The sequence below is a fragment of the Bombina bombina genome, chromosome 11, assembly GCF_027579735.1.
Source record: "Bombina bombina isolate aBomBom1 chromosome 11, aBomBom1.pri, whole genome shotgun sequence".
In the NCBI taxonomy this organism is placed as follows: Eukaryota; Metazoa; Chordata; class Amphibia; order Anura; family Bombinatoridae; genus Bombina; species Bombina bombina.
The window spans coordinates 152,159,256-152,369,255 of record NC_069509.1 but is presented as its reverse complement, the minus strand read 5'-3'; the positions used below and the strand labels follow the sequence as shown (position 1 = coordinate 152,369,255).

Below are 210,000 nucleotides of genomic sequence, written 5' to 3'. Positions count from 1 at the left end.
TACATATATATTTGTGTTAATATGACTATATACATATATATGTGTGTTAATATGAGTATATACATATATATTTGTGTTAATATGACTATATACATATATATTTGTGTTAATATGACTATATACATATATATGTGTGTTAATATGAGTATATACATATATATTTGTGTTAATATGACTATATACATATATATTTGTGTTAATATGACTATATACATATATATGTGTGTTAATATGAGTATATACATATATATTTGTGTTAATATGACTATATACATATATATGTGTGTTAATATGAGTATATACATATATATTTGTGTTAATGACTATATACATATATATTTGTGTTAATATGACTATATACATATATATGTGTGTTAATATGAGTATATACATATATATTTGTGTTAATATGAGTATATACATATATATTTGTGTTAATATGACTATATACATATATATGTGTGTTAATATGAGTATATACATATATATTTGTGTTAATATGACTATATACATATATATTTGTGTTAATATGACTATATACATATATATTTATGTTAATATGACTATATACATATATATTTGTGTTAATATGACTATATACATATATATTTGTGTTAATATGACTATATACATATATATGTGTGTTAATATGAGTATATACATATATATTTGTGTTAATATGACTATATACATATATATTTGTGTTAATATGAGTATATACATATATATTTGTGTTAATATGACTATATACATATATATTTGTGTTAATATGACTATATACATATATATTTGTGTTAATATGAGTATATACATATATATTTGTGTTAATATGACTATATACATATATATGTGTGTGTTAATATGACTATATACATATATATTTGTGTTAATATGACTATATACATATATATTTGTGTTAATATGACTATATACATATATATGTGTGTTAATATGACTATATACATATATATTTGTGTTAATATGACTATATACATATATATTTGTGTTAATATGACTATATACATATATATTTGTGTTAATATGACTATGTACATATATATTTGTGTTAATATGACTATATACATATATATTTGTGTTAATATGACTATGTACATATATATTGGTGTTAATATGACTATATACATATATATTTGTGTTAATATGACTATATACATATATATTTGTGTTAATATGACTATATACATATATATTTGTGTTAATATGACTATATACATATATATTTGTGTTAATATGAGTATATACATATATATTTGTGTTAATATGACTATATACATATATATGTGTGTTAATATGAGTATATACATATATATTTGTGTTAATATGACTATATACATATATATTTGTGTTAATATGACTATATACATATATATTTATGTTAATATGACTATATACATATATATTTGTGTTAATATGACTATATACATATATATGTGTGTTAATATGAGTATATACATATATATTTGTGTTAATATGACTATATACATATATATTTGTGTTAATATGACTATATACATATATATGTGTGTTAATATGAGTATATACATATATATTTGTGTTAATATGACTATATACATATATATTTGTGTTAATATGACTATATACATATATATGTGTGTTAATATGAGTATATACATATATATTTGTGTTAATATGACTATATACATATATATGTGTGTTAATATGAGTATATACATATATATTTGTGTTAATGACTATATACATATATATTTGTGTTAATATGAGTATATACATATATATTTGTGTTAATATGACTATATACATATATATGTGTGTTAATATGACTATATACATATATATTTGTGTTAATATGACTATATACATATATATTTGTGTTAATATGAGTATATACATATATATTTGTGTTAATATGACTATATACATATATATTTGTGTTAATATGACTATATACATATATATTTGTGTTAATATGACTATATACATATATATGTGTGTTAATATGAGTATATACATATATATTTGTGTTAATATGACTATATACATATATATTTGTGTTAATATGAGTATATACATATATATTTGTGTTAATATGACTATATACATATATATTTGTGTTAATATGACTATATACATATATATGTGTGTTAATATGAGTATATACATATATATTTGTGTTAATATGACTATATACACATATATTTGTGTTAATATGACTATATTCCTATATATTTGTGTTAATATGACTATATACATATATATTTGTGTTAATATGACTATATACATATATATTTGTGTTAATATGAGTATACACATATATTTGTGTTAATATGACTATATACATATATATTTGTGTTAATATGACTATATACATATATATTTGTGTTAATATGACTATATACATATATATTTGTGTTAATATGACTATATACATATATTTGTGTTAATATGACTATATGCATATATATTTGTGTTAATATGACTATATACATATATATGTGTGTTAATATGAGTATATACATATATATGTGTGTTAATATGACTATATACATATATATTTGTGTTAATATGACTATATGCATATATATGTGTGTTAATATGACTATATACATATATTTGTGTTAATATGAGTATATACATATATATTTGTGTTTATATGACTATATGCATATATATTTGTGTTAATATGACTATATACATATATATGTGTGTTAATATGACTATATACACATATATTTGTGTTAATATGACTATATACATATATATGTGTGTTAATATGACTATATACATATATATGTGTGTTAATATGACTATATACATATATATGTGTGTTAATATGACTATATACATATATTTGTGTTAATATGAGTATATACATATATATTTGTGTTAATATGACTATATCCATATATATTTGTGTTAATATGACTATATACATATATATTTGTGTTAATATGACTATATTCATATATATGTGTGTTAATATGACTATATACATATATATTTGTGTTAAAGGGACAGTCAACACCAGAATTTTTGTTGTTTAAAAAGATAGATAATCCCTTTATTACCCATTCCCCAGTTTTGCATAACCAACACTGTTATATTAATACACTTTTTACTGCTGTGACTATCTTGTATCTAAGCATCTCCTGACCGCCCCTAATCACATGACTTTTAGTTATTATCTATTGACTTGCAGTTTAGCCAATTAGTGCAGTGTCTGCCACAACTCACGGGTGTGATCACAATGCTATCTATATGGTTTACCTGAACTACTCTCCCCTGCTGTGAAAAGCAAATACAAAAGCATGTGATTAGAGGCGGACTTCAAGGGCTTAGAAATTATCATATGAGCCTTTCTAGGTTTGCTCTCAACTAGAATACCAAGAGAACAAAGCAAAATTGTTGATAAAAGTAAATTGGAAAGTTGTTTAAAATTACATGCCCTATTTGAAAAATAAAAGTTTTTTTGGGCCTTGACTGTCCCTTTAATATGACTATATACATATATATTTGTGTTAATATGACTATATTCATATATATGTGTGTTAATATGACTATATACATATATTTGTGTTAATATGACTATATACATATATATTTGTGTTAATATGACTATATATATATTTGTGTTAATATGACTATATACATATATATTTGTGTTAATATGACTATATTCATATATATGTGTGTTAATATGACTATATACATATATATTTGTGTTAATATGACTATATACATATATATTTGTGTTAATATGAGTATATACATATATGTGTGTTAATATGACTATATACATATATTTGTGTTAATATGAGTATATACATATATATTTGTGTTAATATGAGTATATACATATATATATGTGTGTTAATATGACTATATACATATATATTTGTGTTAATATGACTATATACATATATATTTGTGTTAATATGACTATATACATATATATTTGTGTTAATATGACTATGTACATATATATTTGTGTTAATATGACTATATACATATATATTTGCGTTTAATATGACTATATACATATATATTTGTGTTAATATGACTATATACATAAAATGTATGCTATATTTTTAGTTTTCATTCTTATAATATACATTTTGGCCTAGCTTACAAATGGAGCATTATTAAGCGCTAACACCATGCAAGTTAAATGAATAGCGCTCTTATTCTTGTGCTCGTATTTCAAGTTGAAAGTAAAAAAGTTTGTACACAAGCGAAAGACTCAGGCGTGCTGATATCTGGAAGTTGGATAGTACAACCATGCTAACTCCCTATCCACATAGATTTCTACAAAGCCTCTTCTGGCTTTCGCTCTCATGCTAACCCAGAGGTGTGTTAGGCCAATTGGTGTAAAACCGAAAGTGCATAAAGTGATGGTAACGATTTTGTGTTTGTCAAATGCTAGCTGAAACTATTAATTAAACTAAATGGACCTTAATTATGATTTTGAAGTAATTATGCACTTAAACACACCTTTATTTTGTGCATCCTTCTACTAAAATAACCTTGTCCCGCCGCCCACCGCAAAACTATTTTTTTTTTCATGTGGTGAGGTTTTCACCTCTTATCCAATAGCTATAGATTTGTGTTAATATGAGTATATACATATATATTTGTGTTAATATGACTATATACATATATATTTGTGTTAATATGACTATATACATATATATTTGTGTTAATATGACTATATACATATATATTTGTGTTAATATGACTATATGCATATATATTTGTGTTAATATGACTATATACATATATATTTGTGTTAATATGACTATATACATATATATTTGTGTTAATATGACTATATACATATATATTTGTGTTAATATGACTATATGCATATATATTTGTGTTAATATGACTATATGCATATATATTTGTGTTAATATGACTATATACATATATATGTGTGTTAATATGACTATATACACATATATTTGTGTTAATATGACTATATACATATATATTTGTGTTAATATGACTATATACATATATATTTGTGTTAATATGACTATTTACATATATATTTGTGTTAATATGACTATATGCATATATATGTGTGTTAATATGACTATATGCATATATATTTGTGTTAATATGACTATATGCATATATATTTGTGTTAATATGACTATATGCATATATATTTGTGTTAATATGACTATATGCATATATATTTGTGTTAATATGACTATATACATATATATTTATGTGAATATGAGTATATACATATATATTTGGGTTAATATGACTATATGCATATATATGTGTGTTAATATGACTATATGCATATATATTTGTGTTAATATGAGTATATACATATATTTGTGTTAATATGACTATATACATATATATTTGTGTTAATATGACTATATTCCTATATATTTGTGTTAATATGACTATATACATATATATTTGTGTTAATATGAGTATATACATATATTTGTGTTAATATGAGTATATACATATATTTGTGTTAATATGACTATATACATATATATTTGTGTTAATATGAGTATATACATATATATTTGTGTTAATATGACTATATACATATATATTTGTGTTAATATGAGTATATACATATATATTTGTGTTAATATGAGTATATACATATATATTTGTGTTAATATGACTATATACATATATATTTGTGTTAATATGACTATATACATATATATTTGTGTTAATATGACTATATACATATATATTTGTGTTAATATGAGTATATACATATATATTTGTGTTAATATGAGTATATACATATATATTTGTGTTAATATGAGTATATACATATATATTTGTGTTAATATGAGTATATACATATATATTTGTGTTAATATGAGTATACACATATATTTGTGTTAATATGAGTATATACATATATTTGTGTTAATATGACTATATACATATATATTTGTGTTAATATGAGTATATACATCAATTTACACATAAATATATATGTATATAAGCATATACATATATATTTACATTGCGGTCTTTGGAACACACAGTTCCTATAGCCCAAAATGTGAAGGCACTTTTCAGTGCTGTTTCTTTTCTAACACCCCACTCCAACCAACTTTAGACCACAAAAACCATCGAGTGCAGTTGTTTTTAACTTTAAAAAAAAAAGATGGTCCTTTTTTTTTTATTATTAAAAACTACAATGCCCTCTATTTTGATGGCATTTGGGGCACTTTAAGAAAATTAACCAGAGATCTAATCTCTGGTTAATTTTCAGGGCGCCAATTGCTACCGCAAGCTCACAGTAGCAATAACCAGCCACTTGTAATGGCTGGTTAATTATCACGCTGCCTGAAAACTGACAAATTTGTCCGTTTGCGGGAGCGCAGCAATTTAGAGCTCCACTTCTAATCTAGTCCTTAGTGTTAAAGCAACTGTTGCAAAGATTATGGACAGCCCTGATTCATTATTCATGTGAGCTACACTAGTTCTAACGTGCTCACACCTGTGTTTATACTGACAGGTAAACAGAATTCCTGGTTATATTGTAAAAAGATCCAAATGTATTAGTAGAGATAACATAATTGCAATATACAGTGCAAAATGTAGTTACTTAGGGCTTATCATTACATTTTGCACTGTATGTCGCAAAAAAATTTAATACTGAATGTTTCCTTTTTTTATATGAAGACAACGGCGTAACTATAGGGCAGAGGTCTCAACTGAGACTGGGCCCAGAAATCTAGGGGGCCAATCTTACATGGTTGGTTTTCATTTTAATTTACAGTGTTAAATCATTTTCCTTGTGTAAAGTGTTATCATATATTTAGTTATTATATTATTACATTTTATCGGGTGGGGCATTTCATTTTAGAATTAACATGCTTTTTAATGTTTGACTTGGAACTCTGGTGTAAATGTAAGTTTTATGCCATTCGATTTCACCACGTTTACAGTAGGTTCATTATTTCCTTTGCAATAAATAAATGTTCTATGGCGATTTACCACCTGGGAGCAGACTCTTTTAGGCAAATATTTGTTTTCACAGTGAAGAACTTTCCTGAGGTATATTAGTCTGATTCCACCTAACAAGGGCAGTCCAGCCATGAAATATCTCCTCTGTGAAAAGCACAATTGGGTTAAAAGAGGCTGCTTCTAGGTGGTAACTTCTGGTAGAGCGCGTCTTTCTGTTTGTATTTGCAATATATTAACCTGGGGAAGTCTCACTAAGGGTGATGGGGGAAACCAGACAAGGACTCTTTGCATAATGTGCTTAGAGGAATAAGGATGCACCTCACTGACAAGGCCTAAAGACAAACCCCGTCAGGGGTTGCCAGAGATCGGTGACTTGGATATCAACATGGCCAGTAATGGCGAGGCGCTAAAAAATACAAAAAGTGGAAGTGTGCACAGGTCAAAAAGGGACAAGTCTAGACAGGCCCAGACCCGTAACAAAGATGGTCATTAGTGATCAATAGCTTGGATGCAGAACTATCCTCGGCTGAACAACATGTATTGGAGAGAGGACTGAAAGTTTGCCCTAAATAGGACTGTCATTTCTTGCAGAGGGACTTGCATAGATTTTTTCCCTCTCTAAAAATGAGAACATACTTTAACCATACAGTGGTTGGTTTGGTAGATAATGGAGAAGTAATGGCTGATAACTGTCTGAGGCTGAAATCTTGCTGCCTAATGTATAAACTTTTATAAAGTTAGTAGAGGATGATATAGAGAAAGAATGGTTGAAAATGAATAAGAAACAACTTAAAGGGACAGTATACTGTAAAATAGTTTTTCCCTTAAAGGGATATTAAACCCAATTTTTTTCTTTCATGATTCAGATAGAGTATGAGATTTTAAGCACCTTTCTAATTTACTCCTATTATCAATTTTTCTTTGTTCTCATGCTATCTTGATTTGAAAAAGCAGTACTGTAAGCTTTAGAGCCAGTCCATTTTTTGTTCAGAACATGGGTAGCACTTGCTGATTTGTGGCTAAATGTAGCAAATCAATCAGCAGCTCTACCAAGGTGCTGAACTAAAAAATGGGCCGGCTCCTAACCTTTTATTACTGCTTTTTCAAATCAAGATAACATGAGAACAAAGAAAAATTGATAATAGGAGTAAATTAGAAAGTTGCTTAGAATTGCATGCTCTATCTGAATCATGAAAGAAAAAACATGGGGTTAGTATCCCTTTAATGTGTTTACAATTGCTTTTTTTCCAACTGCAGAGTAAAGAATGTATGAATATTAGCTTTTTAACGTTTATTTGTGTATATTAAAGCTCTGATTTTGTGTTTTGAAGCCACAACCTAATAAAATGGGTTGAGCTTGTAGTATAATCAGATCTCATTACTTTATCCCCATGTGTACATATACAAGTTTCTTTATCTTATATCTGTCCATAAAACAATCACCAGTACTTGGAGAGAACAATGGAAAATCAACATTTTATTACCTTATCTCTGCTATATCCTACTGGGTGTGTAATTTCTTCTGCTGGCTGTGTTTACAAAGCTTATCTATAGCTTGGACCTGCGGCCACAAACTTTCAGAATAGGTGGGGATAACACATGCTAAATCAACTATTTCAAATGCCAATATAAGGGTAAAGGAGCTAATTGTAAACAATTTAATACACTCCAGCAGGTAAAGTGGATCATTGGGAACAAATTAAAGGGGAGAAAAATTTTGAGTAAACTGTCCCTTTAATAAGGGTAATACAAATTTTAATGCTGAGTTTAGGCAGGCATTACAAAGGCTTAATAAAAATAAGGGACTTGTCATAAAGGAAGCAGATAAGGGCGGAGCAAAACTCCAACAAAATCCACTTCAAAGAAAGGTTGTAGCAGCCCCACCATGTATTAAAAAATGAAATTCAGCCAAAACATAAGAACATAGAAACATTTCCGGTTTGCACCCTTACTCATGCAAGCACTTATATAGTGGCACTATATTGATTATATTTTTGGAGTATGTTTGGGTGATATTGGAACCCTGATGGATTTTGTGAATTACTTGAATGGTTCCACACAACATATCCTTTTTTTAAATTACAGTTTAATGAGGAAAAGATTTTAAGACAACACTGTACAAGTGTGATGATGACATTTCAGTAGATCTGTTTACTAAGATTTACTGTAATAAGGTTTTACACTTTTCTAGTTCACGTCCACATACATTGTTAAAGGGATACAAAATTAAAATTTTTCATTTTGTGATTCAGACCAGGGGTCAGAAACCTTGGACCCCTAGATGTTTTGGAACTACATTTCCCTTGATGCTGAGACACTCTTTAGGCTCTCTGAGCATCATGGGAAATGTAGTTCCAAAACATCTGGGGGGAGGGCAAGGTTGCTGACCCCTGACTCAGACAGAGCATATCATTGTAAAAAAAAGTTTAAAATTTACTTCACTTCTATGATCATATTTGCTTTGTTCCCATGATATTCTTTGTTGAAGAGATGCCTAGGTGTCTGGAGCCCTACATGGCAGGAAATAGTGCTGCCATCTAGTGCTCTTGCAAATAGAATAACATTCTTACAAAACTGCTGCCATATAGTGGCATAAAGACATGAAGAGGTTCCTGGGTTACATCCCTGCTTTTCAACAAAAGATACTAAGAGAACAAAGAATTGATCATAGAAGTAAGAAAGTTGTTTATAATCGCAATCTCTGTCTGAATCATGAAAGAAAATGTTTGGGTTTTCTACCTCTTTTAAAGTCACTACCGAGGAGCCAATTCATGAGAGAGAGGTGAACAGTCTCAGAGGTTAAGTGGGCTTATTTTAGAATGTAGGAAATGGGTTTGCAATGTTTGGAGAGGGGTTATCCCCCCAATTTAGTCAAATAAGAAATGAAGGATGTTTTGGTGGTTCTACGTAAGAGGCTACCAGGGTGATAAACAGAAGGCCCAAAGAATGGTATTTGTTAGTAAACATTGTAATTTAAGTTAAAGGGACAGTTTACTCAAAAAATTTCTCCCCTTTAATTTGTTCCTAATGATCCACTTTACCTGCTGGAGTGTATTAAATTGTTTACAAGTAGCTCCTTTACCCTTATATTGGCATTTGAAATTGTTAATTTAGCCTGTGGTATCCCCACCTATTCTGAAAGTTTGTGGCCGCGCGTACCAGCTATAGATAAGCTTTGTAAACACAGCCAGCAGAAGAAATTACACTCCCAGTAGGATATAGCAGAGATAAGGTAATAAAATGTTTATTTTCCATTGTTCTCTCAAAGTATTGGTGATTGTTTTAAGGACAGATATAAGATAAAGAAGCAGGTATATGTGCACAATGTGATACAGTAATGAGATCGGATTATACCTACAAGCTCAACCTATTTTATTAGGCTGTGGCTTCAAAACACAAAATCAGAGCTTTAATATACAGAAATAAACCTTAAAAAACGAATTTTCATAATTTTTTTACTCTGCAGTTGGTAAAAAAAGCAATTGTAAACACATTAAGGGAAAAACTATTTTACAGTATACTGTCCCTTTAACAAGTATATAGGAAATCCTACTTTATAAACACTGGGGAATTTAAGAGATTTGTGATCCCAGTATACAGGAGTTTTCTAGCCCACTCATGCCAGTTTACAGAAGGGGTAGAAATTTGAAAGATGTATTAGTGAGGGCAGACATAGGTACTAAAAGCAATTTGAGACAAACTTATATGGGTGAGAAAAATGTGGGCTGTTTTCCCTGTTTAGGCTGTTCTAACTGTAACAGTTTAATAAGAGGCCCCTATTTTATACACCCGAGAATATTTAAGAAATATAGCATTTGTGGTTATTATACCTGTTAAACAGATTATGCTGTATACCTTATTAAGTGTCCATGTGGGATTGCTTATGTAGAGGAAACAATTCAATGGGTATGGGATAGAATAAATCAACACAAGAGTAATATATACGTAAGAGGTGTTTAGATGAACCAGTGGCACGCCATTTTATCCAGGACTGATACAATTTGAGCAAGTTGAGATTTCAAGTGATCAAACATGTTTCTCTCCCAAGGAGGGGGAGGGGTAATAGGGAACTGATATTATTACAAAGAGGCATTCTGGATATATTCTATTGGCACGGTAACCCCTTATGGTATGAGTTGGGAATTAGTCTGCATTTTCTTAAAAATAATTCTGTATGTAGTATTTTGTATGAATTTTGTAATCTGCTTTTCTACCACTAGAGGGAGAGATTGTATAAATTAATCTTGAAATTAAAAGGAACATGCCACCCACATTTTTTCTTTTATGATTTAGAAAGAGAATGCAATTTTAAACATCTTTCTAATTTACTTATATTATCTAATTTGTTTGATTCTCTTGATATTCTTTGATTAAAAGCATATCTAGATATGCTCACTAGCTGCTGATTGGTTGCTGCACATAGAAGCCTCGTGTGATTGGCTCACCATGTGCATTGCTTTTACTTCAACTAAGGATATTTAAAAAATGAAGCAAAATAAATAATGGAAGTAAATTGTAATGTTGTTTACATTTCTATTCTCTATCTGAATCATGAAAGAAAGATTTTGGGTTTAGTGGCCCTTTAAGGGCTAAAATAAATAAAAAATTGGAGTCTTTTGTACCTTTAAATACAAGGAATCTTTTTTTATATGTATCATGCTATTATTAAAGGGACAGGAAACCCCAACATTTTATTTCATGATTTGGAAAGAGCAAATAATTTTAAACATCTTTCCAATTTATTTCTATTATCAAATGTGCTTCATTCTCTTGTTATCCTTTGCTGAAGGAGCAGCAATGCACTACTGTCAGCTAGCTGATCACATCTAGTTAACCAATCACAAAAGAGACAAATGTGTGCAGGCACCAATCAGCAGCTAGCTCCCACTAGTGTAGGATATGTGCATATTTTGCTTGAATAAAGGAGTATTTTTAAGAAAGTAGTGCTGTTGCAATATGGTTTCTTTATGCTGATATTACTGGGGCTGGGTTGCAGAGCCTGGGCAGCTTGCACACTGATGGTTAGATTACAAGTGGCACAGGCTGTGATAAGCAATATTATGACTGTGTATTACAAGTTGAAAGTTAACGGGTGCACTCAAGCACAAACAGAATTTGCAATCATTGGGTGCGACTGAAGACCTAGAGTAAAGTGTAAGGAGTTAAAATAAAAATGTGCACCAAACACATAAATACATTTAAATAAACTCATTTATACGGTTTCTAACAAAAAAATATTCCCATAAATATTAACAAAAACGTTTTATAAGGGTTAAAAAGTATATGGTATATCACAGTATTTGACTGGAAAGGGCTATTATCACATTTTCTTCTATGTCAAGAACATTGTAATGTAAATATTCATAACTACCTTCAGATTAGCACACAAGCGTTTGTTTTTTTTAAAGCACACTCCATTGAAATCTAAGTGGAGAAGTTAAAGGGACAGTCTAGTACAAAACAAACTTTCATGATTCAGATAGAGAATGTCATTTTAAACAATTTTCCAATTTACTTTTATCACCAATTTTGCTTTGTTGTCTTGGTATTCTTAGTTGAAAGTTAAACCTAAGAGGTTAATATGCTAATTTCTAAGCCCTTGAAGGCCACCTCTTTTTTCAGGGCATTTTGACAGTTTTCACCACTAGAGGGTGTTAGTTCATGTGTGTCATATAGATAACACTGTGCTCACACACATGGAGTTCAGGTGAGCCAGCTCTGATTGGCTAAAATGGATGTCTGTTAAAAGAACTGAAATAAGGGGGCAGTTTGCAGAGGCTTAGATACAAGGTAATCACAGAGGTAAAAAGTGTATTTATATAACTCTGTTGGTTATGCAAAACTAGGGAATGGGTAATAAAGGGATTATCTATCTTTTTAAACAATAAAAATTCTGGTGTAGACTGTCTCTTTAACATGGTTGCGATATCCAAAGTCTGCAAGCGCTACCCAGTTGCTGAACCAAAGATAGGATGGCTCGTAAGCTTACATTCCTGCTTTTTCAAATAAAGATACCAAGAGAATAAAGAAAATTGATATTAGGCGTAAATTAGAAAGTTGCTTACAATTGCATGCTCTTTCTGAATCATTAAAGAAACAATTTGGGTTCAGTATCCCTTTAAGTTAGAGTGCAACCAATTTACTTTCAACTTAATAAGCACGTTAACCCGCCCACATTAAAAAGCATGTATCTAATCCTCTGCAGACTGCCACTTTATTTCAGTTTATTTGACAGACATGCATTTTATCCAATCAGTGCTGACTCCTAAATAACTCCACGGGAGTGAGCACAATGTTATATATTGCACATTTGAACTAGCGCTGTCTAGCTGTGAAAAACTGATAATACATTGAGATAAAGCGCGCTCTATTGAAATCTATGGGAAGAAGTTAACGTGGTTGCGATAACCGAAGTCCTTAAGTTAGCGTGCAACCAATTTACTTTCTACTTGCAATAAGCACGCTAGCCCACTCACGTTAAAAAGCAAGCTAACCAAGCCACAGAAAAAAATAGCATGCCACTTATAATCTGGCCTTGATTAAAACAAAGGTTCAGGACCCTGGTATAAGGAATGGCCCTTGTTAGGCGGGATCAGAGTGATATACTTCAGGAAAGTTCTCCTCTGTGAAAAGCATAAATGCCTAAGAGAGACGGCTCCTAGCTGGTAACTCGCCATAGAACAAGCTGCTGAGCTATAGTTCGTTCCTGGTAGAGCTCTTCTCTTTGTATGTATTTTAAATATGACCATGGGGAAGTCTCCCTAAGGGTAATGGGGGAAACCAGATGTGGACTCGTTGCCCAATGTGCTTAGAGGAATATGGCTGTACCTCACTGATGAGACCCATAGAAGGCCGAAACGATCATCTGGGGTTTCCATCATCCTTGTTCAGGGAAGCATTGCCTGGTATTTCAGGCTGGACTGACCTTGTTAGGTGGGGTCACACTGATATACTTCAGGAAAGTTCTCCTCTGTGAAAAGCATAATTGGGCTAAAAGAGGCTGTTGCCAGGTGATAACTCACCATAAAAAAGCTACTGAGCTGTTGTTCGTACCTAGTAGAGCGCTTCTCTTTCTGTATGTGTTGTTGGAGAAACCTGGGCCATCCTTGGAATCCAGGACATCTGCCCTGATGGGGGAATCTGTGTTAGGCAAAACAGCCAGACCTCCCAACCCCTGACAATCCCATAATACATAAGGTAGTTAGGAGGTATGTTAAAGGGAGAGCAAACATTTTAATTTTGCCCCCTTTTCACCTTTTTTTTTATTTTTTTATTAAAGGAGTATGATATTCAAAATTATTGACCATATATTTCAAGCAGCATTTTTAGAAAAGATATTAAAAATGTGACCTGAAACGTAGTCAACTTAAAGGGACAGTCTACTCCAGAATCCCTTTATTACTCATTCCCCAGTTTTGCAAAACCAACACTGTTATATTAATATACTGATTACCTTGTATCTAAGCCTCTGCTGACTGCCCCCTTATTTCAGTTCTTTTGACACACTTGCATTTTAGCCAATTAGTGCTGACTCGTAAATAACTCCACAGGAGTGAGCACGATGTTTGTAAGAATGTTCTTATTAGGCTTTATCTCCAAACTACTTTACACAATCGCCGTTAACGCATTGTTTTACATGGTATTTTTCTAAAATTAGTTCTAATGATTTTTTTCTCTATATTTTGTTTTGCATAATCCAAGTATATTAGACTTATTATTGTACTGTGTTTTTGTTTTTTAAATTCTGAAATAGGTTTGCTAATTATATAAGGACATTTGCTGCATTATTCTAATTTTGCATAAAATTGCTGATCATGGATATATCATCACAATTATTTATGTTCCTAACAGTGGCGTCTCCAGGGTTTACTTATGGGGGGGCACCGGTGTGGAGAACCAGCCATTATGCTGGGGGGCTTATGCCCCCCTGGAAAAGCAAACAGTTCCCAACATTTATTATTGATTCACTGTTGTTAAACTGCATTTTCACTTATAATTTATGAATGGCATTATCTGAAAGGGAGGTAAATGTATTTTTTTGGTTAGTTAATGCTTTACCCCCATATTAATAAATACTCGTCCATCCACTCTAGTTTAAATATTAAAAAAATATATATATAAAAGCTAAATTAGGGTTACATGCAATTAACCCTTTCATTTTCATTTTGTGTCAATTTATTTTTAAAATCCATTTGCATACAATCCAACTAATTTCCTGCAAACATCAATTAACTTTCGGATGCTAATAAGTTAAAGGGACAGTTAACACCAGAATTTTTGTTGTTTTAAAAGATAATCCCTAAATTACCCATTCCCCAGTTTTGCATAACCAACACTGTTATAATAATACACGTTTTATCTTTGTAATTACCTTGTATCTAAGCCTCTGCAGACTGCCCACTTATTTCAGTTCTTTCACAGACTTGAATTTTAGCCAATCAGTGCTCACTCCTCAGTAAATTCACATGCATAAGCTCAATGTTATCTATATAAAACACATGAGCTAACGCCCTCTAGTGGTGAAAAACTGTCAAAATGCATTTAGATAAGAGGCGGCCTTCAAGTAAAAGTACATTGGAAAATTACATGCCCTATTTGAATCATGAAAGGTTTTTTTAGACTTGACTGTCCCTTTAAGCTTGTCCATGCATCATAGTTTAAAACCATTTTAAAGTTTTAATTGAACCAGGAAATGATTGTATATGTTAAAAGGTGAACCAAGAATGCGCAATATAAGAAACCAAAAAAGGTGGTGGGAAAAGCCAGGATGTGCCATGTGAAATTGTTCAAATGTAGATGTTTTTTTCAAAGGGTAAAGGTCTCAAAATATATAGCAAGAAAGAAAAATCACTGAGAAGTGTTTTCCAGTTTATCCTATTAAGGTTTGAGAGTAGTCTTAATGTTAAAGGACCAGTCAACACAGTAGATTTGCATAATCAACAAATGCAAGATAACAATACAATGCAATATCACTTAGTCTGAACTACAAATAAGTAGTAGATTTTTTTTTCTGACAATTTTAAAAGTTATGTTTATTGCCACTCCCTCTGTGCCTTGTAACAGCCATCAGTCAATCACAAATGCATACACGTACCATGTGACAGCCATCAGCCAATCACAAATGCATATACGCTTATTCTGTGAATTCTTGCACATGCTCAGTAGGAGCTGGTGACTCAAAAAGACTGCACATTTTGTTAACGGAAGTAAATTGGAAAGTTGTTTAAAATTGCATGCTCTATCTGAATAAGGAAAACATATTATGCTTACCTGATAATTTAATTTCCATCTGTGGGAGGAGAGTCCACTGCCTTATTCATTACTTGTGGGAAATAATAACCTGGCCACCAGGAGGAGGGAAAAAACACCCCAGCCAAGGGCTTAAATACCTCCCCCACTCCCCTCATCCCCCAGTCATTCTGCCAAGGGAACAAGGAACAGTAGGAGAAATATCAGGGTTTAAGTGGTGCCAGAATTTTTTTTTACATTTTTGTCCGCCCACCGGAGACACGGGCGGGGGCAGTGGACTCTTCTCCCACAGATGGAAATGAAATTATCAGGTAAGCATAATTTATGTTTTCCATCTTCATGGGAGGAGAGTCCACTGCTTCATTCATTACTTGTGGGAACAAATATCCAAGCACTAGAGGACACTGAATGAAAAAAAGGAGGAGGGCAAAAGGAGGCGGGCCCTAAACTGAGGGCACCACAGCCTGCAGAACCTTTCTCCCAAAAGCTGTTTCCGCCGAAGTAAAAACGTCAAATTTATAAAATTTTGCAAAAGTATGTAAGGAAGACCAAATGGATGCCTTAAAAATCTGCTCCATAGAAGCCTCATTCTTAAAGGCCCAAGAAGAGGCCAAAGCTCTAGTCGAGGGAGCCGTAATCCTCTGATGAGGCTTGTGTCCCGCTGTCTCATATGCCAGAAGGATCATACTCCTCAACCAAAATGATAGAGAGGTGGCAGAGGCCCTTTGCCCCCTGTGCTTCCCTGAATACACAACAAATAAGGACGAGGTCTGTCTGAACCACGTCCAGATTATGAAGTTACCTCTCCTTCGAAGGAGGAGGATTAGGACACAAAGAAGGAACTACTATTTCCTGATTGATGTTACGACTCAACACCAGCTTAGGAAGGAATCCCAAACCAGTGCGAAGAACAGCTTTATAAGCATGAAAAACCAAGTAGGGAGGCTCACATTGCAAGGCCGCCAGCTCAGAGACTCTGCATGCCGATGCAATAGCCAGTAATAATAGGACTTTCCATGAAAGAACCTTAATGTCAAGGGCATGCATAGGCTCAAACAGAGCCCTCTGCAAAACCTTAAGAACCAAGTTTAAGCTCCAAGGAGGAGCCGGATTTCTGAACAGGCCTGATCCTAACCAGAGCCTGCACAAAGGAATGAATGTCAGGAAGCTCCGCAAGCTTCTTATGCAACAGTACAGATAAAGTCAAGATCTGTCCCCTTAGGGAACTAGCGGCAAGACCCTTATCCAGACCGTCCTGGAGAAAGGCCAAAATCCTGTATACCCTGACCTTATGCCAGGGATAACCTCATTCCTCACACCAGGACAAGTAGGTCCTCCACACCTTGTGATAGATGCAACGAGTGACTGGCTTCCTGGCCTGAACCCCAATGTCAATCACTTTTTCCGAAAATCTTCTCTTGGCTAAGACTAGCCGTTCAATCTCCACGCAGTCAGCCTCAGAGAATTGAGATTTTGATGAAGAAAAGGACCTTGAACCAGCAGATCCCTGCGACAAGGTAACCCCCACGGCGGAGATGACAACATCCCCACCAGATCCGCAAACCACATCCTCCGCGGCCACGACGGAGCAATTAGAATAGCCGAAGCTTACTCCTGCTTGATGCGGGCCACTACACAAGGTAGAAGAGGCAACGGTGGAAATATGTAAATCTGATGAATCGGGATGACCCCAGAGGGGGCCAAGCCCTCAGAGCGTTGAATAACGCTCAAAGTTCCAAAATATGTATAGGTAGACTCGACTCCTCTCGAGTCCATCTGCCCTGTTCCTTTCTGGCACCCGAAACAGCTCCCCATCCTGATAGACTTGCATCCCTGGTTACAATCTCCCAGGATGGTCTCAAAAAAGATGTCCCCTGTGACAACTGCCCCGGTCGGGTCCACCAAGATAAGAACTGCCTCACTGGTCTGTCCAGAGATATCTGTTGGGACCGATCTGAATGTTTGCCATTCCACTGTCTCAACATGCAAAGCTGAAGAGGTCTGAGATGGAACCTGGCGAATGGAATGACATTTATGCTGGATACCATGAGCCCGATCACCTCCATACACCTGGCCACAGATGTACTGGATGATGTCTGAAGAGCTAGACAGTTGGACGCAAGCTTGCGACGTCTGATCTGTCAAGAATATCTTCATGGCTGAAGAATCTATTATCGTACACAGGAATTCCACCCTATTGCTGGGGACCAATGAACTCTTTCCTTCGTTTATCTTCCACCCGTGGGACCAAAGGAGAAGGAGAAGAGCTCGAGTGATCCTCCACAAGACTGTAGGATGGAACCTGTACCAGGATATCGTCCAGATAAGGTGCCACTGCAATTCCTCTGGCTCTTGCTACAGAGCCATTGTAAAGACTATTCAGTCGCCAGACCAAACGGGAGGGCCACAAACTGGAAGTGCTGGTCCACGAAAGCAAATCTTAGTAACCTAGATATAGCAAAATTGTCAAAGCATGTGGAACAGAATTGCGTCGGCGGTTCAACTGGAACCTCCTAACAGTATACACAGTTAATAGGTTTAGATAAAGAGGGAGTATCCTCTAACATATCAGAGTCCTCCAAAGCTTGCACCTTTATTAAGGACTTGATCAAAAAATAAATGGCACCTTTATATCCTAATGGCCGGGGCACTCACCACCTCCTATGACCCGGACTACAAGAAACAGCTTTCGTCTCCTCCGAACGCAGGTCAAGAAAGAGGAAGTTACAGAGGACACACCCGGTCACATGGAGTGCCATGCAGGACCGCCCCTGCACTCAAGAGATGCGCCAAAAAAGCCTGCCTCAATCTCTCGCTATTGAACTGACTGTTCCACACTGACAGAGCCTCATCTCACAAAAACAAAATTTATGCTTACCTGATAAATTTCTTTTTGTCATGTACCGAGTCCACGGATTCATCCTTACTTGTGGGATATTGTCCTTCCTAACAGGAAGTAGCAAAGAGAGCACCACAGCAGAGCTGTCTATATAGCTCCCCCCTTAACTCCACCCCCCAGTCATTCGACCGAAGGCAAAGGAAGAAAAAGGAGAAACTATAAGGTGCAGAGGTGACTGAAGTTTGTAATAAAAAATACCACCTGTCTTGAATAGACAGGGCGGGCCGTGGACTTGGTACATCGCAAAAGAAAGAAATTTATCAGGTAAGCAGAAATTTTGTTTTATTTTGCATGATGTTCGGAAGGCACCACTGCTTGCAAAACCTTTCTCCCAAAAATAGCCTCAGAAGAAGCAAAAGTATAAAATTTGTAAAATACTTACAAATCTGTTCAACAGAAGCATCATTTTTAAAAGCCCATGTGGAAGCCACCGCTCTAGTGGAGTGAGCTGTAATTCTTTCAGGAGGCTGCTGTCCAGCAGTCTCATAAGCCAAACGGATGATGCTTTTCAGCTAAAAGGAAAGAGAGGTAGCCATAGCCTTTTGACCTCTGCGCTTTCCAGCATAGACAACAAACAAGGAAGATGATTGGCGAAAATCCTTGGTTGCCTGCAAATAAAACTTCAAAGCACGAACCACGTCCAAGTTGTGCAACAGATGTTCCTTCTTAGAAGAAGGATTAGGACACAGAGAAGGAACAACAATTTCCTGATTGATATTCCTGTTAGAAACAACCTTAGGGAGGAACCCAGGTTTGGTACGCAAAACCACCTTATCAGCATGGAAAACAAGATAAGGCGAGTCGCATTGTAATGCAGATAGTTCAGAAACCCTTCGAGCTGAAGAGATAGCAACTAGAAACAGAAATTTCCAAGATAGAAGCTTAATATCTATGGAATGCATGGGTTCAAACGGAACCCCTTGAAGAACATTAAGAACTAAATTTAGACTCCATGGCGGAGCAACAGGTTTAAACACAGGCTTGATTCTAACTAAAGCCTGAAAAAAAGCCTGAACGTCTGGGACATCAGCCAGACGCTTGTGCAATAGGATAGACAAAGCAGAGATCTGTCCCTTTAAGGAACTAGCTGACAATCCTTTCTCCAATCCTTCTTGAAGAAAGGACAAAATCCTAGGAATCCTGATCTTACTCCATGAGTAGCCTTTGGATTTGCACCAAAAAAGATATTTACGCCATATCTTATGATAGATTTTCCTGGTGACAGGCTTTCGAGCCTGAATCAAGGTATCTATGATCGACTCAGAGAAACCCCGCTTTGATAAAATCAAGGGTTCCATCTCCAAGCAGTCAGTTGCAGAGAAATTAGATTTGGATGCTTGAACGGACCTTGAATTAAAAGGTCCCGTCGCAGTGGCAGAGTCCATGGTGGTAGAGATGACATGTCCACCAGGCCTGCAAGTCCTGAGTGGCCACGCAGGTGCTATCAAAGGTGCTATCAAAATCACTGAAGCTCTCTCCTGTTTGATTCTTGCAATCAAACGTGGAAGGAGAGGAAATGGTGGAAACACATAAGCCAGGTTGAACGACCAGGGTACTGCTAGAGCATCTATCAGTACTGCCTGAGGATCTCTGGACCTGGATCCGTAACAAGGAAGTTTGGCGTTCTGACGAGACTCCATCAGATCCAATTCTGGTGTGCCCCATAGCTGAACCAGTTGAGCAAACACCTCCGGATGGAGCTCCCACTCCCCCGGATGAAAAGTCTGACGATTTAGAAAATCTGCCTCCCAGTTCTCTACCCCTAGGATGTAGATCGCTGACAGATGGCAAGAGTGAGTCTCTGCCCATCGGATTATCCTGGAAACTTCTATAATCGCCAAGGAACTCCTTGTTCCCCCCTGATGATTGATATAAGCTACAGTCGTGATGTTGTCCGACTGAAACCTGATGAATCTGGCCGAAGCCAGCTGAGGCCACGCCTGAAGAGCATTGAATATCGCTCTTAATTCCAGAATATTTATCGGTAGGAGGGCCCCCTCCTGAGTCCACAAACCCTGAGCTTTCAGGGAATTCCAGACTGCACACCAGCCCAGAAGGCTGGCATCCGTCGTCACTATAACCCACGCTGGCCTGCGGAAACACATTCCCCTGGACAGGTGATCCTGTGACAACCACCAAAGAAGAGAGTCTCTGGTCTCTTGATCCAGATTTATCTGAGGAGATAAATCTGCATAATCCCCATTCCACTGTTTGAGCATGCACAGTTGCAGTGGTCTGAGATGCAAGCGGGCGAACTGAACTATGTCCATTGCCACTACCATAAGTTCGATCACCTCCATACACTGAGCCACTGACGGCCGAGGAATGGAATGAAGAGCTCGGCAGGTGGTTAAAATCTTTGATTTCCTGACCTCCGTCAGAAAAATTTTCATGACCACCGAATCTATCAGAGTTCCCAGGAATGGGACTCTTGTGAGAGGAATAAGAGAACTCTTTTTCACGTTCACCTTCCACCCATGAGATCTTAGAAAGGCCAACACTAAGTCCGTGTGAGACTTGGCTAGTTGGAAAGTCGACGCTTGAATTAGGATGTCGTCTAGATAAGGCGCCACTGCAATGCCCCGCGGTCTTAGAACTACCAGCAGGGACCCTAGCACTTTTGTGAAGATTCTTGGCGCCGTGGCCAACCCGAAGGGAAGAGCCACAAACTGGTAATGCCTGTCCAGAAAGGCAAACCTTAGGAATTGTTTTAGGATCTTGAGATCTAGAATTGGTCTGAAGGTTCCTTCTTTTTTGGGAACCACAAACAGATTGGAGTAGAAACCTTGTCCCTGTTCTGCTTTCGGAACTGGGCAGATCACTCCCATGGTAAAAAGGTCTTCTGGTTTACAGACAATTGAGAAAGATGGAATCTCCCTCTTGGAGGAGAATCCTTGAAATCTAAAAGATACCCCTGGGTTACAATTTCTACGGCCCAGGAGTCCTGAACGTCTCTTGCCCAGGCCTGAGCAAAGAGAGAGAGTATGCCCCCTACTAGATCCGGTCCCGGATCGGGGGCTAACCCATCATGCTGTCTTAGTGGCAGCAGCAGGCTTTTTGGCCTGCTTACCCTTGTTCCAAGCCTGGTTAGGTCTCCAGGTTGGCTTGGATTGAGCAAAGTTCCCCTCTTGCTTTGCAGCAGGGGAAGAGGAAGCGGGACCACCCTTGAAGTTTCGAAAGGAACGAAAATTATTTTGTTTGGTCCTTGTCTTATTTGACTTATCTTGGGGAAGGGCATGACCTTTCCCCCCAGTGATGTCTGAAATGATCTCTTTCAGAGCAGGCCCGAATAGGGTCTTACTTTTGAAAGGGATGGTCAAAAGCTTAGATTTCGATGACACATTAGCCGACCAGGACTTAAGCCATAACGCTCTACACGCTAAAATGGCAAAACCTGAATTCTTTGCCGCTAACTTAGCGAGATGAAAAGCGGCGTCTGTGATAAAAGAATTAGCTATCTTAAGAGCCTTAATTCTGTCCAGAATATCATCTAGTGGGGTCTCCACCTGAAGAGCCTCTTCTAGAGCCTCAAACCAAAAGGCAGCTGCAGTGGTTACAGGAACAATGCACGCTATGGGTTGAAGAAGAAAACCTTGATGAACAAAAATTTTCTTGAGGAGACCCTCTAATTTTTTTATCCATAGGATCAATGAAAGCACAACTGTCTTCAATAGGTATAGTTGTACGCTTAGCTAAAGTAGAAATAGCTCCCTCCACCTTAGGGACCGTCTGCCATGAGTCCCTCATGGTGTCAGATATGGGAAACATTTTCTTAATAACAGGAGGGGGAGCGAATGGAATACCTGGTCTATCCCACTCCTTAGTAACAATGTCCGAAATCCTCTTAGGGACCGGAAAAACATCTGTGTAAACAGGAACCTCTAGATATTTGTCCATTTTACACAATTTCTCTGGAACTACAATAGGGTCACAATCATCCAGAGTCGCTAAAACCTCCCTGAGCAATAAACGGAGGTGTTCTAGCTTAAATTTAAATGCAGTCATATCTGAATCTGTCTGAGGGAGTAACCTTCCCGAATCAGAAATCTCTCCCTCAGATAGCAAATCCCTCATCCCTACCTCAGAACATTGTGAGGGAGTATCGGATACGGCAACTAAAGCGTCAGAAGGCTCAGCATTTGTTCTTAACCCAGAGCTACTGCGCTTCCCTTGCAACCCTGGCAGTTTAGATAAAACCTCTGTGAGGGTAGTATTCGTAACTGAGGCCATATCTTGCAAGGTGAAAGAATTAGACGCACTAGAAGTACTTGGCGTTGCTTGAGCGGGCGTTATTGGTTGTGACACATGGGGAGAATTAGATGGCAAAACCTGATTTCCTTCTGTCTGAGAATCATCCAATGCCAAACTCTTATAAGTCAAAATATGCTGTTTGCAATTTATAGACATATCAGTACAAGTGGGACACATTCTAAGAGGGGGTTCCACAATGGCTTCTAAACAAATTGAACAATGAGTCCTCAATGTCAGACATGTTGAACAGGCTTGTAATGAGACAAGCAAGCTTGGAAAAACACTTTATTTAATGAAAAAAAACACAATTTTCAATAACGGTACTGTGCCTTTAAGAGAGAAAAAAAAGGACATACAGAAACTGCAAAAATGCTTAAAATTGCCTCAAATTTTCCGAAATCTTTACAGTACACCCACTAAGATATAGTAAGATTGCACCACAAATATCTAAGCAATATAGCCCCAAATTAAGAAAATGGAATGACAAATGTCTAAGACCGGTAAAAAAAAAAAACTGTCAGCTTTGCTGTGGCCCTACCTGCCCTTAGGGAACGATTCTGTGGGAATAAAGCTTCAATTGGGCCCCAGAAGAGTACCAGGACCTCTGGAGACGTTGCTTGCTGCTTGCCTGCATCAACTAAGTGCGCAACTGAGGCGCGGAAATAGGCCCCGCCCCTCTCACTCGATGTTCCTGGGGCCTACACAAAAACCTCCATTTGAAAGCCATGTGGGTTATAAAACTCCTTAAATAAGCCAAGTGTACCCTCAAACATATGTCCCATAAAAATAAATACCATACTCCCATAAGACACAAACGTTTGCCCAATATATTATACACAAACTGAGTGCCCATAAGATTAGCCCTGTATGTAAACTAGTAATGCCCTTATTAACTAGGATTACTGCTTACTCTTCCCCTAATGGGGAAACTGTCAACCTTTCTGAGTTAACACAGTCTCTGCAGAAAAAATGACTGAACATACCTCATTGCTGTAAAGCAAGAAACCGTTCCTCACACTGAAGTTTTCCTGTACACCTCAGCTTCTGTGGGAACAGCAGTGGACCTTAGTTACAAATGCTAAGATCATCATCCTCCAGGCAGAAATCATCTATGTCCTGCCTGAGAGTAAATAGTACAACACCGGTACCATTTAAAAATAACAAACTCTTGATTGAAGATAAAATAAAAACTAACAATTTAACACCTCTTCTCTGTACCCTTCCAGCTTAGAGCCAGCAAAGAGAATGACTGGTGGTGGAGTTAAGGGGGGAGCTATATAGACAGCTCTGCTGTGGTGCTCTCTTTGCTACTTCCTGTTAGGAAGGACAATATCCCACAAGTAAAGATGAATCCGTGGACTCGGTACATTATGCAAAAGAAAAGTGGAGCAGAAAACACAAACAATATTACGCATAATAAAATCCCCCCCTGTTCAATAAACCCCCTTCCTATAAAGATAAAGGAGCCACACTGTGACCCTGTCTTCTTGCGTTATAACACACACACACATATATATATATATATATATATATATATATATATATAAATAAAACAATCTTACCAGAATCAACGACGTGGAACAGGAACACGGTCCTTCAAGTGTGACAGGGTAGTAGCATCGCTCCTGACATGGACTTGAGAGAAGAAAAGCAGGCAGCAAAACTCGTCAACGCTGATTGCTAATAGAGCTGTTAAACTGAGTCAAGATGGGTTTGCAGAAAGAATCTCCCTGCATCTCCGGACTCTAACATTCACCAATGCTCTCACTGAGAGGCTGACAGGACGACTTAAAACTCCAGTCCAATTTCAAAGAGTACAACCCTCCATAAGAGACTACTCCAAATCTTCCGACACTTCTCTGCCAATCTCCTGTGACGAAAGGCAAAGAATGACTGGGGGATGAGGGGAGTGGGGGAGGTATTTAAGCCTTTGCCTCCTCCTGGTGGCCAGGTTCTTAATTCCCACAAGTAATGAATGAAGCAGTGGACACTCCTCCCATTAAGATGGAAAGTTTAATTTTGACTTGTGTCCCTTTTAAGTATCTGATGTGTTAACACAGTGAAAAAGTAATGTGAAAATCTATTTTTCTAATGGACTGAGAGGAGAGCAAATTTGAAAATGGCTTCTAACAAACTGTTAAAGGGATTTTGAACTCATAGCATTTACCAGCAATTAAACACTGCATTGCAAAAAGGAAATTTATGCTTACCTGATAAATTTATTTCTTTTACGATATGACGAGTCCACGGATTTCATCCTTACTTATGGGATTACGCCTCCTGGTCAGCAGGAAGTGGCAAAGAGCACCACAGTAGAGCTGTATATATAGCTCCTCCCTTCCCTCCCACTCCAGTCATTCGACCGAAGTTAGGAAGAGAAAGGAAAAGCCAAAGGTGCAGAGGTGACTGAAGTGTAACAAAAACACAAGTAAATACCTGTCTTAGAAATGACAGGGTGGGCCGTGGACTCGTCATATCGTAAAAGAAATAAATTTATCAGGTAAGCATAAATTTCCTTTTCTTTTACAAGATATGACGAGTCCACGGATTTCATCCTTACTTATGGGATACAATACCAAAGCTACAGGACGCGGATGAAAGGGACAAGACAGGGACCTAAATGGAAGGCACCACTGCTTGAAGAACCTTTCTCCCAAAACCAGCCTCAGATAAAGCAAAAGTGTCAAATTTGTAAAATTTGTAAAAAGTGTGAAGAGACGACCAAGTTGCAGCCTTGCAAATCTGTTCAACAGAAGCATCGTCTTTAAATGCCCATGAGGAAGCCACAGCCCTAGTGGAATGAGCCGTAATTCTTTCAGGAGGCTGCTGTCCAGCAATCTCATATGCCAGACGGATGATACTCTTCAGCCAAAAAGAAAGAGAGAGGTAGCCGTAGCTTTTTGACCTCTACGCTTTCCAGAAAAAACAATAAAGAAGATGATTGACGAAAATCTTTAGTCGCCTGCAAGTAAAACTTCAGGGCACGGACCACGTCCAAGTTATGCAACAAACGCTCCTTCTTAGAAGAAGGATTAGGACACAATGAAGGAACAACGATTTCCTGATTAATATTCTTAGTAGAAACAACCTTAGGAAGAAAACCAGGTTTGGTACGTAAAACCACCTTATCAGAATGGAAAATAAGATAAGGAGAGTCACATTGTAACGCTGAAAGCTCGGAAACTCTACGAGCATAAGAAATAGCAACCAAAAATAAAACCTTCCAAGATAACAACTTAATATCTATGGAATGCATGGGTTCAAACAGAACCCCTTGAAGAACATTAAGAACTAAATTCAAACTCCAGGGTGGAGCAATTGGTCTAAACACAGGCTTGATTCTAGTCAGAGCCTGACAAAAAGATTGAACATCTGGAACATCTGCCAAACGTTTGTGTAGTAAAATCGACAAAGCAGAAATTTGTGGCTTTAAGGAACTTGCTGATAACCCCTTCTCCAATCCTTCTTGGAGAAAAGATAAAATCCTAGGAATCCTAACCCTACTCCATGAGTAGCCCTTGGATTCGCACCAATAAAGATATTTATGCCATATCTTATGGTAGATCTTTCTAGTGACAGGCTTACGTGCCTGAATCAAAGTATCAATGACCAAATCAGAGAACCCCCCCCCTTAGATAAAATCAAGCTTTCAATCTCCAAGCAGTTAGTTGCAGAAAAACTAGATTCAGATGATGGAAGGGTCCCTGAATGAGAAGGTCCTGCCTCAATGGAAGCTTCCACGGTGGCAGAGAGGACATGTCCACCAGATCGGCATACCAAGTCCTGCGAGGCTACGCAGGCGCGATTAGAATTACCAAAGCCCTCTCCTGTTTGATCCGTGCAATCACCCGGGGAAGGAGAGCAAATGGTGGAAACACATAAGCTAGGTTGAACGACCAAGGCATTTATCAGTTCGGCTTGAGGATCCCTTGACCTGGATCCGTATCTTGGGAGCTTGGCATTCTGACGAGACGCCATCAGATCCAATTCCGGTCTGCCCCATCTGAGAATCAGAGTGGCAAAGACCTCCGGATGGAGTTCCCACTCCCCCGGATGAAACGTCTGTCTGCTTAAAAAGTCCGCTTCCCAGTTGTCCACTCCTGGGATGTAGATTGCTGACAGATAACAAGAGTGAGCCTCCACCCATCGAATTATCTTGGATACTTCTGTCATCGCTAAGGAACTTCTTGTTCCTCCCTGATGATTGTTGTAAGCCACAGTCGTGATGTTGTCCGACTGAAAACGGATGAATTTGGCCGAAGCCAACTGAGGCCAAGCCTGAAGCGCATTGAATATTGCTCTCAATTCCAGAATATTGATTGGAAGTAGAGACTCCGACCGAGTCCACACACCCTGAGCCTTCAGGGAATTCCAGACTGCACCCCAACCTAGTAGACTGGCGTCCGTTGTCACTATCACCCATGAGGGTCTGCGGAAGCACGTCCCTTGGGACAGATGATCCGGCAACAACCACCAAAGAAGAGAGTCTCTTGTCTCCTGATCCAGATCTGAGGAGACAAATTTGCATAATCTCCATTCCACTGCCTGAGCATGCTCAGTTGTAACGGTCTGAGATGAAAAGGAGCAAACGGAATGATGTCCATTGCCGCCACCATCAATCCAATCACCTCCATGCACTGAGCCACTGATGGCCTAGGATTGGACTGAAGGGCTCGGCCTGTATTGAGAATCTTTAACTTTCTGACCTCTGTCAAGAAAATTTTCATGGATATGGAATCTATTAGAGTTCCCATATGTGGAACTGGAATTAATTAACTCTTTTCCAGATTCACTTTCCACCCGTGAGTCCTCAGAAAGGACAGAACCATGTCTGTATGAGATTTTGTCAGATGGTAAGACGCCTGGATCCCAATATCGTCTAGATAAGGCGCCACTGCAATACCCCACGGCCTGAGAACCGTCAGAAGGGACCCTAGAACCTTCGTGAAGATCCTGGGTGCTGTGGCCAACCCGAAGCGAAGAGCCACGAACTGAAGATGTTTGTCCCGGAAGGCAAACCTTAGGAAATGATGATGATCCTTGTGGATAGGAATATGAAGATATGCATCCTTCAAGTCTACGGTAGTCATATATTGACCCTCCTGGATAAGTGGTAGAATTGTTCGAATAGTCTCCATCTTGAAGGATGGGACTCTGAGAAACTTGTTTAGACTCTTGAGATCTAAAATGGGTCTGAACGTTCCCTCTTTTTTGGGAACCACGAAAAGATTTGAGTAAAACCCCTGACCCTGTTGCAGAATTGGAACGGGACGGATTACTCCCATAGTAGAGATGTCTTTTACACAATGTAAGAACGCCTCTCTTTTTATCTGGTCTACAGACAATTGTGAAAGAAGAAACGTTTCCCTTGGGAGAGAATTTTTTAATTCTAGTTGATACCCTTGGGACACGATTTCCAGTGTCCAGGGGTCCTGAAGTCTCTTATCCAAGCCTGGGTAAAGAAAGAAAGTCTGCCCCCTACCAGATCCGGTCCCGGATCGGGGGCCGCCCCTTCATGCTGTCTTGGGAGCAGCAGTGGGCTTCTTGGGTTGTTTACCTTTGTTCCAAGCCTGGTTGGGTCTCCAGACGGACTTGACGAGCAAAATTTCCTTCCTGTTTAGCGGAAGAAGAAGCAGGGACTCCTTTGAAATTTCGAAAGGAATGAAAATTATTTTGTTTACCCCTCAGTTTAGCTGCTTTATCCTGAGGTAGGAGATGACCCTTATCTCCGTAATGTCAGAAATGATTTCTTTCAAGTCGGGCCCGAATAGGGTTTTCCCTTTGAAAGGAATAGCCAAAAGCTTTGACTTAGATAACACATCAGCAGACCAAGATTTTAACCATAACGCTCTATGCGCTAAAATGGCAAATCCAGCATTCTTAGCCGCCAATTTGCCAATCTGAAAGGCGGCATCCGTAATAAAAGAATTAGCCAGCTTAAGAGTCTTAATTCTATCCAAAACCTCTTCTAAAGGAGTCTCAGTCTTAAGAGACTCTTTTAAGGCATCAAACCAGAAGGCCGCCGCAGTGGTAACTGGTACAATGCAGACCGTCGGTTGTAAAAGGAAACCCTGATGAATAAATAACTTTTTTAGAAGACCCTCTAATTTCTTATCCATAGGGGCTTTGAAAGCACAACTGTCCTCAATAGGAATAGTTGTACGCTTACCAGGGTAGATATAGCTCCCTCCACCTTAGGGACTATTTGCCACGAACAGTGTCAGATATGGGATACATTTTCTTAAAATTAGGAGAAGGTGAGAACGGGATACCCGGTCTTTCCCATTCCCGCTTAATAATTTCCAAAATTCTCTTAGGAACCGGAAAAACATCAGAGTAAGCAGGCACCTCTAAGTATTTGTCCATCTTACACAATTTCTCTGGTGGTACCACAATAGAGTCACAGTCATCCAGAGTCGCTAAAACCTCCCGAAGTAACAGGCGGAGGTGTTCAAGCTTAAATCTAAAGGACACAATGTCCGAGTCTGTCTGAGGTAACACTTCCCGAATCGGAATGTTCTCCCTCAGACAAAAGTTCCCTGACCCCCAATTCAGATCCCTGTGAGGGTCCATCGGAAATAGCCAACAAAACATCAGAGGTCGCAGTATTCAAATTGACTTCTGTCCTGCTGCGTTTGCCCTGTAACACAGGCAACTTAGATAACACCTCTGTAAGGGTAGATGACATAACTGCAGCCATATCCTGCAGAGTAAATGAAGTAGACGCGGTTGAAGAACCCGGCGTCGCTTGGGTGGGCGTTAAAGGTTGTGACGCTTGGTGAGAAAGTAGCGGCATACCCTGATTCTCAGACTGAGAAGCATCCTTAGACACACTTTCCTTAAAGTGAAGGTAAAGTCAAACGCCTTATTATAAATAATTAGAGATATGATGGCAAATAAATGTAACTTTCATTCATCATTTTTTTATAAAACATAAATTACCTGTGATATCTAATCTTTTTCTCATCTAATCGGCTTTCCGAAAAACAACCCGTAATTTTTTTTTTCTTTCTAAATTACTATCACGTGCTTGAGAGATCCAATTGATTTTCTGGCCGTTAGGCGGCCGTCAAATTTCGTCATAAACATTGCCGTTTACATGCGCATGCGTTACAATTTCTCCTCCTCAATTTGCAAGCGAGCGCGTCCTCGTTTCGAGCATGCGCGATTGCAAAATTCTCTTTGTTGTCAGATATAGTATTGAATGAATCGCGCAACTCATTCAATACTATGTTGCCAAGTTTTTTCGCATGCGCAGTAGAGCTAAACAGACCGGATCAACGCCTGCGCAAAGATCACTGTTAATCCGTGCTCGATGTGCACGAGTATGCGAAACAGAGTGTCATAAACCAGGAAATGGAGCGTGGGAGGAGATTATTCAAGGAACGGTAGGAAAAATAAAGTTATAAATAGAACAACATAGATCATTTTTTATTAAAAAAAACCCTAGCGACTGCATTTGGGGTATTAACAGGAACATAAAAACGATTGCTGGTTAAAAAAACTTTACCTTCACTTTAAAGAAAATCTGCTCTTTACATTGTAAGGCCCTTTCAGTACATGAGGGACAAAAAGTAAGAGGGGATTCCACAATGGCATCTAAACACATAGAACAAGTATGTTCCTCAAGTTCAGACATGTTAGACTAGCAATAGCAATAATAGTCGTTCTACACTTGATATATTGGACTCTGAAGGCAAAACATATACTCAAAAAACTTAGAACTAAAAAGCGTACTGCACCTTTAAATAATAAAAGCGCAAAATTTTTTCTGTTATAAGTCAAAACAACCTCTGCGGCAATAAACAGTTGCCCTTATGTGCCCAGATTAGCTTAATAATATTGCACCACTTGTTTGGTAATGTTAAATATTAATTTTATCAGTTTTATAAAGTTTTATCAATTTTTATAACTCCAGGCCCCTGCACCTCGCCACAGCTCTGCTGCGGCGCATACCTGCCCCCGGACCACACTGATTCTGTAAAAGAAGCGCTCCTAAGTCTCTTCCTTCTTATACAAAGACAACTTAGGCCCCACTGGAGCCCAGGACCTCACTGCCGATCCGGATAAGAACTGCGCGTCTGAGCACGCAAAAAATAGGCCCCGCCCACCGTGGGCGTAACTCGAGCCGTACCAAGACCCGCATGGGCCGCAAAAGCATGTCGGCTTCCCAACATAAAACGTTAAGCCATGTGCCCCTCTATGTATACACAAGAATAACAAGCGCAACTTATTAAAAAAACTGCACTCTCACATGCCAGCTATAGTAAAATAACGACGATAGCCCTCAGGCAGCAAACCGCATCTCCCAGCATCAGCCCACACTGTATACACATGAGTGAAACATACTGATAAGTTATCACTATAAAAGGGAATTCCAAGTACACCATTTTCATACATATAGTGCATACCGATTACCCCTCCCCAGATGGGGAATAATGTCAGCCTGTTCTGATGTATCAAGTCTCCCCAGAAAACAGAATTTATGTTTACCTGATAAATTACTTTCTCCAACGGTGTGTCCGGTCCACGGCGTCATCCTTACTTGTGGGATATTCTCTTCCCCAACAGGAAATAGCAAAGAGCCCAGCAAAGCTGGTCACATGATCCCTCCTAGGCTCCGCCTTCCCCAGTCATTCGACCGACGTAAAGGAGGAATATTTGCATAGGAGAAATCATATGATACCGTGGTGACTGTAGTTAAAGAAAATAAATCATCAGACCTGATTAAAAAACCAGGGCGGGCCGTGGACCGGACACACCGTTGGAGAAAGTAATTTATCAGGTAAACATAAATTCTGTTTTCTCCAACATAGGTGTGTCCGGTCCACGGCGTCATCCTTACTTGTGGGAACCAATACCAAAGCTTTAGGACACGGATGATGGGAGGGAGCAAATCAGGTCACCTAGATGGAAGGCACCACGGTTTGCAAAACCTTTCTCCCAAAAATAGCCTCAGAAGAAGCAAAAGTATCAAATTTGTAAAATTTGGTAAAAGTGTGCAGTGAAGACCAAGTCGCTGCCTTACATATCTGATCAACAGAAGCCTCGTTCTTAAAGGCCCATGTGGAAGCCACGGCCCTAGTGGAATGAGCTGTGATTCTTTCAGGAGGCTGCCGTCCGGCAGTCTCATAAGCCAATCTGATGATGCTTTTAAGCCAAAAAGATAGAGAGGTAGAAGTTGCTTTTTTACCTCTCCTTTTACCAGAATAAACAACAAACAAGGAAGATGTTTGTCTGAAATCCTTTGTAGCATCTAAATAGAATTTTAGAGCACGGACAACGTCCAAATTGTGTAACAAACGTTCCTTCTATGAAACTGGATTCGGACACAAAGAAGGTACAACTATCTCCTGGTTAATATTTTTGTTGGAAACAACCTTCGGAAGAAAACCAGGCTCAGTACGTAAAAACCACCTTATCTGCATGGACCAGATAGGGCGGAGAACACTGCAGAGCAGATAACTCAGAAACTCTTCTAGCGGAAGAAATTGCAACCTAAAACAAAACTTTCCAAGATAATAACTTAATATCTATGGAATGTAAGGGTTCAAACGGAACCCCTTGAAGAACTGAAAGAACTAGATTAAGACTCCAGGGAAGAGTCAAAGGTCTGTAAACAGGCTTGATTCTAACCAGAGCCTGAACAAACGCTTAAACGTCTGGCACAGCTGCCAGCCTTTTGTGAAGTAAAACAGATAAAGCAGAGATCTGTCCCTTCAGAGAACTCGCAGAAAATCCTTTCTCCAAACCTTCTTGTAGAAAGGAAAGAATCTTAGGAATTTTTATCTTGTTCCATGGGAATCCTTTAGATTCACACCAACAGATATATTTTTTCCATATATTATGGTAAATTTTTCTAGTTACAGGCTTTCTAGCCTGAATAAGAGTATCTATTACAGAATCTGAAAACCCACGCTTTGATAAAATCAAGCGTTCAAACTCCAAGCAGTCAGTTGGAGGAAAACCAGATTCGGATGTTCGAATGGACCCTGAATAAGAAGGTCCTGTCTCAAAGGTAGCTTCCATGGTGGAGCCGATGACACATTCACCAGGTCTGCATACCAAGTCCTGCGTGGCCACACAGGAACTATCAAGGTCACCGAAGCCCTCTCCAGATTGATCCTGGCTACCAGCCTGGGAATGAGAGGAAACGGTGGGAATACATAAGCTAGGTTGAAGATCCAAGGTGCTACTATTGTATCCAATAGAGTCGCCTTGGGATCCCTGGATTTGGACCCGTAACAAGGGACCATGAAGTTCTGACGAGAGGCCATCAGAACCAAGTCTGGAATGCCCCATAATTGAGTTATTTGGGCAAAGATTTCCAGATGGAGTTCCCACTCCCCCGGATGCTCCTCCATCGCCAGGGAACTCCTTGTTACCCCCTAATGGTTGATATATGTAACAGTCGTCATGATGACTGATTGAAACCTTATGAATTTGGCCTTTGCTAGTCGAGGCCAAGCCTTGAGAGCATTGAATAACGCTCTCAGTTCCATTATGTTTATCGGGAGAAGAGAGTCTTCCCGAAACCATAGACCCTGAGTTTTCAGGGGTTCCCAGACCGCGCCCCAGCCCACCAGACTGGCGTCGGTCGTGACAATGACCTATTCTGGTCTGCGGAAGCTCATTCCCTGTGACAGGTTGTCCAGGGTCAGTCACCAACGGAGTGAATCTCTGGTTATTTGATCTACTTGTATCGTCGGAGACAAGTCTGTATAATCCCCATTCCACTGTCTGAGCATGCCCAGGTGCAATGGTCTTAGATGAATTCGTGCAAAAGGAACTATGTCCATTGCCGCAACCATCAACCCTATTACTTCCATGGACTGCGCTATGGAAGGAAGAAGAACAGAATGAAGTACCTGACAAGAGCTTAGAAGTTTTGATTTTCTAGCCTCTGTCAGAAAAACCTTCATTTCCAAGGAAACTATTATTGTTCCCAAGAAGGGAACTCTTGTTGACGGGGACAGAGAACTTTTTTCTATGTTCACTTTCCACCTGTGAGATCTGAGAAAGGCTAGGACAATGTCCGTATGAGCCCTTGCTTTTGACAGAGACGACACTTGAATCAGGATGTCGTCCAAGTAAGGTACTACTGCAATGCCCCTTGGTCTTAGCACCGCTAGAAGGGACCCTAGTACCCTTGTGAAAATCCTTGGAGCAGTGGCTAATCCGAATGGAAGTGCCACAGGTAATGCTTGTCCAGAAAGGCGAACCTTAGGAACCGAAAATGTTCCTTGTGGATACGCATCCTTTAAGTCCACCGTGGTCATGAATTGACCTTCCTGGATGGTAGGAAGGATCGTTCGAATGGTTTCCATTTTGAATGATGAAACCCTTAGAAACTTGTTTAGAATCTTGAGATCTAAAATAGGTCTGAATGTTCCCTCTTTTTTGGGAATTATGAACAGGTTGGAGTAAAAACCCATCCCTTGTTCTCCTAATGGAACAGGATGAATCACTCCCATGCTTAACAGGTCTTCTACACAGTGTAAGAATGCCTGTTCGAAGATAATTGAGACCCGTGGAACCTTCCCCTTGGGGGTAGTTCCCTGAATTCCAGGAGATAACCTTGAGAAACTATTTCTAGCACCCAAGGATCCTGAACATCTCTTGCCCCAGTCTGAGCAAAGAGAGAAAGTCTGCCCCCCACCAGATCCTTCCCAGATCGGGGGCCAACACTTCATGCTGTTTTGGTAGCAGTGGCAGGTGACTTGACCTGCTTACCCTTGTTCCAGCCTTGCATCGGCCTCCAGGCTGGCTTGGTTTGAGAAGTATTACCCTCTTGCTTAGAGGGTGTAGAATTTGAGGCTGGTCCGTTTCTGCGAAAGGGACGAAAATTTGGCTTCTTTTTAGCCTTAAAAGACCTATCCAGAGGAAGGGCGTGGCCCTTTCCCCCAGTGATGTCTGAAATAATCTCTTTCAAGTCAGGGCCAAACAGTGTTTTACCCTTGAAAGGGATGTTAAGCAAAAGCGCTCTGCGCGCCACGATAGCAAACCCTGAATTATTCGCCGCTAATCTAGCTAATTGCAAAGCGGCATCTAAAATAAAAAAGAGTTAGCCAATTTAAGAGCTTGAACTCTGTCCAAAACCTCCTCGTACGAAGATTCTTTATTGAGCGACTTTTCTAGTTCTTCGAACCAGAAACACGCAGCTGTAGTGACAGGAACAATGCATGAAATTGGTTGTAGAAGGTAACCTTGCTGAACAAACATCTTTTTAAGCAAACCCTCTAACCTTTAATCCATAGGATCTTGAAAGCACAACTATCTTCTATATGAATAGAAGTGCGTTTGTTTAGAGTAGAAACCGCCCCCTCGACCTTGGGGACTGTATGCTATAAGTCCTTTCTGGGGTCGACTATAGGACCTAATTTCTTAAATATAGGGGGAGGACAAAAGGTATGCCGGGCCTTTCCCACTCCTTATTTACTATGTCCGCCACCCGCTTGGGTATAGGAAAAACATCGGGGGGCACCGGAACCTCTAGGAACTTGTCCATCTTACCTAATTTCTCTGGAATGACCAAATTGTCACAATCATCCAGAGTAGATAATACCTCCTTAAGTAGTGCGTGGAGATGTTGAAATTTAAATTTAAAAGTTACAATATCAGGTTCTGCTTGTTGAGAAATTTTCCCTGAATCTGAAATTTCTCCCTCAGACAAAACCTCCCTCCTGGCCCCTTCAGATAGGTGTGAGGGTATGTCAGAACAGATATCATCAGCGTCCTCTTGCTCTTCAGTGTTTAAAACAGAGCAATCACGCTTTCTCTGATAAGTAGGCATTTTGGAAAAAAATGCATGCAATAGAATTATCCATTACAGCCATTAATTGTTGTATGGTAATAAGTATTGGCGCACTAGATGTACTAGGGGCCTCTTGTGTGGGCAAAACTGGTGTAGACACAGAAGGGGATGATGCAGTACCATGCTTACTCCCCTCATTAGAGGAATCATCTTGGGCAATATCATATCTATGGCATTATTATCCCTACTTTGTTTGGACATTATGACACAAATATATCACATATATTTAAATGGGGAGACACATTGGCTTTCATACATATAGAACATCGTTATCTGATGGTTCAGACATGTTAAACAGGCTTAAACTTGTCAACAAAGCACAAAAAACGTTTTACAATAAAACCGTTACTGTCCCTTTAAATTTCAAACTGAACACACTTTATTACTGAATATGTGAAAAAGTATGAAGGAATTGTTCAAATTTCACCAAAATTTCACCACAGTAACTTAAAGCCTTAAAAGTATTGCACACCAAATTTGAAAGCTTTAACCCTTAAAATAACGGAACCGGAGCCGTTTTTACATTTAACCCCTATACAGTCCCAGGTATCTGCTTTGCTGAGACCCAACCAAGCCCAGAGGGGAATACGATACCAAATGATGCCTTCTATAAGCTTTCAGTGGTTCTTAGCTCCTCACACATGCATCTGCATGCCATGCTTTCCAAAAACAACTGCGCATTAGAGGCGCGAAAATGAGGCTCTGTCTATGACTAGAAAAGGCCCCCAGTGAAAAAGGTGTCCAATACAGTGCCTGCCGTTTTTATTAAAACAATCCCCAAGATTTAACAACTATTAAAAGTAATAATCTGCCAAATATACTTAGTAAAGTAATCGTTTTAGCCCAGAAAAATGTCTACCAGTTTTTTAAGCCCTAATGAAGCCCTTTATTCTTTTACTTAAACTAAGAAAATGGCTTACCGGTTCCCATAGGGAAAATGACAGCTTCCAGCATTACCGAGTCTTGTTAGAAATGTGTCATACCTCAAGCAGCAAAAGTCTGCTCACTGTTTCCCCCAACTGAAGTTAATTCCTCTCAACAGTCCTGTGTGGAAACAGCCATCGATTTTAGTAACGGTTGCTAAAATCATTTTCCTCTTACAAACAGAAATCTTCATCTCTTTCCTGTTTCAGAGTAAATAGTACATACCAGCACTATTTTAAAATAACAAACTCTTGATTGAAGAATAAAAACTACATTTAAACACCAAAAAACTCTAAGCCATCTCCGTGGAGATGTTGCCTGTACAACGGCAAAGAGAATGACTGGGGAAGGCGGAGCCTAGGAGGGATCATGTGACCAGCTTTGCTGGGCTCTTTGCTATTTCCTGTTGGGGAAGAGAATATCCCACAAGTAAGGATGACGCCGTGGACCGGACACACCTATGTTGGAGAAACAAATGACTGAACATACCTCAATTCTGCTTGTAGCATGACACAGTTCTCCACTCTGAAGATATTCCTTTACACTACCTTCAACTGCTCTGTGGAAACCAGCAGGATCTTAGATAAAATTTGCTAAGATCATCATCAGGGTAGAAAAATAAGATGTCTCCACTCTCTTATGGAATAAGTGATGGACGATGTCTCCCTGAGAAAAATAGTACTCACTGGCACCATTTCAAAATAAAAAAACTTCTTGATTGAAGAATCTAAACTAACACCTCACTTTACCTCTTCCTATCACTAACACAGGCAAAGAGAATGACTGGGGTGGGAGGGAAGGGAGGAGCTATATATACAGCTCTGCTGTGGTGCTCTTTGCCACTTCCTGCTGACCAGGAGGCGTAATCCCATAAGGATGAAATCAGTGGACTTGTCATATCTTGTAAAAGAAATAAGTGTTTGTTTTTTACACTAAGTTGGTTAGCACAATTACAAGGTTTTGCAAATTAAGAGCAGTTCAGGTATAGTCTTCAAAAAGCTTGATGGAATCTGTGCTTCTAATATCCTTTGTAGCGGCTCATTTAGGACAGATGTATTGAGGATATGTTCTAAACTAGCCAATGACTGTTTAGAATGTTGCAGGCTCATGACACTCTCACCTTTCTGGGAGGAAGTGGAATAAACACACTTTTCATAGGTATTTTACAGCAGAAGCAGACCAAAAAATACATTATATTGCAATGTTATTTTTTTTTCTGCGGAACCTGTTGGCGCTCTACAAATACCCGATAATAATAATAATAATAATAATAAAATCAAACTCACTTTGTTTTCTTTTATGATTCAGATAGAATGTGATTTTAAACAACTTTCCAAATTACTTCTATAATCTAATTTGTTTTGCTCCCACTTGGTATCCTCTGTTGAAAAGGATACCGGGTAGTCTCAGGAGCTGCTGATACCAAGAGAATGAAGCAAATTACATAATAGAAGTAAATTGGAAAGTTATTTAAAATTTTGTGCTGTATCTGAATCATGAAAGAAAAATTCTGGGTTTCATGTCCCTTTAATTAAAGAAGATTAAAATGATTTGATTAAAATTTAGCTTTAAATCAAGATAAAAGCTCACTGAGAAGACTGGGGTACAGTGGCGTCACTAGGGTTGGTGTCACCCGGTGCGGTAAGTCATGGTGTCACCCCCCCCCCCCCCCCCAGAAAGCAGACACACACAAAAACACAGGCAAACACACATACAAACACTCAGACACACTTAAAAACATACTCAGATGCACACACAAACACTCGGAAACACACTCAGACACAAACACAATCACACACACAAAAACACTGAGACACACAAAAACTCAGACACACACACATACAAAATATGTAAACTGCACTGCATTAATTATGAAGCTCATGCCTAGAGCTGCTCACTGGCTCAGCAGAACATCAAATGAAAGATAAACAGAGCACTCTAAAATAAATCACTGAAGAAAAGGTTTAGGCGTGCAAACTATGAAAATTCTGCTCTCTGACTCTGTTCCAAGTCTGTCAGTGCACAGCCCTGGGCCGCATGTCACTGAGCAGTGAGCACAGATAGGCAGGCAGGTTTAGGCTAGCAGCGCAACTTTGCAAGCCCCACGGCACACCCACAACATTCATAGTGAAATTGGGCAGGGGAGGAGCAAAGTACAAACAAGCAAAAGCAGCCGGGAAAACTATTTGTTGAAATTGCAGCACTGGCTCAAGGGGCAAAAAAATTGTGTGTCTACAACTTCCCCAGTCCCACTAATGTTCACAAATGCCAGCCTCTAATAAAATAATCTATGCATCTCAACATTGTATTTCTTTGAATTTCAATAAAATTAAAAAAAAAAAAAAAAAAAAATTTTTTTTTTTTTTTTTTTTTGGTGTCACCCCCTGGAGGGTGTCACCCGGGTGCGGCCCGCCCCCCCCGCCCCCCCCTAGTGACGCCACTGCTGGGGTATACCACTTTTTGTTGTATTAAAAAATAAAAAGTTTTAAAAAAAAGTGTTCCTCATTAATACAAGGCTTCACAACGTATACAGATGTATAGATCACTTAAAAGTCAGTATTCGTACAGTAAAATAAACATATTTAATAATTGTACAGTAGAAAAGAAAACTTTTCTATATTAATAATCCCTTTGGTACTTTCATGTTGAACTTGGTTTTCTATCCATTGTCTTTTACTTCCCATGTATGACACACTTTTCACTGCAAGTTTGTGTTTCTGAAAAATATATATATAAAAACAAAACTAAAAAATATATATATTTTTTTTTAGAACATAAAATCTGTCTCTTGAAAGAAAAAAAAATAGCTCATTCTCTACTATCAACAATACAAATAAAAAGGTTTTTGCCTGTAATCTGTCCACCAGAAGTCAAATATTTTTTTTCTCCAATGACTGTCAACGCGTTTTGCATTCTTCTGTACAAGTTTATATACTTCTCCTTTCAACATGTAGCTAATTCTTTGAAGGTCTGAAAAAACATTCATAGAACATTCTGTAGTGTTTATAGATTTTTCCTTCGATTTTCCAGGGCTTTCATAAGTAGTTACTGCCAACTTTATATATAGTTTTTTCCAATGTGGTGATTCTTATGATTTATTCTTTTCTTTTGATTTCCAGAAACCTGAAATACTGAACCTTGATCTCCTTTTAAGATCTGGACTGGGTTCTTTTGGGGAACCTGAAAGTAAAATAAGCAAAATATAGAAAAAGTAGTTAAAGGCACAATCTACTCCAGAATTTGTATTATTTATAAAGACAGATAATCCCTTTTATTATTAATTCCCCAGTTTTGCATAACCAACACGGTTAATTTAATATACTTTTTACCTCTGTGATTACCTTGTATCTAAGCCTCTGCAGACTGCCAACTGATGACATCACGACCCAAGCTGCATCTGGGCACTCTACTAAATAGCATTGACAATCTGTTGAATCCAACTAGTGAGGCTCTTGTGATTGGAAACCATATGCAGCTTGAATTGTGACATCATCGGTGGGTGGAGTTTGGAGGCCATTTGAAAGTGGCCAGAAACAATATTCTTTTTAAAAATAACTTTTATACTGTTCCTGTTGCATGATATAGAAAGGGCGCAGGAGGTTATTTGCAGCTTAATCTAAGGTTAGACTTTAAGATAACTAAGGTGTAGACTGTCCCTCTAAATATCAATTTACGTTTTGATGCACTGATGGCATTTGATGCCGTAGTAACAGATTAATACTATCTTTGTCCCCAGAAGATTCTAAGTCACAAGAAAAAATAACATAGCCTAATATTATGGTCTGATTATAAAAAAAACATACTATTTACCTATATGTTTTTGGATCATGGCTTCCATCATTTCATCTTCCTCCCTTTCTCTGTGTTAAACAAAAACAAAAGAACAGTTTAGCATAAATAAATTGTAAGTTCTGTAGTCATATTGTACATAACTAACACATTTCATTTGCATTACATTGGAGCTAACACAAATAAAATGGTAAAGGTATAATTCTGTTTAACATGTTGTTGTAACAGAATAACATAATGGCTAGGATGACAGTGACTTTTTAATTAAAGGGCCATTATAATTGAAAAATTACATCCGTTAGAGCATGTAATTAAAGACTATCAACCCTGCAGTACTGTGTGTTTAACTCTTGCATTGGGGTGAAACACACAGTAGAAATACTGCTCAGGACTTGCGGTAAACTGCTGGTCCCTAACAGAAACCGCTGCAGATCCAATCAGCAGCGTTAGTTGCACAACTGAGTCGTGCGACTAGCACTGCTGATTGGATCAGCTACATTTTCCACTCGGGACATGCAATGTACCGCAGGTTCCGAGCTGTATTTCTATTGGGTGTAACACCCCTTTGCTGAGTCTGTGATCATGAAGGTGATGATTTATTTATACACCTCTCTGTCCTTAGTCCCAGTAACATTAAGCAACAGTAGCATTCTTCTGACTTCTGTTTTTGCCACGTTGACTAAAGGACACCATGAGGATTGCATACAGGCCCAGATTTAAGGATGTAGGTCCATTCTAGGTTACAGAAGCTTTTTATTCAAGTCAGTCATGATGGAAAAAGAATATTCTGACACACGGACATAAGAACCAGATTTAGTTACCACTGATCTAATAGCGAGAATTGATCATGGGGAGAACCAAAGAAGAACGTGTTAGGTCTTAATGCAGTCAATGTCAACAGAATTTGGAACAAGTTAAAATGTACTTCTTTGCTTTATTACACAGTACTAATGTTTACGCCTCATCAAGTAAATATGCATCCTATTGATGCAGGACTGTGTCTAATATCCTGGCCTACTCCTAATGTCTTCTACTTATTAATACATCTGCATCCTATTGGCTTTCACGTCATATACAGCCCTCTACATGGGAAAGTGTGTAACTAGATAAACCTGCTACTTATTAACATGGTATTTAGTGCATGGCGTGTCCTGTATTGTCACAATATGCGTGCTAGAATTTGCTTACCGGATCCTGTCCTCATCCAGGCATTCTATGATCTCACTTCGGTCATTTATAATCTCTACCAGTTTTTTCAGGAGCTCTTGCTCTCTCTCCTTATCTCTTGGGGTCTTTAGACGCTCTGTTAATACAAGCCAATTACATGAGAACATTCACGCCGGTAATATTTTACTTAATATAAAAAAACTTTATTAAAAAAACAGACAGACAGACCATCCTACCTCAGACAATAAATAGCAAATAGAATTCTACACTGTAGTGAGATTCTAAATTATTCTCTCATGATTCAGACAGAGCTTACAATTTTAAAGAACCATTAAATAAAAGTAGAAATGCAAATACAACAAATTCATACTAAAAGGACAATGCAATAGCATTTAGTCAACTATCAAATAAGTAGTAAATTTTATTATGACAAATTTCAGAGTTAGTTCCATTTCCTTCCCCCCCCGTATCATGTGACAGCCATCAGCCAATAAGAAAATGCATATACATATTTAGTAGAAGATGGTGCCTCAGAATGTGTGCATATAAAAACGATTGTGCACATTTCGATAGTGAATTGGAAACACTTTTTTTCCCCCACATATGCCATCTGAATCATTAGTTACATTTTTATTTTAGTGTCCTTTAATCAACTTTTCAGTTTACTTCTATTATCGAATTTGCTTCATTCTTTAGATATCCTTTGCTAAAGAAATAGTATTGCACATGGGTGAGCCAATCACACATGGCATCTATGTGCAGCCACCAATCAGTAAATTGGAAAAGTTGTTTAAAATTGCATGCTCTTTCTAAATCATAAAACAAAATGTGTTTAATGTCCCTTTAAGTAAGAACGCTGAAATGCATTGCTCAGAATTCAGAACCATCAGGGCTTCCATAAGTTGTGTACTCACAGTAGGGGAGGCCAAAAGTTTCTGGATTCTAAATTTATTGGCTGGCTCCTAGATTTTAAACAAACTTGTCAAGCCCTGGCTTATAGGATCCTGGGACACTTGAGCGGCTTAAAGAAGGAGATTCCCTGGCATCAGTGGAGCAGTTCTTTACGGTTCTTGGACATAATGCAGACGGACATTTGTCCGTCAGACATATGTCCAAGAGACTATGTTCCCAGTTCGGCCGAGGGCAGATACGGTCCAGAGTGCTCTGTTCTATTTAGAGCCTCGGGCACCGCAACCGTCTCTGGGAACCTAACCATGGGTCCCACCCCGCACATCTTGTGGTTTTCTGTCTGTGCATCTATCTAATCTGTCTAATCTATTGCGTTGACGGACTGTTATCCGACGGCCATTTGTCTATCGGAATATTATCCGTCACACAAATGTCAGTCGGAAAAATGTCCATCCGGCCACGGTTCTTTACAGAGGACAAACATCGAGGAGCCCCTATGAGTCAGTTGTGGAAACTTCTGGCGTAACTTAAAAGTGTCATACTTTTAATAAGTGCTGTGTTTTTGCATTGAAGCAACCAAAGCAATGTGATTTTGTTGCCGAATGTGCAGAGTTTTAAGATACACTGAACCCTATAGTTACTATCAGCTCATATAGTATCATTTTTGTGTTTACATTGTTGCTGAATGTGCGTAATTTTGAGATATACATAACCATTTATTTACTGTTGCTGAATGTGCATAATTTGAATATATACTGAACCCTATAGTTACTATCAGCTCATATAGTATTTTTTTTTTATAAGTGTAAAGCAGTATGGAAACTTAATTATAAAATTTAGTTGGCAAGAAATGTTAGATTGAAAATCTGGCAAAAATCATCAGGTTTTACACACTAATAAAATACAGCCAGACAGAATAAACAGCTTCTAGAATTTCCATGCAACAGGTGTGATGATTAAGAGCTGTTGTAAGTGACCCTGCGTCATTGAATTACACTAATTTCCTGGAATTATCTAACCCTGACAGCTATGGAATTGAAAGAAAAAAAAGGTGCGTCTTCTGAATATCTTAAAAAAATGTCCTGCTCTTTTCTTGTGCCGTGGGCCGCTCCCTGCCATACAATTCCTTTCAGTGGTGTGTCCGATTATTACAGCTTGCTTTTTTATTTTTACTCTTTAGTAGAGCACATTGCTGCTCCCTTCAGCACCCAAGGGTATAATGTGCATGTCATGCCAGCCCTCTCTGTCATAAACAACTTGAATTACCAGCTTCTAACCCACACCTTATATCAGCGGCATTACAAATCTCAAACTTTTAGATTAATCAAGAACTTGCCAGTGAGATTTCTCGTAAATGATATGCAGTTAGCTTACCCAAAGCTGAAGTACTTCCTTACACTTTCAATAAAGGGACCGTCAAGTCCAAAAAAAACTTTCATGATTCAAATAGGGCATGTAATTTTAAACAACTTTCCAATTTACTTTTATCATCAATTTTGCTTTGTTCTCTAGGTATTCTTAGTTGAAAGCTAAACCTAGGAGGTTCATATGCTAATTTCTTAGACCTTAAAGGCCGCCTCAAATCTAAATGCATTTTGATGGTTTTTCCCCTCTAGAGGGCATTAGTTCATGTGTTTCATATAGATAACATTGAGCTCATGCACGTGAATTTACCATGGAGTCAGCTCTGATTGGCTAAAATGCAAGTCTGTCAAAAGAACTGAAATAAGGGGGCAGTCTGCTGAGGCTTAGATACAAGGTAATTACAGAGGTAAAATGTATATTAATATTACTGTGTTGGTTATGCAAAACTGGGGAATTGGTAATTAAGGGATTATCTATCTTTTAAAAAAACTAAAATTCTGGTGTTGACTGTCCCTTTAATTACAAGATTTTTCTGCAGTCTTGCAATAAATTAACACAGTAGGTACGGTTGAGAATTGTTTGCTGCAATAGGGGTTGTTTTTTTTTTATAGCCAGACTTCACTTGCCTTATTTGTCAATCCAGACATTTAAAGGGACACTCAAGTCAAAATTAAACTTTCATAATTCAGATAGAGCGTGCACTTTTTAACAACTTTTCAATTTACTTCCATTAACAAAATGTGTGCAGTCTTTTTATATTTACACTTTTTGAGTCACCAGCTCCTACTGAGCATGTGCAAGAATTCACAGAATATACGTATATGCATTTGTGATTGGCTGATGGCTGTCACATGATACAAGAGGAGTGGAAATAGACGTAACTTTGAAATTTGTCAGAAAAAAAATAAATCTACTCATCGTTTGATGTTCAGCCTAAGTGCTATTGCATTCTCTTTTTATCAGTCAGAAAAGATGATCAAGCACATCTAATAAAAGCATATGTTTTTGAATGAACATATGGTGGGAGTGCTGCCAAAGTGACCAAAATAAATATAATTAGACACAGGAATTGGCGCACCTCCAAACGCAGACCACATATTATTTCACATATTTAAACCTTTTTTCTTATTTGTCTTTATACTGCAAAAAATTGCCTTCTTAATATTTCAACATATTTAAAATAAAGATGGGATCTTAGTCACACAATATGGCCATATTCTGCTTAAGCCAGTCACCACTTTCAAGGTGTCCCATAAAAGACTTGTCCTAACTATATGAAATTAGCCAAACTAAGCAGAATAATGTAATTTTATAGTATTAGGATATATTTGGAAAGCAGTTTTTTGCAACATTAAGAGATATGTTTGAAATATGTGAAATTATATGTAGCCAGTAAGAGAGAGAGAGAACTAAATAAGGTAAGGACCTCAATAAAGTGAGTGTAAGTATAGGAGAGAAAGGTTAAACAGCGCCTATAAATCCTAATACAAAGACAGTAATATATGTAGTCAATGAGTCTAATGGTAGTAGAAAATCAATTCTTGAATGTTGTGTATCAATGTGGGTCCTAGTGGTATAGTAATATATAGAATACCCTTACCAGAAATTACCCCAATCTAATGAGGTAAGTATGCCGCACTGGGGGGGTATATAGGTGGTAGATCGATTCAGGACACCGTTTTAGATTTACTATTTATCAGCTTTTATACTGAGAAAAGACTTTTAAACCTGTTTGCCTGTTGTGGCGATTTTACCGGACTTTGCTCACTACCTATTGCTGTACTGCATTTGGACATACATCTGGTTAATCCACCAAGAAACTGCCTAACATTTTATGTGCTGTTAACATACCTCATATTGTTTGAGGTCAGAGAATGTGAGTTGAATGTGTATAATACTTTTTATCTGCTCATTTCAATAAAAAACTGTATTACACTATCTATGACCTCTTGTTTCCTTGGGTTCATCAACGGAGGAGAAAGTTCATACCAAGACCAAGAAAACTCCAAGAGGCAGAAAGCTGACCTGCATAAGAAGTCTATTGGGATATCTTCATCAAAAGAACTGCATCCCCACATACTCCAAGAGGCAGTCGAAATTGAAGGGAGCATCTACCACCTATATACCCCCCAGTGCGGCATACTTACCTCATTAGATTGGGGTAATTTCTGGTAAGGGTATTCTATATATTACTATACCACTAGGACCCACATTGATACACAACAGTCAAGAATTGATTTTCTACTACCATTAGACTCATTGACTACATATATTACTGTCTATGTATTAGGATTTATAGGCGCTGTTTAACCTTTCTCATATATATATATATATATATATATATATATATATATATATATATATATATATATATATATATATATATATATATATATATATATATATAGAGAGAGAGAGAGAGAGAGAGAGATAGAGAGAGATATGTATGTAACCGTCTATGATTAAGGCTCCATAGGAGCTGAAACGCGTCAGACGCCCACCCCAGCCCCCCTCACGGCCTTGTTCATAGCCATTTCTATCAGCCTAAGTTACACTGAGCTTTTTTACCCTTAAAAGGGTCTGGACCTTCCTTCTTTGAATATAGATAGATATATAGATATATAGAGTGAGAGAGAGAGTGAGTGAGAGAGTGAGTGAGAGAGAGTGAGAGAGTGAGTGAGAGAGAGTGAGTGAGTGTGAGAGTGTGAGAGAGAGAGTGTGAGTGAGAGAGTGTGAGTGTGAGAGAGAGAGAGAGAGAGAGAGAGTGAGTGTGAGTGTGAGTGTGAGAGAGAGAGTGTGAGAGAGTGAGAGAGAGAGAGTGTGAGTGAGTGTGAGAGTGTGAGAGAGAGAGTGTGAGAGTGTGAGAGAGAGAGTGTGAGTGTGAGTGAGAGAGTGTGAGTGTGAGTGAGAGAGTGTGAGTGTGAGTGAGAGAGTGAGTGTGAGTGAGTGAGAGAGAGAGTGTGAGTGTGAGTGAGAGAGAGAGAGAGAGAGAGAGTGAGAGAGAGTGAGAGAGAGAGTGAGAGAGAGTGAGTGAGTGAGAGTGAGTGTGAGTGAGAGAGAGTGAGTGAGTGTGAGTGAGTGTGAGTGAGAGTGAGAGAGTGAGAGTGAGAGAGTGAGAGTGAGAGAGTGAGAGAGTGAGAGAGTGAGAGAGTGAGAGAGTGAGAGAGTGAGAGTGAGAGAGTGAGAGAGTGAGAGTGAGAGAGAGTGAGAGTGTGAGAGAGTGTGAGAGAGAGTGAGTGTGAGAGTGAGTGTGAGAGAGAGAGTGTGAGAGAGAGAGTGAGAGAGAGAGTGAGAGAGAGAGAGTGAGAGAGAGTGAGAGAGAGAGAGTGAGAGAGAGTGAGAGAGAGAGTGAGAGAGAGAGAGTGAGAGAGTGAGTGTGAGAGAGAGAGTGTGAGAGAGAGAGTGAGAGAGAGAGTGAGAGAGAGAGAGTGAGAGAGAGTGAGAGAGAGAGAGTGAGAGAGAGTGAGAGAGAGAGTGAGAGAGAGAGAGTGAGAGAGAGAGAGTGAGAGAGAGAGAGAGAGAGCGAGAGAGTGAGAGAGAGAGAGTGAGAGAGAGAGTGAGAGAGAGAGTGAGAGAGAGAGTGAGAGGGGAGAGAGATATGTATATATATATAGGGCTGTTTAACCATCTTGCCAAACAGTAACAGTAGTTGTATTGATAGATAACAGTAGTTGTATTGATTTGTGAGCACAACACTATTTATATGTGTAGTTGATCTTTGAGTATCAGGTTTGATAGGGTGCACAATGACATTGGGGCTTTCAGTATGGCTTATTAAAGTGCTTATAGAATTTGGGGTGTACTATTGATGGTGATTATTGAACACTGAATAGCGCAAATAACACATGTGGCTGACCCTAACTGAGTGTTGGGATTAGTTTGCTTATATAATTATTTCAATGTAGACACTTTCTTTTAGATCTTGAGTGTTGCTCTGCGCTAATTTTGCGCGTTACTCTGCGGTTTTATATTATATTTTTGTGCTGTCAGTCTGCCTTTTTTACTTGATGCAAACTATGGTCCTAGTGTGGGGCTCTTAATGTTGCGGTTACACAGGGATCGCCATGGAGACGGGTATACACTGCACTGTTGTGAGGCGGGATCTATGTACATCGATCAGAGGTTTCGTTATGCTCTATGTGTGATTGATGCGAGTTGTGACAGGGTTGTCTTGTGATCGAGTTCTGGCATGAGTCCTCTATTTGTATATATAAGATTTGGAGCATGCTGTGTCTTTGTGCTCTGATATATCGCTATAACACTGGCGATAAGCATATATTTTGTTTGTTTTTGTTGTGGGGCGGGTATCTTGGTTAAGGTAACCCTCTGGACGAATTAGAATAGATGGGTGTGATAGGCCTGGTCCAATGAGAGCTGCAGCTGCGGTGTCTTTGCACACTGAAGGGGCGTGAGCTGGGTTGTGATTTTACGATCGAGATATGTGTCACCGTAAAGATCCTGGGCTTAGTTTCACTACTAGAGCCCTATTTTGTTCCCATGTTGAGGGTCGGCAGCAGCATAGCAGCTATATTCTGACTGATGCTCATACGAGTTAGCGTTGTGGTGGAGACATGCTGCAAATGGCCAATCCGGAGTGGAGATGTGATTTGTCTGCACCAATGAGGGCTTTTGTTGTTTTTTGCCCAGATGATTGATGCTGCTGTGTCTGTTTATCGTTCTAACGATCGTGATCTCAGATTGTGTACATGGGGGGTTATATATATTTATTATGATATATCATGTTGCACAATTTCACTAATATATTATTATGTTTGATTTTCAAGTTTCACACATTTTAAACTGCTATAGGATTAATTACACAGGCTTGTGAATTTTTGCACACGGCTCACTTTGATTGGTAGCTTACTAGGGGAGTGTTTTGTAGGCCTATATAAGTCTCATTTGTACACTTGATGTTTGTCAGAGGAAGGGACGTTGCTGGTCCCGAAACGTCACACAAAGTTTTAATTTGTCACTGATGTCTACAGTCCAGTGAGTGCTTTTATCTTGGAATTTTTTATATATATATTACAGTATCAAAGTGTTTACAGTCACTTTAATGAACTTCATAGGAAAACAGCAGTTAGACAGACATTTCTCTATGGAGAATTTATTATATTTACCTGGTTTGTCCATAAGGTTTCGCAGTTCAGTATCAACGCTAATTTGCTGGTCTTCCAACGCCTGCTGTCTAGAACTGCAATCAAAGTATATATGTAAAAATATTAGCATTGATCTTTTTACACACCTTGTTACCTCCAACGTGTACACAAAAGAGGTTTATTTAGCCCCTTAACGGGTGCGTCGCTGGTCTTTTAATGGGGCTTAATTTTTTTTTTTCTTGCACTATTTCAGGAGGAAGGGATGTCAATATAGCATGTTATTGCCGCTGGTGGCGAAACCCCAGCTATTATGAACCAAAAAACCCTTAAAGACCAGCAACACAGTGTACGCTATGGTTGTTAAGGGGTAAATAATTTCCCATTAGCCGAATTCTGCATTGTACACATAATCTGCCTGTGCGCAAATTCCTATACATACACCCTGTAAAGCTTTTCAATACTTAAAGGGACAGTCTAGTCAAAATTAAACTTTCATGATTCAGATGTGTCTCTACTTGTTCCCTCAATGCTGGAACAAACTGAATTTTGAATTGAATCCACAGTGCTGCTGATTTTCTATTGTATATTGATTTTTGGGGCTGCATGCCCCTGCAGCTTGCACGTGGACAGTGTGCTGGAAAGTGTTTGACTTTTTATGATTCAGATAGGGCATGCAACTTTCCCATTTGCTATTATGTTAAAATTTGCTTTGTTCTCTTGATATTCTTTGTTGAAAGCTAAAGCTAGACAGGCTCATATGTTAATTTCTAAGCCCTTGAAGGATGCCTCTTATCTGAGTGCATTTGACAGTTTTTCACAGCTAGAGGACGTTAGTTCATGTGTGTCTCATAGATAACATTGTGCTCATGCCTGTGGAGTTACTTATGAGAGGGCACTGATTGGCTAAAATGTACGTTTGTAAAAAGCACTGAGATAAGGGGACAGTTTGCAGAGACTTAGATACAAGGTAATCACAGAGGTAAAAAAGTATATTAATATAACCGTGTTGGTTATGCAAAACTGGGGAATGGGTAATAAAGGGATTATCTATCTGAACGATAAAAATTCTGGAGTAGACTGTCCCTTTAACTGAATTAATGTTGAATATACTTTATTTTAAATTATTTCAAAATATTTAATTCTTCCTATTTTCAAACTCTTTTTAGTTTGTTTACATTGATGGGAACATTTAATCAAGGAAACCAGATTATGTTCAAGCTGTATTCTTGGTAAAAGGAAAACAACATTTTTCACAGATTTTTAGGGACTATTTAGTATAACATTTTAATCATAGCAATTTTATTTAAAAACCATCTCTTTCCTTACCATGGCCAAACTCACATAATTGGCTGCGTTTAGTTTTTGGATACAGGTTGTATATTGGAAAAGGAAAGTATGTGAACCAAAGTGCAAAACAGCAGCCAATATAACTTTACACCAACTTAAAATTGTAGCACTTTACAGTTTCAAGGTTAACCAATGTGAGCTCAGGCTATGTGTTTAACCCATGTAGAGGAGATAAACACAGAATTAAAAGTTGTGCTACTTTCGCTGTTCTAGAGGAGACGAACGTTGAACCACTAAGGGGCAGGCATACACAAGTATGCTCCAATCACTAGACACATCCTTATCTACGTGTATTTAGCCTCTTTACAGGGATTAAACACATAATACAAAGTAAAATACTGATGAACTATAAGTAATAATAAACAAGAGAAGACCATGCACAGCACCTAAAAAAAAAAGTAAGATCTTGGGGTAGATTGAATTAAATGCTATAGGCCAATGTAGTGCAGGTTTACTCATAAGATCCTGCAACCAGAATCTCCCTGATTCCTAAAACCTCTGAAAAAGCAGAGTAAAATCACCCCAGACTGATCAAGCCAGACCTGTGTTTTTCTTATTACTGGTCATAACTTATGTGCAGGAAGCCAACTGGCCCCCTGCCTCATTTTATACCACCCTTCACAGGCCCCTTCATCAAACTGGGGGGTTTCAAAATAACATATCAAATCATTAACCAAAGAGAAACCTTTGTCTTTCTCATGTAAACTACAGCAGTTACCATTACCCAGAACAAAAGGTTTGGGTTAAATCAAAAAAGTTTAGTTAAACTTAAAAAATAAAGTGTTAGTCTAGGAATTATAAGATTTGAAGAGCTGTATAGTCAGCATTTTTCATTATCCAAATGTCCACCAAAGGATATTTGTTGTCCCTGATCCGTAAGTGGTTGTAACAGAATCTTGTTAGGAAGGTTAGGACCACCGGTCTGTACTCACATGTGCATTAGTTCTGATTCAAATCTCAGCAGGAGCTGCTTCTCATGGATCAGCTTGAACCAATCAACCATGAGTGCATCTTCAGTTTCATCTGCACATGCATAATAAAAAGAAACAAGTTATTAGAAATTACTCTGGTCTACCACCAAAGTGGTTACAACACATTTTACTTAAAGGGATACTAAACCCAATTTTGTTCTTTAATGATTCAGATAGAGCTTGCAATTCTAAGCAACTTTCTAATTTACTCCTATTATCAATTTTTCTTTGTTCTTATGCTATCTTTATTTAAAAAGCAGAAATGTAATGCATAGGAGCCGGACCATTTTTGGTTCAGACCTGGGTTACACTTGCTTATTGGTTTGCTAAATGTAGCCACCATTAAGCAAGCGCTATTCAGGGTGCTGAACCAAAAATGGGCCGGCTCTTAAGCTTTACATTTCTGCTTTTTAAATAAAGATAGCTAGAGAACAAATAAAAATTGATAATAGGAGTAAATTAGAAAGTTGCTTAAAATTGCATGCTCTATCTGAATCATGAAAGAACAAATTTTAGTTTATTATCCCTTTAATTTTGTGCCAAATTACATGAATGTGCGTATGAGCCTCTGCAAATGCGATGCGCACATATCACGTACACAGCAAAGGTAAAAATAATATAGTTTCTCACAAATCTGCGCTTATTCAAAAAGAATTACCTCCATCACAGCTGCGCAGCTGCTTCTCGAGATCCACTCCCCGTAACTCCAGATAATCCAGCTCCTTCTCAATGCGCTGCAGTTCTCGCTGAATGGCTTCTTCTGGTATGTATTCAGGACGTTGCTTTATAGATTAAACAAGAGGAGTTGTTCAGCATTACATTATTATTATTACACTAATACAGCATAGGAGCATCCGTACTCAGTTTAGAATGTAAGCTAAGATCCTACTACATAGGGGGCGATTTTTCAAAGGCTTCGACAACCTTCGCCCCCGCCCCCCTACGACTGTAGGCTCTCACAAGAAAACCTGCAATCTGTATTTATGAAGCAGTGTATAATACTAACATTATGCAGGGTAATAGAGTTTAATAAAGCATATTGCTATATCTTCACAACCCTTTAAATACTATGTATATCTACAAACCTTGCCGGGAGATCTTGCTTTTTCATTGGACGATAAACTAGGTTTCTTAGGATTGGAGGGTTTGACTGAAAAGAAAAAAAAAAAAAAAGAAAAAAAGATTGCAATTTATTTTTGTTACAAAGATATAGAAAACAACTATTTCTGCAAGAAAAATAACATAGGCCAATATAAACAATTTATATAAACATTTATTGCAGCCCTTTTCTTTTAAGATTATTTATCTTGTGCTTTTGACTTTTAGTTTCACTTTTTATTTGCACCTGCTTATTTTTGTTGTGACAGAACAAGTGAACTAATCATTCACAGACAATTATGGCTGTATACACAACAAGGAAACAGTTCTGAGAGCAGGTTAAAGGTACAGTGTACACCAATTTTCATATATCCATGTAATAGACACTACTATAAAGAGTAATATGCGCAGATACTGATATAAAAATCCAGTATAAAACCATTTAAAAACTTACTCAGAAGCTTGCAGTTTAGCTCTGTTTAAAAGGTTACTGGAACACCCACTGCAAGTGGGAAATAGACACTCCCCTCCCTTTGCATATGAAAAGACCCTTTACACAAACAGAATCAAGCTGGAGTCTGTATACATCAGTATTCTCCTAAAACTACTTTGGGGCTTGGTTAGGAGTCTGAAAATCAGAGCAAAGCTATTTAAAAATAAGCAAAATTATCCATTTAAAAAAAAACAAAAAAAAAAAAACCTTAATGGACTATATAAATAGATAATCTACAAAACGTTTATGCAAAGAAAAAAACGAGTGTATAATGTCCCTTTAAGGAGATTTTAGGTCAACAAATGACTCATATGGGAGCGGCTAGAGAAATGCAAAACTCTCAGCTGTAACATCTATATACACCAATACCACAAGATGCTACTTTTCTTATGACATCATCATAATAGCTCACTGTGGAAGAGTATAGATCTGCCGTCTATGTACAGTGCACTATACGAAAGGAAGAAAAACTTCCAATAAAAATGATCTGAAACCAAAACTGTATTGGAACAAATAAGGTCAGAATATACACTGCAGATCTGTAGGAGTTAATTTAATCATTGTTTAACATATAAAAAAAATAGAAAAATAAAACAAGTTTAAGGGAAAAGGCAAAAAATACCATGGCACATTGGAAGAAAAAAAAGGAAAATATGTAGAAATCAGTCTGAAGAGAATCAAACTTAACTTAGTTGATGCGCACGACGATGCATTTTCTTCATGCAGCGGGATCGCCGTTAAAGGGACAGTCTACTACAAAATGTTTATTGTCTCAAAACATAGATAATCCCTTTATTACCCATTCCTCAGTTTTGCATAACCAACACAGTTATAGTAATATACTTTTTACCTCTGTGATTACCTTGTATCTAAGCCTCTGCAGACTGCCCCTTATTTCAGTTCTTTTGACAGACTTGTATTTTAGACAATCAGTGCTGACTCCTAGTTAACTCCACGGGCGTGAGCACAATGTTATCTATTTGGCACAAATTAACTAACACCTTCTAGCTGTGAAAAACTGTCAAATGCATTCAAATAAGAGGCAGCCTTCAATGGCTTAGAAATTAGCATATGAGCCTACCTAGGTTTAGCTTTCAACTAAGAATACCAAGAGAACAAAGCAAATTTGATTATAAAAGTAAATTGGAAAGTTGTTTAAAATTGCATGCCCTATCGGAATCATGAAAGTTTAAGTTTGACTAGACTGTCCCTTTAAATGCTATTTGTAGCGACCCCCCCACTACAAGCCGGGGATCCATTGGTGGAACTTCCTGGAAGTGCCCCTTACATCACCACGTACGAACGTGCTGGGCCAGTAAGCTCAGTATAGCTGCTAGGGAGCTGGATGAGGGGAAGATTCTTTAAACCCCTTGATCTCAGCTCTCATAGCAGCTATAAACCTCCAAGACCCCTCATTTGAAAGATAATCACATGATCTTGCAAATGGTAGTAAAACAAAGTGGATCATTTAAAAATAAAGTAAAAAACAAAAAAAAACACAGGGATTATAAATTATATACACAATGAAAAAAACTAGAATGTCTAGACCCCTAATAAAGTTTTTTTCTATTAGACAAGTCTCTCTCTTAAAAAAAAATTGTCTGTATGGTCAGGTGATCACTGTAGTAACAGTGAACACCTTGCAAGAACAAAGTGCTTTTATTACTGTACTACACAATGGGGCCTGTACCAAGATATCGTCCAGATAAGGAAACACTGATAAAACTCTGGGCTCTTATCACAGACAAGAGAGTTCCCATAACTTTAAAAAATATTCTGGGCACAGTAGTCGGAACAAATGGAAGAGCTACAAACTGAAAATGTTTGTCCAGGAATGCAAACCCATAGAAACTGATAATGATCCTTGAAAATAGGAACATGAAGGTAAGCATCCTTTAAATCTATTGTGGACATAACTGACCTTGCTGCACAAGAGGCAGAACTGGTCAGAAAAGCCCTTCCTTCTTTGGAACAATGAAGAGATTGAATAGAAACCCAACCACTGTTACAAAATTGGAACTGGAACAATAACTCCCATGGATTCCAGATCCGAAAACAGACTGAAAGCGTTTGCTTTTTTAACCTTTTAGCGCCATTATGACGTTTTATTTCGTCCTAACCACGCTGGGCTTTAGCGTCGTTAGGACGAAATAGAACGTCCTAACCGTTTGGCTGTCCTGAAGTCAATGGCGCTTCAAGGATGCGATCGCGGTCTAGAGGGTGTGCCTAGTGTCAACCCCCTGACCCGATCCCATCATTGAAATCTTGCGATTGCGTGCACGGTCGCGGGATTTCAATTTGTTTACATTGGAACAATGTTTCCGATGTAGACAACTTAACCCTGTCATCAAAGGGTTAAATGAGACTTTGGAACATAAGACAGAAGAAAAGCCACACTCTGAAGCTTATTTGATAACCCTGAGAAACAATATTCAGAACCAAGGAATCCTGAACAGACTGGGACCACACCTCCTAAAAAAGACATAACCTGCCCGCTACCAGAATATCTAGACCTAGGAACCATTAGGAACTTTTTGTACCCTTAGATTTCTAATCTAGGGGAATAAAAGCTCCCTTATATTTTCTGTCACAGTATGAAAAATAGAATCCAACCCAGGACCAAAAAACATCTTTCCCTGAAAAGAAAGATAAATCTGGATTTAGAAACCATATCAGCAGACCAGAACTTTAACCACAAGGTCCTTCTAGAAAGTACTGCTAATGTCATACTGTTAGAATTAATCTCAATTATGTCAATAACTGCATCACAAATAAAAGCTTTGACAGATTTCAGTAGACTCAAAAGGTTTAGAAAATCTACACTAGAAGAACCATCCAAAAACTGATCAGAAAGACTCTACAACCAAACAAAAGATGACACAGCCACACATGCAATGCTAACAGCTTCAGCAAGAAAACCTGCTTGCTGAAAACCCCTCCTATGAAAAGATTTAATAGGATCCTTAAAAGAAGAACTATCTTCCAATGGAATGGTAGTATGCCTAGCCAAGGTAGATATAGCCCTATCCAACTTAGGAACTGTTACACAAAGCTCAACATTAGAAGTTGGCAAATTATACATTTTCTTAAACCCAGCAGAAGGATTAAAAGGGCTGCTAGGCTTAGACCAATCCTTAAAAGCTATCTCAGAGACAGCATTAGGGATATGAGTTATGATAAGTTAAAACTACAAAAGCAAAAAAGCATTATATCCCAATAAAAGAGCTCTTGAAGCAAGGGAAAAATTAGCCCCTCCAAGCGAGAGGCATTAGAAAACAGCAAGGCTACAGAGAGCTAACCCGACAACAAAAAAGAAATAATGCGCAGGAAAACAGAGCACACTAAAAATATGCACGCTCAAAAACAGAGATGGAATGCATGCGAAAACACTGAGTTATAAAAGAATTAAAACACGACAAAAAGACCTGTGAACGATAAGAACCAGACATTTGCTCTCGACTAGCCAACGGGCGCAAATCTGGCAAACCGACAAGCACAGGTGGGCCAACGTGCGCAAACTCACTGAGCTGTCATGCACTAACCAAACAAAAAGAATACAAGTGCAAAAGAAAAATTTAAAGGGGAATAGATCTTTATAAATGAAAGGAGCCATGCAAAAACAAATACATATTAAATATAATAAATACTGTCCCCTGGGTACACAGTATAGTATAACTATATAGCCCAACTGGCTAAAATGAATGTCCCTAAATAAAAAAGAAAATGTATGCTTACCTGATAAATTTGTTTCTTTTTAGACACGATGAGTCCACGGATTTCATCCTTACTTGTGGGATTACGCCTCCTGGTCAGCAGGAGGAGGCAAAGAGCACCACAGCAGAGCTGTTATATAGCTCCTCCCTTCCCTCGCACTGCAGTCATTTGACTGAAGTTAGGAAGAGAAATAAAAAGCCAAGGTGCAGAGGTGTCTGAAGATTACCAAAATTAATAACCTGTCTCAAAGAACAGGGTGGGCTGTGGACTCATCGTGTCTAAAAATAAACAAATTTATCAGGTAAGCATACATTTTCTTTTCTTTTTAAAGACACGATGAGTCCACGGATTTCATCCCTACACGGATGAAAAGGGAGGGACAAGACAGGGAACCTAAACGGAAGGCACCACTGCTTGAAGAACCTTTCTCCCAAAAACAGCCTCAGCCGAAGCAAAGGTATCAAATTTGTAAAATTTAGAAAAAGTGTGCAGAGAGGACCAAGTTGCAGCCTTGCAAATCTGTTCAACAGAAGCATCATTTTTGAATGCCCATGAGGAAGCAACAGCCCTGGTGGAATGAGCCGTAACTCTTTTAGGAGGTTGCTGTCCAGCAGTCTCATATGCAAAACGGATGATACTCTTCAGCCAAAAAGAAAGAGAGGTAGCCGTAACTTTGACCCTTACGTTTTCCAGAAAAAACGACAGAGAAGACGATTGACGAAAGTCCTTAGTCGCCTGTAAGTAAAATTTTAAAGCACGGACTACGTCCAAATTGTGCAGAAGACGTTCCTTCTGAGAAGAAGGATTAAGACACAAGGAAGGAACAACAATCTCCTGATTAATGTTCTTGTCTGAAACAACCTTAGGAAGAAAACCAAGTTTAGTACGTAACACCACCTTATCCGAATGAAAAATAAGTTAAGGTGAATTATATTGTAATGCCGAAAGCTCAGACACACGTCGAGCAGAAGAAATGGCAACAAGAAACAAAACTTTCCAAGATAACTTAATATCTATGGAATGCATAGGTTCAAACGGAACCTCTTGAAGAACCTTAAGAACTAAATTCAAACTCCACGGAGGAGCAATTGGTTTAAACACAGGCCTGATTCTAATCAAAGCCTGACAAAAAGATTGAATATCTGGTACATCTGCCAGACGCTTGTGCAACAAAATAGATAAGGCAGAGATCTGACCCTTTAGGGAACTCGCTGATAACCCCTTCTCCAATCCATCTTGGAGAAAAGACAAAATCCTGGGAATCCTAACTCTACTCCATGAGTAGCCCTTGGATTCACACCGATAAAGATATTTGCGCCATATCTTAAGGTAAATCTTCCTAGTTACAGGCTTACGCACCTGAATTAAGGTATCTATGATCGAATCAGAGAAACCTCGCTTGGATAAAATTAAGCGTTCAATCTCCAAGCAGTCAGTTGCAGAGAAACTAGATTCAGGTGATGGAAGGGTCCCTGAATGAGAAGGTCCTTCCTCAATGGAAGCTTCCAGGGTGGCAGAGATGGCATATCTACCAGATCGGCATACCAAATCCTGCGAGGCCACGCAGGAGCAATGAGGATCACTGATGCCTTCTCCTGTTTGATCCGAGCAATAGCCCGGGGAAGAAGAGCAAACGGGGGGGGGGAATAGATATGCTAGGTTGAAGGACCAAGGAACTGCCAAGGCATCTATCAGCTCGGCCAGGGGATCCCTGGACCTGGACCCGTATCTCGGGAGCTTGGCATTCTGACGAGATGCCATGAGATCCAATTCCGGCTGACCCCATCTGAGAATCAGATTAGAAAATATTTCCGGATGGAGTTCCCACTCTCCCGGATGAAATGTCTGCCTGCTCAGAAAATCCGCCTCCCAGTTTTCCACTCCTGGGATGTGGATTGCTGACAGATGGCAAGAATGGGCCTCCGCCCACTGGATTATCTTGGCTACTTCTGTCATCGCTAAGGAACTCCTTGTTCCTCCCTGATGATTGATGTAAGCTACGATACATCCGCAGACCAAGGTTTTAACCATAAGGCTCTGTGGGCTAGAATAGAAAACCCTGAACTTTTAGCTGCCAAATTAGTCATTTGCAGGGAAGCATCTATTATGAAAGAGTTTGCTAATTTCAGAGCTTTAATCCGATCCTGGATCTCTTCTAAGGAAGTCTCAGTCTTAAGAGATTCCACAAGAGCATCAAACCAATAAGCTGCCGCACTGGTGACTATAACAATGCATGCGGCAGGTTGTAACAGTAAACCCTGGTGAACATAGATCTTTTTCAGTAGACCCTACAACTTCTTGTCCATGGGGTCCTTGAAAGCACAACTATCCTCAATAGGAATAGTAGTTTGTTTGGCCAAGGTGGAAACAGCCCCCTCCACCTTAGGAAACGTTTGCCAAGTTTCCTTGACAATGTCCGCAATTGGGAATATTTTCTTGAAAATAGGAGGAGGAGAGAAGGGAATACCAGGTATCTCCTATTCCTTAGATATAATCTCTGAAGTTCTCTTGGGAACTGGAAAAATCTCTGAGTAAGAAGGAACCTCTAAGTATCTGTCTAACGTACTCAATTTCTCAGGAACAACCACTCCCACAGAGTCACAGTCGTCCAAAGTCACTAAAACCTCCCTGAGTAACAGGCGGAGGTGTTCTAGTTTAAACCTGAAAGAAACAACTTCTGAATCAGTCAAAGGTAAGGAACTTCCCGAGTCTGAAATTTCACCTTCCGATAAAACCTCCGTACCCTCTATCTCTGATCCGTGGGAGGGTACGTCCGAGGTTGCCACTAGAGCATCCGAAACTTCATTGACCACATAGTTGTCCTTCCTTTTACGTTTGCCTTGATGTATAGGAAAGGCAGATAACGCCTCAGACAGAGTAGAAGACATAACTGCAGCTATGTCTCTTAATGTAACTGCAGCAGAAACTTGAGACGAAGTACAGGGCACTGCTTGGGCAGGCGTTAAGGGTTGCGTTTGGGGAGAAAGCTGCGGCATACACTGACTCTCATTATTAGACTCCTGAGAGGCATCCGCCATTGACAATTTTTTATCATGAAAAAACATAATTTATGTAAGAACTTACCTGATAAATTCATTTCTTTCATATTAGCAAGAGTCCATGAGCTAGTGACGTATGGGATATACATTCCTACCAGGAGGGGCAAAGTTTCCCAAACCTCAAAATGCCTATAAATACACCCCTCACCACACCCACAATTCAGTTTAACGAATAGCCAAGAAGTGGGGTGATAAAAAAGTGCGAAAGCATATAAAATAAGGAATTGGAATAATTGTGCTTTATACAAAATCATAACCACCACAAAAAAAGGGCGGGCCTCATGGACTCTTGCTAATATGAAAGAAATGAATTTATCAGGTAAGTTCTTACATAAATTATGTTTTCTTTCATGTAATTAGCAAGAGTCCATGAGCTAGTGACGTATGGGATAATGACTACCCAAGAAGTGGATCTTTCCACACAAGAGTCACTAGAGAGGGAGGGATAAAATAAAGACAGCCAATTCCTGCTGAAAATAATCCACACCCAAAAACAGAATTTATGTTTACCTGATAAATTACTTTCTCCAACGGTGTGTCCGGTCCACGGCGTCATCCTTACTTGTGGGATATTCTCTTCCCCAACAGGAAATGGCAAAGAGCCCAGCAAAGCTGGTCACATGATCCCTCCTAGGCTCCGCCTACCCCAGTCATTCGACCGACGTTAAGGAGGAATATTTGCATAGGAGAAACCATATGTTACCGTGGTGACTGTAGTTAAAGAAAATAAATTATCATACCTGATTAAAAAAACCAGGGCGGGCCGTGGACCGGACACACCGTTGGAGAAAGTAATTTATCAGGTAAACATAAATTCTGTTTTCTCCAACATAGGTGTGTCCGGTCCACGGCGTCATCCTTACTTGTGGGAACCAATACCAAAGCTTTAGGACACGGATGAAGGGAGGGAGCAAATCAGGTCACCTAAATGGAAGGCACCACGGCTTGCAAAACCTTTCTCCCAAAAATAGCCTCAGAAGAAGCAAAAGTATCAAATTTGTAAAATTTAGAAAAAGTGTGCAGTGAAGACCAAGTCGCTGCCTTACATATCTGATCAACAGAAGCCTCGTTCTTGAAGGCCCATGTGGAAGCCACAGCCCTAGTGGAGTGAGCTGTGATTCTTTCAGGAGGCTGCCGTCCGGCAGTCTCATAAGCCAATCGGATAATGCTTTTAATCCAGAAGGAGAGAGAGGTAGAAGTTGCTTTTTGACCTCTCCGTTTACCAGAATAAACAACAAACAAAGACAAAGTTTGTCTGAAATCCTTAGTAGCTGCTAAGTAAAATTTGAGAGCACGAACTACATCCAAGTTGTGCAACAAACGTTCCTTCTTTGAAACTGGTTTCGGACACAAAGAAGGTACAACTATCTCCTGGTTAATGTTTTTGTTAGAAACAACTTTTGGAAGAAAACCAGGTTTAGTACGCAAAACCACCTTATCTGCATGGAACACCAGATAAGGAGAAGAACACTGCAGAGCAGATAATTCTGAAACTCTTCTAGCAGAAGAAATTGCAACCAAAAACAAAACTTTCCAAGATAATAACTTAATATCAACGGAATGTAAGGGTTCAAACGGAACCCCCTGAAGAACTGAAAGAACTAGGTTGAGACTCCAAGGAGGAGTCCAAATTTTGTAAACAGGCTTGATTCTAACCAGAGCCTGAACAAAGGCTAGAACATCTGGCACAGCTGCCAGCTTTTTGTGAAGTAACACAGACAAGGCAGAAATCTGTCCCATCAAGGAACTTGCAGATAATCCTTTTCCCAATCCTTCTCGAAGGAAGGATAGACTCTTAGGAATCTTAACCTTGTCCCAAGGGAATCCTGCAGATTCACACCAACAGATATACCAAATTATGTGGTAATTTTTCTGGTTACAGGCTTTCAGGCCTGAACAAGAGTATTAATAACAGAATCTGAGAACCCTCGCTTTGATAAGATCAAGCGTTCAATCTCCAAGCAGTCAGCTGGAGTGGGTCGAACGGACCTAGAACAAGAAGGTCTCGTCTCAAAGGTAGCTTCCATGGTGGAGCCGATGACATATTCACCAGATCTGCATACCAAGTCCTGCGTGGCCACGCAGGAGCTATCAAAATCACCGACGCCCTCTCCTGATTGATCCTGGCTACCAGCCTGGGGATGAGAGGAAACGGCGGGAACACATAAGCTAGTTTGAAGGTCCAAGGTGCTACTAGTGCATCCACTAGAGCCGCCTTGGGATCCCTGGATCTGTACCCGTAGTAAGGAACTCTGAAGTTCTGACGAGAGGCCATCAGATCCATGTCTGGAATGCCCCACGGTTGAGTGACTTGGGCAAAGATTTCCGGATGGAGTTCCCACTCCCCCGGATGCAATGTCTGACGACTCAGAAAATCCGCTTCCCAATTTTCCACTCCTGGGATGTGGATAGCAGACAGGTGGCAGGAGTGAGACTCCGCCCATAGAATGATTTTGGTCACTTCTTCCATCGCTAGGGAACTCCTTGTTCCCCCCTGATGGTTGATGTATGAACTTGGCCCTCGCTAGCTGAGGCCAAGCTTTGAGAGCATTGAATATCGCTCTCAGTTCCAGAATATTTATCGGTAGAAGAGATTCTACCCGAGACCAAAGACCCTGAGCTTTCAGGGATCCCCAGACCGCGCCCCAGCCCATCAGACTGGCGTCGGTCGTGACAATGACCCACTCTGGTCTGCGGAAGGTCATCCCTTGTGACAGGTTGTCCAGGGACAGCCACCAACGGAATGAGTCTCTGGTCCTCTGATTTACTTGTATCTTCGGAGACAAGTCTGAATAGTCCCCATTCCACTGACTGAGCATGAACAGTTGTAATGGTCTTAGATGAATGCGCACAAAAGGAACTATGTCCATTGCCGCTACCATCAAACCTATCACTTCCATGCACTGCGCTATGGAAGGAAGAGGAACGGAATGAAGTATCCGACAAGAGTCTAGAAGTTTTGTTTTTCTGGCTTCTGTCAGAAAAATCCTCATTTCTAAGGAGTCTATTATAGTTCCCAAGAAGGGAACCCTCGTTGACGGAGATAGAGAACTCTTTTCCACGTTCACTTTCCATCCGTGAGATCTGAGAAAGGCCAGGACAATGTCCGTGTGAGCCTTTACTTAAGGAAGGGACGACGCTCGAATCAGAATGTCGTCCAAGTAAGGTACTACAGCAATGCCCCTTGGTCTTAGCACCGCCAGAAGGGACCCTAGTACCTATGAGAAAATCCTAGGAGCAGTGGCTAATCCGAAAGAAAACGCCACGAACTGGAAATGCTTGTCCAGGAATGCAAACCTTAGGAACCGATGATGTTCCTTGTGGATAGGAATATGTAGATACGCATCCTTGAAATCCACCTTGGTCATGAATTGACCTTCCTGGATGGAAGGAAGAAGTGTTCGAATGGTTTCCATCTTGAACGATGGAACCTTGAGAAACTTGTTCAAGATCTTGAGATCTAAGATTGGTCTGAACGTTCCCTCTTTTTTGGGAACTATGAACAGATTGGAGTAGAACCCCATCCCTTGTTCTCCTAATGGAACAGGATGAATCACTCCCATTTTTAGCAGGTCTTCTACCCAATGTAAGAATGCCTGTCTTCTTATGTGGTCTGAAGACAACTGAGACCTGTGGAACCTCCCCCTTGGAGGAAGCCCCTTGAACTCCAGAGAATAACCTTGGGAGACTATTTCTAGCGCCCAAGGATCCAGAACATCTCTTGCCCCAGCCTGAGCGAAGAGAGAGAGTCTGCCCCCCACCAGATCCGGTCCCGGATCGGGGGCCCGCATTTCATGCTGTCTTGGTAGCAGTGGCAGGTTTCCTGGCCTGCTTTCCTTTGTTCCAGCCTTGCATAGGTCTCCAGGCTGGATTGGCTTGAGAAGTATTACCTTCCTGCTTAGAGGACGTAGCCCTTGGGGCTGATCCGTTTCTGCGAAAGGGACGAAACTTAGGTTTATTTTTGGTCTTGAAAAGACCTATCCTGAGGAAGGGCGTGGCCCTTGCCCCCAGTGATATCAGAGATAATCTCTTTCAAGTCAGGGCCAAAGAGTGTTTTCCCCTTGAAAGGAATGTCAAGCAATTTGTTCTTGGAAGACGCATCCGCTGCCCAAGATTTTAACCAAAGCGCTCTGCGCCACAATAGCAAACCCAGAATTTTTTCGCCAATTGCAAGGTGGCGTCTAGGGTGAAAGAATTAGCCAATTTAAGAGCACGAATTCTGTCCATAATCTCCTCATAAGAAGAAGAATTACTAATAATCGCCTTTCCTAGCTCATCAAACTAGAAACACGCGGCTGCAGTGACAGGGACAATGCATGCAATTGGTTGTAGAAGGGAACCTTGCTGAACAAACATCTTTAGCAGACCTTCTAATTTTTTATCCATAGGATCTTGGAAAGCACAACTATCTTCTATGGGTATAGTGGCGCGCTTGTGTAGAGTAGAAACCGCCCCCTCGACCTTGGGGACTGTCTGCCATCAGTCCTTTCTGGGGTCGACTATAGGAAAACAATTTTATAAATATGGGGGGAGGTACTAAAGGTATACCGGGCCTGTCCCATTCTTTACTAACAATGTACGCCACCCGCTTGGATATAGGAAAAGCTTCGGGGGGCCCCGGGGCCTCTAAGAACTTTTCCATTTTACATAGTGGTTCTGGAATGACCAGATAATCACAATCATCCAAATTGGATAACACCTCCTTAAGCAGAGCGCGGAGATGTTCCAACTTAAATTTAAAATTAATCACATCAGGTTCAGCTTGTTGAGAAATGTTTCCTGAATCTGAAATTTCTCCCTCAGACAAAACCTCCCTGGCCCCCTCAGACTGGTGTAGGGGCCCTTCAGAAACCATATCATCAGCGTTCTCATGCTCTACAGAATTTTCTAAAACAGAGCAGTCGCGCTTTCGCTGATAAGTGGGCATATTGGCTAAAATGTCTTTGATAGAATTATCCATTACAGCCGTTAAATGTTGCATAGTAAGGAGTATTGGCGCACTAGATGTACTAGGGGCCTCCTGTATGGGCAAGACTGGTGTAGACGAAGTAGGGGATGATGCAGTACCATGCTTACTCCCCTCACTTGAGGAATCATCTTGGGCATCATTTTTACTAAAATTTTTTTTTTTTTTTTTTTTTATGACATAAAATACATATAGTTAAATGAGAAGGAACCTTGGTTTCCCCACAGTCAGAACACAATCTATCTGGTAGTTCAGACATGTTAAACAGGCATAAACTTGATAACAAAGCACAAAAAACGTTTTAAAATAAAACCGTTACTGTCACTTTAAATTTTAAACTAAACACACTTTATTACTGCAATTGCGAAAAAGTATGAAGGAATTGTTCAAAATTCACCAAAATTTCACCACAGTGTCTTAAAGCCTTAAAAGTATTGCACACCAAATTTGGAAGCTTTAACCCTTAAAATAACGGAACCGGAGCCGTTTTTATATTTAACCCCTTTACAGTCCCTGGAATCTGCTTTGCTGAGACCCAACCAAGCCCAAAGGGGAATACGATACCAAATGATGCCTTCAGAAAGACTTTTCTATGTATCAGAGCTCCGCACACATGCAGCTGCATGCCATGCTGTCCTCAAAAACAAGTGCGCCATACCGGCGCGAAAATGAGGCTCTGACTATGATTAGGGAAAGCCCCTAAAGAATAAGGTGTCAAAAACAGTGCCTGCCGATATAATCATATCAAAATACCCAGAATAAATGATTCCTCAAGGCTAAATATGTGTTAATAATGAATCGATTTAGCCCAGAAAAAGTCTACAGTCTTAATAAGCCCTTGTGAAGCCCTTATTTACTATCTTAATAAACATGGCTTACCGGATCCCATAGGGAAAATGACAGCTTCCAGCATTACATCGTCTTGTTAGAATGTGTCATACCTCAAGCAGTAAGAAACTGCACACTGTTCCCCCAACTGAAGTTAATTGCTCTCAACAGTCCTGTGTGGAACAGCCATGGATTTTAGTTACGGTGCTAAAATCATTTTCCTCATACAAACAGAAATCTTCATCTCTTTTCTGTTTCTGAGTAAATAGTACATACCAGCACTATTTTAAAATAACAAACTCTTGATTGAATAATAAAAACTACAGTTAAACACTAAAAAACTCTAAGCCATCTCCGTGGAGATGTTGCCTGTACAACGGCAAAGAGAATGACTGGGGTAGGCGGAGCCTAGGAGGGATCATGTGACCAGCTTTGCTGGGCTCTTTGCCATTTCCTGTTGGGGAAGAGAATATCCCACAAGTAAGGATGACGCCGTGGACCGGACACACCTATGTTGGAGAAATAAAGTTTAACGAAAAACAGAAGCAGAAGATTCAAACTGAAACCGCTGCCTGAAGTACTTTTCTACCAAAAACTGCTTCAGAAGAAGAAAATACATCAAAATGGTAGAATTTAGTAAAAGTATGCAAAGAGGACCAAGTTGCTGCTTTGCAGATCTGGTCAACCGAAGCTTCATTCCTAAACGCCCAGGAAGTAGATACTGACCTAGTAGAATGAGCTGTAATTCTCTGAGCCGGAATTTTACCCGACTCAACATAGGCAAGATGAATTAAAGATTTCAACCAAGATGCCAAAGAAATGGCAGAAGCTTTCTGGCCTTTCCTAGAACCGGAAAAGATAACAAATAGACTAGAAGTCTTACGGAAAGATTTCGTAGCTTCAACATAATATTTCAAAGCTCTAACAACATCCAAAGAATGCAACGATTTCTCCTTAGAATTCTTAGGATTAGGACATAATGAAGGAACCACAATTTCTCTACTAATGTTGTTGGAATTCACAACTTTAGGTAAAAATTCAAAAGAAGTTCGCAACACCGCCTTATCCTGATGAAAAATCAGAAAAGGAGACTCACAAGAAAGAGCAGATAATTCAGAAACTCTTCTAGCAGAAGAGATGGCCAAAAGGAACAAAACTTTCCAAGAAAGTAATTTAATGTCCAATGAATGCATAGGTTCAAACGGAGGAGCTTGAAGAGCTCCCAGAACCAAATTCAAACTCCAAGGAGGAGAAATTGACTTAATGACAGGTTTTATACGAACCAAAGCTTGTACAAAACAATGAATATCAGGAAGAATAGCAATCTTTCTGTGAAAAAGAACAGAAAGAGCAGAGATTTGTCCTTTCAAAGAACTTGCGGACAAACCCTTATCTAAACCATCCTGAAGAAACTGTAAAATTCTCGGTATTCTAAAAGAATGCCAAGAAAAATGATGAGAAAGACACCAAGAAATATAAGTCTTCCAGACTCTATAATATATCTCTCGAGATACAGATTTACGAGCCTGTAACATAGTATTAATCACGGAGTCAGAGAAACCTCTTTGACCAAGAATCAAGCGTTCAATCTCCATACCTTTAAATTTAAGGATTTCAGATCCTGATGGAAAAAAGGGCCTTGTGACAGAAGGTCTGGTCTTAACGGAAGAGTCCACGGTTGGCAAGAGGCCATCCGGACAAGATCCGCATACCAAAACCTGTGAGGCCATGCCGGAGCTACCAGCAGAACAAACGAACATTCCTTCAGAATCTTGGAGATTACTCTTGGAAGAAGAACTAGAGGCGGAAAGATATAGGCAGGATGATACTTCCAAGGAAGTGATAATGCATCCACTGCCTCCGCCTGAGGATCCCGGGATCTGGACAGATACCTGGGAAGTTTCTTGTTTAGATGGGACGCCATCAGATCTATTTCTGGAAGTTCCCACATTTGAACAATCTGAAGAAATACCTCTGGGTGAAGAGACCATTCGCCCGGATGCAACGTTTGGCGACTGAGATAATCCGCTTCCCAATTGTCTACACCTGGGATATGAACCGCAGAGATTAGACAGGAGCTGGATTCCGCCCAAACCAAAATTCGAGATACTTCTTTCATAGCCAGAGGACTGTGAGTCCCTCCTTGATGATTGATGTATGCCACAGTTGTGACATTGTCTGTCTGAAAACAAATGAACGATTCTCTCTTTAGAAGAGGCCAAAACTGAAGAGCTCTGAAAATTGCACGGAGTTCCAAAATATTGATCGGTAATCTCACCTCCTGAGATTCCCAAACTCCTTGTGCCGTCAGAGATCCCCACACAGCTCCCCAACCTGTGAGACTTGCATCTGTTGAAATTACAGTCCAGGTCGGAAGCACAAAAGAAGCCCCCTGAATTAAACGATGGTGATCTGTCCACCATGTTAGAGAGTGTCGAACAATCGGTTTTAAAGATATTAATTGAGATATCTTCGTGTAATCCTTGCACCATTGCTTCAGCATACAGAGCTGAAGAGGTCGCATGTGAAAACGAGCAAAGGGGATCGCGTCCGATGCAGCAGTCATAAGACCTAGAATTTCCATGCATAAGGCTACCGAAGGGAATGATTGTGACTGAAGGTTTCGACAAGCTGTAATCAACTTTAGACGTCTCTTGTCTGTTAAAGACAGAGTCATGGACACTGAATCCATCTGGAAACCCAGAAAGGTTACCCTTGTCTGAGGAATCAAAGAACTTTTTGGTAAATTGATCCTCCAACCATGATCTTGAAGAAACAACACAAGTTGATTCGTATGAGATTCTGCTAAATGTAAAGACTGAGCAAGTACCAAGATATCGTCCAAATAAGGAAATACCACAATACCCTGTTCTCTGATTACAGACAGCAGGGCACCGAGAACCTTTGTAAAAATTCTTGGAGCTGTAGCTAGGCCAAACGGCAGAGCCACAAATTGGTAATGCTTGTCCAGAAACGAGAATCTCAGGAACTGATAATGATCTGGATGAATCGGAATATGCAGATATGCATCCTGTAAATCTATCGTGGACATATAATTCCCTTGCTGAACAAAAGGTAAGATAGTCCTTACAGTTACCATCTTGAACGTTGGTATCCTTACATAACGATTCAATATTTTTAGATCCAGAACTGGTCTGAAAGAATTCTCCTTCTTTGGTACAATGAAGAGATTTGAATAAAACCCCATCCCCTGTTCCGGAACTGGAACTGGCATAATTACTCCAGTCAACTCTAGATCTGAAACACATTTCAGAAATGCTTGAGCTTTTACTGGATTTACTGGGACACGGGAAAGAAAAAATCTCTTTGCAGGAGGTCTCAACTTGAAACAAATTCTGTACCCTTCTGAAACAATGCTCTGAATCCAAAGATTGTGAACAGAATTGATCCAAATTTCCTTGAAAAAACGTAACCTGCCCCCTACCAGCTGAGCTGGAATGAGGGCCGCACCTTCATGTGGACTTAGAAGCAGGCTTTGCCTTTCTAGCTGGCTTGGATTTATTCCAGACTGGAGATGGTCTCCAAACTGAAACTGCTCCTGAGGATGAAGGATGAAGGATCAGGCTTTTGTTCTTTGTTGAAACGAAAGGAACGAAAACGATTATTAGCCCTGTTTTTACCTTTAGATTTTTTATCCTGTGGTAAAAAAGTTCCTTTCCCACCAGTAACAGTTGAAATAATGGAATCCAACTGAGAACCAAATAATTTGTTACCCTGGAAAGAAATGGAAAGTAAAGTTGATTTAGAAGCCATATCAGCATTCCAAGTTTTAAGCCATAAAGCTCTTCTAGCTAAAATAGCTAGAGACATAAACCTGACATCAACTCTGATAATATCAAAAATGGCATCACAGATAAAATTATTAGCATGCTGAAGAAGAATAATAATATCATGAGAATCACGATGTGTTACTTGTTGCGCTAAAGTTTCCAACCAAAAAGTTGAAGCTGCAGCAACATCAGCCAAAGATATAGCAGGTCTAAGAAGATTACCTGAACACAGATAAGCTTTTCTTAGAAAGGACTCAATTTTCCTATCTAGAGGATCCTTAAACGAAGTACCATCTGACGTAGGAATAGTAGTAAGTTTAGCAAGGGTAGAAATAGCCCCATCAACTTTAGGGATCTTGTCCCAAAATTCTAATCTGTCAGACGGCACAGGATATAATTGCTTAAAACGTTTAGAAGGAGTAAATGAATTACCCAAATTATCCCATTCTTTGGAAATTACTGCAGAAATAGCATTAGGAACAGGAAAAACTTCTGGAATAACCACAGGAGCTTTAAATACCTTATCTAAACGTTTAGAATTAGTATCAAGAGGACCAGAATCCTCTATTTCTAAAGCAATTAGAACTTCTTTAAGTAAAGAACGAATAAATTCCATTTTAAATAAATATGAAGATTTATCAGCATCAACCTCAGAGACAGAATCCTCTGAACCAGAGGAGTCATCAGAATCAGAATGATGATGTTCATTTAAAAATTCATCTGTAGGGAGAGAAGTTTTAAAAGATTTTTTACGTTTACTAGAAGGAGAAATAACAGACATAGCCTTCTTTATGGATTCAGAAACAAAATCTCTTATATTATCAGGAACATTCTGCACCTTAGATGTTGAGGGAACTGCAACAGGCAATGGTACTTTACTAAAGGAAATATTATCTGCTTTAACAAGTTTGTCATGACAATCAATACAAACAACAGCTGGAGAAATAGCTACCAAAAGTTTACAGCAGATACACTTAGCTTTGGTAGATTCAGCACTTGACAGCGATTTTCCTGTAGTATCTTCTGGCTCAGATGCAACGTGAGACATCTTGCAATATGTAAGAGAAAAAACAACATATAAAGCAAAATTGATCAAATTCCTTAAATGACAGTTTCAGGAATGGGAAAGAATGCCAAAGAACAAGCTTCTAGCAACCAGAAGCAATAAAAAATGAGACTTAAATAATGTGGAGACAAAAGTGACGCCCATATTTTTTCGCACCAAATAAGACGCCCACATTATTTGGCGCCTAAATGCTTTTTGGCGCCAAAAATGACGCCACATCCGGAACGCCGACATTTTTGGCGCGAAATAACGTCAAAGAATGACGCAACTTCCGGCGACACGTATGACGCCGGAAACGGAAATAGAATTTTTGCGCCAAAAAAGTCCGCGCCAAGAATGACGCAATAAAATGAAGCATTTTCAGCCCCCGCGAGCCTAACAGCCCACAGGGAAAAAGTCAAATTTTAAGGTAAGAAAAAATGGTCAAATCAAAATGCATTATCCCAAATATGAAACTGACTGTCTGAAAATAAGGAAAGTTGAACATTCTGAGTCAAGGCAAATAAATGTTTGAATACATATATTTAGAACTTTATAAACAAAGTGCCCAACCATAGCTTGGAGTGTCACAGAAAATAAGACTTACTTACCCCAGGACACTCATCTACATATAGCAGATAGCCAAACCAGTACTGAAACGAGAATCAGCAGAGGTAATGGTATATATAAGAGTATATCGTCGATCTGAAAAGGGAGGTAAGAGATGAATCTCTACGACCGATAACAGAGAACCTATGAAATAGACCCCTTAGAAGGAGATCACTGCATTCAAATAGGCAATACTCTCCTCACATCCCTCTGACATTCACTGCACGCTGAGAGGAAAACCGGGCTCCAACTTGCTGCGGAGCGCATATCAACGTAGAATCTAGCACAAACTTACTTCACCACCTCCATCGGAGGCAAAGTTTGTAAAACTGAATTGTGGGTGTGGTGAGGGGTGTATTTATAGGCATTTTGAGGTTTGGGAAACTTTGCCCCTCCTGGTAGGAATGTATATCCCATACGTCACTAGCTCATGGACTCTTGCTAATTACATGAAAGAAATGTTATCTTTATAGTTTAAAGCCCTCTCAATACATGAGGGACAAAAAGGAACAGGAGGTTCCACATTGGCATCCAAACACATTGCGCAAGTACCATTTTCTAAGTCCATATTATAGAACAGGTCAGAAAATGAACTAAACAAAAATTTTGAAAATTTCCTTCAAATTTAAACGAATAATAGAATAATACTGTGCTTTTAATTATTATTTTACTGTGAACACTGTGCCTTATAATAGAATAATACAGTGCTTTTAATTATTATTTTACTGTGAACACTGTGCCTTTAAAACTTAAATGTAGCCATTTTTTACTGTGCTGAGCAGAAAAAGCTTTTATATCTGAGTAGCTTTTGTTTGACAAATAAAAAATTTTTGCCCCGTTCAGACACCTCTCCGCCTCAACAGCCAAGCTGAGGCGCCTACCTGCCGCCAGTCTTCAGACCTCTCTCCGGAATGTGTCCGGTCGGGCTACAGGGCGCTAGCAACCGCTTGCTTTCTTAACCATGCGGTACAGAGCACTGCCCGAAGAACTGTAGAACTATGCAGTAGAGATGTCCTGTGCAAAACCGGAACAGGAGTCAAAGTAAACTGCGCAATGTCTAGTAAGCGCGTGAATAGAAGCCCCGCCCATTGTGGGCGTCAATCTTTACAGAGTCCATACAGGGAATTTTTAGTAATAAAAAATGATCGATAATGCCCCTCTAGCCTTAGCCCTGTGCCTGTACTCATGCTGTCATTAGGAAAGCCCCCTCCATACTTGAAGAGCCTTTACTCCCAGTGAATCAAAGTAACAATTTACAAATGCAGAGTCCACTCTGAGTTTAATTAAATGTGCCCCAGAATCACCAGAAACTGCACTTACCTTAACGCTGTCCGACAGCAAGACAGCTCCATCCGGTGTAGGAGGTCCTCTCCCTCCCATAGCCCTGTGGAAACAGATAGGACCTGAGTTAGAGATCGCTTAGATCATCATAAAAAGGGCAGCATAACCATATGGGAGGCGCAGTGAGAATTATGTCCCACCAGTTCCCATTGCTCTAAAGCCACCAAATGCTCTACTGTAGAGACTGATATGGACTACGGCTACACCCAAAACAAAACGGCACACTCTGGCACTGTTTTAAAAATAAAAAACTCTTGATTGAAGAATCAAACACTAACACCTCACTTTGCCATCTCCTATCACTAACGTAGACAAAGAGAATGACTGGAGTGGGGGGGGAAGGGAGGAGCTATATAACAGCTCTGCTGTGGTGCTCTTTGCCTCCTCCTGCTGACCAGGAGGCGTAATCCCACAAGTAAGGATGAAATCCGTGGACTCATTGTGTCTTTAAAAAGAAAATATGTATTTAACCATAGGCACCCAACTACTGGACATCTTCTAACCAGGATCCTTTAGATGGCCAAATCAGTGCTGAAACATAACAGCATTGGATATGGAATAGAAGTATACTGATGACGCAACAGGAACAGGCTTACTTACAGGTCCCCGCAAATCCAGAAAAAAGGCTTGTAACTAACTCCCATAGGGTAGTAATTACGTCACCACCCCATACATCCCTCTGTCTAACAGCAGATTTCTTAGGGGAAATGTGCCTCAAATGAGTCTGAGAACCCCCTCACAGAAGAACATCAGAAGCACCTTCATTATTCACCTTCCTCCAGCGGAGGCAAAGACAAGACTGATTACCAGTAAGGTGGGGAGGGGTTTAGAAGCTCTTGGGTTTGGAAATCTTTGACTCCTACTTGTGGTCAGGAAGAGTAATTGCTAGGAGTAATGGATTATGGACTCTCACCACCTGTATGAAAGAAAGCTAAGCAGGGAAAGGGTTTATATAGCGCTTCCTTTAAAAAAATTCTACTATATATATTTTTTTATTTATAGAAGACATTAGATTGGCTCTCTCATACACATAAAAAAAAAAGTGTGCGAGTGTATACGTGTGTGTGTGTAAATGTGAAACAAAGAATATTCTCATTTGGGTGTGGATATAACAAACAAACAAACAAGGATAAGCTGTAACAATTTACCTGTATCCAGGGATGCATTCTCAGTTATTTGGGAATTAGAGATATATACAGAAGATGAATTATTTTCCAAATGAGGGCGCCATTTTAATGCATTGTCTTGATTGGCCAAGTTGTCATCTTTCCATCTTTGCTCAACTTTTGGCCAATCCGTAATCAAATCCAGTTTGACAGGAAGCAGTTTCTTCTTTGGTGGATTTATGGTGGAAGAGGCTGGACCAAGGGGAAACAAATATTAATTTGGGGGTAAAACAAAATGTTAATAGCCAAAGCACTCAGCAATTCAAAAACTGGTGGGTATAAAGGACTTAAATTATTTAATAAAAAGAACATATTAAATGGTATGAATCATGCACAAAGGTTTTTTTTTATTTATTTAAAGGGACATGAAGGTGTAATTGTGACTTCCATGTTCCTCTACACCAATAATAAAAAAAAAAAAAAAAAAAACTCCCCAAAAATAATATGTAAATATTACATTGCGTGCAAGTCACATGTAATCAAGCAATCTGGTTTTCTTTTCAACACACAAACCAAAATAGAAAGTAAAAACTTTTTTCTTGAGAAACATTTGTACGTGTTGACACAAGTACACTACATCAAAGAGAATTTGCTTTTAAGGGCGATAGCCAAAATAGCATACCAGTGTCAACCCAGTGAAGATAAACACTTCACTGGAAAGAATAGCATGGCATGTACCGACTGGCAAACTGGTACTGTTTATGGGAAACCCAAATGTTTCAGATTGCAAATGATGCATTAAGTCAGTAAGTTTTTTGAAAGGGGTGGATAGATAGCATTTCACATGCAGCAAGGTGCACATGCAGAGAAATCTCAGTCCTCAAAAGGGACATTAAACACTAAATACACTTCATGGTCCTCCCTGTAACTATGGGTGCTGCCATTTTGAAACGTAGGTTACACTGCAGGTATCTAAAGGAGAGGTTCTGCACGTGTGCAAACATATCAGCACTGGAACACAGCTAGATTTCAATATGGAGGCACCCTTGACTACAGCAAAATGGTGAATAACCTGAATAGTATTCTTATAGCATATATTTAGTGTTTAATGTCCCTTTAACACAAACACATGGTACTAAATAAATAGGAATATAGTTTGTAAGGTCATGTGATGCTCACCCAATCACCTCTTAGACATCTGAAAAAGTCAAATTCCATTTACGAGGAAGACATTTGCATTGACAAAGAAAAGAAAAAGACAGCAAATATTTTATCTAAATGCTTTTTTTTTAAAAATGTAGAAAATGCTAAATATGGCCACCATCAACCTTCGCTGCAATAGAGGGCAGTAATAAAATTGCTAGTGAAATTTTCTCTAATCTGCTCTAGCATCCAAGGCGTTAAGTTATCGGCCGTGCATACAAATTTTTAAAGAGAAATGAAACCGCTTTTGTGCAAAATTGTGATTTTTACCCACACTCCCTAGAAAGGCCAAAAAGGCAACCTAAGTTTTCAAAATTCTGCAAATTGCCGAAACCAGCTGTTTGATTTGCAGCCTTTGCAGGGTTTACAATTTGATTTTTGGCCTCACTAGAGAGAATGGTGTTATTGTCTTTTTAACTTAGCTAATGATAATTATTTGTCAGAAAATAAATGACATAAGTGTCATGTGCTTTGTGTGAGCAGAGACTAGAAGATTTCTAAAGTGACTAACGATTAGTTAAAAGGAAAATGTAGGAAAATAGTTTGCACCATGCATATGACAGAGCAGCAATGGGATATGTTTAAACTTCAAATCTGAAGAGGAAATGCATATTTCTGCACAAATAGGTACAAAATGCTCATTGGCTGACGATGACAACTCCAACAGCTGTGATGACCAATAAAAACATGTCTTTTTTCAGTAAAGTTAAACTTTCATGATTCAGAGAAAAACATATCATTTTAAACTTTCCAATTTACTTCTCTTGGTTTCCTTCAATGTAAAGTAAAACCTAGGTAGGGTCATATGAACTCAGGAGCATGCATGTGTCTTTAGCACTCTATTGCAGCAGTGTTTGCAACAGTGTATAACATTGCTACAAAGATTGTTGCAAGCACTTCTGCCATACTTTGTAGCAATGTTATACACTGTTGCAAACACTGCTGCAATAGAGTGCTAAAAACACATGCATGCTCCTGAGTTCCTACGACCCTACCTAGTTTTACTTTACAACAAAGAATACAAAGAACATTGAATAATAAAAGTAAATTGGAAAGTTGTTTAAAATCACATGCTCTATCTGAATTATGAAAATTTAATTTTGACTTTACTGTCCCTTTAATTCTTTAACAGTAATAATTGGCACAATCTAAAATAAGTCAACACCCTTATAAAATACTTAACAAGGAGAATAGATTAAGAAGTTAATAAAGAATTGATCATAATTGAAACAGCAATTAAAACATTACAGAGTTACTAAAATGCATGAATTACAATACACTAGAACAGTGAGGGCTAAACTTAGGCCCCCAGATGTTTAAAACTACATTTCCCATGATGCAGAGGTACTAGTTGACCATCATGGGAAATGTAGTTCTGAAAAATTAGGGGTGCCATGGTTAGCCCTCACTGCACTAGAACCTGTTTTTCTAGCTATTCTTATTTAAATTTCAGCAAATCATTAATTATTTTATTATTTTTTTAATAAGTTAGTTCTTGCACTTGCTTTCTCCACCTACACCTCATGTGGGTTCAAATGTTTTTTTCCACCCATATCTTTATCAGAACAGGCCGAGTGTTTATACACAATGCATGATCCGTAGCAATGAGTCATACATAATGATATCAGTATAATAAAAATAGATTATGAACAACCAATCACATGTAGATTTAGCAATAAAGCACCAGGAAAAGATCTATCATTGCCATGATTCAGACAGAGCAAGTCATTTATAAAAACAAAAACACCCTTCCAATTAACTTCTATTATTAAATTGTGCACAGCTGTATTAAAAAGGGACAGTAAAGTCACAATTACATTTTTATGATTTTGACTTTACAGTCCCTTTAAATAGACAGCTACTATTAAGTATGCACCTATCAGTCTGTGATTGGTTAATGACTGTCACATGATACAAGGGGCAGGGAAATCTTAACATTTCGAAATTGGTCAGGGAAAAAAAAAAATCTATAGTGCTGCCATCTAGTGCTGTTGCTAAGGTATAACATTGTTGAAAAACTGCTGCCATATAGTGCTGCAGACACGTGCACACTCCTGAGCTTACATCCCTGCTTTCCAAAAAAGAACAAAATGAAAACAAAGAACATTTGATAATAGAAGTAAATTGGAAAGTTGTTTAAAATTGTATGCGGTCTGAATAATGATTAAAAAATGGGTTGTATGTCCCTTTAATCAGTATGCTCTCAAGTAAAGGAGCTATGTTCAAAAAGAGATTGAGGGGTTTGAATAACGTCACCCCATCTAGCTTCCTTGCATCTGCACTGGTACCGCCCCTTTTTGTCACCACATGTTTGTGCAACGTTACCAGCACTCCCACTGGCGCCTTGGACGGGCCACCCACTAGGCCACCAGTGATCCCCAGTTTATAGTGCGGGGCTTTGGATCGTGGATCCCCCTTCATGACTACCACAGGTTGTCATACACACTGCATGAAAAACCTTTTGTGTGGGGTTAGGGCGATTCCTAATCTACAGCATTGAGTTGTTAGGTCAGATATACATATGAAATGGAACCTAGGTTTAAAGCTTTACCAGTGCTTTCCTGGGTCTTTGTAGCGGGCGGTGCAGGTTTGCTCTCTTTCTCGGTGGGGCTTGGGGTGATGAGGTTCACAGTAACGTTTGTGGTAGCAGTTGGTTTCTTCTGTGCCACAGCTCCCTGATCTATAAAAGGATGTCTGTCCTTTTCCGGCGTCAACCTGTAACAACACAGTTTTGTAAGTACAAATCAAGAAATCCATTGATCCCTAAACACAGCCTGGCTTATTAATCAGTTTAATTAATGATATACTTAATAAACAAATAAATTACAGGGATACTATGGCTAAAACTATTCTTAATGGAACATTTAATCCAAAATATAATTTCCCATAAAGCGATAGATTACAAGTGGAGAGCAACTGTTATTGTCCTCAGCCTTGCGCAAAAACAGTTATTTGGTATTCCAATTTGATGGATAAAATGTTTACCAAAGCCCTGAAATGTTGCATGCCCCATTACTTTTTTTTTCCCCCTCAATTTTTTTTTTTTTTTCTCAAAATATTTTTATTAAGAATTAGAATTACAAACAATCAAGTAGCAAATAAGGAAACAATTATTTTCCATAAAGACATCAAAATGGCAACATAGGTTTGAAATGTAATATCCAGGTATAGGTTTAAGTGAGGAACATCCCAGTATATTAAGAACAATATGTACCCCCTCATTAATTTTTATTGAGGTTTTAGTGAACAACAACAAGTAGTAATGCATGGCCTTTCACAGAGTAAGTAGGTATTCATGTCATCAAAAGGTAACAAAAATAAAGTGCATAAGTGAGTTAACATACATTGAATATACCGATGAGAGGGTGTTGACCTGCTTAAAAGATATACATATTAAAAGGGACATTAAACCCAAAAAAAATCTTTCATGATTCAGATAGAAAATACAATTTTAAACAACATTCCAATTTACTTATATTATCTAATTTGCTTCATTCTTTATATATCTTTTGTTAAAGAAATAACAGTGCACATGGGTAAACCAATCACAGGAGGCATCTATGTGCAGCCACCAATCAGAAGCTACTGAGCCTATATAGATATGCTTTTCATGAAAGAATATCAAGATAATGAAGCAAATTAGATAATAGAAGTAAATTAGAAAGTTGCTTAAAATGGTATTCTCCATCTGAATCATGAAAGAAAAAATGTGGGTTTAATGTCCCTTTAACACACAGGCATTAACATTGAATAACACACGTCAGGAAAAATATTGAACCTGTATAATTTGAATCCCATTTTTCAAAATGATATACCTCCTTACACAAGGGGTCACTCATAGTTCACCGTAAACATAAATAATAAGTTTAGTAGTTGTATTGCTCACTCTTCGACCTTAGTACAGGTATACAAGAGGAATTGGCAACTGATACTACTGGTACAATATGAAACCAAGGATCTAGTACCTCCTCTGATGAGCTAGAGACACTCTCAATGCTAATTAAAACAATAATCGCTGGAAGCGGCCAAACATATTCTCAGAAAAGATTTGAGCTTGGTAACTTTAAAAAAAAAAAATTGAACAATTGGCTAGAAATAAATTATTGTTATATTAGGTTTACAACGCTCATTAGGGATACACTACATGTTCGCAATACAATAAATCCAGAACAGAAAAACAATATGGGTGTATAATGTCCCTTTAAAGGGAGACTGTGCTTTAGTGAGAAAAAAAAGAACTTTAGACTTGTAATGTAAATGGAAGCAGTATGGATTTCACTCTACTGATGTTAACAGATTACAGCTGCAATATTGTGATCCACGTATAATTTAGCCCAAAATGTTTAATTATGCTTTTTTATTATTATTATTATTATTATTATTATTATTATTATTATTATTATTATTATGCTATTTTATTACTTATGTTGTTCACAGAAAATTGTGTTTTTTCTAATGCCCCTAAAAATTTTGCACTGCATCATGTAGTATACAGAACAATGATTGCCTGGAGCTTATAGTTGTCTGTCTGCACAGAAGATGAGACAAATATACTTAAAGGGACAGTCTATACCAAAAGTGTTATTGTTTAAAAAGAAAGCTAATGCCTTTACAACACAAACCCCAGCTTTGCACAACAAATAGTTATATGAATATACTTTATAACGTTTAAACCTCTAAATGTCTGCCTGTTTACTATAGACAGCCTCTTATCACGTGCTTTTTTTATTCGTTTTCACAACGAGACACTTCATGTGGGCCATATAGATAATATTGTGCTCACTCCCGTGCAGTTGTGCCGGACACAGCACTAAGTTGCTAAAATGCAAGTCAAAAGAAAATTAATAGCCCTGAGTTAAGGGGGCTGTCTGCAGAACTGGGAAATGGGTAATAAAGAAATGATTATCTTTTTTAACAATAAAAAAAAAAATCACACGATAGCTTTAAATGCTTAAAAATATTTATTTTGTATGCAAATATTCTGCACTGCAGCCTTTGATACCATATATGAACATGATCTAATGTCGCTTTAAACTGGTATTAGGGCTACAAATACCGAAGTGGATCATGGGTGATCTGCCATAAGCAGATGAGACTTAAACACAACGCCCTGGGAATATTTTATTCCTTTTACTGCCAGATGTGTTACTTATACAGAAGTCCCAGGACTTTCCAATACACACATGTTGTAAACACATCTGCCTCAACTCATGCAAACATCACTTAATCAAACACACAACATTTATAGAATAAAGGGAAACGTCTGGATATGATCACAGCCGAGGGCTCCACACATCATATATCAGATGAAAACGCAAGCGGGTTTAACCCCCTTTGCATTATGGGAATCTGTAGCTTCTTCCCAGGCATTTTTAGCAACATATAATAGTTATAAAATAAATTCCACTAAAGACAAAAAAGTATTTTTAGTAGAATTAACATTTCTCATTAAAAGGGACAGTCTACACCAGAATTTGTATTGTTTTAAAAGATAGATAATCCCTTTATTACCCATTCCCCAGTTTTGCATAACCAACACTGTTATATTAAAGGGACAGTCTAGGCCAAAATAAACTTTCATGATTCAGATAGGGCATGTAATTTTAAACAATTTTCCAATTTACTTTTATCACCAATTTTGCTTTGTTCTCTTGGTATTCTTAGTTGAAAGCTTAATCTAGGAGGTTCATATGCTAATTTCTTAGACCTTGAAGCCCACCTCTTTCAGATTGCATTTTAACAGTTTTTCACCACTAGAGGGTGTTAGTTCACGTATTTCATATAGATAACACTGTGCTCGTGCACGAGAAGTTATCTGGGAGCAGGCACTGATTGGCTAGACTGCAAGTCTGTCAAAAGAACTGAAAAAATGGGCAGTTTGCAGAGGCTTAGATACAAGATAATCACAGAGGTAAAAAGTGTATTATTATAACTGTGTTGCTTATGCAAAACTGGGAAACGGGTAATAAAGGGATTATCCATCTTTTAAAACAATAAAAATTCTGGTGTAGACTGTCCCTTTAATACATTTTTTACCTCTGTGATTATCTTGTATCTAAGCCTCTGCAGACTGCCTCTTTATCTCAGTTCTTTTAACAGGCTTGCAGTTTAGCTAATCAGTGCCTGCTCCCAGATAACTTCACGTGCACGAGCACAGTGTTATCTATATGAAATACATGAACTAACACCCTCTAGTGGTGAAAAACTGTTAAAATGCATTCTGAAAAGGTGGCCTTCAAGGTCTAAGAAATTAGCATATGAACCTCCTAGGTTAAGCTTTCAACTAAGAATACCAAGAGAACAAAGCAAAATTGGTGATAAAAGTAAATTGGATTATTGTTTAACATGACATGCTCTATCTGAATCATGAAAGTTTATTTTGGCCTAGACTGTCCCTTTAAATTAACATTTAAAGGGATAGTAAACACAAAAAAATGTTATTGTTTAAAAAGATAGATAATCCCTTTATTTACCATTCCCCAGTTTTGCATAACCAACAGTTATAGACATATACTTTCTACCTCTGTAATTACCTTATCTGAGCTACTGCTGACTGCCTCCTTATCTCAGATATTTTGACAGACTTGCATTTCAGGCAATTAGTGCTGACTCTTAAATAACTATGTGCACGATCACAATGTTATCTATATGAAACACATGAACTAATGCCCTCTAGCTGTGAAAAACTGTCAAATGCAGTTAGATAAGAGGCGGCCTTCAAGGGCTTAGAAATTAACATATGAGCCTACCTAGGTTTAACTTTCAACTAAGAATACCAAGGGAACAACGCAAATTTGATGATAAAAGTAAATAAGAAAGTTGTTTAAAATGACATGCCCTATCTGAATCATGAAAGTTTAATTTGGACTTTACTATCCTTTTAATCAAGGGACAGTAAAGTCAAAATTAAACGCTATTTTACCACCACCAATTGTGCCTGCAGTGCGGGGAATCGCAGATCCAGTGCTCACAGGAAGCTATTTACATGATGACCTGTTCTCATTATGCACACAGAAGCAGTTAAAGGGACATGAAACACAGATTTTTTTTCTTTCATGATTCAGAGAGAGCATGCACTTTTAAACTACATTCCAATTTATTTCTATTATCTAATTTGCTTAATTTTCTTGGTATCCTTTGTTAAAGGAGCAGCAATGCACTACTAGGAGCCATTGACAAAAAGGTATATATGTGTAGCCACCAATCCTGGCACCTGGGTTTGTCAAGCTGTGACGTACACACACGTACAAACACTTACTCACACACCACCAACACAAATACACACAATACATTATCAAATCTTTTGCATGTCACCCCCCCCCAGTCCCAACCGCCAGTTCTAGAAGCACGGATCTATACTAACACCCCCTTTTCTCAGAATTTGATCTTTTTATCCAAGCATTTTTGTATCCAATGTTGTTGCATTTATTTTATACATTTACAAACTATTATTTGTATTATTACAGCAGTTGTTTTCCTTAGGTTTCTTTGTTCACTCAACCAGGAGATGTGTGGGAAAGATGTTTAGTAGAACTTTGTTCCTTAGAATCTAATATTCTCCCACTACTTGTTTTTATAGTTTTAGCAGACACTAAACATGGGTCATACATAATGATGTCATTGGTTCAGAGCTGCAAACAAATTAAGGAAGCTGTTAATAAAAAGGTATGTATCATAATTTATTTTTATGTTACATATTTCAGTAATAAGTGAGTAATGGTCATATAGTTAAAACCACACGCACAGTAGCGGTCACTGTCAGAAACAGAAATGACATTTTCCTGTCTATGTTAAAGTAAAGTAACCAGTGTAACCTCCCCCTTGTGCTTTTTACGCAGGGATTCACCTCTCCAAATTTTATAATACTTGTACTTGACATTATGGAAGAATTATTCACTGCATATCAAGCCAGCTGCTTAAAGGGACATGAAACCCACATTTTTTTCTTTTGTGATTTAGAAAGAGCATGTCATTTTAAACAACTTTCTAATTTACTTCTATTATCTAATTTGCTTCATTCTCTTGATATCACTTGCTGAAAAGCATATCTAGATATGCTCAGTAGCTGCTTATTGGTTGCTGCACATAGAGGCCTTGTGTGATTGGCTCACACATGTGCATTGCTATTTCTTCAACAAAGGATATCTAAAGAATTTTGCAAATTATATAATAGAAATAAACTGGAAAGTTGTTTTAAAATTACATGCCCTATATGAATCATGAGAGTTTAATTTTGACTAGACTGTCCCTTTAAGTACATCTTATGGTTCTGTGAAATTATAGTGAAGCAGATTCCTGTGACCCAACACTACTCTCGGCTTCCTCTTATTGCCCAATCACATGAATCATCCATGCAACTAATATGTGAAGGCGGTAAACAGCTTGCCCCACTTGGTTAATTCCTGGCATCTCTGGGAGAGTCACATGCCTGTCTCTGCCTCTACGTGTGTGTTGGTTTAAAGACATTTTGCAAGCAGAAAAACAGAATTTATGTTTACCTGATAAATTTCTTTCTCCAACGGTGTGTCCGGTCCACGGCGTCATCCTTACTTGTGGGATATTCTCTTCCCCAACAGGAAATGGCAAAGAGCCCAGCAAAGCTGGTCACATGATCCCTCCTAGGCTCCGCCTACCCCAGTCATTCGACCGACGTTAAGGAGGAATATTTGCATAGGAGAAACCATATGGTACCGTGGTGACTGTAGTTAAAGAAAATAAATTATCAGACCTGATTAAAAAACCAGGGCGGGCCGTGGACCGGACACACCGTTGGAGAAAGAAATTTATCAGGTAAACATAAATTCTGTTTTCTCCAACATAGGTGTGTCCGGTCCACGGCGTCATCCTTACTTGTGGGAACCAATACCAAAGCTTTAGGACACGGATGAAGGGAGGGAGCAAATCAGGTCACCTAAATGGAAGGCACCACGGCTTGCAAAACCTTTCTCCCAAAAATAGCCTCAGAAGAAGCAAAAGTATCAAACTTGTAAAATTTGGTAAAAGTGTGCAGTGAAGACCAAGTCGCTGCCCTACATATCTGATCAACAGAAGCCTCGTTCTTGAAGGCCCATGTGGAAGCCACAGCCCTAGTGGAATGAGCCGTGATTCTTTCGGGAGGCTGCCGTCCGGCAGTCTCGTAAGCCAATCTGATGATGCTTTTAATCCAAAAAGAGAGAGAGGTAGAAGTTGCTTTTTGACCTCTCCTTTTACCTGAATAAACAACAAACAAGGAAGATGTTTGTCTAAAATCCTTTGTAGCATCTAAATAGAATTTTAGAGCGCGAACAACATCCAAATTGTGCAACAAACGTTCCTTCTTTGAAACTGGTTTTGGACACAGAGAAGGTACGATAATCTCCTGGTTAATGTTTTTGTTAGAAACAACTTTTGGAAGAAAACCAGGTTTAGTACGTAAAACCACCTTATCTGCATGGAACACCAGATAAGGAGGAGAACACTGCAGAGCAGATAATTCTGAGACTCTTCTGGCAGAAGAAATCGCAACTAAAAACAAAACTTTCCAAGATAATAACTTAATATCAACGGAATGTAAGGGTTCAAACGGAACCCCCTGAAGAACTGAAAGAACTAAATTGAGACTCCAAGGAGGAGTCAAAGGTTTGTAAACAGGCTTGATTCTAACCAGAGCCTGAACAAAGGCTTGAACATCTGGCACAGCTGCCAGCTTTTTGTGAAGTAATACCGACAAGGCAGAAATCTGTCCCTTCAGGGAACTAGCAGATAATCCTTTTTCCAATCCTTCTTGAAGGAAGGATAGAATCCTAGGAATCTTAACCTTGTCCCAAGGGAATCCTTTAGATTCACACCAACAGATATATTTTTTCCAAATTTTGTGGTAAATTTTTCTAGTTACAGGCTTTCTGGCCTGAACAAGAGTATCGATAACAGAATCTGAGAATCCTCGCTTCGATAAAATCAAGCGTTCAATCTCCAAGCAGTCAGCTGGAGTGAAACCAGATTCGGATGTTCGAACGGACCCTGAACAAGAAGGTCTCGTCTCAAAGGTAGCTTCCAAGGTGGAGCCGATGACATATTCACCAGATCTGCATACCAAGTCCTGCGTGGCCACGCAGGAGCTATCAAGATCACCGACGCCCTCTCCTGATTGATCCTGGCTACCAGCCTGGGGATGAGAGGAAATGGCGGGAACACATAAGCTAGTTTGAAGGTCCAAGGTGCTACTAGTGCATCCACTAGAGCCGCCTTGGGATCCCTGGATCTGGCCCCGTAGCAAGGAACTTTGAAGTTCTGACGAGAGGCCATCAGATCCATGTCTGGAATGCCCCACAGGTGAGTGACTTGGGCAAAGATTTCCGGATGGAGTTCCCACTCCCCCGGATGCAATGTCTGACGACTCAGAAAATCCGCTTCCCAATTTTCCACTCCTGGGATGTGGATAGCAGACAGGTGGCAGGAGTGAGACTCCGCCCATAGAATGATTTTGGTCACTTCTTCCATCGCTAGGGAACTCCTTGTTCCCCCCTGATGGTTGATGTACGCAACAGTTGTCATGTTGTCTGATTGAAACCGTATGAACTTGGTCCTCGCTAGCCGAGGCCAGGCCTTGAGAGCATTGAATATCGCTCTCAGTTCCAGAATATTTATCGGTAGAAGAGATTCTTCCCGAGACCAAAGACCCTGAGCTTTCAGGGATCCCCAGACCGCGCCCCAGCCCATCAGACTGGCGTCGGTCGTGACAATGACCCACTCTGGTCTGCGGAACGTCATCCCTTGAGACAGATTGTCCAGGGACAGCCACCAACGGAGTGAGTCTCTGGTCTTCTGATTTACTTGTATCTTCGGAGACAAGTCTGTATAGTCCCCATTCCACTGACTGAGCATGCACAGTTGTAATGGTCTTAGATGAATGCGCGCAAAAGGAACTATGTCCATCGCCGCTACCATCAACCCGATCACTTCCATGCACTGAGCTATGGAAGGAAGAGGAACGGAATGAAGTATCCGACAAGAGTCTAGAAGTTTTGTTTTTCTGGCCTCTGTTAGAAAGATCCTCATTTCTAAAGAGTCTATAATTGTTCCCAAGAAGGGAACCCTTGTTGACGGGGATAGAGAACTCTTTTCCACGTTCACTTTCCAGCCGTGAGATCTGAGAAAGGCCAGGACAATGTCCGTGTGAGCCTTTGCTTGAGGAAGGGACGACGCTTGAATCAGAATGTCGTCCAGGTAAGGTACTACTGCAATGCCCCTTGGTCTTAGCACCGCTAGAAGGGAGCCTAGTACCTTTGTGAAAATCCTTGGAGCAGTGGCTAATCCGAAAGGAAGCGCCACGAACTGGTAATGTTTGTCCAGGAATGCAAACCTTAGGAACCGATGATGTTCCTTGTGGATAGGAATATGTAGATACGCATCCTTTAAATCCACCGTGGTCATGAATTGACCCTCCTGGATGGAAGGAAGAATAGTTCGAATGGTTTCCATCTTGAAAGATGGAACCTTGAGAAACTTGTTTAAGATCTTGAGATCTAAAATTGGTCTGAACGTTCCCTCTTTTTTGGGAACTATGAACAGATTGGAGTAGAACCCCATCCCTTGTTCTCTTAGTGGAACAGGATGAATCACTCCCATTTTTAACAGGTCTTCTACACAATGTAAGAACGCCTGTCTTTTTATGTGGTCTGAAGACAACTGAGACCTGTGGAACCTCCCCCTTGGGGGAAGTCCCTTGAATTCCAGAAGATAACCCTGGGAGACTATTTCTAGCGCCCAAGGATCCAGAACATCTCTTGCCCAAGCCTGAGCGAAGAGAGAGAGTCTGCCCCCCACCAGATCCGGTCCCGGATCGGGGGCCAATATTTCATGCTGTCTTGGTAGCAGTGGCAGGCTTCTTGGCCTGCTTTCCCTTGTTCCAGCCTTGCATTGGTCTCCAAGCTGGCTTGGCTTGAGAAGTATTACCCTCTTGCTTAGAGGACGTAGCACTTTGGGCTGGTCCGTTTTTACGAAAGGGACGAAAATTGGGTCTATTTTTCGCCTTGAAAGGCCGATCCTGAGGAAGGGCGTGGCCCTTACCCCCAGTGATATCCGAGATAATCTCTTTCAAGTCAGGGCCAAACAGCGTTTTCCCCTTGAAAGGAATGTTTAGTAGCTTGTTCTTGGAAGACGCGTCAGCCGACCAAGATTTCAACCAAAGCGCTCTGCGCGCCACAATAGCAAACCCAGAATTCTTAGCCGCTAACCTAGCCAATTGCAAAGTGGCGTCTAGGGTGAAAGAATTAGCCAATTTGAGAGCATTGATTCTGTCCATAATCTCCTCATAAGGGGGAGAATCACTATCGAGCGCCTTTATCAGTTCATCAAACCAGAAACATGCGGCTGTAGTGACAGGGACAATGCATGAAATTGGTTGTAGAAGGTAACCCTGCTGAACAAACATCTTTTTAAGCAAACCTTCTAATTTTTTATCCATAGGATCTTTGAAAGCACAACTATCCTCTATGGGTATAGTGGTGCGTTTGTTTAAAGTAGAAACCGCTCCCTCGACCTTGGGGACTGTCTGCCATAAGTCCTTTCTGGGGTCGACCATAGGAAACAATTTTTTAAATATGGGGGGAGGGACGAAAGGAATACCGGGCCTTTCCCATTCTTTATTAACAATGTCCGCCACCCGCTTGGGTATAGGAAAAGCTTCTGGGAGCTCCGGCACCTCTAGGAACTTGTCCATTTTACATAGTTTCTCTGGGATGACCAACTTTTCACAATCATCCAGAGTGGATAATACCTCCTTAAGCAGAATGCGGAGATGTTCCAACTTAAATTTAAATGCAATCACATCAGGTTCAGCCTGTTGAGAAATGTTCCCTGAATCAGTAATTTCTCCCTCAGACAAAACCTCCCTGGCCCCCTCAGATTGGGTTAGGGGCCCTTCAGAGATATTAATATCAGCGTCGTCATGCTCTTCAGTAACTAAAACAGAGCAGCCACGCTTACGCTGACAAGGGTTCATTTTGGCTAAAATGTTTTTGACAGAATTATCCATTACAGCCGTTAATTGTTGCATAGTAAGCAGTATTGGCGCGCTAGATGTACTAGGGGCCTCCTGAGTGGGCAAGACTCGTGTAGACGAAGGAGGGAATGATGCAGTACCATGCTTACTCCCCTCACTTGAGGAATCATCTTGGGCATCATTGTCATTATCACATAAATCACATTTATTTAAATGAACAGGAATTCTGGCTTCCCCACATTCAGAACACAGTCTATCTGGTAGTTCAGACATGTTAAACAGGCATAAACTTGATAATAAAGTACAAAAAACGTTTTAAAATAAAACCGTTACTGTCACTTTAAATTTTAAACTGAACACACTTTATTACTGCAATTGCGAAAAAACATGAAGGAATTGTACAAAATTCACCAAATTTTCACCACAGTGTCTTAAAGCCTTAAAAGTATTGCACACCAAATTTGGAAGCTTTAACCCTTAAAATAACGGAACCGGAGCCGTTTTAACACTTTAACCCCTTTACAGTCCCTGGTATCTGCTTTGCTGAGACCCAACCAAGCCCAAAGGGGAATACGATACCAAATGACGCCTTCAGAAAGTCTTTTCTAAGAATCAGAGCTCCTCTCACATGCGACTGCATGCCATGCCTCTCAAAAACAAGTGCGCCACACCGGCGCGAAAATGAGGCTCTGCTTATGCTTTGGGAAAGCCCCAGAGAAATAAGGTGTCTAATACAGTGCCTGCCGATATTATAATATCAATAAACCCAGATAAAATGATTCCTCAAAGCTAAATATGTTTTAAAACTGAATCGATTTAGCCCAGAAAAGTCTACAATCTTAATAAGCCCTTGTGAAGCCCTTATTAACCATCGTAATAAACATGGCTTACCGGATCCCATAGGGAAAAATGACAGCTTCCAGCATTACATCGTCTTGTTAGAATGTGTCATACCTCAAGCAGCAAGAGACTGCACACTGTTCCCCCAACTGAAGTTAATAGCTCTCAACAGTCCTGTGTGGAACAGCCATGGATTTTAGTTACGGTGCTAAAATCATTTTCCTCATACAAACAGAAATCTTCATCTCTTTTCTGTTTCTGAGTAAATAGTACATACCAGCACTATTTTAAAATAACAAACTCTTGATTGAATAATAAAAACTACAGTTAAACACTAAAAAACTCTAAGCCATCTCCGTGGAGATGTTGCCTGTACAACGGCAAAGAGAATGACTGGGGTAGGCGGAGCCTAGGAGGGATCATGTGACCAGCTTTGCTGGGCTCTTTGCCATTTCCTGTTGGGGAAGAGAATATCCCACAAGTAAGGATGACGCCGTGGACCGGACACACCTATGTTGGAGAAAAAAACACAGCGTGCATCTTGTTAAAGCACTGCTCATTTGAAATTTGCACACTCAAACATAAGCTCTTAGGTACTGAAAAGGTGGTCCCTGTGCCAAAGCATGCACTCTCATTTAAAGCCTGTGCGCATGCGCAGAGGAACTGGCAACATCGCACAAGATGTCAGTCTTTGAGATTCCAGGCTATAAAAACAAAAGCGCACACACTTAGGTATGGTTACCCCTTTATCAAAGAGCATTTCTCTAGCCAGCTGTATTTTTGTCTTTTTTTCTGAAATTTTTATACAACAGCAAGGTAAAGTATAACACGGTAGAGTCATTGATATTGTTGCCTGTGATTATTGTTTAGTGTTCATTTAAAGCGACAATAAAACCTGAAAGATTGTTACTTTATCAGCTCAACTATAAATGTCCCTAATTCACATCAGCAGAGAAGATATAATAAAGAGAAAAGACTTTTAAAGAGACAGTCTACTTGATTTTTTTATTGTTTAAAAAAAGATAGATAACATTTTTACTATACATTGCCATATCAGTGCATTTTATTAGCTTTTCACAGCCAGCCAGTGCTAGTTCATGTGTGCCGTACAAATAACATTGTGCTCACTCTAATGGAGTTATGCAGGAAGCAGCACTGATTAGCTAAAATGCAAGTTTGTAAAAAGCAGAGAGGAGAGAGAGAGAGAAGAGAGGAGAGAGAGATAAAAAGACAGAGAGGAGAGAGAGTGCAGTACTATACTCAGAAAGGTCATATTTGTTGTTTTAAATAAATATAGACTCGCATTTGCAGTTTAGAACACAAAATCTAAACCTAAGAAGCAGACTTTTAAAAATTACCATTTTCCCTGCCAGTAAGTCACAAGATTGTGACAAGATTGTGATTACTGGCAGAGGAAAATGGTAATTTTTAAAAGGGACAATAAAGTCAAAATAAAACTTTAATGATTCAGATAGAGCAAAAAGAAAACACTCTAATTGTTTTACTGTTTGCATAAAACGTATAACCAGTAAATGGGTTAAACACATAGTTAACGTCAGCTCCGTAGTTGGGAGTTAGCTGAACAGACCTGCATACCAATGACCAGCTTGCTGCCAGCAGTGCATCAAACCTACCTAGGTATGCTTTTCAAAAAAGGATACCAAGAGAAGCAATTAACGACTGACGACGTGCAGGGAACGTCCTCCAAAAAAAATAACATTAACGACCGAGGACGTACCCTGTACCTCGTCTGTCTGTGGAAAGCGGTGGAAGCTCGCTTCCAGACGCTTTCCGGTTATTGTATCGATGGCCGCAATCGTTGGTGGGTGGGAGCCGACGTGGGAGGCTTCAATGATGCAGAGGGGGGCGGGATCGTGGGCGGGTTAACCCGGGGCGCGCGCACGAGACAGGAGCGGGTGGGAACTGCTACATTGCAGAAAAATTTCAAAGCAAAAGTGGGAGAGAGGGGGGTGGAAGTAATAAATATAAATCATCTAAGGGAATTGGGAGGGGGTGGGGGGTTGGTCTTTGGGGGGGCAAGCTACACTACAGAAAAAATATAAAAAAATATATATTTTATTGTAAACTGGGTACTGGCAGACAGCTGCCAGTACCCAAGATGGCTCCCAATAAGTTAGAGGGGGATGGTTAGAGAGCTGTTTGGGGGAATTCTACACAGCAGCATATGTAAATATGCTTAAAAAAATAAAAATAAAAAGATAGCTTTTATTTTAGTACTGGCAGACTTTCTGCCAGTACTTAACATGGCGGGCACAATTGTGGGGTGGGGGAGGGAAGAGAGCTGTTTGGGAGGGATCAGGGGGTGGGATGTATCAGGTGGGAGGCTGATCTCTACACTGAAGCTAAAATTAACCCTACAAGCTCCCTAATTAACCCCTTCACTGCTGGGTATAATACACGTGTGGTGCGCAGCGGAATTTAGCAGCCTTCTAATTACCAAAAAGCAACGCCAAAGCCATATAAGTCTGCTATTTCTGAACAAAGGGGATCCCAGAGAAGCATTTACAATAATTTATGTCACAATTGCACATGTTGTTTGTAAATAATTTCAGTGAGAAACCTAAAGTTTGTGAAAAAAATGTGTGAAAGTGAACTTTTTTTTTTTATTTGATCGCATTTGGCGGTGAAATGGTGGCATGAAATATACCAAAACGTGCCTAGATCAGTACTTTGGGAGCTTGTAGGGTTAATTTTAGCTTTAGTGTAGTGTAGTAGACAACCCAAAGTACTGATCTAGGCACGTTTTGGTATATTTCATGCCACCATTTCACCGCCAAATGCGATCAAAAAAAAAAAAAAGTTCACTTTTTCACACATTTTTTTTTACAAACTTTAGGTTTCTCACTGAAATTATTTACAAACAGCTGGTGCAATTATGGCACAAATGATTGTAAATGCTTCTCTGGGATCCCCTTTGTTCAGAAATAGCAGACATATATGGCTTTGGTGTTGCTTTTTGGTAATTAGAAGGCTGCTAAATGCCACTGCGCACCACACATGTTTTATACCCAGCAGTGAAGGGGTTAATTAGGGAGCTTGTAGGGTTCATTTTAGCTTTAGTGTAGTGTAGTAGACAACCCAAATTAACCCCTTCACTGCTGGGCATAATAAACGTGTGGTGCGCAGCTGCATTTAGCGGACTTCTAATTACCAAAAAGCAACACCAAAGCCATATATGTCTGCTATTTCTGAACAAAGGGGATCCCAGAGAAGCATTTACAATCATTTGTGCCATAATTGCACAAGTTGTTTGTAAATTTCAGTGAGAAACCTAAAGTTTGTGAAACAAAACAAACAAAGTGAACGATTTTTTTATCATCGCATTTGGCGGTGAAATGGTGGCATGAAATATACCAAAATGGGCCTAGATCCATACTTTGGGTTGTCTTCTAAAAAAAAATATATACATGTCAAGGGATATTCAGGGATTCCTGACAGATATCAGTGTTCCAATGTAACTAGCACTAATTTTGAAAAAAAGTGGTATGGAAATAGCAAAGTGCTACTTGTATTTATTGCCCTATAACTTGCAAAAAAAGCAAAGAACGTTTAAACATTGGGCATTTCTAAACTCAGGACAAAATTTAGAAACTATTTAGCACGGGTGTTTTTTGGTGGTTGTAGAAGTGTTACAGATTTTGGGGGTCAAAGTTAGAAAAAGTGTTTTTTTTTTTCATTTTTTCCTCTTATTTTATCATTTTTTTATAGTAAATTATAAGATATGATGAAAATAATGGTATCTTTAGAAAGTCCATTTAATGGCGAGAAAAACGGTATATAATATGTGTGGGTACAGTAAATGAGTAAGAGGAAAATTACAGCTAAACACAAACACAGCAAAAATGTAAAAATAGCCTTGGTCCCAAACGGACAGAAAATGGAAAAGTGCTGTAGTCATTAAGGGGTTAAAGGGACATGAAATATAAAATTTTATTTCATAAATCAAATAGAGCATGCAATTTTAAACAACTTTCCAACTGATTTCTATTGTTTTATTTGCTTTGATCTCTTGGTATCCTTTGATACAGCAATACACTGATGGGATCTTGCTGCTGATAGGTGGCTGCACATCTATGCCTCTTGGCATTGGTTCACCTGATGTGTTCAGCTACCTCCCTGTAATGCATTGCTGCAACTTCAAAAAAAAATGGTAAGAAAGCAAATTTAATAATAGAAGTCAATTGAAAAGTTGTCTAAAATTGTATTGTCTTTCTGAATCATGAAAGTAAAATTAAATGTCTCTATTGGAATCTGTGCCATAAGTCACTAATGTAATTAAAAAGTTAGTAATCTCCATCTGAGGAAGCGCATGCGCGAAATGCGTCAGGTCATGTTCACCTGCTTGTCCAAATTACTTGTGTAGCAACATTGAGTCTGAATAAACCAGCTACTTAGCAATAATTCTCGGATCTTGTTTGTTTTCGTTTCATCTCCTAAACCATGCAGTTTGTTTTTGTTTGTTTTTTAAACTGGTCACATTGGGTACTTACCCTGGTTGTCTTTTATCCGCCGGCTTCAGCATACCTCTCCAGTCTTCTGGGTTCTCAGTTTTTGTTACTTTGGAGTTTATATTATTGGCTGTAATAAGAAGCAACATGCATCCAATTATAGAGGGAAATTATACCAATAAAGGGAACATTGTACACACTTGAGTGCAATTTATTCAGATATGAGCTTTGCTTCCCAACATGCAATTTTGAAATTCTTTAAGGTTTACAATGCAACTGAGACGCTGAGCAAACTGGAAGAAACTTCAGAGTATTGTGTTGCTCTAGTGAGAATATCCTGTCAAGTAGTGGCATGGTTCATTTGTAAAATTAGATCTAAGATCTTGTGAGATCAATAAATGTATTGCATTTCAATAGAAGATACAAATAACGAAGCATACAATAATTTAGCCTTTCCACCAACATTATAAATCCTGCATGTATTAAATATTTTGTTTTTAAAGGCACATTGTAGTCATTTAATATATGCATAAAATTTGCATACAAAAAAACAAAATGATTTAAAACTGTTTCAAAATGTAATTTTTATAGAAAAATATTGTATTGTTTTGCAGTTCAGAGGAATACCCCTTGAAAATCCTCTTGAGTGTGTTTAACTTATCTCTTTTACTGTGGCCAAGTAGGAAAAATATATAAATGAGAACTTAAACTAATTGATCAATCAATGTTTAGAATTCTGCTGGATTGCTAATTTGGAATCTCTCCAGCCTCTATGCAGGCAGTAGGAACAAAAAATATTCAGGTTCATAGCACAGTAAACTTAGATAAAATAACGAAGCAACATTACAAAAGGGTATTTTTTTCTACACGTAAAAATGACAAGTTTACATGCTTTTAAATAATTTATTTGCATTCAAATATTTTGCCATGCAGTGCTGAATTGCTGATATATACAATGTATGTTTTTTTAAATAAAAGATGTCCCTTTAAGAATGCTACAGAGATTAGAAGTTAGAATATTTTACTTTCCTATTGTTTAATCTGTTGAGTGACAGAGAGGGGGACAATGCACTACAGCCCCCCTGACAGCAAGATAATTTAAAAAAAAAAAAAAAAAACTTGTGTTCAGACATTTATTTAGAAATAAAACCCCATATACGTGAAACCTGCTATTGTGACACACGCAAAAATACTCACATTTTGCAGATAAGGCGTCGCTTTTCTGGCTGGTGCTTTCACTGGATACCTTAGGATGTGCTGGCTGGGGGCTTTTCCCTGAGTTTTGCTTGTTAGATTCTTTGTTTATTGTGGGTGTTGGAGTATTGGTGGGTAGACTGGAACTGGGCGCAGATTTTGGCACTTTACTCTCTCTCTCCTTGGGTATTGGCTTCCAGGACTCCTCTTTGGGGGTGGTGATTTTAGACTCATTTTTGTTCTGTTCCAAAATCCTGAAAAAAAATTGATGCGATTAACCCCTTAATGACCGGACAATTTTTCAATTTTCTTACCCTTAATGACAATGGCTATTTTTACATTTCTGCAGTGTTTGTGTTTAGCTGCAATTTTCCTCTTACTCATTTACTGTACCCACACATATTATATACCGTTTTTCTCGCCATTAAATGGACTTTCTAAAGATACCATTATTTTCATCATGTCTTATAATTTACTAAAAAAAAATAATAAAATATGAGGAAAAAATGGAAAAAAAAAAAAAACACTTTTTCTAACTTTGACCCCCAAAATATGTTACACATCTACAATCACCAAAAAACACCCATGCTAAATAGTTTCTAAATTTTGTCCTGAGTTTAGAAATACCCAATGTTTACACGTTCTTTGCTTTTTTTGCAATTTATGGGGCAATAAATACAAGTAGCACTTCGCTATTTCCAAACCACTTTTTTTCAAAATTAGCGCTAGTTACATTGGAACCCTGATATCCGTCAGGAATACCTGAATATCCCTTGACATGTATATATTTTTTTTTAGAAGACAACCCAAAGTATTGATCTAGGCCCATTTTGGTATATTTCATGCCACCATTTCACCACCAAATGCGATAAAATAAAAAAAACAGCTTCTGCAATTATGGCACAAATGGTTGTAAATGCTTCTCTGGGATCCCCTTTTTTCAGAAATAGCAGACATATGGCTTTGGGGTTGCTTTTTGGTAATTAGAAGGCCGCTAAAATGCCGCTGCGCACCACACGTGTTTTATGCCCAGGAGTGAAGGGGTTAATTTGGGAGCTTGTAGAGAGCTTGTAGGGTTAATTTTAGCTTTAGTGTAGTGTAGTAGACAACCCCAAGTATTGATCTAGGCCCATTTTGGTATATTTTATGCCACCATTTCACCGCCAAATGCGAGCAAATAAAAAAAAAAAAAAAAAAAAACTTTACATTTTTCACAATTTTAGGTTTCTCACTGAAATTTACAAACAGCTTGTGCTATTATGGCAGAAATTGTTGTAAAAGCTTCTCTGGGATCCCACACGTTAATTATGCCCAGCAGTGTTAATTTCGTCGACTAAAACGACTATAAAACTAAAGAAATTCTGATGACTAAAATACGACTAAAACTAAAATGACATTTTAGTCAAAAAAGACTATGACTAAAACTAAATCAAAATTTGCTGACAAAAACATTTTATGCAAGTTGTTATAATCAATCCATATCTAATTACTGCTCTTTTGTAAAATTTACTAAACTTAATTTTATTAAATTTTAAGATAAAGACATGTTATATACCACAACAGTTAAATCTATATTGCATGTTAAAACCTTAATACCACAAATAAAATCAGGTTAATAAACCTTTACTCCAGGAGTATATAATGAGTTTGGAAGTTTTTGAGCAGTGCTAATATCGTTGCCGAAACTTTTTCGAATCTGTGAACAATCAATTGATTCTTCCTATAGAAATAAGCATAACCCACGAATATGGGTTTAAATTATGCTGTGCCTGTGCTAGCTGCAGAAACTTTTTGTTGTGTTGAGTTACTTGATACTTGTTTTAATTATTAACAGAGAACGGTTAAAGTTTTTATATTGGGTAATATGTGCAATACAGCCACTACAGTTTACAGTTTTGTTTTTTTATATTTTAAAGTTGCACTTCGGTTTGTTTATGAAACTTGGTTTTATTTAATTTTAAGTTTATTAAAGCTGTTACATATCACAACGGCTAAATCTGTGTCTGTATTGCATGTTTAAACCATAATACCATAAATATTAACAGGTGTTATGTTTACTCCTGGAGTATGTAATCAGTTTGCAAATTATAGAGAAATGCTTAAATAACGCATTACACTTCAACTAAACCCCTTAGATTTTAGTTGACTAAAATCTACTGGGATTTAGTCGACTAAAATCTACTGAAAATTCAGTTGACTAAAACTAAAACAATTCAGATGACTAAAATACGACTAAAACTAAAATGGCATTTTAGTCAAAAGACTAAAACTAAGACTAAATTGAAATTTGCCGTCAAAATTAACACTGATGCCCAGCAGTGAAGGGGTTAAATTAGGTAGCTTGTAGGGAGCTTGCAGGGTTAATTTTAGAGATCAGCCTCCCACCTGACACATCCCACCCCCTGATCCCTCCCAAACAGCTCTCTTCCCTCCCCCACCCCACAATTGTTCCCGCCATCTTAAGTACTGGCAGAAAGTCTGCCAGTACTAAAAAATTGTTTTTTTTTGTTTTTTTTTTTAAATAAAAATAATAAAATATTTTAGCTGTGATGGACCCCTGCCTTAGCCCCAACCTCCCTGATCCCCCCTCCAGCTCTCTAACCCTCTCCCCTACCTAATTACCGCCATCTTGGGTACTGGCAGCTGTCTGCCAGTACCCAGTTTGGCCCCAAAAACCAAAGTATTTTTATTTTATTTTTAACTTAAAAACTCTCTGTAGTGTAGCAGCCCCCCCCACAATACCCCCACCCCCTCCCAGATCCTTTTATATTTAAAAAATTTTTTTTACCTTTTTCTCCCTTTCTGCCCTCATTCATTGGTGTCAGTGTGGCTAATGCGCGCACGTTCACGTGCACACACGCCACATGCACACGCCCATGCACGTTCACACGCACCCCTCGTGCACGCGCATCGCGCATGCTCCCTCACACCCGGATAACGGCACCATCGCTACCGGTGCAGAGAGGGCCACAGAGTGGCTCTCTCTGCATCGGAGGCTTGTAAAGTGGTATTGCAGGATGCCTCCATATCGAGGCATCACTGCAATACCCTCAGAGCTGCTGGAAGCGTTTGTGATCACTTCCAGCACTCTGTTAGACAACTGACGTACCTGGTACGTCAGTTGTCATTAAGGGGTTAAAGGGAAAGTCAAGTAAAAAAAAAAAAAAAACTTTCATAATTCATATAGGGCATGTAATTTTAAACAACTTTCCAATTTACTTTTATTACCAATTTTGCTTTGTTCTCTTGATATTCTTAGTTAAAAGCTAAACCTAGGAGGTTCATATGCTAATTTCTTAGACCTTGAAGGCCGCCTCTAATCTGAAAGCATTTTGACAGTTTTTACCCACTAGAGGGCGTTAGTTTATGTGTTTTCCATAGATAACATTGAGCTGAGGCACGTGAAGCCCCTAGGGGAAAAAATGCAAGTCTGTCAAAAGAACTGAAATAAAGGGGGCGGTTTGCAGAGGCATAGATACAAGGTAATCACAGAGGTAAAACAAAGTATTATTATAACTGTGTTGGTTATGCAAAACTGGGGAATGGGTAATAAAGGGATTATCTATCTTTTAAAACAATAACAATTCTATGGTAGACTGTCCCTTTACACATTAAAAACATTTAAAACACACAATCATTTACACAAGAGAAAACTGAAGGGATTTGGCTTGACAACACCTGACATCTCATAACTCATGCCATCCATGGTTCCTAAAATCTTAATTTTGGCTGATAACCTTATATGTTATTCAGCATATATCCCTCAACTGTGTCAGGCTCCTCAATATAGCACGGTCTCATTTTTTTAATATACATCTGTAAACCCCTGACATTAAATTCCATATAATATGAGGGCATTCAAATATGATTGTTTTAGAGTAAATGTAGGGTTCTAACATTGCTAAAAGTGTGTTCTATTCTTCTTTTGAAAGCATAGAAGGTGCCTGTCTTTATCCCAGAGATTTTTTCCAATGCTTCAATAAAATATTTACATATCAGCTCATGATTGGGTACATGAATTCTAGTAGCCAATCAAGAGCCTATACTTCAGCACTGAATAGTATAGCACATTTGGAGGGCAGTAGAAAGCAACAGAGGTAGCTCTGACCTGTCTATCCACTCCTATTATCTCTACGTCCCTCTCTCTCCTCCAAGACTTCTCATGCGCTGCTCCCGTCTACCCCGCTCCATCAGACTGTTCCCAACCTTGTATAGCTTCAGACGCTCCTTGAAACCCACCATCTCTCCTCTGTTATTCATTCGGCCCAAATAAATCTTGAGCTGCCTTGACTCACTGCTGCAACTACAATCCACGTGACCAGCTACTCTAAACCTTGTGTCTCTGCACCGCTCTCCAGAGCAGACTGTACTAGATCTGTGTAGTCTATTATGTATTTGTATCTTATGACAAGCCCTTGTCACTGTATACCCTTATCTCTGTACCCAGCGCTACGGAATTGAGCGGCGCTATACAAATAAATTATATTATTATTATTATTTACTTACTCTCTAAAACAAACAAAAAAAAAAAAAACTTTTAAGGGAACAGGAAACCACAAAAATGTCATTCATGATTTGGATAGAACATACAATTTTAAACAATTTTCAAATTTACTTTTATTATAAAATATGCTTCATACTCTTGTTATCCTTTGCTGAAGGAACAGCATTGCACTACTGAGAGTTAACTGAACACATCTAGTTAGCCAACCACAAGAGACAAATGTGTGCAGGCACCAATTAGCAGCAGCTTCCACTAGTGTAGGATATGTGCGCATTTTCAACAAAGGATACCAAGAGAACAAAGCACATTTGAAAATAGAAGTGAATTAAAAAGTGTCTTAAAATGACATGCTCTATCTGAATCATGCAAGTTTAATTTTGACTTTCCTACCTTATCCACATGAAAGTTTTCCTAATTTTTTTTTTTTTTCTTCTCTCTCTATTAGGGCTGCACGATTAATCGCTGATGCGATTTTAAGCCGCAGTTTTAAAAACACGAGAGTATGCAATTTTGGCCCGCCCCCTTTGATATCACCTATGACGTACAGGAGGGCCGCCAACTTGCCATGTCCACCTCGTGAAATTGAGCCAACTTACCGGGGAGTGCTGTGGCTGATACGGGTTACAGGGAGGGGGGCCGACTTACCGGGGAGCACTGTGGCTGATGCAGGATACAGGGAGGGGGGTGCGCTGGGACTTATGTGGGTTGGGGGCTGATGGTGATTACAGGCGGTGCTTATGATGTTAAAGGGGGTGCTTATTGGGGGGTTACAGTGGGAGCTGATGGGGCTTATCTAGGTTACAGAGGGAGGCTTATGGGGGTTACAGTGGGTGCTGATGGGGATTATGTAGGTTACAGAGGGGAGCTTATGGGGGTTACAGGGGGAGCTGATGGGGCTTATGTAGGTTACAGAGGGGGGCTTTTGGGGGTTACATTGAGAGCTGATAGGGCTTATGTAGGTTACAGGGGGTGCTGATGGGGCTTATGTAGGTTACAGAGGGGGGCTTATTGGGTGGTTACCTTGGGAGCTGATGGGGTTTATGTAGGTTACAGAGGTGGGCTTATGGGGGTTACAGGGGGTGCTGATGGGGCTTATGTAGGTTACAGAGGGGGGCTTACAGTGGGAGCTGATGGGACTTATGTAGGTTACAGAGGGGGCTTATGGGGGTTACAGTGGGTGCCGATGCCCAGCCCTACTCTCTCTCACATTGCTAAAATAAATATATGAATAAAGCCCCTTCAGTGTGTATTTTGGGAGTGAAATAGTTCAATCATGGAACCAGCTGAGCAATCCTCTTGCTTACCAGAAGACAATAAACTAGAGACTTAACTTACTATGAATAGAGGTGTAACGTAAATACTGTTCATACCGAACACACACCGTAAATAGCAACTCTACTGAAACCACAATGGTACTATCTGCTACTTTTCTTTACAAAGTTTGTATACACTGTGAGACGTTGTGTACACAGGATATATAAACAAGAGTGAACAAATATTTATAAAAAGTGGGCAACTGAAAGATTTTAAAGGACTCATGCAGTATATTCATAACACACATAAAACCTAGGATCTTGAGAAACTGCAGCCAAATAATTACATTCTAGTGCAAAGATTACATGCTATCGACACTGCAACCCTATGTGTTTGACCCATGCAAAGGGGATAAAACACATAGGTAAAGTCCCACTTGGGAGCCACAGAGAAATGCTGCTCTCTAGCAGGAAACAATCAGTGAACTAAATTAGCAGCAGCAGTCGCACAAACCCACCAATCACCAGCTACGTTCAGCTTGACAGCTTCATTGTTTGCAGCTCTGAGCAGGAATTTAACTGTGTGTTTAACTCCTTTGTGGGGGTTAGACAGAGTTGCAGAGTCAATAGTGCACACATTAAATAAGAGCATGCATTTTCTTCGCACTAAAATGCCCCTTTAAAAACAAAGCAATAAAAAGACACTGTATTGTAAAAATGGTTTCCCTCAATGTGTTCCAAATGACTTATTATACCTCCTGCAGAGTTTAATTTGTATGCCCACTTAAATGGGTTGAGCCTGAACAAAGAGCAGACCTGCTCGTGTTATTTCTCTCTATATACACAAAGCCTAATAGTTAGGTATTAAGATGATAATTATAGCTGGGGGTTCCATTAGCAAAACCAGTTATTTCAGATACAACAATCTCTCTCTCTCACGCCCGCTGGGAGTTTAATTTATGCTGATGTCTCCTGTTTACGTAGGTTTTCTACAGAGAATACAGCTGTATTCATATTTTCAGTATATAGTATAGTTTCACCAGTCAAAACACTGCTATTTCAAGTGAACAAATAAAGGTAAACAATCTACTTGCAAACAATTTGATACACACCAGTAAGTAAAACTGATGACACATTAAAGAGGAAAAAATATTATCGCACAATGTTCCTTAATTATATATTTCACTATAAAAATATACCAAGAACGGACAAACATGCAGGAGAATTAGGAGCCACGAGAAAAACAACGTGACACATATTTTTTGGTGCAAGAACAATAATTTTCTATATTGAAGTATACAAAGTTCAGGAACCAGAATCAAGAACTTAAAAAGACCTGCTCCCAGGATTTATCATTAATGCCTATATACACAAGCACTGGTAATCTTATAGCATCACTTACAGAAATAAAAACATGTAAATACCTGTGAGGAGTGTATACAGCACTTGGGTTAGTTGCTCCACTAGAAGGTTCAGGAGATGCTGGCCCAGGTATATTCTTTAGGAGGAAATTCCGAGCTTTGTCTTTTTCAGAACTTGAGTCCGAACTGATTACTGTGGTGGTGACAGTAACAGACCTCCCGGGCCCATTAGAATAAGAGTCTTGGATGACTGGTGGCCTGTTAACCGTTGGTTCTATAACCACCGGACTTGACTGGAAGAACTTATCTCGTGCTTCTTTGGTTTTGGCAGTAGAGGACAACCTGGGTTTAGGAGATGGTTCCCTTTCCTTGGGTTGTTCTTTAGTCAGTGGTGAAGATAACTTATCCATTGGGCTTGTAATTGTACTGGTAAAGCTGGGAGTCTTGGCTTGTTGGCCAGTTTGTACCCGCTCTTTTTTAACATCCTTGGGCTGATTCCACTGGGAGCTTATGCGGTCAGCGTTTCCTTTACTTGACTGATAAGCTACGGTTGGCTTATTAACCTGCTCCTGCACAGGGGAACTTGTTGTACCAAGCCCTCCTCTGCTGTTTAATGAACTGGGTCCAACTTTGTTTGACTGCTCAGACCCAAAAGCACTGAAGACACGTGGACTGTCTTTATTGCTACTAGTAAACCCCACCGCAGTTCTGTTGGTGTGCTCTTGTACAGGTTTGTTTCCAGCACTTGGACTTACTTTGCTGTCGGTGTTTGGCAAGTTGTATGTGTTTTTCTTAGGCTGTTCGTGCCCCCCATGAGCGCCACTTGTATGACTGACAAAACCCAAGGCAGCTCTATTGGTGGAATTGTGCAGAGAAGAGCTATTTAGACCAAAACTGTTAGCAGTGGTAGATTTGTTAGTCTGTTCGTGTACTACTGAGTTAATACTGGCTGGGCTACCCCTGTTTCCTATCACCGGATCCTCAGCAGGTCTCGTGGGAGTGATGTTTATGGTCACAGGAGGCGAAGGCTTGACCTGATGGTGATTAGTGCATACAAAGGTACCAGGTTCATCTCCAACCCTATAGCTCCCTGGTTGTAAAGTACGTGTGCACTGCTTACATCTGAAATGGTTAAAGTAAATGGAAAAATATAATAATAGACGAACATGCAATGCTTATTTCCAATACATTTTAGCACTACTCCAGCAATAAATGGTTTAAGCATTAATGTACAAAAGATATAACAAACATTTTATAAGGCAATCATTTTATCTTAAATTAGTTATCTTTACACAGATAACTGCAACAGACTGGCACACAAAATGTTATTCTTGTAAAAATGAAAATAATGAGACATTTTCTAAGTCTATCGATTATATATATATATATATAACTGTAATATAATAGAAAAAAAAGCAATATACAAGTATTGTTTATTTTGCTCACTTTTCGTGCAAATTATGCCTGAAATTAAATGAGTTTTCCATTTCTAAGAATTCACAGCACACATGGCAGATTTCACAAGCCTTACTGTATACAATATATGTCTCTAATAGGCATCAGCAAATATGATAAGATAAACACAGTAAAACAATGGAGACTTTACTAACATAATGACTGTGGCTGCCCTTTTCTAGTCCAATACAGGCAAGTGGTGGGGGGGGGATTGTTCCTCTACTTTTAAACTCACCTAGTATGTTTGCTTATTGCAAGACTGCAGATTTTTTTTTTATTTTTTTATTATAATTTTTTTTTTTTAAATTACAAGAACTTTAGAGTCCCTTTAAGCACTGAAAAATGTACATTGTTTTGCAGTCTAGTGACACACCCCTTGAAATGCCCCTCGAATGTGTTTATATCTCCTATGCTGTGGTCAATAAACGACAGACATACATGAGCTCCTGCACTAATCATGCCATCACCGAGTAGAATGCTTGCTGCAGGTTCGCTAGTCTAAATACAGCAAGATGCCCTACAGCATCTTTGGGTGCAGTGGGAAAAAACACCATTTTAAAAAAGGTAAATTACAAGAAAAGCAACCAAAATAAATAATGAAAGTTTTATCAATAAGCATAAAAATTTTATGGATAATTCCTTTATGAGTTGTAATGTTCACTCAAATACATCTGTTACAAGTGATCTTTTGTGTCCAAATAGCAAGCTCTAAAAACACAAATACAGAATTAGCAGCAAACCACAACATAAGCTGTCCCAAAAAAATCCTTGAATGAACTGACCTGAAACAGCTCCTGTGATAAAGCTTCCCATCAGCAAGGTGTCTCTGTACAAGGTGAACGTGCTTCCCGCACACTGTACAACTGCTGCTGATACCACTGTTGCTGTCAATTTCGCGTATCCCCTAAAAGAGAAAGAGTTAAATGTATGCAACACCTGTAGGTGCAGAACCGAGACATATAGGCAGCTGAGCTTCAGTTTTATCATTTCATTTTTTATTTTGCATAGGACTTTAATCTGTTTACAGTTGCAGAAAAATGCATTATCGCCAACCATGTAAGTGCACTTCTCTTTGTATGTATTTAGTCTCCCTATGGGAAAAAAGGGGGCAACCAGACGTGGACTCCTTGCTCAGTGTGCTTAGAGGAATATGGCTACACCTCACTGACGAGTCTGAAGGCTAAAACGGTTGTCTGGGGTTGCTGTGTTCCTTGTTCAGAGAGGAATTGCCTGGTATTTCGGTGCTGGACTGGTCGTAATAGGCGGGATCAGACTGATATACTACAGGAAAGTTCTACTCTGTGAAAAGCATTACTGGGCTAAAAAGCTGCATCCAGGTGGTACGGTAAATCACCACAGAACAGGCTAACAATGGTATTGAGACAGTTGTTCGTTCCTGTGAGTGAACGTGTGTGTGTGTGTGTATGTATATATATATATATATATATATATATATATATATATATATATATATATATATATATATATATATATATACACACACATACATACACAAACACACATATATATATATATATATATATATATATATATATATATATATATGTGTGTATTTCTTAATATGTGTATATTAAAACAAATATTTATGTATATAAGCACATATGTATATATTTACAGTGAAAACACAGTTCCCATAGACAGCTACGTAAAGGCACTTTTCAGTGCTGTTTTTTCCTAACACCCCACACCCGCAACATTTAACACCTTATAACTGCTTAGAGCTACTATTTTTAAAAAATAACTACACACTGTACTTTGGGGGCAATTGAGGGACATTTATAAAATTAACCAGAGGTCTGACCACTTATAATGGATTGTTATTTATCGTGTGCCCACAAACGGGCGAATTTGTCCATTTGCACAATAAATTAGCACTCCACTTGTAATCTAGCCCTAAATTTTAAAGGGAACGGGGATGTTCTCTTATTCTGTAGAGCATGCAATCTTTACATTACTGTCCCTAGCCAACTAATGAATTGGACATTGTTTTCATGAGAATAAAGAAATTTAAAGAATATAAAAACAAGATCCTTACAGCTCTCACTGGAGGGTTTTCAATGACATTGTGCTGTTTCAGTATTGCAGGGTTTGCCCGTGGCGCTGGTTGTGGAGTGGATATGTTAGTCTGCACGTTGGACGGTACGTTGTTGGTGATTTTCTTTCCCGCTGGTTCATCGTTTGTTTCCGGAGGAGGCCGTTTAATACCTCCCAAACCGCCAACTGATTTAAGAGATAGGTGTGATTAGTGTGATATAAATATATTCATTTATTAGCACATCGTACAAAGCACAACCAAACATATTATAATATACAGTCTATATGCTGCCATTTAGAATTGAGCAATGAAAGTATTCCAGCATTTGTAGGGTAAATGTTTACAGTTATTTTTACTAAAAAGATGTGCGCTTTTTTTTTAGTAGGTCAGCCTTATTAACAAATCTGGACATGTATCGTTATAGTGATAAAATAAAGAGACACAGTGTAGCGTGTTAGACACGGTATCTAGAATTTCATAGATTTTGGAATATTCAACATATTTTAGTATAGCTGAGGCTGAGAGAGAGTATTTTACATAAAAAGGAAATTCAAGAACAAGGGGTCATGATCTCAAGCTGAAGGATATTATATTCAGTAGTAATTTGCGGAAGCACTTCTTTACAGAAAGTGCGACTGATTCATGGAATAAACTTCCACAAGAGGTGGTAATGACAAACACTGTGGGGGACTTTAAGAATGCCTAGGCCAAAGCATAAGGCTATCCTACACTACTGTAAGCTAGTTGGAGATGTGCGGCATGCAGATATGCCTCCTGTAATTGGCTAAACCCAATGTGTTAAGCTAGGTCCCAGTAGTGCATTGCAGCTCAAAATGTTACATGGTTTACTCTTCGACAAAGGATAATAAAAGAACAAGGCAAATTTGAGCATGTATATGTCTTTAGCACTTTATGGCAGTAGTGTTTGTAGCGATATTATACATTGTTGCAAACACAGCGGGAAAAAAGTGCTAGACACAGGTACGCTCCTCAGTGCCTATGAGCCTACCTAGGTTTACTCTACGACAAATGATAAAGAAAATGAAGTAAATTTAATAGAAATAAACTGGGACTTTATTTTTTTTTATTACATGCTCTAGAGTCTATATGAATCACAAAAGTTTAATGGCTTTACTGTACCCATGACTGCTGATTTACACTATGCATAATTTTGCTTTTACTGTCTCTTTAAGCATTGCCAGCAATCAGCATACAAATTAAATATTTCCTAAGGATTTAAACAACAAAAATTGCCTTGTTTTGCATATCAGTGCAGTCCAGGGATAAAACCCTTGAAAAACCCACTTCAAAATGCTTATGTTAAGTCCTAAGCTGTGGCCAAATAGGGACAGATATAAATGTACTGATCAACCAATGACTGTTATAGGATTAGTGTTCTTGATCAGAACTAGCGTAGCAACGCACTACTGGGAGCTAGCTGAACACATATTGTGAGCTAATGACAAACGGCATATATGTGTGTGTGTAGCCAACAATCACCAGTGACCAAACAGAAGTGCATTGTAGCTCCTGAGCCTACCTACGTATGCTTTACAACAAAGGATATCAAGAGAATGAAGCAAATTTGATACTAGAAGTAAGCAGATGTTTCTTAAAATTGCAGGTCTATCTAAAACAAGAAATCCATTCAATTCTGCAGCAACATTAATTAGTTTTAGAGGAAGAAAAAGGCTTTGCTAGAGTACGGCAAGCTCCTGCACAGTTTAAAGGTGGAATCCAAACCTGCTTCAGTGGTTAAACAACACGGCTAATTGAGGAAATATTTGAACAGTTAAGAAAACACCTTAGAACAAGGAACACATTTCAGGAGAAAAAAAAATGTATAAAGATGGGAAATTCCAGGCCAGATGAAAACTTATGGCCGCTGCAATATTCAAGCAAATTTATGGGCATTGCTAGTTTATTTCACATCACCAGTTTGTTAGCATTTAAAGGGATATGAAACCCAAAATGTATCTTTCATAATTCAAATAGAGCACACAATTTTAAACAACTTTCTGATTTACTTCTATAATCATTTTTCCTTGGTTTCCTGGTATCTTTTGTTGAAAAGCAGGGACGTAAGCTTAGAAGCCAGCCCATTTCTGGAGCACTATTATAACAGCACTATTTCCTGCTATGTAGTGCACCAGATGCCTACCTAGGTATCTCTTCATCACAGAATATCATTTAATAATAAAAATCAACTCACAAAAGAACATTTTTTGGGTTTCATTTGACATATCTTCAAGGTCTGGGAAGGGAGACGGACATATTTACTATGTATAGCGTAGTTCTTTTATATGTGGCACCAATGTAACAGCCCTGTACCCCCAATCATGAACCTACTGCAGCAAACTTGCAATTCAGATTGTTACTAACGTTTGGACACATTCCCTCCGACACTTTCAAGCACAGCAATAATGTAAGCAGGAAGTAGTAGCATTGGCCACACCCACAGATATTCCATAGCTCCTCCCACAAAAAGCTAAATGTAAATGGCAGACAATATGAACAAAATATTAAAATGTTGCATTGTTCTGTAATTCCAATGTAAAGCACAGGAGAATCTTTAAGAGTGACCTAAACTGACCCATAAACCACAATAAACTCACTAAGCAATACCACCAATCACACTACTGCTTGTTAAAGGGATAGGAAAATCTAAATTAAACTTGCATGATTCAGATAGAGCAGGTCATTTTAAGACACCTTTAAAATCCATTCTATTTTCAAAAGTGCTTTGTTCTCTTGGTATCTCTTGTTGAAAAAGAATACACACATATTCTACACTAGTGGGGGCTGCTGCTGATTGGTGCCTGCACACATCTGTCTCTTGTGATTGGCTGACTAGATGTGTTCAGCTTCCTGTCAGTAGTGCAATGCTGTCCCTTTAGCAAAGGATAACAAGAGAATGAAGCAAATTTGATAATAGAAGTAAATTGGAAAGTTGTTTAACATTGTATGTTCTATCTGAATCATGAAAGAAAATGTTGGTTTCCGGTCTCTTTAACGCCAATCTCTTCCATTCACAGTTCCCCTCATCAGAAGTCTCCCAAATGACTCCCACATCAATAATCCCTTCTACTAAAATCTACCTCTTCATGATGCCCCATGTGAAATATCCACAAAACCTCTCTTCCTTAAACTGAAATGAAACCCAGAATGTTCCTTTCATGATTCAGATAGAGCATGTAATTTAAACAACTTTCTAATTTACTTCTATTGTCAAATTTTCTTTGTTCTCTAGGTATCATCGGTTGAAAAGCAGGGACATTTAAAGGGACATTCCGGTCAAAATTTAACTGGACATAGACGAATTACATCTTTGAAATGAAACACATTTGCAATATACATGTATTAGCAAAATGCTTCTAGTAAACGTTATCACTGTTTAGCATTTTCCTCTGCACATGCATGTGAAGCATAGCTAGATATTCTCAGTGCACCAGCATTTTAAATATGGCAGCTGCTCAGAGCACCAGTGGGGCTTGTATCATGTCAGCAATTAACAAATTGAGTCATTACCAGATGATAAAACTTAGGCTCTCTGAGCAAGTTCTGTATTTAAAATGCTGGTGCACGGTGCATACTTAAATACACATTTGAACAGCTATAGCTTTGGTCTGGAATTGCCTTTAAGGAGAGTGCATATGTCTGCAGCAGTTTTGCAAGAATGTTATCCATTTGCAAGAGCACTGTTTCCTGTCATGTAGTGCTCCAGACACCTACCTAGGTATCTCTTCAACAAAGAATAGAATGAGAACAAAGCAAATTTGATAATAGAAGTAAATTGGAAACTTTTTTTAAAATGTTATGCTCGGAATCACAAAAGAAAATGTTTGGAATTCAGATCCCTTTAAGTCTGGCTGCATTTAAAACCTTTTTTTTGTGGTATTGACTGACTTCACATTTGAAAACAGATTGGAACAGCACTAAATGTAATGAATTCCATTTAAATAACATTATAGAAGGTAAACGGATCACTATACAAGTGCATTCAGTTATTCCAGACTAATTTGAATGCTGTATTTGGCAATTTTCAGAGGCGGATTAATTTTTGTGAAAGTGCAAATCCAGATCTTAGTGTGTTGTACTTTTACAGGAATAAATGTGACTCAGGGTCGGCCAGAAACAGCCGAATGCACATGTCTGCGTGTCACAAAAAAACTAAATGCTTTCAAACACACCAGCACAGATTAATGAAGGTCTTAAAGGGACAGTCTACTCCAGAATTGTTATTGTTTAAAAAGATAGTCCCTTTATTACCCATTCCCCAGTTTTGCACAGCCAACATTGTTATATTAATACACTTTTACCTCTGTGATTACCTTGTATCTAAGCCTCTGCAGACTGCCCCCTTATTTCAGTTCTTTTGACAGACTTGAATTTTAGCCAATCAGTGCACTCTCATAAGTAACTCCACAGGCTTGAGCACAATGTTATCTATATGACACACATGAACTAACACCCTCTAGCTGTGAAAAACTGTCAAATGCATTCCGATAAGAGGCAGCCTTCAAGGGCTTAGAAATTAGCATATGAGGCTACCTAGGTTTAGCTTTCAACTAAGAATGCCAAAGGAACAAAGTAAATTTGATTATAAAAGTAAATTGGAAAGTTGTTTAAAATTGCATGCTCTGTCTGAATCATGAAAGTTTAATTTCGACTAGCCTGTCCCTTTAAATTAACAAAAAAGGGAGGGAAACATTAATTACTTCAGCTGGTATGTTTTCTCAACAAAGGCCTTGATCATATTCCAATAATAATAAAATGTCAGTAGCAATTAGACATTAATGGAATTACCAACAGTCAAGTTTACAATCAGAATGTGTTCTATCTAGCCCTGAAAAAATGCAACACAGACTTTATCTACACAAATATTTTCCCACAGAATAGCAAAATAAAACCCAGAAAGAAAATTTGAAATAGGTTGTAAAAACATTCCCACAAAAATCACTGGAGAATATTAAGATAATGTGTCAACAAATGCATTTGAAACTGAGTAGCTAGGAAATTTTGTTTTTTATTGGACTTATTTAGAAGAATGTAAATAAAAAATTCAAAACAAAAACAGGAGCCAGAATTGAAATTTGAGGCGCTGGCTCTCTGAATTCCTGATTAAGTGAATTATCAAATTTTTTCGCTCCAACAATCAAAAGCTGAATCTGAAATATTATTTGCTACAATTCTATATTCATTCACTAAATAGGAAAAAGAGGTCAAAATAGGGGTCTTTTGTCAGCAAAGGGCACATTCCTCAGCTCTGCGGTTTGGAAGGGTTTCTCCGTGTGTCTCATGAATACAATTGAAAACATTTTACTTGGGCCTAAGAGAGATGAATTCTTTTGATTTGACTTCAGCAGAGGGGCTTCCCACAGAGGAGGGGGAATTTCCAAACTCTGCTAGGAAACCCAGTCCAGAAAAAAAAAAAAATTTAGTGCTGTCAAAAACACTATAGAAACAGGATTTGTCTTTAATTATGAACCTCTCGTCCCACTTAATTTTCCCAGTAGGTTATTGGCTTCCCCCTCTAATCAGAATATCCTGTATACTTCATAACGCTTATCTAACGTCCCTTATGCATCAGTTACTACATTATCTCTGATGCTTTTCCACATATCAAGCACTTAGTATAAAGCATTTGACATTCCAGCTCTGAACAGATGGATGCATCATGTATAAATGATTAGATGGAGTATATGGAACGAATACTTTAATCAAAACAGAGCAAGCTATACATCACTCCAGTGCTTTGCAAGACAGAGAATAAATAAATAGAAAACAGGAAATATAGAAAGATTACAGGTCCCTGTCGCTTAAAGATAATACATAAAAGGACCACTAAACACGGTAGAATCAAATGCATAACTAAAAGACAATACAAAAGCATTTAGTTTGAATTTCAAATTAGAAGATTTCTCTCTAACAAATGTTCCTTCCCACTGCATCATGTGACAGCCGTTAGCCAATCACAAAATGCATATAAGTATATTCTGTGAATCTTGCACATGCTCAGTAGGTGCTGGTGCCGTAGAAAGTGTGCGTAAAATGATTGCACACCTATAGATAATGGAGGTGTATTTGAAAGTTGTTTAAAATTGAGTGCTCTTTCTAAATCATCAGTTTAATTTTGAATTTTGTGTTTCTTTAAAGGGACCCTAAACCCAAATTTGTTCTTTCATGTTTCAGATAGAGTATGCAATTTTAAGGAACTTTCTAATTTACTCATATTATCAATTTTTCTTAGTTTTCTTGCTATCTTTATTTAAAAAGCAGGAATGTGATGCATAGGAGCAGGCCCATTTTTGGTTGAGAACCTGGGTTATGCTTGCTTATTGGTGGGTAAATGAAAGCCTCCAATAAGCATGGTGCTGAAGCGAAAATGGGCTGGCTGCTAAGATTTACATTCCTGCTTTTAAAATAAAGATAGCAAGAAAACAAAGAAAAATTGATAATAGGCGTAATTAGAAAGTTGATTCAAATGTCATGCTCTGATTCATGAAAGAAAAAAAATGGGTTCAGTGTTCCTTTAAGTGGTAGTAGGGAGACAAAAGGGGTGCGAAGTACAGGTTTTAGGGAATTTTTTTATTTTTTAAATATGAGAGAGAGTGCATGAATGCACTGACAGTAATTTATAACTGCAGATCTATGATTAAAGCGGCATAGGAATGAAAAGACAGTAATTAGTTTAAAATGAAAACGCATGGCGTTTTAAAGGGACAGTCTACATCAGAATTTTTATTGTTTAAAAAGATAGATAATCCCTTTATAACCCATTTCCCAGTTTTGCATAACCAACACAGTTATATTAATATACTTTTAACCTCTGTGATTATCTTGTATCTAAGCCTCTGCAAACTGCCCCTTTATCAGTTCTTTTGACAGACTTGCAGTCTAGCCAATCAGTGCCTGCTCCCAGATAACTTCTCGTGCACGAGCACAGTGTTATCTATATGAAATATGTGAACTAACACCCTCTAGTGGTGAAAAACTGTTAAAATGCAATCTGAAAGAGGTGGCCTTCAAGGTCTAAGAAATTAGCATATGAACCTCCTAGGTTAAGCTTTCAACTAAGAATACCAAGAGAACAAAGCAAAATTGGTGATAAAAGTAAATTGGAAAATTGTTTAAAATTACATGCTCTATCTGAATCATGAAAGTTTATTTTGGCCCAGACTGTCCCTTTAAGTCAGTAAAGCAATGCAATCTGTAATCAGATCAATTCATTTAATGGGACATTAGTCAAAACTTACTTGCACATTAGTGCATTTCAATTTTGATTCGAAGCATTTGTGCAATACATGTGTATTAGCAAAAAAATTATTCTAGTAAAAAAATTAAAAAAAGTTATGACATTTTTACTGATAGCATTTACTATGTATGGGGTTTACAGAAAATACAGCCATATGCTCTGTGCACAAGCTTGCACCTGCTTACAGAGATAGCAGGGATGTGTATTGGTTCTTTAAAAATGCCACCAGCTATTAATTAGTGAACGTGCATTGCTGTCTTGCACAGGAGCAGAGAATAAGAGACATAAGCTCCATTATTTGTCATACTACACGAGTGACATGCATGAAACTACGCAAGTTTATTAAAAATTTATTGTTCTTACTGTAAATAATATTATACAGCTGATGCATTATACAATTAGGATATTGTACTCACTAGGAGAGCGGCCATGGAAGTAGTTATAATACTGTGATACATATGTCAGTATGCTAAGCCTGTCTGGAACTTTAAGTCTGACCATATCTTCAGCATCCAGCAGAGCTGGAATTCCCAGTTTATCCTCAGCAACACGAAAAGCCTGCGGTGTGGGGGAGAAAAGAAAAAAAAAAAAAAAAACACAAAAACTCAAGCAAGGCATTGTGAGAGAGTACAATAAGACTGCAATTCAGTGCCTGTGTTTGTAAATTACCAACAACAGCTGGAACCCAGGAAAAATATGCAGTGTTCTCCCCAGAAACTTTTTAGTGGGTGCACCACCCAGGCTGATTTTAAATGACCACCCGGCTAAAATATAAAAAATTAGCTAACATTAAAAATGTTAAATTTTTATTGCACAATTGTATGTTAAATTATGCAATTCAATTGTGCTTTGGATAGCAGAAAATGATATAATAGAAAATATTACACATCCCCCTCCCGGCTAGTTCATAATCCCACTGGCTGGTATAATTTTCTGTGGCGGACACTGATACGCTTTCATTGTACATGCTTAAACTATCAAACACGTAAAGGGGCACTGCAGTATAAAAACAACCAAAAGAAATGCTGTTTCAATTATTAAAGCCAAATCCTTCTTTTACAGTGCGTTCTGCAAAGGGGTTATAATCAGTAATCACCAACTGCCAAAAGAAAAAAAAGTGTAGTGTCATCTAGAGATAAACCAATAGAAATGTGACATCTCATGACTTTAATGTGCCCCTAGCAGAGACCTAAAAAAAAAAAAAAAAAAAAAAAAAAAAATTATGCTTACCTGATACATTTCTTTCTTTCCGGACATGGAGAGTCCACAACGCCATTCCAATTACTAGTGGGATATTCAACTCCTGCCCAGCAGGAGGAGGCAAAGAGCACCCCAGCAAAGCTGTTAAGTGTAACTTCCCTTACCCATAATCCCCAGTCATTCAGCCGAAGGAAAATGGAAAAAGAAGAAACATAAGGGTGAGGTTTACTCAAAAAAACTGCCAAATTATAATTAAAAAGAGGGCGGGGTAGTGGACTCTATGTCCAGGAAAGAAATTTATCAGGTAAGAAAAAATTTTGTTTTCTTTCCTATGACATGGAGAGTCCACAACATCATTCCAAATACTAGTGGGAACCAATACCCAAGCTAGAAGACATGGAATGAACAGGGAGGGAGAAAAAAAGCAGGAGGACCTAAACAGAAGGCACCACCGTTTTTAGAACCTGTCTCCCAAAAGATGCCTCGGCCAAGGCAAAAGTATAAAATTTGTAGAATTTGGCAAAAGTATGCAGAGAGGACCATGTTGCCGCCTTGCAAATCTATACCACAGAAGCTTCATTTTTGAAAGCCCAAGAAGATGAGACAGCCCTAATGGAATTAGCCATAATTCTCTCAGGAGGCTGCTGTCCAGCAGTCTCATAAGCCAAATGACTCAAACTTCTCAACCAGAGAGACAGAGAAGAAGAAGAAGCCTTCTGACCCTTACGTTTTCCAGAGAAAACAACAAAAAGGGCAGAAGATTGCCGAAAATCTTAAGTAGCTTGTAAGTAAAATTTTAGAGCCCTCACAACATCCAAGTTATGCAAAAGATGTTCCTTATGAGAAGAAGGATTAGGACAAAAAGAAGGAACAACAATTTCCTGATTAATGTTTCGATCCGTCACCACCTTAGGGAGAAAACCCAATTTAGCATGAAGGATCGCCTTATGAGCATGAAAAATAAGGTACGGGGAATCACGCTGCAGAGCTGAAAGCTCAGACACTCTGCGAGCGGAAGAAATAGGAAAAAGAAATAAAACCTTCCAAGATAACAATTTTATATCAACAACATGCATTGGCTCAAACGGAGCCTGCTGCAAAACTTTAAGAACTAGATTAAGGCTCCACGGGGGAGCAACAGGTTTAAACACAGGCCTGATTCTAACCAGGGTCTGAACAAAGGCTTGAACATCTGTTAAGTCTGCCAGACGTTTGTGCAAAAGGATAGATAATTCAGAAATCTTACCCTTTAGAGTACTGACCGATAGACCCTTCTCTATGCCATCCTGAAGAAAAGACCAAGTCCGGGGAATCCTCACCCCGCTCCAGGAGAACCTCTTAGATTCACACCAATAAAGATATTAATGCCATATCTTAAGGTAAATCTTGCGAATAACAGGTTTGCAAGCCTGAAACATAGTTTTAATGACCGCTTCAGAAAAACCACGTCTAGACAGAACTAGGCGTTCAATCTCCAAGCAGCTAGCTTCAGAGAATCTAGGTTTGGATGGAGGAAAGGACCCTGAATTAGAAGGTCCTTCCTCTGAGGTAACCTCCAAGGAGGTAGAGATGACATCATTACCAGATCTGCAAGGCCATGCAGGAGCTATTAGGATTACCGATGCTCTCTCCTGTTTGATACAAGCAATGACTCGTGGAAGGAGAGCAAACGGAGGAAACAGATATGCCAGAGAAAACCTCCAAGGAACCGCTAGAGCATCTATCAGAACGGCCTGAGGATCTCTTGACCTCTAACCGTACTTTGGAACCTTGGCATTTTGGCGGGACACCATCAGATCCAACTCTGGAACCCCCCACCTGAGGGTTATCTGAGAGAACACTTCCAGATGGAGAGCCCACTCCCCGGGATGAAAGGTCTGTCTGTTCAGAAAATCTGCCTCCCAGTTATCCACTCCTAGAATGTGGATGGCAGATAGAAGACAATCGTGGGCTTCCTCCCACTGCTGAATGCCTTCATGGCTAAGGAACTCCAAGTACCTCCCTGGTGGTTGATGTAAGCCACTGAGGTGATGTTGTCCAACTGGAATCCGATAAACCAGACCAAAGAGAGTTGAGGCCACGCTAATAGGAAATTGAAGATGGCTCTCAACTCCAAGATGTTTATGGAAGAGGAGGACTCTTCCAGAGGCCCCAGGCCCGGAGCCTTCAGAGAACCCCAAACAGCTCCCCAGCCTGACAGGCTGGCGCCGTAGTCACAATCTCCCAGGAAGGTCTCAGAAAGCAAGTGCCCTGAGACAGATGTTCCTGTGACATCCACCATGAGAGTCTCTTGTTAGAGGGTCCAGATTTATTCTCTGTGATAAATCCGAATGGTCTCCGTTCCATTGACGGAGCATACAAAGTTGGAGCGGTCACAGATGGATCCGAGCGAAAGGAATGATATCCATGAATGCCACCATCAGACTAATCACCTCCATGCATTGAGACACTGATGGATGAAAGGCAGACTGGAGAGAAAGGCAGGAAGCAAGAAGTTTGGATTTTCTGACCTCCGTAAGGAAAATTTTCATGGACAGGGAATCTATTATTGTCCCGAGGAAACACACTTTGGTAGATGGGATTAGAGAACTCTTTCCCAAATTCACCTTCCACCCGTGGGAACGTAGAAAAGACAACAGCATCTTTGTATGAGATTGGGCTAGTTGAAAAGATGACGCCTGAACCACGATGTTGTCTAAATAAGGCACCACAGCAATTCCCTGGGATCTTATCACTGCCAATAGCACCCCCAGAAAGTTTGTGAATATTCTGGGAGTCGTGGCCAGACCAAACAGAAGTGCAACAAACTGGAAATGCTTGTCCAGAAAAGCAAACCTCAGAAACTGGTGGTGTTCCCTGTGAATGGGAACATGAAGGCATGAGTCCGTCAGGTCTATGGTCGTCATAAACTCACCTTCCTGTACCAAAGGAAGAATGGAACGCATAGTTTCCATTTTGAAGGATGGGACCCTCAGGAATTTGTTGACACGAGGTCTAGAATGAGACAGAAAGTTCCCTTCTTTTTGGGAACCACAAATAGATTTGAATAGAATCCTAGACCTGGTTCCCTTAGATGGACTGGAACAATAACTCCCAGGGAGGATAGGTCCTTTACACAGTTTAAGAAGGCTTCCTTCTTTACCTGGTTGTAGGATAGTCTTGACAGGAAAAATCTGGGGCAAGACTCGAATCCCATTCTGTAACCCTGGGATACTATGTCAACAGCCCATGAATCTTGAACATCACATACCCAGGCTTGACGAAAGAGAGAAAGCCTGCCCCCCACCTGAATCGGGGGCGGAATCTTCATGCTGATTTAGAGTCAGCAGAAGGCTTCTTGTTTTGCTTTCCCTTGTTTCAGGGCTGGCTGGATTTCAAAGTGGATCTGGATTGGTCAGGTCTGGAAGAGGATGACTTGTGTGCCTTAAAGTTATGAAAGGAACAAAAATTAGGAGTCTGACGACCCCTAGGTCTATTCTTCTTGTCCTGAGGTAGGAAAGATCCCTTTCCACCCGTAATCTCTGAAATGATCTCCGCCACACCAGGTCCAAACAGAGTCTTTCCCTTGTAAGGTAAACCCAAAAGCTTGGCCTTAGAAGAGACATCGGCCGACCAAGATTTTAACCACAGAGCTCTGTGAGCTAGTAAAGTGAAACCAGACATTTTAGCTCTCAGTCAAATTATCTGCATGTTGGCATCACAGATAAAGGTATTGGCCAATTTGAGAGCTTTGATCCTATCTTGGATCTCCTCCACTGTAGTCTCCTCTGCAATAAGACCCGATAATGCATCGCACCAATAGGATGCAGCTCCCGCAACCGTGGCAATACTCGCTGCAGGTTGCCACTGTAATCCTTGATGGATGTACATCTTTTTTAAGTAAGCCTCTAGCTTCTTATCCATTAGATCCTTAAAAGATCAATTATCCTCTATAGGAATAGTAGTTCTCTTGGCAAGAGTAAAAATTGCTCCTTCTACTTTAGGAACAGCGTGTCATGAGTCACGAATAGAGTCAGCAACAGGAAACATCTTCTTAAAAACAGGGGAAAGGGAAAAAGGAACCCCTGGCTTATCCCATTCCTGAGCAATAATTTCAGACATCTTCCTTGGGACAGGAAAAACCTCCTCAGAAGATGGGGAATCATAAACTCTATCCAATTTAGAAGACTTTGTGGGGTTGACAGCAACCAAAGTCGTCTAAAGTAGCTAGAACCTCTTTCAGTAGTAACCGGAGGTGTTCAAGCTTAAATCTAAAATTACCTCTTCAGTTTCTGAAGATTTTTTTGCTGAAGTGTCAGTCTAAGATCTCACCTTCAGAAGCTACTGAAGTATTCTCCTCAGACATCTGAGAAAGATTGGCTAATGCAGACCTAGAGTCAGAAGTCTTACTATCAGGCAGATGTTTAGATTTTCTCTTACACTTACCAGATGAAGGGAAAGCTGACAAAGCCGCTGTTACTGCAGAAGAAATCTGAGCAGCAAAATCCCCAGGTAAATAAACACCCCCAGGTGGATGAGAGGACACAGAAGGCACATTATGAGAAACAATTAAGGCTTGGGACGTTTGAGGAGAAAGCTGAGGCATGTCACGCACAGTATTATCCTGAGAGACAGTAGGCTCAGAAGGGAGTAATTTGTCCTTAAATTTTAAAGTTGCATAGGCAAAACAATTTGGGCCTCTAAACAAAGTAAACATTTATCCATACAGATGGACTGATCCTGTTTTGAGTCCATGGCTATGAGGAAATAAGTCCCACAAGTAATGGCAAAATTAAACAAATGAAGAATAAAATTAAGCAAATTTAAATTCAAATAATTATCAATGAAAATTAAATATAAACATTTTTAATAATAACTATAGAAGGTAGCTTTCAGAAACAACCTCAGATTGCCTGAGGCTCCTACCACCAAAAGAAATACCCCACTAGTAAGAGGAAAAAAAATGACTCCTTGAAGAGATCCTCTCCTCTTAAACGATCTGGGTAGATAATGTAAATAAAGTGGACACGAGAAGAGCTGGAGATCCACTCCTCCGTAGCAAATGCTTACTGTGGTCTCAAGGCACCGCTTCCCTAAACCGGAAGTGCGGGCGTCATGTGACCGGGGCTAAAATAAACTGCGCAATATTTCTTATAAGTAGCAAAAAATGCGCAGTGATAGACAGTTAAAAAACGGCTCTTCCGTTTAAAACGCAAATAAGCCCTTAATAGCCAATAGCCTCAATACATAGCCAGAGGTTAAATAATAAAAGATATCATTTACCATTACCCTCTTACATCCCTTAGCCAAATGTCAAGTCTCATAGAAACAGAATTTGACGGTAGATAAGAACCAAAAAGGCCCATCAAGTCTACCCATAACTCATACTGAATTAAGTGCGCCAAATATTGTCCCAGATTAAGTGTGCCAAATATATTGTCCCCAAATGAATATATAAAAATAAGGATTATTATGTCCCAGAAAAAAGGATCTGAAAAAGAGGGTTAACCTCTTAAGTGCTGCTGTCCTTCTGTACCTAGAAGGCAAAGGCATTTACCTTAGATGGAAGATAAACAAGGGGCGCCAACATAGTGTGAATCGTTCAAACAACAAATATAAAAGTGATGTGCAAAAAACTACTCACAAGGAAAGTGGCACCTTAAATGAATAAGGTGCGATAAAGCAGGCTGACATTCAAATTCCAGCAGTCAGTACGCTGGAGGTCTCACCCAGAGGACCTGTGGAATCCAGATAGGCGTCTAGAAAGTAGCACCCACGTTTTTTAGGGCCAATGGCCGGACCAGGTGAGCTGCAAGCTGATAGGTGTTCTCCTGCTGCACTCACGCCACCGAGACTTTTCTCCAAAAACGACAGTGTCAGTGTATGAAAGGTTCCGTGGTAAAAGTCCTGTTTCAAAAACAAGTGGATCGTGGAAAGAAGCAAAAATACCGGGTCGTGGTATAAAACAAACAGTATTTATTTTGCAACGCGTTTCTCAGTCTATTCCAGACCGTTTCATCAGGCATAATCATAGTTAACAATAGAGATCTATTTAAACCCACAGTGACCCGGAATTGAAACAAAAGGTCAACTCTATTAACAATGTTGCAATTGCAAAAACATTTAACTTTTGATACATTGTATAAATTGGTTTGAACAATTGTGACCACACAGATAACACTTAAATAAAAAGTATATAAAAAACCCTATTCGCAATTACCAAATATATCTGGAAAAAAATAAAATATCTCATAGTAAACTGGACATATATTAACATGTGTGTATATGTATATCTCATCTCCTGGATACATATATATTTTTTACAATTTTTATATGTCACTTATTTATAGTAAGCATTTGTCACGAACATTTCTTTTTTAGTTTTATATTTATAAGAAAATTCCTTTTAGTTTGGTTTTAAAAATTAGAGTCATTTATTAAAAAGACCAAATAAGATTATCTTCTAGACATTGTGAGACATGTAGATCAATTTATATATTTTGTATCAATACTAATCCTTTTTGCAAGAAATTCAAACAAGACATAAAGGTAGCCTTTTGATTTTTCCATTGCCTAGCACACATTAGGTCCTGGGTTCGAATCCAACCAGGAGATGAGATATACATATACACACATGTTAATATATGTCCAGTTTACTATGAGATATTTTATTTTTTTCCAGATATATTTGGTAATTGCGAATAGGGTTTTTTATATACTTTTTATTTAAGTGTTATCTGTGTGGTCACAATTGTTCAAACCAATTTATACAATGTATCAAAAGTTAAATGTTTTTGCAATTGCAACATTGTTAATAGAGTTGACCTTTTGTTTCAATTCCGGGTCACTGTGGGTTTAAATAGATCTCTATTGTTAACTATGATTATGCCTGATGAAACGGTCTGGAATAGACTGAGAAACGCGTTGCAAAATAAATACTGTTTGTTTTATACCACGACCCGGTATTTTTGCTTCTTTCCACGATCCACTTGTTTTTGAAACAGGACTTTTACCACGGAACCTTTCATACACTGACACTGTCGTTTTTGGAGAAAAGTCTCGGTGGCGTGAGTGCAGCAGGAGAACACCTATCAGCTTGCAGCTCACCTGGTCCGGCCATTGGCCCTAAAAAACGTGGGTGCTACTTTCTAGACGCCTATCTGGATTCCACAGGTCCTCTGGGTGAGACCTCCAGCGTACTGACTGCTGGAATTTGAATGTCAGCCTGCTTTATCGCACCTTATTCATTTAAGGTGCCACTTTCCTTGTGAGTAGTTTTTTGCACATCACTTTTATATTTGTTGTTTGAACGATTCACACTATGTTGGCGCCCCTTGTTTATCTTCCATTCTAGACACCCTGACCCATCGCACCGCGGGACACAAGAGGAGCACGCCAAACACCTGAACACATCACCGTTCACATATTAGGATTGGACACTTATTTTTTACATCACAGCAATTTTTGGGACATTGATAAGTACTTTTTTTATATATTTTACTAATCGCCACAAATATCATTGTTTATCTGTGATATCTGATTATTTCAATGTATCACTAATATTATACACAAATTGTCCTGAGCACTTGTTTTACACACAATTTATTTTCGTCATTATTATAAATTTTTTACACATACCAAACACTGTGCTGTTTATATAAAAAAATTTTTTTTTTTTTTTTTTTTTATTTATGCATACGGGTACAAACCCAATCATAAAGTGGTAGGTCCCACTTTGATAACCTGTGTTCCAAGCGCATCCTCTTAAGTTTTTTCCTCCTCAGGAATTTCTTTTTATATTATTTACCTTAGATCCAACTGCATGATAGATGCTGATCCTTGGGTGTGGCAGGCACTTTGCTCCCTGTCATGGACCTGTAGGAAAAGAAAGAACAGAGTAACCAAGCAAAATGTTAAAAGTAAAGCAAAGACATCCTCGCCGCCTTTTAACAGCTAAAAGCCACCACTACTCTTACTCAAGAGATTGACATGGACACAGCTAGACCACAATTCTTGCTTGCAGGGAAAAGTACCCTTAAAAGGATTAAAATCTTCAGATACCAACTTCGCACAACCTCCATTGACAGAGGCAAAGAGAATGACTGGGGATTATGGGTAAGGGAAGTTACACTTAACAGCTTTGCAGGGGTGCTCTTTGCCTCCTCCTGCTGGCCACTAGTAATTGGAATGATGTCGTGGACCCTCCATGTCATAGGAAAGAAACTCAGATTAAATTCCTCATGAAATATCTAATTATGGGTAGTAAAACTACTTTACAGTGCAGGGGGGGATCAGATAAATAATATGCAGGATGCTTTTAATAAAGGGTACAGTATCTCATTGGATTGCAAACAATGCAAATTTCAGGGGTATTTTAAGCATTTATTGTGTATGAAAACATCTTGCAATTTATTATTTAACCCTTTAAGGACACAGCTTTCAGTTTGCTCAATTGTTTTATGACGGAAAAATTCCGTCATATGTCCTTAAGAGGTTAAAGGCTGATATATGCGATGCAAATATAAACAATAGTTTAACATCCCTTAAGGATACCAGATTTTGGATAATACTCTGGTACCTAGAATCTACTCTTTAGCCCCTGCCTCAGCGGATACATAAGGCCCATTTACTATCTGAAGGATAAACAAGGTTCCAAACTAGGGAACCTGTCCGCATGTCTTCTTGTTAAGCGGGCAGCAGATGCTGCTAAAGCCCAACTCACAAGTGAAGAGCCTGTCAATCACCACAAACAACAAGTTTGGGGGGGGGGGGATTTATCTCCAGCACCTCTGAGGTGGCAGAGAGGTTAAGAAGTAGTAGACATAACAGCTGCTTTTAAAAGGTCTACTCCAGAATTTGTATTGTTTAAAAAGAAATATATTTATTCCGCTTTCCCCAGGTTTGCGCATCCAACACAGTTATAATATACTTTTTACCTCTGTGATTACCTTGCATTTAAGCCTCTGTAGACTGCCCCCTTATTTCAGTTCTTTTGACAGACTTGGATTTTAGCCAATCAGTGCTGACTCCTATGTAACTCCACGGGCGTGAGCACAATGTTAACTATATGGCACGCATAAACTAATGACCTCTAGCAGTGAAAACATTTCAACATGCAGAGACAAGAGGTTGCCATCAAGGGCTTAGAAATTAGCATATGAGCCTACTTAGGTTTAGCTTTCAACAAAGAATACCAAGAGAACAACGCAAAATTGATGATAAAAGTAAATTGGGAAGTTGTTTAAACCTGCATGCTCTATCTAAATAATGAGTGAGGGCTCTAAAGCTGCCTTCACTGTTCAGTACATGGGGCATGTTTTATTTAAAAGGGCCACTAAAGTATAAATTAAACTTTCATGATTCAGGTAGAGCATGCAATTTTAAAACATTAAATTTTACTTCTATTATCAAAATGGGCACAATATGTTTATGTGCACATTTGCTAAGGCACCAGTTCCTACTGAGCATGTGACAGTTTACAGAATATGCATTTTGTGACAGGCTGATGGCTGTCACATGATACAGGGGGGAGGTAAAATTAATTTTAAATGAGTAGTAGTTTTTTTTTTTCTTCTGGCAGATTTCAAAGTGATATTGCATTGTTGTTGTGTTTTTTATGTCTATTATGCATTTCTATTGTATTTAATGGTCCTTGGGGGGTTGAAAATAATAATAATAATTTGTTTTATATAATAATTTTTAAAGTAACAAATGTAAGTCACAGGCTTAACTCTTTAAATGTTGAAATCGATTGCATGTGCTCAAGTCTTGTTATGGAATTATAAAAGATTTAAGAAACGCACATATGTCATTTCACTATAAAGCTTGTCTAATTTCCGAATCGCTGCATCAGCAGCGGACATCTGTTAAAACTTAGCAAATAGGAGCTTGTTTACACGGTTACAATGAATACAGGGTTGCGTACTGTTACAGATTTAGTAAAGGAGATGAGATAACAGGGGCTACAGACTGAATAGCCACGATAATACAAGACAAACCAATAACATAAATGCTCTAACTGATTTAGTTGCGTGCCCCCCTTAAAGGGACAGTCTAGTCCAAAACAAACATTCATTATTCTGATAGGGCATGTAATTTTAAACAATTTTCCAATTTACTTCTATCACTAATTTTGCTTTGTTCTCTTGGTATTCTTAGTTGAAAGCTAAATCTAGGAGGTTCATATGCTAATTTTTAAGCCCTTGAGGGCCGCCTCTTATCTCAGGACATTTTGACAGTTTTTCACCACTAGAGGTTGTTAGTTCATGCGTTTAACACGTGGAGTTCCTAGGATCCAGCACAGATTGGCTAAAATGCAAGTCTTTCAAAAGAACTGAAATAAGGGGCAGTTTGCAGAGGCTTAGATACAAGGTAATCACAGAGGTAAAAAGTGTATTAATAGAACTGTGTTGGTTATGCAAAACTAGGGAATGGGTAATAAAGGTATTATCTAGCTATAAAACAATAAATATTCTGGTGTAGACTGTCCCTTTAAATGGATATTGTAGTCGTTATTGTCTACGGTCTTTCAAGTGAGAGAGGAATAAGCACAGGCAAGAGATGTTCAAAGTCCTTTAAACATTTTTCAGATATAAATATATTTCCAGCTTGTTAAATTGCTGCCTTCTATATGCAAGATAGAAAAGAAAGGAGTACAATGACCTTTGAATTCTACAACAAATTAGGGACAAACTTTTAGCAGTGGCCCACCGTCATTTGGGGTGTGGCCTCAGAAGGGGTGGGGTTGCAGGATTGGCTTAGGTAGTCCCTTAACTGCATCAATGTGCACAACAAGCTCTGCTAGTCATGCACATCGCAGCCTGTAAAAAAAATTACAAGCCCTTTTCGTCGTCAAGCAGGGGGATCGCTGATCAACCAATTTTTGGCGATAACCCGCACTAGAGGCCGAATCATTGGTGGCACTCCAAGGATGCATGGGAATGCTTGTGACGTCACCACTTACGCGCGTGGTGATGTGACAAAGGGGCTGAACCAGGATCCACTGGTAGCTGCAAGGGAGCAGGTTCTTCAAACTTGGAGCAGAACTACAAAGCAGAAGTTTTAAAAATAAAGTAAAGAGACAGATGGGGATTTGATTGGGGATATTACATTATATGCACAATAAAAAATAATCTGGTGTGTCTAATAAAGTTTATTATCTATTAGACAAGTACCTCTTTAATTTTGTCTGGATGGTCAGGTGATCACTGTGGTATCAGTAAACACCTTGCAAGGAAACTCTGATGACAATTTAGTAAGGTGATCACTGGGCTATTTTCAATATTATAGTAATTTGCAGTAGCTCTCTCACATGCTGTGAATTATAAATAAAATAATGGTATATTGTGAATCTGCTGGGACTGAAATAAATAAATAAATATATATATATATATATATATATATATATATATATATATATATATATATATATATATTTATATATATATTTATCTCATTTGTGTGGGTCACTCACTTACAATAGGGTTTAAATGTAGATAACAAAAAAATCTCAATATTGACAGCACTGGGGTCAAAAAAAGGCTTAGCAGCAAAATGGTTAAAACCGTTAGGGGGGGGGGGGGGGGGGGGGGAAAAAAAAAAAAAAAACTTACCAAATTGTTATTTTCATAGACATTTTCTTTGCTGAGAGAATTGAAATCTCTGGAAATAGTAAAAAAAAAAATCTGATGTCAGGCAAACATTTTAAAGCCAAAACAACTTAATTTACAAAAGAAATCTAGTGCTTTGGAAAATGTAATTTTACCATTAACAGGATTACAATTTAGGACGTTTGTTTTCAAAAAGGCATTTTCTGGATACTAAATGAGCATTTTTGACATCATTGAAAATGGAAAGCAAATTAAAAAGCACATTAAAATAAGATTTAATTACAGGCATCTAAAAGGAGCATTTTAAAAATGAATACATTTATTAATGCATGTGGGATGTGTCGCTGTTAAACAGCCAATGAGCTTCTATCCCACAAACCAGTTGTGCACACAATATGCACTTCCCGTTTGCTTCATAAACATAGCTCTGAAGGTATTACATTAAAATATAGATGTGTGAGAAACAGCATCGGAACTTTAAACTGAATGCAGCATATAATAAAAAAACAGAATTTATGTTTACCTGATAAATTTCTTTCTCCAACGGTGTGTCCGGTCCACGGCGTCATCCTTACTTGTGGGATATTCTCTTCCCCAACAGGAAATGGCAAAGAGCCCAGCAAAGCTGGTCACATGATCCCTCCTAGGCTCCGCCTACCCCAGTCATTCGACCGACGTTAAGGAGGAATATTTGCATAGGAGAAACCATATGGTACCGTGGTGACTGTAGTTAAAGAAAATAAAATATCAGACCTGATTAAAAAAACCAGGGCGGGCCGTGGACCGGACACACCGTTGGAGAAAGAAATTTATCAGGTAAACATAAATTCTGTTTTCTCCAACATAGGTGTGTCCGGTCCACGGCGTCATCCTTACTTGTGGGAACCAATACCAAAGCTTTAGGACACGGATGAAGGGAGGGAGCAAATCAGGTCACCTAAATGGAAGGCACCACGGCTTGCAAAACCTTTCTCCCAAAAATAGCCTCAGAAGAAGCAAAAGTATCAAACTTGTAAAATTTGGTAAAAGTGTGCAGTGAAGACCAAGTCGCTGCCCTACATATCTGATCAACAGAAGCCTCGTTCTTGAAGGCCCATGTGGAAGCCACAGCCCTAGTGGAATGAGCTGTGATTCTTTCGGGAGGCTGCCGTCCGGCAGTCTCGTAAGCCAATCTGATGATGCTTTTAATCCAAAAAGAGAGAGAGGTAGAAGTTGCTTTTTGACCTCTCCTTTTACCTGAATAAACAACAAACAAGGAAGATGTTTGTCTAAAATCCTTTGTAGCATCTAAATAGAATTTTAGAGCGCGAACAACATCCAAATTGTGCAACAAACGTTCCTTCTTTGAAACTGGTTTTGGACACAGAGAAGGTACGATAATCTCCTGGTTAATGTTTTTGTTAGAAACAACTTTTGGAAGAAAACCAGGTTTAGTACGTAAAACCACCTTATCTGCATGGAACACCAGATAAGGAGGAGAACACTGCAGAGCAGATAATTCTGAGACTCTTCTAGCAGAAGAAATCGCAACTAAAAACAAAACTTTCAAGATAATAACTTAATATCAACGGAATGTAAGGGTTCAAACGGAACCCCCTGAAGAACTGAAAGAACTAAATTGAGACTCCAAGGAGGAGTCAAAGGTTTGTAAACAGGCTTGATTCTAACCAGAGCCTGAACAAAGGCTTGAACATCTGGCACAGCTGCCAGCTTTTTGTGAAGTAATACCGACAAGGCAGAAATCTGTCCCTTCAGGGAACTTGCAGATAATCCTTTTTCCAATCCTTCTTGAAGGAAGGATAGAATCCTAGGAATCTTAACCTTGTCCCAAGGGAATCCTTTAGATTCACACCAACAGATATATTTTTTCCAAATTTTGTGGTAAATCTTTCTAGTCACAGGCTTTCTGGCCTGAACAAGAGTATCGATAACAGAATCTGAGAATCCTCGCTTCGATAAAATCAAGCGTTCAATCTCCAAGCAGTCAGCTGGAGTGAAACCAGATTCGGATGTTCGAACGGACCCTGAACAAGAAGGTCTCGTCTCAAAGGTAGCTTCCAAGGTGGAGCCGATGACATATTCACCAGATCTGCATACCAAGTCCTGCGTGGCCACGCAGGAGCTATCAAGATCACCGACGCCCTCTCCTGCTTGATCCTGGCTATCAGCCTGGGGATGAGAGGAAATGGCGGGAACACATAAGCTAGTTTGAAGGTCCAAGGTGCTACTAGTGCATCCACTAGAGCCGCCTTGGGATCCCTGGATCTGGCCCCGTAGCAAGGAACTTTGAAGTTCTGACGAGAGGCCATCAGATCCATGTCTGGAATGCCCCACAGGTGAGTGACTTGGGCAAAGATTTCCGGATGGAGTTCCCACTCCCCCGGATGCAATGTCTGCCGACTCAGAAAATCCGCTTCCCAATTTTCCACTCCTGGGATGTGGATAGCAGACAGGTGGCAGGAGTGAGACTCCGCCCAAAGAATAATTTTGGTTACTTCTTCCATCGCTAGGGAACTCCTTGTTCCCCCCTGATGGTTGATGTACGCAACAGTCGTCATGTTGTCTGATTGAAACCGTATGAACCTGGTCCTCGCAAGCTGGGGCCAGGCCTGAAGAGCATTGAATATCGCTCTCAGTTCCAGAATATTTATCGGTAGAAGAGATTCTTCCCGAGACCAAAGACCCTGAGCTTTCAGGGATCCCCAGACCGCGCCCCAGCCTATCAGACTGGCGTCGGTCGTGACAATGACCCACTCTGGTCTGTGGAACATCATCCCTTGAGACAGATTGTCCAGGGACAGCCACCAACGGAGTGAGTCTCTGGTCCTCTGATTTACTTGTATCTTCGGAGACAAGTCTGTATAGTCCCCATTCCACTGACTGAGCATGCACAGTTGTAATGGTCTTAGATGAATGCGCGCAAAAGGAACTATGTCCATCGCCGCCACCATCAACCCGATCACTTCCATGCACTGAGCTATGGAAGGAAGAGGAACGGAATGAAGTATCCGACAAGAGTCCAGAAGCTTTGTTTTTCTGGCCTCTGTTAGAAAGATCCTCATTTCTAAGGAGTCTATAATTGTTCCCAAGAAGGGAACCCTTGTTGACGGGGATAGAGAACTCTTTTCCACGTTCACTTTCCAGCCGTGAGATCTGAGAAAGGCCAGGACAATGTCCGTGTGAGCCTTTGCTTGAGGAAGGGACGACGCTTGAATCAGAATGTCGTCCAGGTAAGGTACTACTGCAATGCCCCTTGGTCTTAGCACCGCTAGAAGGGACCCTAGTACCTTTGTGAAAATCCTTGGAGCAGTGGCTAATCCGAAAGGAAGCGCCACGAACTGGTAATGTTTGTCCAGGAATGCAAACCTTAGGAACCGATGATGTTCCTTGTGGATAGGAATATGTAGATACGCATCCTTAAATCCACCGTGGTCATGAATTGACCTTCCTGGATGGAAGGAAGGATAGTTCGAATGGTTTCCATCTTGAACGATGGGACCTTGAGAAATTTGTTTAAGATCTTGAGATCTAGGATTGGTCTGAACGTTCCCTCTTTTTTGGGAACTATGAACAGATTGGAGTAGAACCCCATCCCTTGTTCTCTTAATGGAACAGGATGAATCACTCCCATTTTAACAGGTCTTCTACACAATGTAAGAACGCCTGTCTTTTTATGTGGTCTGAAGACAACTGCGACCTGTGGAACCTCCCCCTTGGGGGAAGTCCCTTGAATTCCAGAAGATAACCCTGGAGACTATTTCTAGCGCCCAAGGATCCAGAACATCTCTTGCCCAAGCCTGAGCGAAGAGAGAGAGTCTGCCCCCCACCAGATCCGGTCCCGGATCGGGGGCCAATATTTCATGCTGTCTTGGTAGCAGTGGCAGGTTTCTTGGCCTGCTTTCCCTTGTTCCAGCCTTGCATTGGTCTCCAAGCTGGCTTGGCCTGAGAAGTATTACCCTCTTGCTTAGAGGACGTAGCACCTTGGGCTGGTCCGTTTTTACGAAAGGGACGAAAATTAGGTCTATTTTTTGCCTTGAAAGGCCGATCCTGAGGAAGGGCGTGGCCCTTACCCCCAGTGATATCAGAGATAATCTCTTTCAAGTCAGGACCAAACAACGTTTTCCCCTTGAAAGGAATGTTTAGTAGCTTGTTCTTGGAAGACGCATCAGCCGACCAAGATTTCAACCAAAGCGCTCTGCGCGCCACAATAGCAAACCCAGAGTTCTTAGCCGCTAACTTAGCCAATTGCAAAGAGGCGTCTAGAGTGAAAGAATTAGCCAATTTGAGAGCATTGATTCTGTCCATAATCTCCTCATAAGGAGGAGAGTCACTATCGAGCACCTTAAGCAGTTCATCAAACCAGAAATATGCGGCAGTAGTGACAGGGACAATGCATGAAATGGGTTGTAGAAGGTAACCCTGCTGAACAAACATCTTTTTAAGCAAACCTTCTAATTTTTATCCATAGGATCTTTGAAAGCACAACTATCCTCTATGGGAATAGTGGTGCGTTTGTTTAAAGTAGAAACCGCTCCCTCGACCTTGGGGACTGACTGCCATAAGTCCTTTCTGGGGTCGACCATAGGAAACAATTTTTTAAATATGGGGGGAGGGACGAAAGGAATACCGGGCCTTTCCCATTCTTTATTAACAATGTCCGCCACCCGCTTGGGTATAGGAAAAGCTTCTGGGAGCCCCGGCACCTCTAGGAACTTGTCCATTTTACATAGTTTCTCTGGGATGACTAAATTTTCACAATCATCCAGAGTGGATAATACCTCCTTAAGCAAAATGCGGAGATGTTCCAATTTAAATTTAAATGTAATCACATCAGATTCAGCCTGCTGAGAAATGTTCCCTAAATCAGTAATTTCTCCCTCAGACAAAACCTCCCTGGCCCCCTCAGATTGGGTTAGGGGCCCTTCAGAGATATTAATATCAGCGTCGTCATGCTCTTCAGTAACTAAAACAGAGCAGCCACGCTTACGCTGACAAGGGTTCATTTTGGCTAAAATGTTTTTGACAGAATTATCCATTACAGCCGTTAATTGTTGCATAGTAAGGAGTATTGGCGCGCTAGATGTACTAGGGGCCTCCTGAGTGGGCAAGACTCGTGTAGACGAAGGAGGGAATGATGCAGTACCATGCTTACTCCCCTCACTTGAGGAATCATCTTGGGCATCATTGTCATTATCACATAAATCACATTTATTTAAATGAATAGGAATTCTGGCTTCCCCACATTCAGAACACAGTCTATCTGGTAGTTCAGACATGTTAAACAGGCATAAACTTGATCAGAAAGTACAAAAAACGTTTTAAAATAAAACCGTTACTGTCACTTTAAATTTTAAACTGAACACACTTTATTACTGCAATTGCGAAAAAACATGAAGGAATTGTTCAAAATTCACCAAATTTTCACCACAGCGTCTTAAAGCCTTGAAAATATTGCACACCAATTTTGGAAGCTTTAACCCTTAAAATAACGGAACCGGAGCCGTTTTAAGCTTTAAACCCCTTTACAGTCCCTGGTATCTGCTTTGCTGAGACCCAACCAAACCCAAAGGGGAATACGATACCAAATGACGCCTTCAGAAGTCTTTTATAAGTATCAGAGCTCCTCTCACATGCGACTGCATGCCATGCCTCTCAAAAACAAGTGCGCAACACCGGCGCGAAAATGAGACTCTGCCTATGCTTTGGGAAAGCCCCTAAAGAATAAGGTGTCTAAAACAGTGCCTGCCGATATTATTATATCAAAATACCCAGATAAAATGATTCCTCAAGGCTAAATATGTGTTAATAATCAATCGATTTAGCCCAGAAAAAGTCTACAGTTTAAATAAGCCCTTGTGAAGCCCTTATTTACAATCGTAATAAACATGGCTTACCGGATCCCATAGGGAAAATGACAGCTTCCAGCATTACATCGTCTTGTTAGAATGTGTCATACCTCAAGCAGCAAGGGACTGCAAACTGTTCCCCCAACTGAAGTTAATTGCTCTCAACAGTCCTGTGTGGAACAGCCATGGATTTTAGTTACGGTTGCTAAAATCATTTTCCTCATACAAACAGAATTCTTCATCTCTTTTCTGTTTCTGAGTAAATAGTACGTACCAGCACTATTTGAAAATAACAAACTCTTGATTGAATAATGAAAAACTACAGTTAAACACTAAAAAACTCTAAGCCATCTCCGTGGAGATGTTGCCTGTACAACGGCAAAGAGAATGACTGGGGTAGGCGGAGCCTAGGAGGGATCATGTGACCAGCTTTGCTGGGCTCTTTGCCATTTCCTGTTGGGGAAGAGAATATCCCACAAGTAAGGATGACGCCGTGGACCGGACACACCTATGTTGGAGAAATGACTTGTCCAATAAAACATGCACAAAATATTTTAACATGAGTAAAAAGTGCTCATTAATATGGATAATTTTTTTTTTATTTAATGCTCCTTAAAGGGATATCATTTTTATTGCAGGATTCAGATAGAGTATGCAATTTTAAGCAACTTTCTAATTTATTCCTTTTATCAATTTGTCTTTATTCTCTTGGTAGCTTTATTTGGCCACCAATCAGCAAGCGCTACCCAGGTTCTGAACCAAAAATGGCCTGGCTCCTAAGCTTACATTCCAGCTTTTCCAAATAAAGATACAAAGAAAAATTGATAATAGGAGTAAGTTAGAAAATGTCTTAAAATTGGATGCTCTGACTAATGAAAAAAATAAATAAATAAAGTGTATATATATATAAAACAATAAATTTGTAGTCACATTTCAGAAGCTACAGTTCCTCATATCCCAGGACCTGCTGAGCCCTATTCTAAACTACACACAGGCAAGGGTTAAACTTACACAGAACAACCATCAGTTAAATGTGATATACACCACAAGCTAGTTAATAATGTATCGGTTGAAATTATCTTGTGTGCCTTAGCAACAAAGTGTCACTTTAAATGTTAATGCCAGAAGTAAAATCACATTTCCTTACATAAAACATAATACCCTATACAGTCCTGCTGGGAGTTGTAAATCAGACAAGCATGAGGGCAATGCAGTCACATCCTGAAATATCTCATGTCCCTATTCTTCAGCCAGGTGCTTCCTGTTAATATACAGGGACACTGTCACAATGCAGCAGTAACTATTGGGATGTGTAGTCTGATAAGGATCATAATGTTAATGAGAAGGGACACGCACACAATGAAAATACAAAGACAAATAACCTAAATAACTGGTAAACACAGCAGACTTTATATTACAGTTCTCCAGCCCAGCATACACAAGAATATGCCAAAAACAAACTAACTAAAGGGTCCATTCGTTCTCTTGCAACAGCTTCCAAAAGGGACACTCAAGTCAAAATTAAACTTTCATTATTCAGATAGAGCAGTCATTTTAAACAACTTTCCAATTTACTTCTATTAACAAAATGTGCACAGTCTTTATATTTACACTTTTTCAGTCACCAGCTCCTACTGAGCATGTGCAAGAATTCACAGAATACACTGTATATACATTTCTCATTGGCTGATGGCTGTCACATGATACACAAGGAGTTGAAATAGACATAACTGAAATTTGGCGGGAACAAAAATCTACTACTACGCATTTGAAGTTCAGACTTCATTGAAGTTCTATTGCATTGTCTATTTATCGTGCATTTGTTTATTATGCAAACCTACTGTATTTACTGGTCCTTAAAAAGGGACACTGTACACTAGATTTTTCTTTGCATAAATGTTTTGTAGATGATCCATTTATATAGCCTATACCAGTTTGTTTGTTTTTATAAATAAATGTATAGTTTTGCTTATTTTTAAATAATATTGCCCTGATTTTTAGACTCCTAACCAAGCCCCAAAGTTCATAAAGTGAATTTCAATTATTTCTGCCTGGAAAATTTGTATACAGATTCTTAAACTAGTAAAAAGTTAAACCGCAAAAAAAAATTTTAATAAATAATATTTAGTTTATTTATATTTTTATTACCAAACTTGAATTCCTTTCACACCTGGACTCCTCTTCGCCGCTTCCTAACTTGGAACACTGACAAATGAAGCTGTCCCACCCGCTCTATACGTATGTCTAATGCGCGCCCCCGTGTAGGTCATACTACGCGCATGCGTTAGAATCTGATCTCCTAAATATGCGCATGCATTAGAAAGACTGCACAATTGATCGTCGTTTTTCTATATTTCTTTGATTCAAGTTACGGAGAATGCGTGTCGCATGGACGCGCATCGCTTCAGAGGGTGGAAAATAGTCAACTAATGTATGCGCATAATAAAAGAAATGTAGGTATTTTTCTGCATTTACAATCTTGAACCAAATAAACGATTAAGTACCCATGATTTTGAGAGATAAATAATATGGTGATAAGCAGAAAGGGTGAGTTTATTCACTTTAAAAGTATACTCCTGTTTGTGTAAAAAATCTTTTCATATGCAGAGGAAGGGGGACAGGGGAGTGTCTGGGTTTTTTTTTTGCTATACACCCACTTTTAGTGGGTTTTACAGCTAACCTTTTGAACAAAGCTAAACCGTTTTTAAACGGTTTTATACTGGATTTTTATATCAGTATCAGGGCATATTATTCTTTATAGTAGTGTCTATTACATGCAGTTATATGAAAATTGGTGTATACTGTCCCTATAATCTCTATGCTACCTCAAAGGTGGCAAATTAAAATCATTCTGCACTGATCAGACTTGGGTGATAAGACAACTTGTCTGCGCAAGAGATCTCTTGTGAAACTTACATTTCGCCAGCTAATGTCGCCAGTGACAGTTGTTGGTAGATAGAACTGAAGAGAATATAGCTGAATAAGGCCTTGCGCTTAATACTCACAAGGCATTTGCTTTCTTTAGATATTTAGCTTTCGTTTTACAAATGACAGACAAATATGACCACGGGCTGTAGCATTCGGCTATTTTCAGTTACAGATTTATTAAACTATAATACACAAATATCAGTAGCACTAATAAAGCAAGAACTGAAAGCAGACAAATTCCACTGGCCGCAGCTATATTTGGCATTATTTTGTGAAATAACTGCGGAATAACCAATAAATGCACATGCCGTAAAAAGGACAGTAAAGTCAAAATTAAACGTATATGAATTGGATAGAGCATGGCATTTTAAATAACGTTCCAATATACTTCTATTACCAGTTTTGCCAAGTACTCTTTATATCCTTTGTTAAAAAGTAACCATAGGTCAGCTCAGGAGCGTGCATGTGTCTTTAGCCATCTAGCATTAGTGTTTGCAACAATGTTTAAAGCAATGTTATACATAGTTACAAAACACTACTGCATATAATGCTATAGACTCTTATGACAGCAGAGTTTGCAACTATATACTGTATAACATTGTTTTAAAAAGGGACAGTCAAGTCCAAAATAAACTTTTGATGATTTAAATAGGGCATGTAATTTTAAACAACTTTCCAGTTTACTTTTATCACCAATTGTGCTTTGTTCTCTTGGTATTCTTACTTAAAAAGCTAAACCTAGGAGGTTCATATGCTAATTTCTTAGACCTTGAAGGCCGCCTCTAAACTGAAAGCATTTTGACAGTTTTTCACAACTAGAGGACATTAGTTCATGTGTGCAATATAGATAACATTGAGCTCACGCACGTGAAGCTCCTAGGAGTGAGCACTGATTGGCTAAAATGCAAGTCTGTCAAAAGAACTGAAATAAGGGGGCAGTTTGCAGAGGCATAGATACAAGGTAATTACAGAGGTAACAAGTGTATTATAACTGTGTTGGTTATGTAAAACTGGGGAATGGGTAATAAAGGGATTATCTACCTTTTTAAACAACAAAACTTCTGGTGTTGACTGTCCCTTTAAGCATTTTTGCAAACAGTTGCCTGATGGCTAAGGACATGTGCACGCTTCTGAGCTCACTTAGGATAAATCCTTAACAAAGGATACCAGGAGAACTATGCAAAATTGATAATAGAAGTAAATTGAAAAGTTGTTTGAAATTACATCCTCTATCTGAATCATGAAAGTTTAATTTTGACTTTGTCCCTTTAACCCCTTAATGACAACTGACGTACAAGGTATGTCATGCAAAAACTAACAGTTAATGACAATAGATGTACCTGGTACGTCAGTTGTCTAACAGAGTGCTGGAAGCGATCACAATCGCTTCCAGCAGCTCTGAGGGTATTGCAGTGATATACCTCGATATGGAGGCATCCTGCAATACCACTTTACAAGCCTCTGATGCAGAGAGAGCCACTCTGTGGCCCTCTCTGCACCGGTAGTGATGGTGCCGTTGTACGGGTGTGAGGGAGCGTGCGTGCACGAGGCACATGCGCATGCAAGAGGCGCATGTGCGTGCACGGGGCGGGTGCACGTGCGTGCATTAGCCACACTGACACCAATGAATGAGGGCAGAAAGGGAGAAAAGGCTAAAAAAAAAAATTAAATATAAAAGGATCTGGGAGGGGGTATTGTGGGGGGGCTGCTACACTACAGAAAGAGTTTTAAGTTAAAAATAAAAATACTTTGGTTTTTGGGGCCAAACTGGGTACTAGCAGACAGCTGCCATACCCAAGATGGCGATAATTAGGTAGGGGAGAGGGTTAGAGAGCTGGAGGGGGGATCAGGGAGGTTGGGGCTAAGGCAGGGGTCCATCACAGCTAAAATATTTTATTATTTTTATTTAAAAAAAAAAACTTTTATTTAGTACTGGCAGACTTTCTGCCAGTACTTAAGATGGCGGGAACAATTGTGGGGTGGGGGAGGGAAGAGAGCTGTTTGGGAGGGATCAGGGATGTGTCAGGTGGGAGGCTGATCTCTAAAATTAACCCTGCAAGATCCCTACAAGCTACCTAATTTAACCCCTTCACTGCTGGGCATAATTAACGTGTGGTGCGCAGCAGCATTTAGCGGCCTTCTAAGTACCAAATAGCAACGCCAAAGCCATATATGTCTGCTATTTCTGAACAAAGGGGATCCCAGAGAAGCTTTAACAAAAATTTCTGCCATAATAGCACAAGCTGTTTGTAAATAATTTCAGTGAGAAACCTAAAATTGTGAAAAATGTAAAGGTTTTTTTTTTTATTTGCTCACATTTGGCGGTGAAATGGTGGCATGAAATATACCAAAATGGACCTAGATCAATACTTTGGGTTGTCTTCTAAAAAAAAAAAAAAAAAAAAAAAAAAAAAAAAATATATATATATATATATACATGTCAAGGGATATTCAGGTATTCCTGACAGATATCAGGGTTCCAAAGTAACTAGCGCTAATTTTGAAAAAAAGTGGTTTGGAAATAGCAAAGTGCTACTTGTATTTATTGCCCTATAACTTGCAAAAAAAAGCAAAGAACATGTAAACATTGGGTATTTCTAAACTCAGGACAAAATTTAGAAACTATTTAGCATGGGTGTTTTTTGGTGATTGTAGATGTGTAACAGATTTTGGGGGTCAAAGTTAGAAAAAGGAATAGAAGAAAATAGAGGGGCGCCTCATGTGTAGGATCAACAGATATAGAAATCAGTAATAACAGTAGTAGAGCCAAATGGGTACTCACACACTTCACAAGCACACCAATGTGCTGGTAGTAGCAGGCTGCAGATTCAAATAGGTGTGGCAGCTCACCTCTCAGGTAGTACTGTGATGCTGGAGATGGAAAAGGAGACACAGAAAAAAAAACACTACATGTGCAGACTGTTAAAAATATAACAAACAATATTTTCAGTGGTACAGATGGTTACTCACATACTCCATGAGCACACTTATGTGCTGGTAGAAACAAGCTGCAAATTTTAGGCAGGTGTAGCAGCTCACCCCAGATCAGATTTCTTAATGCTGTAATCAAATGGCTCCAATAGGTAACACAAAGTCCCAAAAAGGTAGAAAGACTCTTATGTATCAGCAGGGCAGTAGGTAGGTAAAGATATCCACTCAAAGGCGTATTTCCAGTAAAATACAAATATTTATTAAAAACAAAAGTTAAAAAACACAACAGAACAATTGCTGTGTTAGGTGGATAAAAAAGGGGTTAACAGTGACCCCAATAATGCAACGCGTTTCTCGGTTTTGCACCGTTTCATCAGGCATAAAATTGTTCTTATTCCTACCTCTCCTGCCTCTGCTTTATTTAGCCAGCTAACAAACATTATCCTCCTTTCAGAGGGGTGTGTTTAACAATTAATCACTGACACCTGTCTAAGGTGGCTAGTCTCCTAATTACAAAATGTTAAGGAAATCCAATGTACTTATATATGCAAGAAAACTGTCTCTTTGTTGTTTATAATATACGTGTATATGTACAAAAGACTAGCTTTCTATCTGATATACGTATGTGTATAAGTGTAAGGGGGATTTTCTTTCTATTCCATCTATTTTATAGATCTCCCAACAGTGATAGTCTATTCCTATACTATATATGTTATATGGCTCATCCATCAGTAATATTTCCCTATATTAATTCCCTATATTAATTGGCCGGGGTGCATATGAATTTTAACCTCTGTGGGTTTGATTACAGCATTAAGAAATCTGATCTGGGGTGAGCTGCTACACCTGCCTAAAATTTGCAGCTTGTTTCTACCAGCACATAAGTGTGCTCATGGAATATGTGAGTAACCATCTGTACCACTGAAAATATCGTTTGTTATATTTTTAACAGTCTGCACATGTAGTGCTTTTTTTTCTGTGTCTCCTTTTCCATCTCCAGCATCACAGTACTACCTGAGAGGTGAGCTGCCACACCTATTTGAATCTGCAGCCTGCTACTACCAGCACATTGGTGTGCTTGTGAAGTGTGTGAGTACCCATTTGGCTCTACTACTGTTATTACTGATTTTTATATCTGTTGATCCTACACATGAGGCGCCCCTCTATTTTCTTCTATTCCTCATAGTTATACCCGGACCAGTCGGCGAGGAGGAGGCAGCCACCACAGGGCTTTTCCACTTGGTTTTGAAAAGGACTCATTTTTGCCTTGATTTTGTAATTATATTTGGACTTCCCTCATTTGAGAGGATTTTATTTCAGTTTTCTCTTATTTTGTTTTATTTTTTTTATCTGTATTGTATACACAATTACCAATTTGCATTTTTTAAAGAGTATATAGATTAATATCACTATCTATATTATCACTAGCGCCCCCTTACTTTGCTGTAAAGTTAGAAAAAGTGTGGTTTTTTTCCATTTTTTCCTCATATTTTTTTTTTTTTTTTAGTAAATTATAAGACATGATGAAAATAATGGTATCTTTAGAAAGTCCATTTAATGGCGAGAAAAACGGTATATAATATGTGTGGGTACAGTAAATGAGTAAGAGGAAAATTACAGCTAAACACAAACACTGCAGAAATGTAAAAATAGCCTTGGTCATTAAGGGTAAGAAAATTGAAAAATGGTCCAGTCATTAAGGGGTTAATGTAATTTTGTAAATTCTGAGCTATATTACTCAATGCTGGGGAATCTGTTTGCGCTCTACAACTAAATTATAATAAAAATAATAATAATAATCTGCATCTTATGTATTATATAAAACGTCAGCATATTACTACTAGATATGCTGTTATTAAAGGGACAGTCAACACCAGAATTTTTGTTGTTTAAAAAGAAAGATAATCCCTTTATTACTCATTCCCCAGTTATATAAATACACTTTTTACCTCTGTTATTATCTTGTATTTAAGTCTCTGAAAACTGCCCCCTTATTTCAGATCTTTTGACAGCCATCCATTTTAGCCAATCAGTGCTCACTCCTGGGTAACTTCACGTGCATGAGCTCAATGTTATCTAAATGAAACTCATGAACTAATGCCCTCTAGTGGTCAAAATTCAGATTAGAGGCAGTCTTCAAGGTCTAAGAAATTAGCATATGAATGAACCTCCTAGTTTTAGCGTTTAACTAAGAATACCAAGAGAACAAAGCAAAATTGGTGATAAAAGTAAATTGGAAAGTTGTTTAAAATTACATTCTCTATTTAAATCATGAAAGTTTTTTTTGGACTTGACTGTCCCTTTAAACAATACTGCTGAGCTATATACGTTAAAATGCCATACAAATAAGGAACTGAAGTCTCCACGTGTCTACTCCCAATTCCTCAGCATATTTTCAGCTCCAGATGAGTTTAGACCAGTCATTGCCACATCATTTCTGGCAGCTGTACACATCCTGCACCGCTCAGCCAAGTAACACGTTCAGGGCTCTTCATTGCCCATCAGACTGGTGATCCCGTTGTACAGCACGGGTGTTGTGCAATTTATAAACTAAAGGGGAGTAAAACCTTGGCAAAATGTAACAGAACAACATCTGTGGGTAATCAGCTTTATAGATCCAGTCAAGAATAAATCACCCAGGATGCATAAAATCATAAAACTTTTTACCCTCTAGAAAAATAGTGCTGTGAACTCAATTCCCGTAATTACTTAACAAGTTATTCTAAACTCTGGCAGCCTAGATACGTTCTTAGTATGTTAGCGGAATAACCACATTATGTGATTTGTTTTAAAACATTTACTAAGCAAAATAGAGGACTTATTTCAATGTTTTGTGAGCAAACATGGGAAGCAATCATTAACCTCTTAGCTCCCATCACATGCTAATGTGCATTCTCTAGCAGTTAAGGGGTTAAAGAGGCATAGGATTTTTAAATTAGTCATGCATTTAAACGTGCATGTTAGAGGTAATACAAAACAAGGATTCAATTTGCCTGAAAAAAATTAAATGCGATTCTGTAGAAAACAATAAGCAGGCAGACCACAGTTCTACTATATCTGGCAACAATGTTTTCATTTTTACAGCCTACAAGAAACTATACAGAGCTACTATATACATTACCAGCAAAGCATTCTCAATTTATAAGATATCAATAATTAAACAGCAAAGAAAAGGGACAATATTTGCTCAGAAACTGCACCGATGCACTCTTATTACACTAAGATTACTGGTCTTCAGGTGACTCTTCTGTTTGGCTAAGTCTAGTCCCATTTAAATAATAGGTTGCCTGTTTATTTTTACTTCCAGAATGTAGAACCTAGCATTTTCCTGTATTAAACCTCATTTTCCATTTACCTGCCCATTCTTCTAATTTCTGCAGATCCCCTTGTAAAGCAAGTTCATTCTGCCCTGACCTAATGACCTTACACAGCTTTTTATCATCTGCAAAAATAGTCCTTTATCATCTTTAACAAAGGAATATGAAACCCAAACATAAACAACTTTCTAATTTACTCCTATTATGAATTTTTCTTCATCTTCTTGGTAGCTTTTATTAAAAAGAAAGCTTCTGGGGCTGCACCCATGAGCACTATATGGCAGCAGTTTTGCAAGAATGTCATCCATTTGCAAGAGCACTAAATGGCAGCACAATTTCCTGCCATATAGTGCACTGCTCAGACACCTACCTGGGTATCTCTTCAACAAAGAATATCATGGGAATGAAGCACATTTGATGATAGAATTAAACTGAAAATGTTTATAAAGTTGTATGCTCTGTCTGAATCACAAAAGAAAATTGTTGGGTATCATATCCCTTTAAACTTTATTCACTCAAAAATATATTTAACATTCTGGGGCCTATTTATGAAAGGGCTGTCGGACATGATCCGACATTGCGGATCATGTCCAACAGACCTCGCTGAATGCGGAGAGCAATACGCTCTCCGCATTCAGCATTGCACTAGCAGCTCTTGTGAACTGCTGGTGCAACGCCACCTCCTGCAGATTCGCAGTCAATCGGCCGCTAGCAAGGGGGTGTCAATCAACCCGATCGCATTTGATCGGGTTAAATTGCGGCGATGTCTGTCCTCCTCCTCAGAGCAGGCGGACTGGTTATGGAGCAGCGGTCTTTAGACCTCTGCTTCATAACTGGTGTTTCTGGCGAGTCTGAAGGAGCTTGCTAGATATGCCCCTTTAAATTTTTGTTTCGCTGCCACTTTAAGACACGCAGCGCAATATAAAGCGTGAATGTAAAGCAAGCATAAAATGTCAGAGACTTTGTACCAGACAAGATTACTCAGACAGGGTAGGGCTCAGCTTTCTTATCTGATCCGTTTGGCTTGTATGAACATGCCCAAGTAAAAAAAAGGAAATCACAGAGTTAATCACCGACGGATCAATACAGGCAAAGCTTTCAATAAAACACCTACAAAGTAAACAAAACTCTCTTTTTTTATTCTTATTCATATAAACTGCACTCAGAGCTTCGGAATAGAATACACTGTTATCCTCCTGTCATTAAAGCAAAAATACCAGATACAAAGCCAGAACAAGAGGTCATGATGTCAAGCTGGAGGGCAGCAGGCTCAGGAGTAATTAGTAGGAGACCTTCTTTAAAGGGTGGCTAATTTGTAGACTGTGCTTTCAATAGAGGTGATAAGAACAAATAATGCTGGTGAATTGAAGAATGCCTGAGATATACATGAGGTTGTTCTATTAAGACTTGACAGTGGAAAAAGAAAATGCTCTGATGTGTTATATACAAGCAATAGTGTAATAATAAAATGCTCTATGTGATAAACCTGTGCAACGGGATTAAACACATAGTTAAAAGTCAGCTACAGAGCAGCAATCCCCTATTGGGAACTAGAACACATCAGGTGAGACAATGACAAGAGGCATTTGTGTATAGTCTCAAATCACTAGCGTGTTGCTGCTCCTGAGAATACTTAGGTGTGCTTTTCAACAAAGGATGTCAAAAGAACAAGTTAAATAAATTGAAAATCTTAGTGCATGGTTTATCTACACTATAACTTTCATGTCCCTTTAAAGAAGTGTCAGAATTAAAGTTTCATGATTCAGATAGAACATGCAATTTTAAACAACTTTCAAATGTACTTATATTATCATGGAGCAGCAATAAACTACTGGGAGCTAGCTGCTGTTTGGTGGCAGCACATATATGCCTCTTGCAATTGGCTCACCCGATGTGTTCTGCTAGCTCCCAGTAGTGTGGTCCTTTAACAAATGATACCAAGAGAATGAAGCAAATTTTATAATAGAAGAAAACTGGAAAGTGCTTTTTTAAAATGATCCAAATCATGAAAGAAAATTTGGGGATTTTATGTCCCTTTAATGTAATATTTGAATATTGAATATAATATTTAATTAGTTTCATATAAGCATTTTAATGTTGATTAACATAGAATTAATTTAAAGGGAAAGGAAACCCCAAAATTTTCTCTTTTATGATTTGGATAGAACATACAATTTTAAACAACTTTCCAATTTACTTCCATTATCAAATTTGCTTAATTCTCTTGTTATCCTTTGCTGAAGGAACAGCATTGCACTACTGGCAGCTAGCTGAACACATCTAGTTAGCCAATCACAAGAGACAAATGTGTGCAGGAATCAATCAGCAGCTAGCTCTCACTAGCTTAAGATATGTGCGTATTCTTTTTCAACAAGGGACACCAAAAGAACAAAGCACATTTAAAAATAGAAGTGAATTTAAAAGTGTCTTAAAATGACTTGCTCTATATGAATAACGTACGTCTATCCCTTTAACTTTATTGGAATCAGCTTCTGAATGTAATATTTGACTGTTGCATTTAAAAACTAAAATGTTACATTCTGTATCTACATTCCAACAATCAATACTTAAATGTAAATTATTTTATAGTCAAATTTGCATAAACACATGCAAGATAAAAAGACAATGCAATAGAACTTAGTCTAAACTTCATATGAGTAGTAGATTTTTTTTCTGACAAATTTCAGTTACGTCTATTTGCACTCCTCTTGTATCATGTGACAGCCATCAGCCAATCACAGATGCATATATGTACAGTATGTTCTGTGAATTCTTGCACATGCTCAGTAGGAGCAGGTGACTCAAAAAGTGTACATATAAAAAGACTGTGCATTTTGTTAATGGAAGTAAATTGAAAAGAAGTTTAAAAATGTGCTGCTCTATCTGAATCATGAAAGTTTAATTTTGACTTGAATGTCCCTTTAATATTTATTCTTAAGAAATATTCAACTGGTAAAATAAATGTTAAAAGGGATAGTAAACTCAAAAAAAATATTTAACTTGTTCAAAACTTCTGTAAATAATAAACCTATTTCTAATTGGTGCCTATTTACAGTTTTCTTACATTCTCTTGTTATTTTATTTATAAAATTACTACTGTGCCAAACCCATTTTTTGCTTTTATATGAGCCCTATTATGACGTTCTACCTAGGTAGAAATCATGGCAGCCGGCCTGCGCATTAAAATTATTATTCTATTGCCCACGCATGCACAGAATCATCCCTCCTATACTTTCTCTAGCAGCGCATCACAATCCAAGCGCCAGATGCTGGGTGGACATGTGGATCGTGAGTGGCGCACCAGAGCGCTAAAGCTCTGGGGACCATGGACGTTGAAGAGGAAGGAGTTGAAGAGGCAGCAGATTTAGCAGTGTCATTTGAGGTAAGTACACAAAGTACCCCTAGACTAACGAGCATGTTATATGGAGTACTACAAATTACTTACAAACTACAAATTTGGCCGCTGTAGTGCGCATGCAAATTCCTTATTATTAGCAAGTGCGCATGCGCTGTGGGCTGAAATTAATATTAAAATCAAGGGACCCAAACGCTTTGCCATTGGATGGGGGGTGGTAGCAGGTTTAGTTAGGTTAAATTTTGCATAATTTTCTAACCCTTTAAGGGGAAACATGTATTATATTATTGTACTGTTAATTTTTTTTTTACATATCTAACTACTTCAAATTAATTCACTTTTTGTTTTCCTTATAAAAGTCCCTAAAAACATCTGCTTTTTAAAAGGGACATACAAATGAAAAAATAAAATGCCCTTCTGTGTTACCTGCAAGCAACAGTGCAAAAATTATATGAAAAGTCTCTTAAGAACCATTTTTTGAACCGAGGTATCCACCATTTACTATGGTGTTAAACTGTGTGTAGGTTCTTAGAACCGAGGTATCTACCATTTAACTAATTCAATTAAAAATTACGTTTTAAATGTAATATATCCTAAGGGAGCTGATTGTGCACTCGCAAACTCTTATGTATCATTCCTCAGGGTTTCACGTCCTGACTATACTCAGTGTTTCACGTCCTGACTATATAGTATTTCCTTTAGAGGAGTAGCACCTGGTCACTGTACCAGTTTCATAGCTTTGAAGGCAGATAAGAACCAAAAGGCCAACAAGTCTGCCCAAAATGTCCTAAAAGTGCAAACTTATCTAGATTGTAGGATATCCTTATTTACAGGGCCGTCTTTAACACAGGGCAAAAGGGGCAGCTGCCCAGGGCCCAGCTTCTGTTGAGGGACCCAAGAGTCCTTTTTTATGGGTCAACCAGACTGCCGATGTGACATGGGGAACACACACATTCAGTCCTAATACTGTCACGGTCAAAAGTACTCTGCTTATATTTTTTTTTAAAAAATTGTGCCAGACCGTGTCGGTGTCATGTGACATGCCAAGCTATTGCCATGTGCTGTTTTAGATGTGCACTGTGCAGCACTGAATGCAAAGCCCTAACTCTGCATCCAGCTATTCCCATTGCATCAGAAAAGGTCCTACTGGGGTTACCAATGTTACCAGGTAACTGCTCTGGTGGTGGGGATTGTTTCTGGGTAGGGCTGACTGTAGGCGCATGCAGCAGAAAGCTGGAGCGGTAAGCACGTGAGGATTTGAGCATCTGTGCAGCTGCATACACTGCTCTCTTCAGTCAAGAGGCTGTGTGACTCATCTCACACTGTATCCATTCAGCCTTGGGCAGACAGCTCTTTCTGCTGTGACCCTAAGATCAACTAACTGAAGTTTGTCAGGGGAACAGTGCTTTGTAGAAAGGTGTCAGTGGGAAGAATAAGTGAGTGCACACACGCCCCTCCCCATGCAGCATTGTCTAGTGCAGGGTGAGAGGGAACTTGTTCCTAGCAAAGATGTGACATGTGCTGCTGTGGCTGATGTATAGTGTCATGCTGATACTTCGCACATTAATGTAAGGTTTATTGTTATAGTTTTTGTTTTCTCTCTGTCTCAGATTTTACAGCTTACCATAGTAGTTCTGCTGTTCCAGTCAGTAAACTTATATTTGTCTGCACCTCCATACTTAAATCCCTTTAACCAGCTAACCTCACACCAGAATCACATTCAAAAGAATATTAAATGAATCTACAGTGGAGGAATTTATATATTTCTTTACTTATTAGTACTGCTTACGTCCAGTTTCACATATTGCAATTTATTTAATTTTTTTTAAATGATTAGCCCAGCAGTGGATGATCCACTGCTGGGCTAATAATTTTAAAAAAATTATAAAATAAATTGATTTAGTTGTTTTTTGGGATGTTGGGGTGGAGAGCGGCCCAAGAAAAAAAATTTTGTCCAGGGTCCAGTCAATATTAAAGACGGCCCTGCTTATTTATCCCAGGCATTAATAAGTACATAGTACAGACTTATGCCTATCCCAGGCATTAAAGGGACATTGTATACTAGATGATCCATTTATATATCCTCTCTGGGAGTGTTTTTTTTAACAATGTATAGTTTTGCTTATTTTTTTAATAACATTGTGCTGATTTTTAGACTCCTAACAAAGCCCCACAGTGTCAGATGTATACATGGGTTAACAGACTCCTGCTGTCTCCTGTTTATGTTATAGGTTGTTTCATTTTCAGGGGAGGGGGGGGAGTGTCTTCTGTTCCTGTTTTCCCAGCCCCTTTCAATGGGTGTCCCAGCCTAACCTCATCAACAGGGCTAAACTGGGAGCTTCTAAGCAAGTTTTTAAAAGGTTTATACTGGATTTTTATATCAGTATCTGTGCATATTATTATTTATAGTAGTGTCTATTACATAAAGTTAAATGAAAATTGGTGTACACTGTCCCTTTAATACTGTAAGCACGTAGTATAGACTTTTTGCCTATCCCAGGCATTACTAAGTATGAGGTATAGCCTTATCCCATGCATTAAAGGGATAGGAAGGGCAAAATATATCATTATTTCTGCCATATAATAAAACTTTGACAAAATACCATAAGTTTTCAATTCCTATCTGTTTCCACGCTCTGTTCTGTCAAAAGTGGGTGTATTTCCAAACCCATTAGCCAACCACGGTGGGCAACTTCTATTGAGGACATAACGCATGGGCTCTGAATATCGTTAATCTAACACATGCGCAATCGGACGAGGATCTCTTTGCCTACGTCACAACTGAACATCAGAGAGAAGATGAACATCCAAGAGAGAGTTGAAAAGCAGAGACAGGACTGAATAGCAGCGAGAGGAGAGAAAAAAAAAAGTTGAACAGGAGATTACTCTTAGTTTATGGCTAATTACTAATGTATTTTATTGTGAAGTATTCGTTGTGGATATTATATTAATATTATCAGATGTGTTAGATCAAGTGTGTGAGAGAAATAAGAAGCACCTTTCAAAATATAAAATAAAAAGGGCCATATATAGATAAAGACTTCTGCCTAACCAACTTCAAAGTCAAAATTAAACTTTCTTTCATGTAATTGGCAAGAGTCCATGAGCTAGTGACGTATGGGATATACAATCCTACCAGGAGGGGCAAAGTTTCCCAAACCTCAAAATGCCTATAAATACACCCCTCACCACACCCACAATTCAGTTTTACAAACGTTGCCTCCTATGGAGGTGGTGAAGTAAGTTTGTGCTAAGATTTCTACGTTGATATGCGCTTCCCGATTCCTCTCAGAGTACAGCGAATGTCAGAGGGACGTGAAGGGAGTATCACTTATTGAATACAATGATTTCCCTAACGGGGGTCTATGTTATAGGTTCTCTGTTATCGGTCGTAGAGATTCATCTCATACCTCCCTTTTCAGATCGACGATATACTTTCAATTTACCATTACCTCTACTGATAACTGTTTTAGTACTGGTTTGGCTACCTGCTATATGTGGATGGGTGTCTTTTGGTAAGTATGTTTTTTATTACTTAAGACACCTCGGCTATGGTTTGGCACTTTATGCATTTATAAAAAGTTCTAAATATATGTATTGTACTTATATTTGCCATGAGTCAGGTTCATGTATTTCAGTTGCAAACTGTCAGTTTCATATTTGGGAAATATAAACATCTTTTAAAGAAAATTTTTTCTTACCTGGGGTTTAGTCTTTTTTCAATTGACTACTTCTTGCAAATTGCGGGTGGTATTAGGCCCGCGGGTGCGTCAAATGCTAAACTTTATTGAGTCATTCTTGGCGCGAAAAATACGTCTATGACGCAACTTTGTCATTTCCGGCGTCATACTTGACGCCGAGACCTTTCACACGGTTGCGTCATTAGTGACGCAAGTGTGTCATTTCCGGTTATTTTTGGCACCAAAAAAATTTACGTTACGTTGTGCGTCATACTTAGCGCCAAACTTTTTCATTATTTCAATACCCCATTGATGTTTGCCTCTTGTTTTTTTCTCTATCAGAGGGCTATGCTATTTGCATTTTTTCCCATTCCTGAAACTGTCATATAAGGAAATAGATAATTTTGCTTTATATGTTGTTTTTTCTCTTACATTTTGCAAGATGTCTCAATCTAATCCTGCCTCAGAAGTTTCTGCTGGAACATTGCTGCCTGACATCGGTTCTACCAAAGCTAAGTGCATTTGTTGTAAAATTGTAGAAATTATTTCGCCGAATGTCATTTGTAATAGTTGTCATGATAAACATTTACATGCAGATAGTGTATCCATCAGTAATAGTACATTGCCAGTTGCAGTTCCTTCAACTTCTAATGTGCATGACATACCTGTAAATTTTAAAGAATTTGTTTCTGATTCTATTCTGAAGGCTTTGTCTGCATTTCCACCTTCTAATAAACGTAAAAGGTCTTTTAAAACTTCTCATTTAGTTGATGAAATTTCAAATGACCGACAACATAATAATTTATCCTCTTCTGATGAGGATCTATCTGATTCAGAAGATCCTTCCTCAGACATTGACACTGACAAATCTACTTATTTATTTAAAATATAGTATATGCGTTCTTTATTAAAAGAAGTGTTAATTACTTTGGATATTGAGGTAACCAGTCCTATTGACATTCAGTCTAATAAACGTTTAAATGCTGTATTTAAATTTCCTGTGGTTTCTCCAGGGGTTTTTCTTATTCCTGAGGCTATTTCTGATATGATTTCTAAGGAATGGAATAAGCCAGGTACTTCTTTTATTCCTTCTTCAAGGTTTAAAAAATTGTATCCTTTTACCAGCAAAATCTATAGAGTTTTGGGAAAAAATCCCCAAAGTTGATGGGGCTATTTCTACTCTTGCTAAACATACCACTATTCCTATGGAAGATAGTACTTCTTTAAGGATCCTTTAGATAGGAAGCTTGAATCTTATCTAAGGAAGGCCTATTTATATTCAGGTCATCTTCTTAGACCAGCAATTTCTTTGGCTGATGTTGCGGCTGCATCAACTTTCTGGTTGGAGAATTTAACGCAAGAGGAATTGGATTCTGACTTATCTAGTATTATATGCTAATCATTTTATTTGTGATGCCATTTTTTATTTTATCAAAATTGATGTTAGATCCATGTCTTTAGCTATATTAGCTAAAAGAGCTTTGTGGCTTAAATCTTGGAATGCTGATATGACATCTAAATCTAGATTACTTTCTCTTTCTTTCCAAGGTAATAATGTATTTGGTTCTCAGTTGGATTCTATTATTTCAACTGTCACTGGGGGAAAGGGAGTTTTTCTGCCTCAGGATAAAAAACCTAAGGGTAAATCTAAGGATTCTAACCATTTTTGTTCCTTTCGTCAGAATAAGGAACAAATACTCAATCCTCCCCCCAAGGAATCTGCTTCCAATTGGAAGCCTTCCTCAAATTGGAATAAATCCAAGCCATTTAGGAAACCAAAGTCAGCCCCTAAGTCCGCATGAAGGTGCGGCCCTCATTCCAGCTCAGCTGGTAGGGGGCAGATTAAGGTTTTTCAAGGATATTTGGATAAAATCTGTCCAAAATCAATGGATTCAGAGTATTGTCTCTCAAGGGTATTGAATAGGATTCAGAGTAAGACCTCCTGTGAGAAGATTTTTTCTCTCACGTATCCCAGCAAATCCAGTAAAAGCTCAGGCTTTCCTGAAGTGTGTTTCAGACCTGGAGTCTTCAGGGGTAATCATGCCAGTTCCTCTTCAGGAACAAGGTTTGGGGTTTAATTCAAATCTATTCATTGTCCCAAAGAAGGAAAATTTATTCAGACCAGTTCTGGATCTAAAAATTTTGAATCGTTATGTAAGAGTACCAACTGTCAAGATGGGGACTATAAGGACTATTCTGCCTTTTGTTCAGCGAGGACATTATATGTCCACAATAGACTTGCAGGATGCATACCTTCATATTCCAATTCCTCCATAACATCATCAGTTTCTGAGATTCTCTTTTCTAGACAAGCATTACCAATTTGTTGCTCTTCCATTTGGCCTAGCAACAGCTCCAAGAATCTTTTCAAAGGTTCTGGGTGCCCTACTCTCTGTAATCAGAGAACAGGGTATTGCGATCTTTCCTTATTTGGACGATATCTTGGTACTAGCTCAGTCTTTACGTACTGCAGAATCTCACACAAATCAACTAGTGTTGTTTCTTCGGAAACATGGTTGGAGGATCAATTTACCAAAAAGTTTCTTGATTCCTCAGACAAGGGTCACCTTTTTAGGCTTCCAGATAGATTCAGTGTCCATGACTCTGTCTCTAACAGACAAGAGACGTTTAAAATTGGTTGCAGCCTGCCGGCACCTTCAGTCTCAGTCATTCCCTTCAGTGGCTATGTGCATGGAAGTTTTAGGTCTCATGACTGCAGCATCGGACGCAATCCCCTTTGCTCGTTTTCACATGAGACCTCTACAGCTTTGTATGCTGAATCAATGGTGCAGGGATTATACAAAGATATCACAATTAATAAATCCCAATGTACGACACTCTCTGACATGGTGGATAGATCACCATCGTTTAGTTCAAGGGGCTTCTTTTGTTCTACCAACCTGGACTGTGATCACAACAGATGCGAGTCTTTCAGGTTGGAGAGCTGTTTGGGGATCTCTGACAGCACAAGGGGTTTGGAAATCTCAAGAGGCGAGATTACCAATAAATATTTTAGAACTCCGTGCAATTCTCATAGCTCTTCAGTTTTGGCCTCTGTTAAAGAGAGAACCATTCATTTTTTCAGACAGACAATATCACAACAGTGGCATATGTCAATCATAATGGTGGGACGAACAGTCCCCAAGCTATGAAAGAAGTATCTTGGATACTTACTTGGGCGGAATCCAGCTCCTGTCTAATCTCTGCGGAGCATATCCCAGGTGTAGACAATTGGGAGGCGGAGTATCTATAGCCAGACTTCACATCCAGGGGAGTGGTCTCTCCATCCAGATGTGTTTTCTCAGATTGTTCAGATGTGGGGTCTTCCAGAGATAGATCTCATGGCCTCTTATCTAAACAAGAAACTTCCCAGATACCTGTACAGGTCCAGGGATGTTCAGGCGGAAGCAGTGGATGCGCTGACACTTCCTTGGTGTTATCATCCTGCTTACATTTTCCCGCCTCTAGTTCTCCTTCCAAGAGTGATTTCCAAAATCATCATGGAACAGTCTTTTGTGTTGCTGGTGGCTCCAGCATGGCCACACAGGTTTTGGTATGCGGATCTGGTTCGGATGTCCAGTTGCCCGCCTTGGCCACTTACGTTACGGCCAGACCTACTATCTCAAGGTCCATTTTTCCATCAGGATCTCAAATCATTAAATTTGAAGGTATGGAAAATGAATGCTTAGTACTAAGTCATAGAGGTTTCTCTGACTCAGTGATTAATACTATGTTACAAGCTCGTAAATCTGTCTCTAGAAAGATTTATTAGAGAGTTTGGAAGACTTACATTTCATGGTGTTCTTCTCATAAATTCCCCTGGCATTCTTTTAGAATTCCTAGAATTTTACAGTTTCTTCAGGATGGTTTGGATAAGGGTTTGTCTGCAAGTTCCTTGAAAGGACAAATTTCCGCTCTTTCTGTTTTATTTCACAGAAAGATTGCTATACTTCCTGATATACACTGTTTTGTACAGGCTTTAGTTCGTATTAAGCCTGTTATTAAATCAATTTCTTCTCCTTGGAGTCTTAATTTGGTTCTGAAAGCTTTACAGGCTTCTCCATTTGAACCTATGCATTCTTTGGACATTAAACTACTTTCTTGGAAAGTGTTGTTCCTTTTGGCCATCTCTTCTGCTAGAAGAGTTTCTGAGCTATCTGATCTTTCTTGTTAGTCTCCGTTTCTGATTTTTCATCAGGATAAGGCAGTTTTGCGGACTTCTTTTCAATTTTTACCTAAGTTTGTGAATTCTAACAACATTAGTAGAGAAATTGTTGTCCTTTCCTTGTGTCCTAATCCAAAGAATTCTTTGGAAAGATCGTTACATTCTTTTGATGTGTTAAGAGCTTTGAAATATTATGTGGAAGCTACTAAAGATTTCAGGAAGACTTACAGTCTATTTGTTTTATTTTCTGGTCCTAGGAAAGGTCAGAAGGCTTCTGCTATTTCCTTGGCTTCTTGGTTGAAACTTGATTCGTCAAGCTTATTTGAAATCGGGTCAGGCCCCGCCTCAGAGAATTACAGCTCATTCTACTAGATCAGTCTCCACTTCGTGGGCTTTTAAGAATGAAGCTTCAGTTGATCAGATTTGCAAAGCGGCAACTTGGTCCTCTTTGCATACATTTACTAAATTCTACCGTTTTGATGTATTTGCTTCTTCGGAAGCAGTTTTTGGTAGAAAAGTTCTTCAGGCAGCTGTTTCAGTTTGATTCTTCTGCTTTTGATTTAAGTTTTTTCTTTCAATTATGAAAATAAACTTATTTTTTTGGGTTGTGGATTAATTTTTTCAGCGGAAAATGGCTGTTTCTATTTTATTCCCTCCCTCTCTAGTGATTAGAGTGGAGATCCACATCTTGGGTATTGCTATCCCATACATCACTAGCTCATGGACTCTTGCCAATTACATGAAAGAAAACATAATTTATGTAAGAACTTACCTGATAAATTCATTTCTTTCATATTGGCAAGAGTCCATGAGGCCCACCCTTTTTATGGTGGTTATGATTTTTTGTATAAAGCACAATTATTTCCAAATTTCTTTTGTTGATGCTTTCTACTCAATTCAGTTTAACGAATAGCCAAGCAGTGGGGTGATAAAGAAAGGTGGGTGAGGTGAGGGGTGTATTTATAGGCATTTTGAGGTTTGGGAAACTTTGCCCCTCCTGGTAGGAATGTATATCCCATACGTCACTAGCTCATGGACTCTTGCCAATATGAAAAATTAATTTATCAGGTAAGTTCTTACATAAATTATGTTTTAATGATTCAGATAGAGCAGCAACTTTAAACAACTTTCCAATTTACTTTCACTAACAAAATGTGCACAGTATTCTTATATTTATACTTTGAATCACTAGCTCCTACTGAGCATGTGCAAGATTTCACAGTATATAGGTATATGCATTTGTGATTGGTTGATGGCTGTCACGTGATACAGGAGTGGAGGAAATAGACAAAACTAAAATTTGTCATGAAAAAAAAAAAAAAAAATCTACTACTCACTTGAAGTTCAAAGGGGGCGATTTATTTAAGTGCGAGTGGACATGATACGCTGTAGCGTATCATGTCTGCGCACATCGATAAATGTCGATAGCATACGCTGTCGGCATTTATCATTGCTTGTGCAATGCCGCCCCCTGCAGATTTGCAAAATCTAGTCTAATAATTGATGCCTTTTTTTTTTTTTGAGTAGGTTGTGTGTCCCTTTTTTCTTTCACATCTGGTCATCCTACTGTAACCTAGGTTCCATAATGGAGGTGCCCATAATCAGGAGGAGATGCATGAAATGTATTTAGTGTCCCCGAGGATTTAGATTTACACCCTTAAAAGAAAGGTTCGGCTTTAAAGGGATATGAAACCCAAAATGTTTTGTTCATGATTCAGATAGAGAATGCAATTTTAAGAAACTTTCTAATTTACTCCTAATATTTTTTTTCTTCTTTCTCTTGGTATCTTTATTTTAAAAAGCAGGAATGTACGATTATGAACCGGCCCATTTTTGGTTCAGAACCCTGGGTAGCGCTTGCTGATTAGTGGCCACATTTTGCACTACCTACTTAGAAACTCTTGCAAAAGGATTAAATACACAAGTACATTTGCATTGCAAATTGGAAACAGCTGGTGATTGGCAAGTACATGCAGCATCAAATTTGCTCGCTGACCAAGTCTTGTTCTGAAGCAACAACATTTGCTGCTCCTGAGAGGGAATTTGTGTTTATTATCTTTACAAAGGTTAAACACATAGCTAGGATTAGTAACACACAAAGTGGATTCTCTACCAATGTAAAGCATGTAGCAATGACATTTTATTGTCCCTTTAAATCTGGACATGTGCACTACTCTACAATCCCTCCCCATAGGAACCAGTATGGATCATTTCTGTAAGTACCAGTGACATAAACCCAATCTCATCCAGTCTATGAAAAAAAGTCTGCATTCTCCTGCTAACTCCTGGCCCTTCCAAGAGCACAAATGTCTTAATGGCTATTTTATCAAACAAAAAAGGTGGCCATACTAAATAAATGGAAAAGATGGACTGGGTCTCCTAAATTATCCTAAAAAGCTACGTGAAATCAACAGGTACCAAACTATTAATGTGCGTCATAAAGAGGAATATGGTGTAGTAAGTTTATAATACAGATGTATTCAGCCTCACCTTTTACAGTATCATAAGCATTATACATTTTCTTACTACTTTCATTTTTAAAAGTTAATTGCCCATATTTTCCTTAAAGGGATATTAAACCCTTGGTACATTTAGCCACCAATCAGCCAGAGCTACCAAGGTGCTGTATCAAAAACTGGCCGGCTTCTACACTCAAATTACTGCTTTTCAAATAAAGATACAAAGAATTAAGAAAAAATGATAATAGAAGTAAATTAGAAAGTTGCTTAAAATTATATGCTCTATCTGAATCACAAAATAAAAAAAAATTGGGCTTCATATCCCTTTAAAGGGATGGAAAAGTCAAAATTGAAATGTGCATGGGTACCTTTCTATCCCTTTAATTATCTGTATGGAAAAAAAGAATGCAACACACTTTATACATTCTCCCCAACTTTCCCTTTCTGTGAAAATTCTGGAGGGGGGGGGGGGGTTCACTGTCTCCAGAAACGCTAGAGTGCATTATGTGCGATTCCGAACTTAAGCCCTGCTACATGCTAAAAAGTGACAGCTTGATCAGTGCATGATCTAAATTCTATTAGTCCCTAACTGGTCATAGCAACAGAGGTGAGAAACATAATAGGCGTATGTTCTTGGACTGCAAAAAATGCAAATTTTACCAACAAAATTACAGTTTTAAATGCTTTTAAAACATGTATATAGTATGCAGAAGGTTTGCAGTGCAGTGGTTAAATGCCGATATATACTGTGCATATAAAACTACGTTACTGTTTCTTTAAATCATCTGTACTTTTCGTATGGTTTCAGAACCACAACTTGTTTTCTGTTCCCTCTTCTAGGTTTTCTTATTCTTGTCCCATACTAAATAACTAATACAAAGCAGAGCTCTGTCTCATCAGTTCAAACATACATCCACGTGTGATTGCACCTTTAATCCAGGATTCATGCCACCTGGCACTGAGCTGTAATCTGTTGATCCCAAAAGCCTTAAAGGGGAAACGCTGCTTAAAAAGGGACAGTCAACACCAGGATTTCTGTTGTTTAAGAAGATAGATAATCCCTTTATTACCCATTCCCCAGTTTTGTATAACCAACACAGTTATATTAATACACTTTTTACCTTTGTGATTACCTTGTATCTAAGCATCTTCTGACAGCCCCTTGATCACATGACTTTTTATTTATTAACTTTCATTTTAGCCAATGAGTGCAGCGACTGCCACAAGCCACGGGCGTGATCACAATATTATCTATATGGTTTACATGAACTAGCTCTCTGCTGTTGTGAAAAGCAAATAAAAATGCATGTCATTAGAGACGGCCTTCAATTATCATATGAGCCTTCCTAGGATTACCTTTCAACAAAGAATACCAAGAGAACAATGCAAAATTGGTGATAAAAGTAAATTGGAAAAATCTTTAACATTGCATGCCCTATTTGAAACATGAGTTTTTTTGGACTTGACTGTCCCTTTAAGTGTTCAAATGCATATGGCAGGTTTAAAGAGATAAAAAAACTGCAAAAATAAAATGCTCTAATGTGTTATATACAAGCTATAGTGCAATAATAAACTGCTCTAATTATGTATTTAAAGGGAAAGTCTACCCAGAATTTGCATTGTTTCAAAAGATAGATAATCCCTTTATTACACATTCCCCAGTTTTGATAACCAGCACAATTATAATACACTTTTTAACCTCTGTGATTACCTTGTATCTAAGCCTCTGTAGACGCCCCTTATCTGAGTTATTTTGACAGACTTGCATTTTAGCTAATCAGTGCCCTCTCGTAAGTAACTCCACAGGCATGAGCACAATGTTATCTATATGAAACACATGAACTAGCGCTGTCTAGCTGTGAAAAACTGTCAAATGCATTCAGATAAGAGGTGGGCTTTCAAGGGCTTAGAAATTAGTATATGAGCCTACCTAGGTTTAGCTTTCAACTAAGAATACCAGAAGAACAAAGCAAATTTAATGACAAAAGTAAATTGGAAAGTTGTTTAAAATTGCATGCCCTATCTGAATCATGAAATCATTAACATTTTCTTAATATGAATAATTATGAATCACTACCTCCGGGTTAGAGCTGTAGGTTTACGCTGTGTCAGGTTAGTGCACAAGCGATAAGTGTTAGTTTTTCTTTAAGTCCTGAAGTCAGCGCGCATCTGGTTTTGCTTCCATACAAACTATTTACTTTCAACTTGTAATATGCCCGCTAACCCATACAGTTTATAAGTTTACTTCTGGCCGTGTTTGTGCGCAAGCAAGTCTTTAAATAGCATGCCAACCACTAAAAATCAGTTAAACACACAGCAAGGCTCAGTCAGAAGCCTCTATACATAGCTCCTGAGCAATCAGCCAATCAGCAGTGGAATACACATGTATCTGCCAAACACCAGTGGTTTCCACCTCAGGAGCTGAAATGTGTTGCTCCTCCCAAGAGGGACATTAGCTATGAAAGGATTATAATCCAAAAAGTAAACGCTGGAATTAATTAGAACATCTTATTTCTGCACTGACATTTCGCTTTTGGGACAAATCATACATAAAACTGAAGCATATGTGAACAGCTGTTTAAGTTCCCACTGAGTTTACATAGCAAAACTTTATTCGGTTTTCCATACAGTGCAGGAACAATTACTTTTTGCAAAAATAAAAAAAAATAGTGACTTCTTGTCTAAAGAACTTAGTTTTTAGGCATCTGCACGAGGATCATTCGTGATTATCCGAACACGGAATACAGTTCCTTAAAGGGACAGTATACACCATTTTTTATATAACTGCATGTAATAGACACTACTATAAAGAAGAATATGCACAGATACTGATATAAACATCCAGTATAAAACCTTTTTAAAAAAAATGTACTTAGAAGCTCACAGTTTAGCTCTGTTGATGAGGTTAGGCTGGGACACCCAGTGAAAAAGGCTGGGAAAACAAGAAAGAAGACACTGCCCCCTTCCCTGCATATGAAACCAACAGGACCCAGCAGGAATCTGTAGACATCAGTATACATCTGACACTGTGGGGCTTGGTTAGGAGTCTGAAAATCAGCACAATGTTATTTAAAAATAAGTAAAACTATAAATTGTTACAAAAACACTACCCAAGATGGGCTAAATAAATGGATCATCTACAAAACATTTATGCAATGAACAATCTAGTGTACAATGTCCCTTTAAAGAGCCAAAGCCCACGAGCAGCCACCTTCTTTCACATTCGGATCATTTGTGCACATGCCTATTAGTTTCTATCGTACAGCAATGTCAAAGCACAACTACAGCGTCCCTCAATCAGCATAACAAATTATTTAGAAGCTGAGAAGCCAAATAAGTTTTCAAATTAATTGCTGTATGAGCCGCTTATCCAGTGCTTCCCAATTACAGTCCTCAAGTAGCCCAAAATAAATGTCCGATCTGTTCAGTAGCCCAGTAAGTATGACTGTTTTACTTGTGCTCAAGTAGGGATATAAGGGACATGAAACCTCATACAATTTTAAACAACTTTCCAATTTACTCCTATTATCGAATTTTCGACATTCTCTGGTATCCTTTGTTGAATGAGCATCAATACAGTACTGGGAGCTAGCTGAATACATCTGGTGAGCAAATGACAAGAGGCATTTATGTGCATCCCCCAATCAGCAAGTGCACAGTACAGTGCACTGGTGCTCCTGAGCTTACCTATGTATGCTTTTCAACAAAGGATGCCAAAGAGAATGAAGCAAATTAGATGATATGCAAAAAATGTTATTCATAAAGCAACTTAGTATCAAGGGAGCTCTCTTCTCTGTACTCTTTTTAAAAAAAAAAAATGTGAAGCGTTACACTAAAAAAAGCTGAATCTGAATACAAAATGACACTGAAAATTAGAAACTATAAATGATATACAAATAGATTTAATCCATATACCTACTAAATGCAATGCATAAAATCACTATAAAATGTGCAACATAATATTACAAATATATTTACTTTTAATAGCCATTGTATTTGATTTGTTCTCTTGGTATCCTTTGCTGAAAAGCATAAATGGTAGGGTCAGCAGTAATGCACTACTGGGAGCTAGCTGCACTCATTCTTCTTGTCATTTGGTCACCAGATGTGTTCAATTGGCTCCTAGTAGTGCATTGCTGTTCCTTCAACAAAGGATACTAAAAGAATAAAGCAAATTACATAAAAGAAGTAAATTGGAAAGTTGTTTAAAATGGTTTGTTCTGAGTCACAAAAGGAAACATTTGGTTTTCATAACCCTTTAAATCTGGCCTGTTAGGGCTCCGGGAGGGCTGGAATTGAATAACACTCTGTCCACTACTGCAAATGCCTAAATTTGACAGGACACAGAGAGTTCAGATGTTTAGAAAACTTACATTTTCCCCATAAAAGAAAATACTTTGCTCTTGTTAGCCAATTGCTTCATTACTGAATAATAATAGAGTGTGATGTCATTAAGAAAATATTCAAAGGCAAAATAGGTTACAAGGTCTGTGAATTCCGGTTTCTAATTAGTTTCTGCTTCAATGATGATGAGTACTTTCAGTGCCTGGTTGTAGGACTCTTATGTGTACTAATGCCAAGCAAACTGTTTAATAAGTGCCCTTGTTTTACCTTATGCCAAAGCAGGCAGGCCACACTATTTACAATATAATAGTTTAGTTTTCTTTTGCAGCCCAGGGACAAACCCCTTGAAAAGCCTCATAAGAATGTGTAGCTACTTTCTGTGGGCAGTTAAGAGACTGATATAAATGAGTTTCTGCACTCCTTAAGCAATCATTGTGTAGCGTGTTGCAGGGTCATTGTAAAACAGCAAGGTGAAGAGCTAATTTAAAGAAAAAGTTGAAAATGAATGATGAAATACATAGCAAAGTGCATTTTAACTGCATATAATTAAAGGGGTAGTGTACTGTAAAATGTTCTCCCCTTTAATGTGTTCCCGGTAATCTATTTTGCCAGTAAGTGTGTTAATTTGTTTACAAAATTGCTCATCTATCTTTATTTTGTCATTTTAAAATAGCTGCTTTTCCTGTTAAATTCTTCGCCTATACTGAAAATGCAATACTGCGGCAACGCTTCAAACATATAAAGGAACTTCCAGCATGAAGTATTTTATACTTCATGACTGAAAGTCTCCTTTATTTGTTACACTGGTAAATCCTAGGGTTTCACAAACACTTTAAATTGAGATTAAAGGTGCATGAAACCTTTTTCTTCACAATTCAGATACGTTGTAAATTTGTTTAAAATTGTATACTGTATTATCTTACTTGCTTTGTTCCTTTGGTATCCTTTTGTTAAAAAAGCATATTTAGGTAGGCTCAGAAGCAGTAATACATTATGAGGAGCTAGCTGCTTATTGGTGTCTGCACAAATTCCTCTTGTCATTGGCTCACCCCAGGTGTCCAGCTAACTCCCAGTAGTGCATTGCGACTGCTTCAACAAATGATATATCAAAATAATGAATAAGGACATTTGATAATGGAAGTATATTGAAAAGATTTTTAAAATGTTATGCTCTATCTGAATCATGAAAGATCAATTTTAGATTTAAAGGGATAAGAAAGTCAAAATTAAACTTGCATGATTCAGATAGAGCAGGTCATTTTAAGACACTTTTAAATTCACTTCTATTTTCAAATGTGCTTTGTTCTCTTAGTATCCCTTGTTAAAAAATGAATATGCACATAGTATACACCTGCCTGCACACATTTGTCTCTTGTGATTGGCTAAATAGATATTTTCAGCTTCCTGTCAGTAGTGCAATGCTGTCCCTTCAGCAATGGATAACAAGAGAATGAAGAAAATTAAGATAAGTAAATTGGAAAGTTGTTTAAAATTGTATGAAAGGCCCATGTTTAGGGCCGAAACGCGTTGACAGCATATGGTAAGCCTATTTCTTGATTTTCAAATATTCCTTAGCGTTATTGCACCTTTTTATTTTTAGGTTTCACACTATCACACATAGGAGGATCTCCTTTGAGAAAATCAACATCCTCCAGTAGGATTTCCTATTATTCACTTCTGGAATTATCATCTAAGACATTTTTTTTTACACTTTTGGCATTTTAACATTTTCATATTTTTTTATATTTATATTTTTGCATTTTTGTACTTTTTTAATTTTTCATTTGTTTCACTTTTAATCTCTATTTTTTTTTTTCACTTTTTGCACTATCACCACCAGTCTTTAAGGCATTGGATTTATACTATCATCACCAATTTTTAAGCATTGGATTAATGATATTTTTGTATAAGTGAATTCATCAACCTGCGACACGACATCACTTTAGAATTCATAGAATTCTACATGGATTTATTTTAAACTTCTATCACAGACTTCTACATGGATTTATTTTAAACTTCTATCACAGACTTCTACATGGATTTATTTTAAACTTCTATCACAGACTTCTACATGGATTTATTTTAAACTTCTATCACAGACTTCTACATGGATTTATTTTAAACTTCTATCACAGACTTCTACATGGATTTATTTTAAACTTCTATCACAGACTTCTACATGGATTTATTTTAAACTTCTATCACAGACTTCTACATGGATTTATTTTAAACTTCTATCACAGACTTCTACATGGATTTATTTTAAACTTCTATCACAGACTTCTACATGGATTTATTTTAAACTTATATCACAGACTTCTACATGGATTTATTTTGAATTTCTATCACAGACTTCTTTTTTGGGACTAATCAATTATACAACTAACGTGGTCCGTTTATCATCTACATTACATTGTTTTTTCACTACCCCTTTAACAATTTAATCTCCCTGCGCTTTTATTTGACGATAGGCAGAGAAAACGTAAACTATGTTAGACACAGCTGGACTTCCCAGCTTTAGCAAAGAACTTAAAACTGATTTGTTTTAGATAGATCAAAATCGGTTAATAAGTTTGGTCGTCATCTCTGGCAACCAAGAGGTAAAATTGTAACTTATAAAAAATGACATTAACTTGAACAAACCCACCTTTGAAAATCATATCTAACTAACAGCGTATCATAACATGTTACAATTTGTGTATTTTCATTTACTTTAAAACTGGCACTTTGACAGCATTTGTTGGCCAGTTCTGTATGTGGGTCGGACACTAATTCAAAGTACTCAATGCATCACTGTTTTCATATTTTCCAAAGCTGCCCACACATCAGCGCCTGTGTTATTTGTCCATGAATAACCTCTTACGATGTTAAGTCCAGTAGTACATTCCGTTAACAGCCTCATCGCTCTCTCCCCACAATATATACTGCATTTTCGTTGGTTTAACAGAGAGTCCAGGAGTACTTATAGTGACACCCCAAAAAGAAATCATTTAGTTCCACCTAAAAATGATCTAAATGCCAGATTTAGATCTAGTATTGTAGTACTGCAAGATCTCATTCAGCAACAAGGCAAATATTTATCCCACAATGTTCAAAGTTTAATTACAGGAGGAAGGGGCAAAATAAATAAAGATATTGATTTTTTTTTTTGTTTGTTTACTATTCATTCTTTATAGTGCAAAAATGTCATGACCTAATTCAATTAGACAATGTCATTTTTTTACAAACAATCCTGCAAGTCTAGGTGTTTAACTCCTACAAAATGAGTTAAATACGTAGTTAAAGTACAACTCAGGAGCTGCAGAGAACTGCAGGTCCCAAAGGGAAGTGGCTGATCACTAGTGCACAAATGACAAATTAGCACATGTAATGTTTGAACTGTGATGACCCTTTTAAGCATTTTATATTGCATTAACACACACAGTGTTTTAAGTCCCTTAAAATAGATATAGATTATGTGTGCACATTCTTTACAATAACAGCAGCGGATATTCTGCTTCCTGTTTTCCTTAATTACAGTCACCTAACAAGGCAATAAATAACGGACTTTTACTCACATGAGGTCAGGTCTATGCTTGTGCAGTATAGCACAAAACGCCAGTCCATCTCGGAATGATGTGGTCATGTTAGTAATGTTGACGTCTCGATATCCATTGCACTGTTGTTTGCACCATTGCTGCAGAGCCTTTATACCGCTAGCTGCCATCCTGAAAAAGGATGAAAAACTTGATTAAGAAAAAAAAATAAAAAATAACAATATAGTTAAAGGAACATTCTATTTAGCATTTTAAACATATTATTTTCTAATTCTATAAATTGTTCTACAATGTCACTCCAGATAAGGATACAGCTACGGATCCAATCAGGAGTAGACATATGTAAACACTGGCTGCCGCCGCCTCCTTATCTGAAGCAGAAAGGGGTGCTCAAAATGTGCAATATTACTACATGTTTAACCTTAAAACCTGTTCAAATATAATTTACTACTACTATTAAAAGGGATAGGAAAGTCAAAATGAAATTAGCGAGAATCAGATAGAGCATGCAATTTTAAGACACTTAAAATCACTTCTATTTTCAAATGTGCTTTGTTCTCTTGGTATCCATTGCTGAAAAAGAATATGCACATATTCTACACTAGTGGGTGCTAGCTGGTGATTGGTGCCTGCACACATTTGTCTCTTCTGATTGGCTAACTAGATGTGTTCAGATAGCTGACAGTAGTGCAATGGTGTTCCTTCAGCAAAGGATAACAAGAGAATAAAGCATGTTTGATAATCAAATTTAAAGTTGTTTAAAATTGTATTTTCAATCCAAATCATGAATTAAATGTTTGGGGTTTCCTGCCCATTTAATACTATTCATTTTAACATGTTTATTCCCATTGCCTAAACGGATACACAGATATAAATCATTACACGATTTTGCCGCAATATCCCTTATTGACAGCAAACATGTAATTCATCCCATAGGCCAGTGTTTCCCAAATCCAGTTCTTAGGACTCTTAACAGGCTAGATATTCACCCACAAGCTGATTATTTCACCTATGCTCTAGTTATAGGGTCAAAAAACACTTTTTTATTTCATTATTCAGACAGAGCATGCAATTGTAAACAACTTTCCAATTATAATATTATAAGATTTGTTTCATTCTCTTTGTATCCTTTTTTTTAAAGGAGCAGCAATGTACTACTGTTTGCTGGCTGAAAACATCAGGTGAGCCAATGTCAACAGCCATATAAGTCCGGCAAATAAAATCTGCAGCTATCTCCTAGTAGTTCATTGCTGCTCTTTAAAGTGAAAGTCAAGTTGACTATATCGCTATATAAGCGTATATCAATCTATGAAAAATAACCTCACTTTCATTCATCATTTTTTCTACTATTAATTTCTAACATCAGTTTTTTACCCTGAAAGCCGCCAGACTTTTTCGCCGTTCCTCTGCCCTGCAAAATACATTTTCTTTCCTTTCGTTGTTACGAATAAGTGATATCCTAATCTCATTGGCCCCCATGGACGTCTAACCCCCTTCTATTTACGCACCCATTTTGCAATGCGTATGCGACTATCTTCGAACTTCATCCCTGATCCGCTGCACATTCATGATAGCCGCATGCCCATTTTAAAATCTCAAAGGAAATCCCTTATAGGGCTCTATTTATCAATCATTTGGGGAATTCTCCTTTCTGTTCTCCACAGCTCTCCTTAGGAGAGGAGTACATGTGCGCCCATATTTATCATAAAAAAGTAGTTTTTTCTCCATGGGAGAGCTGAGGAGAACTAATGATAAATTTCTCCAGTCAGATTAGTATCTTCTCCTTATTTATCACTAAAAATAAGCAACTATTCTCCATGTCAATCATATATAGACCAATAGAAATCTTTATACAGCCTTCCTAGTAGCTTTGTTAACGCCCCTCTTCAGCAAACTTTCATATATGAAATAGATCTACATTTTCATTGTTTTTGTGCTTCAATTTTAGAGCTTTTTTATATCTTATTTTTATGCCCCAATAGATATCATTTTTGTGCTCTGTTATATATTATTTTGGTGCTCCATTATATATATATTTTTTTTTACTCCATCATAAATTATTATTGCGCTCCAATAATCATTATTATTGTGTTTTGTTATAGATCATTTTTTAACCTTGTAGAGCCCTTTTTGTGTGTGTAACTGCTTCTACAACTAGTAGAGAATAGATTTCTAATGCTGTTCTCCACTGTAGCTATGGAGAACTTTAAGGTAGGAACTTGCAGAAGAACTTTCAGTCCTCCACAGGAGAATATAAATGATAAATTTGTAACTAGGAGAATTATTAGGAGAACTATATGAAATACGACTAAGCTCGTATTATTGTGCACGTGCAAAATATTGGGCTCACAAGAGCAAGTACTGATAAAGACGTATATAGCGGGTGGGACCGCTCTTACATCTAACACTTCTAAACCCGTAGTAAGCAATTATACAGTATGGAACTTGTATAATCCATAGCGTTGTTTGCGTATCAGAACATTTATTTTCACTTTAACCTACCTAGATCTGCTTTTCAACAATATGATTGCAAGACAACAAAGCAAATTAGGTCATGGAAATACATTGGAAAATTGTATGCTTTATCTGAATCACGGAAGAAGAAAAAAATGGATTTTATGTCCCTTTAAGATATAATGAATATCTGTCACCTGAGGAGCTATGATCTGACAAGTGTGCTCATCTACAGTCAAACAAACAATATAAATGATGGTGCAAGAAGAATGTTTCAGCAATAATGAAAACTATTACTGCAATACCACCTTACAGCATTATGGTTAAACAACAAGGAAAGGCACTAGACACTAAATATGTATAATACAAGGGCAGCCTAGTGTAACTAGCGTTTTACTTTCAGTTTATCAATCAGCATTTAGTGACTCTGGGGATTCTGTACATTATTTAAAATAATGTATTGCTTGTTAGCCTATAAAAGGTATCACTAATACACAATTCTCAAAGTGTACATTAAAACAATAATAAAAAACTTCAGCATTAACACCACAATGAAAACAAATTGGCACTAGGGACTTTGTACCTAACAGGAATACATAGCACTTGACTGTGTTTTGTTTATGTATTCGCCTGGCTGCAACTGAAACTATATCTGTTTTACCGTGAATTGTGTGATATGTATGAACACACATATATAGCTTTACGTGAAGGTACAAATACATTTGCACATACATTAACTTAATATATATTTATATTTTTTTTTATTTATTTTGTCTATATTTGTACCTTCACATAGAGCTATATATGTGTATTCATACATATTACTATATATATATATATACACACACATACATACATACATACACACACATCAACAGATGCATACATACACAAATTATATATATACATATACACACACACAAACATATAGATGCATATATACACAAAACTATATATATATATATATATATATATATATATATATATATATATATACACACACACATACATATAGATAGATGCCTATATACACAAACATATATATACACACATACACACATATAGATGCATTGCATATATACACAAACACACATATATACAAAATAAAATATATATTATAACTGATGTTTATGATATATTGTAACACAGAGTCAGGTGACAGATATTTACACATGTATAAAACTCATACAGCTTATGCATCTGATTGTTCTATGTATGGCCGTACAGCTATGCATTGCCATGGGTTATATTACTGTAAATGACAGCGAATCCAGCTTGCACCTTTTTTTGGTTCTCTCCCGCCTGGGAACCAGCTGTAGGTCCGGGTCGTGAGTTTGAGAGCAAGCGAGCAGTCCCTAGCTATCCATAAGCAGTCCCAGTGATCCCTTACGTAAGTCCCAATGGAAGATCCGCTCCGCTCCGTAGTCTGAGTAACTGAGCCTGGAGCAGCGAACACACAGACAGCTCTGTGCAGGGACTGGGCGTGGCCTATTGGAGAGAGGAGGAGTGAAGACCGCGGGGTGGCGAAATTCAGTTATTTAGATTTATTTAAGGGGCGGATACTTTTGAGCATAATAAATAAAGAGGGCGTGGTTTATAGCCCTGTTTTATTTGATCAAAGAATTACTAAAATGGCCGCTGATTGTATAAAATAACTAAATAGACAGAAATATAAACAATTATTACTGTATCTTAAAATAAACATCACTGTCGAATACTTAGGTAACTATTGTGTAAAAAGGTGATGTACGTGTCGCTAAAAACGTCACATATCTGATGTCACTCGTGTACTAAATAACGGATTTCCCATGAATCAGGACTTGAGAAGCTTCCTGATAGGCCAATTGCAACTGACTAGCACATCCTTAGGCTCAGCATATGCAAATATTTAGCTTTTAGGTGAGGGTTTTTTTCTGTGTATGTAATGTGAGCAGGCTATGACATATGAACTTGTGACTGCTGTCTTTATTAGATTGGAAACTTTAATCATTCTGATCCCTAAAATAATCTATCTTTGCCGTGGAGGGTAACTTCCTCAGCAATAAATGAAAGAGAGTAATAGAAAGAAAAGATGAAATGGGGTAGAAAAAGAGAAAGACATTATAGAAAAATAAAGCAATATAGTAATAGAGAAAGAATAAAAGATGATAGAAAAATAAAGCAATATGGTAATAGAGAAAGAATAAAAGATGATAGAAAAAAATACTAGAAAAGGAAGAAAAATCATAAAAAGAAGGCAATAAAGAGTGCAGAGAAAAAGGAAAGAAAGGACAGGAAAAAAGGAAAGAAAGAGGATAGAACTGAACTAAACAAAGTGACAGAAATAAAAAAGAAAGAATATAATGTGAGCTTTGATTCAATAAAAAAACAACTTTATTTTACACACCTGGTAATATATTTAGTCTGTACACATTTTACCTTATAATACACACACTATATGACCAAAAGTACGTAAACAGCTCTACTTTTTATTCATTTCAGATTTTCAGCCTCACCCATTGCTAACATGTGCATCAAATCCAGCACATAGCCATGAAATTTCCGTAGACAAACGTTGACAGTACAATGGGTTATTATACTGAAGAGCTCGGTGGCTTTGAACGTGGTGGTGGGGATCATCCTATGAAAGTGCCACCACCACGTTCAAAGCCACTGAGCTCTTCAGTATAATAACCCATTGTACTGTCAACGTTTGGATGACACCTTTGCTAGAAGTAAGTTTGTGAAATTGTTGCCTTACAAGATCTGCTCCGATCTACTGTAAGTGTTTTTATTGTGAAGTGGAAGCTTCTAGGAACAGCCCAGCCACAAAATGGTAGACCACGCAAACTCACAGAGCTGGGCCGCTGAGTGCTGAAGTGCTTATTGTGTATAATTCACCTGTTATCTGTTGCATCACTCACTACAGAGTTCCAAACTTCCTCTGGAAGCAACACCAGCACAGGAACTCCACATCAGGAGTTTTATTAAATGGGTTTGCATGGTTTAGCACCTGTACACAAACCTCACATCAACATGCAACATGCCAAGCGTTGGCTGGAGTGGATAAAGTATGCCGCTACTGGACTCTTGTATGGCTCCTAGGTCCTTACCTGAGTGCATTAGGGGCCACGCTAATACAAAATATGGAAGCAGAATGAAGATTTAGTGTCAAGGTATAAAGGGATCTGGGAGTATTTGTGGAGTCCAAGGCTACACTAAGAAGAGGAGGCTTAGAACTACTGACAGTGTGGGGTGTGCTGTGTGCATCTCATTGTCTGAAAAAGTTTCATAGGGGTGCGCTAACTTTAGCACACAGGACCTGTAGACATCTTCTAATGACATTGTCAACTGTGCTACTTGCGCTTTTTGTAATCTTTACTTTGGAAACTTATGATTAAAGTGAACCTGGAGTTGTTGTGACGCCAAGACCTGTGGTGTAGGTCATAAAATGAAGGTAAACTTTGATGAATGAAAGCCCGGTTTTTAAAAATACTATTAAAAACATGGGCACTTTCATTCATCAAAGTTTAGAAAGCAGCCGTTTTGATTAAAAACTTACCTTTGTTTTTTTCACAGCCAGAGCAGCTTCCCCCACCTGGAGATCCTCTCTTCACATGTCAGCAATGACTAATCCAGCTTCCTTCAATCACGGCTTTCCCCCCGGGAGTCATTGCCTGAGGCCATGCCGTGATTGGAGGAAGCCGGATTAGTCATTACAGGCAAAGAGGTGAAATTATTGATTTGTGTGTTACTGGTATCTAAGAGGAGAGAGAGACCAAAATAACAAAAGTATTGCATTGAGCAATGATATTTTTTATTGGACATTTATAAGTAAACAAGCTTTCAGAATAATTCCTTCTTTTCTCGAGTCGGAAGCAAGACTTGAGAAAGGAAATAATTTTTCCTAAAGATTGTTTACTTATAAATGTCCAATAAAAAAATATATCATTGCTCAATGCAATACTTTTGGCCACCAATGGGCTGGCTCCTAAGCTTACATTTCTGCTTTTAAAATAAAGATTCCAAGAGAATGCAGAAAATTCGATAATAGGAATAAATTAGAAAGTTGCCTAAAATTGCCTGCGCTATCTGAATCATAAAAGAAAAAATGTGGGTTTATATCACTTTAATCACTAGTTTAACAGTTTGATGAAATGTAAGCATCTTTGAAATTGATGGACAAAAAAGAGGGTAATGCTGTTGAATGTAAAGGGACACTAAACCTACATTTTCTTTCATGATTCAGATAGAGCAGGCAATTTTAAGCAACTTTCTAATTTACTCCTATTATCATTTTGTCTTTGTTCTGTTGCTATCTTTATTTGAAAAGCAGGAATGTAAAGCTTAGGTGACGGCACAATTTTGGTTCAGAACCTGGGTAGCACTTGCTGATTGGTGGCTACATTTAGCTGCCAATAAGCAAGTGCTATCCAGGGTGCTGAACCTAAGATGGGCCGGGTCCTAAGTTTTACATTCCTGCTTTTCAAATAAAGATATGAAGAGAACAAAGAAAAATTGATAATAGAAGTAAATTAGAAAGTTGCTTAAAATTGCATGCTCTATCTGAATCATGAAAGAAAACATTAAAAAAATATATATATTGATCTGAGGATGGGGTGACACCCAAAAACGTCATCATTAAAGCATAATAATGGAGTAAGACCAGAGAGGGCCTTCTATATTGTGGACCATATATATATATATATATATATATATATATATATATATATATATATATATATACATTTTTTATGTTTATATTCAACTATATATAATCAATTTTATATGTTTTGTCAGCAGCAGTTTCTTCTTCTTGGCTTTTGGTATATATAAATATGTGTGTGTGTATATATATATATTATAAAAAAAACATGCCACTGAGTTTTCTAACGTTTTAAAGAGGCTTTGAATTTGAAAATGCCTAAAAAATATTTTCCAAGTGTTCTTCTAAATGGAATAGAATGTATTGTTTTGGAAATGTGCCCGAAAGAAAACCTGTCAGCAGACTTGTGATTTGGGTAAAAAATGCTGTTTCTGTTGAAACAAAAGATTAGGGTCAAGTTCTCATTGTCGTTATTTTTTCAGCCTGTCAATAGTCATTAGTGCAGTTGTAAAAAAAATAAACGTAATCTGACAAATCACAAAACCGTAGGATTTACAGGATTACAAGTTAAGGTCATAACCGCAAAACTAATCTTTTCCACCATCTTCTTAGTGTTGCTCAGCTAAGAGATGATTATTTCCGTCTAACAAGAAAGTACTTAAACCAGGCGCAAAACGGAAGTCGGTATTATTTTACTCCAGCTAAATATTTTAACTCTTAACGGTTCAAAATTAAGACCGCCAATGTAAACAGGTCCTAGATGTTGCAAACTACTGGAAAGTGACAAAAAAATATCTAAGACTTAAACTGTTAGGGACATGAAAGTAAAAATTCAACTTTCATGATATAGATAGAGCATGCGATTTTAAATTTACGTCTATTATCAAACTGACTTACTTTATACTTTACTTACCAGTTGGTGATTAGTGGCTGCACGCATATTCTTATCATTGGCTCGCCAGATGTGTTCAGCTTGCCGCCAGTTGTAAATTGCTGCACTAGAGCTGGCTTTAACAATGGTTTTAACCCCTTTTCATATAGCTATATGCACTTTTTTGTGCTTTTATGTCTCTATAAGTTTACATGCGGAATGTGACTGAACCCCAAATCTCTTGACAGTTTTACAATTATAGCTTAAAGGGACATGATACCCAAATGTTGAATCACTTGAAACTGATGCAGCATAGCTGTAAAAAGCTGACTAGAAAATATCACCTGAACATCTCTTTGTAAAAAAGGAAGATATTTTACCTCAAACTTCCTAAGTATTCACACCCCATTGTAAAGAGACTTTAAGGAGCCAGTCAGGATGCTTGTCCCATGACTTGCTAGGAAGAATGCATCTGTCATGTGTAGGGTGACCATATTGCCGCTTTAAAAGGGGGCACATATGAAAAATACATATGTCAGGGCTGTTTTTAGGGCTGTTTAAAGAAATGTTTTGTATAAGAACCCTGACATAAATTTTTCATATGTGTTTCTTTTTAAAGCGGCAGTATGGTCACCCTAGTCATGTGTCATGTTATTTTCCTATTCAGTTTAAGTAAGTTCTATGAAATCTCATGAGATCACATAAAAGACAAAGCATTACCTCAGCACTGCTGATGCTGATTGGCAGCTGAAGTATAACTGTTTACACAGCACTTACTCTGGTGAGCTGAAGTAATGTTGAGGTAAAATATCTTCCTTTTTTACATAGATGTGCTCAGATGATATTTTCTTCTCTTTACCATATGTGATTTACCATATGAGTATTATGTCCCTTTAAGACCAAAGCTGCTTTAATTTCCAGATAAAGTAAATTAAACCTTTTTTTTTTTTTTCTGTACTTCTATAAAAAAAAATGAAAGCAGTAAAGCTGAGGAATTTTGTTTAACTCAACAGGAATTTATGACTACTTTACACCAGAACTATTATTGGAGCAGGAAGTATGTGACTTTAGTTTAATTTGTATAAACATTTAAAAATAGACTGACAATTTGAAAGGAAATAAAAAACATTTGTCTGCACACTTTCCTGTATGTTTTAGAATTTCTTAAACTGTCTGAAATTTGACCTCATTATTTATTTTTATTAACTGCATCTTACAAGCATTTTTTAAATGTCTTTACTTTCTAACTTTTTATCTGATAGACCATTATTTATGTTCTAAACTAAAAATAACACAATCTATGGGAAACGGAGCGTTATAGACACAGTTAACACTTTGAGATTGTAAAATAAAATGCTTAATTATTAATAGGGCAATAGCTGCAATCAGGGTGGATTTGATTTAAATCAAATTGATTTAAAGGGATATGAAACCCAATTTTTTTTCTTTTATGATTCAGATAGAGCATGCAATTTTAAGCAATTGTCTAATTTTCTCCTATTATAACATTTTCTTCTTTAAAGGGACAGTCTAGGCCAAAATAAACTTTCATGATTCAGATAGGGCATGTAATTTTAAACAATTTTCCAATTTACTTTTATCACCAATTTTGCTTTGTTCTCTTGGTATTCTTAGTTGAAAGCTTAACCTAGGAGGTTCATATGCTAATTTCTTAGACCTTGAAGGCCACCTCTTTCAGATTGCATTTTAACAGTTTTTCACCACTAGAGGGTGTTAGTTCACATATTTCATATAGATAACACTGTGCTCGTGCACGTGAAGTAATCTGGGAGCAGGCACTGATTGGCTGGACTGCAAGTCTGTCAAAAGAACTTAAAAAGGGGCAGTTTGCAGAGGCTTAGATACAAGATAATCACAGAGGTAAAACATTTATTATTATAACTGTGTTGGTTATGCAAAACTGGGAAATGGGTAATAAAGGAATTATCTATCTTTTAAAACAATAAAAATTTTGGTGTAGACTGTCCCTTTAAATGTAACCATCAATCAGCAAGCGCTAACCAGGGTGCTGGACCAAAAATGGGCCAGCTCCTAAGCTTACATTTCTTTTCTTTATTTTTTAAATAAAGATAGCAAGAGAAAGAAGAACAATTGATAATAGGAGTATATTAGAAAGTTGCTTAAAATTGGGTTTCATATCCCTTTAACTCATAATATAAATTACGATTTAAATCACTAGTCAGTAAGAACGATTAAAATAATGGTTTTCATTTTTAGAATAATTTAATTGAATAATCATTCATATTTGATCAACTTTTCATCTGTACTTTATTGGAAGGAGAAAAATAATGATTGCATTAATAATAGCAATTGAAATATTTTTATTTTACTAAAACAATAACATTATTTTTCATTTTTAATGCTTGCCCCTCCCTCCTCACACTTAGGTCCTTGTGCAGATCTATTCCACTCCAAACAATCTTCTATTCAGTGATCTTCTTGAAACTTAGTATGGGTTGATTCTGTGTACATAGATTTGCAAGGGAGCAATGGCATTAAAGAGACAATGAAGTCAAAATTAAAAGGAAGGAACATGCTATTTTTATAAATTTTCTAATTGACTTCTCTTATCTGATTTGCTTTGTTCTCTTAGTATCCATTAATGAAAAGCCTGCATTGGTAGGCTCAGAAGCAATGCACTACTGTAAACTAGCTGCTTGTCACTGTCTCACCAAATGTGTTCAGCTAGGCCCCAGTAGATTATTATTCTCCTTCTACAAAGGATTCCAAGAGAATGAAGCAAATCTGAAATCTGAAAATTGTATGCTCTATCTAAAACCCAAAAGTTATCTTTCATGATTATGTCCCTTTAAGATCTATTTATCAACTCTGTGGGGCCGATTTATCAATGTCTGTCTGACATGATATGCTGTAGCGTATTATGTCCGTCAGACAACGATGAATGCCGACAGCATAAGCTGTCGTTATCTAACATTGCACAAGCAGTTCTGGTGAACTGCTCGTGCAATGCCGCCCCCTGCAGATTTGCGGCCAATTGGCCGCTAGCAGGGGGTGTCTACACGATCGTATAGGATCGGGCGGATTGATGTCCGCAGCCTCAGAGCCTGATGGCTCGCGCGGAAACGGGTATCAGGGGCCATTCGGCCCTTGATAAATCGGCCCCACAATGTTAATATTATAGCATTTTGCTGTGAAGAAGGTGCATGTTATTTTTGCAGACACAAATTCACAGTTTTGAGAACTACAAAACCAATAATATGTGATAATATCTTCAAGATAGAAACACTGTCCAAACTAATCTTACAGAAACCTGTGTGAGAGCATGACATTGTGACTGGATTAATGGAATTCATTTACAAAATATGAATATACAGCATCTTGCTATATAATTAAAAAAATATTTAAATTTCAGGATGAATAACCTTTAGATTTTTATCCACCCTGGCTGCAATTTTGTTTTTTAAATTTGTTTACCCTTTTCCCCTGTAATTTGAAGGGACCTGAAACCTAAAATATAACATGCAATTTTAAACAACTTTTAAATCCCCTTCTTCTTCTTCTTCTTCTTCTTCAAATTTGCTTCATTCTCTTGGTATTCTTTGCTGAATGAAAAACAATGCACTATGGACAGCTATCTGAAAACATTAAGTGCCAGATTATGAGTGAAGCACAAATGTTTGCGCGAGCGATACAAGTTGAAAGTAAATGGGATTGTTTGAGTGCAAGAATGATTACCGCAACTTGAGAGCTCTAGTTAACTGTTTTGATAATCAAAGAAGTTGCACAAAACACATCAAAAATAAATTACAAAGTACAGTTACACTCAGGGGTAGGCAAGTTATCCGTATACGGACACCGGTGTCCGTGACTAGCCCTTGCAGTGTCCGCCACAACCTTAGTATATCTTTTCTTTCTGATTAAATAATGGAATAAAAAAAATATAGTGTGAATAAAGTTAGTGGCTTGTTAAGAGACTGCTAGCGATATTGGCTGATATTGTATGGAATAAATAAAGCCTGAGTGAAATACTGGATGTGTATCTGCATCAGTATAATAACACCCAGCGCTATATAATGACACAGTAGTGATACTGGCACATGGGTATAGCCAGAGGAGGGCTGGTTATAGGATCAGTGGTATCTGCATCAGTATAATAACACCAAGCACTATATAATGATACAGTAGTGACACTGGCACATGGGTATAGCCAGACAAGGGCTGGTTATAGGATCAGTGGTATCTGCATTAGTATAATAACACCCAGCACTATATAATGACACAGTAGTGACACTGGCACATGGGTATAGCCAGAGGAGGGCTGGTTATAGAATCAGTGGTATCTGCATTAGTATAATAACACCCAGCACTATACAATGACACAGTAGTGACACTGGCTCATGGGTATAGCCAGAGGAGGGCTGGTTATAGGGTCAGTGGTATCTGCATCAGTATAATAACACCCAGCACTATATAATGACACAGTAGTGACACTGGCTCATGGGTATAGCCAGAGGAGGGCTGGTTATAGGGTCAGTGGTATCTGCATCAGTATAATAACACCCAACACTATATAATGACACAGTAGTGACACAGTCTCATGGGTATAGCCAGATGAGGGCTGGTTATAGGATTAGTGGTATCTATTCTGCATCAGTATAACACCAAGCACTATATAATGACACAGTAGTTACACTGGCTTGTGGGTATAGCCAGAGGAGGGCTGGTTATAGGATCAGTGGTATCTGCATTGGTATAATAACACCAAGCACTATACAAAGACACAGTAGTGACCTTGGCACATGGGTATAATCAGATGAGGGCTGATTATAGAATCAGTGGTATCTGCATTAGTATAATAACACCAAGCACTATATAATGACACAGTAGTGACACTGTCTCATGGGTATAGCCAGAGGAGGGCTGGTTATAGGATCAGTGGTATCTGCATCAGTATAATAAAACCAGGCACTATACAAAGACACATTATTGACATTGGCACATGGGTATAGCCAGAGTGGGGCTGGTTATAGAGTCAGTGGTATCTGCATTAGTATAATAATACCCAGCACTATATAATGACACAGTAGTGACACTGGCTCATGGGTATAGCCAGAGGAGGGCTGGTTATAGGGTCAGTGGTATCTGCATCAGTATAATAACACCCAGCACTATATAATGACACAGTAGTGACACTGTCTCATGGGTATAGACAGAGGAGGGCTGGTTATAGGGTCAGTGGTATCTGCATCAGTATAACACCAAGCACTATATAATGACACATAGTGACACTGGCACATGGGTATAGCCAGAGGAGGGCTGGTTATAGAATCAGTGGTATCTGCATCAGTATAATAACACCCAGCACTATATAATGACACAGTAGTTACACTGGCTCGTGGGTATAGCCAGAGGAGGGCTGGTTATAGGGTCAGTGGTATCTGCATCAGTTTAATAACACCAAGCACTAAGGTCTGTACTTTGGAAAATGTCCGTCACAGCCTTTGTCAGTGCCCATCCCTGGTTACACTCATAATAACACCTACTAATAAATCATTTAAAAAATATATTGCACACAAAAGTTATAAGGCTCAAAGATAGGAGGTATCAGGCATGCAAAGGACTTTAACATAGAGATACATACATGTCTAAAAATGATTCTGTATGTAGGTATGTATGTATATATATTTATATATACAATATATGTGTCTGTGTGTGTCTATATGTGTACATATGTATTTATGTGTGTATATATGTATTTACATACATACATAAATACATATGTACACATATATAGACATATATAGAAGTGCATTGGAACCCTTTGCAGTTAAGTAGATGAAAACATGTAAAAACATATTTATGCAATATTCAAATAGTTACTGTATATATTTAACATTCCAATGTTCTGCACATAGCAGAATATGTTCTATTTTTTTCTTAATAGCTATTCCTATATACTGTATATCTGTAGAAATCCATACCTATATATATAATGGAGGGATCCAGCAATATGAATTACTACTCCCTGTTGCCTTCAACAGAAAGAGGATATGACAACTATGAACTTGATACTGTTTTTTCTACTGATATTTCTACCTACACTTTAAGTACACTCTTTGATAATATTGAAAAGCTTCTTATAAAGGAACATAAATTGCAATTTGAGATCTGGACTTTTGAAAAATATATTAAACTGAACATTGTTCCCAGGGGTCTCAGACTAAATAAATACCCCACCTTTGATGTCTCTGACCAGGAGTTCGTTGAGACTTGGAACACTGTACTTACTGAATGCTCAGTTAGATTAATGCACTTGTTGATTATGTATAAATCCAAATTGCTTACTATGGTTAGAGGTGAAATTGAAAAATTACAGATTGAATTGAATAACAGAAAATTAGAACCTGACTACCCTAAATTTGGTGGTATTTTGAGATTGGCTTTGTCTGATTCTAAAAAGGAGATTTTAAACACTAAACACTCAAAGTATCTCAGGGACCAGGCAGACTATGACAATAAGATGGTATATGTTTGGCACCACTCCAGGAATAACTCCAATAATAGGAGAGGTAGATCAAGGAGCAGGAGTAGAGGTAGAGGTAGAGGTAGAGGTAGGGCACAACAACAACAACTACAGCACGCTTCCCTTAACTACTCAGGTACTTATAAATCCTCTGGAAGTGAGGGGGACTCAGGTGATGACAATGGTGCCTCAGGTGGCAAGGATTCTGTAGAGATGCCTAGGGGTATTCTGAAAAACACACAAGGCACACATAAACAAGTGAGCATAAATGACTCTACTAATGTTATAGCTGTGACACCTAAAACTCTACACAAACAGGGTGCAAATACTGTCAAAAATGCACAAAACAAGACGCACACTGTCAAAGGTACAAAATATGTAAGTAATACTAATCAGAATACATCTAATGAGATGAATACCCTAGGGGAATATCGCAGGGCTTTTGATCAGGTTTTTCACCAGGTACAGGACAAAACCGGGATAGGGCAGGAGAAGAGGTACCCACAGAGGATAAACAAAAACACCAAGTATCAGTAATATCTACTAATGATAACATCTATAATGTAATTAACCTTTCCACTGCCACTCTATCTAATATGCAATTAAAGGTTCTCAGTTACGGCCTTAATTTTTCCCCAACTACTTCATTTAACCTTTTCAATACTATGTTAGATGTTAACAGGCTAATCAGAAATTGAACCTTAAAGAAATTCTTTCACAGTGCTGATAACACTACAGATACTAGTGAATTTTTGACACAGTCACATAAATCCACTCTTGATGCTGTACAATTATCTTTCTCAGAGTCTTGTGATATGTTGTCTCTGCATGAACTTAAAAGACAGGGGACCAATGAGACTGTGGCGGGGACTATCAAATGTCACAGTGGTTTTAAGAAACCATCTGATTTTTACCCTTTACAGTGCCGTGGTCCTGTCTTAGAGACTTTCTTTAAAAGGATTGAGAGAGACCTCACTTCCCTGGCCTCTACTAAAACTGAAACTAACAACAGTAGGCCCAATTTGTCCTTTATAGATAGACAGGCAATGTCAGAACTACAACAAAATGACAGTTTGGTCATTCGATCCGCCGATAAAGGCGGATCGGTTGTAGTTCTTGATAAATCTGAATATGTCAAAGAGGCCCATAGGCAACTCCATAACAACGCAAACTATCAGAGACTAGACAGAGACCCCACTTGGTGCTTTCAGAAAGAACTAAAGTTCCTTTTGGATGATGGTTTGGAGGATGGGTTCTTTGACCAAGACACACATGACTATCTCTTGGTGGAACACCCGGTAGTGCCCATCTTCCACCATCTTCCAAAGGTGCACAAATCCTAAATTGGAGTACAGGGAAGACCCATAGTCAGTGGGATAGGTTCCCTCTTGGAACACCTGTCCCAGTGGCTAGACAGCATATTGTTTCCTCTAGTCACCTCCCTACAGAGTTACCTGAAAGATACCAAGGATTTATTAAATCTTATGGATACCTTTAGTTGGGATGTTGACAGACACATGTGGTTAACAATAGACGTGGTGTCACTGTACTCTACCATCCCACATGAGGAAGGTCTCAAGGCTCTATCTTTTATTTTGGAGAATTTTTCGGATCTGAACACTGATTTGGTGAAATATGTGGTTAGGGCAACAAGTTTTGCCTTGACCCACAACTATTTCCGTTTTGGGGAGCAATACTACCTCCAGAGATGTGGGACAGCTATGGGGGCCAAATTTGCGCCCTCATACGCCAACATCTTTATGGGTTGGTGGGAGCTGTCCCACATCTATGGAGATAGCAATGAATATAGAGACCATATCGCCTTTTATAGGCGATATATTGACGATTTGCTCTTCATATGGCAGGGATCTGAGGCCTCTCTTTTTGAATTTGTTGGTCTCTTAAATTCCAATGATGTTGGTCTGAGTTTCACATTTGAGATGAACTCTAAGACCATTAATTACCTGGATCTTACTTTGACTGCAGGGGATGATGGAAAAATCATGAGCAATATGTACAGGAAGCCTATATCTAAAAACACTCTGCTACACGCAAAAAGCTGTCATCCTGTACATGTCCCTATGGCAGTAGCCAAGGGACAGCTCATCAGAGTTAAACGGAACTGCAGCAATAGCGATACTTGCAGAGCACAAAGTATAGATATGCAGAACAGACTCAGAGAAAGAGGCTATTCTGGACACATAATAGACAGAGCACAGAGACAGCTAGACCTCCTGGATCGTCATTCTCTTTTGAACAAATCCAATCGTCAGAATGCTAAAGAGAATACTAACGCACAACACAAGGTCACTTTTGTGACGGACTTCAGTACTGACTACAGGGACATCTGTAGGATTGTCAAGAAACATTTTAGTTTGCTATCTGCAGATGACAGCCTTGTAAGCTGTGTGGAGGGAGGCTTGCGTTGCTCTTACAGGAAGAACAGGACCCTGGGAAATATTCTAGCCCCCTCAGAGGTTTTGACAAAGAAACCAGACAGACAAAGCTCATGGTTGCAACATAGGGGGATGTACAGGTGCGGCAGATCAAGATGCAGGCCGTGTGAATTCATCATTGTATCTGATGATTTCAGATCAGAGGTCACTGGAGAGATCTTTAAGATATCTTCCTGCCTAAACTGTACATCCTCCTATGTTATCTATCTATTATACTGCTTGGAGTGTCATCTGCAGTATGTAGGGCTCACCACTACTGACGTGAACACTAGAATTAGAAACCATCTCTCTACAATTAAACTGGGTGAAGCCAGCACCCCACTGGTTAAACATTTCCGAAATTTTCACAACAAGAGTAACTCCACACTTAGATGGCAGGCTATTGAACATGTCAAGGCACCACCTAGAGGAGGTGACAGGAATCAAGCGTGAGATGTTTTGGATCTTTAAACTGCGTACTAGAGTACCAGAGGGTCTAAACTCCGAATACGATTTGATTAATTATTGGAAATAACTATTACAGTCAAATCTACATCTCACGCTTGCCGAGCATATACCGCATATACCACACATACTCTCTCTTTCCTTTTCCTCACACTTTTGCTCCATATTTAGGATTATTATTCAACATCTAATATCCCAAATTTGATATTTGGAATTTTTTAAGGATATAATTTTAAGGCTTGGAACCTGAAAATAATCAATCCTAAAACAAAATTTTAGAAAAGAATTTAACATTAAAATTTAATTCTACATTTACCTATAATTATGTACACATGTATACATTCCAATTATTGATTTTGTTGTATGTACTCGCCTGGTAGGTCAGTATCCATCAGTGAACAGACTGTTTATGCAGAATTACCCTTTGTTTATTGAGGATGTTGCTGGCACATTGCTATCCACACCTACTCCTAGCGTACTTTTAGACTTTTTCAAGTTTTTTCAATTTTATACCTTTATACATTATATTTCCCATTCTATTCATGGATACCATTCCTTGCTATTTCCCTTAGTATTTTTTGGCTATTATAGTTGCACTATCAACTAAATTAACCGCTTATACATACGGGTCACTGTTACCCCTTTGTATTGATAATTACCTGTTACTTTAACATGGTAGGGAATTGAATGCTATATATAATGTGGAATATATAATGTGGAAAATATATATACAATGTTTGTGATTAGGGCATTTAGGCACTATAGCAGTCCCTATTTTGATATACCTCCCACTTGCCACATACCAAATAAGTTTGTATATATGTATACATATATTTACTATATATATATATATGTTTTTGTATTCATATTTTTGTTTACATATTTTTGTTCATACATTCATATATACTTCTTTATATGCTGGGAAGTTCCTGGAGTTAGGTGTGTGTTTAAACTTTAATTCCATCACTGTGAGCACTCGCTGTCACCAACATTTGTTCACTCATCTGCAACATTGCCATACGTTTTAGGTGTAGTATCTAACATCTAATATTTAACATATGTTCCCACTTTTATTGCTTCCCCTTTCTATTGTTTTACGCTCACAGCCTTCACCTAATTGATTATATTTTTTGGTGTGGCATACGAGTAAGTTAACTGAGATGTCAGGGAGTGTTTGTTTTTCATTTCATTCATTGTCTAAATCTACAAGTGTAACCATTCTATTGGTTTTAACATTGTCCAATAAGTGTTGTTTCTGTCTTTTATAAAGCCAGCACACCAGTCTCCAATTAGCTATGATTACGGTTTTTACCGAAACATGTTAGCGGAGCTTTTTTGGTTACACTGTTATGCTGGATCCCCCTGTCTTATTTTTTATCCCTAGTGGAATTCAATAAAGACTTTGTTTTAAATTTTGCAGCCTGGATATCACTTTTTGTTTTTGGCTATACAATTCCAGCACTCTGGGCTGCTTCAGGAGCGTGCCTCTATTCCACTCCCCCTTCACCTCTCTACACTGTGCATCCCCTCCTATGTTGATTTCGGCAAGCCTCCTGGTAGGCAAACGGATCCCATTGGCTGTGACGCCCGATGCTCATCACATGACCGGAACCGGCTGGATTGTGGCTTCAGGGCTGCTCTAGACGCCACGGAAAACGAAGCACACGACAGGATTTCCCAACATAAGTTGAAAGTTCGTGACTACAAGCAAGAGCGGTGAGTTTCACAGCTATAAGCTGTTCGGGGATTACCATAGATATCCCGTTACACTGCTGCATCGCATGCATGAGGGTGATACATCCGCAGTTGTCTTAGATGAAACTCACAAGTTTGCTCTGACGAACGTTATCTCTGTACAAATTGCTTGAGGGGTTTTTGCACATTTTGTGACTGGACATTCTGGCTTTTTACAGCGAACTGTTTATGAAGCTTGTATAGGGGTTGAATGGAATAGATATCCACATGGTGGCTTAACATATACATATTCTTTTGAAGTCCCTTTACCTTATTTTCATTGCATATATATATATATATATATATATATATATATATATATATATATATATATATATATATGTATATAGGTATAGAAATATATTGTACAAAACAATCATCATATATATGTAGAAATATGTATTTATGAATAACTTGAACATATTCTGTTATGTGAAGAACATTGGAATGTGAAATATTCATATTTTTATGTTGGGCTAGATCATATGAGATTGCACTAGCTTTCATGATTCAAATACAAATTTAAATAAACTTCCAACTTACTTATTTCATCTAATTTGCTTTGTTTTCTTGGTATCCTTTATTGCAAAGCATACCTAGGTAGGCTCAGGAGCTGGGAGCTAGCTGCTGATTGGAGGCCGCACATGTATGCTTCTTGTCATTGGCTTACCGATGTGTTCACCTAGCTCCCTGAAGTGCATTGATGCTTCTTCAATAAAGGATATCAAAGTTGATAATAGAAGTAAACTGGAAGCTTGTTTAAAAATCTATGCTGTAGCTGAATCATGTCCCTTTAATTTGTAGAGTAAATTTGGTGAAAAGGGGGCAAAATAAATAATGGAACTTATTTTACTGCATATAATGAAACATTTTATATTACAATCTCCAGGGCTGCCACTAGAAATTTTGGGGCCCCTGACTTAACCATTGATCAGGGCCCCCCCTCCTTTGACATGTGCAATTTTTGACCAAGTGACTAAAACGTATATGCACTTTATTCTTCAGTGTCTATTTAAACTTGGAAATGTTGAAAAGGTAGTAACATACAAACACACAGACACACTCATACACTCAAACACACACTCACACATAAGGATTCACATATAGACACTCTAGCAGACACGCAAAGAAACACACTCAGACACCCAAACAGACACTTAGCACTTGACCTGACAAGTAATGAGGTAAACTAGGTCAAATATGTGTGATGTACAATCACTAGAGGGCGCTAAAGTGCAATTAGAAGGAATATCTCTAGTCAAAGAAACCCATATGAATATGGGCTTCACACGAAAAAAATATGTAAAAAACCCTTTACAGACAAATGATAATTAACAGTCTGATATATATAATAAAACTACAGCTGCACCTCTCAACACATATACTATGAAAGTAAAGTGAATCAGACTCCTATAACAAGTGCATGTAACACCAGAGGGCGCTAATATGATTAAAAATTGTGTATACCCAATTTAAAAAGATTTTTTAAAAACAAATGAACAATGGTATATAGTAATGGATAATGGTACCTCATTAAATAAAATGTCCCAGTTTAAAAGTCCACTAGAAAATGTATAGTCTTATAATTGGACACATAAGTTCAAAAATTTTTTCTTGACTGTCGGCAGTGGACTCTCCCTGATTCAGAATCAGGATCCTTCTTTTTCCAAAACGAAGCCAATCTGTGTAGGATTTAAACACAAACAAGATCGACCATTGTGTGTATCCACAGACCCAATATATTTCACACAGCAGTATTCAATTTCCAGGGTACTCACACTTTTGCAGAGCACACCAGTGTGCTTGTGGGAACGGACTGGTTATCAGAGCAAACCAGCTTGCTCTCTCCGGTATGCTCTCTCCTCGCAGGTGTGGATAATGACAGATCCACTGGCGCCTCACAGTAAATCAGTGTACTGAGACTTCACTTAGCAGCGGCTTGGTAATGAGAACCTCACTTGTCAAGGAATGGCAGACAATGATGATAAAAAACAAATCTTTAATCATTAGTAATACCAAAATCCTTACAATACAAGTGGGTGGACAATGTGTAACAATAAAATTTGCTACGCGTTTCTCGGCTCACTTAGCCGTTTCCTCAGGCATATTAAAAACACATTTTTAGCCCGGCTATATAGTGCCGCTCATTACCAAACCAAAACTATACCCTCCCCCTTCCTTTGCTAGGGGGTGTGTGTAGGCTATCCAATCAGTGAATATCATTTTCATACCAAAAAGTTGTTATCATACAACCACCAACTCTCACTTGGTATACAAATAAGATAATGTATCCATAATGTCCCTACATTTAACAAATCACATACTAAAACATATTTAAAAACAAATTCAAAGAAACACTTGTTGCAATTGCTCTTTCACCTATTGTCGTATAGCCAGTCTATATTTTGTTCAGCATGTAAATATTCTCCTCTATAAGATTGTAAAAGCAAACATGATGGTTCACATTAAAAACACTGAAATCGGATTGTCGACCCTAATATATCTCAGCAATATAAACATATTTCACCTCCAAAGTACAACCAAATCGACGATTGAACCATTACTTTTGGTATAGTTTGTATATAAGCTTAACTGAACATATAATAAAATATATAAACCTAACAATTTTAATGTTCCGGCTCCTAAAATAATTTTTATGACAATAAATCAGCTAGTACAATTTGCACTGGCCACTGTATTTATATAATTTTGATACATTAAATGCACTGTATTTTTAGTGAAGAAAGTTCGCCAGTAAAATTTTTCACTGACCGGCAAATTTATGTGATAGTGATATATATAGTGCACCGGATACTAAGTAACAAAAATTTTTATATAATAATACGTGTAATAAGAATTTTGTATAAAATCTATATATATAAGCGTACAATTATTATTATTTATAAATCTATATGGAATATAAAATATCCCTCAATCCATCTATCATCTGTGGTACAATTGTAATAATATATATTAATATTGTGTGATAAAATATAATGTGAAAATATAGTGATTATACTAGTATAAATATAATGTGAAAAACTAGTAATAACTAGTGCATAAGTGTGATAGTAATAGAAGTATCCCTTTGTTTGTGCACTAATTGTATTATGCAACCATCTAATGCAGATAAAAATTGTGACTCTAAAGTGAATACATTACCAATATACATATATATATATATATACACACATATATATATACATATATATACATATATACATTTCATCTAGGATTTTTTTAAAAATGCATAACATTATAATCTTAGTGATATGTGTTTATTAATGTGAACAACACCTCTATATTTCTCTATATGTGCTTATAATTTGGTGTGTTTATGTGTGGAATAGATCAATAATGTAATCTTGAACTTCAGTGTAACAGGCCGATATAAACATTAAATATGGTCTAATATATCGTATATTATAAAATAATTAAATTACAGGAACTAACATACTAAATGTCTGTAAGGACATCAAAATAATAATATTATGGTGTATATAACTGTACTGCCAATCCTCCCCTAACTTGACTATTAATAATGATCTGTCTATAATCAAAACCCGTGTGATGTGTTTTGCTCTCAAAAGGCTGCAGAGTCTATCACTTCATTTAATCCCTCAGGGAACAGGGAACCAAATTTATGGATCCAATAAGTCTCTCTTTGACGTAGCTTATTGAATCTGTTATATCTATTGGAACAGGGTATTGTTTCCAAAGGTGTGATTCTAAAACTACAGGGTTCCCCATTGTGTTCTTGAATATAGTGTCTAGATACACTGTGTTTATCTGACTTCTTTATAACATTTCTATGATGTTCACTCCATCTAGTCCGTATATTGCGTGTAGTACGCCCCAGGTATTGTACCCCACAAATACAAGATAACACGTAAATTACAAATCTGGAGCTACAGTTGAGATGTTCTTTAATTTGAAATGTTTCCCCAGTTGTATGGGCTTTTATACTTTTAGCACCATGAGTTATAGAGTGACACATGTGGCATCTGGATTTTCCACACTTATATGTACCCCTGTTATTAGTACCAATACTACCCATGTTCCTAATGGCTTTTTTTGAAATTACCACCTTACTGGGGGCCAGAGATTGTTTTAAATTTGGAGCTCTCCTAAAAACTATACTGGGTTGACTATTTAGATTTCTCTTTAATATGGGGTCCCTCAATAAAATTGGCCAATGTTTCTGTAGTGTCTTCTTAATCATCTTATGATTAGAATTGAATTGGGTTACAAACAAAGGTTGTTCTATACCGTTAGAGGATTTTTTTTCGATTATTTTTCTGTATCTTCTTCTTATGAGGGTCTAGTATAGTGGATCTATCCATCCTACATGCTTTGGTGTATCCCTTATTTATTATTTCTGAGGGGTACCCTTTTTCTTTAAATCGTTCTATTAAAATTTGGGATTGTTCATGAAATTTGTCATCTGAGCTGCAATTTCTTTTAATACGACAAAATTGACTGAATGGAATATTGTTTTTCCATTGTACAAAGTGATTGCTATTATAATGTAAAAAATTATTGCAATCAACTGTTTTGAAATAAGTGCTAGTGCAAACATTATAGTCCTTATCCCAAGTCAAAGTCAAATCCAAATATTCAATAGTATCTGGCTGTACATTGGAGGTGAACTGAATGCCCATCTCATTTCATGATGAGGTAAACTACAGTTTTGTAAAAAAAGGAGATTTAGAAAACAAAATATGGAGTTCTGATTATCTTTTTGTAGAGGAAGATGCCAACTAAATGATGACAACAGCATGCAGTGGCTGAAAGGAAGGGCCCTGAACTGCCTAAACAATAATTTAAAGGTTAAATGGTAGATTGGTGACTTCCGGAAAGGCCTCATTAGTCTCAAAGTCTGTAGAAAGATGTGAATAATCAGAAGTAAGGTCAAAATGTCCTAAAAAGGAACAGACAATGGACACACACACACAAACTCAAACTTGCACATACACCCAAGGAAACACCAACAGAGACAGCCTCAGAAAAGACACAAAGACACACACACACAGAGACTCCCACAGAAAACACACAAAGACATACACACACAGAGAGACAACCACATAAAACACAGAAAGACATACATACACACACCCTCACTGAGACATCCACAGAAAACACACAAAGACATACACACACCCTCACAGAGATACCCACAGAAAACACACACCCTCACAGAGACATCCACAGAAAACACAGACATACATACATACATACATACACACACACACCCTCACAGAGACATCCACAGAAAACATAGACATACACACCCAACCTCACAGAGGCATCCAGAGAAAATACACAAAGACAAACATACACACAACCTCACAGAGACACCCATAGAAAAAGCTCAAAGACACATGCACACACCCTCACAGACATCCACAGAAAATGCACAAATACATACACACCCACCATCACAGAGAGACCCACAGAAAAAAATACATACACACTCATAGAGACACAAACCAAAGCACAAAGACATAAACACAGACACCCACAGAAACACTCACAGGAGGAAACATTTATGCACCTTGCATCCCCTAAATCAACAGTGTGTGACATGCATGATAAAAAAAAATGCAGAAATTAAGAGATCACTTTTTAAAGAATCATATTTGTAAATGTGCAAACAAAAATAATTCTGGGAATTAAAAATTGTACATTAATGTTCTGGGTAGATGGCTAGATGAAGAAAAGTACTTTTAAAAGGTTGACATATGTTTGTTTGATTTTTTCCCCATTTTCCCCAACCAAGTGCACCACTTCAAATATAGTGTACAAATGTTCCCATCTGTCAGCTGTACTTATGGATTTTGAAAATTCTGTACTCTATATGGCCTTGGTGGAACCAGAAGCTGTGGTACTCATACTATTAGATCTGGTTAAATGCAAGATTTAGGCTTGTTGGTATATATTTCAAAATTAAGTCAGCTGTAGTGTAGACTGAGCAGTTTTCAGTTAACCTGTCTCATTTCAAACACTGAGAAATCTTAGTCGGAGAGTATAACATGTTATGCAGATGTAAAAATCTTAGATAAAATGCCTCCTTGCATCTGGAAAGTCCTTGCATAAAGGGGCAGTAAACTGTAATGTAATATATATATATATTTATGTGTGTGTGTATATATATATATATATATATATATATATATAAATAATAAAAAAAATGCATATCTGTCAAAAGGGCATCTATCATTTGTGTATTGAGGAGGAAACATTTATGCATGGTTTTAAATATAGAATTTCTACAGCATTGTCAAATAATCATAAATACATTGCTGCTAAAAAAATGTGTTTTATGGACCCCTGGCCCCACCATACAACGCTACCACACTGAAGTTACAATCCAAAATTGCACAAAGAAATAAAAAACATTTGCTAAGTAAGTCCTACCTCCTCTGCAAATGAAAGTGATCTGCCGTCTGACTCAGGCACACACTGTACAAAGTGCTAAGTCTGTCTCACACTGTGCATAGTGGTTTAGTGCACACTCAGAAATCCTCTCAAATGCTAATACTTTACTCCTTGTAATAACATTTTCCATGCTTAATTAGCACTCTGTTGTAGTACCCACTGGTGGCTGCCAATTTTTTTTTAATTTTTTAATTTTTTTTATTTTTAAGTTCTTGGCTCATGGGTAGGGATGGGCGAATGTTTCTAAAAATTAAAAATTTAAAACGAATTTTGATACATTCGTTCGTTCGAATCGAATTTCGAATGTTTATATAACATTCTAACATTCTATTTTCGAATTTTTCGTTTTCGAATTTTTCAATAAAATTCGAAAATATTTGTTCGAATAATAGAATGTTTAGCTATGTATTCATTCAATTTCGAAATGTAATATTCAAATTCGAATGTGACATTCGAATTTGAAATAGTATTTCTAGTCTAATACTGTGTTTTAAATGTGATATTTGATTCGAATGTGACATTCAAATTCGAAATAGTATTTCTAGTCTAATACTGTGTTTTATAAATGTAATATTCGAATTTGAATGTGACATTCGATTTGAATGTGATATTCGATTCGAATGTGACATTCGAAATAGTGTTTCTAGTCTACAATTGTGTTTTATAAATGTAATATTCAAATTCAAATGTGATATTCGAATGTAACATTCGAATTTGAATGTGACTTCCGAATTCAAATGTGACATTCGAATTCGAATGTGACATTCGAAAACTGTAAATAACATTCGAAAATCGAATTTTTAAGAATATTCGTTCTTATCAACATTCTATTATGTAAATCGAATTTCTACAAAAACATTCATTCTAACATTCGAATTTGGATATAAACACATTCGCCCATCCCTACTCATGGGGCCCCCCCTGGCCCATTGGGCCCCTGACAGGAGTCACCCCTGTCGCCCCTTGATGGTGGCCCGGACAATCTCCCTTAAACAGCAGCTTAACACAATACTGAGCATTCACATCATGCTTATTACAGGTGCTTTTTACATACTAACATAAACATGAACCAAACACTGAGTTCTCACTCCAAGCTTTAGATACAGTGTGTTCACAGCTTGCTTCATATGAAGGTCACAGATGTTCCAACCAACAATTGGATCTTTTTGTAATTTATATTTGACCAAAATAATTCAAAGACAGAAAAACGAAAAAACGTTAAAGGAACGCTAAACTAAAAAAAAATATTTCATGATTCAGATAGAGATTACAATTTCAAACAACATTAAAATTTACGTCTATTATCTAATTTGCTTTATTCTTTAGATATCCTTTGTTGAAGAAATAGCAATGCACATGGGTGAGCCAATAACACGAGGCATCTATGTGCAGCCACCAATCAGCAGCTACTGAGCCTATCTAAATATGCTTTTTTAGCAAAGGATATCAAGTGAATGAAGCAAATTAAATAATAGAGGTAAATTAGAAAGTTGTTTAAAATTACATACTTTTTCTAAATCATTAAAGGAAAAATTTGGGTTTCATGTCCCTTTAATGTTATTGGGATAAAAACAGAAAATTCCCTTTAAAAATGTTGGTTATTTGGAAGGTTAAGGGTAAATTGAGTTTCCTTAAAAGGACAGTCTACTCCAGAATTGTTTTTGTTTAAAAAGATAGATAATCCCTTTATTACCCATTCCCTAGTTTTGCATTACCAACATAGTTATATAATATACTTTTTACCTCTGTGATCATCTTGTATCTAAGCCTCTGCAGACTGCCCCCTTATCTCAGTTATTTTGACAGACTTGCATTTTAGCCAATCAGTGCTGACTCATAGGTAACTCCACGGGCATGAGCACAATGTTATCTATTTAGCACACATGAACTAGCGCTGTCTAGCTGTGAAAAACTCTCACAATGCACTTAGATAAGAAATTAGCATATGAGCCTATCTAGGTTTCATTTTCAACCAAGAACACCAAGAAAACAAAGCAAATTTGATTATAAAAGTAAATTGGAAAGTTGTTTAAAATTGCATGCCCTATCTGAATCATGAAAGTTGAATTTTGACTAGACTGTCCCTTTAAATTAAGAAATGTCTCCCCAAAAGACAGATGAAGGTCTAAAAATATGATATATTGAATAGATAATTTGACATTAAACTCCTAGTTTACCAAAGCGTAAATAGTAAGTTCCCATTCTGTGCATTATAGCTCTATTTTGTACATAAGAGGTTAAAGTGTACAAAACAGCTGTATCAAGCATTTCACTAGCTATACTTGATAACCATTTTACTTGATTATGTTTATTTTAATGTTCCTGTGCTGAATAAACCAAATTTTTTTCTGGTTAGACACATGACAGTGAATTCTTCTCCAAGAGAGTTTGTGATATTTGTCATTATTTGTCATATAGCTTTCAACATAAGTTACTTACAAAGATTGATTGCCTGTCTTATTTTCAGCAGAAAATATTTTAATTGACGACCTTTCATATACACGGCAGCCAATATAAGAACAATGGAACTTTAATAAAAGACAATGATTTAAAAAACACCATGCACAAAAACAATGCACACACGCTGGAATTACCTAATGGCAATACTGGTAAAATGTTTTCAGTTCAGTGCCTGGGTAAAATTTCACAGAGAAGCATAAATAAGTTAGAGACTTATAGTCACTTAGTAACAGTGCATTGTCTGAAGACATAAAGGACGTCTATTAAAATTAAAAAGGTCACTGATATGTATAGCTTGTATGAGGGACAGCTGAACTGTATCATTAGATATGATAGCAGTAGTAACTTGTAAAACATACTCAGAGGAGGGAATGGTATAATGAATAATATTCTAAGAAAATCTCATTAAAAGTATAGAACATTTCATAAGTATATTATCCCAGTGTTCCTTAAAAAGGGATATTAAAGGGACATAAAACAGGTTGAGATATGTGCATATCTTAAAAGGGCTAATTAATTAAACATAGTTTGTATAATAAAATTGTTAAAAAAATTGCTGGCAAGTATTTTAAAATAATTTAAAAAAATAAGCAAAATTAATTACATAGATAAGCTGCCTGGAGCAGCCAACTCCACCCCCTTATCAGTGTTTAGACACAGGCATTGTATTTCTTCTGAGTTCACAGCTTCTAGACATGCTCCAGCAGATAATCCCAATTCACTTTTGCATTCTACCAAAGCAACAATAGATATAGATGCAGCCATAGAAGGCAATGTATGGGGGGAGTTAGAGCTTTACAATTCAGAAACTAAAAAGAAAGGGTTAGGGGCCTAGTTATCAAGCCGTCAACCTCAAATACGCTGGAATTCCGCAGCGTATTTGTGGCGAGGCTGATTCGCCTTAGTTATCAAAGGCTCGAGACCGGCAAAAGTAGAATTTTGTGACGCAAGCATCGATCCGCCGGACTCAGTCCGACACAGATCGATTCTTACGTCACTCCAGATGTTCCGCACACAAGTGCGGCACATTCTCACTACTTTTGCTAGCTATCAAAAAACTAGCAGGTACGCTCGACACTTTTACGGCCCAGCGTACCTGGTTTTCAAAGCGCCAGCCTGGAGGCGGCGGATCCCATAGGAATCAATGGGAGTCTGACCATAGCGAAAGTACAAGTTCGCTGCTGACAGACATCCCATTGATTTCTATGGGAACTGTCTACACCTAACACCCTAACATGTACCCCGAGTCTAAACACCACTAATCTGACCCCCCCTAAACCGCCGCTCCCGGAGCCCACCGCAACTATAATAAATGTATTAACCCCTAAACCGCCGCTCCCTGAACCCGCCGCAACCTATATTAAATGTATTAACCCCAATCCTGCCCCCCCTACACCGTCGCCACCTATAATACATTTATTAACCCCTAATCTGCCCCCCACTACGCCGCCGCCACTGTAATAAAATTATTAACCCCTAAACCTAAGTCTAACCCTAACGCCCCCCTAACTTAAATATTAATTAAATATATCTAAATAAATTAACTCTTATTAACTAAATGAATCCTATTTAAAACTAAATACTTACCTTTAAAATAAACCCTAATATAGCTACAATATAAATAATAATTATATTCTAGCTATCTTAGGATTTATATTTATTTTACAGGTAACTTTCAATTTATTTTAACCATGTACAATAGCTATTAAATAGTTATTAACTATTTAATAGCTTACCTAGCTAAAATAAAGAGAAATGTACCTGTGAAATAAATCCTAACCTAAGTTACAATTATACCTAACACTACACTATACTTTAATAAATTATTCCTATTTAAAAATAAATACTTACCTGTAAAATAAACCCTAAGATAGCTACAATATAATTAATAATTATATTATAGCTATCTTAGGATTTATATTTATTTTACAGGTAACTTTGTATTTATTTTAGCTAGTTAGAATAGTTATTAAATAGTTATTAACTATTTAATAACTACCTAGCTAAAAGAAATACAAAATTACCTGTAAAATAAATCCTAACCTAAGTTACAATTAAACCTAATACTACACTATCATTAAATTAACTAAATAAACTACCTACAAATAACTACAATTAAATACAATTACATAAACTAACTAAAGTACAAAAAATAAAAAAAGCTACGTTACAAAAAATAAAAAATTAAGTTACAAACATGTTAAAAATATTACAACAATTTTAAGCTACTTACACCTAATCTAAGCCCCCTAATAAAATAACAAACCCACCCAAAATAAAAAAAATCCCTACCCTATTCTAAATTAAATAAATTTCAAAGCTCTTTTACCTTACCAGCCCTTAAAAGGGCCATTTGTGGGGGCATGCCCCAAAAAGTTCAGCTCTTTTGCCTGTAAAAGAAAAATACAACCCCCCCCAACATTAAAACCCACCACCCACATACCCCTAATCTAACCCAAACCCCCCTTACAAAAACCTAACACTAATCCCCTGAAGATCATCCTACCTTGAGTCGTCTTCACTCAGCCGAGCCACCGATGGAACTGAAGAGGACATCCGGAGCGGAAGAAGTTAATCCTCCAAGCGGCGCTGAAGAAATCTTCCATCCGATGAAGTCATCATCCAGGCGGCGCTGAAGAAGTCTTCGATCCAGCCGATGTCATCTTCAAAGAGGCGCTGAAGAGGTCTTCTATCCGGGCGAAGTCATCTTCCAAGCCGGGTCTTGAATCTTCCTTCCGCCGACGCGGAACCACCTTCTTCACCGACGGACTACGACGAATGACGGCTCCTTTAAGGGACGTCATCCAAGATGGCGTCCCCTCAATTCCGATTGGCTGATAGGATTCTATCAGCCAATCGGAATTAAGGTAGGAAAAATCTGATTGGCTGATGGAATCAGCCAATCAGATTGAGCTCGCATTCTATTGGCTGTTCCGATCAGCCAATAGAATGCGAGCTCAATCTGATTGGCTGATTGGATCAGCCAATCGGATTGAACTTAAATCTGATTGGCTGATTCCATAAAAAATTAAGTTAATTGTAGTTATTTGTAGGTAGTTTATTTAGTTAATTTAATGATAGTGTAGTATTAGGTTTAATTGTAACTTAAGTTAGGATTTATTTTACAGGTAATTTTGTATTTCTTTTAGCTAGGTAGTTATTAAATAGTTAATAACTATTTAATAACTATTCTAACTAGCTAAAATAAATACAAAGTTACCTGTAAAATAAATATAAATCCTAAGATAGCTATAATATAATTATTAATTACATTGTAGCTATCTTAGGGTTTAATTTACAGGTAAGTATTTATTTTTGTAATTTTTTATCTGAGTTCTCAATCTTGGAACTATGGGTGATTGTTTGGTCTTCCAGATCCGATACTCTCTGTTCCATTTCTTGGAGTCTATTCGAAAATTGCCGCACCTCTTGTGTTAAAGAGGAAATATCTTGCTTAATTTCAGATTTGAGAGTTTCAAATTTAGGGGTTAATGCCTCCGCAATATTGGTCACTAGAGACTGCATGTTAAGATTGTCTGGTATATCTGCTAAATTACTAAGACTTGTTTGTTCTAAATTCTTAAGCTTCTTATCTCTGTGTCTTCCCGTCATATTTGGGGAGGGGTGTTTTGGGGGGTTGGAAAGATATTTATCCATGTACCGCGTGCTTGTGAATTATAAAAAAGTGCTCCGAAGTGAGGAGAGGGAAAGAAGGAAGGGAAAAAAAAAAAAAAAAAAAGGGGGGGGGGGAGGGGAGAAAGTGGAATTGTGAGTGTGTGATAAATAATGAGCCAGTTGACAGTAAGGAAAGTGAAAATCTGCCCGTGAGGAAAGTGAAGATTTAGTGAGAAGGGCTGCGGAAGCCTAGGGTTGTAAAAAAGAAAAAGTTGGAAAGCCGTGATTTGTGGTGAGGGTATTAAGTTTAATAATTACTTGAGGGGGTGAATTTATTGTGACTAGTGGTAGTGTGAGTTTATTGCGACAACAGGGATATATCTTTCCTGCCTCCTCTAAGTCCAACCAAGAGGTCTGCAGTCAACTTTTTCCAAGTTTCAGTTTATGTATCTGCGTATATGTTTCTACTCAAGCCAGGCGTGATATATTTCCTCTCTTACAATATTTTACAGCTTATACAGTAAGATTATTTATAAATATGACACTTAGAGGGCTGTGTTGAACAAGCACCTGTAGGGGGAGGGAGTTGTGTGGGGCAGAATAGCGGCAGTACAGTAAAAGTTATCCTCTACCTATTCGTAGGTTTTAGGGACACTTATGTATGTATATACAGGAAATGGGGTTATGAGAGAAAAATTTTCTTTTCCGCCCCTCCCCTAATTAACGATATTTGTGTAGTATGTCCTCTCCCCTTTCTTTTAGAGTAAATACAATTATTATTATATTACTGAGGACTCTATTATGATGTGTACATAGTTAACCTAAAAAGCCATGCCTTTTAGTACCTAGGTATTACCTCTTACAATACTTTTTCTTATATAGCTTCTAAGAAATGTAGTAAAAGGCTAGGGCAATTTATCTCTAGATCATTAATTTAGGTGGTAGTCAGATCAGCAATCTTATTCACTAATTCGACAGATAAAGATATGAAAATGCAAAAATAAACAAGATAGATAAAAGACCAGGATCGTAGTCTTAATTCTGACTTAGTTACAATTGCAACTTTAACCTCCTTTCCCTTCCAACCAGAGGTCAATAATCACTATAAAGAAAAAATAAGAGATACAAAATACAAAGGGAGAAAGTTCTCTGGGCAAATGTCTCTCAGATATTAATCCTTTGATATTTCCAGGATCATGATAGAGTCCCGTTCAGCCCAGTGTCACCTTTTTCAACAGTGTAAATCTGAAAGCGTGGGGAATTAAGTTGAGTGTTTATGTTGCTGTTTTATTACGCCTTCAGTATAGTTACTTTTCCCTTGCTTTTATATGTCCCCTTCAGTCGTTCCGTGTGCTGTTAGGCACTTATGATAATCTTCCTATATCTTCTTTTATTCTCCTCTATCTTCCCCCCTTCGGGTATAGCCTTGTATGAGTAGTTGTTCTTAAATTAGGGGTAAAAATGTTCTCAACCTTACACCTGGTTATGTGTTCCCCAGTATTCCCGTTTTTTAGTTTAAATGTGGTTTTCGTCGTCTAGAACGGCTGTGCAGTGAGACTTACCCTCTCCTCCGCTACGCAGTCGTCCCTCCGATGGTGAGTAAAAGGCCGGAGCAGGTGCGAGAGTGCCAAGAAAAAGCAGGCGCTCCAATTACCTCTTTCACACAACCCGGTATCCTCCAGTGTCTCAAGCAGAGACGTGTCCCACACCCCCTCTCACGCAGCACCGGTGGGAGAGGGGGGGGGAAGAGCGAGACAGGGGACCTGCGGCAACGGCTTCACAGCTTGTGCTGTTCTCGGCGCCCAACAGGGCTCTCACTGCCTCCTCCCGCGCAGCCTCGGTGGGGGAGGGGGCAGACCAGTCACTGCGAGTTACACAGGGGCAGCAGCACCTTCTCTAGCAAACCGCCGGTCCTCCTTTCTCTCGCAGAATGCCGGTGAGTATGGAAAATACAGTTTAAGCTTGAAGTGGGTGCGGAGGAAAGAAAAAGTCCTTACTTCAAAAATAATAAAATATTGATGTCTCACTGCATCATTGGTTGAAGCCAGGGACAGTTCAGGCATCTGGGACCATTTGCTTTTTTCTTTCCCCTGACGTGTGTCTTTAGCCAGGTAACCCCGAGGGGGGAGAGCGTTTCTAATGGTATTCGTGGTACACCAGTATAGCTGGAGACATGATGTATGTTTGTTCCTGCATCAAAGCAGTGGGTTGGTTTTCCACTGCACGGCACCGGAGGAGATGTTGAAGCCTGTCCGTGTAGCAACCCCAGGTAGTGGGGAGGCGCGAAGTTCCTACCGCCAGGTGCTGTGAGACTGTAGGAGGAGGCTCAGCAATCAAAACCTTGCTCCTCCTTCACCAGGTGCCTCAGAGCATGCAATTTTTCGGTAAGTATTTATTTTTAAATAGGAATAATTTATTAAAGTATAGTGTAGTGTTAGGTGTAATTGTAACTTAGGTTAGGATTTATTTCACAGGTACATTTCTCTTTATTTTAGCTAGGTAAGCTATTAAATAGTTAATAACTATTTAATAGCTATTGTACATGGTTTAAATAAATTGAAAGGTACCTGTAAAATAAATATAAATCCTAAGATAGCTAGAATATAATTATTATTTATATTGTAGCTATATTAGGGTTTATTTTATAAGTAAGTATTTAGTTTTAAATAGGATTCATTTAGTTAATAAGAGTTAATTTATTTAGATTTATTTAATTAATATTTAAGTTAGGGGGGCGTTATGGTTAGGGTTAGACTTAGGTTTAGGGGTTAATCATTTTATTACAGTGGCGGCGGCGTAGTGGGGGGCAGGATAGGGGTTAATAAATTTATTATAGGTGGCGACGGTGTAGGGGGAGCAGGATAGGGGTTAATAGGTTTAATATAGGTTGCGGCGGGTTCATGGAGCGGCGGTTTAGGGGTTAAACTATTTATTTAGTTGCGGAGAGGTGCGGGATCAGCAGGATAGGGGTTAATAATTTTATAATAGAGGGCGACGGTATAGGGGGGGCAGGATAGGGGTTACTAGGTATAATGTAGGTGGCAGCGGTGTCCGGGAGCGGCGGTTTAGGGGTTAATACATTTATAAGATTTGCGGCAGGGTCTAGGAGTGGCGGTTTAGGGGTTAGTAACTTTATTTAGTTGCGGGGGCCTCCGGGGGCGCCGGTATAGGGGGTAGAACAGTGTAGTTTAGTGTGAGTGCTTAGTGACAGGCTAGCAATAAAGCTGGGAAAAAGCCGAAGGGCAGCGAGATCGGATGAGTGATAACTGTCACAGTCCGCTGCTCATCGCCCCGCGGCTTTTTGACAGCTTTATTTGATAACTTAGGCGAACGTATTCAAGGTCCGCGGCGGCGAAGGTAGGCGAGCTTAGGCGGACGTATTGGGCCGGCGAAGCCAGAAAAGTAGACGGCTTGATAACTACCCCCCTTAGTGGTGAGGCAATGCAGTATAAATTTGCAGGTAAAGTAATTAAAGTACATATTATTATATTTCGTCTCTATCTCAACTTGCTTTATGTCCCTTTAAACACCAAATGCACCTCCCTCTAATTATGGATGACACCTCGTACCTAGGTATCACTGCCGGTATCTGAAGTTTTGTTGTTATACATGTGCAAACACATCAGCATATCTCTGGCTAGAGGGACGTGGCTAATAACCTCAATACTATGGTCCCAATCAGGAGCGGACTGGCTTTAGGGCATACCAGGCAAATGCCCGGTAGGCCGTCGGTTCACTTAGCCCCGCCCACCAGTAACACACACAGAGTGCTTCACTTGACTTCACTGTAGCTTATTGTTAGTGTGAGGTGGTGACTGACATGTGCCGCCCGATGATCAAAAGTTTGCAAGCAAAAATGTGAAAAAGTAATTCAGTCTTGCAGGGAATGTCTTGGTGCAATTATCAAAGAAAATGTGCTGTCCCTGCGAGTGGCAAGATATCGACAACAGAAATAATGAGAGCTCTCTGCTATGTAAATCTTCGCAATGGAGACCGAAGTACACAGGAAGAACCCAGCGTATGTTTTTTTTATACAAGAAATTTGAGGCCTCATCACATCAAGAAGATGTCATACATTTACATTGCATGATCATAGAGCAGTACATTTATACTTAAAGTAATGGTACATTAAAATGTTTTAGAATATATATGTAGATAGTGTGTATGAAATAAATTTAAATCGTTGTATTAATTTATTAAGATTAAATCATGAAGTTATAATATTTCAATATTTCTTTCTTTTTCCAATGCTTTCTTCCACCTCTATTCAATTTCCTGTTTTTTCCTAAGTGTGACGTAGAGAGCGGATCCTCACGCTCTTTACGTAGACTGCATTGCTCGCTCTCAAGATCTATCTTCTTGAAAAAACTTAAATATATAGAATAACTTTGAATGTAAATGAATATTTACTTTTCCAAGGATAAAGTATCGCTTAGAACGGCTGCAATAAGATGCTGGTTTCGGTATGAAACTAATGACGTCCAATGGGTGTCCCTACTCACAGTGCGCATGTGTGATTCGCGCATCGATGATCTGGCCATGTGATGGAAATCAATTCATGCGCATCTCAAAACTATCGGCTAGATTACGAGTTTTGCGTTAGAGGCTATGCGGTGCTAACAAGCAGTTTTTACTCACCGCTTACTTTCCTACAGTGCTGGTATTACGAGTTTTTACAAACCTGCGTTAAAAGACAAGAAGTGAGCGTTGAGCAAAATTTTGCTCCTTACCGCACTTCAATACCAGCGCTGCTTAAGTCAGCGCTGAGCTGGTCATACGTGCTCGTGCACGATTTCCCCATAGGAATCAACGGGAAGAGCCAGCTGAGAAAAAGTCTAACACCTGCAAAAAAGCAGTGTAAAACTCACTAACGCAGCCCCATTGATTCCTATGGGGAAATAAAATTTATGTCTACACCTAACACCCTAACAGTCTAAACACCCCTAATCTTACACTTATTAACAATAATCTGCCGCCCCTGACATTGCCGACACCTGCACTATATTTATTAACCCCTAATCTGCTGCTCCGGACACCACCGCCACCTACATTATACTTATGAACCCCTAATCTGCTGCCCCCAACATCGCCGACACCTACATTATATTTATTAACCCCTAATCTGCCGCCCCCAATGTCGCCGCCACTATAATAAACATATTAACCCCTAAACCGCCGCACTCCCGCCTCGCAAATATTAGTTAAATATTATTAACCCCTAATCTGCCGTCCCTAACATCGCTGCCACTTACCTACATTTATTAACCCCTAATCTGCCGCCCCCAACGTCGCCACCACTATACTAAATGTATTAACCCCTAAACCTAAGTCTAAACCTAACCCTAACACCCCCTAACTTAAATATAATTAAAATAAATCTAACTAAAAATTCCTATCATTACCTAAATAATTCCTATTTAAAACTAAATACTTACCTGTAAAATAAACCCTAAGCTACCTGCAATATAAATAATACTTAGGGTTTATTTTTAGTTTACAGACAAGTTTGTATTTATTTTAACTAGGTAGAATAGTTATTAATGTTATTAACTATTTAATAACTACCTAGCTAAAATAAATACAAAAGTACCTGTAAAATAAAACCTAACCTTAGTTACAATAACACCTAACACTACACTATAATTAACTAAATTAACTAAATTAACAACAATTAAATTTTTTTAATCAAATTAGCTAAAGAACAACCCCCCCCCCACTAAATTACAGAAAATAATAAACAAATTACAAGATATTTAAACTAATTACACCTAATCTAATAGCCCTATCAAAATAAAAAAGCCCCCCCAAAATAAAAAAAAACCCTAGCCTAATCTAAACTACCAATAATCCTTAAAAGGGCCTTTTGCAGGGCATTGCCCCAAAGTAATCAGCTCTTTTACATGTAAAAAAAAATATACAAACAACCCCCCCAACAGTAAAACCCACCACCCACACAACCAACCCCCAAATAAAATACTAACTAAAAAAACCTAAGCTCCCCATTGCCCTGAAAAGGGCATTTGGATGGGCATTGCCCTTAAAAGGGCAGTTAACTCTTTTGCGGCCCAAAGTCCCTAACCTAAAAATAAAACCCACCCAATACACCCTTAAAAAAACCTAACACTAACCCCCTGAAGATCGACTTACAGTTCTGAAGACCGGACATCCATCCTCAAGGAAGCAGCAGAAGTCTTCATCCAACCGGGCCAAAGTCCTCAACGAAGCCGGGAGAAGTCTTCATCCAAGCCGGGCGAAGTGGTCCTCCAGATGGGCAGAGTCTTCATCCAGACGGCATCTTCTATCTTCATCCATCCGACGCAGATTGGTTCCCTCTTCAAGACATCCGACTCGGAGCATCCTCTTCATCCGACGACTACCCGACGAATGACGGTTCCTTTAAGTGACGTCATCCAAGATGGCGTCCCTTAGATTCCGATTGGCTGATAGAATTCTATCAGCCAATCGGAATTAAGGTAGAAAAAATCCTATTGGCTGATGCAATCAGCCAATAGGATTGAGCTCGCATTCTATTGACTGTTCCAACTATTAGTTATATTGTAGCTAGCTTAGGGTTTATTTTACAGGTAAGTATTTAGTTTTAAATAGGAATTATTTTGGTAATGATAGGAATTTTTAGTTAGATTTATTTTAATTATATTTCAATTAGGGGGTGTTAGGGTTAGACTTAGGTTTAGGGGTTAATACATTTAGTATAGTGGCGGCGACGTTGTGGGCGGCAGATTAGGGGTTAATAAGTGTAGGTAGGTTGCGGCGACATTGGGGGCGGAAGATTAAGGGTTAATAATATTTAACTAATGTTTGCGAGGCGGGAGTGCGGCGGTTTAGGGGTTAATATGTTTATTATAGTGGCGGCGACATTGGGGGCGGCAGATTAGGGGTCAATAAGTGTAGGTAGGTTGTGGCGATATTGGGGGCGGAAGATTAGGGGTTAATAAATATAATGTAGGTGTCGGCGACATTGGGGGCAGCAGATTTAGGGTTCATAAATATAATGTAGGTGGCGGCGGTGTCCGGAGCAGCAGATTAGGGGTCAAAAATGTTATTTTACTGTTTGCGATGCGGGAGGGCCTCGGTTTAGGGGTTAATAGGTAGTTTATGGGTGTTAGTGTACTTTTTAGCACTTTAGTTATGAGTTTTATGTTACGACGTTGTAACATAAAAGTCTTAACTACTGACTTTTAAATGCGTTAGGACTCTTGACAGGGTAGGGTGTACCGCTCACTTTTTGGCCTCCCAGGACAGACTCGTAATACCGGCGCTATGGAAGTCCCATAGAAAAAAGACTTAACGAAGTTTACGTAATTCGTTTTGCGGTAAGGCCAAAGAAGTGTGTGGTGACCCTAAGCCTGCAAGACTCGAAATAGCAGCGGGCGTAAAAAAGCAGCATTAGGACCTCTTAACGCTGCTTTTTTACCTTAAAGCACAACTCGTAATCTAGCCATATGTTTGTTTTGTTTAATTTCACGGATATCATGTGGGGAACGATTTCATTGGCTAAATGTGAAAACGTCAGAAAAAAAAATAGAGGAGTGCAGAGTGAGGCAATGAGACTACGGGTATATTTGAAACAGTTTACAATGGATAACATTTAAAATAGGGATCGAAATATAGAAATGATGAATGAATGTCTTATTTATTTCACACGCTTGTTTGCACTGATTCTAAATTTACCTTCACTTTAAGAGAAACAAAAAACATATTCTATCAATAAGATACAATAAATAGCAATCAAGAGATTTCAAACAGCAACAAAGGTGTATTTGTTTTCAATAATAATCCAACAAATTAATTAACCAAACTAACGTTAAGAATTTCCCTTAGTATTAACTGTCTGAAAAAGTGAAATGTTCCAGACCCTGACTAGTTTGTGTTGCCAAGGAAGTGATATTCCCCTCTCTGTTTCCACTCGTCTCATTAAAGAAAAAAACACTCAGAGGTAGAAGGGGGTACTATATGGTGTTGTAATGGAATATGTAGTGCATTTTCCATTAGAGGAAGAAGTTTTTTATGCATGTGGAGATCTCTCCTTTCACATCTGCCTGCTCTATACTCAATTGGTTATAAATTCTTTTCCTCAGACTTGCAGGTTTCAGGGGTGTTTGAGAAAGCCATAGCGATACAATTAGTTTCCTAGCCAGGGCCGGCTCAACCCTGAGACCAAGTGGGTCCAATGGACCCAGGCAGCACTTGACAAGGGGCAGCACTTCAGTGACTGGGTCAGTCACTGTCAGATCCATACTAGTTCTGCCCTGTGTCTCCATGGGAAAAGTCGCAGGCCACCAGCAGCATAACATCATCATGACAAGACACAGAATCAGTCAGGGGTGACACTCAAGGTGGGACAAGTGCATCTCTTCCCTAACTACCTTCCCCCTTTTTGCACAATTGTGCATAAGCATTGGTTGCAATCAGGTAGGTAGGCAGGCTTAGTAAGGACAGAATCCAAGCTAGTAGGTTGATATAGAAATCAGTAATGTTACTACTGGGGGTGTTATTGCATCCTCGAACCCAGACAGCACAATATCTTGAGCCGGCCCAGTTCCTAGCTAACAATAACCAACAGGAAGCATCCTTTCAGAGTAAGTAGTGTATTAAATATTTTGATAAAAGCTTGCCAACCTTTTAATTTGCAAGAAAAAAACATTAAGATCTGCAGGATGAAAATGTTTAGATAATTTTGCTTGGATTTGAGAGACAATTTTAATGAAAATTTTAACGTAGACTCTTGGAGCTGCAATATATCAAAAGATTATTTCTTGGTGTTCTGCATATTAGAAGTGATTGGATCACAGAGAAGTAGCCTACAGAAACCTCTCACCTGGTCCCACTGGTTGTTAGCGGTAGACTTTATCTGTCCTCCGGAGTTTCAACACCATGAATTTGGTGTGATCCAAGAGACAAATCTAGAAATCTGTCTTCCGTGATTGAGTCTGATACAACTTATCCAGTGTAATCTAGCTGATACATCTGATCCGGCAAAAATCATGAATAAAACATAGGAACCTGGTTGCTGGGATGTAAGCTTGCTGAACAGTTTCAAAAGATTCATCTTGTTTGTGTACCACTTGTCAGTGCTATTGACATTGTAAGTATTAGACATACTGTGGGAGTATTCACCTGTATAAAACCCTCTTTTTTAATTTTTGTCTTCATAGATTCAGCATGTCCTGACATTGGGTGATGTATCTGAAGAGGATTGCAGCTCCATATGAACTGTTTTATCTGGGCAGTAACATGAAAGAAAAAAGAAGAAAAGGCGCCCAGGGCAAGACTCAAGTGAAAAGCTTTTATTACAAATTATTGCACACACAAAATATATTGCACTTACTAGATTCAACATTTAAAATACATTCACAAGGAGCGCTGTGTTCCTACAGCTGTCTTATCTCACACAACAGGCGTAGTTGGTCTGCCTTCATACGGCTATTTCAGTTCACATCAGGAAGAGTTTCCGGATCCTATGCCAGATTACTGTATAGCTTGTATGTACAAGTAGGCTTGCAAGTCACTGTCACCTCCAGGTGATATGCAGGAGCCTAACGCGTTTCCCCCGGTCTATGGCCGGGCTTCTTCAAGAGGCAAAATAAATGTCGGATATCACCGGTATATCGCCTTTTGTATTTAAAGGCGTAGTGACCAATACGTAATGAGCAGTGTGTATAAAGCCCAATCAGAATGGATAAGCGATTCAGTTAGTGCCCAGGGTCCTGGAAAAAAGGATGTCGAACAGCTCAAGAAACGTTATAACGACATCAAACGTTTCGCCAAAGCAAAATTGGCCAGAGAAAAAAATTCGGCACATGCTACTGGGGGTGAACCAGCATATGTGGCCGACTTAAATGACTATGAGCAGAAGCTTGTTCAGCGTCTAGGGCCTAAGATCATCTCCGGCATAACGGACGACAGTCATCCGTTTTAAATTTTGAATCTGGTAAGTGCAATATATTTTGCGTGTGCAATAATTTTTAATAAAAGCTTTTCACTTGAGTCTTGCCCTGTGCGCCTTTTCTTCTTTTTTCTTTCATGTTACTGCACCTGAGCTAAGGTTCTGGGAATACCTAGCATGACAAAGGCTGCACGGATTTGGCATTAGGACTCTCTCTGTAACTTAAAGGAATACTCCTTCAAATCCTATCAAAGGCTCTATATATTGCTTCACCTCTTCATCATCATTTGATGCCCTGGGACTTTATCAGAGACTAGTAAATTGACAGCTTTATGGGACACTTTACGTTAACCCTTTCATACGGGTAACCCTAAAAGGTACTGTAAAAAAACTACAACATTAAGAACAGTGCAAATAAGCAGAACTATGCTCAGATCTTGTTAAGAGTTTTTGTGAGATTTCTGAGTGATTATTGTGAGGTCTCAGTCACTATTTAATATTCTTATCTTTCCTTCTTTTTTTCTTCTTTTTTTCTTATGGAGTAACAATATAAGGTATACTAGAAGTTTTTTACAATAGGAGGCTTTGTGTGTATATATATTTAAATAACAATAAGGAAACATCATTTTATGGTCAGAACCTAGCGCAATTAATTTTCTTGTGTTCTTTATCCGGGCAGTATTATATCAATTGTGTTTGGCGCACCGTTTTGTAATTTATGGATTCTTTTAGTAGTTAAGGCTGTAAGTTTGTGGCACATAGGGTTCTCACACTTGAGACTAAGAAGCCAATTTACCAAATGTCTGTCGGACCTGATCCGACAGTGTGGATCAGGTCCGACAGACATCGCTGAATGCGGAGAACAATACGCTTTCTCCGTATTCAGCATTGCACCGGTGAAATGCCGCCCCCTGTAGACTCGCGGCCAATCAGCCTCCAGCAGGGAGGTGTCAATCAACCCGATCGTACTCGATCGGGTTGAATTGTGGCGATTCCTGTCCACCACATCAGAGCAGGCGGACAGGGTTATGGAGCAGCGGTCTTTAGACCGCTGCTCCATAACTTGTGTTTCTGGCGAGTCTGAAGACTCGCCAGAAACACGGGCCCACAAGCTCCGTCCGGAGCTTGATAAATGGGCCTCTAAATTTTATTCTTCAATGTTACCTGTGATTATTAGCGTATTTCATTACATGTAGCTTATGCGAATAGCAATAAATAGGCCACACTACATGTTTTCTGGAATATATAAATTCTCTTTTGCAGTACGTTCTTGACCACTTACTTTAGGAATTGAAACCGCAATCATTTCCAATTTTAAGGAATACATGTAAGAAACATTTGTGGTTTTATGTCCCTTTAACAAAGAATGAAGCATAAATCTTTAATAATTCTTAAGCAACATATAGAAGAAAGTAAAACATAAAAGAAAAATGAGAAAAAAAAATAGCTTGGTCATTGTTCTGTCATGACAACAGGGGTACATTTACAATAGTACCGAGAAACAGAACGTGAAACAAAAATGCAGTATAACAATATTATTTTTATATATTTTATGTGTTTATTATGAACTTATTACAATTACATAAAGCAGTAATTAGTGATGAGTGAATGTGATGAAGTGCAATGTGCTTGGTAGAACCCATTGAAGTTCGGTAATCAAATGTTATTTCCAGTTTTCGAATGTCATTTTCGTTTTTGAATATTCATAATTGGATAGAATATCCACATTCAAAATTTCAAATGTAATATTCGATGTAACAAATACTATTCAGAAGTTCAATAATTCATTCGCCGGCATCCATACACTTGCCTAACATTGCGGCCGCAGATCTCAATACGCTCTCCTTATTTATGAAAAAAGTCGGCAAAAAGATGCGCACCAAGTAAGGGGCGATGAGCATCGGACTGTTGTTAACTAGCAGTCATCGATCTCGCGTCTATTCGCCTCTTTCCCAACTTTATTCATACCCTGTCACTAAACGCCGCCACTATACTAAAATGTTTAACCCCTATCCCGCCGCTCCCTGACATTGCTGCAAACTAAATAAACTTATTAACCCCTATCCCGCTGCTCCCGACATCGCTGCAACCTAAATAAAATTATTAACCCCTATCCCGCCGCTCCCCGACCCGCCGCAACCTAAATAAACATATTAAACCTCTGGCTTGTCACATCATCACCACTAACTAAACCTATTAACCCCCAAACCGTCAGCCAACCACATCTCCATAAACTAAATTAAGCTATTAACCCCTAAACCTAACAAGCCGCTAACTTTAAATAAAAATTACAACATCCCTATCTTCAAATAAATTTAAACTTACCTGTAGAATTAAAATAAACTATTTTAAACTATTAATTAACCTACCCTAACTATTATCCTACAATTAAATTAAACTACCAATTAAACAAAATAAATTACATATTAAAAAACCTAGCCATACTCAAATTATTTAAATATACTATTAAACATTATTAAAAGTACTAAATTACCACACACACAAAACTAAGTTACAAAACCCCCCCAATAAATTACCAAAAAAACAACAACACTTTATCAAAAATAAAAAAGAATTACACCTAATCTAATAGCCCTATCAAAATAATAAAGCCCACCCAAAATTAAAAAAACCCTAGCCTACAATAAACTACCAATGGCCCTTAAAAGGGCCTTTGTGGGGCATTGCCCCAAAGATATCAGCTCTTTTACCTGTAAAAAAAATACAAACACCCCCCCCCCAACAGTAAAACCCACCACCCAACCAACCAACCCCCCCAAATAAAAAAACAATCTAAAATAACCTAAGCTCCCCATTGCCCTGAGAAGGGCATTTGTATGGGCATTGCCCTTAAAGGGGCATTTAGCTCTTTTACATGCCCAGACCCTAATCTAAAAATAAAACCCACCCAAAAAACCCTTAAAAAAATCTAACACTAACCCCCGACGATCCACTTACAGTTCTTGAAGTCCCGCTTGAAGGATCTATTCAGCCGGAGAAGTCCTCATCCAAGCAACAAGAAGTCTTCATCTGGGGCAGCCTCTTCCATCTTCATCCAGCCGGAGAAGTCCTCATCCAGGCAGGGAAGAAGTCTTCATCCAGACGGCATCTTCTATCTTCATCCATCCGGTGTGGAGCGGGTCCATCCTGAAGACATCCGGCGTGGAGCATCCTCTTCATACGGTCGCCGCCGTAAACTGGAACTTCAATGCGAGTGACGCCATCCAAGATGGCGTTCCTTGTATTCCTATTGGCTAAAAGATTTCAATCAGCCAATAGGAATTAGAGCTGCTAAAATCATGTTGGCTGTTGAAATCAGCCAATAGGATTTGAGCAGCTCTCATTCTATTGGCTGTTCCAATCAGCCAATAGGATTTGAGCAGCTCTCATTCTATTGGCTGTTCCAATCAGCCAATAGGATTTTAGCTCTCATTCTATTGGCTGATTGGAACAGCTAATAGGATGAGAGATCAATCCTATTGGCTGATTGGAACAGCCGATGAGAGCTCAATCCTATTGGCTGATTGGAACAGCCAATAGGATTTTAATAGCTCTAATCCTATTGGCTGATTGAAATCTTTCAGCCAATAGGAATGCAAGGGACACCATCTTGGATGTCGTCACTTGCATTGAAGTTCCAGTTTACGGCGGCGACCGTATGAAGAGGATGCTCCGCGTCGGATGTCTTCAGGATGGACCCGCTCTGTGCCGGATGGATGAAGATAGAAGATGCCATCTGGATGAAGACTTCTTGCCGCCTGGATGAGGACTTCTCTGGCTGGATGCATCCTTCAAGTGGGACTTCAAGAACTGTAAGTGGATCGTCGGGGGTTAGTGTTTTTTTTAAAGGTTTTTTGGGTGGGTTTTATTTGTAGATTAGGGTCTGGGCATGTAAAAGAGCTAAATGCCCTTTTAAGGGCAATGCCCATACAAATGCCCTTTTCAGGGCAATGGGGAGCTTAGGTTATTTTAGATAGGTTTTTTATTTGGTGAGGTTGGTTGGGTGGGTGGTGGGTTTAACAGTTGGGGGGGTGTTTGTATTTTTTTTACAGGTAAAAGAGCTGATATCTTTGGGGCAATGCCCCACAAAAAGGCCCTTTTAAGGGCCATTGGTAGTTTATTGTAGGCTAGGGTTTTTTTTTATTTTGGGGGGGGCTTTTTTATTTTGATAGGGCTATTAGATTATGTGTAATTCTTTTTAATTTTTGATAATGTGGTGTGTGTTTTTCTCGTAATTTAGTGGGGGGTTTTTTTGTAACAGGGTTTTTTTTGGTGGTAATTTAGAACTTTTAATAATGTTTATTAGTATATTTAAATAATTTGAGTAGGGTTAGGTTTTTTTAATATGTAATTTATTTAATTTAATAAATTAAATTAAATGATGCGGAATTCTGTCGTATTTGCAGATGACACGTTGATAGATAGGCCCCATAATAGATACAAATATATAGATAGCAATTTTTCTATTTCGGATATTGCATAATTTGAATATTACATTTAAAGAAAGCATCAGAAATACTTTTTTGAATATATTGATTCAAATTTTTTTAGTTGGAATCGAATTATATGATATTCTAATCATGCAATATTCAAATTAGATTTTTTTTTTATTGAATAGTTCCTTTAAAGATAACATTAGAAATACTATTACATTAAACGAATGTTGTACAAACATTAGAAATTCGAAAAGAACAAACAAATGTGTTAAAATTTGTTTAATTTTCTGAATGTACATTTGCCCATCCCTAGCAGTAATCAACTTATAAGCAAGATGATGATTAAACTATTAACGTTACTTATTTTTAAATTTTAAATAAGGTATTAATATCAGCGTACAGTAGTAGGAAGAATAATGGCTATGGCCAGATACAGTGTCACCACGCAATAGATGTGACAGGTGTTTCTCTCTCAGATGTTGCCCACAAACATCTCATTTGATGTAGTTTGCCCCCCCCCCCCTTAGCAATTTAATTAAAGCAGTTAGTGTAGCTGGTATGTCTATGTGTTATGTCAATCATATTATTTTGTAGCAATTGTGTTAGTTTTAATAAAAGTGTTCTCAAAGCAAAATAATTCTTCTCACACAAAGTGCCTCTCACTGGAATGTGCCCCCCCCCCCCTTACTCTTCCAGATAAGACACTGCCTGAGAACGACAGTGTAACTTATTTCGTAAAGGCATTTCTCTCAAAGACATAGATAGATAGATAGATAGATAGATAGATAGATAGATGATAGATAGATAAGATAGATAGATAGAAAGATAGATAGATAGATAGATAGATAGATAGATAGATAGATAGATACTGTTAATATATTCTCTAATAAACAAAGTTGTAAAATAAACTGCTAATGTCTGTTTGATTAATTATTTGTGCATTGAATCATAAAATGTTTCCAATTTCTTACAGTCTTTCATATTCAATAACTATTTTTTCTACATTATTCAATATCTACATTTTTCTGCTGCTATAGCCCATCTGCTTCAAGGTTCGATGTGTTGTGCATTCAGAGATGGTATTCCGTATTCCTTGGTTGTAACAAGTGGCTATTTGAGTTACTGTTGCCTTTCTATCATCTCAAACCTGTCTGCCCATTCTCCTCTGACCTCTGACATCAACAAGGCACTTTCGTCCACACAACTGCCGCTCACTGGATATTTTCTCTTTTTTGGACCATTCTCTGTAAACCCTAGAGATGGTTGTGAGTGAAAATCCAAGTAGATCAGCAGTTTTTGAAATACGCAGACCAGCCCGCCTGGCACCAACAACCATGCCACGTTCAAAGTCACTTAAATCCCCTTTCTTCCCCATTCTGATGCTCGGTTTTAACTTCAGCAAGTCGTCTTCACCACGTCTAGATGCCTAAATGCATTGAGTTGCTGCCATGTGATTGGCTGATTAGCAATTTGTGTTACCAAGCAATGAAACAGGTGTAACTAATAAAGCGGCCAGGGAGTGTATATGTCATGTTACCAGCTCATTTTGAGTAACTAATTAGGTCTGGTTTAATTGGATAGGTATTTACTTTTTTATACTGGGAGGCACACTTTAATTATATAAAGTGTTTAACTTAGTGTAGTAAAAAACTTTGCAATAGATTTTTTTTTTAGATTTATTTTGTTCCCCTTTCCTATAATTTAAGTTGCTGGTTTCATCAATTCTACTGGGTATAATTAAAGACAATAAAAATGTGTGCAAACAAGGCTTTGTGGAAATAAATTTACAGAGCTAGAATCGCTCAACCAGTACATACAACGAACTGCATAGCTTGTTGTTTGGCGAGTGACCACTTTTTGGAATTCCTTTACTTTAGAATGTGTACCAGTAAACAGAATACAGTCTGCATCACTACTCAAAATGTATTAAAGTGTCTAATTTAAACAACTAATTCATGTGAACATATATTTGTTTACTTGTGTCACACATGCCCCAGCTTAGCTGCAGCCCTGGAGGGGACATTTCCAGGGACAAATAAAATCCAGGGACACACAACAAAATCCAGGGACTGTCCCTGAAAATCAGGGACTGTTGGCAACAATGTATGGTTATGGATTTTATTTTGGTAAATTGATTTGGTTTGAATGTTTTTTGTTTTTCATTAACCCCTTCCTGCCCGGACTTATTTCTCTACATCGGAACAAAGTTTAAATCATGCGATCACAAGATTACAATGATGGTATCATGTCGGGGGGGGAGTGCCTATGACGCTAGACACCCCCTCCAGCCCACGATCCTGTAACAGACCTGCTACCAAGGACTATTCTGTCCCTTGTCTGTTGTCGCTGATTCCCTCCTGTGTCCCTTAAA

The 210,000-nt window shown here is 38.2% G+C and overlaps 1 protein-coding gene across 2 annotated transcripts; it reads right to left on the bottom strand.

Moving 5' to 3' along the window:
- Positions 1 to 39,666: 39,666 nt before the first annotated feature.
- MICALL2 (MICAL like 2) lies at positions 39,667 to 165,626 on the bottom strand. 2 transcript variants are annotated; one of them, XM_053694898.1, is made up of 18 exons: positions 165,460 to 165,626; positions 161,746 to 161,895; positions 125,167 to 125,215; positions 112,792 to 112,933; positions 105,121 to 105,305; positions 103,847 to 103,968; positions 101,673 to 102,731; positions 94,495 to 94,745; positions 93,340 to 93,427; positions 77,558 to 77,721; positions 73,846 to 74,055; positions 52,839 to 52,903; positions 52,412 to 52,535; positions 51,715 to 51,805; positions 49,457 to 49,530; positions 42,081 to 42,195; positions 40,914 to 40,963; positions 39,667 to 40,283 (listed from the first exon to the last, which is right to left on the bottom strand). In XM_053694898.1, the coding sequence occupies exons 2-18, from the start codon at positions 161,892 to 161,894 to the stop codon at positions 40,192 to 40,194; spliced, it is 3,030 nt and encodes a 1,009-aa protein (XP_053550873.1). In that variant the 5' UTR covers position 161,895; positions 165,460 to 165,626; the 3' UTR covers positions 39,667 to 40,191. The 2 variants fall into 2 exon arrangements, with proteins under 2 accessions (XP_053550873.1, XP_053550874.1); XM_053694899.1 differs by lacking the exons at positions 112,792 to 112,933; positions 125,167 to 125,215.
- Positions 165,627 to 210,000: the final 44,374 nt, after the last annotated feature.

Bases quoted from the DNA above. Each gene is read 5' to 3' on its own strand.
- MICALL2 (XM_053694898.1), bottom strand. From the start codon at position 161,894: ATGGCAGCTAGCGGTATAAAGGCTCTGCAGCAATGGTGCAAACAACAG. The intron at 74,056-77,557 runs GTAAAGCTTTAA...CCCTTGGTCCAG, and splicing joins AAAGACCCAGGAAAGCACTG to CCTCTTCCACCATAAATCCA. The intron at 40,284-40,913 runs GTAAATAGTATG...TTTTACTTTCAG, and splicing joins CATGATCCAAAAACATATAG to GTTCCCCAAAAGAACCCAGT.